The sequence below is a fragment of the Ranitomeya imitator genome, chromosome 10 (genome assembly GCF_032444005.1).
Source record: "Ranitomeya imitator isolate aRanImi1 chromosome 10, aRanImi1.pri, whole genome shotgun sequence".
In the NCBI taxonomy this organism is placed as follows: Eukaryota; Metazoa; Chordata; class Amphibia; order Anura; family Dendrobatidae; genus Ranitomeya; species Ranitomeya imitator.
In genome coordinates, this window is record NC_091291.1 from 145991633 (window position 1) to 146261295 (window position 269663).

The window sequence follows — 269663 nt, forward strand, 5'->3', positions numbered from 1 at the left end:
CAGGTATCACCTGCTCTTCATGATTACTTGACTAGTCAGCTGGCTGGCAATGGTCAGACCAGTTGTAGCTGTGCTCACGTGGTGCATTTGCGCTGTGCTCTGATTTCTTATATTCCAATCTTTGTTGCCAGACCTTGGATTTGCCTTCGACTTCTTGTTTGTATTACCTTTTTTTTGTCTTTGATGCACTCTGGCCTAAGGTACCTGATTCCGGGCCTTGCCTCTGATTATCCCTTTGTCTTTGATGTACCCTCCTGGCTTATGGCCTCAAACTCCTTGACTTCTCCTCCTCACGGCTTCTCAGTGAGAAGTGACTCAGTCACAATTTGGTTCTTGTCATTTTAGTCTGCGAGCAGTTTTTCAATACATATTAATATAATAACCTGGCAGTGTAAGAGTTAAAATGACTTGGATGCTTTCCTTTGTAAGAACGTGCCAAAATTCATTTTATAACCTCTGATATGTAGTCACTTAGAGATGGTTCACTGTTCTTAATGGAATCCGGGTCATTCATAAGAGAAGATATTGCTCTTGTTCACAGAATAATCAGCTGTAGGATTTTATGACTAACAAGTAGCATCGTCCATTGTGATACTAAAATGCGTGTAATGAGTGTGCGGGTTAAGGTGGTGATGCCAACTCCAGCTCTGCTGCGTCTCGCTGCCTCATTCTAATTGTGATTCAGGTGGAAACAATAACCAGGATCTGATAATTATTAGAAATTACTTTAAAGAGAAGTTATGATGATAAACAGCAGCAATCACTGCTATGCTAATACTGTAACTCGTATAATACTTCTTTTTTTTGTACAAGAACATAACTACTATAATACTGCCCCTATGTACAAGACTATAACTGCTATAATACTGCTCCTATGTACAAAAATATAACTACTATAATACTGCCCCTATGTACAAGAATATAACTACTATAATACTGCCCCCTATGTACAAGAATATAACTACTATAATACTGCCCCCTATGTACAAGAATATATCTACTATAATACTGCCCAATATGTAAAAGAATATAACTGCTATAATACTGCTCCTATGTACAAAAATATAACTACTATAATACTGCCCCTATGTACAAGAATATAACTACTATAATACTGCCCCCTATGTACAAGAATATAATTACTATAATACTGCTCCTATGTACAAGAATATAACTACTATAATACTGCTCCTATGTACAAGAATATAACTACTATAATACTGTCCCTATGTACAAGAATATAACTACTATAATACTGTCCCTATGTACAAGAATATAACTACTATAATACTGCCCCTATGTACAAGAATATAACTACTATAATACTGCCCAATATGTAAAAGAATATAACTGCTATTATACTGCCCCTATGTACAAAAATATAACTACTATAATACTGCCCCAATGTACAAGAATATAACTATTATAATACTGCCCCTATGTACAAGAATATAACTACTGTAATACTGCCCTTATTAACAGGAATATAACTACTATAATACTGCCCCCTATGTACAAGAATATCACTACTATAATACTGCCCCCTATGTACAAGAATATAACTACTATAATACTGCCCCTATGTACAAGAATATAACTTTTATAATACTGCCCCTATATACTGGAATATAACTACTATAATACTGCCCCAAAGTACAAGTATATGACTACTGTAATACTGCCCCGATGTACAAGAATATAACTACTATAATACTGCCCCCTATGTACAAGAATATAACTACTATAATACTGCTCCGTATGTACAAGAATATAACTACTATAATACTCCCCCTATGTACAAGAATATAACTACTATAATACTGACCCTATGTACAAGAATATAACTACTATAATACTGCTCCTATGTACAAGAATATAACTACTATAATACTGCTCCTATGTACAAGAATATAGCTACTATAATACTGCCCCATGTACAAGAATATAACTACTATAATACTGCATCTATGTACAAGAATATAACTACTATAATACTGCTCCTATGTACAAGAATATACTGTAACTACTATAATCATGCCCCCTATGTACAAGAATATAACACTGTATTACCTATACACTATATACAGCGCTCCTGTGTATAATGTCACTGGTGATCACTGTATTACTTGTACACTGACACTATATACAGAGCTCCTGTGTATAATGTCACCAGTGATCACTGTATTACCTGTACACTGACACTATATACAGAGCTCCTGTGTATAATGTCACCAGTGATCACTGTATTACCTGTACACTGACACTATATACAAAGCTCCTGTGTATATTGTCACCAGTGATCACTGTATTACCTGTACACTGACATTGTATACAGAGCTCCTGTGTATAATGTCACTGGTGATCACTGTATTACCTGTACACTGACACTATATACAGAGCTCCTGTATATAATATCACTGGTGATCACTGTTTTATCTGTACACTATACACTATATACAGAGCTCCTGTGTATAATGTCACTGGTGAACACTGTATTACCTGTACACTGACACTATATACAGAGCTCCTGTATATAATGTCACTGGTGATCACTGTATTATCTGTACACTATACACTGTATACGGAGCTCCTGTGTATAATGTCACTGGTGATCACTGTATTACCTGTACACTGACACTATATACAGAGCTCCTGTATATAATGTCACTGCTGATCACTGTATTATCTGTACACTCACAATATACAGTGGGGTAAAAAGTATTTAGTCCACCGCCAATTGTGCAAGTTCTCCCACTTACAAAGATAAGAGGCCTGTAATGGACATCAGAGGTGACCACAACTACGAGAGACAAAATGAGAAAACAAATCCAGAAAATCACCTCGTCTAATTTGGAAGATTTTTTTAGCAAATTATGGTGGAAAATAAGTATTTGGTCATTAACCCCTTCGTGCCCGGTCTTCTTTTTGTCTTCGTGACCGGGCCAATTTTTACAATTCTGACCACTGTCACTTTATGAGGTTATAACTCTGAAGCTTCAACGGATCCCAGTGATTCTGAGATTGTTTTCTCGTGACATATTGTACTTCATGTTAGAGGTAAAATTTCTTTAATATGATGATTTGTGCAAAAAAAGGAAATTTTGTGAAAATCTTGAAAATTTAGCAATTTTCAACATTTTAAATTTGTATGCCCTTAAATCAGAGTCATATCACACAAAATAGTTAATAAATAACATTTCCCACATGTCTACTTCACATCAGCACAATTTTGGAACCAATTTTTTTTTGTTAGGACGTTATAAGGGTCACTAGTTGACCAACGATTTTTCATTTTTTCAATAAATTTTACAAAACCATTTTTTAGGGATCACCTCACATTTGAAGTCACTTGGATGGGTGTATATGAAAGAAAATACCCCAAAATGACACCATTCTAAAACTGCAGCTCTCATGGTGCTCAAAACCACATTCAAGAAGTTTATTAACATTTCAGGTGCTTCACAGGAATGAATGGAATGTGGAAGGAAAAAAATAAACATTTACTTTTCTTTCACAAAAAATTTCCTTTAGACCTTTTTTTTTTTTTTTACTTTTTCAAGGGTAACAGGAGAAAATGGACCATACATTTTGTTTTGCAATTACTCCTCCTGAGCATGCCCATTCCCCATATATGGGAGAAATCTACTGTTTGGGCGCATGGCAGGGCTCGGAAGGGAAGGAGCGCCATTTGACTTTTTGAATGTAAAATATGCTTGAATAATTAGCGGTTGCCATGTCGCGTTTGGAGAGCCCCTGATGTGCCTAAACAGTGGAAATCCCCAACAAGTGACACCATTGTGGAAACTAGACCCCTTAGGGAACTTATCTAGATGTTTATTGAGCACCTTGAACCCACAGGTGCTTCACAGAAGTTTATAACGTAGAGCCGTGGAAATAAAAAAAATAAAATTTTTCCAAAATAAATCTTTTTAGCTCCATATTTTGCATTTTCATAAAGGTGACAGGAGAAATTGCACCATACAGCTTGTGCTATTTCTCCTGATCACGCCGATACCCCTTTATGTGGGGGAATACTACTGTTTGGGCGCACGGCAGGGCTTGGGAAGGAGTGCCATTTGACTTTTGAAATGCAAAATTGGCTGGAATCAATAGCGGATGCCATGTTGCGTTTGGAGAGCCCCTGATGTGCCTAAACAGTGGAAACCCCCAACAAGTGACACCATTTTGGAAAGTAGACCCCTCAAGGAATTTATCTAGATGGCTGGTGAACACCTTGAACCTCCAGGGGCTTCACACAATTGTATAATATTGAGCCATCAAAATGAGAAAAAAACAAAAACATTTTTACCACAAAAATGCTATTTTAGCCCCCACTTTTTATTTTCACAAGGGTAGCAAGAAAAAATGGACCCAAAGTTTGTTGTGCAATTTCTCCTGAGTATGCCAATACCCAGTATGTGGTGGAAAACTAGTTTCTGCGTGCACCGCAGGGCATGAAAGGGAAGGAGCGCCATATTATGGTGCAGGTTTTGCTGCATTGGTTTGAGGATGCCATGTTACATTGGCAGAGCCCTTGAGGTGCCAGAACGGCCGAAACCCCCGTAAGTGACCCCATTTCACAAACTGCACATCTCAATGAGTTCATCTAGGGGTGCAGTGATCATATTGACACCAAAAGTGTGTCACAGAATTTGATACCATTGGGCAGTGAAGAAAAAATAATTACATTTTTACCGCAAAAAAAAAATGTTTTAGCCCCAGATTTTACATTTTCACACTGGAAAATGGGTAAAAATGGTGACAAAATGTGTTACACAATTTCTTTTGAACTTGGCAATACCCCATATGTGGCCGTTCAGTACTGCTTAGCCACACAGCAAGACTCTGGAGGGACGGAGCGCTATTTGACTCTTAGAGAACAAATTATTATAGAATAGTTTCAAGACTCTACATAAAGGGGCCCTAAATGCCAGAAAAGCAGAATCCCCCCTCAAGTGACCCCAGTTTGGAACTTATACCCCTTTAGGAATGTATCTACAGGTGTAGTGATGATTTTGACTCCATAAGTGTTTTTGAGAAACCGGCAGCAGTGGATGTTGCTGAGTGAAAATTGCAAACTGCCGTTGTAGTGACCAGTACGTTGTAGTCACCAGTACGTTGTAGTGACCAGTACGCTGTAGTGACCAGTACGTTGCAGTCACCAGTACGTTATGCCCAGCCCGTGCTTCTGGATACACGCACCCATAAATTAGGCTGGCTCTCTTCACTACAGAAATGGCAAACATGTGGATGATATATGTGGTGTAGGTACACTGTGGGGCTCAGAAGGGAGGAATGCATTTTAATTTGGGAGCACAGAATTTATTTTATGGGGGTGAGGAGCCATAACGCTTTTCCAGAGCTTTTGTACTAGCAGTAATGTGGAAGACTTGCTTTTTTTGTGGATTGAGTTTAAGCTTTTATTGCGAACATTTGACATAACATTTGGGATCACAGTTATCCTGCACTCTACACTGAGCACTTACTTTGGGGGTTCCATCTAAATCTCAGAGTGACGTGACAGACGAAACCTCTGATGGATCCATTCACTATAATGAGGCAGCAGAGTTACACTGGACTCTGTCTGGCCTCTGTTCAGCGGTGTCCTTCTTTTCAGAGGTGCACAAAACTGGCTGACTGCGCTTTTATGTATGACTAAAAAGACGGACACCGCCGGATCACAAGTGATATGGCGCCCACGGTGAAGAATTGGTTTTATTTATTTTTTACGCTGTTCCTCATGCGGTATAAGTGATTAGCCGATTTTATTCTTCGGGTCGGTGCGATTACAGCGATACCAGATTTATATCGGGTTTTTATGTTTGGCTGCTGTCATACACTAAAAGACGCTTTTTATTGCAAAAACTAGTTTTTGCATCAGCATATTTTGAGAGCTATAATTATTTAATATTTCCTCCAACAGAGTCGTGTTTGGCTTCTTTTTTGCGAGACAAGCTGACGTTTCTAATCGTACCATTTTCGGGCACATGACACTTTTGGATCGCATTCTATTCTGATTTTTGGGAGACAGAATGATCAAACACCAGGAATTTAGGATTTTTTTTTAAATGACGTTCCGTATGCAGTAAAATTAATAAGGCAGCTTTATTCTTCGGGTCAGTACGATTACTGCGATAACACATTTATATATTTTTTTATGTTTTGCCGCTTTTTCACAATAAAAACTATTTTATGGAAAAAATAATTGTTTGTTTATTGCTTTATTCTGAAAGCTATAACTTTTTTATTTTTCTGCTGTTGGAGCTGTATGACGGCTTTTTTTTTTGCGGAACAAGATGACGTTTTCATCGCTACCATTTTTATTTTCATATGATTTTTTGATCTCGTTTTATTGTACTTTTTGTTTGGCTGCATGATGGAAATGCAAAGGTTTTTTGCTGCTTTTTTTTTCTTTTACGGCGTGCACTGACGGAGTGAACAAGTGTGACCATTTTATAGGTTGGCTCGTTCCGGACGCGGTGATACCAAATATGTGTACTTAGTCCCTGTATTGGACATCAATTTTTATTTGTCTGATCACAGGTCTCTAAGGCACACGTCCGGAAAGTATGCAGAAATTTCCTGAGAAAATCTTGAGGTTTTCCGCAGGAATTCTGCACGTGTTTTTATTGCGTGTTTTGCGCGTTTTCTTGTGCAGATTTTTCACGTTTTTTTCCGTAGGTTCCCAATGCAATAATATAGTGGGAAATCCGCTTAAAATCCACAAAATTAATGAACATGCTGCGTATCTTTCAGCATACGTTTTTTTCACGGAAAAATACACAACATGTGCACAAAAATTGTGGAAACCATTATAAATGATGGGATGCATATGTATGCGTTTTTAAAGCGTTTTGGTTGTGAAAAAACGTGAAAAATAACGCGAAAAATCCACGAATAATCCGGAACGTGTCACACAGCCTTAGGCCGGCGTCACACTACCGTGTTTTACGGACGTAAGAGAGGTGCTGAAAATACGGATTGCATACGGTACAATGCTTCTCTATGCCCCAGTTCCTATCAGCCGTATGTTACTGTTCCGTATTATACGGTGTTCTACGGCCATAGAAAATCGCAGCATGCTGCGTTTGTCACCATATTGCGCAAAAAATACGCCAATGAAAGTCTATGGGGGCCAGAAAAATACGGATTACACACGGACCAGCAGTGTGACTTGCGAGAAATACGCAGCGGTGTTTTATAGAAAAGCCGACAATTCAGTGCGGTGTACAGTAATATCACACTGACAGAATAGAATAGATAGAATAAATGTCTACACATAGTATAGGAGTATATATATATATGTCAGTGAGACATATATATATATATATATTAATATATCATACAGCGCTAGATAGCTTAAAAGCCGGTAATTCAATTGCCGGCTTTTCCTATCTCCTTCCTAAACCTGACATGATATGAGACATGGTTACATACAGTAAACCATCTCATGTCCCTTTTTTTTGCATATTCCATACTACTAATTTTAGTAGTGTATATGTGCAAAATTTGGGAGTTCTAGCTATTAATTTAAAGGGTTAAATTGCGGAAAAAATTGGCGTGGGCTCCCGCGCAATTTTCTCCGCCAGAGTAGTAAAGCCAGTGACTGAGGGCAGATATTAATAGCCTGGAGAGGGTCCATGGTTATTGGCACCCCCCTGGCTAAAAACATCTGCCCCCAGCCACCCCAGAAAAGGCACATCTGGAAGATGCGCCTATTCTGGCACTTGGCCACTCTCTTTCCATTCCCGTGTAGCGGTGGGATATGGGGTAATGAAGGGTTAATGTCACCTTGCTATTGTAAGGTGACATTAAGCCAGGTTAATAATGGAGAGGCGTCAATTATGACACCTATCTATTATTAATCTAATTGTCTGAAATGGTTAAAACACACACACACACACACACACATTATTACATAGTCTTTTAATGAAATAAAAACACAGGTTGTTGGAATAGTTTATTAGACTGGTAATCCACCTGAAGACCCTCGCTCTGTAAAAACGGTAAAATAAAAAACAACAATATCCCATACCTTCCGATGATCAGTCTCGTCCCACGCTGTAAATCCATCTGAAGGGGTTAACTAATTTTACACCCAGGAGCTCTGCTAATGCAGCTGTGCTCCTGTCTGTAAAACCCCAGGGAATTAATGGAATGTAGGTCAATGACCTGTAGTTACCTTCAGTCGCGGTGATGCGCCCTCTGCTGGATGTCCTCATATGAACTCGAGCGTGGGAAAATATTCTGAAAAGTTCCCAGGCTCGAGTTCATATGAGGACATCCAGCAGAGGGCGCATCACCGCGACTGAAGGTAACTACAGGTCATTGACCTACATTCCATTCATTCGCTGGGGTTTTACAGGCAGGAGCACAGCTGCCTGGACAGTCTGTGGGGCAATGTGACTTTGGTGGATGGTGCGAGACATGATGTCCCAGATGTGTTCAATCGGATTCAGGTCTGGGGAACGGGCAGCCAGTCTATAGCTTCAATGCCTTCATCTTGTAGGAACTGCTGACACACTCCAGCCACATGAGGTCTGGCATTGTCCTGCATTAGGAGGAACCCAGGGCCAACCGCACCAGCATATGGTCTCACAAGGGGTCTGAGGATCTCATCTCGGTACCTAATGGCAGTCAGGCTACCTCTGGCGAGTACATGGAGGGCTGTGCGCCCTCCAAAGAAATGCTGCCCCACACCATTACTGACCCACTGCCAAACCGGTCATGCTGAAGGATGTTGCAAGCAGCAGATCGCTCTCCACGGCGTCTCCAGACTCTGACACGTCTGTCACATGTGCTCAGTATGAACCTGCTTTCATCTGTGAAGAGCACAGGGCGCCAGTGGTGAATTTGCCAATCCTGGTGTTCTGTGGCAAATGCCAAGCGTCCTGCATTGTGTTGGGTTGTGAGCACAACCCCCATCTGTGGATGTCGGGCACTCAGACCATCCTCATGGAGTCGGTTTCTAACTGTTTGTGCAGACACATGCACATTTGTGGCCTGCTGGAGGTCATTTTGCAGGGCTCTGGCAGTGCTCCTCCTGTTCCTCCTTGCACAAAGGCTGAGGTAGCGGTCCTGCTGCTGGGTTGTTTCCCTCCTATGGGCCCCTCCACGTCTCCTGGTGTACTGGCGTGTCTCCTGGTAGCGCCTCCAGCCTCTGAACACTACGCTGACAGACACAGCAAACCTTCTTGCCACAGCTCGCATTGATGTGCCATCCTGGATGAGCTGCACTACCTGAGCCACTTGTGTGGCTTGTAGAGTCCGTCTCATGCTACCTCGAGTGTGAAAGCACAACCAACATTCAAAAGTGACCAAAACATCAGCCAGAAAGCATTGGCACTGAGATGTGGTCTATGGTCCCCACCTGCAGAACCGCTCCTTTATTGAGGGGGTCTTGATAATTGCCAATAATTCCCATCTGTTGTCTATTCCATTTGCACAAAAGCGTGTGAAATTGATTGTCAGCAGTGTTGCTTCCTAAGTGGACAGTTTGACTTCACAGAAGTTTGGTTTACTTGGAGTTATATTCTGTTGTTTATGTGTTCCCTTTCATTTTTTGAGCAGTGTATATATATATATATCTGTGTGTGTGTATATATGTATGTGAGTATATACAGTGGGGCAAAAAAGTATTTAGTCAGTCAGCAATAGTGCAAGTTCCACCACCTAAGAAGATGAGAGGCGTCTGTAATTTACATCATAGGTAGACCTCAACTATGGGAGACAAACTGAGAAAAAAAAATCCAGAAAATCACATTGTCTGTTTTTTTAACATTTTATTTGCATATTATGGTGGAAAATAAGTATTTGGTCAGAAACAAAATTTCATCTCAATACTTTGTAATATATCCTTTGTTGGCAATGACAGAGGTCAAACGTTTTCTGTAAGTCTTCACAAGGTTGCCACACACTGTTGTTGGTATGTTGGCCCATTCCTCCATGCAGATCTCCTCTAGAGCAGTGATGTTATTGGCTTTTCGCTTGGCAACACGGACTTTCAACTCCCTCCAAAGGTTTTCTATAGGGTTGAGATCTGGAGACTGGCTAGGCCACTCCAGGACCTTGAAATGCTTCTTACGAAGCCACTTCTTCGTTGCCCTGGCGGTGTGCTTTGGATCATTGTCATGTTGAAAGACCCAGCCACGTTTCATCTTCAATGCCCTTGCTGATGGAAGGGTTGCACTCAAAATCTCACGATACATGGCCCCATTCATTCTTTCATGTACCCGGATTAGTCGTCCTGGCCCCTTTGCAGAGAAACAGCCCCAAAGCATGATGTTTCCACCACCATGCTTTACAGTAGGTATGGTGTTTGATGGATGCAACTCAGTATTCTTTTTCCTCCAAACACGACAAGTTGGTTTTCTACCAAACAGTTCCAGTTTGGTTTCATCAGACCATAGGACATTCTCCCAAAACTCCTCTGGATCATCCAAATGCTCTCTAGCAAACTTCAGACGGGCCCGGACATGTACTGGCTTAAGCAGTGGGACATGTCTGGCACTGCAGGATCTGAGTCCATGGTGGCGTAGTGTGTTACTTATGGTAGGCCTTGTTACATTGGTCCCAGCTCTCTGCAGTTCATTCACTAGGTCCCCCCGCGTGGTTCTGGGATTTTTGCTCACCGTTCTTGTGATCATTCTGACCCCACGGGGTGGGATTTTGCGTGGAGCCCCAGATCGAGGGAGATTATCAGTGGTCTTGTATGTCTTCCATTTTCTAATTATTGCTCCCACTGTTGATTTCTTCACTCCAAGCTAGTTGGCTATTGCAGATTCAGTCTTCCCAGCCTGGTGCAGGGCTACAATTTTGTTTCTGGTGTCCTTTGACAGCTCTTTTGTCTTCACCATAGTGGAGTTTGGAGTCAGACTGTTTGAGGGTGTGCACAGGTGTCTTTTTATACTGATAACAAGTTTAAACAGGTGCCATTACTACAGGTAATGAGTGGAGGAAAGAGGAGACTCTTAAAGAAGAAGTTACAGGTCTGTGAGAGCCAGAAATCTTGATTGTTTGTTTCTGACCAAATACTTATTTTCCACCATAATATGCAAAAAAAATGATAAAAAAACAGACAATGTGATTTTCTGGATTTTTTTTTCTCAGTTTGTCTCCCATAGTTGAGGTCTACCTATGATGTAAATTACAGACGCCTCTCATCTTTTTAAGTGGTGGAACTTGCACTATTGCTGACTGACTAAATACTTTTTTGCCCCACTGTATGTATCTATGAGCATTGCCTCTCTCGGTATCATGTCTCCTCTTGCTGTCAGTGACTTTGTGCTTTTCTGACCCCGGCTTCCTATCTTATAATGCCCTGACTTCTTGTTTCCAGGCTTGTAGTGCCTCCTGGCTCTCAGGTTGTAGTGTCGCCCGTCAGTTTCGGTGTGAAGGTCATTTTTCCGCTCAGGTTTTCTCATCTCAGTAAGATCTCATTTGTCATGTTATAAACTCCTTGACGTCTTCTGCGACCCTGAGAAATGCAGCCGCTCCGCAGACATCTCACTAATGGAGGAATAATCCGGAACTGATGGGGTCACCCAGCTAAGAATAGAGGTCCCATCTTTTTAGGGCGGGTAACCTGTGAGGAACCATAGTGTCCTGGGATCGGGGGTTCTCCGTTTTTATGTAGCAGAGCCGGTTTTGGTAGAGGTGATTTTCCATCCCGAGTCTCTAAGCTCGGAGCCGCTTATCAGTGTGTTGATGTCACAGTGACAGCACTTTGTTCGGTCATTGGCAGCATATATCCAGTGTCCTCCGCCAGCACCGTTCATACTCCATTATGTGGTTTCAGCTGTGATTGGTCCCTGGAGTCTCCAAGGCTTGAAGGGAAACCGTATATATACAAGGCGCATAGCAAATATTGATCTTCGCTCTGAGCAGATTAGCAAATGGAGAAGCCTGTGCGGCTGCCGGGGGAAATACGCTGCCACATAAGGTTTACGAGCCGCCTTGTGTCCTCTGTGACACTCTGCTCCTGCCTCCACTGAGGACGAGTCACTTCAGGTAATGGATGAGTCTGGCAGATTGGTAAATGATAAAAGTGCGCCGGAGCCCATGAATCCTAGTGCAGCTGCACAGTGTCACGGTTCACAGGGAGGATACCTTTATCATCCCCACCACTCACACCAATTTGTCATGAACCGGGGTTGTTTGGTTACCCAGTTCTTTCTGAAGGGGATTTATCTATATCCCACTTCCCCGTTCCGGTTTGGAACTTGCTACTCTCTGGCACCCCCTTACCCTCAGGTCAGACACGGTACTGCACCTAGGATAATTAGTCGCCAGAAAGGCTGCCTTACCTTGTACTGGCTAATGGGCACGCTGCAGCGAGGGCGATATAACTACTCAGGCGGGAACAATAATTATCCTTTATATCCAGATGCATTATTCCCCTGTGTATGAGCTAGACCCCAGACAAAGACACGTGATGACTGCTGCTTCACTCACTTATTTCCTAGCCTAAAACCAAGGCACTCCCCCTGTGGTGACCTCACTTGGAGGCTGATTCCTCCCCTTTTCTTATAGTTTTGGCACCCATTTTTATGCCTAGCTCGCTGTACGAAGCTCATACATGAAAGACACAATGTTCAGGAGGTGCACCACGTCGGTGCGATTCTTATAAGTGTAAACACAGTTTAGTTACACGACCCGCTTATGGAGAAACCTGCTCCTAGCACTCGTTGGGTTTAGCTTCTAGCGATTTCAGGAAGTTATAGATCTCTTGATGGACATCTGGAATATATAATCCTATATCTCTAGCCCTGACCGGGCCAATATATAACCTTCAAAGAACAATAGAATCTCAGGCTTTCTATACCAGTTTTAACCAGTACCAGGTGGGAGGGGGGAATGAGTAGAGAGACTTGTCTGTCACAGTATAGAGCCATATAAATTATTGAGGGAGGGGGAAAATGAGGGGTTTAGGATTACACACACAGGCAGAGGGAGAAGAAGGGGGGTCAGAAAGGCCCACAGCGTGTGTCTGAAAAGCTATGGAACTTTTAGGTAGATACGCAAAATGGCATATTCACATTATCGTGACACACATCCAGTGTGCACGGATTAACATTGGGCAGATTTACTGATCATATGCAAAGCTGTCAGTGTAAACTCAGATCAGACTCTGCTTATTAGGTGGAGGAGACTGAGCTTGTGTGTCCTCCAGCACTCGGCTCATTGGGTGGAGGTGACTGAGCGTATGTGTCCTCCAGCACTCAGCTCATTAGGTGGAGGGGACTGAACGTGTGTGTCCTCCAGTACTCGGCTCATTAGGTGGAGGGGACTGAGCGTGGGTGTCCTCCAGTACATGGCTCATTAGGTGGAGGGGACTAAATGTGTGTGTTCTCCAGTACTTGGCTCATTGGGTGGAGGTGACTAAGAGTGTGTGTCCTCCGGTACTCGGCTCATTGGGTGGAGGGGACTGAATGTGTGTGTCCTCCAGTACTCGGCTCATTGGGTGGAGGTGACTGAGCGTGTGTGTCCTCCAGTACTCGGCTCATTGGTTGGAGGTGACTGAGCGTGTGTGTCCTCCAGTACTCGGCTCATTGGTTGGAGGTGACTGAGCATGTGTGTCCTCCAGTACTCGGCTCATTGGGTGGAGGTGACTGAGTGTGTGTGTCCTCCAATACTCGGCTCATTGGTTGGAGGTGACTGAGCATGTGTGTCCTCCAGTACTTGGCTCATTGGTTGGAGGTGACTGAGCGTATGTGTCCTCCAGCACTCAGCTCATTGGGTGGAGGTGACTGAGCGTGTGTGTCCTCCAGTACTCGGCTCATTGGTTGGAGGTGACTGAGAGTGTGTGTCCTCCAGCACTCGGCTCATTGATTGGAGGTGACTGAGCGTGTGTGTCCTCCAGTACTCGGCTCATTGGTTGGAAGTGACTGAAAAAGTATGTGTCCTCCAGCACTCAGCTCATTGGTTGGAGGTGAGTGAGCGTGTGTGTCCTCCAGCACTCGGCTCATTGGGTGGAGGTGACTGAGCGTATGTGTCCTCCAGCACTCAGCTCATTGGGTGGAGGTGACTGAGCGTGTGTGTCCTCCAGCACTCGGCTCATTGGGTGGAGGTGACTGAGCGTGTGTGTCCTCCAGCACTCAGCTCATTGGGTGGAGGTGACTGAGCGTGTGTGTCCTCCAGCACTCGGCTCATTGGGTGGAGGTGACTGAGCGTATGTGTCCTCCAGCACTCAGCTCATTGGGTGGAGGTGACTGAGCGTGTGTGTCCTCCAGTACTCGGCTCATTGGTTGGAGGTGACTGAGCGTGTGTGTCCTCCACTACTCGGCTCATTTGGTGCAGGTGACTGAGTGTGTGTGTCCTCCAGTACTCGGCTCATTGGTTGGAGGTGACTGAGTGTGTGTGTCCTCCAGTACTCGGCTCATTGGTTGGAGGTGACTGAGCATGTGTGTCCTCCACTACTCGGCTCATTGGGTGGAGGTGACTGAGCGTGTGTGTCCTCCACTACTCGGCTCATTGGGTGGAGGTGACTGAGTGTGTGTGTCCTCCACTACTCGGCTCATTGGGTGGAGGTGACTGAGCGTGTGTGTCCTCCAGTACTCGGCTCATTGGTTGGAGGTGACTGAGCGTGTGTGTCCTCCAGTACTCGGCTCATTGGTTGGACGTGACTGAGTGTGTGTGTCCTCCAGTACTCGGCTCATTGGTTGGAGGTGACTGAGCGTGTGTGTCCTCCACTACTCGGCTCATTGGTTGGAGGTGACTGAGTGTGTGTGTCCTCCAGTACTCGGCTCATTGGTTGGAGGTGACTGAGCGTGTGTGTCCTCCAGTACTCGGCTCATTGGTTGGAGGTGACTGAGCGTGTGTGTCCTCCACTACTCGGCTCATTGGTTGGAGGTGACTGAGTGTGTGTGTCCTCCAGTACTCGGCTCATTGGTTGGAGGTGACTGAGCGTGTGTGTCCTCCACTACTCGGCTCATTGGTTGGAGGTGACTGAGTGTGTGTGTCCTCCAGTACTCGGCTCATTGGTTGGAGGTGACTGAGCGTGTGTGTCCTCCACTACTCGGCTCATTGGTTGGAGGTGACTGAGTGTGTGTGTCCTCCAGTACTCGGCTCATTGGTTGGAGGTGACTGAGCGTGTGTGTCCTCCACTACTCGGCTCATTGGTTGGAGGTGACTGAGCATGTCTTCTCTAAGTGACAGAACAAATGCACTTACATGTGAGTGAGGGAGCGCAGCACTAACACTTCGTCTTGAAGCTCATATTTATGTACTGGAAACTCATTGACCTCGTCTGGGAAGAACGTTGAGAATTGTCCAGATTCTTCTTTATCCTGATCCGATACTTGGAATTGCGGAGCAGGCGCTGACATCGCTGGATTTTTCTTCAGCTTTTCTATGTATCTAAATATTCATACATGTGTAACTATAAAATCCTATATTAAAGCGTGGATAAGACAGTGCAATCATAATGTCTGCCACACTGACAACCCCCAGCAGTTATTCCCTCCTGCCCCGGACAGATCACTGGATCCACATTCTACCTTACTACAAGGATCCCAGTAGTGTTACCGATATTGTTGGAGTCTGCAGTCTTCTGCACGGTGACAGCGCGCTGCGTGCACCCTGCCAGGATTACCCGTTATTGTCAGTGCGAGCGGTCACGTAGCAGCTTGTATCTATACCCGTGGTCTTAGTATCAGATATGTCTTGTCGGCACGAGGCCACGTCCCAGCAATATCGGGCAATCCTAACACTATGGGCACCGCTCACTGTCACAGAGGGACTTGTGTCCAGCCTGGACAACCATGGCCACCACCTGCCTCTTGGGTACATAAATGTAGTTGTGACATGTATCCTCATAGCTCTTAGGCTATGTGCACACGTAAGAAAAGAGGTGCAGAATTTTCTGCACAAAATCCGCATCTTCTGGCAGAATCCGCAGCCGCGTATTTGCCGCGGTTTTTATGCGGATTTTGTGCGGTTTTTATGCGGAATTGCTGCGGATTTTCTGCAGTTTTTGCCACTGCGGATTTTTAACATGGAGGAGTGCAGAACCGCTGCAGATCCGCACAAAAGAAGTGACATGCATTTCTTTGAAATCCACAGCAACTCCGCACTGATTTTTGTGCATTGTCTGCACAGCTTTTTTTTTCCCCATAGAATAACATTATACTGTACATCAAAATCTGCTGCAGATCCACAGCAAATCCGCATCGTGTGCACTTAGCCTTAGAGTTATTCCTGCTGATTTGCTTTACTTTCTCCAACTCTTTGATATGTTGGGGTGTTTTTCGACTGTGGTCAAGCAAAAGGGTTAAAAAATAATTTTATAGAAGTCAGTCTTGTTGGTCTTTGATGCAGCAGACTGGCATTGAGTGGCAGAATTTAGCTTCTAACTAATGACTTTCTCCTTTATAGACTTGCCCGATACTGATAATATTACCTAGAAATACATGAGTGAGAGCAATATGTAGTACCCAATGAGAGCCACAAGATGTCCCCATAGCTCCACAGAGAGGCTGAGACACCTGGAGGGATGCACAGCTGCAGAGAGCAGGCTGCAATGATGGGATCCAGTGTGGCTGAGCTCAGGGCCTATAATCAGGGCCTATAATCAGGGCCTATAATCGGGGTCTGTCCTCCTCTGGTCGCCACTTTATAGCTGACATATTCATTTCTGTAATTGATCGTGTCCTAAATACTGACTATCCTGTGGAGACTGTGGCTGGTGGACGGAGTCTTATAGTGCAGACAATGCTCCCTGGGGAAAAGGTATGAAAATATAATACAAGTCTGGAAAACTCTCATCCCCTACCAGATGCCTTTTTCATTTGCAGAATTTTTGGTGTCATATTTGCTCCCTTTAAATGTACTTGATACTCCAGAGCTGAAATCACTATTCTGTTGAGGTTTTTGGAAACAGTCAGCAGGCTTGTAGACCAGTAAATCACTGAGCCAGTACAATGCTGCGGTGGGAGGAAAGATATTTTTTCCTGCTTCAGATGATGGCATAATGCAGGGGGGCACAATGGCGGCCTGCGATGCCGTTCTGTGCGTCCCCACCCTTAGGAATGCCTGTTAATTTCTGGGCCTGTTCACACATTGCAGATTTGTCACTTTTTTTCTGCTCAGATTTATTACAAAACTTGGAGGGTTTCCTGCGTCAGAATTCTGAAGTCTCCTGCACACTTGAGTATTTATTGATGCACCAAACAAGCATCAAAATCGCACCCTTATTCTTATACCCTGGTTTTTTTTTTATCCTGCCAAGAGATGCACAAATTTCTGCAACCAATAATTAGGCCATGTGCACACGTTGTAGATTTCCTGCGGATCAGCAGCGCATTTTCCGCTCAGAAACGCTGCAGATCCGCAAGTGATTTACAGTACAATGTAAATCAATGGCAAAAAAAACAAAATGCTGCGCTAATGGTGCGGAAAAATCTGCACGGAAAACGCTGCGGATTAAAAGAAAGCATGTCACTTCTTTGTGCAGATCTGCAGTGTTTCTGCACCCATTCCATAATAGAAATCCGCAGGGGTAAAAACACAACAAAACACTGTGCGGATCCACATTGGTAAATCCACAACAAAAACGCAGATTTTGATCTGCAGAATCTGCACAGAAAATCCCACAGGCAAATCTGCAATGTGCGCACATACCCTTAGGCTTTGTGCACACGTATTCTGGTCCACTGCAGATTTTTCTGCGGTTTTCACTGTGGTTTTACAACTGTGGTTTTCCATAGGAGCAGCTGTAAAACCGCTGCGGAATCCGCAGAAAGAAGTGACATGCTGTGGAATGTAAACCGCTGCGTTTCCGCACATTTTTTTCCGCACCATGTGCACTGCGGATTGTGTTTCCCATAGGTTTACATTGTACTGTAAACTCAGGGAAAACTGCTGAGGATCTGCAGCAAAATCCACATTGTGTGCACATACCCTTACTGGGAAATGTGCCCAATAATGTGACCCGATCGTACGCGGGCAGCGTGGGGTTTATCCCCCGAGCGTCACATGTGGGTTTAGGAGCAGAATATCTTTAAATCCTCGTAGTCCCTTGATGACGACTTTTCATTTTCTGCATTCATTATATTACTTGGTGGTTTTTGTTTTTTTTACGCTCGTTTTTTATTGTGTTTGACGCTGCAGATTTTGTTGCTTTTTTTTTTCCTCATTGTTTTTTTGTATTTCCTGAATTTGGCTTTGACAAAACTTTACTGATCGTCATGTGCAGATTATGGTGTGTTTTTTTTTTTTACCTGCCGATTTTCTGCATCTAATGCAAGTTTATGAGGAAAAATCTGCAGAAAACTCAGCGCACTTGAAAGAGAAATTGACATGTTGGGGGTCTGAATCCCACATTGCGGCTCAGTTTGTTGCGTGTTCGATGTGCAGGTGATGCCTATGCTTCCCGTAGCTGGAACTGTAGGACGCGGCACTCCAGAACCAAGGAGAAAAGCAAAAATCAGCAAATCTCCTGCAGTAAAGAGTAAGAACACAGGAGACTTGGGTGACATTATTGTGATGATAAGGTGCACCGCTCAGGAGGGTCCTGGAGACTTGTAGACCACCTCTCTACATGCCGCCAGGTCTTCTCACAGTGCAGACCCTGAACAAGCAGCGATGGAGTAGAGCCTATAATGCATGACGTTGCACTGTGACTCCTAGTAACGCAGCCACTGGTTGTGCCTCCTGTAGGACTTGTGTGCGCTAGATCAGGGGTGTCAAACTGCATTCCTCGAGGGCCGCAAACCATGCGGGTTTTCAAGATTTCCTTAGCTTTGCACAAGGTGCTGTAATCATGATGTGTGTAGGTGATTTAATTATCACCTGTGCAGTACAAGGAAATCCTGAAAACATGACCTGTTTGGAGCCCTCAAGGAATGCAGTTTCACACCCCTGCACTAGATGGCGGCATGGCTTGGGTGGGATATGACATATTCTGTCTCACACGGCTGCTCGGATCATAAGAAACAGCTCTTCATCCAGCAGGACTTGGTGGTGTGCGCCTAACGACTGGCAGTCTGCCCTTCCTAGCGGGTTCAAATAAAAACCATGGCACTGCTGGCGTGAGGTGGCAGCTGGAGGGATTATTGCTATGATTAGGAGCATGGGAGGTTACAGTGACCTGAGAACCACCAGGGTCGGGGTTGTGTCCATGATATGGGTGCAGTTTGCACATCTGAAGTGGTGGCAGAGCCGTGGTACCCAGGGGTGAGGACTGTGGATGCTTGGGTCTCTGGATAATGGCGCAGGACGTAAGTCTCCGCTCTTCTCAGGAGTCTGACTGCTGTTTATCGGAGACCCTAGGACTCGGCGTCTCTCGTGTTAGTTTGCTCCTGACAGATGTGGAGAATCTCAATAACACATTACATGGATGAAGCCCAAGTCCCTGGTCTCTGCCACGTGGGGCCACGGACCCCCTATTCCAGTATAATGGCACCAGCACAATGCTGTCCGCTCCGCACATCTAGTGACCATTACCTGCACCGATACTGTGTAGAAAATATCTGGAAAGGGACTTGTCTCTGCTCCTCATGTCCTGCACCTGTCTTATTGGGTAGAGGGGTGTTTGGGCCCCTCCGACACCAGAGCTGGGGTGTGACGGCCACCTCTGCTGCCCCTCCGACACCAGAGCTGGGGTGTGACGGCCACCTCTGCTGCCCCTCCGACACCAGAGCTGGGGTGTGACGGCCACCTCTGCTGCCCCTCCGACACCAGAGCTGGGGTGTGACGGCCACCTCTGCTGCCCCTCCGATACCAGAGCTGGGGTGTGACGGCCACCTCTGCTGCCCCTCCGACACCAGAGCTGGGGTGTGACGGCCACCTCTGCTGCCCCTCCGACACCAGAGCTGGGGTGTGACGGCCACCTCTGCTGCCCCTCCGACACCAGAGCTGGGGTGTGACGGCCACCTCTGCTGCCCCTCCGACACCAGAGCTGGGGTGTGACGGCCACCTCTGCTGCCCCTCCGACACCAGAGCTGGGGTGTGACGGCCACCTCTGCTGCCCCTCCGACACCAGTGCTGGGGTGTGACGGCCACCTCTGCTGCCCCTCCGACACCAGTGCTGGGGTGTGACGGCCACCTCTGCTGCCCCTCCGACACCAGTGCTGGGGTGTGACGGCCACCTCTGCTGCCCCTCCGACACCAGTGCTGGGGTGTGACGGCCACCTCTGCTGCCCCTCCGACACCAGAGCTGGGGTGTGACGGCCACCTCTGCTGCCCCTCCGACACCAGTGCTGGGGTGTGACGGCCACCTCTGCTGCCCCTCCGACACCAGAGCTGGGGTGTGACGGCCACCTCTGCTGCCCCTCCGACACCAGAGCTGGGGTGTGACGGCCACCTCTGCTGCCCCTCCGACACCAGAGCTGGTGTGTGATGGCCACCTCTGCTGCCCCTCCGACACCAGAGCTGGGGTGTGACGGCCACCTCTGCTGCCCCTCCGACACCAGAGCTGGGGTGTGACGGCCACCTCTGCTGCCCCTCCGACACCAGAGCTGGGGTGTGACGGCCACCTCTGCTGCCCCTCCGACACCAGAGCTGGGGTGTGACGGCCACCTCTGCTGCCCCTCCGACACCAGAGCTGGTGTGTGACGGCCACCTCTGCTGCCCCTCCGACACCAGAGCTGGTGTGTGACGGCCACCTCTGCTGCCCCTCCGACACCAGAGCTGGGGTGTGACGGCCACCTCTGCTGCCCCTCCGACACCAGAGCTGGGGTGTGACGGCCACCTCTGCTGCCCCTCCGACACCAGAGCTGGTGTGTGACGGCCACCTCTGCTGCCCCTCCGACACCAGAGCTGGGGTGTGACGGCCACCTCTGCTGCCCCTCCGACACCAGAGCTGGGGTGTGATGGCCACCTCTGCTGCCCCTCCGACACCAGAGCTGGGGTGTGACGGCCACCTCTGCTGCCCCTCCGACACCAGAGCTGGGGTGTGATGGCCACCTCTGCTGCCCCTCCGACACCAGAGCTGGGGTGTGACGGCCACCTCTGCTGCCCCTCCGACACCAGAGCTGGGGTGTGACGGCCACCTCTGCTGCCCCTCCGACACCAGAGCTGGGGTGTGACGGCCACCTCTGCTGCCCCTCTGACACCAGTAGTGGGGTGTGACGGCCACCTCTGCTGCCCCTATAGCAGGGTGAGCTGTCAGAATAGACAGGGCAGTAATAAACCCTCAGCTCCCAGCAGAACCTGGAGAGCGTCAGATACTGGCTGCTCTTCTTCCATCCGTTCCTCTGGTAGAGTATGGCAGAGTTTCTTGTGAGCAGAGACCGTACTCCGGCCCCTGTGATTGTCCTGATCTGATGACTCTGATCACAGTCTCTGATACGGGGGAATGAGCTCAGCCGATGATGATGGGAGTTGTCACAATACCCATTGTAATGTTGGGACCCCTGGGGGTTTCAGCGGGCTCTGCCAATGTTGGTCTAATATGCGGGGGCCTTAACTTTCTGGAGCATGGCTGGAGGTGGACGGCCAGTCACATAGGACTGACCCCTCACAGCTCGGCCGCCTCTTTTCCCACACTCGGCCTGTTCTGAGGGCCTGACCACCCTTCTGTGCCCTGTTGTTCTTGGCTCCGTTGGCTGTAGCAGCGCAGTTTGGGGTTACATGGCCCTGTTACATGTTATTTGTAAGTCACTGACCACCCACAGCTGGGAGCAGCGGCAGAGGTGTCCAGCTGCACTCAGCGCTCGTTCACATGGATTCTGTTATTTTTGTATTAAACCTTCTAAATTTAGAGCTTAGAAAGGTTGAAAATATGTATTCATGTAAAACCACAATGACCATGCTGAAATCATCACGTCTACAGGGTTCAGGTAGAGCAGGAGATGCCGGGTGTGCCAGGAGTCTGATACAGGAGTCGCTGTAGAAAGGGCACATTGCATACGGCGTAGGGTTAGTGCGCGTCGTATGTGGCGTAGGGTTAGTGCGCGTCGTATGTGGCGTAGGGTTAGTGCGCGTCGTATGTGGCGTAGGGTTAGTGCACGTCGTATGTGGCGTAGGGTTAGTGCACGTCGTATGTGGCGTAGGGTTAGTGCACGTCGTATGTGGCGTAGGGTTAGTGCGCGTCGTAGGGTTAGTGCACGTCGTATGTGGCGTAGGGTTAGTGCACGTCGTATGTGGCGTAGGGTTAGTGCACGTCGTATGTGGCGTAGGGTTAGTGCACGTCGTATGTGGCGTAGGGTTAGTGCACGTCGTATGTGGCGTAGGGTTAGTGCACGTCGTATGTGGCGTAGGGTTAGTGCACGTCGTATGTGGCGTAGGGTTAGTGCGCGTCGTATGTGGCGTAGGGTTAGTGCGCGTCGTATGTGGCGTAGGGTTAGTGCACGTCGTATGTGGCGTAGGGTTAGTGCGCGTCGTAGGGTTAGTGCACGTCGTATGTGGCGTAGGGTTAGTGCACGTCGTATGTGGCGTAGGGTTAGTGCACGTCGTATGTGGCGTAGGGTTAGTGCACGTCGTATGTGGCGTAGGGTTAGTGCGCGTCGTATGTGGCGTAGGGTTAGTGCGCGTCGTATGTGGCGTAGGGTTAGTGCGCGTCGTATGTGGCGTAGGGTTAGTGCGCGTCGTATGTGGCGTAGGGTTAGTGCGCGTCGTATGTGGCGTAGGGTTAGTGCGCGTCGTATGTGGCGTAGGGTTAGTGCGCGTCGTATGTGGCGTAGGGTTAGTGCGCGTCGTATGTGGCGTAGGGTTAGTGCGCGTCGTATGTGGCGTAGGGTTAGTGCACGTCGTATGTGGCGTAGGGTTAGTGCGCGTCGTATGTGGCGTAGGGTGTATGACGGGTACATTGTATACAGTGTAGGGTGTGACGCCTGGTGCCGGCTGTATGATGGGCACATTGTATACAGTGTAGGGTGTGACGCCTGGTGCCGGCTGTATGACGGACACATTGTATACAGTGTAGGGTGTGACGCCTGGTGCCGGCTGTATGATGGGCTCATTGTATACAGTGTAGGGTGTGACGCCTGGTGCCGTCTGTATGACGGACACATTGTATACAGTGTAGGGTGTGACGCCTGGTGCCGGCTGTATGATGGGCACATTGTATACAGTGTAGGGTGTGACGCCTGGTGCCGGCTGTATGACGGGCACATTGTATACAGTGTAGGGTGTGACGCCTGGTGTTGGCTGTATGACCGACACATTGTATACAGTGTAGGGTGTGACGCCTGGTGCCGTCTGTATGACGGACACATTGTATACAGTGTAGGGTGTGACGCCTGGTGCCGTCTGTATGACGGACACATTGTATACAGTGTAGGGTGTGACGCCTGGTGCCGTCTGTATGACGGACACATTGTGTACAGTGTAGGGTGTGACGCCTGGTGCCGTCTGTATGACGGACACATTGTGTACAGTGTAGGGTGTGACGCCTGGTGCCGGCTGTATGACGGACACATTGTGTACAGTGTAGGGTGTGACGCCTGGTGCCGGCTGTATGACGGGCACATTGTATACGGTGTAGGGTGTGACGCCTGGTGCCGGCTGTATGACGGACACATTGTATACGGTGTAGGGTGTGACGCCTGGTGCCGGCTGTATGACGGGCACATTGTATACGGTGTAGGGTGTGACGCCTGGTGCCGGCTGTATGACGGACACATTGTATACGGTGTAGGGTGTGACGCCTGGTGCCGGCTGTATGACGGACACATTGTATACAGTGGATCTTCTGCCTCTTATTTTTGGTCTTATTTCTCATTATGGATGAATGCAGCTGGTTTTCATGACTTGCTCCTTGTCCAGGGACCAGACATTGTTCGTCATCCAGTGGCCCAGGCCGGGCAGCCGTTCTGGCAATGCTGGGGGTAATTCCAGGATAAACATTGTGTGAGACTTGGAGCAAACTGTTTATGCCAGTGACCTGTGTGTGATCCTCTAGTAATCCACATCCTCCGAGACTGCGGCGCACGGAACATCTTCTCACCCTCCAGAGAAGTCAGAGGAAGCTGCACTTATATCCATGATACTCTGTCGTCTCACCCCGAAATATCAATTCCCCTGTAAATGTCGCTCCAGAAGGCCTCGTCTGTCACGTTCATAAAGAGCGCCGCTGTCTTACAATTGCTCATATGTTAATAATTCAGAAATTCATTCTGTGCCTGACGCTTTCGTTTGCTTGATCTTTCAGTAGAGACTGAGATGTCAGATGGTCGTCAGTCTTATGCGCCCGTTCACATCAGACTAATGCTGCCCGAACCCGCCGATATCGATATATTCTGCTGACAATCTGTGTATGGGCCCTGGATAAACGGCTGCTGTTCTTCTCTCTCAGATAAAATGCCGCCATCAGCGATGTCTGGGAGTGCTTGCTAGAACGAGCCCAGACTGTGGGCGTACGCGCGGGCCAGCCGGCCCAGACTGTGGGCGTACGCGCGGGCCAGCCGGCCCAGTCTGTGGGCGTACGCGCGGGCCAGCCGGCCCAGACTGTGGGCGTACGCGCGGGCCAGCCGGCCCAGTCTGTGGGCGTACGCGCGGGCCAGCCGGCCCAGACTGTGGGCGTACGCGCGAGCCAGCCGGGCCAGACTGTGGGCGTACGCGCGGGCCAGCCGGGCCAGACTGTGGGCGTACGCGCGGGCCAGCCGGCCCAGACTGTGGGCGTACGCGCGGGCCAGCCGGCCCAGACTGTGGGCGTACGTGCGGGCCAGCCGGCCCAGACTGTGGGCGCACGCGCGGCATTTAGAAAAGTTATTTCATAAGTAACCATCAATTTGACAACACAAGTGTCTGCCAATTGACTTTCTTGCTGGTGGTTCGGTAACATACGGGTCTATTTTGGGTAAAAGTGTTATTGATAAGTGTCATCCAGGTCTCCCCATTGTTGGAGTACAGTGGGCGAGTTACACAGATCGTCCTCCTGATTTCGGTGGGCTCTCAGTTGGGACTCCTACAATCGGCAGGTCATCGGCCCACCCATCAGGTATTTTTGGGGTGGGTGGGTGTCCATCCTGACATTTCATGGTGGCAGAGGCTCCTCCATTACAGGCACAATGGTTGTCTCCTTGGCTGTCACCTGGGTTTTCCTGGGGGAAAAAAAGAATTGTTTTCTTGACCGAAGATGACATCTCAAGGAAGGTCGTTTTTTCGTGTTTTTTTTTTTTTTTTATTTGGAGGAAATGCTCGTTAACAACATTTTTTGGCAATTAACCTCTGGATTCTCTGGTTATAATGGTGGTGGCCCTGACCGGTGTTCCCAGGTCATGTAGAAGGTGCGCAGCACATGGTGCTCATTTTGGTAACTGTCTTAATGATCTTTTTTGAGCCGGATCTGGTTTGATGTTGGAAGGAGGGGGGTGATAATAACCTCAGGGGGTCTTTCCAGGCCCCCGGCTCGCCCTCTCCGGCTCGCCCTCCCCATCTCTTCTCATCCTTACCTGCCAGGGACATGTGCCCGCTCTACTCAACCTCAGCCCCACAGTATGATGGGAAGCAGCTGCTCCTGACCCATGGGGGGAGGGGACACATTCATAATTTTATTACAGGGCTCCAGGGGGTTTCATACCATCATGGAGCCTCTTAAAGGGACAGTGAAACTCATTAAGAGATGAAAGAAGCAGCCGATGACTGCAGGTTACAGGCGAACATCAGGCAGATCCCGCTGACTGCGCTATGTATGTCTGGGCAAGACCGAGTTCAGGAGATTCCTCCCAGATAATTACAAATTGGTACACGTGTGAACTGTGATCTATCGTTACTCGTTTCCAACCCATGGTTCTCCGGTAATTGCACAACTAGTAATGGAACCACAAGCTGTCTGGACATGCTGGGGGTTGTAGTTGTGCAGCAGCTGCTCTCATTGTATGTATCAGAAAGCAAAAAAATATCCCAGGTGCCAAGAAGAGGATGGGAAAGTTCCCAGGACCTAAACCTTGTAACCAGGGCTGGACTACAGCAAAGGAAACAATGGCGACTACATGAAGGCCTCGCCGCCTGCTCGCCTCATCCATGATCCGGGCCACCGAGCCTGTGCAGCATCAGCACCAAATAGCATATTCCCAATATATCACAGTATTATGTGTGCAAAAGTATCAGGCGGGTGTGAAAAAAATGCTGCAGAGTAAGAAGCTTCTCCAATAAGAGTTAATAGACTATTATCAAGTAACAAAATGCAAAGTAACTGAAGGAAAGAGAAATGTAAATCCCATCAGTATCTGGTGACCGCCCATCGCCTCCATCATCAGTATCTGGTGACCGCCCATCGCCTCCATCATCAGTATCTGGTGACCGCCCATCGCCTCCATCATCAGTATCTGGTGACCGCTCGTCTCCTCCATCATCAGTATCTGGTGACCTCCCGCCTCCTCCATCATCAGTATCTGGTGACTGCCCATCGCCTCCATCATCAGTATCTGGTGACCGCCCGTCATCCCCATCATCAGTATCTGGTGACCGCCCGTCTCCCCCATCATCAGTATCTGGTGACCGCCCGTCCCCTCCATCATCAGTATCTGGTGACCGCCCGTCCCCTCCATCATCAGTATCTGGTGACCGCCCGTCACCTCCATCATCAGAATCTGGTGACCGCCCGTCACCTCCATCATCAGAATCTGGTGACCGCCCCTCACCTCCATCATCAGTATCTGGTGATCGCCCGTCACCTCCATCATCAGAATCTGGTGACCGCCCCTCACCTCCATCATCAGTATCTGGTGATCGCCCGTCACCTCCATCATCAGTATCTGGTGACTGCCCGTCTCCTCCATCATCAGTATCTGGTGACCGCCCCTCACCTCCATCATCAGAATCTGGTGACCGCCCCTCACCTCCATCATCAGTATCTGGTGACCGCCCGCCTCCTCCATCATCAGTATCTGGTGACCGCCCGTCTCCTCCATCATCAGTATCTGGTGATCGCCTGTCGATGTGAGATCAGGACCCTGTGGGGCTGGATCATCACCCCCAGAACTGCTGGTTGTAAATGATATTGGTTGGATGTTGGGGGTTGCTGTCCGGCAGCAGAATAAATGGGAAGTATCTGCATTGATTTCTCTGCATTGAGGGCCATAGACACAGCGTTCGGCCAAGGAAACTTAGTGCAACAGCTGAGACACATCCTGTCATTTCCCTGAAAACTCTGAAGATGTCCAGCAGTGCCATCAGTCCAGAACTGGCAGCCACCAGTGGAATCGAAGCAGTAAAGAATCAGAAATTAGCAGTGCTTATCGTTAGTAACAGAGGACGGTGGGAGACCTCACAAACGCCAGGTTTGTTGCAGATCATATGGCCATTGTCCTATTCATCCACATGAGGTTTCCATGAATCCAGTCACCTGGAGGAAAATAAAGGTGAATTCGGTTAATGAGTAAGAAAAAGTACTGCAGTAAATTTACTGCATAAAGTCATGATGAGCGAGCACAGATGAGGCGTTATTGGAGCGCGGTCAGGGGCTAACCGAGTGTCCTCTGCATGCTCGAAAAATAGGTGCAAGTCCCCGCGGCCTCAAGTCTCACCGCTGTTCAACAGCTGCAACACATGCAGAGATTATGAGTTGCCCGTCAGGGCAGTGGGGTTCTCGGTACCCGGCCTTGTACTTAAAGGGACGTGTTGCGGTGGCGACCCGGTCCGTGGCCCAGGGCGCCTATGTTAAAGTGATGGTCTTTAAAGGGGTTTTTGAAATAAAGGAATGTCCGTGACGCCACCTGTGGTATTGTCTGGGGTGACAGACGCTGCTTAAAAGGGTCCTCTGGGGTGATGTTATGGCAGCCAGATGGTATGACTTCCCACAGGTGAAGTAGGTCCCCAGGGCTCCTGGTGAATAGATGGAAGATGGTGAGTGGGGCAGTAAAGAAAGAAGGATGCAGTTGTGCAGTCTTTTTACCTGATTTACTGATGTTAGCAGGCAGCCACAGTCCAGGGCACTAGATCACAGGTACAGGCAGGGTCCGGCCGGCTTGGAAGAGAGTTCAGCTTTACCAGGTGGAGTTAAAAGCCTTCCTTCTAGCTCTGTGTTGTTTATAGTCCTTTATTACCTATGGTTTCTCAGCAAGGTCCTCTGTTATCGCTGTCCTTTAGTGAAGTGGGACACAAACCCGTTTGACAGGTGACTTGAGCCTTTTTACAGGGTCTCTATCATGACCCGGGCTCTGTGTCTCCTGGGCATTAGGGCGGACAGGCTACGTGTAGTCTAGCTGTCCTACCGGTTTCTGCTGTGCTTCCTAGAATATGACACAACCTCGGTCTTCCTGTTACCGGTATCTGCGCTCTATCAGGAAGTAGCCCAGTCGCAGCTATTCTCCCTTGTTGTCACTCTCCTATGCTTCGCTCTCCGGCACGTTAGCTAAAGGCTGTTCTTCCTTCTGTATCTCGCTATCTAGGAGCTACAGCACCTCGGGCTGTACGGCCCCTCACTCGTCCTGCCTCAGACTGCTCCAGTCTGCTGTCCGGCACCAACTGTCTAAATCTTCCCAACTGCCTAGCAACAAACTCCTCCTCCCGACAAAAGAGCGAGCAGCTCCCCAGAAGTCGGGTGTAGAGCTCCCCCTTCTGGCCTGAAGTCAGAATGGTGTTGTATGTGCTAATTACCTGTTAAGAGGAATCCTCCATCGCTGACATCACTCTCCCCATGAGGAAAGCAGTGCCACTGTGACAACTAGGACCCTGGGGCGTCACAATTACCTAACAACAAACAGCTGCGAGACATGCAGCCACGGGGACTTGCACATATTTTTGTAATGGTGCGTGGAGCTGAGGGAGGCTGGGCGCTGGGGCATTGCTCATCCTTGTAGTCAGACCGTCACACTTTGCTTTCTGTTGCTGCAGGGCCTCACTTTTACATCATGCTCTCTGTTTCTTGGTAGCGGACATGTTTTCGGCAGTGATGAGCGTGCCGGATCTGCAGGAAGTGGCTTCTCTCAGGTGCTCGGCTCAGGTTCTAGCCTGACATCAGTTAAGAAGCCACATGAAAGCCGGTGCCTGCCTCTCCACCCAGCGCTCAGCATCGAGGGCGTGAATGCAGAAAGTACAAGTCTGCGGTCTCCTCCCCAGCAACTGCAGCAGAAAAAGAACATCAGTGAAGTACGGGGGGCCGAGGAGACCGTGGAGGAGAATCTGCTGCTGCAAACCCTAAAATATCATGGGGGGCAGTATAAAGGGAAATTGTCATCAGGATTTTGTTCCCTAAACTATTTATATGAGCTCTTTCAAAGACGAGTCCAGCAATACCATTACATGGCCGATCCCGTCCTCCGTTACTGAGAAATCAGCTTGTGAATCGATATGCAAATGAGGCTGAAGTGCTATCAAATCTTGGAAGCTCTTCCCAACTCTTTGTCACTGACTGTATTCCCCACTGCCTCCTAGTGCTTGACTGACAGCAAAAAAAGCTGTGATTTAATGGTAGTGTTATCGGGCTACAGACCTGTACCACGGTGACGTCAGGCTACACTAGGACCAGTATCACAGTGTCATTGGGCTACGACAAAACTGATACCACAATGCTGCGGTGTGGTCGGGCTGTGCCGGGGCCGCGGTGTGGTCGGGCTGTGCCGGGGCCGCGGTGTGGTCGGGCTGTGCCGGGGCCGCGGTGTGGTCGGGCTGTGCCGGGGCCGCGGTGTGGTCGGGCTGTGCCGCGGTGTGGTCGGGCTGTGCCGGGGCCAATACCACAACTGCCACATCTAGTTGGAGCTACACAATGGAGGCGTCCTTAGTGAACAGAATTGCTACTTAATGATTGCAGAAGACGCGGCGGCCATGTTCGGTGCACGGGGTACATGATTCTTGCACTGAAGAAAAGTTAATTGAAAGACTGTTACATTCTTTCTCCCATTTGTTTACATAGCAACAGGTAAAATATATCCTTGTACCATGTTCGCCTGTTGATTGAAAAAGTGATCAAAATTGAGAGTCCAGATATCTTGTAATGGCGAACTGAAAAGATGGTAACAAGTAGCAGCTTTCCTGACACCTCCGGTCTCAGGCATAGCCCAAAATGTGGAGCGCCACATGTACTACAGCAGGACAGAATCGTGCAGTGATCAGACGAGTGACGGGCACACAATGATGGGACAGGTCATTAATATAGGAGGAGTGGAGCGACCCTTTAAACAGGACATGTGCCACATTTATCACCGCATATCACGGCTGGATGATTAATGCGACGATCTGTAGACTCTTCTGTGACTTTTTACACCAACTATAATTTCTGCTGCTTTCACCATTAAGGAGTTATTCCCAAAAATCAAGTTTTCTCCTATCACTGTGATTGTGATAACTGATCACTGGGGATCCTGAGATCAGGGTTCCGGAAGCCCCAGAATGGAGCTCAGCAGAGCCCTGTACTGAGGGTAGTGGACATGCACACATTCTTCTCTGCTCCATTCATTGGCTATGAGCATTTGAGCACAGCACTCGACTATTTCCAGCAGTCCTGTAGACAATGAATGGAGCTCCATTCAAGACGGACAGATCGGGATCCCTGGGGTCTCAACAGTCTGGCCCCCAGTGATCAGCAGCTTATCCCTTCTACTACACTTCATAGATAATTTTCCATTTGGTTTTTTCCTTTCTGTGCCGCAGTAATGTTAATATATGGGACAATTCAGATCCATGAACATAGTAACATAGTTAGTAAGGCCGAAAAAAGACATTTGTCCATCCAGTTCAGCCTATATTCCATCATAATAAATCCCCAGATCTACGTCCTTCTACAGAACCTAATAATTGTATGATACAATATTGTTCTGCTCCAGGAAGACATCCAGGCCTCTCTTGAACCCCTCGACTGAGTTCGCCATCACCACCTCCTCAGGCAAGCAATTCCAGATTCTCACTGCCCTAACAGTAAAGAATCCTCTTCTATGTTGGTGGAAAAACCTTCTCTCCTCCAGACGCAAAGAATTCCCCCTTGTGCCCGTCACCTTCCTTGGTATAAACAGATCCTCAGCGAGATATTTGTATTGTCCCCTTATATACTTATACATGGTTACTAGATCGCCCCTCAGTCGTCTTTTTTCTAGACTAAATAATCCTAATTTCGCTAATCTATCTGGGTATTGTAGTTCTCCCATCCCCTTTATTAATTTTGTTGCCCTCCTTTGTACTCTCTCTAGTTCCATTATATCCTTCCTGAGCACCGGTGCCCAAAACTGGACACAGTACTCCATGTGCGGTCTAAGTAGGGATTTGTACAGAGGCAGTATAATGCTCTCATCATGTGTATCCAGACCTCTTTTAATGCACCCCATGATCCTGTTTGGAAGGGACCTCCAGAGTCTTCGTGTGCAATCTCCGGATCTATGCAGGAGTCATTAAACCATCTCAGACAGGTGTCTGTCCAGCCTCTGTGTGAAGACTTCCATTGAAGGAGAACTCGCCACCGCTCGTGGCCGCCTGTTCCACTCATTGATCACCTTCACTGTCAAAACGTTTTTTTCTAATATCTAATCTGTATCTTCTCCCTTTCAGTTTCATTCCATTGCTTCTTGAATTTCCATGTGCTAATGATGATCCTTCTACACTGTGACAGCCCTTCAGATATTTGTAGACGGCTATTAGGTCTCCTCTTAGTCTTTTTTGCAGCTAAACATTCTCAGATCCTTTAACTGTTCCTCGTAAGGACATACTCTGCAGTCCCGCTCACCATCCAGCTTACTCTTCTCTGAACTTGCTCTGGTTTTTCAATATCTTTTTTTAGAATGTGATACACAAAACTGGACACAGTATTCCAGATGAGGCCTGACCAAGGAGGAGCAGAGGAGATAATTACTGCACGTGATCTAGACTCTATGCTTCTCTTAATGCACTCTAGAACTGTGTTTGCCTTTTTTGCTGCTGTATCTCACTGTTTACTCTTGTGCAGTCTGTGATTTATTAGTCTTTTTTACACGTGCTGTTGCTTAGTCCTATTCCTCCCATTCTATAGATGTAATTTTCGTTTTTCTTGCCCAGATGTAGAATCTTTCATTTCTCTCTGTTAAATACCATTCTATTAATCGCTGCCCATTGTTCAAGCTTCGCTAGATCCTTCTGAATGTATAAAATATGTGCATATTCTACAGGCTTAGCGTGTCCTACTTCCATCCATGAAGTCTATGCAGAGTGTTTGTTACATGCATTTGTATGTGATCTGTATTTGTGGCTGTCTCTTATAGTTCAGTCTGCTGCCTAGAGTACAGTCAATTGCCATACTGATGACGTGCTGATGGTATAGCCTCCATATTGTGGATCCATATTGTAGTGTTACGCTTGTGTTGTGCAGAGTGCGGTGCATCCAGACGTGGCTTGTAGAGCAGTTTAGTGCCACAAAGCGTGGACTTGCCCTGTGATGTGCATGTGAGATGGAGAATGGTCATGGTGTCGACTCCTAAGGTGGACAGTGAGTGATAGCCAAGTCACAAAGGAAGCCGCTGCCGATATTGGATCTATATGAATAGGAGTGGGGAAGGAAAGCTGAGAACTTGAAGGAAAACCGCAGAACGCCATGAGCCATCATGGGCAGCACGGTGGTGCAGTGGTTAGCAGTATACGGTGGTGCAGTGGTTAGCACTGCAGCCTTGCAGCGCTGGAGTCCTGGGTTCTAATCCCACCCAGGACAACATCTGCAAAGAGTTTGTATGTTCTCTCTGTGTTTGCGTGGGTTTCCTCCGGGTTCTCCGGTTTCCTCCCACATTCCAAAGACATACTGATAGGGAATTTAGATTGTGAGCCCCATCAGGGACAGTGATGATAATGTGTGCAAAATGTAAAGCGCTGCGGAATATGTTAGCGCTATATAAAAATAAAAAAATAAAGATGATTATTCTTATGCAGGAAAGTCCTGATCATGAAAGTATGTGAACCCTTGTCTATCTCTTCTGTCCACAGGTCAGTCTGGTCCAGTCATCAGATCAAGGAATGAGGAAAGTTCTGAATGTTCTGCTGAAGGGTCCAAGTCAGGAGTGCTGCAGATGAGATGTGCGGGCTTTGTATTCCTATTCTGGAACTACTGGCGTCCATAATTGTCTGTGAAGGTAAGGAAGGAACATGTCCTATTTGTGCCCCCACCCGACATAGGAGTACTAGGGTCCTCGTGCAGGTGCGGTGCGCCTTGGCGCTGTGCTGCTCTGACTTTTGGGTGTGTTCACACTCGCTTGTGGCTGTGTGATGCACAGATAAGGTTTTCCGGGCGGGTGTGAGACAACAACTCTTTATTTCTGCTGTTTATTATAATTCGTATTTACTTAATTCACCCCCAAAATAATGGCAAGCGCCCCCATAGGATGCACATGGCGCTGGCTGCATGTCGTGGTCCATTTGCTGCTGTTTATCTGTCGTTTTCCTGCGGATCTGCCTGGTCTGTTATTACTGGAGTTACATTACACATCCAGCTACAACTGTCATGGCTCCCTGGGGTGGTCCTAACCAGTGGGGGGTCATGATCCCCGGCCAGCCCCAGGAGCTTCTGTGCCCCCTGGCTGATCGGCTCCTGGGGTCCCGAGTCCACATCTTGTGCTGATTCATGACCAAAGACATCCATGTGATGGGAGCAGACCGGGCGTCTCATGGGGACACGGCTGAGGATACGAGCAGAATCGGAGTCCCCGGTGCGGACGCCGCAGACCTCCTCCCCGGGTGGGAATAATGGTCACAGTGTGAAGCAGAAGACAGCGAGGGTGGCGCAGTCCATGAACTGTAAAGCTTTACCTTCACTCTGACGCCTTTTGGTTTTCTCTCATTTGGAGACTATAACGGTTTACGCCTTTCTGTAGGGATAGATGCTTGCAGTTTTTATTGAGTTTTTTTTGTCCAGAATTGCGCTCTCTCGTCTATTTCTGTTTTTTCATTTGTCAAGATTGGTAATTCACCAATTCCAAACTTCGAGTTCTTGTTCATTTCTACGTGTTCTGTCCTCTCAGAGGTGTAATTGTGTCAGTGGCCGGGATCTCGCCGTCTTCGGCGTCCTGGATTCACGCTTTGTGTCCTCCTCGCTTTACAGGATGACATGGTCTCATTCTGACCAGCGCTGCCCGCTCCGACCCCTGTGATAGACCCGTGGCCTATTTACCCCGGTACATTGGTCTTGGCCTGATTTCAGGTCTTGTGCAAGAATGGTGTCCTGGATAAAGAATGTAGATGTCAGACAAATGCTGAGATTTCATGCAGCTCTGCCATAGTCCATAGCGCAGTGCTGGGAAGCGCAGCCATCTCTCCCCTCTCATAGGGCTGAAAGTGCAACAAGAAATGAAAACCCATGGGGCATCGACATGGTAGGTCTGAGCTGCAGTACCGGACACAACCATGGTCAGGAGGGGCACTGCTCCTTCCACTTTCTAAAACTAAACTCCAGTGAATCAGATTGCTGAGGCCTGAGATCCATAAGATGTATTGTGTGTCATCATAGGTCTATGTCTGTCATCATCCCTGCTCCCAGAAATGATGCATTATGTATACAACCCTAATCCCAAAAAGTGTGCCCGCTGTGTAATGTTCAGAAAACAAGAATACGATGGTCTGGAAATCTTGTATCGCCATAATCTATTCACTACAGAACATAGAAGACGTATTATTAGAAGTTGATCTTCATTTTTTTTTTTTCCATTTTATTCTAAAAAAAAAAAAAGTGGTCAGGGACAGATCTCGGAACAGTAGTCATGCCCTGGCCATGCCCACAACCCACCATCGGGGAGCTGCCCCTCTTCTTACCACAGGCTGTACAGGGAAGAGCGGTGACAAATGCTGGAGTTTGGGGGGACGCTCTCCCTTTTTTGTCTAATGAAGTATTCCCGCTGCTCCTCAGTTCGGGGTCTTTGCCAGATTTTTGGTTTCTTATTGAACCAAATGTTTTGCACCCGCCTGATGAATGTGATTTTTTTTTTTTTTCCAAACCATATTATGTTCAGTATGTGAAATAGGGGGCGAGGCAGTGACTTATCATAAGCCATAAGGATGCATATGTGAGCGGAGCACCACAAAACGCCCCGCCCACAGCCCCGCCCCACCCCGGAGCATGAGAATCTCATTTACAAATAAAGATTCCACAACAACCACAAGACGGATTTCATCACCAGGTGTCATGTTAATCAGTATAACAGCACTGACACTGTCTGTAGTTACTGTGCACAATCCTGCTGACACGTCCCTTTAAGGGAGGTGGGACGGGACTCATGGAAGTTGAAGTAAAGGACGGATTCTCCAAGGGGCCAGAGATGCCAGACCAGGAAGGGATGGCTCGGGGCGAGCGAACAGCAGACATCAGAACCTGCTGTGCTATGGACTCTGGAAATGGAAACGTTTGTGTTTCCATATAATGAGAATGTAAAGTTCCCCTGATGTGTGCACTGGATCCTGAAGTACCGGAGACAGCAGAGGACCGCGACCATAACAACAAGACTGGCACAGGGGAATCGGGACACCGCTTATTTGTGGGGTGCCAGGGTGTGGGAACACAGCAGCCCCCACCCTCCTTACATGGGTGCACCTATCAGAACCTGTAGTGCCAGCATTTAACCCTAGCCTGCCTGGCTTTCCTACAACGGCTTCTTCTTTGTATGATGCAGCTTTCTCACACTTGTGGATTGTCCCCCGGCATCAGCTTCCCTGCACTGACTGTCAGCGCCGCCGGCCGTAAAGCAGAGCACAGCGGTGATGTCACCGCTCTGCTTTACGGCCGGCCGGCGCTGAGACAGTGCAGGGAAGCTGATGCCGGGGGACGTGACAGACACCGGAATGTAAGTATGTAGTGTTTGTTTTTTTTTACTTTTACAATGGTAACCAGGGTAAACATTGGGTTACTAAGCGCGGCCCTGTGCTTAGTAACCCAATGTTTACCCTGGTTACCCGGGGACTTCGGCATCGTTGGTCGCTGGAGAGCTGTCTGTGTGACAGCTCTCCAGCGACCACACAACGACCTAAACAGCGAGGCTGCAGCGATCGGCATCGTTGTCTATATCGCTGCAGCGTCGCTAAATGTGACGGTACCTTTAGAGAAGCAATCCACAACTACCCAGATGACGGTACATCCGGCCGATACTGGAAGATAGGTAATGAAATCAATCGTGATGTGATGTGCTGCCAGGTTGCTGATGGTGCAGAGAGAGGAAGTAACCGACCCATAGGAAGCTGAGTCTCATTCTGGGCACAAGAGTACAGATGGGTAAACCAGAACAGTAGAGTTCAGTATCCGTACCAAACGCCTACTGTTCGGGCAAGGGCACAGAACTTCACCAGGAAGTCTGTTACTGTTCGGGTTCGGACCCCTGAACATCAGGTGTTTGTCACGTGCACGACAGTGCAGCAAACACCGCTTCTGATCAGTGGGAAAATCATTACCACCAGTCCGAAAGCCACGGTTCCCATGCTGTCAAATGATGGTGTGTGCCAGTAGCTGTGATCAGAGGTATAAAGTTTACCTCCTATCATTGGTGTTGGCTGATGGGACTACTACTCCTATCAGCCATAGTCTATTGCCGCTAATAACAATGAGAGCAGGAGGTGGCTGATAAAAGTATTCATCAGCTGGCGCCTGCGCTCTAAATAAATAATTAAAAGAATTGTCAGGTGACATCAAGCCCACAGATTACTAATGGAGAAGCGTCTATAAGACTCCCATCCATTACTAATCCTGTACTTATATGGTAAATAAAGACACCGAATAAAGTCCTTCATAAGAAATAAAACAAAACACGTTTGCATTTTTGTTTTAAAAATAACAAACACAGTTATACTCAGCTAACACCTATTCCACCGAAGCCCTCGTCTCCTGTAATAAACCAAAAGTAAAAAAACAGAATATCCCTCACCTGTCCGCGTTCACTGGGAGAATTTCACTGTGGTGAATTTGAACTGCGGTGAATCTCCCTGATGAGGTTTCTGCTGCCATATTAATGATTCATGTACTATTGATGGCTCTGGTGCTTTAATTATGTACTGATGATGATTTTGGCTTCGTATTCATGTAGTGACGATTCTGGTGATATATTCATCACCATAATCATCATCACTACATGAATACAACACCGGAAAAACCACCACTACATGAATGTCACCAGAACCAGAATACATCACCAGAACCAGCATCTGTTTTGTGCAAGCTGCAAAAGCCATCAGACGTATCCTTCATCTATAATGGGGGTCTGTCTTATTTTCCATTAGGGTATTTCCCAAATGCTGGACACCTTAATTGAAACCAGACTGCCCCGATTATAGTTAAAAAATATAAAGCCGGGATCACGCATGCGAGAAATACGTCCGAGTCTCGCATGGTGGCACCCGGCATTGCCGCTGTCACTCAGGAACGGAGCGTGCGGCCGCAGAGCAATACATGGAGCCGTGCACTCCAGAGAGACGGCGGCAGTGCCGGGTGTTACCATGCAAGACTCGGATGTATTTCTCGCATGTGTGATCCCGGCCTAAGACGTCAGGGAAGAATATCACAATTTTTTTTTTCCCTCGTGTATCGTGCAAATGGTCCACAAAAAAATAATTCTGCATGTAACTTTGAAATTGCACTCTCTGTTAAGTCACATCGCTAAAGTACACCACTTTACTTTTTTCTGCGAAAAAGCTAACAATTCTTGTGGTTTACAAATGACAGGTGCAAGAAATGATAAAACTGCAATGCAGAGGGATGGGGCCGCTGTGCTTTATGTGGCTGGATACTGCTTCCATCACTGCCAGTCTCCTAGAGGTGCTCATTAGTCAGCTACTACTACTCCCCAACGATGACTACTCCTGGCTCTACCCCGATAAGTGGCTGCACCCAATGCAATCTCTGTGCAGACTACTAACAAGCAAGAATCCTGTGAGATTTCAGCTCTGAAGCTTGCAGAATGGTGAGTGCAGCTCTGGAGAATGTGAACACCTTCTGCTTTCCGCTCTATGTAAGGATCTATATGAAACAGTAACAGAACTCTGCAGGAAGGAACAGGGTTAATGCAGAAGCGGGTCAGTGTGTCAGGCTTTTCACATCTGGTTCTGAGAAGGTGCCGGCCTCACCGGGCCCCGACATGTTACACTTCAATTGTACACGAAAATGGTCAAATTCCTCTCAGATTCTTCCCGTTGGCACCACGTTCTGCTCCTCCGGGAACTGCAGCTGCGCTCCCACAGCCTGGCGGGCACGAGCTCTCCTTCCATGAAGTCGTTCTTTCCATTACATGGATCGGCCAAGAACACGTCGGCTAATGACCAAATTATTTCCTCAGCTGAGAAAACAGATTTAGTTGTGATGGGTTTGATCCGATCAGTGAGTGGATATCTCCTCGCTCTGAAGCCCCTGACCTCCATGTATCGCACCCCTCATAACGTCGACTACACCCCCAAATCTTCACATTCTCATTCATTTAGTCTCTTCTGTTAGATGACCTCAACCCTGAAATATGAAAACAGTGACTGCACCAGCAGAATAGTGAGTGCAGCTCTGAGGTATAATACAGGATGTAACTCAGGATCAGTAATGTAATGTATGTACACAGTGACTGCACCAGCAGAATAGTGAGTGCAGCTCTGGGGTATAATACAGGATGTAACTCAGGATCAGTAATGTATGTACACAGTGACTGCACCAGCAGAATAGTGAGTGCAGCTCTGGAGTATAATACAGGATGTAACTCAGGATCAGTAATGTGTGTACACAGTGACTGCACCAGCAGAATAGTGAGTGCAGGTCTGGAGTATAATACTGGATGTAACTCAGGATCAGTAATGTAATGTATGTACACAGTGACTGCACCAGCAGAATAGTGAGTGCAGCTCTGAGGTATAATACAGGATGTAACTCAGGATCAGTAATGTAATGTATGTACACAGTGACTGCACCAGCAGAATAGTGAGTGCAGCTCTGGGGTATAATACAGGATGTAACTCAGGATCAGTAATGTAATGTATGTACACAGTGACTGCACCAGCAGAATAGTGAGTGCAGCTCTGGAGTATAATACAGGATGTAACTCAGGATCAGTAATGTAATGTATGTACACAGTGACTGCACCAGCAGAATAGTGAGTGCAGCTCTGGGATATAATACAGGATGTAACTCAGGATCAGTAATGTATGTATACAGTGACTGCACCAGCAGAATAGTGAGCGCAGCTCTGGGGTATAATACAGGATGTAACTCAGGATCAGTAATGTATGTACACAGTGACTGTACCAGCAGAATAGTGAGTGCAGCTCTGGAGTATAATACAGGATGTAACTCAGGATCAGTAATGTATGTATACAGTGACTGCACCAGCAGAATAGTGAGCGCAGCTCTGGGGTATAATACAGGATGTAACTCGGGATCAGTAATGTGATGTATGTATACAGTGACTGTACCAGCAGAATAGTGAGTGCAGCTCTGGAGTATAACACAGGATGTAACTCAGGATTAGTAATGTATGTACACAGTGACTGCACCAGCAGAATAGTGAGTGCAGCTCTGGGGTATAATACAGGATGTAACTCAGGATCAGTAATGTAATGTATGTACACAGTGACTGCACCAGCAGAATAGTGAATGCAGCACTGGAGTATAATACAGGATTTAACTCAGGATCAGTAATGTAATGTATGTACACAGTGACTGCACCAGCAGAATAGTGAGTGCAGCTCTGGGGTATAATACAGGAGGTAACTCAGGATCAGTAATGTAATGTATGTACACAGTGACTGCACCAGCAGAATAGTGAGTGCAGCTCTGGAGTATAATACAGGAGGTAACTCGGGATCAGTAATGTAATGTATGTACACAGTGACTGCACCAGCAGAATAGTGAGTGCAGCTCTGGGGTATAATACAGGATGTAACACAGGATGTAACTCAGGATCAGTAATGTAATGTATGTACACAGTGACTGCACCAGCAGAATAGTGAGTGCAGCTCTGGGGTATAATACAGGATGTAACACAGGATGTAACTCAGGATCAGTAATGTAATGTATGTACACAGTGACTGCACCAGCAGAATAGTGAGTGCAGCTCTGGGGTATAATACAGCTCTGGATCAGTAATGTATACATGTCTGTTTATTATATATGTGAACTTTGTATTGGGGATCAGAAGTGACTGAAGTAAGGAATGATTTTCCATCCTGCTCTTAAGAATTTATATATCTAAATGACGATCCGTTAACGTTTTGGTAGAAATGTCTCCTGTAATCTTGCATCTTGTAGATCTGGAGATGGGGGTCTTTCCGTTTACTTGTTGGGGCAGAATTTTGCCTTTTTGGTGGCTCCGCTGTGAGATGTGGAGGCAGATGCTTCTCGCTCTGATTGTAGAGATGTTTTTAGCACAAGGTTTTGATGTTATCCACGGCCCCCTCCTTGTGGTGTCGATGCGGAGGTCTCATCGCTCTCAGTGAAGCCGTTGGAGGTTTATGTTTCTCTTTGTTTTATACCTAGAAAGTTGAACATGAAATATGTGACACCGGCAGGGTAACGGCACAACCTGTCGTAGGAAATGTATTAGTAGAGCCTGGTGTCAGTGTGACGTGTCATAGTGGCACATACACAGGCAGTGGCGGAGCTGGAGAACATGTTCTTATAGTCCGTGTGACTCATTTTCACCTATTCAAAAATTTCTGCTGTCAGTGAAAGGAATAATGAAACATTGACTGTTACATTGTATCCATGAAGATCAGTCCAAGCAGTTCAGCTGTGAGATTGTCTGGACAAGGTACAATTGTAACAAATCCTCAGCTATTCTGCAGTAAAACCTCATTCTTGGCCCATGCTTGTGGTTTGGTGGCGTTAGTATAGCGAGATCTTCTGCCTTTGCCGTCAGTGAATGTCGCACATTTCTGTACATTCAAAGATCACACGCCTCATGGAAAAGGGGTCTGTGAAATTCTGACCTGTGCCCCCTTCTCTCCAGGGCCATTACATCTTCAGGGGTCTCTTTCATGACATTCAGTTCACATTACTAACACTGACCTACAAAGCCATCCACAACCTTTCTCCTCCATATATATCTGACCTAATCTCCTGATATCTTCCCTCACGTAATCTCCGGTCCTCCCAAGACCTCCTTCTCTCCTCCACACTTATTCGCTCCTCACCCAACCGCCTCCAAGACTTCTCCCGAATATCCCCCATCCTCTGGAATTCTTTGCCCCAACACGTCCGACTATCAACCACGTTTGGATCCTTCAGACGGAACCTGAAAACCCATCTCTTGAGGAAAGCCTACAGCCTGCACTGACCCCGCTGCCTCCTCACCACTACCGGAGCTACCGCCTCACCACTACCGGAGCTACCGCCTCACCACTACCGGAGCTACCGCCTCACCACTACCGGAGCTACCGCCTCACCACTACCGGAGCTACCGCCTCACCACTACCGGAGCTACCGCCTCACCACTACCGGAGCTACCGCCTCACCACTACCGGAGCTACCGCCTCACCACTACCGGAGCTACCGCCTCACCACTACCGGAGCTACCGCCTCACCACTACCGGAGCTACCGCCTCACCACTACCGGAGCTACCGCCTCACCACTACCGGAGCTCCTGCAACCCTCAACCTACTGTCTCCATCCCCACCATCATGTAGAATGTAAGCCCGCGGGGGCCGGGTCCTCACCAACACCGGAGCTCCTGCAACCCTCAACCTATTGTCTCCTTCCCCACCATCCTGTAGAATGTAAGCCTGCGGGGGCCGGGTCCTCACCAACACCGGAGCTCCTGCAACCCTCAACCTATTGTCTCCTTCCCCACCATCCTGTAGAATGTAAGCCCGCGGGGGCCGGGTCCTCGCCCCTCTGTATCAGTCTGTCATTGTTAGTTTACCGTAAGTGATATCTGTAATTTGTATGTAACCCCTTCTCATGTACAGCACCATGGAGTCAATGGTATTATATAAATAATAATGGCATGTGAACCTGTTATGTGACCGTTCACATTGCACACAGCTCACACTGCTTCCTATCCCCAGGCAGGTGAATCCTGATGCCGGGGTCTTTGTATGGAGGGAAAGGCTTGGCCTGAATGGAGAAGTGATGGCGCTCGGAGCAGCTGCTCCCTCATTAACATACATTGCAGAAGTGAAATCATCATTTGTTAGATGACAGCAGCGTTTGCTTTCAAATCATCACCTGCAGCACATCCAGCAGAATCCAGGCCAATGTCTCCGCTGTCCACTTCTAGGACGTTTTTTCTGCCTGGAAACATAATCCAACTAGAGGATTTCCACTAAAGTTCTAAATGCTGCTCCGATAATTTCCATAAGGGGTCTTTAATCTTCAGCTGTGTCCCCTCCAGTATCCCTGTCCAGTACATGCTCGGGAATATATGGGTGGTCAGTCTCTGACTTCCTGTGAGCTACTGGATGCCATCATATCTGCCAACTTCCTTTTGGCACTTCTAAAATCCCTCAGCAATCTCCATGCTGCTAATATAATTTCTGACTTTGTATGCAAGAACAGTAGGTAGGCGAGTCCAAACAATGATTCTGCAGTGTTATAACCCTTCCTAGACACACAATGCCTGTCTACACTATCTGTGTGATGTTTGCAGATTCTAATGTGTTGTCCTATGTGATGCAGCTTCAGTAGCCTTCTCTGCCTCCTGCTTGTAACAGGTGACTTGGAGAAACCTATTACAGGCAGTAGGCAAGAGACACACTCAAGCTACATCAGAGTGTACGCTGAATATGCTGTATATATTAAATAGGATACACCAAGACTCTGTATATACTTTATGTAAAATACACTGAGGCTATGCTGTATATACATCACGGATACTCTGCTACATGTACATTACATGATTATATTTGAATAAATGTTGTTTGTTTTTGCTTTTTTTTCCCCCAAGAATAAATGTGGATTGTTGTTCATGAAAAAATAAATAAGCCCTAACCCATTTTTCAGATTAATAATTTTACAATAAGCCACACCCCATATTCATAAGCCACACCCTCAGCTTGTTTAGCCACACTTCTTACAATGTAACTAAATGTGTCTAATAGTCATTGTCGGCCGGGTGACCGCATTTCACGCTGTTATCTCGGTAAACCTCCCACGTTTTGATTTTTCTTGTAGCCATTTTTCTGCTTTTCTTTGCACCTTTTCTGGCCTTTCGCCTTGTTGTGCAGATTTTCTACACGTTGGCAGATTTGCTTTAGACCTTTAGTAAAGCTGATAGATGTCTCTGTGATGGACCTAATGCAGCCACATCACCTGTCACCAAACCTTCCCATATAAATGGATTCATCCAGGATTGTTGACTGCTGATGTGCTGCTCCTGTGTGTCATGATGCCACCTCCTGTGTGTGGTGCACAAGTTGCATGTTATGTGTGGAGGCAGCACATGGCACGAGCCCAGGCTCAGACTGAATCCTCCGGTGGGCCCCTGTGCAGGACTGGCCCACCATCCTCTTTATGGCACAATACATGTGATCCGCACTGTGCAGACCGAGGCGACATCTTATTAATGGAACCAGCAATTCCAGTCTATTTCTATTGAAGATTGTGAATGAGCATAAAGCCCTATTTGCTGAACCGTGGGGCCTGTAGTTGATGCTTCTGGTGGGTTCTTGGAGCCCCGGTCTGACTCTGCCTCTCCCCGTCCTCACTTGCCCTTCTCGCTCATCTATTGTTCTGCAGTCTCCGGCCTTGACCCGTTTCCGCCGAGTTATTGTGAGTCCTGAAGAAGTGACCTGCTGCCTGTTTCCTGCTGGATGACCGGCCGGCCCGCTCCCCCGGACTCCTGGTTTCCTCTGTTTCCTGTTGACGGTGTTTGGGGAGTAGGGTCAGCGGCTGATCCTCTATCCATCTCATCATCGGCTCCTTACTGATCACAATTCACAGCAGACACTTGAAGTGAGCGTTGGGGACGTCTTGGCGGTTCTGCTCGTCTCTTCCGATGTAGTTTTGGGTGTCAGTAAGGTTTATACAGAGATGATCACTTGTGATCGGACCCCACAGTGGGGCAGTGGTCCGGGGTTGTCCGCCTGTGGCACGGAGATGCCATGGTGACTTCCATCCTCTCCGCTCTGTAAACCAGGAATGGCTCCTGAGATCCTGGGCTCAGGGGGAAACATTCATTACTGTCCGTGCCAGTTTTATGTCCAGTTACAATTTGATTTTCCGCCAGTCTTGCCTCTTGTCAGCAGTGTGTAGGGAAGCTGACCTGATGATGGCAGGCGAGCAGCTGCCCCGTAGCGATCACTGTGCGGCCACCATCGGTTATCGGCCTACGTACAGACAGGAGCTGGAATGGCCAATGTGGCGGTCTCAGCTCTACGAGGTTCATGTTCCATTTTCATCTGCCTTCGTCCCCCATGGAGGGTTCTGACGCCTTGGTGCAGTTATATACCGGATTGTGCCTTCATTTTCCCCAACATTATGTTGTAAGTAGGCCAAGTGACAATGGGTTGGAGGGTCTTCTGGTTACGGGGGGCTCCTATAAACAGATGCGTTACCGCTTTGTACAATGACCGTCTCCGAGTCCTGATCTGTGTCGCATTAGCATGTTGGCTATAGTAGGTGCAGAGGTACCAGTCACTTCCAAAAAATGCAACATATTGTGTGATGTCCACCATGGACAGACCACTGGTATACGTCATGTGCCCCCTATTCCAGAGCAGGACGCCTGCACCTCTGCTGCGTCACCAGAGACAATGGTCCTCTCCAGTGGTGCTCTCACCGGGACACATCCAGACCTGTAGGAAACCATTTTCCATCCCATCTCTGCTTCCTGTTATTGTGAGCAGTGTCAGTGTGCAGCTGAGCGAGCTGTGAGGTCAGGACTCTGACAAGGTGATGGCACAATGCCCTCCACCTGTCATTACCACCTGATGTGTGACGGATGAAGCCACCGTGTCCTGTCCACAGCTCCGACCCGTCTGACCACGAGCTTCCAGCCCAGGCTCTGCCGCCTCCCGGCAGCACAGGAGCGACAGCAGACACTGTGCATCACACACACCTGTGGCGTTCTATTCAAGCCTCATTTGTGTGCATTGTTTGCTAGTCAGCCTCCCTCCATGAATTAGGTTTGTCAGTAGCTTTTCCGTTAGTACTTTGCACTTGTGCTGCCCCCGCCTCTATAATGGGGGTCTGCTACATCCTCCTTGTGCATTTGTGATCTGACTTGGTGTTGGTAAGGCTGGAGTTTCTTTTTTATTTTATGTCCTTTAGGTTGCTGTTCTAGCTCAAAGCAGAACTTAAAGCGTGTCCTCCTCCACAATGGCGATCCAGGTTCTCTTCGTGAAGAATACAGGGACAGTCGCTGAGTTGTAATATCACAAACCCAATTAGATCTCCTGTGTTGACCTTACAGTCTATGCTACTTCTTGGTCAGCAGTGTCCTTGTATTCTGTGCATGTGGGACAGCAGAGCTCGTGAGAAGAATTGGAGAAGAATTGGCCTCCAAGATCTGACCTCAAACCTAGTGATCCAGTCTACATGAGCATTGTGTTCCCACCTCTGCACATGAAGCGGGGTCTCCTGAACCATAGACCAGGACAAATGTTCCTAAAATGGAGAAAGGACACCGTCTATTCGGCGATGCAGATCTCTGACGTGGACGGAGGGCGGTGGATGGTAGCGGAGGAGCTGTGGAGGCAGCAGGCCTACCCTGAATCACATGGCCTCTAATGCAAAAGATCTAAACCAGACCCCAAACAAATACCTTGGTTTAGGGAAAGAGGGGAAAATGAGACAAGTGCGGCGCTTCCTCTGAGCGTAATACGTTTTTACCAACAGTTGTGGTTCTGCTCACCTTCTATCGGTAAGAAATGCACGTTGAGATTCTCAAGGAATCGGTTCTTTAGGCCACTCTTCTCCGTATGTTGTATAATCCAGTAAGGTGTGCAGCTCTATGGGGAGAACTATGTGTTCATCCTGCTTCGGATCCTTATAGGTGGCGAATTCAAAGGGGAAATAAGCTCTAAGCAAATGTGGCGCTAAGCACCTACGGAGTTTTTGAGAGCATAAAGATCACTTTATGGCGCTTATTGTATGTCTGGGGTTTTTTACTAACTGATGAAGGCTGCACTGTAAAAATAGCAGCCGAAACACGTACTGTATTTTAAAAATATAATTTATATTTTTTTGCCTTTTTGTTTTGAGAAAATAAATGAATTTTTATTAACATTTTTCACTGGAAGTGGATGCATTCCAAAAATCCTAAGGTGCTTAGCGCCACATTTGCTTGGAGTTTGAATGTATCAGATGTGTTAGTTTCCTCTACTTACATGGGTACAAGGGATGTTTTGGGCCCATCAGACTCCAGGGCCCGATTGCTTCGATCACGTTGGTCGTTTGCAGCCGCATAGTCTTCTCCAGGACCAGGCCGCTGGCTCATGTCTCCGCTTGTCTGGTGTTCTGCTTCATGCTGGATGGTCACTTGGAGCAGGATCAGAAGCTCTGCAGATGTTTCCTCCTCATGTGCTGCAGACAGTCAGCAGTAATGTTACATAACTTTCTTCACATCCTGACAGCTTCAGCAATGGACCCTGCGCCGCGGCCTCACGAAGTGTCCAGCTACATAAACATTCTGCCGTGTGACGGCGATCACAGGTGCTCAGCTCTGCTTCATCAGCGCCATCATCTGCTCTGAACTGTCAAATATCTCATGGCCGCTCATTGTTTTACCATCAGGATTGAGGTCTGGAAGCCAGAAAAGAGACAAACACGCTTACAGTGGGGAAAATAAGTATTTGATGAACTGCTGATTTTGTAAGTTTTTCCATCTACAAAGAATGGAGAGGTCTGTAATTTTTATCGTAGGTACACGTCACCTGTGAGAGACAGAATCTAAAAACAAATCCAGAAAATCACATTGTAGGATTATTACAGAATTGAATTTCCAGGTCCTGGAGTGGCCGAGCAGGAATCCAGACCTGAACCCAATAGGAAATCTTTGGAGGAGCTGAATCTGTGTTCCCAGTGACGGCCCCGAAACCTGGAAGATCTGGAGAAGATCTGTAAGGAGGAAGGGGCCAATATCCCTGCTGCAGAGTCTGCAAACCTGGTCAAGAACCGCAGGAAACGTCTGACCTCAGTAATTACAAACAAAGGTTTCTGGACCAAATTTTAAGTTCTGTTTTTCTATTGTATCAAATACTTATTTCATGCAATAAAATGCAAAATAATGATGTAACAATCCTATAATGTGATTTTCTGGGTTTTCTTTTTAGCTTCTGTCTCCCACAGGTGAAGTGTACGTACGATAAATATTACAGATCTCTCCATTCTGTGTAGGGGGAAAACACTTATTTTCCCCTCTGTAGTGCTGGAGTCAAGTTGTGCAACTTTTGTCTTGGTTCTATCATTGTCCAGATTCCTGCTTGTTGTCAGTAAATGGAGACGGACATTATTTATATCCGAGACCTTGTACAGACCTAATATTTTTCACAGCTGAGAAGAGTTTGTTAGTTGTTCACAGTCCAGACAATCTTCTGTGAGGAGAACATTCTGGTGTCTAATGATACAATGTATCCGTGCAGGAGAAAGGAGCAAACTATGAATCCAGGAGAGAGGTTCTGCTGATGTGTTTGGTCCATGCCGGACATAATAGTGACAACCTTCCTTATTGTGTTTGTACAGCATGCAGAGATCTTGACAATGAAAAGGTGAAAGTTGCAGAATCCTCATGTTATGATGACCCTCGACTTGCGGTAGTTCACTCCGGGCATAAAATAATGTTTCCTTGCAGACCAGGGCATGTTATTGGGGCGTAGACCCAAATATCGTCTGCATAGAGAGAGGACACTTGGTGCCATCTCTTCCCCTGTGTTACTATCACACATGTGGCTTATACCATCATTGCCTCTGTGAACGCCCGTCTGCTCCCTCTTCAGGGTGAGGTTTGACTTTGTGTAATTTTTGACCCAATATATAAAATATTATTGTGCAGCCGCAGTGAAAAGAGAAGTGAGAGTTTCACATGAGATAGAAATGAGAAGCGGTCACATCCCATAGGCAAATTGTCGTGTTCTGGAAGTGGGTGCGGAGTGTGAGTGGTTCTATCCACATCAAATCAGATCTCCGTCACCCGTCAGTGCTTTATATGTGATATAATGTACAAAGATTTAATATGTAACAATATAGAGAGTGTTAATAGTCATAACGTCCCTGCAAAATCCACTGCAAACCAGATTATATCTAGAATGTACATAATCTACATAAAAAGCAATGTAAACAGACTTTACGTCACTTCTACAGATCCTGAGTTACATCCTGTATTATACCCCAGAGCTGCACTCACTATTCTGCTGGTGCAGTCACTGTGTACATACATTACATTACTGATCCTGATTACATCCTATATTATACCCCAGAGCTGCACTCAATATTCTGCTGGTGCAGTCACTGTGTATATACATTACATTACTGATCCTGGGTTACATCCTGTATGATACTCCAAAGCTGCACTCACTATTCTGCTGGTGCAGTCACTGTGTACATACATTACATTACTGATCCTGAGTTACATCCTGTATTCTCCTCCAGAGCTGCACTCACTATTCTGCTGGTGCAGTCACTGTGTACATACATTACTGATCCTGAGTTACTTCCTGTATTATACTCCAGAGCTGCACTCACTATTCTGCTGGTGCAGTCACTGTGTACATACATTACATTACTGATCCTGAGTTACCTCCTGTATTATACCCCAGAGCTGCACTCACTATTCTGCTGGTGCAGTCACTGTGTACATACATTACATTACTGATCCTGAGTTACCTCCTGTATTATACCCCAGAGCTGCACTCACTATTCTGCTGGTGCAGTCACTGTGTACATACATTACATTACTGATCCTGAGTTACATGCTGTATTATACCCCAGAGCTGCACTCACTATTCTGCTGGTGCAGTCACTGTGTACATACATTACTGATCCTGAGTTACATCCTGTATTATACTCCAGAGCTGCACTCACTATTCTGCTGCTGCAGTCACTGTGTACATACATTACATTACTGATCCTGAGTTACCTCCTGTATTATACTCCAGAGCTGCACTCACTATTCTGCTGGTGCAGTCACTGTGTACATACATTACATTACTGATCCTGAGTTACCTCCTGTATTATACCCCAGAGCTGCACTCACTATTCTGCTGGTGCAGTCACTGTGTACATACATTACATTACTGATCCTGAGTTACATGCTGTATTATACCCCAGAGCTGCACTCACTATTCTGCTGGTGCAGTCACTGTGTACATACATTACTGATCCTGAGTTACATCCTGTATTATACTCCAGAGCTGCACTCACTATTCTGCTGCTGCAGTCACTGTGTACATACATTACATTACTGATCCTGAGTTACCTCCTGTATTATACTCCAGAGCTGCACTCACTATTCTGCTGGTGCAGTCACTGTGTACATACATTACATTACTGATCCTGAGTTACCTCCTGTATTATACTCCAGAGCTGCACTCACTATTCTGCTGGTGCAGTCACTGAGTACATATATTACATTACTGATCCTGAGTTACCTCCTGTATTATACCCCAGAGCTGCACTCACTATTCTGCTGGTGCAGTCACTGTGTACATACATTACATTACTGATCCTGAGTTACATCCTGTATTATACTCCAGAGCTGCACTCACTATTCTGCTGGTGCAGTCACTGAGTACATATATTACATTACTGATCCTGAGTTACCTCCTGTATTATACTCCAGAGCTGCACTCACTATTCTGCTGGTGCAGTCACTGAGTACATACATTACATTACTGATCCTGAGTTACCTCCTGTCTTATACCCCAGAGCTGCACTCACTATTCTGCTGGTGCAGTCACTGTGTACATACATTACATTACTGATCCTGAGTTACATCCTGTATTATACTCCAGAGCTGCACTCACTATTCTGCTGGTGCAGTCACTGTGTACATACATTACATTACTGATCCTGAGTTACATGCTGTTATATTGCAGTGTCTTCCCTTCCATCTGCACTGGTAATGGAGGAGATACCGGACTCTACTAGTATCACATGGTAGGTGGTCTTGAATCGTGGAGTGGGGGTCTTTGTAGACTTGTTTATTGGGCACTAGACCCCGGCATTATATACTTTATAGGGGCTCAGTCAGTCTAGTTTCAGGCGCCGGATGCTTAACATTGTCTGTGTCACATTTCAGAACAGGTTTGGCCTCTGGACCGGGTTTGCGGTACCAGCACCGGGGTCACAGCGTCTTCTGGGCATTGGGTTGATCTGGCCCAGATACCCTACTATTTAGCTGAAAATGACACTCGTCTCTACGCACTCGGCTCAGCTGTGTCACAGACTCGTATGAAGTCTTATGTCTGGTGTGATGGAGGTGCAGAGCGGTGAATGGTTGCTATGCAGATGTTCAGGGAGGGCGATCTTATCTAAATATAGCAGGACGCAGCCAAATGTGACGAACACCAGCTGTGAGACAGCTCACCGCCTGTATTTATACATTCAGAGATCTAATTTCTGATTTTGGGTAAGATATTGAGTTTTATGGGTGAATGGGAGCATGGACGATGATCGCCCCCTACCCCCAGGCGATCCAAGCTCCGTAATCATTTACGGATGTTGCATACTGCACATGGCACATTAGTGGCGCTGGGCCCTTAGCAGACCCCGGACCCCCCTCTGTATTGCACGATATCAGTACAAGTAGTGGTGTAACTAGAGTCTGATGGGCCCCTTTGCAAGATTTGGACCTGCCCCCCCTTCCATCGTGATACATGTCCCTAATCCTGGCTCCTTCCTGGTATACATACATCTCCAATCCTCCCATCGCGGTATACTGGTATATGTCCCCTACCCTGTGCCCCATCCTGATATATATTTACTCAAAAAAATAAAATGAACACTTGGACAACACATTGTAGCTCCGAGTCAATCACTTCTGTGAAATCAACCTGTCCAGTTATGAAGCAACATCGATTTGTGAATGAATTCCTTCTGCTGTTGTGGAAATGGAACAGACAACAGGTAGAAATTATCAGAAATTAGCAAGACAACCCCTATAAAGGAGTGGTGCTCCAGGGGGTGGCCACAGACCATTTCTCTTCTCTCATCCTTTGTGGCTGTTATTTTGGTCACTTTTGCATTTTGTCATTGTTCTCCCACTCAGAGGTACAGTAGCATGAGTCAGTGTCTACAACCCACACAAGTGACTCAGGTGGTGCAGCTCATCCAGGATGGCACATCAATGCGAGCTGTGGCAAGAAGGGTAGTTGTCTGTCAGCACAGTGTCCATAGCATGGAACACATGCCAGGAGACAGTTAGTACACCAGGAGATGTGGAGGGGGTCGTAAGAGGACAACAACTCAGCAGCAGGACCAATACCTCCTCCTTTGCGCAAGGAGGAGTAGTGCCAGAGACCTGCAAAATGACCTCCAGCAGGCCACTAACATCCATGTGTCTGCTCAAACTGTCAGAAACAGACTCCATGAGGATGGTATCAGGGCCCGACGTCCACAGATGGGGGGTTGTGCTTACAGCCCAACAGCATGCAGGATGCTTGGCATTTGGCACAGAACACCAAGATTGGCAGATTCGCCACTGGCGCCCTGTGCCCTTCACAGATGAGAGCAGGTTCACACTGAGCACATGTGACAGATGTGACAAAGTCTGGAGACGCCGTGGAGAGCGATCTGCTGCCAGCAACATCCTCCAACATGACCGGTTTGGCAGTGGATCAGTAATGGTGTGGGGTGGCATTTCCTTTGAGGGCCACACAGCCCTCCATGTGCTCGCCAGAGGTAGCCTGACTGCCATTAGGTACCGAGATGAGATGCTCAGACCCCTTGTGAGACCATATGCTGGTGCGGTTGACCCTGGGTTCCTCCTAATGCAGGACAATGCCAGACCTCATGTGGCTGGAGTGTCAGCAGTTCCTGCAAGATGAAGGCATTGAAGCTATGGACTGGCCGCCCGTTCCCCAGACCTGAATCCAATAGAGCACATCTGGGACCAGGGTCAGACTGGCCCACCGTGACACCGGTGAAATGCCTGCTGTGCCCCAGAGAGAAGAGGAGAAAAAAATTAGGGATGTGGACCTTTTCAAAATTGCAGGAGGCAGAGACACGGGTGCACGCACGCACGCAGACCTGACCTGTCGCCACGACCAGGGCCTTCTGACTCTGCGATCGACGTCTCAGTGCAGAGGGCGTGAAGACGTCATCACTGCGCGCTCAGCCTCTCTGTCCTGAGCACTGCAGTTCGGGAGAGATTCTGAGTATATCGGACCTGCTGCGGGAACGGTATGTATGCAGCATTACATGGGACCCATGATATACTGTATAGAGGAGCATTACATGGGGCCCATGATATACTGTATAGAGGAGCATTACATGGGGCCCATGATATACTGTATAGAGGAGCATTACATGGGGCCCATGATATACTGTATAGAGGAGCATTACATGGGACCCATGATATACTGTATAGAGGAGCATTACATGGGACCCATGATATACTGTATAGAGGAGCATTACATGGGGCCCATGATATACTGTATAGAGGAGCATTACATGGGGCCCATGATATACTGTATAGAGGAGCATTACATGGGACCCATGATATACTGTATAGAGGAGCATTACATGGGGCCCATGATATACTGTATAGAGGAGCATTACATGGGACCCATGATATACTGTATAGAGGAGCATTACATGGGACCCATGATATACTGTATAGAGGAGCATTACATGGGGCCCATGATATACTGTATAGAGGAGCATTACATGGGACCCATGATATACTGTATAGAGGAGCATTACATGGGACCCATGATATACTGTATAGAGGAGCATTACATGGGACCCATGATATACTGTATAGAGGAGCATTACATGGGACCCATGATGTACTGTATAGAGGAGCATTACATGGGACCCATGATATACTGTATAGAGGAGCATTACATGGGGCCCATGATATACTGTATAGAGGAGCATTACATGGGGCCCATGATATACTGTATAGAGGAGCATTACATGGGGCCCATGATATACTGTATAGAGGAGCATTACATGGGACCCATGATATACTGTATAGAGGAGCATTACATGGGGCCCATGATATACTGTATAGAGGAGCATTACATGGGGCCCATGATATACTGTATAGAGGAGCATTACATGGGGCCCATGATATACTGTATGGAGGAGCATTACATGGGACCCATGATATACTGTATAGAGGAGCATTACATGGGGCCCATGATGTACTGTATAGAGGAGCATTACATGGGGCCCATGATGTACTGTATAGAGGAGCATTACATGGGACCCATGATATACTGTATAGAGGAGCATTACATGGGGCCCATGATATACTGTATAGAGGAGCATTACATGGGACCCATGATATACTGTATAGAGGAGCATTACATGGGGCCCATGATATTCTGTATAGAGGAGCATTACATGGGGCCCATGATATACTGTATAGAGGAGCATTACATGGGGCCCATGATATACTGTATAGAGGAGCATTACATGGGACCCATGATATACTGTATAGAGGAGCATTACATGGGACCCATGATGTACTGTATAGAGGAGCATTACATGGGGCCCATGATATACTGTATAGAGGAGCATTACATGGGACCCATGATTTACTGTATAGAGGAGCATTACATGGGACCCATGATATACTGTATAGAGGAGCATTACATGGGGCCCATGATATTCTGTATAGAGGAGCATTACATGGGGCCCATGATATACTGTATAGAGGAGCATTACATGGGGCCCATGATATACTGTATAGAGGAGCATTACATGGGGCCCATGATATACTGTATAGAGGAGCATTACATGGGACCCATGATATACTGTATAGTGGAGCATTACATGTGACCCATGATGTACTGTATAGAGGAGCATTACATGGGGCCCATGATATACTGTATAGAGGAGCATTACATGGGGCCCATGATATACTGTATAGAGGAGCATTACATGGGGCCCATGATATACTGTATAGAGGAGCATTACATGGGGCCCATGATTTACTGTATAGAGGAGCATTACATGGGGCCCATGATATACTGTATAGAGGAGCATTACATGGGACCCATGATATACTGTATAGAGGAGCATTACATGGGGCCCATGATATACTGTATAGAGGAGCATTACATGGGGCCCATGATTTACTGTATAGAGGAGCATTACATGGGGCCCATGATATTCTGTATAGAGGAGCATTACATGGGGCCCATGATATTCTGTATAGAGGAGCATTACATGGGGCCCATGATATACTGTATAGAGGAGCATTACATGGGGCCCATGATATACTGTATAGAGGAGCATTACATGGGGCCCATGATATACTGTATAGAGGAGCATTACATGGGACCCATGATATACTGTATAGTGGAGCATTACATGGGGCCCATGATATACTGTATAGAGGAGCATTACATGGGGCCCATGATATACTGTATAGAGGAGCATTACATGGGGCCCATGATATACTGTATAGAGGAGCATTACATGGGGCCCATGATATACTGTATAGAGGAGCATTACATGGGGCCCATGATATACTGTATAGAGGAGCATTACATGGGACCCATGATATACTGTATAGAGGAGCATTACATGGGGCCCATGATATACTGTATAGAGGAGCATTACATGGGGCCCATGATTTACTGTATAGAGGAGCATTACATGGGGCCCATGATATTCTGTATAGAGGAGCATTACATGGGGCCCATGATATACTGTATAGAGGAGCATTACATGGGGCCCATGATATACTGTATAGAGGAGCATTACATGGGGCCCATGATATACTGTATAGAGGAGCATTACATGGGGCCCATGATATTCTGTATAGAGGAGCATTACATGGGGCCCATGATATACTGTATAGAGGAGCATTACATGGGGCCCATGATATTCTGTATAGAGGAGCATTACATGGGGCCCATGATATACTGTATAGAGGAGCATTACATGGGGCCCATGATATACTGTATAGAGGAGCATTACATGGGGCCCATGATATACTGTATAGAGGAGCATTACATGGGGCCCATGATATACTGTATAGAGGAGCATTACATGGGGCCCATGATATTCTGTATAGAGGAGCATTACATGGGGCCCATGATATACTGTATAGAGGAGCATTACATGGGGCCCATGATATACTGTATAGAGGAGCATTACATGGGACCCATGATATACTGTATAGAGGAGCATTACATGGGGCCCATGATATTCTGTATAGAGGAGCATTACATGGGGCCCATGATATTCTGTATAGAGGAGCATTACATGGGACCCATGATATACTGTATAGAGGAGCATTACATGGGGCCCATGATATACTGTATAGAGGAGCATTACATGGGGCCCATGATATTCTGTATAGAGGAGCATTACATGGGGCCCATGATATACTGTATGGAGGAGTTTTATATGGAGTCAATGATTAATGATATATTGTATATATGAGAATATATGGGGCCCATTATACTGTATTGAGTACTACATGTATATGCAGCCATTATACTGCATGGAGCACTGTGGTGCCCATAATACTGTATGGAGAACTATGTGGTGCCCATGATACTGTATGGAGGACTAAGTGGTGCCCAATAGCATCACAATGAATTGTGAGATGGGGAGGACGCCATCGGTGGCGTAGCACCCTCCTCCACCACCCAATTCATTTTACATCCATATCAAACGTCCTCCTCCCCTGTTCGTAAATCCATTATACATCCCCTTTCCTCCCATCTCAATCCCACATCCCTTATTATCCTTCTTCCCTCTTGCATCCCATCATTTTCCTCTCCCCCCACCTCCATCATTGCCCTCTCCATCATTGCCCTCTCCATCATTGCCCTCTCCACCACCCTCATCATTGCCCTCTCCACCACCCTCATCATTGCCCTCTTCACCACCCTCATCATTGTACTCTCCACTACCCAAACATTACCTTCTCCACCACCTCCATCATTACCTTCTCCACCACCTCCATAATTATCTTCTCCACCACCCCAATGATTGCTCTCCCAACCACCTCCATCACTACCCTCTCCACCACCTCCATCATTGTTCTCCTCCACCTCCTCCATCATTGCCTTCTCTCCTACCACCTCCATCATTTCCCTTTCCTCTATCTATCTATCTATCTATCTATCTATCTATCTATCTATCTATCTATCTATCTATCTATCTATCTATCTATCTATCTATCTATCCTTTTTGTTTCTCCAGCGACCAGTCCATTGGTAGAGTAAAATATACCTTTTATTTATCCATTAAAAAATTCCAGATTTCTCCAGTTACAATAATGCATACATTCAATCCCTTTTGGATTCATATATACACACCACACCACACCACACCACACCGTTCAGCTCCCTGCACGTTCCCTACAGCCGCAGCATCATTGTTGCTGGCAGCTTCCTATCTGACGTAGACGCACGCTGAATGCTGACATAATCCATTTTCTCCTGTAGGCAGTGGAGCTGCAGGGATCGCTCCCTGCTGGTCGCACATGAGGACAATCTGGCCAGGGCCCCCCTTCGGGACAAGAAGCAGGCCAGAATGCCCTCAGTGTTAGCCGCGCTGCAGTTGCCCCCCTCCATGTCCGGGTCCCGCATCAGCTGCACATGCAATATGTCAGTCTTTGGCACAGGCCATAATCCTCAATATAGTATAATGCACTGCCCATAGTCCTCCATATAGTATAATGCACTGCCCATAGTCCTCCATACAGTATAATGCACAGCCCATAGTCTTCCGTACAGTATAATGCACAGCCCATAATCCTCCATACAGTATGATATACAGCCCATAATCCTCCATACAGTATAATGCACAGCTCCTAGTCCTCCATATAGTATAATGCACTGCCCATAGTCCTCCATACAGTATAATGCACAGCCCATAGTCTTCCGTACAGTATAATGCACAGCCCATAATCCTCCATACAGTATGATATACAGCCCATAATCCTCCATACAGTATAATGCACAGCTCCTAGTCCTCCATACAGTATAATGCACAGCTCATAGTCCTCTATACAGTATAATGCACAGCCCATAAACCTCCATCTAGTAAAGTGCACAGCCCATAATCCTCCTCCATATAGTATAATGCACAGCCTATAGTCCTTCATATATATAATGCACAGCCCATAATCCTCTCTCTCTATATATATATATATATATAGTATAATGCACAGCCTATAATCCTCCATACAGTATAATGCACAACCTATAATCTTCCATACAGTATACTGCACAGTCCATAATCCTCCATATAGTATAATGCACAGTCCATAATCCTCCATATAGTATAATGCACAGCCTATAGTCCTCCATCTAGTAAAATGCATAGCCCATAATCATCCTCCATATAGTATAATTTACAGCCTATAGTCCTTCATATATATAATGCAGAGCCTATAATCTTCCACACAGTATAATGTACAGCCCATAGTCCTCCATATAGTATAATGCACAGCCCATAATCCTCCATATAGTATAATGCACAGCCCATAGTCCTCCATATAGTATAATGCACAGCCTATAGTTCTCCATACAGTATAATGCACAACCCATAGTCCTCCATATAGTATAATGCACAGCCTATAGTCCTCCATACAGTATAATGCATAGTCCTCCATATAGTATAATGCACAGCCCATAGTCCTCCATACAGTATAATGCACAGCCCATAATTCTCCATATAGTATAATGCACAGCCTATAGTCCTCCATACAGTATAATGCACAGCCCATAATCCTCCATATAGTATAATGCACAGCCTATAGTCCTCCATACAGTATAATGCACAGCCCATAGTCCTCCATATAGTATAATGCACAGCCTATAGTTCTCCATACAGTATAATGCACAGCCCATAGTCCTCCATATAGTATAATGCACAGCCTATAGTTCTCCATACAGTATAATGCACAACCCACAGTCATACATGTAGTAGTATGGCCACTGGCACATGTAAAAACTGATTTAAAAAAAATAGACCATTATACTCCCCTTTGCTTCCCGTCGCACAGTTTCCTCGTCCGAAGACTGCAGCTGCCTGCCATGCGCCCAAACTCGCGTGCATGCCGATTTCATTTGCCCTCTGACCGCCATCTGGTCTGTGCGCCGCAATACACTTCAACTGGATGTGCGTTCCACTCTGTGAGCTTTGACTATGGCACCTTCTTATTTCTACATACTTAATCCAGCTGCTCCTCATTCCTTCATGCATGCCCATCTGGATTGTGCGATCTCTTGGTGCCTCTGTCCATTCCTCCTCTTGTCTGGCTCTTATCCCTGTATGGATTCCTTATACTGTATTTTTCTGCTTTTGCATTTCTGTATGGTCTTGGTTGCGCTTCTCATGTTGGGGTCTTTATGATCTGCTACATGTCACCTTATACGTGGGACGATATCAGAATCATGAAGCTGAAAATCTGCAGCATTTCTGCTATGAAACTAAAGTATGAAAATGTCTCACCCACATTACAGTGGTAAAATCCGCCTCATGCGGGTTTATTATTATTATTATTATTATTTAATCTTTGTGGTGTTAACTGTCGCTGTACCAGGCATGTACCCGGCCTTCAGAGGAGTGACAGCTCTGAGGCTGCTGCTGATTAATGGAGCTAATGATTGGTGCGATCTGGGTCTTCTATTCTGTTCCCCATGTGTACCCTTGTCGGTCTGTGCAGAGCTGAGACTCCGTCACCGTGTGCCACCCATAGCTCTGAGCTTGGACACAGCAGAGACTGCATTCTCCGTGTTAAAGGGGTGCCTGTGTTAATATAAAGGGGTAGTCAAAGTATTTGTGGGCTTTTATTCCTGGGTCCTTTTTCTCTCTGTAGAAATACATGTGAAAGTGTGAAAGATTGTGAATGGAGACAAGCGGCCAGAACCGGGGCGCTGCTCATCCAGAACCGGGGCGCTGCGCAGCCAGGACCTGACTGTTGATGGAGCAGCAAGGTGGCTTTACTAATCTCCATCATCCACAGACGGGGTCCAGCCGGACTGACCATGTGCTTGACATGACCTCTGCTGTATGAGCTTCAGATTCTCTATGGAGATTTGTGCCCCCCCCCATTCTCTGTGCCCCCCTCCCCCAGGATTCTCTGTGCCCCCCAGGCCTCACATTCTGTAGCACATCTGCTTTTACTTGCTACTTTGGCTTCTAGGTCAGATCAGCAGCAAAACCCCTCACCACCAACATTGTCACTGCCCCCCCCCCCCTCCCCTCCTGTTCAGATACTGGGGGCAGCTTCTCCTCTAGGACACCCAGCAATGGACCAGCCCCCGCCCAGGAAGAACCCTTATCCTTTCTCACCTTGTCTATGCCAATCCCCCTGCACAGTCAGCTCATGTAGGAAAAGTAACTTCCCTCTCCCCTATTACAGGAGCTAAGCTGCTTCTAACAGCATCCAGCAGAATAGTGAGTGCAGCTCTGGGGTATAACACAGGATGTAACTCAGGATCAGTAATGTAATGTATGTACACAGTGACTGCACCAGCAGAATAGTGAGTGCAGCTCTGGGGTATAATACAGGATGTAACTCAGGACAGTAATGTAATGTATGTACACAGTGACTGCACCAGCAGAATAGTGAGTGCAGCTCTGGGGTATAACACAGGAGGTAACTCAGGATCAGTAATGTAATGTATGTACACAGTGACTGCACCAGCAGAATAGTGAGTGCAGCTCTGGAGTATAATACAGGATGTAACTCAGGATCAGTAATGTATGTACACAGTGACTGCACCAGCAGAATAGTGAGTGCAGCTCTGGAGGATAATACAGGATGTAACTCAGGATCAGTAATGTAATGTATGTACACAGTGACTGCACCAGCAGAATAGTGAGTGCAGCTCTGGGGTATAATACAGGGGGTAACTCAGGATCAGTAATGTAATGTATGCACACAGTGACTGCACCAACAGAATAGTGAGTGCAGCTCTGGGGTATAATATAGGATGTAACTCAGGATCAGTAATGTATGTACACAGTGACTGCACCAGCAGAATAGTGAGTGCAGCTCTGGGGTATAATACAGGAGGTAACTTGGGATCAGTAATGTAATGTATGCACACAGTGACTACACCAGCAGAATAGTGAGTGCAGCTCTGGAGTATAATACAGGATGTAACTCAGGATCAGTAATGTATGTACACAGTGACTGCACCAGCAGAATAGTGAGTGCAGCTCTGGAGGATAATACAGGATGTAACTCAGGATCAGTAATGTAATGTTTGTACACAGTGACTGCACCAGCAGAATAGTGAGTGCAGCTCTGGGGTATAATACAGGGGGTAACTCAGGATCAGTAATGTAATGTATGCACACAGTGACTGCACCAACAGAATAGTGAGTGCAGCTCTTGGGTATAATATAGGATGTAACTCAGGATCAGTAATGTATGTACACAGTGACTGCACCAGCAGAATAGTGAGTGCAGCTCTGGGGTATAATACAGGAGGTAACTTGGGATCAGTAATGTAATGTATGCACACAGTGACTACACCAGCAGAATAGTGAGTGCAGCTCTGGAGTATAATACAGGATGTAACCCAGGATCAGTAATGTAATGTATGTACACAGTGACTGCACCAGCAGAATAGTGAGTGCAGCTCTGGGGTATAATACAGGAGGTAACTTGGGATCAGTAATGTAATGTATGCACACAGTGACTACACCAGCAGAATAGTGAGTGCAGCTCTGGAGTATAATACAGGATGTAACTCAGGATCAGTAATGTAATGTATGTACACAGTGACTGCACCAGCAGAATAGTGAGTGCAGCTCTGGGGTATAATACAGGATGTAACTCAGGATCAGTAATGTATGTACACAGTGACTGCACCAGCAGAATAGTGAGTGCAGCTCTGGAGTATAATACAGGATGTAACTCAGGATCAGTAATGTAATGTATGTACACAGTGACTGCACCAGCAGAATAGTGAGTGCAGCTCTGGAGGATAATACAGGATGTAACTCAGGATCAGTAATGTAATGTATGTACACAGTGACTGCACCAGCAGAATAATGAGTGCAGCTCTGGAGTATAATACAGGATGTAACTCAGGATCAGTAATGTAATGTATGTACACAGTGACTGCACCAGCAGAATAGTGAGTGCAGCTCTGGAGGATAATACAGGATGTAACTCAGGATCAGTAATGTAATGTATGTACACAGTGACTGCACCAGCAGAATAGTGAGTGCAGCTCTGGAGTATAATACAGGATGTAACTCAGGATCAGTAATGTAATGTATGTACACAGTGACTGCACCAGCAGAATAGTGAGTGCAGCTCTGGGGTATAATACAGGATGTAACTCAGGATCAGTAATGTAATGTATGTACACAGTGACTGCACCAGCAGAATAGTGAGTGCAGCTCTGGGGTATAATACAGGATGTAACTCAGGATCAGTAATGTAATGTATGTACACAGTGACTGCACCAGCAGAATAGTGAGTGCAGCTCTGGGGTATAATACAGGAGGTAACTTGGGATCAGCTCGCTTGTTTTCCCCATCATGAGATGTTCCTTGGGTGGCCTCTCCGGGGCTTTTTGCTCCTCATTTTTCCTGTGTCATTTCTCATTATTACACATATCCATTGGACAACTATTGTGATTTATTTGCCTGTGTAGATTGGATCGGTTGTTATTGACATCTTGGGAGAGTTTCATGTCAATTACACCTTTAGAAATAGATTTACTTTGAAAATTGATGTCGTGTTCCTATTTCACCCGCTGTGTGTACATAGAATATCTGATATTTGCAGGGTCTCAGATTGATCATTTCTGGCTTCTTTGCTCTTCAGTTCTTCCTCTGTAGCGTCTCCTTTTCCCTTCGTCATTGGCTTTACCCATTCTTGACTTTTCACGGCCACATTGCTGAGCTTGGCCTTTACTCAATGAAATCCTGGTGTGAAATGCAAAAAAAAAGAATTCTCATGGAAAAAATGTAAACTCCTCTTACTTAACCAATTCAGTGCTGCCCGGTGAGTGGGTTATTTCCCAGCGTTCACTTCTGATGTACATATGGATCTCATTACACAAAATCATTGCTGTGGCTCATTAACGTTGTGCTGAGATTGAGTCCTGATTGTGGAGAGCACAGTCCCAGTAATCTGCTGTCTGGTGCCAGGGACGCGGCTGCTCCATAATAAATGTCAGGGGAAGGGTTAAGGGTACATGTGATGCATGCAGGTTGCAGGTGAATCATTGTGTTCTGTAGGGTTTCTGGAACCTTGTGTTATGTAGCAATACTTCTGGATCCATGTTTCCTGTACCTTGGTATCCTGGGCAGGACGGTCTGGGACCTCGGCGTTCTGTGGGCATGATCCAGGACCTCGTTATCCTGGGGGTGACGGTCTGGGACCCTGGCGTCCTGGGGGGGACGGCCTGGGACCTCGGTGTCCTGTGGGCATGATCCAGGACCTCGCCATCCTGGGGGTGACGGTCTGGGACCCTGGCGTCCTGGGGGGGACGGCCTGGGACCTCGGTGTCCTGTGGGCATGATCCAGGACCTCGTTATCCTGGGGGTGACGGTCTGGGACCCTGGCGTCCTGGGGGGGACGGCCTGGGACCTCGGTGTCCTGTGGGCATGATCCAGGACCTCGTTATTGTGGGCGGGACGGTCTGTGACCTCGGCGTCCTGTGGGCATGATCCAGGACCTCGTTATCCTGGGGGGGATGGTCTGGGACCCTGGCGTCCTGGGGGGGGGACGGCCTGGGACCTCGGTGTCCTGTGGGCATGATCTAGGACCTCGCCATCCTGGGGGGGACGGTCTGGGACCCTGGCGTCCTGGGGGGGACGGCCTGGGACCTCGGCGTCCTGTGGGCATGATCCAGGACCTCGCCATCCTGGGGGGGACGGTCTGGGACCTCGCCATCCTGGGGAAGGGGGGGGGGTGGAGGCCTGGGACCTTTGCGTCCTGGGGGGGCGACTGTCCGGGACCTTATTAGACGCCGTGATTTATTATATGGCATTGGGCCTTACAACTTATTTCCGACAGTTTTTTTACTGGCAGTTTGATGCCCCAGAATTCAGAATTGTGCAATTTTTTTTTTTTCATAATTTTTTTTTTAATCTTTGTCAGTCTTTTCCTTTCAGAAAAAAAGAACTACCAAGCACCGTTCCCGGGAGTTGGGAAAGTGTGGGCTCCGAGGACACCGATGTGCTGGTCAGGGCACTTGGAAAGTTCTTGGGTTTGGCAGGGCGAGTGCTGGTGGGACAGGGACAATTGGTGAAGCAGATGCCCTCACAGTACAAGCTTTGTTCCTCCTGGGAGGGTTTGGTGGGGACAGCAGCTTCTCATGTCTGACTCTGATATATGGAGGGGACTTGGCCACCAGCGCTCCATCATATTTGGACATTACAGATACAGAGTGACTGCGACCGATTCATTCAGGTTTTTGAGAAGCTCCTGCAGCTTTTCTTCAGCTAATGCTCTTCAACCTCCTAAGAATGAGTAAAGGCAGGTTCCAGGCCTTAGTGTGCTGGAGGAAGTGGAGCGATGGAGGCAAGGATATAATACAGTTCTATCTGGACATATTGAAGGCCAGGGACCCCCAGACACAGCGTGCCTCCTCCATTATGGGGGCCACTTGTCCTGCTCCCTGGGCATCCTATACACAATCGGACAGGGGCAGATATATCGCCAGTGCAACCGGTGCGCCTGCAGGGCGGCTAATAATGAGGGCAATCTGGCCAGTTTATCTGGCCCCGAGGCTCTGGAGGGCCCTCATGTGCGGTGGGCAGGGAGTCTAATTTCTGACAATCCATGGACCCTGGACACGTGTATTGTTGGTCATGCTGTGGTGGCGGCTGTGACGGTCATTGGTCCCCGATGGTGCCCCTGTTATTATGGGGGTGACACACGGTGCTGTGTCAGGCTGCGGCTCTGCTGACTTCTGCAGTTTTCCTGCATCTATGGAACAATCTTCTGGTTTGCAGTGGGGTCAGTGAGTCACGGCAGCCGCATGTCTGAGCCCTGAGTGCAGCACAATGGGGCATGAGAGGAACATCCAGCAGAGGGAAAGATGGAGACCACATTGTGCCAGGTCTGCTCACAGCGACTGCCGGCATCAGAACCAAGACATCATGTCCTGAGGCCACGGGACCACTATCTGCAGTTCTAGTGAAGCCTCCATCATGGCGTCATTGTCATATCCCGGGTGTAGAATCGCCAGAACTGCTGGATCTTCCATTATCTGACTATTAATACGGCATTGGCGTATATGGTGAAGCCGCCGGTCTCTGGGGGTCTGCTCCAAGTCAAGGCGTTGCATCAAGTTACACTTTACATGGATCTCCAAGTTAGGGATAAAGTAGTAACGTTTTAGGGGGTCCTTACCCACTGAGCCAGATGGCAGAAGTCAGGGAGAAGAAGGCTCAGCTATGGTGGATGTCCTGGAGGGGAGATCGGAGTCTGGATTTGGGGGACGGAGGTGTCTGGAGGGGATGGGTGCTCCAGAAGCCTTCTCTCCCTCTCCCCATCGAGAACACGTGCATACTTGTCCATCTAAGATGTAGGGTCACCTACATGTACCCTCCAATACCAGTGAGGCCGCACAATCCTCTCCCTGTTCACTAAAGAAAATGACGATGTTTGCGCAGTTGTCCTCCGCTGCAGTGCCGTCACCTCTGCTTACATTGGGCTGTGCTATACAACGACGATACGTCTGATTAGACGCATGGAATACAGTACAACAGCAAATGAACAGCGCTCCATCCAGGTGTAGATATTAAAAAATTCTTACCATCTCTACACCTGGATGGAGCGCTGTTCATTTGCTATTTGACTGTTTGGACAATCCAGGAGGGTTCCTTGGACTTTGAACGGACGCCCCAATACAGTGATTGCTGTCGGCCATCTCTTTTATACACTGCACGGTATACAGTATGTCACGCCTGCGGAGCCGGTGTGGTGAGTGCCCCGGATCTGGCGTCTCCCGTTCTCTCGCAGTTCATGCGCTGGTATTTTCTATACATAAAGCCTCAGTCCTTGCAGGGTTCTAGTCGGGACGAGGGTTAGGGCACTTTTGTTATCCATTTGGTTCTGGAATTCGACTACTTGTTGGCCTCAGTCTCTGGATTCTGACTTTAGATCATAAGTCGTGCGAGTTACTGGACGGTTCTGAGTGGCGGCACTTTTACTAATCACAAGATCATTGAGTGACTGTTTTCTCTTTTTGATTATTATTATTTATTTATATTAATATTTATATAGCACCATTGATTCCATGGCGCTGTACATGAGAAGGGGTTACATACAAATTACAGATATCACTTACAGTAAACTTACAATCACAGACTGATACAGAGGGGCGAGGACCCGGCCCCCGCGGGCTTACATTCTACAGGATGGTGGGGAAGGAGACAGTAGGTCGAGGGTTGCAGGAGCTCCGGTGATGGTGAGGCGGTAGCTCCGGTGTTGGTGAGGCGGTAGCTTCGGTAGTGATGAGGAGGCAGCGGGGTCAGTGCAGGCTGTAGGCTTTCCTGAAGAGATAGGTTTTCAGGTTCCGTCTGAAGGGTCCGAATGTGGTTGATAGTCGGACGTGTTGGGGCAGAGAATTCCAGAGGATGGGGGATATTCGGGAGAAGTCTTGGAGGCGGTTGGGTGAGGAGCAAATAAGTGTGGAGGAGAGAAGGAGGTCTTGGGAGGACCGGAGATCACGTGAGAGAATATATCAGGAGATTATTTCAGAGATATATGGAGGAGACAGGTTGTGGATGGCTTTGTAGGTTAGTATTAGTAATGTGAACTGGATACGCTGAGGGAATGGGAGCCAGTGAAGAGACTTGCAGAGGGGGAAGTGGAGGAGTAGTGAGGAGAGAGATGGATTAGTCGGGCAGCAGAGTTAAGGATGGACTGGAGAGGTGCAAGGGTGTTAGCAGCGAGGCCACAGAAAAGGATGTTGCAGTAGTCAAGGTAGGAGATGATGAGGGCATACACAAGCATTTTAGTAGTTTGACAGTTGAGGAAAAGACGGATTCTGGAAACGTTTTTGATCTGGAAGTGACAGGAGGTGGAAAGAGCTTGGATGTGCGGTTTGAAGGACAGGGCAGAGTCCTGGGTTACTCCGAGGCAGCAGACTTCCGGTACGGGGGAAAGCTTGATGTCGTTAATTGCGATAGATGGGTCAGGTAAGGAAGATCTATGAGATGGAGGAAAGATGAGGAGTTCAGATTTGTCCACATTGAGTTTGAGGAAGCGAGAGGAGAAGGTGGATATGGCTGATAGACACTCCGGGATTCTGGAGAGCAGAGCGGTGATGTCTGGGCCAGAGAGGTAGATCTGAGCATCATCAGCATAAAGGTGGTACAGGAATCCATGGGACTTTGAGTTGTCCCAAGCCAAGTGTATAGATTGAGAAGAGTAGGGGTCCTAGAACAGAGCCTTGGGGACTCCAACAGAGAGAGGGTGGGATGAGGAGGTAGTGCGGGAGTGGGAGACGCTGAATGTGCGGTTGGAAAGGGACGAGGAGATCCAGGATAGGGCGAGGTGTTTGATGCCAAAGGAGGATAATTTTGATAATTTTTTGCATTCCTGGTGATTTGTTGTAATCTGTGATTTCTTACACATTGCAACCACCGTAACGAACTACTCGGATCAGTCAGTCGGACATTATCGAAACGACTCTTTGCTCCATAGTGATGCGATGACTGAGGCAGTGTTTAGTATCTGACGTTCTGTGACCTCCCCAACCTCACCCCAATTTCCTTATCAATATATTGTCCATTATCTGACTACTTCCTCCAAGACTTTGTCCTCTCAGTTCCTCTAGTAATATCCCGAATGCAGCCATCTCCATCTTGTAAATACTGAGCAAGCAAATCCAGCTTCACAATAACAAAGGTGCGGGCATGGAGAACGCACAAGACAGTAATTTTTATGTGAGGAAAAAAGGAAAACCCAATTTCTAGGGTTGTATCAGTGCTATTGTGGTCAAGCTCTCAAATCTTTACATAATACTAAAGTTTTTAACGTCAATTGTTGGGTCCAATCTTTGTGTGGATTTCCAGCTAGGACTCTGGTTTCTTCTCACAGTCCACAGAAGGGGAAAACATTAGTGATGAGTGAACGTGCTCGGATACCGTGTTATCAGTGTCTTGGGTGTGCTCGAATATTATCTTCCAGTCCCTGAGGCTGCATGTTTTGAGGTTGTTGGGGGATCCCCGCAGTCGCTCATCACTAGAGAACATATACATTTCTTGCAGATGGTGTCCTTGGTGGAACTTGAGCGCTGCAAGACTACAATGCGTTATAACCACTGAGCCACCATGCTGCCCCAAATAGAAAAGCCTCCTTAGTTGTATTAAAAATAATGCTTTTCTGCATCAGTGACCCTATGACCTCTCGCTATCCTAGCTGCTATATTTATGGAATACGGGTTTCTTTTTTAATAGTTTGACCACAGACCACTTTGGGAGCCAAACAACTTAAATTTTGTGCAATCCAAAAAAGAGAAAAAAATCCAGCTTCCAAAAACTTACAAATTTATTAAGGATAAAAGGCAAAGTCCAGTCCAATCCAATAAATTACAGTGAAGAATTGCTACTCTTCACTATGTAATTTATTGGATTGGACTTTGCCTTTTATCCTTAATAAATTTGTAAGTTTTTGGAAGCTGGATTTTTTTTCTCTTTTTTTTGGATTACTTGCTCACGTGATGACTACACGATATCCGTGCTTCCCCACAACACATGTCGACAGGTGAGCTGGTATATTTTTTTTTTTTCTTTTTTCTGCTATAAATTTTGTGCAAACAGCGTATTATGTAGTATGCGCCATTCCCAGTGGCGTAACTAGAAAGTTATGGGCCCCGATGCAAACTTTCAAATGGGGCCCCCCCAACCATGCAAAAATATTTTCCACCCAAATTCAGATTTTTCCCTATTCATTTCGCACACCATAGCTTTATTGCAAAGTTGTATAGTGTGACCTCAGTGGCGTAACTATCCGTTGCCCCATCCTGGTATATATCTGTCCCCCGTACTGCCATTGTTATGTAATTTATAAAAGAAAATAAACCATTATACTCATCAGGGGATTACATAGAAGTCATGGGGATCCATATAATAAGTATAATGCACCCCCATAGTACTCCTTATAATATACTATATGGAGGACTATGAACTGTGCATTATAATACACTCTCCATAGTCATCCATATAGTATAATACTCTCCATAGTCCTCCATATAGTACAATAGTATAATACACTCCTCATAGTCCTCTATATATTATACACTCCGCATAGTGCTCCATATAGTGTAATACTGCTCAGTTCTCCATGTAGTATACTACACTTCTCAGGCCTCCATATAGTATAATACACTGCTCATAGTGATCCATATAGTATTATGCACTCCTCATAGTCCTCTATATAGTATAATACACTACTCAGTCCTCCATATAGTATTATGCACTCCTCATAGTTCTCCGTATATTAATATACACTGCTCAGTCCTCCATATAGTATAATACACTCATCATAGTCCTCCATATAGTATACTACGCTCCTCAGTCCTCCATATAGTATAATACACTCCTCATAGTGCTCCATATAGTATAATGCACCGTCATCGTCATCCATGCAGTACAATTCACTTCTCATAGTATAATGCACCACATAGTTCTTCATATAGTATAATGTATTCCCCATAGTCCTTGATACAGTATAACGCAGCCCACATAGAGTATAATGCAGCCACCCCACAGAGTATAATGCAGCCACCCCACAAAAGTATAATGCAGCCCCACCATACAATATAATGTAACCCCCATAGAATATAATGCAGCCCCCCTCATAGTATAATGCAGCCCCTCCATACAGGTACAGTGAAAAAGACACGGGCAAATAGTGACTATGGGGCAGGGGAGGACACAAGGGGGCTAGGGGAGACAGGCACAATGGTGACACAGGGGGCTAGGGAGCAAGGAAGACAGCCACAAGGGTGTCGAAACATGCGGGTTAGGAGGCAGGGGAGAAGGGCACAAGGGGACTAGTGGGCAAGGGAGACTGACACAAGGGGACAAGGGACACAAGCACAAGGGGACACACAGGGACTAGTGGGCAAGGGAGACTGACACAAGGCTACACACGGGAACAAGGGACACAAGCACAAGGGGACTCATGGGGACCAGGAAGAAGAGGAGAAGGGCACAAGGGGACACACGGGGACTAGGGGGCAAGGGAGACGGGCACAAGAGGACACAAGGGGACTCCAAGGGCAGAGTAGATAGGGACGCAAGTAGACAGAGTTGCAAGGGGACAGGGGAAGATGGGGAGACTTGGGAGCAGGGAAGAAGGGGGCACAGGGATTACGAGGACAGAGTAGAATGGGAACACACAGTGAGAAAGGGGACAGGGGAGACTTGAGAGCAGGGCAGACGGGTCACATGGGGACAAGGGGCTGGGAATGCATGGGGGGAGCAGGAGGACTCAGGGCATGGGAGATGGGGAGCATTGGGGGACCAGGGGAGGAGTGACAAGGGTCATACGGGGTCCTGGAGGAGCACAATGACCTGAACCTGGGGACCTACGAGGACATGGGGCACGGGAGAGCAGGGAGGAAAAGGGGCTGGTGTCACATGGGGCCGGTGACGCTGGGGGCCGAAGACGGTGACACATGGGCAGCAGACACACCTCACTGCCGCCGGTCCTGTACACCTCCATGTTCATCCCTGGATACTCCACATGGCTGAGCGGCTGCGGCATGCCCCTCCTAGGCGGATCGGTCCATGTGCCCCCCGCCAGATCCGGAGCCGAATGGTCCTCGAACCCAGCAGCCACCACAGGCTCTGCCAATGTGGCGGCCGCCATCACCTGTGCAGATGCTGCACTGCCTGGGTCCTGCAGACAGTGGGTGCCCCTGAGCTGCACTCACTATTCTGCTGGTGCAGTGACTGTGTACATACATTACATTACTGATCCTGAGTTACATCCTGGATTATACCCCAGAGCTGCACTCACTATTCTGCTGGTGCAGTCACTGTGTACATACATTACATTACTGATCCTCAGTTACATCCTGTATTATACTCCAGAGCTGCACTCACTATTCTGCTGGTGCAGTCACTGTGTACATACATTACATTACTGATCCTGAGTTACATCCTGTATTATACTCCAGAGCTGCACTCACTATTCTGCTGGTGCAGTCACTGTGTACATATATTACTGATCCTGAGTTACATCCTGTATTATACTCCAGAGCTGCACTCACTATTCTGCTGGTGCAGTCACTGTGTACATATATTACTGATCCTCAGTTACATCCTGTATTATACTCCAGAGCTGCACTCACTATTCTGCTGGTGCAGTCACTGTGTACATACATTACATTACTGATCCTGAGTTACATCCTGTATTATACTCCAGAGCTGCGCTCACTATTCTGCTGGTGCAGTCACTGTGTACATACATTACATTACTGATCCTGAGTTACATCCTGTATTATACCCCAGAGCTGCACTCACTATTCTGCTGGTGCAGACAATGTGTACATACATTACATTACTGATCCTGAGTTACATCCTGTATTATACTCCAGAGCTGCACTCACTATTCTGCTGGTGCAGTCACTGTGCACATACATTACATTACTGATCCTGAGTTACATCCTGTATTATACCCCAGAGCTGCACTCACTATTCTGCTGGTGCAGTCACTGTGTACATACATTACTGATCCTGAGTTACATCCTGTATTATACCCCAGAGCTGCACTCACTATTCTGCTGGTGCAGTCACTGTGTACATACATTACTGATCCTGAGTTACATCCTGTAGTATACCCCAGAGCTGCACTCACTATTCTGCTGCTGCATTCACTGTGTACATACATTACATTACTGATCCTGAGTTACATCCTGTATTATACCCCAGAGCTGCACTCACTATTCTGCTGGTGCAGTCACTGTGTACATACATTACTGATCCTGAGTTACATCCTGTATTATACCCCAGAGCTGCACTCACTATTCTGCTGGTGCAGTCACTGTGTACATACATTACATTACTAATCCTGAGTTACATCCTGTATTATACTCCAGAGCTGCACTCACTATTCTGCTGGTGCAGACAATGTGTACATACATTACATTACTGATCCTGAGTTACATCCTGTATTATACCCCAGAGCTGCACTCACTATTCTGCTGGTGCAGTCACTGTGCACATACATTACTGCTCCTGAGTTACATCCTGTATTATACTCCAGAGCTGCACTCACTATTCTGCTGGTGCAGTCACTATGTACATACATTACATTACTGATCCTGAGTTACATCCTGTATTATACCCCAGAGCTGCACTCACTATTCTGCTGGTGCAGTCACTGTGTACATACATTACTGCTCCTGAGTTACATCCTGTATTATACTCCAGAGCTGCACTCACTATTCTGCTGGTGCAGTCACTGTGTACATACATTACATTACTGATCCTGAGTTACATCCTGTATTATACCCCAGAGCTGCACTCACTATTCTGCTGGTGCAGTCACTGTGTACATACATTACATTACTAATCCTGAGTTACATCCTGTATTATACTCCAGAGCTGCACTCACTATTCTGCTGGTGCAGTCACTGTGTACATACATACATTACTGATCCTGAGTTACCTCCTGTATTATACTCCAGAGCTGCACTCACTATTCTGCTGGTGCAGTCACTGTGTACATACATTACTGATCCTGAGTTACACCCTGTATTATACTCCAGAGCTGCACTCACTATTCTGCTGGTACAGTCACTGTGTACATATATTACTGATCCTCAGTTACATCCTGTATTATACTCCAGAGCTGCACTCACTATTCTGCTGGTGCAGTCACTGTGTACATACATTACATTACTGATCCTGAGTTACATCCTGTATTATACTCCAGAGCTGCGCTCACTATTCTGCTGGTGCAGTCACTGTGTACATACATTACATTACTGATCCTGAGTTACATCCTGTATTATACCCCAGAGCTGCACTCACTATTCTGCTGGTGCAGACAATGTGTACATACATTACATTACTGATCCTGAGTTACATCCTGTATTATACTCCAGAGCTGCACTCACTATTCTGCTGGTGCAGTCACTGTGCACATACATTACATTACTGATCCTGAGTTACATCCTGTATTATACCCCAGAGCTGCACTCACTATTCTGCTGGTGCAGTCACTGTGTACATACATTACTGATCCTGAGTTACATCCTGTATTATACCCCAGAGCTGCACTCACTATTCTGCTGGTGCAGTCACTGTGTACATACATTACTGATCCTGAGTTACATCCTGTAGTATACCCCAGAGCTGCACTCACTATTCTGCTGCTGCATTCACTGTGTACATACATTACATTACTGATCCTGAGTTACATCCTGTATTATACCCCAGAGCTGCACTCACTATTCTGCTGGTGCAGTCACTGTGTACATACATTACTGATCCTGAGTTACATCCTGTATTATACCCCAGAGCTGCACTCACTATTCTGCTGGTGCAGACAATGTGTACATACATTACATTACTGATCCTGAGTTACATCCTGTATTATACCCCAGAGCTGCACTCACTATTCTGCTGGTGCAGACAATGTGTACATACATTACATTACTGATCCTGAGTTACATCCTGTATTATACCCCAGAGCTGCACTCACTATTCTGCTGGTGCAGTCACTGTGCACATACATTACTGCTCCTGAGTTACATCCTGTATTATACTCCAGAGCTGCACTCACTATTCTGCTGGTGCAGTCACTATGTACATACATTACATTACTGATCCTGAGTTACATCCTGTATTATACCCCAGAGCTGCACTCACTATTCTGCTGGTGCAGTCACTGTGTACATACATTACATTACTGATCCTGAGTTACATCCTGTATTATACCCCAGAGCTGCACTCACTATTCTGCTGGTGCAGTCACTGTGTACATACATTACATTACTAATCCTGAGTTACATCCTGTATTATACTCCAGAGCTGCACTCACTATTCTGCTGGTGCAGTCACTGTGTACATACATACATTACTGATCCTGAGTTACCTCCTGTATTATACTCCAGAGCTGCACTCACTATTCTGCTGGTGCAGTCACTGTGTACATACATTACTGATCCTGAGTTACACCCTGTATTATACTCCAGAGCTGCACTCACTATTCTGCTGGTACAGTCACTGTGTACATACATTACTGATCCAGAGTTACATCCTGTATTATACCCCAGAGCTGCACTCACTATTCTGCTGGTGCAGTCACTGTGTACATACATTACATTACTAATCCTGAGTTACATCCTGTATTATACTCCAGAGCTGCACTCACTATTCTGCCGGTGCAGACAATGTGTACATTACTTGTTCTTGTGATAGTAATTACAGAGCTGAAAATTCAAAGTAGTGAAATGAAAACCCCTAGTTCAGGTTCTGCTCTCTTCTGTCAGTTCTGTCTTGCAGTGTTATTCATTTCATATACATTCTGTGCAGGAAATACATTATTATTCAGATCCTCCAGAACAAGCGGCATTTACAACTCAGAGTGAAGAAAAAAATAACTAAACTCTGCCCTTTTGGGTAGTTGTGGTGTTGGGGGTTGTAGTTCCTCATAGTCTGTAGTAGGGTCAGCGCCGTACGGGTTTGTTCCTGCAGGGTCTGAGCTATTTCTGGGGATGTTTTGTTTCTGCTCTGGTTACTTTGTTGCATTTTCTCGGTAAGTTTGATGTTTATCAGTTTCTATAGTGAGAAGAAAACCGTTTATAGTGAATGTAACATTTTACAGGTTGATAGTTGGCTGACTGCAGAACATGACCGTACATGGGGCTGCTGATGGTACATGGGGCTGCTGATGGTACATGGGGCTGCTGATGGTACATGGGGCTGCTGATGGTACATGGGGCTGCTGATGGTACATGGGGCTTACTTACTGGAAACAGTCTTGGTGATATTTTAATTAATATATTTACACAATACTGTTTAGATACCATGAGGCTTCTTCTCATTACGTCCATACCTTCGTTGTGACATCAGTGCTCAGATTCTGCTCTCTGTCCTCAGGTTGTAATATTTCTGAGACTTGTAGTTCTTCCACAGATGTCCATCTCAGTCTTACACTTTCTTTCACTATGTTCACATTTTGCAGGAAAGTTCCTTATTGTAAATAGCAGATAAGTGACATCTACCACATTCTAGAGTTCAGTCCTTTGACACCTCTTAAAGGGCAGATTTATAAATGCAGAAATCTTTTGAGGGATTTTTTTTCACTGCTCAGGCTATGTTCACATGTTGTGCTTTTGCAGCTGTTTTTTTTTTTTTTAATGGAAATTAAAAGCTGCTTTTTTTTTTTACAGTGCCAGCAATAGCTGATATTTCAGGAATCTCGTGCACACAATTGCTTTTCTTCCTGACTGAGTTGGAAAACTGCAGCATGTCACTTCTATGTCACTTTTAAAAAAGCAATTACAACAGCCATGCATTTTTTTTCAGTTTTTTTTGGTGAATTGAAGTAACTTTATTAAACATTTTTTGTAGACAAATGACACACAATCTGCAGAAAAACCTCCTTTTTGTTTTGTAATGAGTTTTTTTTTTACTGCCAAAGATTTTGGCTGCAAAAAAAGCAGCAAAAAAAGCAGCAATAAAGCAATGTGTGAATATAGCACAAGGGTGAATTCTGGTGTGGAAACCTGTAGGGATAATTGGAACTTTGTATTTTTTTGTACAGAAGTTATTTCAAATTCTCAGACAATTATAAACAATTTTGAGTAGACTATGCCACCACTGGAAAATGCCCCCGATCTTCTGCCGCCTTGTTCGGGTGCACAGCAGATAAACCCAAATCTTTATTCTGTCACAGGGTCTTACTGGGGTGGATATAATAGAATATTTATCCCATAGTTGTCCTCCTCCCCCCATACAAATACAATAATCAAGGAGTCTGACTTTTGTATAAATGCTTCATTTAATTAAAACCTTTTTAACAGTAACAAATGAAATGTTAGAAAATAGATTCACGTATATAGAAAAATATTTATCAGAATTGATGTTCCTGCATCAGAAAAACTACAGGGAAATAAAAAAAACAAAACCACCTCCTTCTAAACTCTGGGCTTGGACCCCACATTGTGCTGCAGCACATTGCACCAGGACCCTTAATACCACTGATACTCCAGAACATAGAACAGTACATGAAATGCTACATTGTCAGTACAGAGACCCCGCAGAGAGACCACCAACCGGCTCAACCGATGCAGCGAGGAAGGAGATGGCTTCTGGACGGAGGTAACATGGAAGCATGGGATCGCTGGCCGCTCGAGCCTTGTCGTTCCCTATACCTGGTGTCCCCAACATGGGATATTGGGGCTCGCCTGCTCTAGGTCCCTGCTGTGTACGGTGATGTGCCCATCTGCAATGCCGCCCTGCTCACCTCCTCATGGCCACCTCCGGGCTCGCTGCTCTGGCGAAAGTCACTAATGGCGCCAATAACAAGCGGCTGACACAATGGTGCCGAGCTCCTGTTCAGACAGTTCTGCGGACGCTTCTCAGGGCCTAATATTTAAGGCATCAACAACGTGTCCTACGCACAGATCCCCGTGATAAACATCTGCAAGCAAAACTGGACTATCCTCCATATTCTGTACATTGTCAGTCATTTCTTGCATAGTATAAACTCCTGATTGTCTTTGCTGCTGATGCCGAGTGACCTGTAACCTTCGATTCTATGACTGTACCCCCATTACCGGCTCCTACGTGTAAGCATGGCGCTGGGGCCCTCGCCTCCCCGTGATTTGTAAGCAGGTCTCCTCACGTCTTCATGAAAACACCAGATTACTCTCATCCTGATAATGGCGCTCCTGCAAAACCACCAGAGAAAAGGAGGAGTAAACGTGGAGCGCGTCCATTATCGGCTGCCGCTTTCAATAATCACCTTTATTTGTCTGATAAAATGACAAACTCAAGTGTTCCCAGTCAGTCTGGAGGATGTGAGGAATGTATAGAGCAGAGCTGCGGCCCCCACAGATGGGGTCCCCAGTACTGAGCCCCCCATAGGCTTCCCACACAGTGACGCTGCTGCAGCGATCGCACAGGATTGTCAGCGCAGATCAGGATCGCACATATTCTCTTTGGCACATTGAAAAACCAAAGCAATTTAAATCTGTACAATTCTTTACATTTTTTTTTTTATAAAATATTTACATATATTTTCTTTTTTTTTATAAAAATACAATCTGGGGATACAGAAGATGGCAAAGAGGACATGGTGCAACCTCTGTGTCACAGGCTCAGCAGAAGGCATAAATTAGCGAGGATGAGGAGTGAGCTGTGCGGGGGAAGGGCTGCGTTTGGTCGCTACAGTTATGAATTGTCCTGAGAGATTTGTAAAGTTTCGGTAACTTTGCTTCATGATAAAAAACAAATGTAAAAACCCATAAATATAAAATCTACCCCTTGGGTGGCAGAGCCACTCCTCCGCCTGTAGCTGCTAATTCATAGAAGTGACCTGATGGATGCTGGGGCTTATGGTCCCCCCACTGCCCACAGCCAAACAAAGAAGATGTCTCATAAGCAAAAAAAAAAAATAAAATACTGGCATAATTCAGGAATGAATCTGCTCCCTGGCAGAAGCCGCCATATCGCTCTTCTTCCACGTTGGCCATATGGTGACACCGCTGACCGAGAGCTTCAGTAACTGAGGCAATCTCCACCTCGCGAATGTCAGAAGCTCCTTTACCCAGAATCCTCCACATCCGACTGATATGAAGCGTTCTGGGGTGGAGGGGATTCGGGGTCCATAGGGTCTCGTCTCTGATTTCCACCATCCCCCGGCCGGAGTGCTTATTCATCAGTGTCGGGTGTCACGTCCAGCATGGCGTGCAGCTCCTCCGGCACGTAGCCCAGGAGGCTTTGCAGATCACATACGAAGCGGTAGACGTAGCGCTTCCCGGCCGTCTTGTGGATGATGTTCTTATCGTAGTAATAGCGCAAACCACGACTCAGCTTCTCGTAGTTCATTTTGGGTTTGTTTTTCCTTTTGCCCCAACGTCTGGCAACCTGCAATGAATGAGATTGAGAGTAAACAGCCTGCGTAATCCAAAGATGAAAAACCAGAAGAAATGGACAGAATGGCCTTTAACCCCTCTGGAACTGGATAATTTTTAGTTTTTGCACCTTGATTTATTCTTCCGAGCCAGAACCTTGTCCATCGATAGAAGAATATCTGGACCTGGTTTTGTGAGGGACGAGTTGCAGTTTTGACAGCGTTCATTTTACCACATTATTATTATAAATTCCAAGTGGGGCAAAATTGTGAAAACTGTTTCCTCCATAAGTTCTTGGGTTTTATTTTATGACATTTTAATGATGCCGCTAAAATGACCTGGAGACATAAAACCCCAGATCAGTCCGAGGATTGTGAGGCCAAACCTGTATAGATATACATGTGTTATATCATTTTAGTAGTGAAGATAAACCCTTCTTTGCTTTGCCCATTTCCTGAGACCAGTGACTTTTTGCACTTTTCTGTTGAAGGTGCTGGGTGAGGACTTTGCTTTTATGCACTGAGCCACAGTTTCCAATTACATAATTATGGGGCATATCACTCATTACATTTTTGGAGGAAATCTGGAATTTTTGGCGTTCAGTGACTGTTTTAGTTTACGTCATGCTTTTATAAGCTGGAATTATGGATGGCGATAGCATGTTTTTTTTTTTTTCTGCTTCATAATTTTAAAACTGGGAAAACTGATTTAAATCTTTACATTTTGTGACTTTTTTAGCCGAGGATCACGCTGGTCCTCAGCAGACTCCCGGCCACCAAGGTAGCCATCAGTCCCCATGATTCAGTATGACATTGTGTGAAATCACCGTTCACATCAATATACAGTTAGGTCCATATATATTTGGACAGAGACAACATTTTTCTAATTTTGGTTATAGACATTACCACAATGAATTTTAAACAAAACAATTCAGATGCAGTTGAAGTTCAGACTTTCAGCTTTCATTTGAGGGTATCCACATTAAAATTGGATGAAGGGTTTAGGAGTTTCAGCTCCTTAACATGTGCCACCCTGTTTTTAAAGGGACCAAAAGTAATTGGACAATTGACTCCAAGGCTATTTCATGGACAGGTGTGGGCAATCCCTTTATGTCATTCTCAATTAAGCAGATAAAAGGCCTGGAGTTGATTTGAGGTGTGGTTCTTGCATTTGGAAAGTTTTGCTGTGAAGTAAACATTCGGTCAAAGGAGCTCTCCATGCAGGTGAAACAAGCCATCCTTAAGCTGCGAAAACCGAAAAAACCCATCCGAGAAATTGCTACAATATTAGGAGTGGCAAAATCTACAGTTTGGTACATCCTGAGAAAGAAAGAAAGCACTGGTGAACTCATCAATGCAAAAAGACCTGGGCGCCCACGGAAGACAACAGTGGTGGATGATCGCAGAATAATCTCCATGGTGTAGAGAAACCCCTTCACAACAGCCGACCAAGTGACCAACACTCTCCAGGAGGTCGGCGTATCAATATCCAAATCTACCATAAAGAGTAGACTGCATGAAAGTAAATACAGAGGGTTCACTGCAGGGTGCAAGCAATTCGTAAGCATCAAGAATAAGAAGGCTAGACTGGACTTTGCTCAAAAAACATCTAAAAAAGCCAGCACAGTTCTGGAAGAACATTCTTTGGACAGATGAAACCAACATCAACCTCTACCAGAATGATGGAAAGAGAAAAGTATGGTGAAGGCGTGGTACAGCTCATGATCCAAAGCATACCACATCATCTGTAACACCCGGCGGAGGCAGTGTGATGGGGCGGGCATGCATGGCTGCCAGTGGCACTGGGTCACTAGTGATTATTGATGATGGGACACAGGACAGAAGCAGCCGAATGAATTCTGAGGTCTTCAGAGCCGCCATACTGTGTGCTCAGATCCAGCCAAATGCAGCCAAACTGATTGGTCGTCATTTCATACTACAGATGGACAATGACCCAAAACATAAAGCCAAAGCAACCCAGGAGTTTATTAAAGCAAAGAAGTGGAATATTCTTGAATGGCCAAGTCAGTCACCTGATCTCAACCCAATTGAGCAGCATTTCACTTGTTAAAGACTAAACTTCAGACAGAAAGGCCACAAACAAACAGCAACTGAAAACCACCGCAGTGAAGGCCGAGCATCAAAAAGGAGGAAACACAGCATCTGGTGATGCCCATGAGTTCAACACTTCAGGCAGTCATTGCCAACAAAGGGTTTTCAACCAAGTACTAAAAATGAACATTTTATTTAAAATTATTGAATCTGTCCAATTACTTTTGGTCCCTTTTAAAAACAGGGTGGCACATGTTAAGGAGCTGAAACTCCTAAACCCTTCATCCAATTTTAATGTGGATACCCTCAAATGAAAGCTGAAAGTCTGAACTTCAACTGCATCTGAATTGTTTTGTTTAAAATTCATTGTGGTAATGTCTATAACCAAAATGAGAAAAATGTTGTCTCTGTCCAAATATATATGGACCTAACTATGTCCTGCCTGGTTCGTGCATTGATGTAGATGCTGATCCGAATCCATAAAATGTTCTGTCCCAACACTGCACCCGACACAAATCCACCGCAGCTATGTGGTCATCTGAATCTTAGTGGTGCAGCCTCTGGCTCTGGGCCTGTGAGGTATCAATCTCTGCACAGAAGGGACTAATGAGGAACCGTTGTATTTGTCTTCCATGGAGCCGCTCTGCCCACCACAGTAAGAACCACTCCAGTGTAATTCTAAGGTCGGTCATGGAGTCGCCCAGCGCCCATTAGCTATCAGGGCATCGTGGTGCAGCTTTGGCCACTTACCTCATCTGGGTCGGAGAGTTTAAACTCCCAGCCATCTCCGGTCCAGCTGATGAAGGACTGGCATGACTTGTCTGTAAGTAGCTCCAAGAGGAACTGCCAGAGCTGGATGGGTCCGCTGCCTGGAGAAGAGATGGACGGGGAGACACTGTGAGCTCATCCGGAATATGAAGAAACAAAACCAGAACATCCGCAAGTGACAGCGCAAAGTGACTACGAGGACACGATAGCGCACCACCTGCAGAGCAGTGACAGCGCAAAGTGACTGAGGACACGATAGTGCACCACCTGCAGAGCAGTGACAGCGCAAAGTGACTACGAGGACACACTGGTGCACCACCTGCAGAGCAGTGACAGCGCAAACTGACTACGAGGACACACTGGTGCACCACCTGCAGAGCAGTGACAGCGCAAAGTGACTACGAGGACACACTGGTGCACCACCTGCAGAGCAGTGACAGCGCAAAGTGACTACGAGGACACACTGGTGCACCACCTGCAGAGCAGTGACAGCGCAATGTGACTACAAGGACACGATAGTGCACCACCTGCAGAGCAGTGACAGCGCAAAGTGACTACGAGGACACACTGGTGCACCACCTGCAGAGCAGTGACAGCGCAAAGTGACTACGAGGACACACTGGTGCACCACCTGCAGAGCAGTGACAGCGCAATGTGACTACAAGGACACACTGGTGCACCACCTGCAGAGCAGTGACAGCGCAAAGTGACTGAGGACACGATAGTGCACCACCTGCAGAGCAGTGACAGCGCAAAGTGACTACGAGGACACGATAGTGCACCATCTGCAGAGCAGTGACAGCGCAAAGTGACTGAGGACACGATAGTGCACCACCTGCAGAGGAGTGACAGCGCAAAGTGACTACGAGGACACGATAGCGCACCACCTGCAGAGCAGTGACAGCGCAAAGTGACTACGAGGACACACTGGTGCACCACCTGCAGAGCAGTGACAGCGCAAAGTGACTGAGGACACGATAGTGCACCACCTGCAGAGGAGTGACAGCGCAAAGTGACTAGGAGGACACGATAGCGCACCACCTGCAGAGCAGTGACAGCGCAAAGTGACTACGAGGACACGATAGTGCACCACCTGCAGAGCAGTGAAAGCGCAAAGTGACTATGAGGACACGCTGGTGCACCACCTGCAGAGCAGTGACAGCGCAAAGTGACTAGGAGGACACGATAGCGCACCACCTGCAGAGCAGTGACAGCGCAAAGTGACTAGGAGGACACGATAGCGCACCACCTGCAGAGCAGTGACAGCGCAAAGTGACTAGGAGGACACGATAGCGCACCACCTGCAGAGCAGTGACAGCGCAAAGTGACTACGAGGACACACTGGTGCACCACCTGCAGAGCAGTGACAGCGCAAAGTGACTGAGGACACGATAGCGCACCACCTGCAGAGCAGTGAAAGCGCAAAGTGACTATGAGGACACGCTGGTGCACCACCTGCAGAGCAGTGACAGCGCAAAGTGACTAGGAGGACACGATAGCGCACCACCTGCAGAGCAGTGACAGCGCAAAGTGACTAGGAGGACACGATAGCGCACCACCTGCAGAGCAGTGACAGCGCAAAGTGACTAGGAGGACATGATAGTGCACCACCTGCAGAGCAGTGACAGCGCAAAGTGACTACGAGGACATGATAGTGCACCACCTGCAGAGGCGCTGCTGCCATGGCTGTCAATTTGGGAAAATAAGGAACAAGAATAATTTGATGGATTATATTTTGTTTTTATATTTTGGTAAAAACTGTCAAATCCATCTTACTTAAAGTGACCTGAGAGGAAACAAATAAGTTTTTTTTCTAATTTGGCAGGTGTTCATGTGACTACGATGGATTACGCAGCGTTCCCGGTATCTCCAGTCTCTGATACTGGGATATTTTGCAGAGCTGGAGCTGCGCAGAAGCAGCAGGATGTAGTGTGGTTAACATTCACATCAGGCCAAGATTTCAGCTAAAACATCACCTCACTGACAGCGCAGACTAACGAGCTGCATCCATCACCTACAGACGGAAACCCAACAACACAACCCCCAATTACAGAATAACCGGGGTCCATTCTGCATCTGGGGCCTTTTGTGGGTGTGATTACATTAGTACAGAGAAGCCAAGATGGGCAAAGTGACAACAACCACGCCGGCATCTGGACGCTACATAGGACCCAGCACAGTCCCTGGAGGGGTCTTGGGTAGAACAATGTGCCTACAGAGATCAGCGACCATGAGCGTCTCCCCCATACTTAGACATGTGACGGCTCCATGGACTGGATTCCTGAGCCCTGGTGGTGGCAACTCGCTGGAAAGTCCCCGCGCCACCACAGATGGGCTGATTAACAGCGCACTTGTGTCCCCCACTGTGAACCCTGATCAGGTTAGGGGTCATCGGGTTAAAGACTACATCCAGTCAATGGGAGTCACATGCTATCTCTGCGCACAATGCGGCCTCTGTTACAAGCACTGCCCGGCATGGCCGCCCGATCTAGGCAGTCACATGATAGGAATGCGCTCGCTTCACCGGGAAAAAATGTCTCCCCATTCAGTAACTGGGGGGAAAGGGAACCCTGATACTAAAAATAAATGAGACAACACAGACCCCTCTTTCTGTCCCTTTCGCGGGACAATGTCTGGGCTGCAGTGACATAATGGTGGCCTTATCATGGAGGCTTTAATGGAGCGCCTGGAGATGCAGTCTGTCTGGGGTGAGGAGTCTGATGTGAGGGTGGCGATGAATCCGACGGCATCTATAATTCACAATGTGGAGGAACGGACTGAAATGAATTGTGACCTGTGCACACTTTTGGCTCCGGCCTTCAGGCCACAGCTGTGAGTGCAGCGACCGCAAGTCCCAGGGGCGCTCGGAAGAAGGAACGTTCCCAGGCTCAAGAGCATTTTCTGTTTAAATAAGAAAACATTTATTCAGATATCGAGTGGCTGACCTGCAGTCTTATCCGTCCGTCCCCCTGGCGCCTTGTTCCCGGACTCCATGTTCAGTCGTTTTTGTTTCAATAGTGAATTATAGCTTTAATGGGAAAAGGCAAGTCCTCCTCAATCTACCCAAAATAGCCCACCTCCTGCCGCGATCACGCCGCCATCGATACCGTGAACGGCGCAGACTCCGGTGCCCATCATCGGGAGCGTCGCCTCCTCGCAGCCTGCGTCACTATCTGTAAACACCGTGTCTGAATGTCCTCCATCTGCCCTTCTGTGTACATACTTGTGGCCGGGGACGGCGGATAGATGTATAGTTTGTGTATCTCTTGTGGAATTGTTTAGGAAAAGATCGGTAACTTGTGTGGTCAGACCCCGGGAGCGGAGGAAGGCGAGCTCAGCCTTTACAATGAATGTGCCTCATATAATGGAGGGTGGGGGGCCATAATGGTGCTTCAGCAATGTGGGAGAGGCGGGGGGCACCCAGATGGCTTCAGCTAATGTGTATGGAGACATGAGGATACATTAGAGGGGCTAGGGGAAGATGGCGATGCCTGGACCATGCGTCCACAAGAAAACATGGAGATATGTCTGTTACTGATCACAGAAGAAAGTCAGCGCACGAACAGAGTCTGTATATACTCAGCGCACAGTCCGTGTGTAATCGGTATATACTCAGCGCACAGTCCGTGTGTAATCGGTATATACTCAGCGCACAGTCCGTGTGTAATCGGTATATACTCAGCGCACGGTCCGTGTGTAATCGGTATATACTCAGCGCACGGTCCGTGTGTAATCGGTATATACTCAGCGCACGGTCCGTGTGTAATCGGTATATACTCAGCGCACGGTCCGTGTGTAATCAGTATATAATCAGCGCACGAACAGAGTCTGTATATACTCAGCGCACAGTCCGTGTGTAATCGGTATATACTCAGCGCACGGTCCGTGTGTAATCGGTATATACTCAGCGCACGGTCCGTGTGTAATCGGTATATACTCAGCGCACGGTCCGTGTGTAATCGGTATATACTCAGCGCACGGTCCGTGTGTAATCGGTATATAATCAGCGCACGAACAGAGTCTGTATATACTCAGCGCACAGTCCGTGTGTAATCGGTATATACTCAGCGCACAGTCCGTGTGTAATCGGTATATACTCAGCGCACAGTCCGTGTGTAATCGGTATATACTCAGCGCACGGTCCGTGTGTAATCGGTATATACTCAGCGCACGGTCCGTGTGTAATCGGTATATACTCAGCGCACGGTCCGTGTGTAATCGGTATATACTCAGCGCACGGTCCGTGTGTAATCGGTATATACTCAGCGCACGGTCCGTGTGTAATCGGTATATACTCAGCGCACGAACAGAGTCTGTATATACTCAGCGCACAGTCCGTGTGTAATCGGTATATACTCAGCGCACGGTCCGTGTGTAATCGGTATATACTCAGCGCACGAACAGAGTCTGTATATACTCAGCGCACGGTCCGTGTGTAATCGGTATATACTCAGCGCACGAACAGAGTCTGTATATACTCAGCGCACAGTCCGTGTGTAATCGGTATATACTCAGCGCACGGTCCGTGTGTAATCGGTATATACTCAGCGCACGAACAGAGTCTGTATATACTCAGCGCACAGTCCGTGTGTAATCGGTATATACTCAGCGCACGGTCCGTGTGTAATCGGTATATACTCAGCGCACGAACAGAGTCTGTATATACTCAGCGCACAGTCCGTGTGTAATCGGTATATACTCAGCGCACGGTCCGTGTGTAATCGGTATATACTCAGCGCACGGTCCGTGTGTAATCGGTATATACTCAGCGCACGGTCCGTGTGTAATCGGTATATAATCAGCGCACGGTCCGTGTATAATCAGCGCACGGTCCGTGTGTAATCGGTATATACTCAGCGCACGGTCCATGTGTAATCTGTGAATAATCAGCGCACGGTCCGTGTGTAATCTGTGTATAATCAGCGCACGGTCCGTGTGTAATCTGTGTATAATCAGCGCACAGTCCGTGCGAGACCCTCACACCCCACATGCAGGGTAGACGGGTGGGTAATGAGGGGCTGTGGAGATAAACATCCCCCCCATCCTGCATGTAGGGTAGATGGGGGGGTGGGGGGGGGTAATGAGATGTGAAACGAGACCCTCACATCCCGCATGCAGGGTAGATGGGGGGGATGCAGTATATTTTTCCCCAATGTTCACAGATTGAGTTCGCTTTCCTACAAGACCCCGTAGCACAGGTCCATCCCTATTGTCAGCTGCGGGTCTTTGTGACGTTTTGTCGCAGTGTTTTCGGCTGACACCTCTGCGCTGTGCTTGGTCTCAGCACCTCGATCACATCAGTCACACAGAAGGTGTGAAAGTGACTTGTAACGGAAAATAAACCCTGCAGCAGCGTTTGATGTTGTCTGAGATGGAGATGAAGCTCCAGGTTTACTTATCAGACACAGAAATCATGACCCAATTTAGAAACCTGCACCGGTGCGGGCGATGGCTCCTCACCACCCACTCGCCACCAGGCAGCAGCCTCACATCTCGCGACCTCAGGCATGGAACCACTGTGTAGCCCCGCAGTCCCCCTACAATGTGAGCCCTGGTAACAGCCTCACCTGTGTATCCAGCCAGGGCGGCAGCGGGGATCACTGGTTTGTCTTTATTCAGCTCGGCTCGGTCTCTCACATAGTCCTTGAATGTTCCTTTGGGCTTGTGGTTGGGCAGTGCCGGCTGGTAGTCCTCAGAGTCAAAGCTGTCGTACGAGGGGACGCGCTGCAGGCTGTTGTAGGACGACTGACTGCTCCAGGACTGGGTGAGACGGTCACAGCTGTCGTGACTCTCAATGCTTTCAAATGACTCCTGCCCCCCGAGTTTACCTGCCCGAAAAGAGGCATGAGGATGGCATCAGTCTGACATTACCCAGCCGCAGCACGACACAGACCCATAGAAGTCTAGGGAGAAACTGTCACTGCCTCAGCAGATCTGCACAGGAGCTGCATACTCAAAACGATGACTCCTTGCTGAGCTGCTGCATCACTTCTTTCTTCCTATCCTACACTCTATGATGCACTACTTTACAGAAATAAATCTACAATTCTTTCCTACACAGTTCTAGCTGGGAGTCGTCCTTGCGGCTGACTGGCTCTGCACATGATCAGAGGCCTCTAACCTCCATTTTGAATACTGATCTCTTAAACTTCGGAATTAGTGAATCACTTGATGAGTCTTTATGACATCATGGTCAGTGATCGGCTGCATATTCCCCTCCCCCAATGTCTTGGCAGAAGCTCTTACCTCGGCTGATCCGGGCCACGCACATGTTATCTGGAGACACCACCTCCTGCTTGATAGTAAAGTAGTCTCCTTGGAGCGAGTCTGGTGCTACGGGGTCTCGCAGTAGTGGAGAGGGGTATTCGGTCTCATATTTCAGAGACAAGAGCTCCTCTGAACTGATGGGGTGCAGGGTCTGGTAGGACTCTGTGATGAAGCTGGGCTCGGAGAACTCTGATGGCGGGACACACTGCGGATGCTCCACACCGTAACCTGCAAAACGCGACATTGGTCACAAATTAGGATCTGGGTGAGCTGCTGCGCTTTACGATGAGAAGACACATACAGTGGGTGCGGAAAGTATTCAGACCCTTTACAGTTTTCACTTTTTTTTCATTGCAGCCAATTTGGTAAATTCAATAAAGTTCAATTTTTTTTCTCATTAATGTACACTGCACCCCATCTTGACTGAAAAAAAAACAAATGTAAATTTTTTTGCAAATTTAATAAAAAAGAAAAACTGAAATATCCCATAGTCATAAGTATTCAGACCCTTTGCTCAGACTCCTATTTAAGTCCCATGCTGTCCATTTCCTTGTGATCCTCCTTGAGATGGTTCTACTCCTTCATTGGAGTCCAGCTGTGTGTAATTAAACTGATAGGACTTGATTTGGAGCAGCGCACACTGTCTATATAAGACCTCACAGCTCACAGTGCATGTCAGACCAAATGAGAATCATGAGGTCAAAGGAACTGGCCAAGGAGCTCAGAGACAGAATTGTGGCAAGGCGCAGATCTGGCCAAGGTTACAAAACAATTTCTGCAGGACTCATGGTTCCTAAGAGCACAGTGGCCTCCATAATCCTTAAATGGAAAGAGTTTGGGACCACCAGAAGTCTTCCTAGTCCTGGCCGTCCAGCCAATCTGAGCAATCGTGGGAGAAGAGCCTTGGTCAGAGAGGTAAAGAGGAACCCCAAGATCACTGTGGCTGAGCTCCAGAGATGCAGTAGGGAGATAGGTGACTTTGTGGAACCTTCTCCCATCATTGCAGCCCTCCACCCGTCGGGCCTTTATGGCAGAGTGGCCCAACGGAAGCCTCTCCTCAGTGCAAGACATATGAAAGCCGCATTGTGTGTTTTTTTTTTTTTTAGCAAACTCTAAGGACTCCCAGACTATGACCAATAAGATTCTCTGGTCTGATGAGATGAAGATAGACCTTTTTGGTGATAATTCTAAGCGCTATGTGTGGAGAAAACCAGGCACTGCTTATCACCTGCCCAATACAATCCCAACAGTGAAACATGGTGGTGGCAGCATCATGCTATGGGGGTGTTTTTCAGCTGCAGGGACAGGACGACTGGTCGTCATTGAAGGAAACATGAATGTGGCCAAGTACAGAGATATCCTGGATGAAAACCTCTTCCAGAGTGCTCTGGACCTCAGACTTGGCTGAAGCTTCACCTTCCAACAAGACAATGACCCTAAGCACACAGCTAAAATAACAAAGGAGCGGCTTCAGAACAACTCTGACCATTCTTGACCGACCCAGCCAGAGCCCTGACCTAAACCCAATGGAGCATCTCTGGAGAGACCTGAAAATGGCGTCCACCAACGTTCACCATCCAACCTGACGGGACTGGAGAGGATCTGCAAGGAAGAATGGCCGAGGATCCCCAAATCCAGGGGTGAAAAACTTGTGGCATCATTCCCAAGAAGACTCATGGCTGCACTAGGGACTTCTACTCAATACTGAGCAATGACTCTGATATTTCAGTTTTTCTTTTTTTAATAAATTTGCAAACATTTCTACATTTCTGTTTTTTTTTTTCCAGTCAAGATGGGGTGCAGAGTGAACATTAATGAGGAATAAATGAACTTTGTTTCATTGCAGCCATTTGGTAAATTCAATAAAGAGTGAAAAATGTATAGGGGTCTGAATACTTTCCGCACCCTCTGTACATGGAGCGATAGCGCACTGCAAAACCCGACTGGGAATATGAAATATTCAGAGAACTGGATTGTGGCTTATGTGATGGAAACCTCCCAATCTGACAGTCCTAGAGCAGAAACCCCCAGAGTTCAGATGGACTCCACCAATACTCACTGATGAAATATTCTGAGCTGTATCTGGACTCGGGGTACGCTGCCGTCAGCTCATTCGCTTGATACAGTTTAGAATCTTCTGGACCAATTGGTGAAAAAGAATAAAATAAAGAGAAAGAAAGAAATGTATTACTGATACAATGAAGTGCAACCTCTGCTCAGCGCAGCATGACATGAGCGAGAATATGCACGGGTATGTTTTATCTGACTCGTAGACCGCGCCCTGCAGCCACACAACATCCCATACACAAACACCAGGCTGCACCTCCACATCTTATCCCGCAGAGACTCCACGCTGCCCCTGCACCTCCACATCTTATCCCGCAGAGACTCCACGCTGCCCCTGCACCTCCACATCTTATCCCGCAGAGACTCTATGCTGCCCCCTGCACCTCCACATCTTATCCCGCAGACTCCACGCTGCCCCCTGCACCTCCACATCTCATCCTGCAGAGATTCCACGCTGCCCCCTGCACCTCCCCATCTTATCCCGCAGAGACTCCACGCTGCCCCTGCACCTCCACATCTTATCCCGCAGAGACTCTATGCTGCCCCCTGCACCTCCACATCTTATCCCGCAGACTCCACGCTGCCCCCTGCACCTCCACATCTCATCCTGCAGAGATTCCACACTGCCCCCTGCACCTCCACATCTCATCCTGCAGAGATTCCACGCTGCCCCCTGCACCTCCACATCTCATCCTGCAGAGATTCCACGCTGCCCCCTGCACCTCCCCATCTTATCCCGCAGAGACTCTATGCTGCCCCCTGCACCTCCACATCTTATCCCGCAGACTCCACGCTGCCCCCTGCACCTCCACATCTCATCCTGCAGAGATTCCACACTGCCCCCTGCACCTCCACATCTCATCCTGCAGAGATTCCACGCTGCCCCCTGCACCTCCACATCTCATCCTGCAGAGATTCCACGCTGCCCCCTGCACCTCCCCATCTTATCCCGCAGAGACTCCACGCTGCCCCTGCACCTCCACATCTTATCCCGCAGAGACTCCACGCTGCCCCCTGCACCTCCCCATCTTATCCCGCAGAGACTCCACGCTGCCCCTGCACCTCCACATCTTATCCCGCAGAGACTCCACGCTGCCCCTGCACCTCCACATCTTATCCCGCAGAGACTCCACGCTGCCCCTGCACCTCCACATCTTATCCTCCTGCACCTCCACATCTTATCCTGCACACACTCGGCGCTGTCCACTGCACCTCCACATCTTATCCCGCATGCACACTCCCCACTGCCCCTGCACCTCCACATCTTATCCTGAACGCACTCGGCGCTGTCCCCTGCTCCTCCACATCTTGTACTGCAGCCGCACACATTGCAGGATACATTACCTTTTTGTAAGATTTCTAAGTGTTCCCATAAGATGTCTCCAACAAAATCTGGTGCCAGTTCCAGGAAACATTCCTTGCCGAGGGCGCACAGCGCAGCCCCGCTCATGCGAAACTTATGGAAGTCTACACCTTTCAAGGTGAACTCATTCACTGCCCACGACACCCAGTCCCTGACATGAGCGTCCGTCCATTCTCGAGGATCTGGTGTAGGGACAGAAGAGGCAATGTTTGTATAGAGCTCTGAACCAGGAGCGAGACCCCAAAAGCTGGGGGAACACCACCATCTATAACACCATATATTGTTTGTCAGGAGTCTCACCGAAGGGTATGCCCAGACGTTGCTGCTCCTTTGTGAAGCCGCTGAAGGTAGCCCGGAGAGCCTGAGACATCATCTCCTTACTGCTAGGGGTCAGTAGGGGCACGTCCGCACACTCCATATCTGGAAGAGAGACACAACTTACCAAGAGATGTACAAAAGACCAAATGTACGCTCCACCCTGCGTCACTCCATAGTCAGGACCACTTTCCTCTGCCCTGTTTGTTACATTGAAGCAGTGCAGGTAAAATTATTAGTTGTCCACTCATGGCAATATCTTGATATCCTGTGAATTTAAGATATTTCCTATTTTCAGGATCTCTTCTTACTATGTTTCCATATACAGTGATAATAGCATCATGTACATAGACTAGTCCATGGCGATCAAGCTACATGTAAACAGTACGGGCCCATGGCGGCAAAGCATCACGTTCGCAAGACGGACCCGCGGCGACAAAGCTGCAGATGCCCAAGACCGGCCCGCAATGGCAATGCATCAAGTTCACAAGGCGGGCCCACGGCGACAAGACGGACCCGCGGCGACAAGACAGGCCCGCGGCGACAAAGCTGCAGATGCTCAAGACCGGTCCGCAATGGCAATGCATAAAGTTCACAAGGCGGGCCTGCGGCGACAAGACGGACCCGCGGCGACAAAGCTGCAGATGCTCAAGACCGGCCCGCAATGGCAATGCATCAAGTTCACAAGGCGGGCCCGCGGCGACAAGACGGACCCGCGGCGACAAGACAGGCCCGCGGCGACAAAGCTGCAGATGCCCAAGACCGGCCCGCAATGGCAATGCATAAAGTTCACAAGGCGGGCCTGCGGCGACAAAGCTGCAGATACCAAAGACCGGCCCGCAAGGGCAATGCATCACATTCACAAAACCGGCCAGAGGCGAAGAAGCCGCACATACAGATAACTGGTCCACGGTAGCAAAGCATCACAAGTGACAAAGCTGAACATACACAGGATAGGATAGGTGCATGGTCAAGATTAAAGTTTCACATATACAGGACCAGCCCGCGGCCACAAAGCTGCACATACCAATCTTCAGGCGCACGGGACCACCATGCTGAAGCTTTATGGACACAGGACCGGCCCTTTTAAATCACAAAACGCTCAGATTAGAACATTTAGTCTCCTACAGAGCAGAGTGGACAGAAGAACAAGCGCCTCGCTCTACTCCGGTCACTAATCGTGTGCACTGTGCTTTAGTCTGAGGTTTTATTGACAGATTGTATTGAAGCCTCAGAGACTTCTTCCAAGAACCGTCCATTGCGTCAGAACTCCCGGCTGCCAAAACATGACAAATCCAGATTTACCTCTAGGATCAAGGATTTGCCAAATCTGTAGCAATGCATCCAAATCACAGCCATACACCCACCCAACCACACAGCTACCGGGTCCAGACACTGCAGGGTTAATCATTGCTTTTCAGGGGGTTGTATTAATCTACACAATGGGGGGGAAACGTGACACTATTGATTGGGTCCTGTGTGACAATCCAACCGGGAAAAAGTCTCTGCTCGAACAATCAGTTGTGAAAGAAATCGATGAGGACACCATGACAAGTAATCTACAGTCCACCATGAGACCTGCAGTGCCAAGACAATCACCCCCATCATTGCAAATGTCACTTCCTTAAGTAGCGCTGCACTCCAAACCCAAAAATGAATAAAAAAACATCCCAACTTATGCCTGTAGAGAAGAGTTTATCAGGTTACTCTTCCAGTCCTTCGCCCCCACTAAAAACCCATCAACCTCGTGTATGCCCCCCGGCACACAGGAGACCCGGGTCTATGGAGTCACTTATCAGCAGAGCAAATCCGGCTACAGCTCTGGGATACAAGAAGGGCACACAATGAACGGACGAGGGGCCCGTGCCGTGCCACGAGGGGCCCGTGCCGTGCCACAAGGGGCCCGTGCCGCTCCCAGGTGGTGTGCAGCCAATAAGCAGGGCTAATAGAAGCACAGGGGAGCGGTGTTCTTTTGAGGGAAACAGAAATCTTGCTGGTTCCCTTAAACGTATGAGCAGCTGTGATCTCTCATATATGGATGTACATGTATATACGGAGCGGAGTAAGAGCTCTCGGGGCGTCTCCATAGTGGAGCGATAACATGGAAGGGAGATTTGCAGGAAAATGTTGCAAAAATATCACGTTTGTGTAATATGTGCCTTATTTCTCCCACCAGTGCAGGGACTTTTCTGGAACATAGCTGGAGCCATGTAGGGGGGTCGTGGCTACTATGGTCCTACGGACTCACTAGAATGTATGGCAGAAAGTGGTGTGAATTCCGGCAGGGATGTGCCGCTCCGTGGACTGCACGCGGAGGCTCTGGCTATTTTACCCCTCTAGGCTTCAGAGTAAGGCCGATACCCCATATAATGCCCCACAGACGCTGCAGGCTCGGGCAGTGTGCACAATGTTCTCTCAGAGTTGAGCTCTCCGCGTCTGTGAAGACTCCAGGGGCCGCATGTTATTGTCATGAATGTGGCCCCAGAGCTGATCAGGAATGTTCCCGTCCTTAATGAACCCTCAGACTGAAGTGGACTGGGCTCAAGGACCCCTGAGATGATAAAGGTCTGAGACAGAAGTGGCTGCCCCCCATAAACCTACAGGAGATGTAGGGCACATGGGGCCGGTGGGCATGCAGGAGTTAGGGCTTCACCCAGGTGACACATTCCCTCCAGCAGACTTTTTGGGAAATCGATCATAAATCCATTCATCTTCCTATGACTAATCTGTATGGTTGTGGAGAGCCCGACCCTCCCCTGACCGTAGTGACCGACACTGCGCCTCCTAGTGGCTGCTGCCGAGCCTCCCCTGACCGTAGTGACCGACACTGCGCCTCCTAGTGGCCGCTGCCGAGCCTCCCCTGACCGTAGTGACCGACACCGCCTCCTAGTGGCCGCTGCCGAGCCTCCCCTGACCGTAGTGACCGACACTGCGCCTCCTAGTGGCCGCTGCCGAGCCTCCCCTGACCGTAGTGACCGACACTGCGCCTCCTAGTGGCCGCTGCCGAGCCTCCCCTGACCGTAGTGACCGACACTGCGCCTCCTAGTGGCCGCTGCCGAGCCTCCCCTGACCGTAGTGACCGACACTGCGCCTCCTAGTGGCCGCTGCCGAGCCTCCCCTGACCGTAGTGACCGACACTGCGCCTCCTAGTGGCCGCTGCCGAGCCTCCCCTGACCGTAGTGACCGACACTGCGCCTCCTAGTGGCCGCTGCCGAGCCTCCCCTGACCGTAGTGACCGACACTGCGCCTCCTAGTGGCCGCTACCGAGCCTCCCCTGACCGTAGTGACCGACACTGCGCCTCCTAGTGGCCGCTACCGAGCCTCCCCTGACCGTAGTGACCGACACTGCGCCTCCTAGTGGCCGCTGCCGAGCCTCCCCTGACCGTAGTGACCGACACTGCGCCTCCTAGTGGCCGCTGCCGAGCCTCCCCTGACCGTAGTGACCGACACTGCGCCTCCTAGTGGCCGCTGCCGAGCCTCCCCTGACCGTAGTGACTGACACTGCGCCTCCTAGTGGCCGCTGCCGAGCCTCCCCTGACCGTAGTGACACACTGTGCCTCCTAGTGCCCGCTGCCGAGCCTCCCCTGACCGTAGTGACCGACACTGCGCCTCCTAGTGGCCGCTGCCGAGCCTCCCCTGACCGTAGTGACTGACACTGCGCCTCCTAGTGGCCGCTGCCGAGCCTCCCCTGACCGTAGTGACCGACACTGCGCCTCCTAGTGGCCGCTACCGAGCCTCCCCTGACCGTAGTGACTGACACTGCGCCTCCTAGTGGCCGCTGCCGAGCCTCCCCTGACCGTAGTGACCGACACTGCGCCTCCTAGTGGCCGCTGCCGACCCTCCCCTGACCGTAGTGACTGACACTGCGCCTCCTAGTGGCCGCTGCCGAGCCTCCCCTGACCGTAGTGACACACTGTGCCTCCTAGTGCCCGCTGCCGAGCCTCCCCTGACCGTAGTGACCGACACTGCGCCTCCTAGTGGCCGCTGCCGAGCCTCCCCTGACCGTAGTGACTGACACTGCGCCTCCTAGTGGCCGCTGCCGAGCCTCCCCTGACCGTAGTGACCGACACTGCGCCTCCTAGTGGCCGCTGCCGAGCCTCCCCTGACCGTAGTGACCGACACTGCGCCTCCTAGTGCCCGCTGTCGAGACAAACTATAGCCTAATGGATAGGTAAGAATTCACCGTATGAAGTTACTACTCCCCCCATCATCCCAGCAGAGGCAGGGCACTTAGATCTGAGTATACAGGTATAAATCTTATGGCACAGGTAATACACAGCTCCTGGCAGACATTGCTGCATTACATGTAAATCACCTTTCTCCATGACGGGGACTTTCCAGATCTGTATAATAAAAACTTCTGCAACTTTCTACTGTATTTTTTTTATTCCAATTTTTCAGCAGGTTCATGTTCTCTGCATGCGATCAGTGAATAGAAGAGTAAATGTACAACTGCTACATAAGAGAAAGCACTGACACACTGTAGCAAGCTCTGCACCTGTGTCAGTACCAATAATGCACTGAAGAAGGAGCTGAAATCCTCCGGTATCAGGATCACATTAGTGGCGCCAGAGAGTGCACCCCGCTACAAGGGTCATCACTGTACTTTACAGCACAGTGTGACGAGCCCCCGGATCATATTCCCGGCCAGGCTCTGCTGGTGGGCTCCCCTCACATGGGATTAGTGGCTATTATAGGGGATTATCACCGGGGTCCACACCAATGAATGCTGTATAAAGGGAAGCACTTGAGATAACACAATAGAGGAGACCCTGGAGCAGCGGGCACACGTGGACGCCCGGCCTAATCTCAGCTTGGCACAATCACATACCCCGACACTGCAGCCGGACCCCATTAGGCTAAATACAAGCACATGTACAAGTGCTGCCATTGCTCCGATCTACGCCGCTAACACCGGACACAATCTGACGGCATCACTGCGATATATAAGGCCACGTTCACACCTTCAGTATATGGCGGTATTTTACATCAGCCATTTTATAAGCCAAAGTAGAATAGAAACCCGTCACCACTTCTGTCTGATCACCGCTCCTGGGTACAAATGCTGATGTAGTATACTGACCGAATACTGAGCGTGTGAACGAGGCCTAGATGGGAGGTTTGTGCCCTGACAAGTCGCCCTCATAAATACTTCCGTCTCCTGGGCCTACAGCTCCATGTAAGGCTCATGCAGGCGTCCGATCACGTACCACAATACTGCACCGGCCGGGGCCCTGACCCCAGTGTGACAGCCGAAGACTTCTATGAGGCTGCGAGTAGCTGGAAGCCGGGTCTGGTCAGCGCTTTTCGCACGGATTCTGGAGGGAGGAGAATCATTTTAATGTCCGGTCACCTGGTCTGCTGTAGAGGTGTTAATATGAAGTGGTAAATTCTACAGTGGGGAAAATAAGTATTTGATCCGCTGCCGATTTTGCCAGTTTTCCCCCTACACAGAATGCAGAGGGCTGTAATATTTATCGTACGTACATTTCACCTGTGAGAGACAGAATCCAACAATAAAATCCAGAAAATCACATTGTAGGATTGTTACAAAATTATTTTGCATTTTATTGCATGAAATAAGTATTTGATACAATAGAAAAACAGAACTTTGGTCCATAAATCTTTGTTTGTAATTACAGAGGTCAGATGTTTCCTCTAGTTCTTGACCAGGTTTGCAGACTCTGCAGCAGGGATATTGGCCCCTTCCTCCATACAGATCTTCTCCAGATCTTACAGGTTTGTCGCTGGGAACATTGAGTTTCAGCTCCTCCAAAGATTTTATATTGGGCTCAGGTCTGGAGACTGCCTAGGCCACTCCAGGACCATAAAATGCTTCTTACAGATCCACTCCTTAGCTTCCCTGTCTAATCAATGCTTTTACTGAGGGAAGGAGGTTGTTGGCTAAAATCCCACAATACATGACCCCATTCATCCTCCCTTCAATATGATGCAGTTGTCCTGTCCCCTTTGCAGTAAAGCACCCTCAAAGTAGGAAGTTTCCCCCACCATGCTTCACTGTTGGGGCGGTGTTTTTGGGGCTGTATTCATCCTTCTTCCTCCAAACATGGCGAGTGGAGATTATAGTTGAGCGAATTTGCTTGGGTTCCATCTTATTCGGCAAGCTATAGCGCTTACTGAATAACCTATCGTTAGATTCGGTCTCTCACAGGTGAATTGTACCTACGATAACAATTACAGACCTCTCCATTCTTTGTAGGTGGGAAAACTTGTAAAATTGGCAGCGTCATCTTTTCCCCACTGTGTATAATCTTCAGAAATGCACCCTGAAGTCTCGGCGCCAACAGGGGCAGCGGCGTCTGTGTTTCTCCGGCTTTGACCACATCTTCTCTTTGGAAGGAGCCGCTGAGTAACTATGCTGGGAGGATATAGGAGGATGACACTAATAATAACAACATTTTTTCAATAACGGTTCAGGCCCCAAGCCTGCGTCTTGGCATTTGTCATTTGCAGCCTGTACATCCAGGGCCTGCACATTGTGAGCGCCACTGGTCCGCCCTCGCCACCGCCTAGGATGGAGTCATTCTACTGTAATGTGAGACCACCAGCTTGTCGTCACCGCGTGCATGGGAGCTCAGTCACTGCCCGTCTTCTCAAGCCAGATTGACTGTAACATAGTAACATAGTAACATAGTTAGTAAGGCCGAAAAAAGACATTTGTCCATCCAGTTCAGCCTATATTCCATCATAATAAATACCCAGATCTACGTCCTTCTACAGAACCTAATAATTGTATGATACAATATTGTTCTGCTCCAGGAAGACATCCAGGCCTCTCTTGAACCCCTCGACTGAGTTCGCCATCACCACCTCCTCAGGCAAGCAATTCCAGATTCTCACTGCCCTAACAGTAAAGAATCCTCTTCTATGTTGGTGGAAAAACCTTCTCTCCTCCAGACGCAAAGAATGCCCCCTTGTGCCCGTCACCTTCCTTGGTATAAACAGATCCTCAGCGAGATATTTGTATTGTCCCCTTATATACTTATACATGGTTATTAGATCGCCCCTCAGTCGTCTTTTTTCTAGACTAAATAATCCTAATTTCGCTAATCTATCTGGGTATTGTAGTTCTCCCATCCCCTTTATTAATTTTGTTGCCCTCCTTTGTACTCTCTCTAGTTCCATTATATCCTTCCTGAGCACCGGTGCCCAAAACTGGACACAGTACTCCATGTGCGGTCTAACTAGGGATTTGTACAGAGGCAGTATAATGCTCTCATCATGTGTATCCAGACCTCTTTTAATGCACCCCATGATCCTGTTTGCCTTGGCAGCTGCTGCCTGGCACTGGCTGCTCCAGGTAAGTTTATCACTAACTAGGATCCCCAAGTCCTTCTCCCTGTCAGATTTACCCAGTGGTTTCCCGTTCAGTGTGTAATGGTGATATTGATTCCCTCTTCCCATGTGTATAACCTTACATTTATCTGTACTTCCCAAATATTCCCACACTTAACCTCCTCCCAGCCGGCAGTCCTCAGGCTCAGCACATGCCATCTACACTGGCTAATGTGGGAACCAGAGTGAAAGGATGTTCTGCAGCCGAGAAAGGGTTAAAGGGTCCTGCTCCCCTCTCACAGGAGGCTTCAGATGAGGCAGATTGCAGCACCCACTGATTCCACTCCCAAGGACAAATTTCTCACACCCCCATAGTGCCCCCTCATATGGAAGTCATTTCAGTTATAAGAGCGGCCCCCTTACAGGAATTTCTTCTCACAGTCTCCTTGTGCTGCTCCCTCAGGGAATCCGGGGAAATCTCACCCCCAGATAGGGATGAATGTCTCACTTCACACTCCCGATATGTCAGGATGCCATTACCTGAATATCCCATCAGCGGGGTCCGCATGTCCTATGTGTGAGGGGCTGTGAACATTGGGGGCTCAGCAGATCACAAAGTCCTCAGGGAAGGGCAACATCATTTGTTAGGTCCTTGGTAAAGGCGAAAGGACTAAACCCAGAACCATGAACAACGCAGTGAACTGAGGAGTCCAGGATTCCTTCCTCATAGAAATGCTACGGCGTGAGTGCGACAATGGACCAATGGGCCAGAGCTGAGGTCACAGGTGGATGACGGCCATGTAGCATCTCCCCGCAGCACTAGACTGGCAGGATGAGAGCCTGAACCGGTGCGCGTGTACCAGCGTCCCGTCCCTTCTCCGCGCGCGTGCCAGCGTCTCTGGCTACCCAGCAATGACTGGACACACATCACAAAGCGGTGGTCGTAGAGGATGAAGGGTGAGGCACCAGATACCTCAGCGAATATGTAAAGGATGGCCCTAACGAATATCCAGAAAGTGCCGCAGGGGCAGGCAGCACCTCTCAACACTTCTGTGTCTGAGAGATAAAACATACGTAGAGATGACCACCACACCATGTGGGCTCAGAAGAGGCAACCGACCCCCCCCCCCAAAGAAAACAAAACACCAGCAAGCTTCACTCTAACAAATCTACATAACTTCAGGTACCAGGAGGAATAAATCACATTCGATCAAATTGGGTATGAAGACGACCAGAGTGCAAATAACCATCAGCTCCACAGATGCGACTAGGCCGGAGCTGCAGTACCGCACACAACCTGAAGGGGTCCTGGTTACAGCACTAAGCAGCCATGATTGTTCAACCTTCAACATCCCCTTTAATAATAACTGAAACAGCATTGACCTTTGGGACACAGATCATCCAGCATTTTACATTGTAACAAAATGTTTCCAATGCTTTTAGTACACAGCTAATAATGGAGACTTCCGATCTTTTATGCTGGAGACCCCGAGTGACGGTATCAATGCTCTTCTCCCCAATTTTTGGAGATAGAATATATTATACACTAGATGGTGGCCCGATTCTAACGCATCGGGTAGAATATGCATGTCCACGTAGTATATTGCCCAGCCACGTAGTATATTGCCCAGCCACGTAGTATATTGCCCAGCCATGTAGTATATTGCCCAGCGATGTAGTATATTGCCCAGCCACGTAGTATATTGCCCAACCACGTAGTATACTGCCCAGCCATGTAGTATATTGCCCAGCCACGTAGTATATTGCCCAGCCACGTAGTATATTGCCCAGCCACGTAGTATATTGCCCAGCCACGTAGTATATTGCCCAGCCACGTAGTATATTGCACAGCCACGTAGTATATTGCACAGCCACGTAGTATACTGCCCAGCCCGCATAGTATATTGCCCAGCCACGTAGTATATTGCCCAGCCACATAGTATATTGCCCAGCCACGTAGTATACTGCCCAGCCACGTAGTATATTGCCCAGCCACGTAGTATATTGCACAGCCACGTAGTATACTGCCCAGCCCGCATAGTATATTGCCCAGCCACGTAGTATATTGCCCAGCCACGTAGTATATTGCCCAGCCACGTAGTATATTGCCCAGCCACGCAGTAGACTGCACAGCCACGCAGTAGACTGCACAGCCACGCCTACTGCGTGGCTGTGCAGTCTACTGCGTGGCTGTGCAGTCTACTGCGTGGCTGGGCAATATACTACGTGGCTGGGCAATATACTAGCCACGTAGTAGACTGCACAGCCCGCATAGTATATTGCACAGCCACGTATGTAACAGGTTAAAAAAAGACTTAAAATAAAAAAAAAACATATACTCACCTTTCGAGGGCCCCTTGTAGTCCTGTCACCTGTGTGCGGTGCAGGCGGCAGCTTCCGGTCCCAGGGTTGGTATGAGCGCAGGACCTGTGATGACGTTGCGGTCACATGACTGTGACATCATGGAAGGTCCTTCTCGCATAGCATCCTTGCCACCGGAACCTGCCGCTTGCACTGCCGAGGAGAGGACGCGACGGCGGAGGGTGAGAATAACTTTTTTTTTAAATTATTATTATTTATAACATTAGACCTTTTTACTATTGATGCTGCATACACATCATCAATAGTAAAAAGTTGGTCACACAGGGTTAATCGTTAATGGAGTGCGTTACACCGTGGCATAACGCTGGCATTAACCCTGTGTGAGGGCTGACTGGATGACTGGAGGGAGTACGGAGCGGGAACTGACTGCGGGGAGGAAGAAGCGGCCATTTTGCCGCCGGGTTTTCCCCTTCGCTGATTGGTCGTGGCTGTTTTGCCGCGACCAATCAGCGACTTGGATTTCCATGACAGACAGAGGCCGCGACCAATGAATATTCGTGACAGACAGAAAGACGGAAGTGACCCTTAGACAATTATATATATATATAGATAACAGCAAGGGGTCGACAGCAGTTTTTGAATGAATTTCTATTTGTGTGGTAGAATCCTGGTGACCTCCACTTCTTAGATTATGGTGATGGGAGTGCCGGGAGAGGGGGGATAGAGAGGGGAGGGTGCCGGGGAGGGGGCGATGGTGAGGGAAGTGTGCCGGAGAGGGGGGGTGGGGGGGATAGAGAGGGGAGGGTGCGATGGTGAGGGAAGTGTGCCGGAGAGGGGGGGTGGGGAGGGATAGAGAGGGGAGGGGGCGATGGTGAGGGAAGTGTGCCAGAGAGGGGGGGTGAGGGGGGGATGGAGAGGGGAGAGTTCCGGGGAGGGTGCCAGAGAGGGGGGAAGGGGGGGTTGGAGAGGGGAGGGTGCAAGAGATGGGGGGATGGAGAGGGGAGGGTGCAAGAGAGGGGGGGGGGATGGAGAGGGAAGTGTGTCGGAGAGGGGGGGATGGAGAGGGAAGTGTGCTGGAGAGTGGGGGGATGGAGAGGGAAGTGTGCCGGAGAGGGGGAGGATGGAGAGGGGAGTGTGCCGGAGAGGGGGAGGGGTGGAGGGGAGGGATGGAGAGGAGAGGAGGGGAGGGGGGGGGGAGGGGTTGGGATGGACAGGGAGACGGAGCCCTTCATGATGGCTGAGTGCACTTTATTGCCCTGTGTAAAAGATGAAGCAGATTTCTGGGAAGAGACAGAAGCACAAGGTTAAAGCCTCAGTCATGTCACCTACAAAAGTCACTTAGGGGAATCCTGCAAATTACTACAAGGTGGCGCCCAGATCATGGAGTCTTCTAAGGAGGGCGCCAATACTGCGGTCCCTAATACTTCATGTGCAGAAAACTAATTACATTCCATGTAGACGGCTGCCCACAGGGAGAAAGGTCCGGGGGCATCCTGTGATATTGTGTGGGGTCACTATAGCCCCCACAAGGAAGCCTGTGCATATATCTCCAGTGGTCATGTGGGAATATTAGGCCGGGTCTACACCAGACACTACAGAACTATAAGCGCCCTCTGGTCGCATATTTGGGGTGCTAAGAAAATACTAATAAACGGCCGAGAAACAAATCCAAAACGAAACGACAGATATCACAAGCGTGAGCCTGCGTACAGTGAGCGAGCAACGGCGTGAGTATGTGCAGCAGCGTGATCCCGTGTACAGCATGTGTGTAGCCATGTGAACCCGAGTACGGCGATGTCAGTCCACATGCAGCACGTGTGCAGCGACAAGAGCCTGTATATAGCCCGTCTGCAGTGATATGAGCCCGTATACAGCACGTGTGCAGCGATATGAGCCCGTATACAGCACGTGTGCAGCGACATGAGCCCGTATACAGCAAGTGTGCAGCGACATGAGCCCGTATACACCAAGTGTGCAGCGACATGAGCCCGTATACAGCACGTGTGCAGCGATATGAGCCCGTATACAGCACGTCTGCAGTGATATAAACCCGTATACAGCACGTGTGCAGCGACATGAGCCCGTATACAGCACGTGTGCAGCGACATGAGCCCGTATACAGCACGTGTGCAGCGACATGAGCCCGTATACAGCACGTGTGCAGCGACATGAGCCCGTATACAGCACGTGTGCAGCGACATGAGCCCGTATACAGCACGTGTGCAGCGACATGAGCCCGTATACAGCACGTGTGCAGCGACATGAGCCCGTATACAGCACGTGTGCAGCGATATGAGCCCGTATACAGCACGTGTGCAGCGACATGAGCCCGTATACAGCACGTGTGCAGCGACATGAGCCCGTATACAGCACGTGTGCAGCGACATGAGCCCGTATACAGCACGTGTGCAGCGACATGAGCCCGTATACAGCACGTGTGCAGCGACATGAGCCCGTATACAGCACGTGTGCAGCGACATGAGCCCGTATACAGCACGTGTGCAGCGACATGAGCCCGTATACAGCACGTGTGCAGCGACATGAGCCCGTATACAGCACGTGTGCAGCGACATGAGCCCGTATACAGCACGTGTGCAGCGACATGAGCCCGTATACAGCACGTGTGCAGCGACATGAGCCCGTATACAGCACGTGTGCAGCGACATGAGCCCGTATACAGCACGTGTGCAGCGATATGAGCCCGTATACAGCCCGTCTGCAGTGATATGAGCCCGTATACAGCACGTGTGCAGCGACATGAGCCCGTATACAGCACGTGTGCAGCGACATGAGCCCGTATACACCACGTCTGCAGCGACATGAGCCCGTATACAGCACGTGTGCAGCGACATGAGCCCGTATACAGCACGTGTGCAGCGACATGAGCCCGTATACAGCACGTGTGCAGCGACATGAGCCCGTATACAGCACGTGTGCAGCGACATGAGCCCGTATACACCACGTCTGCAGTGACATGAGCCCGTATACAGCACGTGTGCAGCGACATGAGCCGTATACAGCACGTGTGCAGCGACATGAGCCCGTATACAGCACGTGTGCAGCGACATGAGCCCGTATACAGCACGTGTGCAGCGACATGAGCCCGTATACAGCACGTGTGCAGCGATATGAGCCCGTATACAGCACGTGTGCAGCGATATGAGCCCGTATACAGCACGTGTGCAGCGACATGAGCCGTATACAGCACGTGTGCAGCGACATGAGCCGTATACAGCACGTGTGCAGCGACATGAGCCGTATACAGCACGTGTGCAGCGACATGAGCCCGTATACAGCACGTGTGCAGCGATATAAGCCCGTATACAGCACGTCTGCAGTGATCTCTGCCCCCCTGAGAAGTTGGGAGATAGTTGAGCAATCCTTGTACTGATGGGAAGATAATGAGGACGTCATCAGATTCCAAGATTCCAGAGCAGAAATCTCCTGTGTCCCCAATCATCAGCTCCAGGCAACAGACAGCTCACACCTCACATTGGCAGCGAAAGGTGAGTTTGCATTTCCTTCCTCATGACCATAAATAATAAGAATAAGCCGCCATCATCTGGTTGATGTGCAGTGAGAAGTGATGGACACCACAACCCTCATCAGACGGGCAGAGTCTACTGAGTGTATGGGATGTCCAGTGCCTACAATATGGGGGAGGGGAGGGTCCTTATCTAGGCCTCAGTCTGACTTGTAATGAGGACAAAGAGAAGCCCTGAGCCCTGTCATCAGCCCCTTATCTGGCCCAGGAGGGCAGCCTGCAAGGCCCTGACCCTGCGATCTGCTGGCTGCACCTCCCCAGCCCCCGCCACCTGAAAAAAGATGACAAATAACAGCGAAAATCATAGAACCGACCAGAACAGAAAATACAAATAATGCGAGCCCGTAATCTACCGACCCCTATAGGAAGAGAAGGCTGCAGATACCGGATGTACTCCCATCATCCAAAGACAGGAGGACGAGATGAGATAAGAATATACATATAAATATATACATTACCTCTATATATGTATCAATACAATGGCTAAGCCTTCAGTGCCCAATATCTAAGAGGTGCTACAGCAGCTGTATTCCATGCCCAGCACTGACTCCAGGGTTTCCAGGACTGGTTACATTCAGCAGATCACACAACTAATCAGATTACTGTAATCTCCTTAAGTGCAACCTGAGATCAGGACCCCAGATCCCCCCAGGTCACAGCAGATGAACCACATTAATTTCATCCAATTACTTCTAACTCCTCAATGACCGACATGGACACTGGGGTGAGGGGTCCGCTACCCATGAGACAGCAGGTCGCCCCAAAAGAGAGTAACGGGATCTAGAGCGAGAAAAAGTTCATCTCTATCAGCCATCCAAAAGAGAATATCAGGACAGTGATGGGTTATGGGTGCCCGGTGGTGGCACTCTCGGGGCAGTGATGGGTTATGGGTGCCCGGTGGTGGCACTCTCGGGGCAGTGATGGGTTATGGGTGCCCGGTGGTGGCACTCTCGGGGCAGTGATGGGTTATGGGTGCCCGGTGGTGGCACTCTCGGGGCAGTGATGGGTTATGGGTGCTCGGTGGTGGCACTCTCGGGGCAGTGATGGGTTATGGGTGCCCGGTGGTGGCACTCTCGGGGCAGTGATGGGTTATGGGTGCCCGGTGGTGGCACTCTCGGGGCAGTGATGGGTTATGGGTGCCCGGTGGTGGCACTCTCGGGGCAGTGATGGGTCTAGACGAAATTAGGATTATTTAGTCTAGAAAAAAGACGACTGAGGGGCGATCTAATAACCATGTATAAGTATATAAGGGGACAATACAAATATCTCGCTGAGGATCTGTTTATACCAAGGAAGGTGACGGGCACAAGGGGGCATTCTTTGCGTCTGGAGGAGAGAAGGTTTTTCCACCAACATAGAAGAGGATTCTTTACTGTTAGGGCAGTGAGAATCTGGAATTGCTTGCCTGAGGAGGTGGTGATGGCGAACTCAGTCGAGGGGTTCAAGAGAGGCCTGGATGTCTTCCTGGAGCAGAACAATATTGTATCATACAATTATTAGGTTCTGTAGAAGGACGTAGATCTGGGGATTTATTATGATGGAATATAGGCTGAACTGGATGGACAAATGTCTTTTTTCGGCCTTACTAACTATGTTACTATGTTACTATGGTTATGGGTGCCCGGTGGTGGCACTCTCGGGGCAGTGATGGGTTATGGGTGCCCGGTGGTGGCACTCTCGGGGCAGTGATGGGTTATGGGTGCCCGGTGGTGGCACTCTCGGGGCAGTGATGGGTTATGGGTGCCCAGTGGTGACTCGGGGCAGTGATGGGTTATGGGTGCCTGGTGGTGGCACTCTCGGAGCAGTGATAGGTTACGGGTGCTCGGTGGTGGCAATCTTGGGGCAGTGATGGTTATGGGTGCCCGGTGGTGGCGCAGTGGTTAGCACAGCAGCCTTGCAGCGCTGGAGTCCTAGGTTCAAACCCCACCCAGGACAACATCTGCAAGGAGTCTGTATGTTCTCTCCGTGTTTGCGTGGGTTTCCTCCGGGTTCTCCGGTTTCCTCCCACATTCCAAAGACATACTGATAGGGAATTTAGATTGTGAGCCCCATCGGGGACAGTGATGATAATGTGCAAAATGTAAAGCGCTGCGGAATATGTTAGCGCTATATAAAAATAAAATAAAAAATAAAGGTGGTGGCACTCTCGGGGCAGTGATGGGTTATGGGTGCCTGGTGGTGGCACTCTCGAGGCAGTGATGGGTTATGGGTGCCCGGTGGTGACTCGGGGCAGTGATGGGTTATGGGTGCCTGGTAGTGATACTTTCAGGGTAGTGATAGGTTATGGGTGCCCGATGGGTGCACTCTCGGAGCAGTGATAGGTTATGGGTGCTCGGTGGTGGCATTCTCTGGGCAGTGATGGGTTATGGGTGCCCGGTGGTGGCACTCTCGGAGCAGTGATAGGTTATGGGTGCTCGGTGGTGGCATTCTCTGGGCAGTGATGGGTTATGGGTGCCTAGTGGTGGTTCTGTCGGGGCAGTTCTAGGTTATTGATGCCTGGTGGTGGCTCTGTCGAGGCAGTGATAGGTTATTGGTGGCATTCTCGGGGCAGTGATGGGTTATTAGTGCCTGGTGGTGGCTCTATTGGGGCAGTGATAGGTTATTGGTGCCTGGTGGTGGCTCTATTGGGGCAGTAATGGGTTATTGGTGCCTGGTGGTGGCTCTATTGGGGCAGTGATGGGTTATTAGTGCCTGGTGGTGGCTCTATTGGGGCAGTGATGGGTTATTAGTGCCTGGTGGTGGCTCTATTGGGGCAGTAATGGGTTATTGGTGCCTGGTGGTGGCTCTATCGGGGCAGTTCTAGGTTAATGATGCCTGGTGGTGGCACGCTTAGGGCAGTGACGGGTTAATGATGCCCGGTGCTGGCTCTGTCGGGGCAGTGACAGGTTAATGATGCCCGGTGCTGGCTCTGTCGGGGCAGTGATGGGTTAATGATGCCCGATGGTGGCTCTGTCGGGGCAGTGACGGGTTAATGATGCCCGGTGGTGGCTGTCGGGGCAGTGACGGGTTAATGATGCCCGGTGCTGGCTCTGTCGGGGCAGTGACGGGTTAATGATGCCCGGTGGTGGCTGTCGGGGCAGTGACGGGTTAATGATGCCTGGTGGTGGCTGTCGGGGCAGTGACGGGTTAATGATGCCCGGTCGTGGCTGTCGGGGCAGTGACGGGTTAATGATGCCCGGTGGTGGCTGTCGGGGCAGTGACGGGTTAATGATGCCTGGTGGTGGCTGTCGGGGCAGTGACGGGTTAATGATGCCCGGTGGTGGCTGTCGGGGCAGTGACGGGTTAATGATGCCCGGTGGTGGCTCTGTCGGGGCAGTGTCGGGTTAATGATGCCCGGTGGTGGCTGTCGGGGCAGTGACGGGTTAATGATGCCCGGTGGTGGCTGTCGGGGCAGTGACGGGTTAATGATGCCCGGTGGTGGCTCTGTCGGGGCAGTGTCGGGTTAATGATGCCCGGTGGTGGCTGTCGGGGCAGTGACGGGTTAATGATGCCCGGTCGTGGCTGTCGGGGCAGTGACGGGTTAATGATGCCCGGTGGTGGCTGTCGGGGCAGTGACGGGTTAATGATGCCCGGTGGTGGCTCTGTCGGGGCAGTGGTAGGTTATGGGTGCCCGGTGGTGGCACTCTTGGTGCAGTTATTGGTGCCTGGTGGTGGCTCTGTCGGGGCAGTGACGGGTTAATGAAGCCCGGTGCCGGCACTCCTGAGGTCCCCCTCCTCCGGCGCACACTCACCGGCACAGGAGTACGCCTCATACTCCGGCTTCTCGGTCTTGATGATGGTCAGGGTCGGCTTGATGTCTAGCGCCGCTTTCATGGCTCCGGGATCCGCCGCGTCTATTGTGATCCGCTCTACTGAGCTCCGTCCTGCCCGAGAGCGAGAGAGGGGGAAAGGGGCGGGGCTGGGCCTGACACTGGGGCGGGGCCTGCAGGCCACTGGCAGAACGGAGAACAAACCCCGCCTCCAAAACTTCCATCATAAAACTACAAAAATCAGCAACAACCGAGTGCGCAACACACAACGTAACAGAGTGCGCAACACACAGAGCAACGCAACAACCGAGTGCGCAACACACAACGTAACAGAGTGCGCAACACACAGAGCAACGCAACAACCGAGTGCGCAACACACAACAACGTAACAACCGAGTGCGCAACACACAACAACGTAACAACCGAGTGCGCAACACACAGAGCAACGCAACAACCGAGTGCGCAACACACAGAGCAACGCAACAACCGAGTGCGCAACACACAGAGCAACGTAACAACCGAGTGCGCAACACACAGAGCAACGCAACAACCGAGTGTGCAACACACAGAGCAACGCAACAACCGAGTGCGCAACACACAACGTAACAGAGTGCGCAACACACAGAGCAACGCAACAACCGAGTGCGCAACACACAACAACGTAACAACCGAGTGCGCAACACACAGAGCAACGCAACAACCGAGTGCGCAACACACAACAACGTAACAACCGAGTGTGTAACACACAGAGCAATGTAACAACCGAGTGCGCAACACACAACGTAACAACCGAGTGCGCAACACACAGAGCAACGTAACAACCGAGTGTGTAACACACAGAGCAACGCAACAACCGAGTGCGCAACACACAACGTAACAACCGAGTGCGCAACACACAGAGCAACGCAACAACCGAGTGCGCAACACACAACAACGTAACAACCGAGTGCGCAACACACAGAGCAACGTAACAACCGAGTGCGCAACACACAGAGCAACGTAACAACCGAGTGTGTAACACACAGAGCAACGCAACAACCGAGTGCGCAACCGACAAAGCAAGGCAACTGAGTGCGCAACACACAGAGCAACGTAACAACCGAGTGCGCAACACACAGAGCAACGTAACAACCGAGTGTGCAACACACAGAGCAACGTAACAACCGAGTGCGCAACACACAGAGCAACGCAACAACCGAGTGCGCAACACACAGAGCAACGTAACAACCGAGTGCGCAACACACAGAGCAACGCAACAACCGAGTGCGCAACACACAGAGCAACGCAACAACCGAGTGCGCAACACACAGAGCAACGTAACAACCGAGTGCGTAACACACAGAGCAACGCAACAACCGAGTGCGCAACACAGAGCAACGCAACAACCGAGTGCGCAACACACAGAGCAACGCAACAACCGAGTGCGCAACACACAGAGCAACGCAACAACCGAGTGCGCAACACACAGAGCAACGCAACAACCGAGTGCGCAACACACAGAGCAACGCAACAACCGAGTGCGCAACACACAGAGCAACGTAACAACCGAGTGCGCAACACACAACAACGTAACCGAGTGCGCAACACACAACATAACAACCGAGTGCGCAACACACAGAGCAACGCAACAACCGAGTGCGCAACACACAGAGCAACGTAACAACCGAGTGCGCAACCGACAAAGCAAGGCAGAGTGCGCAACACACAGAGCAACGTAACAACCGAGTGCGCAACACACAGAGCAACGCAACAACTGAGTGCGCAACACAGAGCAACGTAACAACCAAGTGCGCAACGTAACAACCGAGTGCGCAACACACAAAGCAACATAACAGAGTGTGCAACACACAGAGCAACGTAACAACCAAGTGCGCAACACACAGAGCAACGTAACAACCGAGTGCGCAACACACAGAGCAACGCAACAACCGAGTGCGCAACACACAGAGCAACGTAACAACCGAGTGCGCAACACACAACAACGTAACCGAGTGCGCAACACACAACATAACAACCGAGTGCGCAACACACAGAGCAACGCAACAACCGAGTGCGCAACACACAGAGCAACGTAACAACCGAGTGCGCAACACACAGAGCAACGCAACAACCGAGTGCGCAACACACAGAGCAACGCAACAACCGAGTGCGCAACACACAGAGCAACGCAACAACCGAGTGCGCAACACACAGAGCAACGCAACAACCGAGTGCGCAACACACAGAGCAACGTAACAACCGAGTGCGCAACACACAACAACGTAACCGAGTGCGCAACACACAACATAACAACCGAGTGCGCAACACACAGAGCAACGTAACAACCGAGTGCGCAACACACATAGTAACATAGTAACATAGTTAGTAAGGCCGAAAAAAGACATTTGTCCATCCAGTTCAGCCTATATTCCATTATAATAAATACCCAGATCTACGTCCTTCTACAGAACCTAATAATTGTATGATACAATATTGTTCTGCTCCAGGAAGACATCCAGGCCTCTCTTGAACCCCTCGACTGAGTTCGCCATCACCACCTCCTCAGGCAAGCAATTCCAGATTCTCACTGCCCTAACAGTAAAGAATCCTCTTCTATGTTTGTGGAAAAACCTTCTCTCCTCCAGACGCAAAGAATGCCCTCTTGTGCCCGTCAACTTCCTTGGTATAAACAGATCCTCAGCGAGATATTTGTATTGTCCCCTTATATACTTATACATGGTTATTAGATCGCCCCTCAGTCGTCTTTTTTCTAGACTAAATAATCCTAATTTCGCTAATCTATCTGGGTATTGTAGTTCTCCCATCCCCTTAATTAATTTTGTTGCCCTCCTTTGTACTCTCTCTAGTTCCATTATATCCTTCCTGAGCACCGGTGCCCAAAACTGGACACAGTACTCCATGTGCGGTCTAACTAGGGATTTGTACACACAACGTAACCGAGTGCGCAACACACAACATAACAACCGAGTGCGCAACACACAGAGCAACGTAACAACCGAGTGCGCAACACACAACGTAACCGAGTGCGCAACACACAACATAACAACCGAGTGCGCAACACACAGAGCAACGCAACAACCGAGTGCGCAACACACAGAGCAACGCAACAACCGAGTGCGCAACACACAGAGCAAGGCAACAACTGAGTGCGCAACACAGAGCAACGTAACAACCAAGTGCGCAACGTAACAACCGAGTGCGCAACACACAAAGCAACGCAACAACCGAGAGTGCAACACACAGAGCAACGCAACAACCGAGTGCGCAACACACAGAGCAACGCAACAACCGAGTGCGCAACACACAGAGCAACGCAACAACCGAGTGCGCAACACACAGAGCAACGTAACAACCGAGTGCGCAACACACAGAGCAACGCAACAACTGAGTGCGCAACACAGAGCAACGTAACAACCAAGTGTGCAACGTAACAACCAAGTGCGCAACGTAACAACCGAGTGCGCAACACACAGAGCAACGCAACAACCGAGTGCGCAACACACAGAGCAACGCAACAACCGAGTGCGTAACACACAGAGCAACGCAACAACCGAGTGCGCAACACCCAGAGCAACGCAACAACCGAGTGCGCAACACACAGAGCAACGTAACAACCGAGTGCGCAACCGACAAAGCAAGGCAACAACTGAGTGCGCAACACAGAGCAACGTAACAACCAAGTGCGCAACGTAACAACCAAGTGCGCAACACACAAAGCAACATAACAGAGTGTGCAACACACAGAGCAACGTAACAACCGAGTGTGCAACACACAGAGCAACGTAACAACCGAGTGCGCAACACACAACATAACAACCGAGTGCGCAACACACAGAGCAACGCAACAACCGAGTGCGCAACACACAGAGCAACGTAACAACCGAGTGCCTAACACACAGAGCAACGCAACAACTGAGTGCGCAACACAGAGCAACGTAACAACCAAGTGCGCAACGTAACAACCGAGTGCGCAACACACAAAGCAACATAACAGAGTGTGCAACACACAGAGCAACGTAACAACCGAGTGTGCAACACACAGAGCAACGTAACAACCGAGTGCGCAACACACAGAGCAACGTAACAACCGAGTGCGCAACACACAGAGCAGCGTAACAACCGAGTGTGCAACAGAGCAACACAACCGAGTGTGCAACACACAGAGCACCGCAACAACCGAGTGTGCAACAGAGCACAGCAATAACCGAGTGTGCAACAGAGCACCGCAACAACCGAGTGTGCAACAGAGCAACGTAACAACCGAATGTGCAACAGAGCAACGTAACACCTGCGTATGACACCGGCCCATAATGTAACAACTGTGTATAACACCTTATAATATCACATCCATATGCACAACACCCCATAATGTAACAACCGTAAACATAGAAGCCCTGTAGTGATGTTAGGATATATACTCCCCCAGTAATAATCAGCTCATAATCCCCAACATTGCTGACTACAGGCAGAATCATATCATGTATCTCTATATACAGGGAGGTCCCCCTAGTGGTGGCTGCAGACAGGATCTTATCATGTACCTCTGTATACAGGGAGCTCCCCCTAGTGGTGGCTGCAGACAGGATCTTATCATGTATCTCTGTATATAGGGAGCTCCCCCTAGTGGTGGCTGCAGACAGGATCTTATCATGTATCTCTGTATACAGGGAGCTCCCCCTAGTGGTGGCTGCAGACAGGATCTTATCATGTATCTCTGTATACAGGGAGCTCCCCCTAGTGGTGGCTGCAGACAGGATCTTATCATGTATCTCTGTATACAGGGAGCTCCCACTAGTGGTGGCTGCAGACAGGATCTTATCATGTATCTCTGTATACAGGGAGCTCCCCCTAGTGGTGACTGCAGACAGGATCTTATGTATCTCTGTATACAGGGAGCTCAGCCTAGTGGTGACTGCAGACAGGATCTTATCATGTATCTCTGTATACAGGGAGCTCCCCCTAGTGGTGGCTGCAGACAGGATCTTATCATGTATGTCTGTATACAGAGAGCTCCCCCTAGTGGTGGCTGCAGACAGGATCTTATCATGTATCTGTATACAGGGAGCTCCCCCTAGTGGTGGCTGCAGACAGGATCTTATCGTGTATCTCTGTATACAGGGAGCTCTCCCTAGTGGTGGCTGCAGAGAGGATCTTATCGTGTATTTCTGTATACAGGGAGCTCCCCCTAGTGGTGGCTGCAGAGAGGATCTTATCGTGTATCTCTGTATACAGGGAGCTCCCCCTAGTGGTGGCTGCAGACAGGATCTTATCGTGTATCTCTGTATACAGGGAGCTCCCCCTAGTGGTGGCTGCAGACAGGATCTTATCGTGTATCTCTGTATACAGGGAGCTCCCCCTAGTGGTGACTGCAGACAGATCTTATCGTGTATCTCTGTATACAGGGAGCTCCCCCTAGTGGTGACTGCAGACAGATCTTATCGTGTATCTCTGTATACAGGGAGCTCCCCCTAGTGGTGGCTGCAGACAGGATCTTATCGTGTATCTCTGTATACAGGGAGCTCCCCCTAGTGGTGGCTGCAGACAGGATCTTATCGTGTATCTCTGTATACAGGGAGCTCCCCCTAGTGGTGGCTGCAGACAGGATCTTATCATGTATCTCTGTATACAGGGAGCACCCTGGTCACATTAAAGGGAACCTGTCACCCCGTTTTTTGAGATTGAGATATACTGTTAAATAGGGCCTGCGCTGTGTGTTACTATAGTGTATGTAGTGTACCCCGATTCCCAACCTATGCTGAGAAATACATATATATATATATAGATGCAAACTTGGCTTTGGGAAAATGGCCGCCGCGATCTCTAATGCGCACGCGCGGCATCCCGCGGCCATTTTCCTGAAGCCCCGTGCAGCAGAGCACTCGATCTGCGCACGCGCGGCCCCAGGAAGATGGTCGCCCCCACCGATGACAGGGGCAATAGCGCAGAACGCGCGCTTTTGCTTCTCGTGCGCGCAGGGGATTCGGGACTCTGGACATGCGCATACCACTACGCCACCAACGGAAAGCTGGGGAAGAAAAGAACGCTGTGAACACGCCCACCCAACCTGACCAGCCTGATTGACAGGCGAAAACGGCGACTTTGGTAATGTATTTCTCAGCATAGGTGGGGAATCGGGGTACACTACATACACTATAGTAACACACAGCGCAGGCCCTATTTAACAGTATTTATATCTCAATCTCAAAAAACGGGGTGACAGGTTCCCTTTAAGGGGCTTAGCAGCTGAGACAACCCTTTTTAACTGTTTGTACTGATAGTGCTGGTCTTGGTCATTGAGCTGAGAATGGAGAGACATTCATATGAAGTTTTTTCAGAGTAAGGGCCCATGGTGTTGGAAAAGGGTGGATCATATCTATTACCCCAGCCCGGGGCAGGTCCGCAGCTCTCCTCATCCTTTCAAGTGAGCAGTAAGTGCTGAGCGAGGCAGCGCGGAGCACGAGTCACTGTTTTCCTTCTAAAAAAATCCACTAAATAAGCAGATGGGGAAAAATGTTCTGTGAAGTTTGGCAATTGGAAAGGCACAAGAGGAAACTTTTCATTCAGTGCCAAGTGTTTTAGCCAGATGCTGAGTATGAGGGAAGTAAGGGCAGCACTCCGACCATCTTCACTGTCTAAAATAGAAAGTAAGGATCACGGAGGCCACTGATTGAAATGGGGAAAGCGAAGGATTTTCGCCATAGCAGGTGTCCAGGAGCCTTCATTCACATGTATGCATTCATACAGCTATGATACGTGGCCACAGCTCGGGTGTGAATGGGGCAGGTAAAACTCATGGCCTGCAGCCTGTACCCAGCACACATTTGTGGAACATCCGTAAAATGCATTCTTGTCCCAGCAATTCCAATCAGGTATAAGGTGGGGATTAGCAGCTGCGGACACATCTGAACCTTTCTCAGATAATGATGGCCATGGCGTCCATCGGAGCACAAGCGAGTTGTTTTTGTCCTTTTTCTGCAGGTATGGAAGGTAAGTCGCCACCAGGTTCAGTAGCCCGGGCGCCCTCCATGGTGAGATGCGGCGTCCACCACATGTGCCACAGGGAGGTGATGGCGACTGATAATGGAAAGTCTTTTGGCGCAGCCAACTGAAGGTTAAACCCCGAGAAGTATCTGCCATTACTGGGGTAGGAGTGCGTAGGTCGGACACACGAGGATCATACAGTCCTCTCCACCTGAGCAGGGCCTTCCCCTCACTCAGCTCTTGATCATCCTCCTTCAACTCTCTCCTTTTTTAGGATTCAGATCTTTGCATTCTTTTGTGTAAATCAGCACAAAAATAAACTGGGTGTGAAGGAAATGTTGCAGGATCAGCTCAAAAAATGTCTACCAGGGTATTTCATGTGAGCTCCCCGCCAGCCACAACTGCAAAACACTGACGCATCTCAGAATGTACAACTCCACATAGTGATTCCGACCGAGGAAGACGAATCCCTGGATGTCCATAAATAAGGCACATCCTATTATAATGACTGTAGATCACCCCGGGGGGACACCCGTAGAAGTTCAGGACCCTGTGAAATTGGCGTCACACAGGGCTCCCCTACCCCTATACATGTGCTGTCATGAAAATAACGAGAAGTTAAAAGTCTCAGACTGGAAACTATTGTATCCCAGACTGTAGAACTCCCGTAGCTTTCCCTACAGTTGGAGACCTATCCTACAATGTCCGACTCCAGCTCAGGTCTCCACATTGCGATATGTCTAGATCTATAGGGATCAAGGAGTGTAGAACTCCATCACTTCTACACAGTGATCCCGACAGAGGTAGACCGATCCCAATGTGGAGACCTGAGCTGGAGTCGGACATTGTAGGATAGGTCTCCAACTGTAGGGAAAGCTACGGGAGCATTAGGGGAGTTCTACACCCTGGGAGAAGCAGTCCTTTGTAGGCATTAGAAGAGGTTACATAGTTACATAGTTATTAAGGTTGAAGGAAGACTATATGTCCATCTAGTTCAACCCATAGCCTAACCTAACATGCCCTAACATGTTGATCCAGAGGAAGGCAAAAAAACCCCATGTGCAAAGAGTAAGCTCCACATTGGGGAAAAAAATTCCTTCCCGACTCCACATACGGCAATCAGACTAGTTCCCTGGATCAACGCCCTATCAAGGAATCTAGTGTATATACCCTGTAACATTATACTTTTCCAGAAAGGTATCCAGTCCCCTCTTAAATTTAAGTAATGAATCACTCATTACAACATCACACGGCAGAGAGTTCCATAGTCTCACTGCTCTTACAGTAAAGAATCCGTGTCTGTTATTATGCTTAAACCTTTTTTCCTCCAACCGCAGAGGATGCCCCCTTGTCCCTGTTTCAGGTCTATGATTAAAAAGATCATCAGAAAGGTCTTTGTACTGTCCCCTCATATATTTATACATTAAAATGAGATCACCCCTTAGTCTTCGTTTTTCCAAACTAAATAGCCCCAAGTGTAATAACCTATCTTGGTATTGCAGACCCCCCAGTCCTCTAATAACCTTGGTCGCTCTTCTCTGCACCCGCTCCAGTTCAGCTATGTCTTTCTTATACACCGGAGACCAGAACTGTGCACAGTATTCTAAGTGTGGTCGAACTAGTGACTTGTATAGAGGTAAAATTATATTCTCCTCATGAGCATCTATGCCTCTTTTAATGCATCCCATTAATTTATTTGCCTTTGTAGCAGCTGCCCGACACTGGCCACTGAATTTAAGTTTGTCATCCACCCATACACCCAGGTCTTTTTCATTGACGGTTTTGCCCAGAGTTTTAGAATTAAGCACCTAATTATACATCTTATTACTTCTACCCAAGTGCATGACCTTACATTTATCCCCATTAAAGCTCATTTGCCATTTATCAGCCCAAGCTTCTAGTTTACATAAATCATCCTGTAATATAAAATTGTCCTCCTCTGTATTGATTACCCTGCAGAGTTTAGTGTCATCTGCAAATATTGAAATTCTACTCTGAATGCCCCCTACAAGGTCATTAATAAATATGTTAAAAAGAAGAGGGCCCAATACTGACCCCTGTGGTACCCCACTGCTAACCGCTACCCAGTCCGAGTGTGCTCCATTAATAACCACCCTTTGTTTCCTATCCCTGAGCCAGCTCTCAACCCACTTGCACATATTTTCCCCTATCCCCATTATTCTCATTTTATGTATCAACCTTTTGTGTGGCACCGTATCAAAAGCTTTTGAAAAGTCCATATACACTACATCCACTGGGTTCCCTTGGTCCAATCCGGAACTTACCTCTTCATAGAAACTGATCAAATTAGTCTGACATGAACGGTCCCTAGTAAACCCGTGCTGATACTGGGTCATGAGGTTATTCCTCTTCAGATACTCCAGTATAGCGTCCCTTAGAATGCCCTCCAGGATTTTACCCACAGTAGAGGTTAAGCTTACTGGCCTATAGTTTCCGAGTTCAGTTTTTGTTCCCTTTTTGAATATTGGCACCACATTTGCTATACGCCAGTCCTGTGGCACAGACCCTGTTATTATGGAGTCTTTAAAGATTAAAAATAATGGTCTATCAATGACTGTACTTAATTCCTGCAGTACTCGAGGGTGTATCCCATCCGGGCCCGGAGATTTGTCAATTTTAGTGATTTTTAGACGCCGCCGCACTTCCTGCTGGGTTAAGCAGGTGACATTTAATTGGGAATTTTTATCACTAGACATTTTGTCTGCCATGGGATTTTCTTGTGTAAATACTGATGAAAAAAAGTCATTTAGCATATTGGCTTTTTCCTCATCCTCATCCACCATCTCACCCAGACTATTTTTAAGGGGGCCAACACTATCATTTTTTAGTTTCTTACTATTTATGTAGTTAAAGAATATTTTAGGATTATTTTTACTCTCTCTGGCAATGAGTCTCTCTGTCTCAATCTTTGCTGCCTTGATTTCCTTTTTACAGAATTTATTTAATTTTCTGTATTTATTTAATGCCTCCTCACTACCTACTTCCTTTAATTCTCTAAATGCTTTCTTTTTGTCCCTTATTGCGCCCCTTACAGCTCTATTTAGCCATATTGGTTTCCTCCTATTTCTAATATGTTTATTCCCATACGGTATATACTGTGCACAGGTCCTATCCAGGATGCTAATAAACGTATCCCATTTTCTCTGTGTATTTTTGTGTCTCAGGATATCGTCCCAGTTAATTGCACCAAGATCCTCTCTCATCCGTTGGAAATTTGCCCTCCTGAAGTTTAGTGTCCTTGTAACCCCTCTACTACACATCTTTTTAAAGGATACATGAAAACTTATTATTTTGTGATCGCTATTTCCCAAGTAACCCCCAACCCTTATATTTGATATGCGGTCTGGCCTGTTGGTTAATATTAGGTCTAGCAGTGCCCCCCTTCTTGTTGGGTCCTGAACCAGTTGTGAAAGGTAATTGTCTCTCATAATTGTCAAAAACCGATTACCTTTGCTGGAACTGCAGGTTTCTGTTCCCCAATCTATTTCAGGGTAGTTGAAGTCCCCCATAATAATGACTTCTCCTTGAGTCGCAGCTTCATCTATTTGCTTTACGAGGATATTCTCCATTGCTTCCATTATTTTTGGAGATTTATAACAAACCCCTATCAGTAATTTATTATTTTTTCCCCCTCCCCTTATCTCCACCCACAGGGATTCTACATTTTCATTAAATTCACCTATATTATCGCGCAGGATGGGTTTTAAGGATGATTTTACATGAGGTGACATTGAACGCAGCACGGTGGCTCAGTGGTTAGCAGTGCACGGAGGCTCAGTGGTTAGCACTGTTGTTTTTCAGCGCTGAGGTCAAATCCCATTAATGACAACATCTGAAAGGAATCTGTATGTTCTCCTGATGTTCAGGGGGTTTCCTCTGTGTTTTCCGGTTTCCTGCCACATTCCATATACAGTGATAGGGGATGTACTGTGAGCCCCAATGGGGACAGCGATGATCATGTCTGGAAAGTGTGGCGGAATATAATGGTGCAATATAACTAAGAATAATAAATATTAATCCCTACAGAGGGAGACATATTCCAGAATGCACATGTCCACAGTGATCCCTACAGAGGTAGATATCTCCCGAAGGATTTCACCTAATGTCTGCACATAGTGGCCTCTACAGAAGAAGCCATATCCCATCATGTACGACATAAGCGGATGTTCCTGGGTGTGCTGCAGTAACTGGGCTCTATATAGTAAATGTCATGTCAGGCAAGTTCTCCAGGAGACATTTTATCATTATGTCAATCACATTCATCTAAAAAGATGCTACAAATGTCACATTATTGTTAGAGGCGGAGAACAAGTCCTGCCCACACAGCTGGGGGTGGTTCTGTCCTGCCCACACAGCTGGGGGTCCTTCTGGGCGCTGCACATGGCAGTGGAAGGCCTTTGCTACCAGTTATCAGTGAAGAGACAAACTCCTACAGTTAGAGCTCTATTCACCCACAGCACGTTTGGCCTCTGTCAGGCAAATATAGGCCAAAATACATGTATGCTGATCTACAAAATACAGCATGGTAAATGCGTGATGTGAACAGGGCCAGATGTAGACATATTCAGAAATCTGACGCAATTTGCAGCTGTCAATATCGTAGAGCTCAGCATCTCTGGGTTCGGTGGCGGCAGTAATGCCTCCCCCAGTGCAGGTTCATGACCCCTCTCATATACATGCTTGGTACATTACTGAGAGCAGCCCCCTTACAAGGTAATCAGTGACCCCTTCTCCCTCCCCATCATCTGTTTCTTTGCTGTGGGCTATTTAAACATATGGAGGAGGGATGCTTTTGCATGCAGCAATCAGCAGCCAGGGGGTTAAACAAGATTCCTCAGATACAACCCCCTGCAGGGCGGGTGATTAATAGCATTCAGGGCTGGGGTCTTCTGTGTGGCAGCAGGGAAGGCTGCCCTCCAGCTAATCTTATTAAACCACCACCAGAAAGATCTGTCCCTTCACATTGGTTCACATTGCGTTTGGGCGATCCGTTTAACGGATCCGTTAAAACGGCACTAATGCTATGTAACGGATCCGTTAACGCACCCATAGACTTCCATTATCGGAATGCATCCTAACGCATGTCAAAATCGGTATGCGTTAGCGATGATGATGGGGATCCTAGTTAATGATAAACTTACCTGGAGCAGCCAGTGCCAGGCAGCAGCTGCCAAGGCAAACAGGATCATGGGGTGCATTAAAAGAGGTCTGGATACACATGATGAGAGCATTATACTGCCTCTGTACAAATCCCTAGTTAGACCGCACATGGAGTACTGTGTCCAGTTTTGGGCACCGGTGCTCAGGAAGGATATAATGGAACTAGAGAGAGTACAAAGGAGGGCAACAAAATTAATAAAGGGGATGGGAGAACTACAATACCCAGATAGATTAGCGAAATTAGGATTATTTAGTCTAGAAAAAAGACGACTGAGGGGCGATCTAATAACCATGTATAAGTATATAAGGGGACAATACAAATATCTCGCTGAGGATCTGTTTATACCAAGGAAGGTGACGGGCACAAGGGGGCATTCTTTGCGTCTGGAGGAGAGAAGGTTTTTCCACCAACATAGAAGAGGATTCTTTACTGTTAGGGCAGTGAGAATCTGGAATTGCTTGCCTGAGGAGGTGGTGATGGCGAACTCAGTCGAGGGGTTCAAGAGAGGCCTGGATGTCTTCCTGGAGCAGAACAATATTGTATCATACAATTATTAGGTTCTGTAGAAGGACGTAGATCTGGGTATTTATTATGATGGAATATAGGCTGAACTGGATGGACAAATGTCTTTTTTCGGCCTTACTAACTATGTTACTATGTTACTATGCGTTACCTTGTGACGCACCCTCGAACGCGGTCTACTACATTTTCGAGTACGTTAGGTCTAACGCACAGCGAATAGATGTGTTTACTGTCCATAGACCTCTATTGCTAACATGCCAACGCAATGGTACCATGCGTTAGCACAATTGTAGTAAAAAGAGATTTTGTGCATCAGCGTTAGCGCATCCGTTTAACGAATCCGTTAATCGGATGGCACTAGTGCGATGTGAACCTAGCCTATTTTCATTGTGGTGAGGAACAGTGACTGAAGGAGGCAGCAAAGTTTAAGGTAAAATGGTCCCAGCTCACCCACACACAGCAATGTGAGGCCAAGCAGCGACTGAGTGTGACAGTGTGTGCAAGAGTGACAACTAAGCGTGACTGTGTGCAAGAGTGACAACTGAGCGTGACTGTGTGCAAGCGTGACAGTGTGTGCAAGAGTGACAACTGAGCGTGACTGTGTGCAAGAGTGACAACTGAGCATGACTGTGTGCAAGAGTGACAACTGAGCGTGACTGTGTGCAAGAGTGACAACTAAGCGTGACTGTGTGCAAGAGTGACAACTGAGCGTGACTGTGTGCAAGCGTGACAGTGTGTGCAAGAGTGACAACTGAGCGTGACTGTGTGCAAGAGTGACAACTGAGCATGACTGTGTGCAAGAGTGACAACTGAGCGTGACTGTGTGCAAGAGTGACAACTAAGCGTGACTGTGTGCAAGAGTGACAACTAAGCGTGACTGTGTGCAAGAGTGACAACTGAGAGTGACTGTGTGCAAGAGTGACAACTGAGCGTGACTGTGTGCAAGAGTGACAACTGAGCGTGACTGTGTGCAAGAGTGACAACTGAGCATGACTGTGTGCAAGAGTGACAACTGAGCGTGACTGTGTGCAAGAGTGACAACTAAGCGTGACTGTGTGCAAGAGTGACAACTAAGCGTGACTGTGTGCAAGAGTGACAACTGAGAGTGACTGTGTGCAAGAGTGACAACTGAGCGTGACTGTGTGCAAGAGTGACAACTGAGCGTGACTGTGTGCAAGAGTGACAACTGAGCATGACTGTGCAAGAGTGACAACTGAGCGTGACAGTGTGTGCAAGAGTGACAACTGAGCGTGACAGTGTGTGCAAGAGTGACAACTGAGCGTGACAGTGTGTGTAAGTGACAACTGAGCGTGACAGCATGTGCAAGAGTGACAGTGTGTGTAAGTGACAACTGAGCGTGACTGTGTGCAAGAGTGACAACTGAGCGTGACTGTGTGCAAGAGTGACAACTGAGCGTGACTGTGTGCAAGAGTGACAACTGAGCATGACTGTGTGCAAGAGTGACAACGGAGCGTGACTGTGTGCAAGAGTGACAACGGAGCGTGACTGTGCAAGAGTGACAACGGAGCGTGACTGTGTGCAAGAGTGACAACGGAGCGTGACTGTGTGCAAGAGTGACAACGGAGCGTGACTGTGCAAGAGTGACAACGGAGCGTGACTGTGCAAGAGTGACAACGGAGCGTGACTGTGTGCAAGAGTGACAACGGAGCGTGACTTTGCAAGAGTGACAACGGAGCGTGACTGTGCAAGAGTGTCAACTAAGCATGACTGTGTGCAAGAGTGACAACTGAGCATGACAGCGTGTGCAAGAGTGACAATGGAGCATGACTGTGTGCAAGTGACAATGGAGCGTGACTGTGTGCAAAAGTGACAACTGAGAGTGACAGTGTGTGCAAGAGTGACAACGGAGCGTGACAGTGTGTGTAAGTGACAACTGAGCGTGACAGCATGTGCAAGAGTGACAGTGTGTGTAAGTGACAACTGAGCGTGACTGTGTGCAAGAGTGACAACGGAGCGTGACAGTGTGTGCAAGAGCTCCTGTGTTCTTCCTCTCTGAAGAGGCTTTTTGCATATTTTAGGGGAGCAATGAGTGGTCTCCCTACACTTACTGGACACTATCCACAAGGAGACATGTTACCCCTTAGATCCCCAGTCAGCAGAGCGCACCTATGTATATCAGACACTTGAGCCACAGTTACTTCCCAATGAGAATAAATGCAGATTTGAACAGTGGGGAAAACAAGTATTTAATATGCTGCTGATTTTGCAAGTTTTCCCTCCCACAAAGAATGGAGAGGTCTGTGATGTTATCGTAGGTACTTCACCTGTGAGAGACAGAATCTTAAAAAAAATCAAAAAAAATCCAGAAAACCACGTTATAGGATTTTTACATAATTTTTTTGCATTTTATTGCATGAAATAAGTATTTGATACAATAGAAAAACAGAACTTACCGTATACCTGAGTATAAGTCAACCCGAGTATAAGCTGAGGCACCTAATTTTGCCACAAAAAACTGGGAAAACGTATTGACTCGAGTAAAACCCTGGTATCCATCCTTGTATGCATGGCTCCCCCGTCCATGTATGCGTGGCTCCTTATCCCCGTCCTTGTATCCATGGCTTCTTATCACCTATCCTTGTATGCATGGTTCCTATAAAAAAAAAAAAAACCCAAACACATCCTACTTACCTTTCCTGCGTGCTCTCGCTGTATCTCGTTCCGGCGCCAGCAGCTCTTCTGGCCGAGCAATCACGTGTCCCTGCTCATGTGAGTAATAAATATTCACTTCACGCCTATGGGAGAGGGGTGAATATTCATTACCTTTATGAGCGGGGGACTTGTGATTGCTCGGCCGGAAGAGCTGCTGGCGCCGGAACGCGATGCAATGAGGGCGTGCAGGGAAGATAAGTAGGATGTGTGCTGGAAGCCGGCGGCTCCGGCTGTAACTGTGCGCGCTATAAGAGAAATGAATATTCACTGCCAGCGCAATAATCCACATTTAGCGACCACGTTTGGCATTTCTGTAGCGATGAGAGCCCGCCTAATTTATAGGTGCATGAGCTTGGCACAATGTATGGGCACTACAACGTACTGGCCACCATAACGTACTGGTCACTACAACGTACTGGTCACTACAACGTACTGGTCACTACAACGTACTGGTCACCACAACGTACTGGTCACCACAACGTACTGGTCACCACAACGTACTGGTCACCACAACGTACTGGTCACCACAACGTACTGGTCACTACAACGTACTGGTCACTACAACGTACTGGTCACTACAACGTACTGGTCACCACAACGTACTGGTCACCACAACGTACTGGTCACCACAACGTACTGGTCACCACAACGTACTGGTCACCACAACGTACTGGTCACTACAACGTACTGGTCACTACAACGTACTGGTCACTACAACGGCAGTTTGCAATTTTCACTCAGCAACATCCACTGATGCTTGTTTCTGGAAAACTGTAGATAAATTCCAAAACGGGTATAATTCACAAAATTGGGTCACATGAGGGGGGATTCTGCTCTTCTAGCACTTAGGGGCTCTGTATATGGAGTCCGCAAACTATTATAAAAAACTCTGCCCTCCAGGACGCCTCCTGTATAACAGTACTGCTTAGCCGTACCACAAGACTCGGGGGGGGGACGGAGCGCTATTTTCCACATTTGGGGTATTTCTACATTCAGCAGAAATTGTGGGACAAATTTTGGTGTCATTTTTACCCATGTTCCCGTGTGAAAATGTGAAATCTGGAGCTAAAACAAAATTTTGGTGGTAAAAATATAATAATTTTTTTCTTCATTGCTCAATGGCGTACAATTCTGTGACCCACATGTGGTGTCAATAAGATCACTGAACCCTTATGAATTAGTTGAGAGGTGTAGTTTGTAAAATGGCATCTCTTTTGGGGGGGTTCAGTTGTTCTGGCACCTGAGGGGCTCGGCCAATGTGACATGGCACCCTCAAACCAGTCCAACAAAATGTGAACTCCAATATGGCGCTTCTTCCCTTCTGAGCTTTGCACTGCACTTTAAAAGTAGTTTTTGACCAGATATGGGGTATCGGCGTACTCAGGAGAAATTGCACAACACATTTTGGGGTCCATTGTCTCCTGTTATCCTAGTGAAAATAAAAAAAATTGGGGCTAAAACAACATTTTTGTGGGAAAAAATATATTTTTTTAATTTTCACTGATCTACGTTATAAACTTCTGTGAAGCATCTGGGGGTTCATGGTGCTCACACACATCTAGATAATTTCCCCGAGGGGTCTAGTTTTCAAAATGGTTTCACTTGTGGGGGGTTTTCCACTGTTTAGGCGCATCAGCGGCTCTCGAAATGAGACATGAACATTGGCAGACCATTCCATTAAATTCTGCGTTTCAAAACGTCACTCCTTCTTTTCTGAGCCCTGGTGTGCGACTAAACAGTATTTTACCCAAACATAAGGTATATCTGCGTAATCAGAAGAAAATGCACAATGAATTGCATGGTTCAATTTCTATGGTTACCCTTGCGAAAATGCAAAATTTGGGGCTAAACAACATTTTTGTAGGGGAAATGGGATTTTATTTTTTTTTCCCCAAGGCTCAACCTTATAAACTTCTGTAAATCATCTGGGGGTTCAAGGTGCTCACCACACATCTAGATAAGTTCCCTGAAATTGTCACTTGTGGGGGTTTCCCACTGTTTAGGCATGTCAGAGGCTCTCCAAACGCGATATAGCATGCGCTAATTATTCCATCAAATTTTGCATTCAAAAAGTCATATGGCGCCGATTCCCTTCCGAGCCCTGCCGTGCGCCTAAACAGTAGTTTTCCTCCACATATTGGGCATTGTCATACTCAGGAGAAATTGCACAACAAATGATATGCTGCAATTTCTCCCGTTACCTTTGTAAAAATGCTAAATTTAGGTGTAAAAAATTTGGAGGGGAAAATGTGATTCTTTTTATTTTTGCTCAGGAGAAATTGCGCAACAAATTCTGGGGTCCTTTTATCCCTATTACCCTTGCAAAAATAAAAAATTGGCATCTGAAGTACAATTTTAGTCACACAAAGTTAATATCCTGTGAAGCACCTGAAGGGTTAATAAACGTCTTAAATTGTTTTTGAGCACCCTGAGGGGTGAAGTTTTTAGAATGGTGTCATTTTTGAATATTTTCTGTCATATAGACCCCTCAAAGTGACTTGAAATTGCCAAACTTTTGCCAAATTTCCATTTTTTTCTCCACAAATAAACGCAGGTCATATCGAAGAAATGATACCACTATCATAAAGCACAACATGTCACGAGAAATCATTCTCAGAATCAGCGGGATATGTTGAAGTTCCAGAGTCATTACCTCAAAGTGACAAGTGCTCAGAATTGTAAAAATTGGCCAGGTCAGGAAGGTGAAAACCGGCTTGGAAGTGAAAGGGTTAATTTAATAACAATCCTACAATGTGATTTTCTTTTCCATCCTGTCTCTGACAGGCGACGTTCACCTACCATCACATTACAGATCTCTCCAGGAGGGAAAACTTACAAAATCCTCAGTGGATCAAATACTTATTTTCCCCTCTGTACGTCTCTTTTTTCCTATAAGTTCCTGAACTCAGTGGATTTCTCTCGGGGGTCTCGGGGTCCGTGTCCACAATTCTGCGTTATTTACGTGTGAACGTCCTTTTGTATTTTCTTGTGGATCGACGATCTTCCCTAAATAGTCAGAATTTGTAGACAAACTCTCTAGTCAGTCTACAGGGTGTTATTGTCCGTCACACACAATGAATGGTGCGGGGGGCTACACAGCGCGGGGGGCTATACAGCACGGAGACACACAACTACAGGATGAAAGATTTCCCTGTTCATCACAACCAACAATGGTGCACACACAGACTAAGCCAGCAAAGAGTCTATTCTGCTCCATGTCCCGGGGCGGTGGGGTCAGTGGCCCTCTGATGACAGGCGTACAGTGTATCCCACCCAGACACAGATCACAGACACCCCACAAGGCCCAGAGAAAAGGCTCCGCTCTGCCCAATTAGACCAGCCAGCACGTGCCCCTCCAGCAGCTGATCACAGGCTTCATTAAATACCCTGCTGGCCTAATTACCCCCCACCCTCATGTCAGACCCCGCATTTATTGCCCTTTGTGAAGGCTGCGCTCCTGGGACAGCAGCAGAAGGAACATGTACATGGCCAAGATTGAGACCATCACATCCCAGGAAGCCATATTCCAATATCAGCTCCGCCAATACTGGTTATACTGCAATGTGCAAAGGACAAAGTCAGTCCGTGCCCCCCGACAAGTGAAATAAGTGTGACATCAACAATGCAAAAAAAGAGGCAGCAGCAGCAGCAGCAGCCTACAGGCGCTAAGAAATCTGCAAATGAGTAATATCAAAGTGTGTGTCACTCACTTATATATCTTACAATTAGGAGGATCCTAGCAAGGAAGAACGCAACCGCCAGTGTGAACAGAGGAGAAGGAGCCAACATGAGGGTGTACAGGGAAAGTCACAGCAGGATCTCCGAGACCCTTCACTGTCCGTGACGTGAACATGAGCAGAAAATGTCACCCCATTAGTGGATGTGACCATCACTGTAATAAGAAGAAGCTATCGATCCCGTCTGAGAAGATACTTACTATACGAGACGATCTCTAGAGACCCCAAGGCTTATATCTGGCGTTCAGGATAATGGAGTCTGGGCCTCCGGGATATAATGTACCAAGCAAACCTCGTAACTGCCGGATATATGCAAGATACAACAAGAGCGAAATCATTGCTCAGCTGACCCCTATATAAGATAAAAACAAGTGACATCAGCGCTACTATAGATCCAGATCCCCCCATATAATTACAACGTGAGCGACATCAGCGCTACTATAGATCCAGATCACCCCCATATAAATACAGCACGAGCGACATCACCGCTACTATAGATCCAGATCACCCCCATATAAATACAGCGTGAGCGACATCACCGCTACTATAGATCCAGATCCCCCCCATATAAATACAGCACGAGCGACATCACCGCTACTATAGATCCAGATCACCCCCATATAAATACAGCGTGAGCGACATCACCGTTACTATAGATCCAGATCACCCCCATATAAATACAGCGTGAGCGACATCACCGCTACTATAGATCCAGATCACCCCCATATAAATACAGCACGAGCGACATCACCGCTACTATAGATCCAGATCACCTCCATATAAATACAGCACGAGCGACATCACCGCTACTATAGATCCAGATCACCTCCATATAAATACAGCGTGAGCGACATCACCGTTACTATAGATCCAGATCACCTCCATATAAATACAGCACGAGCGACATCACCGTTACTATAGATCCAGATCACCCCCATATAAATACAGCGTGAGCGACATCACCGCTACTATAGATCCAGATCACCCCCATATAAATACAGCACGAGCGACATCACCGCTACTATAGATCCAGATCACCCCCATATAAATACAGCGTGAGCGACATCACCGTTACTATAGATCCAGATCACCCCCATATAAATACAGCGTGAGCGACATCACCGTTACTATAGATCCAGATCACCCTCATATAAATACAGCGTGAGCGACATCACCGCTACTATAGATCCAGATCACCCCCATATAAATACAGCGTGAGCGACATCACCGCTACTATAGATCCAGATCACCCCCATATAAATACAGCACGCGCGACATCACCGCTACTATAGATCCAGATCACCCCCATATAAATACAGCGTGAGCGACATCACCGCTACTATAGATCCAGATCACCCCCATATAAATACAGCGTGAGCGACATCACCGTTACTATAGATCCAGATCACCCCCATATAAATACAGCGTGAGCGACATCACCGCTACTATAGATCCAGATCACCCCCATATAAATACAGCGTGAGCGACATCACCGCTACTATAGATCCAGATCACCCCCATATAAATACAGCGTGAGCGACATCACCGCTACTATAGATCCAGATCACCCCCATATAAATACAGCACGCGCGACATCACCGCTACTATAGATCCAGATCACCCCCATATAAATACAGCGTGAGCGACATCACCGCTACTATAGATCCAGATCACCCCCATATAAATACAGCGTGAGCGACATCACCATTACTATAGATCCAGATCACCCCCATATAAATACAGCACGCGCGACATCACCGCTACTATAGATCCAGATCACCCCCATATAGTAACATAGTAACATAGTTAGTAAGGCCGAAAAAAGACATTTGTCCATCCAGTTCAGCCTATATTCCATCATAATAAATCCCCAGATCTACGTCCTTCTACAGAACCTAATAATTGTATGATACAATATTGTTCTGCTCCAGGAAGACATCCAGGCCTCTCTTGAACCCCTCGACTGAGTTCGCCATCACCACCTCCTCAGGCAAGCAATTCCAGATTCTCACTGCCCTAACAGTAAAGAATCCTCTTCTATGTTGGTGGAAAAACCTTCTCTCCTCCAGACGCAAAGAATGCCCCCTTGTGCCCGTCACCTTCCTTGGTATAAACAGATCCTCAGCGAGATATTTGTATTGTCCCCTTATATACTTATACATGGTTATTACATCGCCCCTCAGTCGTCTTTTTTCTAGACTAAATAATCCTAATTTCGCTAATCTATCTGGGTATTGTAGTTCTCCCATCCCCTTTATTAATTTTGTTGCCCTCCTTTGTACTCTCTCTAGTTCCATTATATCCTTCCTGAGCACCGGTGCCCAAAACTGGACACAGTACTCCATGTGCGGTCTAACTAGGGATTTGTACAGAGGCAGTATAATGCTCTCATCATGTGTATCCAGACCTCTTTTAATGCACCCCATGATCCTGTTTGCCTTGGCAGCTGCTGCATGGCACTGGCTGCTCCAGGTAAGTTTATCATTAACTAGGATCCCCAAGTCCTTCTCCCTGTCAGATTTACCCAGTGGTTTCCCATTCAGTCTGTAATGGTGATATTGATTCCTTCTTCCCATGTGTATAACCTTACATTTATCATTGTTAAACCTTATCTGCCACCTTTCAGCCCAAGTTTCCAACTTATCCAGATCCATCTGTAGCAGAATACTATCTTCTCTTGTATTAACTGCTTTACATAGTTTTGTATCATCTGCAAATATCGATATTTTACTGTGTAAACCTTCTACCAGATCATTAATGAATATGTTGAAGATATAAATACAGCACGCGCGACATCACCGCTACTATAGATCCAGATCACCCCCATATAAATAGAGTGAGCGATATCACCGCTACTATAGATCCAGATCACCCCCATATAAATACAGCACGAGCGACATCACCGCTACTATAGATCCAGATCACCCCCATATAAATACAGCACGCGCGACATCACCGCTACTATAGATCCAGATCACCCCCATATAAATACAGAGTGAGCGACATCACCGCTACTATAGATCCAGATCACCTCCATATAAATACAGAGTGAGCGACATCACCGTTACTATAGATCCAGATCACCCCCATATAAATACAGCACGAGCGACATCACCGCTACTATAGATCCAGATCACCCCCATATAATTACAACGTGAGCGACATCACCGTTACTATAGATCCAGATCACCCCCATATAAATACAGAGTGAGCGACATCACCGTTACTATAGATCCAGATCACCCCCATATAAATACAGCACGAGCAACATCACCGCTACTATAGATCCAGATCACCCCCATATAATTACAACGTGAGCGACATCACCGTTACTACAGATCCAGATCACCCCCATATAAATACAGCGTGAGCGACATCAGCGCTACTATAGATCCAGATCACCTCCATATAAATACAGCACGAGCGACATCACCGCTACTATAGATCCAGATCACCCCCATATAAATACAGCGTGAGCGACATCACCGCTACTATAGATCCAGATCACCCCCATATAAATACAGCGTGAGCGACATCACCGCTACTATAGATCCAGATCACCCCCATATAAATTCAGCACGAGCGACATCACCGCTACTATAGATCCAGATCACCCCCATATAAATACAGCGTGAGCGACATCACCGCTACTATAGATCCAGATCACCCCCATATAAATACAGCACGAGCGACATCACCGCTACTATAGATCCAGATCACCCCCATATAAATACAGCACGAGCGACATCACCGCTACTATAGATCCAGATCACCCCCATATAAATACAGCGTGAGCGACATCACCGCTACTATAGATCCAGATCACCCCCATATAAATACAGCGTGAGCGACATCACCGCTACTATAGATCCAGATCACCCCCATATAAATACAGCACGAGCAACATCACCGCTACTATAGATCCAGATCACCCCCATATAAATACAGCGTGAGCGACATCACCGCTACTATAGATCCAGATCACCCCCATATAAATTCAGCACGAGCGACATCACCGCTACTATAGATCCAGATCACCCCCATATAAATACAGCGTGAGCGACATCACCGCTACTATAGATCCAGATCACCCCCATATAAATACAGCGTGAGCGACATCACCGCTACTATAGATCCAGATCACCCCCATATAAATTCAGCACGAGCGACATCACCGTTACTATAGATCCAGATCACCCCCATATAAATTCAGCACTAGCGACATCACCGCTATATAGAATAGATACACTGAGATAAGATTGTGTCTGCAGACCCCGATGCTTCTGTTTCTCAGCAGTTCTCTTGTTGGGCTCGTCTGTGGCTTATACTGAGGATGGAGAAGCAGCAGTATATTGACACTTTCATGCACATTACAGGGTTACAGAACGCGCCCCAGCTCCTTGGCCTCACACCCTCAGCCAGGTGTAGTCACGGTGAGGGTACAAGCTGGTTTTTGATGTGGCCTGGGCACTCGGATGACTTCTCCAGCAGTGACTGCTTTCTGATGTGGCCTCCATACTCAGTAGTGGTGTAGTACACTTGTAGTATTGGTGCTGTGTGTGATGCTGGAGGCTACTCTCAATGTGAACTGCAACTTGCCAAAAACCAAGATTCTTACAATCCTGGGAAACAGAGCCAGCATTTGGATTATCCAGAAGAGTATTGGGAGAATGTCATATGGTCTGATGAAAGCAAAGTAGAACTGTTTGGTAGAGACAAAACTCGTCATGTTCGGAGGAGACAGAATGCTGAGTTGCATGCAAAGAACACCATACCTACTGTGAATCATGGAGGTGACAGCATCATGCTTTGGAGCTGTTTCTCTGCAAAGGGACCAGGACGACCGATCCGTGTACATGAAAGAAAGAATGAATGGGGCCATGTATCGTGAGATTTTGAGTGGAGACCTCCTTCCATCAGCAAGGGCATTGAAGAGGAAATGTGTTGTGAATTCCGCTCTTGGCCTCCCTCCGGTGGTTGTAAGTGGCACTTTTGTGAGTTCTGCTCTTGGGCTCCCTCCGGTGGTTTTAAGTGGAATGGCTGCTCCTTGGATTTAGCAGTCTGCAGCTGCTTCCACTGATTGTCTTTCTGCTCGGCTATTTTTGCCTGGCTCTTTCCTTCAGCCAGTGCCACTTGTCAATGGTTCCTGGTTGGATTCTCATCTCTGCTTGGATTTCCCTGATATCCTGACCAGTTCAGCAAAGATAAGTCCTTGCTTTGCTCTTTTCTGTCCACATGTAGTGGACTTACTTGTCCTGTACATTCTAGGTTTTTTTGTCCAGCTTGTCAGTATGGATTTATTCAGTTAAGCTGGAAGCTCTGGGAAGCAGATTTACCCTCCACACCTTTAGTCAGGTGTGGAGATTTTTGTAAACTCTGTGTGGATTTTCTAGTTTTTTAATACTGACCGCACAGTATTCTGTCCTGTTCTATCCATCTAGCTAGACTGGCCTCCTTTGCTACATCCTGGTTTCATTCAACGTATGTCATTTCCCTCTCCACTCACAGTCATTATTTGTGGGGGGGCTGTCTATCCTTTGGGGATTTTCTCTGAGGCAAGATAGCTTTCCTGTTTCTATCTTTAGGGGTAGTTAGTTCTCCGGCTGTGACGAGGTGTCTAGGGAGTGACAGGAACATCCCACGACTACTGCTAGTGTTGTGTTAAGCTTAGGAACTGCGGTCAGTACAGGTACCACTTCCTTCAGAGCTCGTCCCATGTTGTTCCTAAACCACTGGTTCATAACAGAAACGTGGATGGGTCTTTCAGGGTGATAATGATCCCAAGCACACCACCAGAGCAATGGAGGAGAAGCTTTGTAAGAAGCATATGAAGGTCCTGGAGTGGCCTAGCCAGTCTCCAGATCTCAACCCCAGAGAAAACCTTTGGAGGGAGGTGAAAGTCCGTGTTGTCCAGCGACAGGCCCAAAACATCACTGCTCTAGATGAGATCAGCATGGAGGAATGGGCCAACATACCACCAACACTGTGTGCGACCTTGTGAAGACCTACAGAAACCGTCTGACCTCCGTCATTGCCAGCAAAGGATAAATAACAAAATATGGAGATGAACTTTTGTTAATGACCAAATACTTATTATCCACCATAATTTGCAAAGTAAATCTTCCCAAATCAGACGCGGTGATGTTCTGGATTTGTTTTCTCATTGTGACTCTCCTATTTGTGGTCGACGTATGATGTCCATTACAGGCCTCTCATCTTATTAGGTGGGAGAACGTGCACAATTGGGGGCTGACTAAATACTTCCTAACCCCCCCTGTATTTAGTGTCTCCTGCCACACAGAAGATAATGACGGCCTCTACCTCCATCATGTCGCTGGCACTTGCCGGGTAATTCTACTTAGTTTTCTATAGGAAGGAATAGTACGTCTAATGGGTGTCGTGGAATCACAATATCACTTTATACCTTATCCTTAATGTCAGAAATACAAATACACAGCTGGTAAAAATTCCGCCCCTGATAATTTCTTGTATTCACAGCCTTCAGGCAGCAGATGATTAGCATGAGATGATGATTGCCATAAATCTGGGCCCGACAGAAGGGTTAACCCCCGGTGGGTGAAGCGCACAGTTCCCACAGTTTGTAGAACCTTTCCCAGCTCCCCCTCACGCCTTGTTCCACAGAGGAATCTGCCCCTGCGACCGGGAGCGGAAACTAAAAATATCTCTGGGTTTATAAACACATCTTAATGAGAGCGGAGACGGCCGAAAGATGGAGGATGCTGCCGGCATGGATCGGTGCCCCCCATATCGGCCATGTGTATGGCCACATTCACACGTTCAGTATTTGTAACAAGGGTCCAGATGGATGAGGGTCTCACACATGTGGTCCCAGGCCGTGAGTTGTGCCCCCTCTATACAGCTTCCATGACTTTACAGATCCCGGCCCATCGGATGTCAAATAATCTGTAAGATTAGAGAGTAGAGGATGTGACCCCACTGCGCCCTATGTGGGCAGCATGGAGACTCGGGGTTACACTGGTGTCCGGAGGGCCACACCAGGGGCCACATCTTCTAACAGTTTGTATGAGCTCACAGTGTTCATGTGGGCGTCCTATAAATACAGTCTGGGAAATCAGAAAACACAGCTCCTGGGGTCAGGGATGATGGGAGTGATACTGTGTATGATGCAGGAGGAGTAGATTGTAAGCTCCTGGGGTCAGGGATGATGGGAGTGATACTGTGTATGATGCAGGAGGAGTAGATTGTAAGCTCCTGGGGTCAGGGATGATGGGAGTGATACTGTGTATGATGCAGGAGGAGTAGAATGTAAGCTCCTGGGGTCAGGGATGATGGGAGTGATACTGTGTATGATGCAGGAGGAGTAGAATGTAAGCTCCTGGGGTCAGGGATGATGGGAGTGATACTGTGTATGATGCAGGAGGAGTAGATTGTAAGCTCCTGGGGTCAGGGATGATGGGAGTGATACTGTGTATGATGCAGGAGGAGTAGATTGTAAGCTCCGGGGTCAGGGATGATGGGAGTGATACTGTGTATGATGCAGGAGGAGTAGATTGTAAGCTCCTGGGGTCAGGGATGATGGGAGTGATACTGTGTATGATGCAGGAGGAGTAGATTGTAAGCTCCTGGGGTCAGGGATGATGGGAGTGATACTGTGTATGATGCAGGAGGAGTAGATTGTAAGCTCCTGGGGTCAGGGATGATGGGAGTGATACTGTGTATGATGCAGGAGGAGTAGAATGTAAGCTCCTGGGGTCAGGGATGATGGGAGTGATACTGTGTATGATGCAGGAGGAGTAGAATGTAAGCTCCTGGGGTCAGGGATGATGGGAGTGATACTGTGTATGATGCAGGAGGAGTAGATTGTAAGCTCCTGGGGTCAGGGATGATGGGAGTGATACTGTGTATGATGCAGGAGGAGTAGATTGTAACCTCCTGGGGTCAGGGATGATGGGAGTGATACTGTGTATGATGCAGGAGGAGTAGATTGTAAGCTCCTGGGGTCAGGGATGATGGGAGTGATACTGTGTATGATGCAGGAGGAGTAGATTGTAAGCTCCTGGGGTCAGGGATGATGGGAGTGATACTGTGTATGATGCAGGAGGAGTAGATTGTAAGCTCCTGGGGTCAGGGATGATGGGAGTGATACTGTGTATGATGCAGGAGGAGTAGATTGTAAGCTCCTGGGGTCAGGGATGATGGGAGTGATACTGTGTATGATGCAGGAGGAGTAGATTGTAAGCTCCTGGGGTCAGGGATGATGGGAGTGATACTGTGTATGATGCAGGAGGAGTAGATTGTAAGCTCCTGGGGTCAGGGATGATGGGAGTGATACTGTGTATGATGCAGGAGGAGTAGATTGTAAGCTCCTGGGGTCAGGGATGATGGGAGTGATACTGTGTATGATGCAGGAGGAGTAGATTGTAAGCTCCGGGGTCAGGGATGATGGGAGTGATACTGTGTATGATGCAGGAGGAGTAGATTGTAAGCTCCTGGGGTCAGGGATGATGGGAGTGATACTGTGTATGATGCAGGAGGAGTAGATTGTAAGCTCCTGGGGTCAGGGATGATGGGAGTGATACTGTGTATGATGCAGGAGGAGTAGATTGTAAGCTCCTGGGGTCAGGGATGATGGGAGTGATACTGTGTATGATGCAGGAGGAGTAGAATGTAAGCTCCTGGGGTCAGGGATGATGGGAGTGATACTGTGTATGATGCAGGAGGAGTAGATTGTAAGCTCCTGGGGTCAGGGATGATGGGAGTGATACTGTGTATGATGCAGGAGGAGTAGATTGTAAGCTCCTGGGGTCAGGGATGATGGGAGTGATACTGTGTATGATGCAGGAGGAGTAGATTGTAAGCTCCTGGGGTCAGGGATGATGGGAGTGATACTGTGTATGATGCAGGAGGAGTAGATTGTAAGCTCCTGGGGTCAGGGATGATGGGAGTGATACTGTGTATGATGCAGGAGGAGTAGATTGTAAGCTCCTGGGGTCAGGGATGATGGGAGTGATACTGTGTATGATGCAGGAGGAGTAGATTGTAAGCTCCTGGGGTCAGGGATGATGGGAGTGATACTGTGTATGATGCAGGAGGAGTAGAATGTAAGCTCCTGGGGTCAGGGATGATGGGAGTGATACTGTGTATGATGCAGGAGGAGTAGAATGTAAGCTCCTGGGGTCAGGGATGATGGGAGTGATACTGTGTATGATGCAGGAGGAGTAGAATGTAAGCTCCTGGGGTCAGGGATGATGGGAGTGATACTGTGTATGATGCAGGAGGAGTAGATTGTAAGCTCCTGGGGTCAGGGATGATGGGAGTGATACTGTGTATGATGCAGGAGGAGTAGAATGTAAGCTCCTGGGGTCAGGGATGATGGGAGTGATACTGTGTATGATGCAGGAGGAGTAGATTGTAAGCTCCTGGGGTCAGGGATGATGGGAGTGATACTGTGTATGATGCAGGAGGAGTAGATTGTAAGCTCCTGGGGTCAGGGATGATGGGAGTGATACTGTGTATGATGCAGGAGGAGTAGAATGTAAGCTCCTGGGGTCAGGGATGATGGGAGTGATACTGTGTATGATGCAGGAGGAGTAGATTGTAAGCTCCTGGGGTCAGGGATGATGGGAGTGATACTGTGTATGATGCAGGAGGAGTAGATTGTAAGCTCCGGGGTCAGGGATGATGGGAGTGATACTGTGTATGATGCAGGAGGAGTAGATTGTAAGCTCCTGGGGTCAGGGATGATGGGAGTGATACTGTGTATGATGCAGGAGGAGTAGATTGTAAGCTCCTGGGGTCAGGGATGATGGGAGTGATACTGTGTATGATGCAGGAGGAGTAGATTGTAAGCTCCGGGGTCAGGGATGATGGGAGTGATACTGTGTATGATGCAGGAGGAGTAGATTGTAAGCTCCTGGGGTCAGGGATGATGGGAGTGATACTGTGTATGATGCAGGAGGAGTAGATTGTAAGCTCCTGGGGTCAGGGATGATGGGAGTGATACTGTGTATGATGCAGGAGGAGTAGATTGTAAGCTCCTGGGGTCAGGGATGATGGGAGTGATACTGTGTATGATGCAGGAGGAGTAGATTGTAAGCTTCTGGGGTCAGGGATGATGGGAGTGATACTGTGTATGATGCAGGAGGAGTAGAATGTAAGCTCCTGGGGTCAGGGATGATGGGAGTGATACTGTGTATGATGCAGGAGGAGTAGAATGTAAGCTCCTGGGGTCAGGGATGATGGGAGTGATACTGTGTATGATGCAGGAGGAGTAGATTGTAAGCTCCTGGGGTCAGGGATGATGGGAGTGATACTGTGTATGATGCAGGAGGAGTAGAATGTAAGCTCCTGGGGTCAGGGATGATGGGAGTGATACTGTGTATGATGCAGGAGGAGTAGATTGTAAGCTCCTGGGGTCAGGGATGATGGGAGTGATACTGTGTATGATGCAGGAGGAGTAGATTGTAAGCTCCTGGGGTCAGGGATGATGGGAGTGATACTGTGTATGATGCAGGAGGAGTAGATTGTAAGCTCCTGGGGTCAGGGATGATGGGAGTGATACTGTGTATGATGCAGGAGGAGTAGATTGTAAGCTCCTGGGGTCAGGGATGATGGGAGTGATACTGTGTATGATGCAGGAGGAGTAGATTGTAAGCTCCTGGGGTCAGGGATGATGGGAGTGATACTGTGTATGATGCAGGAGGAGTAGAATGTAAGCTCCTGGGGTCAGGGATGATGGGAGTGATACTGTGTATGATGCAGGAGGAGTAGATTGTAAGCTCCTGGGGTCAGGGATGATGGGAGTGATACTGTGTATGATGCAGGAGGAGTAGATTGTAAGCTCCTGGGGTCAGGGATGATGGGAGTGATACTGTGTATGATGCAGGAGGAGTAGATTGTAAGCTCCGGGGTCAGGGATGATGGGAGTGATACTGTGTATGATGCAGGAGGAGTAGAATGTAAGCTCCTGGGGTCAGGGATGATGGGAGTGATACTGTGTATGATGCAGGAGGAGTAGATTGTAAGCTCCTGGGGTCAGGGATGATGGGAGTGATACTGTGTATGATGCAGGAGGAGTAGATTGTAAGCTCCTGGGGTCAGGGATGATGGGAGTGATACTGTGTATGATGCAGGAGGAGTAGATTGTAAGCTCCTGGGGTCAGGGATGATGGGAGTGATACTGTGTATGATGCAGGAGGAGTAGATTGTAAGCTCCTGGGGTCAGGGATGATGGGAGTGATACTGTGTATGATGCAGGAGGAGTAGATTGTAAGCTCCTGGGGTCAGGGATGATGGGAGTGATACTGTGTATGATGCAGGAGGAGTAGATTGTAAGCTCCTGGGGTCAGGGATGATGGGAGTGATACTGTGTATGATGCAGGAGGAGTAGATTGTAAGCTCCTGGGGTCAGGGATGATGGGAGTGATACTGTGTATGATGCAGGAGGAGTAGATTGTAAGCTCCTGGGGTCAGGGATGATGGGAGTGATACTGTGTATGATGCAGGAGGAGTAGATTGTAAGCTCCTGGGGTCAGGGATGATGGGAGTGATACTGTGTATGATGCAGGAGGAGTAGAATGTAAGCTCCTGGGGTCAGGGATGATGGGAGTGATACTGTGTATGATGCAGGAGGAGTAGATTGTAAGCTCCTGGGGTCAGGGATGATGGGAGTGATACTGTGTATGATGCAGGAGGAGTAGAATGTAAGCTCCTGGGGTCAGGGATGATGGGAGTGATACTGTGTATGATGCAGGAGGAGTAGATTGTAAGCTCCTGGGGTCAGGGATGATGGGAGTGATACTGTGTATGATGCAGGAGGAGTAGATTGTAAGCTCCTGGGGTCAGGGATGATGGGAGTGATACTGTGTATGATGCAGGAGGAGTAGATTGTAAGCTCCTGGGGTCAGGGATGATGGGAGTGATACTGTGTATGATGCAGGAGGAGTAGATTGTAAGCTCCTGGGGTCAGGGATGATGGGAGTGATACTGTGTATGATGCAGGAGGAGTAGATTGTAAGCTCCTGGGGTCAGGGATGATGGGAGTGATACTGTGTATGATGCAGGAGGAGTAGATTGTAAGCTCCTGGGGTCAGGGATGATGGGAGTGATACTGTGTATGATGCAGGAGGAGTAGATTGTAAGCTCCTGTGGATAATAATGTTTCCTGGTATATATGGGATATCTATTTTCCAGGATCTGATATTTCGTCAGGTGCAGTGCTGTTCCTGGCAGTGAAGGGGTTCAGTCGAGCGCTTTGGCCGGGGGATGTGTGAGCGGAGGGCACTCAGGTGGTCCGTCTATGAATGGTGCCATCAGATCTGGTCATTCTGCAGAATCTTAGGAACAGACACAGATCCAGCACTGCATCAGTCAGAAGAGGCTGCAGATGGTGACGGCTGGAGGACGCCATAGATGCTGGTGGACATACAGCAGAACACACACCACATGGACCCTCAGTAGGACCCTGCAGTCTGTGTCCCCCTCTACACGTCCCTGTGCTGCTGGACGGGACACCTGGCAGCCAGAACAACAATGGTCAGGCAGGTGGAATGATGTGTAAGCTCGGTTAGAAATGACTGGTTGACATCGCAGCGGCCCCACAGGGATCAGTGGCAGCCTGTCTGCTTGGAGCGATCCACTACCAATCGTGTGGTACGCATGTTGGCCTATGTGAACAGGCTGTGAAATACCCGACTGACAAACATACAGGCAAGTGGCAGTCGTATAGGGCACGTGCCCACAATCAGGGTTGGTTCAGGCCTTCACGCAGCTGAATTTCCACATGAATCCGGCACCTCAGCGGTTTTCTTCATGTTTTTGTCTCTCGTTAGGTTACATCATATTTACAAAGATATACCGTAGATAGACATGGGATAGATAATAATAATAATCATTATTTTTATATAGCGCTAACATATTCCGCAGCGCTTTACAGTTTGCACACATTATCATCACTGTCCCCGATGGGGCTCACAATCTAGATTACCTATCAGTATGTTTTTGGAATGTGGGAGGAAACCGGAGTACCCAGAGGAAACCCACGCAAACACGGAGAGAACATACAAACTCCTTGCAGATGTTGTCCAAGGTGGGATTTTAACCCAGGACCCCACCGCTGCAAGGCTGGATAATAGATGGATAGAATAGAATAGAATAGATAGATAGATAATATATTAGATAGATAATAGATATAGATCATAGATGATAGATAATATATAGATAAAAGATAGATGATACATAGATAATAGATAGATAATAGATCATAGATAATTGATAGATAATAGATAGATAAAAGATAGATGATAGATAGATGATAAATAGATAATATACGATAATTAGATAGCTAATAGATCATAGATAGATCATTAATAGATCATAGATGATTGATAGATAATTGATAGGTGATAGATAATAGATAGGTGATAGATAATAGATCTATCTGGCCTCCCCAGCAGTTCACCCTACACTTGCCAAAGGTCCATAAAGAAGAATAAAGGAAGGCAGCACTCCATCAGTATTTCAGGTGAAAAAGTGGATTTTATTCCGACCTACATGGCGTGGCGACGTTTCCACTTTTTCACCTGAAATATACGGAGTGCTGCCTTCCTTTTTTTCTTCTTTACAGATAATACATAGATAGATAGTAGATTAATAGATAAATAGATAAATGAATGGATGGATAGATAATTGATAAATAGATTAATAGATAGATAATAGATAAATTAATAGATAGGCATGTAAAAGTTTGTGCACCCTTGGTGAGAATTACTATTACTGTGAACAGTTAAGCAAGAAGAAGATGAAATGAGGCCTAAAGTTACAGATGATGCATTTACTTTGTATTTTAGGAAAATATATTGTCATTTTTTACATTTTAATAACTGCAAAAAGGAAAATGGGCCAATGCAAAAGTTTGGGCACACTTGGAGATTTGTGTGCTCAGATAACTTTGACCAAGGTTTCAGACCTTAATTAGCATTAATTAGGGTTATGTCTTGTTCACTATCATTGTTAGGAAAGGCCAGGTGATGCAAATCTCCAGCTTTATAAACACCCAGCCTTCTCTAACCTTGTGCCAAAAAACAGCAGCCATGGGATCTTCTAAGCAGCTGCCGAGCACTCGGAAAATGAAAATGGTGGAGCTCACAAAGCAGGAGAAGCTATAAGATAGCAGAGCGTTTTCAAGTTGCCATTTCCTAAGTTCAAAATGTAATTAAGAAATGTCAGTTACCAGGAACAGTGGAGGTCAAGATAAGTTCTGGAAGACCAAGGAAAATTTCAGTGAGAGCTGCTCGTAGGATTGCTAGAAAGGAAATCAGAACGCCCACTTGATTACAAAAGACCTTCAGTAAGTTTTAGCAGATTCCAGAGTTGTGGTACATTGTTCTACTGTTCAGAGAATCCTGCATAAATATGGCTTTCATGGAAGAGTCATCAGAAGAAAACCTCTCCTGCATCCTCACCATAGAATTCAGCATCAGAAGTATGCAAAAGAAAATCTAAACAAGCCTGAGTGTTCCCGCAAGAAAAATTGACATGCTGCGGCTCGAAAAATCCCACCACAGGTAAGTTCACCAAGCGTAAAAAAGCACAGTGGACATGAGATTCCTAATAATGTGCTTATACTGTATAACGCAGCAAAAATATGGTGCATCCAGAACGCTAGTATTAGTGATTGTATTCACGCAGCCTTAACGATGCAAGTCGGCAAGTGTACACCCACCCGAAGTCTGACTGCCCACAAGAAGCACCAAGCTGTTTCCTGAAATACTCTGTGCTGCTTGGCCATCCTAGTCCTTACATAATGTAACTTTCAGATTGTGACTTTCCTCAATTTCCGGATACCTCTCCTTTAATCCTCTGTGCTGCTGGATTTCATCCCTAGAATCACATGGTTCTCTAGTCTCTGGTGTTACAATCTGGGCATGGTATAGCTGTATGTATGAGGCAGTAGCCTCCAGGACAGGCCTCAGAATCCCAGGGTCCGGCTGATCTGGGGTCACAGCTGATAAAACACAGTCCTATGAAGAAGAAGCAGCTGAACCCACAATCGTGTTTGTAGAGCGCCCACATACTTCCATACAACGAGGTGGGGAATGGGATCTCAGGATGGGGTCTGAGTATCTGACAATCTTTAATATTCGTACCAGGATGGTTCTGTTGCAGTGACGGAGGTGCTGTATGACAGGGTAATAGGGGATGCAGGCGGTCATCGGCGGACCTCCGGTGTCTTCACAAGCCCTAGTCACATGCCTATGGATTATCTCAGAATGGGAAGAACCCTAACAGGACAGATGACTGTGGACCGCAGCGACTCCCAGCACCGGCAGAGTTAATGCTGGGGAAGCGGTGGCAGCACAGGGCTCTCTGGCTTGTTTCAGCAGGGGAAGTGTGCGCTGGGCTGATTACAGGGAGGGCTTCCTCCTTTCCCATAACCTCCAGACCCCCAATGGCCTGAATGTTTACAACTGCCTGCCATGTTTCTCCCTTTATTTTAAGCTGTTTATTTTTGGGGAGGTGGGAGACAATAGATGGATGCCGCTTCTCTCTACGCCCAGACCCATCACCATTGCACACAGCCATCCAGAAGCACAGAATGTCCAGCATTAGGTTTCCATCACGGTTATATGGTCAAACTATATGAATCAATAGCAAAAGCAAATCTAAGAAAGTTTGTAATATAGCGTATCAGAGGGTCGTGCTGATTTCTCCACTTATGAGCCACTTCTCCCCCTCTAAAGTCTGCTGTATGAGATGAGCTGACTTGTGTCCACCCAGTCAGGGCATCAGGCCCCCAGTGTATTTGTGGGTTCTGCTCCCCGGGGATGGCTCTGCGACATGTGCCCACCCAGTCAGGGCATCAGGCCCCCAGTGTATTTGTGGGTTCTGCTCCCCGGGGATGGCTCTGCGACATGTGCCCACCCAGTCAGGGCATCAGGCCCCCAGTGTATTTGTGGGTTCTGCTCCCCGGGGATGGCTCTGCGACATGTGCCCACCCAGTCAGGGCATCAGGCCCCCAGTGTATTTGTGGGTTCTGCTCCCCGGGGATGGCTCTGCGACATGTGCCCACCCAGTCAGGGCATCAGGCCCCAGTGTATTTGTGGGTTCTGCTCCCCGGGGATGGCTCTGCGACATGTGCCCACCCAGTCAGGGCATCAGGCCCCCAGTGTATTTGTGGGTTCTGCTCCCCGGGGATGGCTCTGCGACATGTGCCCACCCAGTCAGGGCATCAGGCCCCAGTGTATTTGTGGGTTCTGCCCCCCGGGATGGCTCTGCCTATGCTGACAGATTTCTGCCACATCCTTGGTATCGTCTTCATCCACGATAAGTCGGCGTCCGTTCTACTCAATATCTGAACATCCATCGAGCAGAGACTTTTCTTTTCTGCAGACGAGTCCATCAGCCATGATCCTCTAGTGCTGCACTTCCAATATCCTTTCTTTACAAAACTGACCGCCATCTTTGTGGTTGCTCTTGTGTCACAGGTGTGATATACGGGGGTAAACATAAAAGTGACGGATTATAGCGTTCACATTCATCTTCCCAAAGGTTCACCGACTTCTCCATCACATGTCGGTGACCTATCATGGTCTCCAGGTGTGCTCGTCCATGTCCCCATCCATGTCCCATACTTCCAGCACTCCACACACAGACGTGTTATCCCCCCGCTTCTTTCCCACCAGCATCCCCCACTCCTATTCTCTGCACAGCTGCGCTGCTCCCAGATGAAGACTTTAATGGAGCCTTCTAAACACGGCACATCTGGAGAAGGGGCTCCAGAGTAAATGAATGGGCTGCGTGCAGTCATCCCAATGGCTGGGAAAGTCAGCGAGGAAGAAACCAGGGTGGAGGAAGAGCTTTCCACATGAATTTACTCCACCAGCACCGAAAGGGTCGCGGAGAAGCCGCTGCACATACAATGGTCCTCAATCAGCTCAGAACCAGCAGGAAAATACCCAAGAAATGACATGTAACCGCAGCTGGACGCGGAGAGCGCGCACCGACAATGCGCAGACCATGTACGAGGCGATAACCATAGGACCGCGCACCGACTATAAGCAGGTGGCAATGGAGAGCAATCCGCACCATATCTATCTATCTATCTATCTATCTATATATATATATATATACAGGTATATATAGACATCCGTCACTCCAGAATGTCTGATAATCCGGCACGAGTCATCAGCGCAGCATGCGGCCACAAGCTCCCATCAGGCCCCACTGGTTCGTATACACAGCAGGCTGGCCATAGATCAGAGGTCTCCGACCTTGTGGACCTTACCGGCCACATTGATAGGGGTTTACCCAACTTTCCGCTGCCCTGAGGCTTGTAAATGCTGAACACACTCTCCCTCGGCGGCTCCAGAGCTGCCTCTCTGCCGCTGCTCGCAGGGTTTGCTTACAAGCTGCATGGACACCTGAGCTGCACTACGCAGAGAAAAACCCTTTAAAACTACAGCTTTAGTCACAAGAAGCATTTAGTTACATGTAAAAACGGAGGCAAAATGTAAAGAAATACGGCAATTAAATCACAGATATTTATTGCACAGGTTGGCACACTGGCATCATACTATCCACATTGCAAACCACGGTTTAGTGATTCAGTGGCATCTGCTGGTAATCCAACTCTTCAGGCGCATTTACAAAGGCCAATAATCGGGGAAACATGCGTTCTGAATAATCGGCCTGGGTCGCACACCGGCATGAAGATTGTGCTTGTCGGCCCCCACTGCCGTGTGGAAAGCGGATGTGATGACAACAATGTCAGAATAATTGTATTTTTATACCCAATAAGCTGGGACATTTACAGACAACAAAGGCATCAGAGAGTCACAGACATCACCAGTTACAGGAGGAGCGAGGCTAGAAATTAATCTGATCTTCAGGGTAGTGCATTCCAGAAGGTTGGCGAAGCACGAGGGAATTATTGGAGATGGAGGTGCGAGGTTCTCATTTTAGAGGATGCTACTCTTAGATCAGTTGGAGAACAGAGAGGATGGGTAGGGTGATAGAGATGAGGGTTAGCACCACGGTGAAGCACTGGGGAGAGGACAGGTAGGTGGTAGATAGAGATGAGGAGGAGATGTAGGGTGGTGCAGCACTGTGCAGAGGACAGGTAGGTGGTAGATAGAGATGAGGAGGAGATGTAGGGTGGTGCAGCACTGTGGACAGGACAGGGCGGTGGTAGACAGAGATGAGGAGGAGATGTAGGGTGGTGCAGCACTGTGGAGAGGACAAGTAGGTGGTAGACAGAGATGAGGAGAAGATGTAGGACGGTGCAGCACTGTGCAGAGGACAGATAGGTGGTAGACAGATGAGGAGGAGATGTAGGGTGGTGCAGCACTGTGCAGAGGACAGGTAGGTGGTAGATAGAGATGAGGAGGAGATGTAGGGTGGTGCAGCACTGTGGACAGGACAGGGCGGTGGTAGACAGAGATGAGGAGGAGATGTAGGGTGGTGCAGCACTGTGGAGAGGACAAGTAGGTGGTAGACAGAGATGAGGAGAAGATGTAGGACGGTGCAGCACTGTGCAGAGGACAGATAGGTGGTAGACAGATGAGGAGGAGATGTAGGGTGGTGCAGCACTGTGGAGAGGACAGGTAGGTGGTAGACAGAGATGAGGAGATGTAGGGTGGTGCAGCACTGTGGAGAGGACAGGTAGGTGGTAGATAGAGATGAGGAGATGTAGGGTGGTGCAGCACTGTGCAGAGGACAGATAGGTGGTAGACAGATGAGGAGGAGATGTAGGGTGGTGCAGCACTGTGGAGAGGACAGGTAGGTGGTAGACAGAGATGAGGAGATGTAGGGTGGTGCAGCACTGTGGAGAGGACAGGTAGGTGGTAGATAGAGATGAGGAGGAGATGTAGGGTGGTGCAGCACTGGGGAGAGGACAGGTAGGTGGTTGATAGAGATGAGGAGGAGATGTAGGGTGGTGCAGCACTGTGGAGAGGACAGGTAGGTGGTAGACAGATGAGGAGGAGATGTAGGGTGGTGTAGCACTGGGGAGAGGACAGGTAGGTGGTAGACAGATGAGGAGGAGATGTAGGGTGGTGCAGCACTGGGGAGAGGACAGGTAGGTGGTAGATAGAGATCAGGAGGAGATGTAGGGTGGTGCAGCACTGGGGAGAGGACAGGTAGGTGGTAGACAGATGAGGAGGAGATGTAGGGTGGTGCAGCACTGGGGAGAGGACAGGTAGGTGGTAGACAGATGAGGAGGAGATATAGGGTGGTGCAGCACTGTGGAGACTATGGATAGGTGGTAGACAGAGATGAAGAGGAGATGTAGGGTGGTGCAGCACTGTGGAGCACTTTATGGGTGAGAGCAATGAGTCTACAATGTACTCTGTAGAGCAGTGTTCCCCAACTCCGGGCCTCAAGAGCCACCAACAGGTCATGTTTTCAGCATTTCCATAGTATTGCACAGGTGATGTAATTATCACCTGTGCAATACTAAGGAAATCCTGAAAACATGACCTGTTGGTGGCTCTTGAGGCTCGGAGTTGGGGAACACTGCTGTAGAGGATAGGTAACCACTGCAATGACTGGTACAAGGTGGATGATTCAGTGAAGCAGCTGGACAGAAATATGACCCTGGCTGCTGCATTCAGGATGTATTGGAGAATATAAAGTTTGGTTAGAGGGAGACCTATCAGTAAAGAGTTGCAATGGTGCAGACAAGAATAAATAAGAACAGTAAAAGTTTTTACAGTTTCAAAGGTGAAAAAGGTTGGATTCTGGAGATATTTTTAAGATGCAGGTGACATGAGTGAGTGATTGGTTGTAGAGATAAAGTAAATTTCTGTGTCAAATCTGTCCCTGAGACAGCGAGCGGGAAGTTATGGTTGACCCAACCCAAGGACATTGCAGTACTAGGTATAGGACAGCGGAGGGAGGAAACACGAGAAGTTCAGTTTTAGACAGAAGGAACACGTGATGTTAGAGACAGCGGGCAGACAATATGTAGACAGCATGGGTACAGAACTGTTGTGCTACTAGGTCCCTATACAATGGGGCTATTTACTAAGGTACAAAGATCAGAATTATGGCCTAAAGTGCGCCACGTTATGTGCTTTAGATAATGTCTTTACATTCCCGACAAGTTGTGTGTCCATTTTTGTGTTGTTGACTGGACAGTGAACAATCCACCAAATGCACCATCCAGCCTAAACCACTGTCATAAATCTGCCGCATTTAGACAATCTGGGCTTGTTGTAGCTATCAAAGCTGGTTATGGGCAGAAACCTGCCGGTGTGAATGCTCCTACAGTCCCCAGGATAAGCAGCATTGTACGTGGTGACAGTCCATATTAGTGAGAGAGTCCAGGCCGATATCTGTGGGTTCAATGACCGCTCATCCCTCTGCTGCTTCGTATCTATGGCCTCCTTAACCGTGGGGTCACTCAGCATTATGGTGGGATCACTCCCAGCAGCTCCTGCAGTTACCTGCCTGTATTTCCCTAGTGTTGGTCTGTACATTAGATAATGTTTTGTGGTGTTCTCCAGTTCTTCTCCTCCTGCTCCTCAACCTAGACCCCAAACTGTTCGCCCTGTTTTCTTGATATTTTACCATGGTAAAGATGAAGCTGTGAAGTCATGAATGGGACACAAAGCCTGAGTGTATGAAGCCAGAGATGACCCACTTCCAGTTGCCCCAGGCCCTTCTATACCCAGAGCCAAAATGATTCATAACCAGTGTTAATGAGCGAACAGAACGGCCCCATTCATGTCAGAGCCGGGAGCCACGGCGTAAAATGCAGCAGGCAGAAGTGAGGGGGCTGGACATTACACCAAAAAGAAGGAGAAGAATGGAGACTCTCAGAGATGGAGATGTGTGTCTTGTGAAGTCATGTGCAGCTGGATGGGAATCTACAAGGAATTGTCTGCTCCGTCACGTTAACTCCTATAGGCCCTGGAAGCTCAGTATCCGCTCACTCCCTGCAGCTATTCCTGAAGATTCCCTCCCGGGGTTAACCACAAGTGTCCAGGACTCTTCATGAGCTCAGTCTGCTGGTATCAGCAGCAACTATTGATTCATGGAGCAGCTCATTTCCCATAGCTTCAATGAGTCCCTGGCGAGAAAACGTCACGTGTAAATACAATGACTAATGAAGATCTGCAGGTCCTAGCGAATATCTCAACGTTCCTCCGAAGCAAAAGGAATCTGGATGCCGAGAGAAACTGCGAATTCTCTACTAAATACAAATGTAGGCCTGGGTGTATCTGCCTCATTCCTGTCACTATATACTCCAGCCAAGTCTGCTCTCACATGGATGGGGGATGGGTACCCAGCTTTCTCCATTCTTCACAGTGTAATGTCTAAAATGTGGGAAAGTTTAATGAGTTTTCCTGTGGAATCTGAACTTTCATACATGGATAGACAAAAAATAAAGAGAAACATCCATGTACAAAGCCTTGCAAAAGTATTCAGCCCCCTGGAACTTTTCAACCTTTTCCCACATATCAGGCTTCAAACATAAAGATACCAAATGTAAATATTTGGTGAAGAATCAACAACAAGTGGAACACAATTGTGAAGTTGAACGAAATTTATTGGTTATTTTACATTTTTGTCTAAATTCATAAACTGTAAAGTGTGGCGTGCAATATTATTCGCCCCTGTAACTTAATACTTTGTTGCGCCACCTCTTGCTGCAATTACAAGTCACTTAGGGAATGTCTGTCAGTTTCGTACATGGAGAGACTGAAATTCTCGCCCGTTCTTCCTTGGCAAACAGCTCGAGCTCAGTGAGGTTTGATGGAGATCGTTTGTGAACAGCAGTTTTCAGCTCTTTCCACAGATTCTCCATTGGATTGAGGTCTGGACTGTGACTTGGCCATTCTAACACCTGGATACGTTTATTTGTGAACCATTCCATTGTAGATTTTGCTTTGTTTGGGATCATTGTCTTGTTGGAAGACAAATCTCCGTCCCAGTCTCAGGTCTTTTGCAGACTCCAACAGGTTTTCTTCAAGAATGGTCCTGTATTTGGCTCCATCCATCTTCTCATCAATTTTATCCATCTTCCCTGTCCATGCTGAAGTAAAGCAGGCCCAAACCATGATGCTGCCACCACCATGTTTGACAGTGGGGATGGTGTGTTCAGGGTGATGAGATGTGTTGCCTTTACACCAAACATATCGTTTACCATTGTTGCCAAAAAGTTCGATTTTGGTTTCATCTGACCAGAGCACCTTCTTCCACATGTTCGGTGTCTCCCAGGTGCCTTGTGCAAACTTTAAACAACACTTTTTATGGATATCTTTGAGAAATGGCTTTCTTCTTGCCACTCTTCCATAAAGGCCAGATTTGTGCAGTGTATGACTGATTGTTGTCCTATGACAGACTGTCCCACCTCAGCTGTAGATCTCTGCAGTTCATCCAGAGGGATCATCGGCCTCTTGGCTGCATCTCTGATCAGTCTTCTCTTTGTGTGAGATGAAAGTTTAGAGGGACGGCCGGGTCTGGGTAGATTTGCAGTGGTATGATACTCCTTCCATTTCAATATGATCGCTTGCACACTGCTCCTTGGGATGTTTAAAGTCTTGGAAATCATTTTGTATCCAAATCCGTCTCTAAACTTCTCCACAATAGTATCACGGACCTGCCTGTTGTGTTCCTTGGTCTTCATGATGCTCTCTGTGCTTCACACAGAACCCTGAGACTATCACAGGGCAGGTACATTTATACGGAGACTTGATTACACACAGGTGGATCATATTTATCATCATTAGGCATTTAGGACGACATTGGATCATTCATAGATCCACAATGAACTTCTGCACTGAAAGTAAAGGGGCCAAATTATATTGCACGCCCCACTTTTCAGTTTTTGAATTTCCACAAAAATGTAAAATAACCAATAAATTTTGTTCAACTTCACAATTGTGTTCCACTTGTTGTTGTTTCTTCACCAAAAATTTACATTTGTATCTTTATGTTTGAAGCATGATATGTGGGAAAAGGTTGAAAAGTTCCAGGGGGCTGAATACTTTTGCAAGGCACTGTATACTAATAAGAAACTTCACAAAAGAGGGAAAAGCTTATTAGGCCATTATGAGATTGGTACATTCACATCCCTTGGAGAGCTGTAGATTGTGGCTGGCATGGCATGCTGGGAGTAGTAGTTTCAGGACTATTGAAGAGAGGAGCTTGAAGCCCTCGGTGGAGATGTGGGTGGTGTACGGCCATGAGTGAAGTATTTAGCAGGCTCAGACCCTCCAGTGCCAAGAGATGCTGGGAATGAAATAATTTACATATTTCCCACTGCGCCTAAAGGAAGAGAGCGGAGATCTGGAAAAGTCAGGGAAGGAATTGGCTGAGTTATAAATAGGATAAAAAGAAAGGAGGAAATTCCTGGTATTTGGCAGGAGCCTGAATGAATGACTGTGAATGAGTGTGGAGCGTATGAATGAGTGTGAGCGGCCCGTGTCAGTCTATGACTAAATGCTATCTGCGTGCTGTGGCCCAGGGTGGGCTCTCGCTGCCGATCAGGGGAAGCCTCTTCGGACCTGTGAGAGGACGAGCAGCGCGTCCTACCACTGATTGCTGTCCTACCACTGATTGCTGTGCGTGGGGTGTGCGGGAGACAGCATAAAGGCCAGGAGGAAGGACGGAGAGGACAGAGGGCTCCCAGAGCTTCGACTGCACCTAAAGACCGGAATCATATCATTCGCCAACACTCAGGACAATACACTTCAGCGCTGTCAATGTCTCCAGACATGTAAATCTGATATGTGATGTCATAAAGATGAGCAAGTGCACAATTTAATGGAAACGGCACTTTTGCGGGGTTTTTGTTTTATTTTAGATGGTTTGTAAATAGAATGTACGGTAAATAGTTTGTAAATAGAATGTTGCAGAGTTTGTATTCTACATCCTGGATGTATCAGTGATCGGCCAGCGCTCGCCGCCTGGTCTGTAACAATTACTGCTCTTCTCCTCCGCAATAATCTGAGACGATTTATGAGCAGATGAAAGTCGATTGTGATTGGGTCATAAATCAGCGTGGAATAGAAGATTACCAGCAATCCATTAGTCACCTCGTTCTCTGATAAGATCACACAGTCTGCTATGTACAGTGATACATAGAAGATACAGAACACAATATGTTCTATCAAACCCACCAAACATACATGCATCTAAAGGTACCGTTCCTCTGTATACAGGATCACCACACAAGGGCTAAGAGATTATTACTGATACATGCAGCACAACGACTTGGGGGGGCCCCGTACTTACAGGGTGTCGTTATACACAAGGACCTCTCTTGGGCCTTGGTCTACACAATGAGCCTAGTGGATCCTAGTGTGGTAGGTAGCACACTGTCTATCATGACAACTGTGGAAATTACACATCAGCCTTTGACGTCCCACACACAAAACCAATGAAGTGTCCTGTGCAGATGAGTTATCACTTCTACAGCCCAATATATTGTCTTCGGTAACCTCCAGAGCTGTGCTCAGAGTGCTGCAGGCTGTCCTTGGAACCAGACCCGATTACTCTGCACGATCCCACTTGCTCAGTAACGGGCACAGGAACATCAGGGTGCCGGGTTTCCAGATGTGACTGAAGGATCTATGCTGCAGTCCTCTGCCCTGTAAGGGCTTGTGCACAAGGTGCAGATTTGGTGCAGAATATAATCTGCAGCGTCAATTCTCAGTGCGTTTTTACCAGCACTTTTCACAATTGACCTCACTCAAACTAGTCAAAAAACACAGGGCAAAAATGCATCAAAAACGTGCCAAGGGCTGCAGAAGTGGAGCGGAAATTCTACTCAACGTGTGAACATCGCCCAAGAGTTGTCAGAGGGAGATTCTATAAACGGGGTTTGCTGTGCAATATGCCACCGAGTATTAGCAGATTTAACTCCTGCAGATTGTGTCGCAGGGACACGAGGCTCAGACACCGACAAGATCACAGCTCTCACAGCAGAGGTAGAAAGATGAGTAAAACTGAAATCGGCTTTTATAGCGGGAGAAGTGAGTCATCGGCCACCCAACGTCAGCGCACAGACAACAACTCCCATCATGTCACCGCAGGGTCTCATCCACTGTACCAGAGAGGAAGGATACATGTCGCTATTAATTATATCTTTACATATATATACTAATAGTGGCCACACACAGCCATCACCCAAGGCAGTTAAAGGGTTAAAGAGGAAGGACCTTGTATAAAGATCTTCAGACACCCCATGACAACACTTCCCGCTCCTGTACTCTGCAGTGTTGTCTTAGGGGCAAGGATTCAACGTTTAGTATTTCTTAACATGAGTCTATTAAATAATAAATCGGGGATGAAATCATAGCAAATAATAATGGATGATCGCCTATAAAAGGGGCAAAACTAATACCGAGAGAAACATTTGACCGGAGATGATATAGGGGGGTCAAGGGTCTGTGATAGCGTCTTATTACTTCTACATGAATATCACAGTGATGGTCACCAGAAGCTGAGCTGCACTCGGCTAGTGTCCGTCTATTGTACAATGACCACACAAAGTACCAGCACTGCAGCTGTTGTCAGAGGACGACTGATCTGCAGCAGCTTCCTGGTGAGCATCTTGTGCTCTCTGTTATCAGCATTCCTCCAGCCACACATGAGGCACAGACCTGCTACATCTGGACACGGCACCTCCTGGATTGCTAGATCTTTCCACAATGGACGGCTCCACGGATTCGGATTCTCATGCATTGGAAATCCATACGGGATGTAAGGATCCGGAAAATCCGAGTTCTAAAAATACAGAAAAATCGGTCATTAAAGGGAACACTCTGTCCAGGGGCCACGCTATAAGACACATTACGGGACCACATGTTTTACCAGCTGACATTCAGAACTGTGTCTACCGACTTACCTCCACCTCTAACCAAAAATCTAGACAGAAACTGTATCATTTGGAATGGCTGTGTCCACTCTGCTTTATTAAGATTTATTTTTTTTTACAAATTAATACAGAGACATAGTATAATGATATATCTAAGACACATTAATGACACATAGAAGTCTTGAGTTACAAGAGAACATAAATGTAACATTAGTAAATTAGCAGATTATGCTGTGAAGGAAACACACCCGATAGGGTCCCTCACCATAGTACTTATAAATCCAGAAGAAAGGAGGCAGAAAGAGCAGGGTAGGAAGGATATAGAGGGATATAAAGGAAGGGACGCATAGAACCAACCCGCTCCACTCAGCCATCAAAACCGCTACTGAAACATTTTATGGAAATCAGATCAGTCCTGGACCATAATCCTGACACTGCAGACCTTCAGCCGTGAATTCTTCAACTCAACACTAACCAACCATTTCAGAATACCCTTCCTCTATGGGGGGAATCTGCCACGAACCAATGTCTTGGGATCACTGAACGAGCTGCTGTAGTACATACATTACTAATCCTGAGTTACCTCCTGTATTATCCTCCAGAGCTGCACTCACTATTCTGCTGGTGCAGTCACTGTGTACATACATTACTGATCCTGAGTTACATCCTGTATTATACCCCAGAGCTGCACTCACTATTCTGCTGGTGCAGTCACTGTACATACATTACATTACTGATCCTGAGTTACATCCTGTATTATACCCCAGAGCTGCACTCACTATTCTGCTGGTGCAGTCACTGTACATACATTACATTACTGATCCTGAGTTACATCCTGTATTATACCCCAGAGCTGCACTCACTATTCTGCTGGTGCAGTCACTGTGTACATACATTACTGATCCTGAGTTACATCCTGTAATATACCCCAGAGCTGCACTCACTATTCTGCTGGTGCAGTCACTGTGTACATACATTACATTACTGATCCTGAGTTACATCCTGTATTATACTCCAGAGCTGCACTCACTATTCTGCTGGTGCAGTCACTGAGTACATATATTACATTACTGATCCTGAGTTACCTCCTGTATTATACTCCAGAGCTGCACTCACTATTCTGCTGGTGCAGTCACTGTGTACATACATTACATTACTGATCCTGAGTTACATCCTGTATTATACTCCAGAGCTGCACTCACTATTCTGCTGGCGCAGTCACTATGTACATACATTACAGTACTGATCCTGAGTTACATCCTGTATTATACTCCCAGAGCTGCACTCACTATTCTGCTGGTGCAGTCACTGTGTACATACATTACTGATCCTGAGTTACCTCCTGTATTATACCCCAGAGCTGCAGTTATTATTCTGCTTGTTGGTTAAGGAATCCATCAGAAACTGTGTGAACCAACACCCCCGTTGTCGTATGCGTGCACTTAGATTACAGTGATGGCCTGTGACTTTCTCGGCTGCAGGACCAGATCTGGCTACACGTCTTCTCCATCACACCGGTGTGTGCAGCAATGAAACTTTCATTAACACAGAAGCACTGGGAGAACACAAGACGCGGCTTCCTGTTGTGCGGCAGCTGCACAGACGTCTCTTCTGCAGGTTACAGTAAAATAGGTCAGAGCGTAGCTGTCTGTACCATAAATGACTGTAGAGCGAGAAGCTTCTGGGATTGTCCCATCCCTCCTCTGTATCTACTATATAATTGTCTAAGGGTCACTTCCGTCCTTCTGTCTGTCTGTCACAGATATTCATTGGTCGCGGCCTCTGTCTGCCATGGAATCCAAGTCGCTGATTGGTCGCGGCAGCCATGACATGCAGCTGGCGAGACCAATCAGCGACGGCCACAGTCCGATAAGTCCCTCCATACTCCCCGCAGTCAGCGCCCGTGCCATACTCCCCATAGTCAGCGCCCGCTCCATACTCCCCACAGTCAGTGCCCGGCGCCCGCTTCATACTCCCCGCAGTCAGTGCCCAGCGCCCGCTCCATACTCCCCGCAGTCAGTGCCCGGCGCCCGCTCCATACTCCCCGCAGTCAGTGCCCGGCGCCCGCTCAATACTCCCCGCAGTCAGTGCCCGGCGCCCGCTCCATACTCCCCGCAGTCAGTGCCCGGCGCCCGCTCCATACTCCCCGCTCCATACTCCCCGCAGTCAGCGCCCGCTCCATACTCCTTGCTCCATACTCCCCGCAGTCAGCGCCCGCTCCATACTCCCCGCAGTCAGTGCCCGGCGCCCGCTCCATACTCCCAGCAGTCAGCGCCCGCTCCATACTCCCTGCAGTCAGCGCCCGCTCCATACTCCCTGCAGTCAGCGCCCGCTCCATACTCCCCGCAGTCAGCGCCTGGCGCCTGCTCCTTACTCTCCGCAGTCAGTGCCTGCTCCATACTCCCCTCCAGTCACCGCTCACACAGGGTTAATGGCAGCGCTAATGGACGTGTTACTATTGATGCTGCCTATGCGGAACCAATAGTAAAAAGATCTAATGTTAAAAATATTTAAAAAAAAAACAAAAAAACCTGCTATTCTCACCTTCCGTAGTCCGACGATGCGCTCGTGCCTCCCGCCAGCTTCCGTTCCCAGAGATGCATTGCGAAATTACCCAGAAGACTTAGTGGTCTCGCGAGTCCGCTAAGTGATCTTGGAATGCAAGATGGCGGCAACCGCGCGCATATCGCCAGAGGTTCGCTGGATCTACGATGGATCCCGCCGGTGCGTGAGTATATAACCATTTTTCACTTTAACTATTTTTTTTAACAGGGATATGGTGCCCACACTGCTGTATACTACGTGGGCTGTGTTAGATACCGCGTGGCTGCTATATACTACATAGGCAGTGTTATATACTGCGTGGGCTGTGTTATATACTACATGGCTGCTATATACTATGTGGGCTGTGTTATATACTACGTGGGCAGTGTTATATACCGCGTGGCTGCTATATACTACATAGGCAGTGTTATATACTGCGTGGGCTGTGTTATATACTACGTGGCTGTGTTCTATACTGCGTGCTATATACTATGTGACCACTGTTAGATACTATGTGGGCTGTGCTATATATTACGTGGGCTGTGTTACATACTATGTGGGCTGTGTTATATACTGCGTGGCTGCTATATACTGTGTGGGCTGTGTTATATACTACGTGGGCTGTTATTTACTGCGTGGCCTATATTAACGCATCGGGTATTCTACAATATGTATGTATATATACATATAGCAGTCACATGGTATATACCACAGGCCACGTAGTACTCCTATATACTACGTGGCCTGTGCTATATACTATGTGGCTGCTATATACATACATACATATTCTAGAATACCCGATGCGTTAGAATCGGGCCACCATCTAGTGTGAATATATTTTGCTCCGTGGGATCGCTATATATCGGGTCAGCGATGGTCCGTTCAGCTGTGCGGGGCTGGCGGAGCCTTCATGCAGTGTATGATTGTGTATAGCAGAGGTCCCCAACTCCAGTCCTCAAGGCCCACCAACATGTCATGTTTTCAGGATTTCCTTAGTTTTGCCCAGGTAATAATTGCATCACCTGTGCAATGCAAAGGAAATCCTGAAAACATGACCTGTTGGTGGGCCTTGAGGACTGGAGTTGGGGACCTCTGGTGTATAGGACCTGGGTGAGAAGACAGTCGGGCAGGACAAGACTCCAATCCACACGTCCAACCCTGAAGCTTCCACTGAGATAAGAAGCGCCAGCAATGTCACCCTCCTATTAAAGCCCGAGCCACATAGTGCTGGCAGGTTGTGTCCCTCTGCTGTGACAGCATCATTACCAGGTGCAGATCTGTAACCGCACATGTCAGCCATAAAGACGGTAGTGACAACAGCAACTTCACATATTACAGGAACCGATACAGCACAGAAACCTGCACTCATTCACCGATCTCACCGAGAACACAGTGTAATATCTGGTACAAGAACCCAGCACGTCAATGGTTAACGCACAGAAAATAACGACCAACCTGAGCCAGGAGATGACTGATAATAACGCTTCACATCTGCACTCACTGTAGTGGAGCAAGGAAAGTGTTGGTTCCAGCAGTGTGGAGCTGTGTTAGCAGTCATCACTGGAAACTATTCCGTGGACTGAGAGAATGCACAAGGCAGCGTCACAGTACAAGGATAAAGCACACAGAGATGTCACAGTACAGGGATAATGCACACAGCGACCTGTTATGTTTGCTAATGACAGGTGTTATGAAGGCAATCCAGAATCACAGTGTGCTTAGCGATCAGAGCGCACACAGTGATCTGACAAATACCCAAAAATACAAGAACGAGCTCTGAGACGTGGAAACTCTGTAGACTGCACACCTGATCCTATCCTAAACACAACTAAAAGCGGCTGTGGATTGCGCCTAACAACTACCTAGGCAACTCGGCACAGCCTAAGAAACTAGCTAGCCTGAAGATAGAAAAATAGGCCTGACTTGCCCCAGAGAAATTCCCCAAAGGAAAAGGCAGCCCCCCACATATAATGACTGTGAGTAAGATGAAAAGACAAAAAGTAGGGATGAAATAGATTCAGCAAAGTGGGGCCCGATATTCTAGGACAGAGCGAGGACAGTAAAGCGAACTTTGCAGTCTACAAAAAACCCTAAAGCAAAACCACGCAAAGGGGGCAAAAAAAAACCACCGTGCCGAACTAACGGCACGGCGGTACACCCTTTGCGTCTCAGAGCTTCCAGCAAAACAAAAGACAAGCTGGACAGAAAAAAAGCAACAAAAAAGCAAAAAGCACTTAGCTATACAGAGCAGCAGGTCACAGGAACAATCAGGAGAAGCTCAGATCCAACACTGAAACATTGACAAGGAGCAAGGATAGCAGCATCAGGCGGAGTTAAGCAATGAAGCAGTTAACGAGCTCACCAGAACACCTGAGGGAGGAAGCTCAGAAGCTGCAGTACCACTTGTGACCACAGGAGTGAATTCAGCCACAGAATTCACAAAAAGTACCCCCCCCTTGAGGAGGGGTCACCGAACCCTCACCAGAGCCCCCAGGCCGACCAGGATGAGCCGCATGAAAGGCACGAACAAGATCGGAAGCATGAACATCAGAGGCAAAAACCCAGGAATTATCTTCCTGAGCATAACCCTTCCATTTAACCAGATACTGGAGTTTCCGTCTAGAAACACGAGAATCCAAAATCTTCTCCACAATATACTCCAATTCCCCCTCCACCAAAACCGGGGCAGGAGGCTCAACAGATGGAACCATAGGTGCCACGTATCTCCGCAACAACGACCTATGGAATACATTATGTATGGAAAAGGAGTCTGGGAGGGTCAAACGAAAAGACACAGGATTGAGAACCTCAGAAATCCTATACGGACCAATAAAACGAGGTTTAAATTTAGGAGAGGAAACCTTCATAGGAATATGACGAGAAGATAACCAAACCAGATCCCCAACACGAAGTCGGGGACCCACACGGCGTCTGCGATTAGCGAAAAGTTGAGCTTTCTCCTGGGACAAGATCAAATTGTCCACTACCTGAGTCCAGATCTGCTGCAACCTATCCACCACAGAATCCACACCAGGACAGTCCGAAGACTCAACCTGTCCTGAAGAGAAACGAGGATGGAACCCAGAATTGCAAAAAAATGGAGAAACCAAGGTATCCGAGCTGGCCCGATTATTAAGGGCGAACTCAGCCAACGGCAAAAAGGACACCCAATCATCCTGGTCTGCAGAAACAAAACATCTCAGATATGTTTCCAAGGTCTGATTGGTTCGTTCGGTCTGGCCATTAGTCTGAGGATGGAAAGCCGAGGAAAAGGATAGGTCAATGCCCATCCTACCACAAAAGGCTCGCCAAAACCTTGAAACAAACTGGGAACCTCTGTCAGAAACAATATTCTCAGGAATGCCATGCAACCGAACCACATGCTGAAAGAACAAAGGTACCAAATCAGAGGAGGAAGGCAATTTAGCCAAGGGCACCAGATGGACCATTTTAGAAAAGCGATCACAGACCACCCAAATGACTGACATCTTTTGAGAAACGGGAAGGTCAGAAATGAAATCCATCGAAATATGTGTCCAAGGCCTCTTTGGGACCGGCAAGGGCAAAAGCAACCCACTGGCACGAGAACAGCAGGGCTTAGCCCTAGCACAAATCCCACAGGACTGCACAAAAGTACGTACATCCCGTGACAGAGATGGCCACCAGAAGGATCTAGCCACTAACTCTCTGGTACCAAAGATTCCAGGATGACCAGCCAACACCGAACAATGAAGTTCAGAGATAAGTTTATTAGTCCACCTATCAGGGACGAACAGTTTCTCTGCTGGACAACGATCAGGTTTATTCGCCTGAAATTTTTGCAGCACCCGCCGCAAATCAGGGGAGATGGCAGACACAATGACTCCTTCCTTGAGGATACCCGCTGGCTCAGATAAACCCGGAGAGTCGGGCACAAAACTCCTAGACAGAGCATCCGCCTTCACATTTTTAGAGCCCGGAAGGTACGAAATCACAAAGTCGAAGCGGGCAAAAAATAACGACCAACGGGCCTGTCTAGGATTCAAGCGCTTGGCAGACTCGAGATAAGTCAAGTTCTTATGATCAGTCAATACCACCACGCGATGCTTAGCTCCTTCAAGCCAATGACGCCACTCCTCGAATGCCCACTTCATGGCCAGCAACTCTCGATTGCCCACATCATAATTACGCTCAGCGGGCGAAAACTTCCTGGAAAAGAAAGCACATGGTTTCATCACTGAGCAATCAGAACCTCTCTGTGACAAAACCGCCCCTGCTCCAATCTCAGAAGCATCAACCTCGACCTGGAACGGAAGAGAAACATCTAGCTGACACAACACAGGGGCAGAACAAAAACGACGCTTCAACTCCTGAAAAGCTTCCACAGCAGCAGAAGACCAATTAACCAAATCAGCACCCTTCTTGGTCAAATCGGTCAATGGTTTGGCAATGCTAGAAAAATTACAGATGAAGCGACGATAAAAATTAGCAAAGCCCAGGAACTTTTGCAGACTTTTCAGAGATATCGGCTGAATCCAATCCTGGATGGCTTGGACCTTAACTGGATCCATCTCGATAGTAGAAGGGGTAAAGATGAACCCCAAAAATGAAACTTTCTGCACACTGAAGAGACACTTTGATCCCTTCACAAACAAAGAGTTAGCACGCAGGACCTGAAAAACCATTCTGACCTGCTTCACATGAGACTCCCAATCATCTGAGAAGATCAAAATGTCATCCAAGTAAACAATCAGGAATTTATCCAGATACTCACGGAAGATGTCATGCATAAAAGACTGAAACACAGATGGAGCATTGGCAAGTCCGAACGGCATCACTAGATACTCAAAATGACCCTCGGGCGTATTGAATGCAGTTTTCCATTCATCTCCTTGCCTGATTCTCACCAGATTATACGCACCACGAAGATCTATCTTAGTGAACCAACTAGCCCCCTTAATCCGAGCAAACAAGTCAGATAACAATGGCAAGGGATACTGAAATTTAACAGTGATCTTATTAAGAAGGCGGTAATCAATACACGGTCTCAGCGAACCATCCTTCTTAGCTACAAAGAAGAACCCTGCTCCCAGTGGTGAAGACGATGGGCGAATATGTCCCTTCTCCTGGGATTCCTTCACATAACTGCGCATAGCGGCGTGTTCGGGCACGGATAAATTAAATAATCGACCTTTAGGGAATTTACTACCAGGAATCAAATTGATAGCACAATCACAATCCCTATGCGGAGGTAGAGCATCGGACTTGGGCTCTTCAAATACATCCTGATAATCAGACAAGAACTCTGGGACCTCAGAAGGGGTGGATGACGAAATCGACAAAAATGGAACATCACCATGTACCCCCTGACAACCCCAGCTGGATACCGACATGGAATTCCAATCCAATACTGGATTATGGGTTTGTAGCCATGGCAACCCCAACACGACCACATCATGCAGATCATGCAACACCAGAAAGCGAATAACTTCCTGATGTGCAGGAGCCATGCACATGGTCAGCTGGGCCCAGTATTGAGGTTTATTCTTGGCCAAAGGTGTAGCATCAATTCCTCTCAATGGAATAGGACACTGCAAAGGCTCCAAGAAAAACCCACAACGTTTAGCATAATCCAAATCCATCAGATTCAGGGCAGCGCCCGAATCCACAAACGCCATGACAGAAAACGACGACAAAGAGCATATCAAGGTAATGGACAGAAGGAATTTGGACTGTACAGTACCAATGACGGCAGACCTAGCGGACCGCTTAGTGCGCTTAGGACAATCAGAAATAGCATGAGTGGAATCACCACAGTAGAAACACAGACCATTCAGACGTCTGTATTCCTGCGGTTCAACTCTAGTCATAGTCCTATCGCACTGCATAGGCTCAGGTTTAACCTCAGGCAGTACCGCCAAATGGTGCACAGATTTACGCTCGCGCAAGCGTCGACCGATCTGAATGGCCAAAGACAAAGACTCATTCAAACCAGCAGGCATAGGAAATCCCACCATGACATCCTTAAGAGCCTCAGAGAGACCCTTTCTGAACAAAGCTGCCAGCGCAGATTCATTCCACTGAGTGAGTACTGACCATTTCCTAAATTTCTGACAATATACTTCTATATCATCCTGACCCTGACACAAAGCCAGCAAATTTTTCTCAGCCTGATCCACTGAATTAGGCTCATCGTACAGCAATCCGAGCACCAGGAAAAACGCATCGACACTACTCAATGCAGGGTCTCCTGGCGCAAGAGAAAATGCCCAGTCTTGAGGGTCGCCGCGCAAAAAAGAAATAATAATCAAAACCTGTTGAATAGGATTACCAGAAGAATGAGGTTTCAAGGCCAGAAATAGCTTACAATTATTTTTGAAACTTAGAAACTTAGTTCTATCTCCAAAAAACAAATCAGGAATAGGAATTCTTGGTTCTAACATAGATTTCTGATCAATAGTATCTTGAATTTTTTGTACATTTATAACGAGATTATCCATTGAAGAGCACAGACCCTGAATATCCATGTCCACACCTGTGTCCAGAATCACCCAAATGTCTAGGGGAAAAAAAAAAAAGTGAACACAGAGCTGAGAAAAAAAAAAAAAAAATGATGTCAGAACTTTTTCTTTCCCTCTATTGAGAATCATTAGTTTGGCTCCTTGTACTGTTATGTTTGCTAATGACAGGTGTTATGAAGGCAATCCAGAAACACAGTGTGCTTAGCGATCAGAGCGCACACAGTGATCTGACAAATACCCAAAAATACAAGAACGAGCTCTGAGACGTGGAAACTCTGTAGACTGCACACCTGATCCTATCCTAAACACAACTAAAAGCGGCTGTGGATTGCGCCTAACAACTACCTAGGCAACTCGGCACAGCCTAAGAAACTAGCTAGCCTGAAGATAGAAAAATAGGCCTGACTTGCCCCAGAGAAATTCCCCAAAGGAAAAGGCAGCCCCCCACATATAATGACTGTGAGTAAGATGAAAAGACAAAACGTAGGGATGAAATAGATTCAGCAAAGTGAGGCCCGATATTCTAGGACAGAGCGAGGACAGTAAAGCGAACTTTGCAGTCTACAAAAAACCCTAAAGCAAAACCACGCAAAGGGGGCAAAAAAAACCCACCGTGCCGAACTAACGGCACGGCGGTACACCCTTTGCGTCTCAGAGCTTCCAGCAAAACAAAAGACAAGCTGGACAGAAAAAAAGCAACAAAAAAGCAAAAAGCACTTAGCTATACAGAGCAGCAGGTCACAGGAACAATCAGGAGAAGCTCAGATCCAACACTGAAACATTGACAAGGAGCAAGGATAGCAGCATCAGGCGGAGTTAAATAATGAAGCAGTTAACGAGCTCACCAGAACACCTGAGGGAGGAAGCTCAGAAGCTGCAGTACCACTTGTGACCACAGGAGTGAATTCAGCCACAGAATTCACAACAGCGACCTCAGAGTACAAGGATAATATACACAACACAGTGATGTTACAGTACAGGGATAATGCACACAGTGATGTCACAGTACAGGGATAATACACAGTGATGTCACAGTACAGGGACAATACACAGTGATGTCACAGTACAGGGATAATACACAAAGTGATGTCATAGTACAGGGATAATGCACACAGTGATGTCACAGTACAGATAATGCACACAGTGATGTCACAGTACAGGGATAATACACAGTGATGTCACAGTACAGGGATAATACACAAAGTGATGTCACAGTACAGGGATAATACACAGTGATGTCACAGTACAGGGATAATACACACAGTGATGTCACAGTACAGGGATAATACACAAAGTGATGTCACAGTACAGGGATAATACACAGTGATGTCACAGTACAGGGATAATACACACAGTGATGTCACAGTACAGGGATAATACACAAAGTGATGTCACAGTACAGGGATAATACACAGTGATGCCACAGTACAGGGATAATACACAAAGTGATGTCACAGTACAGGGATAATACACAGTGATGTCACAGTACAGGGATAATACACAAAGTGATGTCACAGTACAGGGATAATACACACAGTGATGTCACAGTACAGGGATAATACACACAGTGATGTCACAGTACAGGGATAATACACACAGTGACCTCAGAGTACAAGGATTGTATACACAACACAGTGATGTCACAGTACAGGGATAATACACACAGTGATGTCACAGTACAGGGATAATACACAAAGTGATGTCACAGTACAGGGATAATACACACTGATGTCACAGTACAGGGATAATACACAGTGATGTCACAGTACAGATAATGCACACAGTGATGTCACAGTACAGAGTTAATGCACACAGTGATGTCACAGTATAGATAATGCACACAGTGATGTCACAGTACAGGGATAATACACAGTGATGTCACAGTACAGATAATGCACACAGTGATGTCACAGTACAGAGTTAATGCACACAGTGATGTCACAGTATAGATAATGCACACAGTGATGTCACAGTACAGGGATAATACACAGTGATGTCACAGTACAGGGATAATACACACAGCGATGTCACAGTACAGGGATAATGCACACAGCGATGTCACAGTACAGGGATAACGCACACAGTGATGTCACAGTATAGGGATAATACACACAGTGATGTCACAGTACAGAGTTAATGCACACGCTAATGTCACAGTACACGGATAATACACACAGTGATGTCACAGTACAGGGATAATACAGTGATGTCACAGTACAGGGATGATACACACAGTGATGTCACAGTACAGGGATAATGCACACAGTGATGTCACAGTACAGGGATAATGCACACAGTTATGTCACAGTACAGGGATAATGCACACAGTGATGTCACAGTACAGGGATAATGCACACAGTGATGTCACAGTACAGGGATAATGCACACAGTGATGTCACAGTACAGGGATAATGCACACAGTGATGTCACAGTACAGGGATGATGCACACAGTGATGCCACAGTACAGGGATAATGCACACAGTGATGTCACAGTACAGGGATAATGCACACAGTGATGTCACAGTACAGGGATAATGCACACAGTGATGTCACAGTACAGGGATAATGCACACAGTGATGTCACAGTACAGGGATAATGCACACAGTGATGTCACAGTACAGGGATAATGCACACAGTGATGTCACAGTACAGGGATGATGCACACAGTGATGCCACAGTACAGGGATAATGCACACAGTGATGCCACAGTACAGGGATAATGCACACAGTGATGTCACAGTACAGGGATGATGCACACAGTGATGCCACAGTACAGGGATAATGCACACAGTGATGTCACAGTACAGGGATAATGCACACAGTGATGTCACAGTACAGGGATGATGCACACAGTGATGCCACAGTACAGGGATAATGCACACAGTGATGCCACAGTACAGGGATAATGCACACAGTGATGCCACAGTACAGAGATAATGCACACAGTGATGCCACAGTACAGAGATAATGCACACAGGCAATAGAAAGAAATCTGTAGGTGTAAGAAATCACAGACATATTTTGCAGTCCAGGAGAGTCTCCCAAGCGGCGATCTTTCACTTGTGGTTAATGACTTTATAGGAAAGGGAATATATCTGAGGCCGGGACTATGCCACCGAGTAATGAGACAGATTGTGTTCATCATTGCTCCTTAAGTGTATGGAGCACAGGGCCAAAAATGTTGAGCAAGAGTCAATTTGGGAATATTGCCAGATCCTATAAAAGTGTGATAGCAACATTTCCAGTCAAAGCCAAACAACACAGAAACAAGGAATGTGAGCAATGAGCAGCAAAGAATTGGAGCAATGTAAAAAGAAGCGTGTGCAGGACCGCGAAGTGTCAGGGGCGAGTAAGCGCTCACATAATGCAATGTTATCATTGAGGAGAATTGTGAGTGTGTGAAGGAAACAGAACAGGCAACTAAAAGAAGGAAGCAGAGCCGCCCTCCAAAAAAGAACGTTTCTGAGTGAAGTAAGAAATAATATAGAAGTTCATCAGTCTGCTCAATCGTTCATGTGGGCACCACAAGGTGTAAATGCAACTAATAGTGGACATCATAGCAGTAAGCTGGGCCCCCATGGTCTCAGGTGACCCCCAATGTTCTCCAGCCCAACAAGAAACATTCCAGCATTTCAAAATAATCCCCACCCAATGAAAAAAGACCAAAAATGATTATTTCTTGGGATCATACGGCCCTTTGACTGTTTTCTCCACTTCATCCCCACAAATCAACCTAAAATCTCAAGATGGACCAGCAATTCAGATGGGTGTGTCACAATGTGGTCCCCCCCACTGAATTAGATAATTTCCCGAATTTACCCATACTCCAATGAGACTGTCCTATTCTCCCCATTAGTCTAGCATCAGATCTGCGACCTTTGGAGAGTTATGGCAATTTCCCAAAATGTTAAAATACAATATTTCCTATGATCTCAATGTAAAACATACACAGAAGCCATCATGACAATACGGGCCAACCCCATTACCAGAGCTGTAAGAGACTAGCGGATGAAGCGAGGAGGCGATTGGGCTCTCTGTGAATCTTAGGGACACTCATTATTATTTATTTACTAGATGGTAGCCCGATTCTAACGCATCGGGTATTCTAGAATACGTATGTATATAGCAGCCACATAGTATATAACACAGCCCACATAGTATATAACACTGCCCACGAAGTATATAACACAGCCCACGTAGTATATAACACTGCCCACGAAGTATATAACACAGCCCACATAGTATATAACACTGCCCACGAAGTATATAACACTGCCACGTAGTATATAACACTGCCACGTAGTATATAACACTGCCATGTAGTATATAACACTGCCACGTAGTATATAACACTGCCACGTAGTATATAACACAGCCCACGCAGTATATATATATATATATATATATATAGATATAGCACCAATAATTCCATGGTGCTGTACATGAGAAGGGGCCACATACAGAGTTACCAGGCTTGGTCAGATAAGGAACCACATTGACCTTCCGGTTATGCCACATGGTGCAGGCAGTGCTGGATTACCAATTAGGCAGCAGCCTATCAACCCTGTATCTTTTGGGGTCCTGCACTATGGACGAAAATATTGATTTGATATTGATATTATAAAAATGTATAATGAACCTGCAACAGCCCCGGAGCTCAGATGTGAACACTACACCAAATGGCAGGGAAATTATGTTCTGGATGTTGTTGGTTATATTCGGGAACTGACGAGTATTTGCCTACGGGACAGCCATGTGATCGGCCGTGGCCAGAGACAGTGGCCGGCAGTTCTCACCGACTCTCATAGAACCACATTAATGGGCCTACACCCAATGGCGATGGAAGCTCATTACCATCTCTGCGTTATAAAGAAATCTGATCAACTTCATTTCTGTTCTTTTTAACAAAATGTAATTTGTGTATTAAAATCATTACTTTATAGCGCGGTGTCTTAGGGACGGGCACTACAGATATTGGAGACAATGTAACAAGGGATAATTTCTATTGAAGTCCATTAGTTTCCCTTTCTTCTCATTTGAAGTAAAACTTGTAGGAAATCTTTATTGCCATGAAAATAAAAGGTGGGACTCATTGCATGAATGGTTCCAATCAAAGTGGGGTCTCGGTTTCCATATTTATATCCTTAATTTAATCAACATCTTGTAATTTACATTTTAAGAATAGATTAATTTAATGTGTTTTCCCCATCAATTCTGGGACCCATTCTACAGTGGCTTGCGCAGGTAGTCACCCCGAGCATTTTTCGTGCTTTGCTACATTACAACCTGGAATTTCACAGGTTTTTTTGAGAGTTTGTTCATGTAAAGAACTTGCCTACAACTCTGAACATTTTGTTTTCTTTTTATTGTGATGCAAACAACAAATAGGACAAAAGAACTGTAAACTTCAGGGTGCATAACTCTTCATCCCCCTACAGTCAGTACTCTGTAGAGCCTCCTTTTGCGGCAATTACAGCTGTAAGTCACTTTGGACAAGTCTCTCTGAGCTTTGCACACCTTGTCACTGGGATTTTTCTTCATTCCACAAAACAAAACTGCTCCAGCTCCTTCACGTTAGATGTTTCCTCTGGTGAACAGCGAACTTCATGTCTGACCACACATTCTCCATTGGATTAAGGTCTCGGCTTTGTCTAGGCCACGCTAAAACATCCATTTTCCCTGTCCCTGCTGCCAAAAAATATCCCCACAGCATGATGCTGTCACCACTATGTTTCTCTGTGGGGATGGTGTTCTTGGAGTGATGAGCTGTGTTGGTTTGGTGCAGACATAGCGTTTACATTGGTGGCCAAAAAGTTCAATTTTGCTTTTTTTCTGCCCACTCTACCATAAAGGCCACCTCTATGGAGTGTACGGCTTATTGTGGACAAACACTCCAGTCTCTGCTTGGGAACTCTGAAGCTCATTCAGGATTACCTTTGGCCTCTGTGCTGCCACTCTGATTAATACTCTTCTTGCCCGGGCTGAGAGTCTTGGTGGACAGCCCTCTCTTGGCAAGTTTGTTGTGGTACCATGTTCTTTCCATTTGATATTAATGGATTTGATGGTGCTCCAGGAATGATCAGAGTTTGGGAGACTTTTTTTTTTTATAACCCAATCCCTCTTACTTGTACTTCTCAACAACTTTGTCCTGACTAGAGATGAGCGAATTTGCTCAGTTTCTCTCTTATTCGGCAAGCTATAGGGCTTCCCAAATAAGCTGCAGAAGAAACCCGGCTTCCAGGATCGCGCCGGCTGATCAGCACTGCAGCTGCATGTGTCACAGCACATGCATGGAGAGTCTGTTTGTTGGGTTCTCCATGCATGTGTCCTGACTGTGACACAGCCGTGACACATGCAGCTAATCGGTCGGCGCAATCCACGAAGCTTATTCGGGAAGCGCTATAGCTTGCTGAATAAGAGAGAACCCGAGAAAATTTGCTCATCTCCAGTCCTGACTTGTTTGGAGATCTCCTTGGTCTTCACGGTGTTGTTTGGAGATCTCCTTGGTCTTCATGGTGTTGTTTCGAGATCTCCTTGGTCTTCATGGTGTTGTTTGGAGATCTCCTTGGTCTTCATGGTGTTGTTTGGAGGTCTCCTTGGTCTTCATGGTGTGGTTTGGAGATCTCCTTGGTCTTCATGGTGTTGTTTGGAGATCTCCTTGGTCTTCATGGTGTTGTTTGGAGATCTCCTTGGTCTTCATGGTGTTTGGAGATCTCCTTGGTTTTCATGGTGTTGTTTGGAGGTCTCCTTGGTCTTGTTTGGAGACCTCCTTGGTGTTCATGGTGTTGTTTGGAGATCTCCTTGGTCTTCACGGTGTTGTTTGGTTAGTTGTGCCTTTTGTTAATGGTGTTGTAGCCTCTGTGGCCATTCAGAAAAGGCAAAATCTATATACTGACAGTCATGTGACACTTATATTGCACACAGGGGGACTTCATTTAACTAAGCATGGGGCTTTTGAAGATAATTGCATGCACCAAAAATTTTCAGGGGCTTTGACCTCTGACATTTTCGTTGGTACGGGGCTGTCGCAAAACGCCAGCCCGAAGTACCGACGGACGTTGTGCAAATAGTGCACAACGTAGGCAGCGGATGCATCCGCTGCCCATTATGAGTTCCGGGGAGGAGGGGGTGGAGTTCCGGCCACGCATGCGCGGTCGGAAATGGCGGTTCCGACGGACAAAAAAAAACTTACATTGAATGTTTTTTCGTCACAACGGGCCGCAAAATCATGACGCCTCCATTACACGACGGATGTGACATGTGGCCATACGTCGTAGTGTGTCGCTAATGCAAGTCTATGGAGAACAAAACGCATCCTGCGGGCAACTTTGCAGGATGCGTTTTTTCTCCAAAACGACGCATTGCGACGTTGGCCAAACGACGGAACTGTGAAAGAGGCCTTAACTGTAAATCTGATAGTCAGGTAGTCCCTGAAATTGTTTTTTTTTTTCTTTCAAAAAGTCTCCAGCTCAGATCCAACAATAAAGTGCTTGGATTACTCAGTATAAAACTGCTCTAAGTATTTGCACTTTCATTGGTAACCCACATGACACGGGAACACGCAGCCAAACATAACAAGGCCAATAATGTGGCAGATGGAGGTCTATTTTTACTTTGCTCCGAACTTCAATAGCTTAAACAAACACACCGTGCCAAAGAAAGCTTTGTGTTCAGACTCAGAGCAGAGGGCTGTGCATACATCCCTGCCAAATCTATGTACAGCAAAGAATGTATGTAGGGACATCGAAAACAGCATCAATGGACAATGAGGCTGGCCAGAGAGATCCAAGGGAAGGTGATCAGGACCGGAACGAAGCAGAGCTGACCAGCTGGCAAAAGTCTGATAGGAAGAAGAGAAAGAGGAGAGCTGACCAGCTAGCCAGGACCCAACAGGAGGAGGGCGGAGAAGCCACTCAGGGCCCATGGTAGGAGAAGGACAGCTGACCAGCTAGCCAGGACCCAACAGGAGGAGGGCGGAGAAGCCACTCAGGGCCCATGGTAGGGGAATGACAGCTGACCAGCTAGCCAGGACCCAACAGGAGGAGGGCGGAGAAGCCACTCAGGGCCCATGGTAGGAGAAGGACAGCTGACCAGCTAGCCAGGACCCAACAGGAGGAGGGCGGAGAAGCCACTCAGGGCCCATGGTAGGAGAAGGACAGCTGACCAGCTAGCCAGGACCCAACAGGAGGAGGGCGGAGAAGCCACTCAGGGCCCATGGTAGGAGAAGGACAGCTGACCAGCTAGCCAGGACCCAACAGGAGGAGGGCGGAGAAGCCACTCAGGGCCCATGGTAGGGGAATGACAGCTGACCAGCTAGCCAGGACCCAACAAGAGGAGGGCGGAGAAGCCACTCAGGGCCCATGGCAGGAGAAGGACAGCTGACCAGCTAGCCAGGACCCAACAGGAGGAGGGCGGAGAAGCCACTCAGGGCCCATGGTAGGAGAAGGACAGCTGACCAGCTAGCCAGGACGCAACAGGAGGAGGGCGGAGAAGCCATTCAGGGCCCATGGTAGGAGAAGGACAGCTGACCAGCTAGCCAGGACCCAACAGGAGGAGGGCGGAGAAGCCACTCAGGGCCCATGGTAGGGGAATGACAGCTGACCAGCTAGCCAGGACCCAAAAGGAGGAGGGCGGAGAAGCCTCTCAGGGCCCATGGCAGGAGAAGGACAGCTGACCAGCTAGCCAGGACCCAACAGGAGGAGGGCGGAGAAGCCACTCAGGGCCCATGGTAGGGGAATGACAGCTGACCAGCTAGCCAGGACCCAACAGGAGGAGGGCGGAGAAGCCACTCAGGGCCCATGGTAGGAGAAGGACAGCTGACCAGCTAGCCAGGACCCAACAGGAGGATGGCGGAGAAGCCACTCAGGGCCCATGGTAGGAAAAGGACAGCTGACCAGCTAGCCAGGACCCAACAGGAGGAGGGCGGAGAAGCCACTCAGGGCCCATGGTAGGAGAAGGACAGCTGACCAGCCTGATTATGAAGAGATGAAGATCTGACCAGGGACCTATATAGGAGGATGATCAAAGCCTGATAAGACGATTAGACAGGACCAGCTGGCTTAGGCCTGACAGGAAGATGATCAGTTGATCTGGGTCCACTATCAGTCAAGATAAGGGGCCCCTGGCAAACTACAGTGGACATAAACGTACCGTCACATTTAGCGACGCTGCAGCGATCCAGACAACGATCCCGATCGCTGCAGCGTCGCTGTGTGGTCGCTGGGGAGCTGTCACACAGACAACTCTCCAGCGACCAACGATGCCGGTCCCCTGGTAACCAGGGTAAACATCGGGTTACTAAGCGCAGGGCCGCGCTTAGTAACCCGATGTTTACCCTGGTTACCAGCGTAAAAGTAAAAAAAAAAAAACACTACATACTTACATTCCGGTGTCTGTCCCCCGGCGCTGTTCTTCCTGCACCGACTGTGAGCGCCGGCCAGCCGGAAAGCACAGCGGTGACGTCACCGCTGTGCTCTGCTTTCCGGCTGGCCGGCACTCACAGTGCAGAGAAGCACAGCGCCGGAGGACAGACAGCGGTAGGTAAGTATGTAGTGTTTTTTTTTAAACTTTTACAATGGTAGCTAGGGTAAATATCGGGTTACTAAGTGCGGCCCTGCGCTTAGTAACCCGATGTTTACCCTGGTTACAAGTGAAGACATCGCTGGATCGGCGTCACACACGCCGATTCAGCGATGTCTGCAGGGAGTCCAGCGACGAAATAAAGTTCTGGACTTTCTGCTCTGACCAACGACATCACAGCAGGGGCCTGATCGCTGCTGCCTGTCAAACTGAACGATATCGCTAGCCAGGACGCTGCAACGTCACGGATCGCTAACGATATCGTTCAGTGTGACGGTACCTTAAGACTCCACTCCAAAGACAGACTGATAGGGAATGTAAATTGTAAGCCCCATAGGGGACAGGACAGTGATGACAATGTCTGTAAAGATGTGGAATTAATGGCGCAAAATAAGTACCATAAGCATAATAAAGAAATATTACTCCCTACAGAGGGAGACATATTGCAAAATGCACAACTCCACATAGTGATACCTATATAAGCGAGAGAAATAAATATAAAAGTCTACACACCCCAGTTACAAAGCCAATTTTTTCATGAAAAAAAATATTCCAAGTAGAACCTTTTCACCTTTAATTCTGTACAAATCCTGAGGAACAAACTGAAATAATTAAAAGGGAGAAAATAAAACTAAAATAATATGGTTGCAGAAGTGTGAATAACCTCTTATAATTGGGGATGTGCTTGTGTTTATAATTGGCCAATCACACTGATCCTCATGTTACACAGTAGTCACTACATGACCACCCTCATTTACAGCGATTCTGATTAGCCCCCATATAAAGTGTTGCTGCTCTAGGAGGATTTTCCTGACATTTTCTGGTCCATAAACAGCTGACAACACAGCAAAGGATCACACTATGTAGCAATATCAGTCAGGACAGGGGTAGAAACATTTTTTCCAGGCATTGGCTATACTATGGAGTACTGTGAAGACGTCATCAAGAAGGGGCTTAAATTTGGCTTAGACAACCAGCTAAGATAGTATAAGGATATAATCAATTAAACAACCAAATTTTAATTGATTATATCCTTATACTATCTTAGCTGGTTAAAAGGTTTTTTTTGGTTGTTTAATTGATTATATCCTTATACTATCTTAGCTTAAATTTGGCAGAACAGTGACATTACCCTAAAACTAGATGTCCCTCAAAAATTAATGAAAAGTCAAGAAGGAAATTCGTCCTTGAGACTGTCAGGAGGCCTTCTGCAAAATTAATGGAGCTGCAGGAATTTCTTGCAAGTCCTGACTGTGTACTGCATGTGACATCAATCTACCGTATTTTTAATATGTCTCGTGAGTGGTGCAGGATGGCAGGACAGAACCTATCTTTAGCCATATTTCCCATAATCCAATAAGGTGCAAAGCCGATACCGTGCATTACCAGAAGATCACCATCCCTACAGTGAGGCATAGTAGAGGCAGCAATGTGCTTTGGGGCTTTTTTGGCGGTTGGAACGGGACTTTAGTCAACGTAAAGGGAATTATGAACAGTTTAAAGTGAACATTAGCAGAATTCTCCTTTTCCCATGGTTGAGGGCCATTTTCATACAACTAGTGGAGAGCTCACACTTGATCTATGATTGGCCTTCAAAGTTCCAGAAGAGTACATTATACAGCAATGGTCAGAAATGACTCCATATCATCCTTTTCATCCCCCAAGAAAAAAGAATACAGACTTAAATAATAATACAAGTGTGAAATCATCCTGAAGTCTCATCCTGATGGGATTAGGCCACGATTTGTGTATAACCAGTAATACCAGACTGGAAGGAGATGTTACCCTGGGAATTACTAAGTATCCATCTGCATGTACATTGGGAGGAAAACAGAAAATAACAATGAGAAGAGATGTAGCCTCATCCTCACCCAGTGTTAATGACACCTAGTTCCCTGCAGTCACAGCTCATGGAGGAGACGTAAATGTAATTATGAGGAGCAGTGCCCCCTCCTGTATCGCAGGTGCAATGCACACCCATGGAGAGCAGCACCGCATTCATAGTCTCATTCTTCCCTCTATATACATATTTCTATATCTCCCCCTCTCTACATGCAATAAAAGTATAGAAAAGAACAAGAAGAACAGAGGACAAGAGAGACAGTCACTATGTACATACATTACTGATCCTGAGTTACATCCTGTATTATACTCCAGAGCTGCACTCACTATTCTGCTGGTGCAGTCACTGTGTACATACATTACATTACTGATCCTGAGTTACATCCTGTATTATACTCCAGAGCTGCACTCACTATTCTGCTGGTGCAGTCACTGTGTACATACATTACATTACTGATCCTGAGTTACATCCTGTATTATACCCCAGAGCTGCACTCACTATTCTGCTGGTGCAGTCACTGTGTACATACATTACTGATCCTGAGTTACATCCTGTATTATACTCCAGAGCTGCACTCACTATTCTGCTGGTGCAGTCACTGTGTACATACATTACATTACTGATCCTGAGTTACCTCCTGTATTATACTTCAGAGCTGCACTCACTATTCTGCTGGTGCAGTCACTGTGTACATACATTACATTACTGATCCTGAGTTACATCCTGTATTATACTCCAGAGCTGCACTCACTATTCTGCTGGTGCAGTCACTGTGTACATACATTACATTACTGATCCTGAGTTACCTCCTGTATTATACCCCAGAGCTGCACTCACTATTCTGCTGGTGCAGTCACTGTGTACATACATTACATTACTGATCCTGAGTTACCTCCTGTATTATACCCCAGAACTGCACTCACTATTCTGCTGGTGCAGTCACTGTGTACATACATTACATTACTGATCCTGAGTTACATCCTGTATTATACTCCAGAGCTGTACTCACTATTCTGCTGGTGCAGTCACTGTGTACATACATTACTGATCCTGAGTTACATTCTGTATTATACCCCAGAGCTGCACTCACTATTCTGCTGGTGCAGTCACTGTGTACATACATTACTGATCCTGAGTTACATCCTGTATTATACTCCAGAGCTGCACTCACTATTCTGCTGGTGCAGTCACTGTGTACATACATTACATTACTGATCCTGAGTTACCTCCTGTATTATACTTCAGAGCTGCACTCACTATTCTGCTGGTGCAGTCACTGTGTACATACATTACATTACTGATCCTGAGTTACCTCCTGTATTATACCCCAGATCTGCACTCACTATTCTGCTGGTGCAGTCACTGTGTACATACATTACATTACTGATCCTGAGTTACCTCCTGTATTATACTTCAGAGCTGCACTCACTATTCTGCTGGTGCAGTCACTGTGTACATACATTACATTACTGATCCTGAGTTACATCCTGTATTATACTCCAGAGCTGCACTCACTATTCTGCTGGTGCAGTCACTGTGTACATACATTACATTACTGATCCTGAGTTACATCCTGTATTATACCCCAGAGCTGCACTCACTGTTCTGCTGGTGCAGTCACTGTGTACATACATTACATTACTGATCCTGAGTTACATCCTGTATTATACCCCAGAGCTGCACTCACTATTCTGCTGGTGCAGTCACTTTGTACATACATTACATTACTGATCCTGAGTTACATCCTGTATTATACTCCAGAGCTGCACTCACTATTCTGCTAGTGCAGTCACTGTGTACATACATTACAGATCCTGAGTTACATCCTGTATTATACTCCAGAGCTGCACTCACTATTCTGCTGCTGCAGTCACTGTGTACATACATTACATTACTGATCCTGAGTTACATCCTGTATTATATCCCAGAGCTGCACTCACTATTCTGCTGGTGCAGTCACTGTGTACATACATTACATTACTGATCCTGAGTTACCTCCTGTATTATACTCCAGAGCTGCACTCACTATTCTGCTGGTGCAGTCACTGTGTACATACATTACATTACTGATCCTGAGTTACATCCTGTATTATACCCCAGAGCTGCACTCACTATTCTGCTGGTGCAGTCACTGTGTACATACATTACATTACTGATCCTGAGTTACATCCTGTATTAGACCCCAGAGCTGCACTCACTATTCTGCTGGTGCAGTCACTGTGTACATACATTACTGATCTTGAGTTACATCCTGTATTATACCACAGAGCTGCACTTACTATTCTGCTGGTGCAATCACTGTGTACATACATTACATAACTGATCTTGAGTTACCTCCTGTATTATACCCCAGAGCTGCACTCACTATTCTGCTGCTGCAGTCACTGTGTACATACATACATTACTGATCCTGAGTTACATCCTGTATTATACTCCAGAGCTGCACTCACTAATCTACTGGTGCAGTCACTGTGTACATATATTACATTACTGATCCTGAGTTACATCCTGTATTATCCTCCAGAGCTGCACTCACTATTCTGCTGGTGAAGTCACTGTGTACATACATTACATTACTGATCCTGAGTTACATTCTGTATTATACTCCAGAGCTGCACTCACTATTCTGCTGGTGCAGTCACTGTGTACATATATTACATTACTGATCCTGAGTTACATCCTGTGTTATACTCCAGAGCTGCACTCACTATTCTGCTGGAGCAGTCACTGTGTACATACATTACATTACTGATCCTGAGTTACATCCTGTATTATACCCCAGAGCTGCGCTCACTATTCTGCTGGTGCAGTCACTGTGTACATACATTACATTACTGATCCTGAGTTACCTCCTGTATTATACCCCAGAGCTGCGCTCACTATTCTGCTGGTGCAGTCACTGTGTACATACATTACATTACTGATCCTGAGTTACATCCTGTATTATACCCCAGAGCTGCACTCACTATTCTGCTGGTGCAGTCACTGTGTACATATATTACATTACTGATCCGGAGTTACATCCTGTGTTATACTCCAGAGCTGCACTCACTATTCTGCTGGAGCAGTCACTGTGTACATACATTACATTACTGATCCTGAGTTACATCCTGTATTATACTCCAGAGCTGTACTCACTATTCTGCTGGTGCAGTCACTGTGTACATACATTACTGATCCTGAGTTACATTCTGTATTATACCCCAGAGCTGCACTCACTATTCTGCTGGTGCAGTCACTGTGTACATACATTACTGATCCTGAGTTACATTCTGTATTATACCCCAGAGCTGCACTCACTATTCTGCTGGTGCAGTCACTGTGTACATACATTACTGATCCTGAGTTACATCCTGTATTATACTCCAGAGCTGCACTCACTATTCTGCTGGTGCAGTCACTGTGTACATACATTACATTACTGATCCTGAGTTACCTCCTGTATTATACTTCAGAGCTGCACTCACTATTCTGCTGGTGCAGTCACTGTGTACATACATTACATTACTGATCCTGAGTTACCTCCTGTATTATACCCCAGAACTGCACTCACTATTCTGCTGGTGCAGTCACTGTGTACATACATTACATTACTGATCCTGAGTTACATCCTGTATTATACTCCAGAGCTGTACTCACTATTCTGCTGGTGCAGTCACTGTGTACATACATTACTGATCCTGAGTTACATTCTGTATTATACCCCAGAGCTGCACTCACTATTCTGCTGGTGCAGTCACTGTGTACATACATTACTGATCCTGAGTTACATTCTGTATTATACCCCAGAGCTGCACTCACTATTCTGCTGGTGCAGTCACTGTGTACATACATACATTACTGATCCTGAGTTACATCCTGTATTAGACCCCAGAGCTGCACTCACTATTCTGCTGGTGCAGTCACTGTGTACATACATTACTGATCTTGAGTTACATCCTGTATTATACCACAGAGCTGCACTTACTATTCTGCTGGTGCAATCACTGTGTACATACATTACATAACTGATCTTGAGTTACCTCCTGTATTATACCCCAGAGCTGCACTCACTATTCTGCTGCTGCAGTCACTGTGTACATACATACATTACTGATCCTGAGTTACATCCTGTATTATACTCCAGAGCTGCACTCACTAATCTACTGGTGCAGTCACTGTGTACATATATTACATTACTGATCCTGAGTTACATCCTGTATTATCCTCCAGAGCTGCACTCACTATTCTGCTGGTGAAGTCACTGTGTACATACATTACATTACTGATCCTGAGTTACATTCTGTATTATACTCCAGAGCTGCACTCACTATTCTGCTGGTGCAGTCACTGTGTACATATATTACATTACTGATCCTGAGTTACATCCTGTGTTATACTCCAGAGCTGCACTCACTATTCTGCTGGTGCAGTCACTGTGTACATACATTACATTACTGATCCTGAGTTACCTCCTGTATTATACTCCAGAGCTGCACTCACTATTCTGCTGGTGCAGTCACTGTGTACATACATTACATTACTGATCCTGAGTTACCTCCTGTATTACACTCCAGAGCTGCACTCACTATTCTGCTGGTGCAGTCACTGTGTACATACATTACATTACTGATCCTGAGTTATACTCCAGAGCTGCGCTCACTATTCTGCTGGTTAAGATTGGAAGCAATCAGCACATTTTTGGACACCCACACCTAAAAGCTTCAGTGGAGCAGTGAAATATTCCCATCATGAAATTACTGTATGCTTTCTACAATGTCAATCCAGAAAGCAACCCCTGTAGAAATACAATCAGCCTGGGATGGCGGGAGATCCGCGCTCTGACTTTCTTAGGAGAATCTTAGTAGATGGAGACGGTTTTGTACTCACCAGGACTGCAGATGGCTGAAGCTGGAACCATGCGGAGCCATCAGTGGCTCGGGAGCTGTAGTAATAAGTCATGACAGGATCACCTGTAGTCAAACAAACCCCATGAGAACCAGTCACAGAGGCACAAAAAGCAAAGAGAGCAGACAGATGATGGAGCATAGACAGTGAGCCCCCCACATTCATGCCCACCGACTCACAGGGCCCTAGAATGGAGCCTGCTGTGGAGGACGCCTCTCAGAGCGGTCAGGGACTCAGTGACATTCGGTGGAAATCAAATCCCATATCAGACTCAACCGCAGAGAGGAAATGTTAGAAACCTGAAGAAGCTTCCTTCCTTCCTCAGTGTCCGACTCGCCTCCTCTCCTAAAATATAGAGGGGGAAAAAGGGAGAACACACTTTCAGAGGCCAAGCAACAGCCAACAAGATGAGACCTGTAATCCAATAACTCAATTAAAGGTAATTAACAGGACATTAATAAAGTAAAATATTCATCTCATATGCAAAGAATCTAAAATGATAAAAAATCTGAGGCTAAAATGTGAATGATAATGTAAGGAAGGCGATCAGTGCTCCATCACTGGGGCCGGAAATTAGATCTGCTGTGATCAGCTCTCACCATGAGAATCTGCACAGATCCTAAACAATCGCACAACCCAGAGGATAGAAAACGTAAACGCATCACTTTCTGCCTATGATCAGCAGCAATATGTCAAATTAATCAGCATTTATAGATGGGCCGATACAGACTGGTGTCATGATTAATTCCACGGTTCTGTCCCCATACAGTGCGCAGTCTGGTTACAAGGGGAAATGTGCTGCTGACAATTATAGGGTCTGCGGCAATGATCCTGGAGACTTTGTCTGATAAGATCCTGACGGTACCATCGACTCTTTGCCATGGATTTTGTAGTGGATTACAAAGGGTGAACTTCCTAATGAAAGAATTAACCCACAGATCAATTTACACACAGAAGGTTTCCTGAGTGCATTCATGTACTGAGCATACACAGTTATACGGAGATCACTGGAGCTGATAAGCTGATGAACTCCGGTGAACTCGCTCACAGCAGCTCAGTGATCCACTGCGGGAGCGATCACCTCCTGTCAGTGTATCGCCGGCTGTCTGAGAGCGGTCACGTCACTGATGTCACTGTTCTCAAAGTGATCAGGATCGTCGTGGGACATCATGGATTATCTTCTCGGCGGACAGGTGAGGAATATTGTGATTTATTATTTTATTTTTGTTGCAGGAGACATTGGCGTTGGTGGATTAGGCGCTGGATAAGTATGGTTTAATTGAGATTATTAAAGGAGTCTGTGTCATTATTTCAAATACAGGACTTTATTCTGGGTGCCTGTGTTTTTATACAATATCACTATGGAGATTACTAATGGATAGGTGTCTTATTGATGCCTCTCCATTACTAACCTGTGGGCTTGATGTCACCGGACAATACAAAGGTGACATCAACCCCACAGATATGAACCCCACTAGGCACCACTACAGGACAAGTGGAAAGAGCGCGGCTTAGTGCCCGATTTGGCGCATCTTATATATGTGCCTTTTCTGGGGAAGCTGAGAGCTGATGTTTTAAACCTGGGAGGGGCCAATATCCATGGCCCCTTCCTAGGGTATTAATATCAGCCCGCAGCTGTCTGCCTTGGCTTTTGTTGCTTAGATTTTATAGGGGGACCCTATGTCAATTTTTTTTCTGGGGTCCCCATGTAAACTATCCAGTAAAGTCTAAGCAAACAGCTGTGAGCTGAAATTAATAGCCTGGGAACCTTTATGGCTATTGGCTCCTTCCCAGAATATTAACCTCAGACTTTGGCTTTCCCTCTACTGATTATTAAAATTACTCGGGAGTCCACACAATTTTTTATCTTTAAAATGAACAGTTGCTGTCTGGTTACAGCCTATGTACGTTCGTTCTGTTAACGCTCCTCCATAGGCTGGTGACAATGTGTGTGTTTGTGTTTACTATTGGCTTAGTAATGAGGGTGTTGGGCTGGCCTCTTCATCTCCAAGCCTACAGCTGGGTGTCAATGACAGCTGCTGACACCAAGCCCTACTACTGCATCAGCATGAAAAAGGTGGTGTTGAACCAAGAAATGACATCACAAAACTTTTTTTTTAAATATCTTTATTTAGGTCAAAAAAGCCTTTGGTCCTGCAAAACACATGTTTTTTTTCCGCAACGTTTTTCCTGCCAAGAGATGCAGAAACCTTGCAGAAATTTCTGCAAGCAAATACTCATCGTGCGCACATAGCTACTCTGCAGTTGTTCTGTGCAGAAAAGCCAAATCATGTGCATTCAGCAGAACAAGTCAGGCATGAGCAGACCTTTCTCTGATGAGGTTACTCTGGAACATGCGGACATTATGTTTCAGATTCTGGTAACATTTGCACTTTTTGTATTAAATTTACAGCTTTGCTCTCTTCAGTTTTGACACGCTGGACAATTGATGATATGACAAGTTATTTCCACAGTTTACCAGGCAGATGGGGTGTGTAAAAGCAATCCACATTTCACCTCACTACTGCATGGGACAGCCACATGTCTGCATCATATCTCCCACACCTGGCCATAGCGTATGCTTAGCCTGGGTTCAGGATGGAGCTCGTTCTCAGACCTGGATTAACTGCTCAGTGTTACTTAGCTGCCATGATCTCTGTTCTCATTCAGTGAATGGACATTGTATAAAGAGGAAGAATCCAAATAAAAGCCAGAGCGGCGGGCAACGTGGGGGGTGCAGGCAGCTGCAGCGCCTCTTGTATATGTGCAGCACACTGACTGAGGTTAATGGTTTTCACTGTATATTTTCCCACCTTTCTCTTATATAAACAAAGAAAGCTCCTGTAGATTAATGGCGTAATGGCTGTGAGAAGCCGGAGCCTTCTGTCCATCCATAAATGACTACACACCAGCACTGCCTCTGGGAAACCAGGCATGTGAAGACGACCCTGGGGTAAGGGAGTCTGGAAGAGAGGGTATGGATTAATGGATCATCACCCATCCCCTGCAGACTGTGAGCCCTCACGGGCAGGGTCCTCCCTCCTTATGTACCCGTGCGCCTGTTATCTGCTCATGTTTAATGTATTTGTTTAAATTTGCCTCGTATTCACATGTAAAGCGCCATGGAATAAATGGCGCTATAAAAATGTATAATAATAATAAAATAATAATAATAATGTGGAGAGTGGACAAGAGTGTGGTGGTGGGGGGCAGTCACCTGTCGTGGTGGGAGTACGGAGGAGTCTTATAGGGAGAGGGGTACGGAGGAATCTTATAGGGAAAGGGGTACGGAGGAATCTTATAGGGAGAGGGGTGCGGAGGAGTCGTATAAGGAGAGGGGGTACGGAGGAATCTTATAGGGAGAGGGGTACGGAGGAGACTTATAAGGAGAGGGGGTACGGAGGAATCTTATAGGGAAAGGGGGTACGGAGGAGACTTATAGGGAGAGGGGGTACGGAGGAATCTTATAGGGAGAGGGGTACGGAGGAGACGTATAAGGAGAGGGGGTACGGAGGAATCTTATAGGGAGAGGGGTACGGAGGAGACTTATAAGGAGAGGGGGTACAGAGGAATCTTATAGGGAAAGGGGGTACGGAGGAGACTTATAGGGAGAGGGGTGCGGAGGAGTCGTATAAGGAGAGGGGGTACGGAGGAATCTTATAGGGAGAGGGGGTACGGAGGAGACTTATAAGGAGAGGGGGTACGGAGGAATCTTATAGGGAGAGGGGTACGGAGGAGACTTATAAGGAGAGGGGGTACGGAGGAATCTTATAGGGAAAGGGGGTACGGAGGAGACTTATAAGGAGAGGGGGTACGGAGGAATCTTATAGGGAAAGGGGGTACGGAGGAGACTTATATGGAGAGGGGGTACGGAGGAATCTTATAGGGGGAGGGGTACGGAGGAGACTTATAAGGAGAGGGGGTACGGAGGAGACTTATAGGGAGAGGGGTGCGGAGGAGTCGTATAAGGAGAGGGGGTACGGAGGAATCTTATAGGGAGAGGGGGTACGGAGGAGACTTATAAGGAGAGGGGGTACGGAGGAATCTTATAGGGAGAGGGGGTACGGAGGAGACTTATAAGGAGAGGGGGTACGGAGTAATCTTATAGGGAAAGGGGGTACGGAGGAGACTTATAGGGAGAGGGGTGCGGAGGAGTCTTATAAGGAGAGGGGGTACGGAGGAGACTTATAAGGAGAGGGGGTACGGAGGAATCTTATAGGGAAAGGGGGTACGGAGGAGACTTATAAGGAGAGGGGGTACGGAGGAGACTTATAGGGAGAGGGGGTACGGAGGAGACTTATAGGGAGAGGGGTGCGGAGGAGTCGTATAAGGAGAGGGGGTACGGAGGAGACTGATAGGGAGAGGGGGTACGGAGACTTATAGGGAGAGGGGGTAATGAGAAGTCTTATAAGGAGAGGGTGTACGGAGTCTTATAGGGAGAGGGGGTATGGAGGAGACTTATAGGGAGAGGGGTACAGAGGAGTCGTATAAGGAGAGGGGGTACGGAGGAATCTTCCAAGGAGAGGGGTACGGAGGAATCTTACAAGGAGAGGAGGTACGGAGGAGTCTTATAAGGAGAGGGGGTAGTGTGGAGTCTTATAAGGAGAGGGGGTAGTGCGGAGTCTTATAAGGAGAGGGGTACGGAGGAGTCTTATAAGGAGAGGGGGTACGGAGGAGTCTTATAAGGAGAGGGGGTAGTGCGGAGTCTTATAAGGAGAGGGGTACGGAGGAGACTTATAAGGAGAGGGGGTACGGAGGAGTCTTATAAGGAGAGGGGGTACGGAGGAGTCTTATAAGGAGAGGGGGTACGGAGGAGTCTTATAAGGAGAGGGGGTAGTGCGGAGTCTTATAAGGAGAGGGGTACGGAGGAGACTTATAAGGAGAGGGGGTACGGAGGAGTCTTATAAGGAGAGGGGGTACGGAGGAGTCTTATAAGGAGAGGGGGTATGGAGGAGTCTTATAAGGAGAGGGGGTAGGGAGGAGTCTTATAAGGAGAGGGGGTAGGGAGGAGTCTTATAAGGAGAGGGGGTAGGGAGGAGACTTATAAGGAGAGGGGATATGGAGGAGTCTTATAAGGAGAGGGGGTACGGCGGAGTCTTATAAGGAGAGGGGGTATGGAGGAGTCTTATAAGGAGAGGGGGTACGGCGGAGTCTTATAAGGAGAGGGGGTACGGAGGAGTCTTATAAGGAGAGGGGGTACGGAGGAGTCTTATAAGGAGAGGGGGTACGGAGGAGTCTTATAAGGAGAAGGGGTAGGGAGGAGTCTTATAAGGAGAGGGGGTAGGGAGGAGACTTATAAGGAGAGGGGGTACGGAGGAGTCTTATAAGGAGAGGGGGTACGGAGGATTCTTATAAGGAGAGGGGGTAGTGAGTTGTCTTATAAGGAGAGGGGGTAGGGAGGAGTCTTATAAGGAGAGGGGTTACGGAGGAGTCTTATAAGGAGAGGGGTTACGGAGGAGTCTTATAAGGAGAGGGGGTAGGGAGGAGTTTTATAAAGAGAGGGGGTAGTGAGGAGTCTTATAAGGAGAGGGGGTAGGGAGGAGTCTTATAAGGAGAGGGGGTAGTGCGGAGTCTTATAAGGAGAGGGGGTACGGAGGAGTCTTATAAGGAGAGGGGGTACGGAGGAGTCTTATAAGGAGAGGGGGTACGGAGGAGTCTTATAAGGAGAGGGGGTACGGCGGAGTCTTATAAGGAGAGGGGGTAGTGAGGAGTCTTATAAGGAGAGGGGGTAGGGAGGAGTCTTATAAGGAGAGGGGGTACGGAGGAGTCTTATAAGGAGAGGGGGTAGTGCGGAGTGTTATAAGGAGAGGGGGTACGGAGGAGTCTTATAAGGAGAGGGGGTAGGGAGGAGTCCTATAAGGAGAGGGGTTACGGAGGAGTCTTATAAGGAGAGGGGGTACGGCGGAGTCTTATAAGGAGAGGGGGTACGGAGGAGTCTTATAAGGAGAGGGGGTACGGCGGAGTCTTATAAGGAGAGGGGGTAGTGCGGAGTTTTATGAGGAGAGGGGGTAGTGCGGAGTCTTATAAGGAGAGGGGGTACGGAGGAGACTTATAAGGAGAGGGGGTACGGCGGAGTCTTATAAGGAGAGGGGGTACGGAGGAGTCTTATAAGGAGAGGGGGTACGGAGGAGTCTTATAAGGAGAGGGGGTACGGCGGAGTCTTATAAGGAGAGGGGGTAGTGCGGAGTTTTATAAGGAGAGGGGGTAGTGCGGAGTGTTATAAGGAGAGGGGGTACGGAGGAATCTTATAAGGAGAGGGGGTAGGGAGGAGTCTTATAAGGAGAGGGGGTACGGAGGAGTCTTATAAGGAGAGGGGGTAGGGAGGAGTCTTATAAGGAGAGGGGGTAGTGCGGAGTTTTATAAGGAGAGGGGGTACGGAGGAGTCTTATAAGGAGAGGGGGTACGGAGGAGTCTTATAAGGAGAGGGGGTAGTGAGGAGTCTTATAAGGAGAGGGGGTACGGAGGAGTCTTATAAGGAGAGGGGGTAGGGAGGAGTCTTATAAGGAGAGGGGGTAGTGCGGAGTGTTATAAGGAGAGGGGGTACGGAGGAGTCTTATAAGGAGAGGGGGTATGGAGGAGTCTTATAAGGAAAGGGGGTACGGAGGAGTCTTATAAGGAGAGGGGGTAGTGAGGAGTCTTATAAGGAGAGGGGGTAGGGAGGAGACAAGCAGCAGCTTACTTTGATCTCTCCATCGTCTCAGCTTTATGATGGGTTTGCGTAGATAGCGATTGGCTGCCAGATATACAAGGTTTCATTCAGTCTGCAATTTTATTTTAACATGTGGAAGAACAATATTTATTTTCATCAATGGATCAGATTTCTATCAGCGTTTGGTCAGTGTGTCCATTTTTACTATCAGTGATTTTCTCATATGCCTCCTACCCACATCAAAGCAAAAACTAGAAAACCCTGAAGGCTAAAAAGTGACAGTATGGCTGGGACCCATAGACTTAAATCCGTGATCTTGATCCTCAAATCAAAATTTTTTAAGTCTTATTTTTTTTTTTTTTTACAGACTGTGTGACTTCAAAAAAAAATAAAATAATCGCAGACATGTGAGCAGTCCCATTGAGTAAAATGTCGGTGTTCTAGCGAGAACACATTGGAGAATAATGACCGTGTGAATGAGGCCTAATGTGCGCGGGCCCCTGTAGGAGCTCCCACAATGCACTGCGTCTGGTACAAAGCAAAAGTTACATTTTTGGCTAAATATGTTACTGGAAATGAACGTGGGAAACAATCAGCAAAAGAAAAGTAAAGAAGACTCAAAGATTGTCAACGTCCTCTAGAATGATACTAAGAATCACATTCATTGGCTGCGTCCTCTAGAATGATACTAAGAATCACATTCATTGGCTGCGTCCTCTAGAATGATACTAAGACTCACATTCATTGGCTGCGTCCTCTAGAATGATACTAAGAATCACATTCATTGGCTGCGTCCTCTAGAATGATACTAAGAATCACATTCATTGGCTGCATCCTCTAGAATGATACTAAGAATCACATTCATTGGCTGCATCCTCTAGAATGATACTAAGACTCACATTCATTGGCTGCATCCTCTAGAATGATACTAAGACTCACATTCATTGGCTGCGTCCTCTAGAATGATACTAAGACTCACATTCATTGGCTGCGTCCTCTAGAATGATACTAAGACTCACATTCATTGGCTGCGTCCTCTAGAATGATACTAAGACTCACATTCATTGGCTGCGTCCTCTAGAATGATACTAAGACTCACATTCATTGGCTGCGTCCTCTAGAATGATACTAAGACTCACATTCATTGGCTGCGTCTTCTAGAATGATACTAAGAATCACATTCATTGGCTGCGTCCTCTAGAATGATACTAAGAATCACATTCATTGGCTGCGTCCTCTAGAATGATACTAAGAATCACATTCATTGGCTGCATTCTCTAGAATGATACTAAGACTCACATTCATTGGCTGCGTCCTCTAGAATGATACTAAGACTCACATTCATTGGCTGCGTCCTCTAGAATGATACTAAGACTCACATTCATTGGCTGCGTCCTCTAGAATGATACTAAGACTCACATTCATTGGCTGCGTCCTCTAGAATGATACTAAGACTCACATTCATTGGCTGCGTCCTCTAGAATGATACTAAGACTCACATTCATTGGCTGCGTCCTCTAGAATGATACTAAGACTCACATTCATTGGCTGCGTCCTCTAGAATGATACTAAGAATCACATTAATTGGCTGCGTCTTCTAGAATGATACTAAGAATCACATTCATTGGCTGCGTCCTCTAGAATGATACTAAGACTCACATTCATTGGCTGCGTCCTCTAGAATGATACTAAGACTCACATTCATTGGCTGCGTCCTCTAGAATGATACTAAGACTCACATTCATTGGCTGCGTCCTCTAGAATGATACTAAGAATCACATTCATTGGCTGCGTCCTCTAGAATGATACTAAGAATCACATTCATTGGCTGCGTCCTCTAGAATGACACTAAGACTCACATTCATTGGCTGCGTCCTCTAGAATGATACTAAGAATCACATTCACTGGCTGCGTCCTCTAGAATGATACTAAGAATCACATTCATTGGCTGCGTCCTCTAGAATGATACTAAGAATCACATTCATTGGCTGCGTCCTCTAGAATGATACTAAGACTCACATTCATTGGCTGCGTCCTCTAGAATGATACTAAGAATCACATTCATTGGCTGCGTCCTCTAGAATGATACTAAGACTCACATTCATTGGCTGCGTCCTCTAGAATGATACTAAGAATCACATTCATTGGCTGCGTCCTCTAGAATGATACTAAGAATCACATTCATTGGCTGCGTCCTCTAGAATGATACTAAGAATCACATTCATTGGCTGCGTCCTCTAGAATGATACTAAGAATCACATTCATTGGCTGCGTCCTCTAGAATGATACTAAGAATCACATTCATTGGCTGCGTCCTCTAGAATGATACTAAGAATCACATTCATTGGCTGCGTCCTCTAGAATGATACTAAGAATCACATTCATTGGCTGCGTCCTCTAGAATGATACTAAGAATCACATTCATTGGCTGCGTCTTCCCCTGAGGAGTTGTTCACTGCTGCCGTAATGGAAAATAATGCAGCAAGATAACAATGATTCTTCTCCATACAGCGCCTGACAATCAGAAATGACAGAGACATCATTCTCTGCTGCCACAATCCATCGGTTACATGTAAAAGGCTGATGCTGTGGAAATGTGCGCACAATACAGAACAAGCTCCAGACGTCCGGACCCTGAGGATCACTGTGTGATGGCGGAGTGACGGCGGAGAGACCCAGGCAGGGGCTACATGGCAGCACAGTGGAAGTGGATGTGGTTGTGTTACCGCCACCATCACAAGCATGCAGCAAAAAAAATCTAGCAGCTTTGATTCATTTGCAACTTGGTGGTTGCAATAGAACTGCATTCACTTCCATTATGTGGCGGTTTAGCAGCAGCAGATTGCCATCCTCGGCAGTAAGATGCCTGATGGGGCCAAAGTCTCCCGGCTGCCGCGGTATAAATGTCCAGCCCTGCTAACTCTCCATTGATGCAGGATGGAGCCAAGACCTGAAATACACGAGCAACGACAATAGGTGCAGGGGTGGAGCACAAGGGGCTCAAAAAGTCCCTTTAGCCTATATGAAAAGACCAATGCTATGAAAGCCTTCTTGCAATAACTGGGGGCCCCATTGGTGCTTTTGCATTGGGGCCCATGAGCTTCTAGTTCTACCACTGGAGCTGTATAATATGGGGTTGCTGAGATTCTGGTGACATGACTTCATCACTAATGTCAGGGCCACTTTCTTATAATAGGAAAATTGAAGGGATTTACGAAGCAGACATCCTAACGATGGCAAGGAACTGAAGCACAACGTCATGCAGATTACTGTAATCTATAAGTGTGGACCTGGGATACATCACCATGTGTGTCCCCCTCGGTGCACGGTGGAGCTGCCGACAGGTCTCCTGGTGGTCACATCCTGTCTGTCAGCTCCATCATTACACACAGTGATGTATGGTGGCCCTTATCTGGGTGTTGGGGTGGCCGGGATGTGCTCGGTGTCACTCATTCTGTGGCGCTGTCAGGATGTGAGCCCACTGTGCTCTGCACATTGATGGGCCCCGTGGATACACCGCCTGGCGGTATGCATCTCTCCATCATTACACACGGTGATGTATGGTGGCCCTTATCTGGGTGTTGGGGTGGCCGGGATGTGCTCGGTGTCACTCATTCTGTGGCGCTGTCAGGATGTGAGCCCACTGTGCTCTGCACATTGATGGGCCCCGTGGATACACCGCCTGGCGGTATGCATCTCTTCATCATTACACACAGTGATGTATGGTGGCCCTTATCTGGGTGTTGGGGTGGCCGGGATGTGCGGTGTCATCCATTCTGTGGCGCTGTCAGGATGTGAGCCCACTGTGCTCTGCACATTGATGGGCCCCGTGGATACACCGCCTGGCGGTATGCATCTCTCCATCATTACACATGGTGATGTATGGTGGCCCTTATCTGGGTGTTGGGGTGGCCGGGATGTGCTCGGTGTCACTCATTCTGTGGCGCTGTCAGGATGTGAGCCCACTGTGGTCTGCACATTGATGGGCCCTGTGGATACACCGCCTGGCGGTATGCATCTCTTCATCATTACACACAGTGATGTATGGTGGCCCTTATCTGGGTGTTGGGGTGGCCGGGATGTGCGGTGTCATCCATTCTGTGGCGCTGTCAGGATGTGAGCCCACTGTGCTCTGCACATTGATGGGCCCCGTGGATACACCGCCTGGCGGTATGTATCTCTCCATCTTTACACACGGTGATGTATGGTGGCCCTTATCTGGGTGTTGGGGTGGCCGGGATATGCTGTCACTCATTCTGTGGCGCTGTCAGGATGTGAGCCCACTGTGGTCTGCACATTGATGGGCCCCGTGGATACACCGCCTGGCGGTATGCATCTCTCCATCTTTACACACGGTGATGTATGGTGGCCCTTATCTGGGTGTTGGGGGTGGCCGGGATGTTCGGTGTCACCCATTCTGTGGGGCTGTCAGGATGTGAGCCCACTGTGCTCTGCACATTGATGGGCCCTGTGGATACACCGCCTGGCGGTATGCATCTCTCCATTACACACGGTGATGTATGGTAGCCCTTATCTGGGTGTTGGGGTGGCCGGGATGTGCGGTGTCACTCATTCTGTGGCGCTGTCAGGATGTGAGCCCACTGTGCTCTGCACATTGATGGGCCCCGTGGATACACCGCCTGGCGGTATGCATCTCTCCATCTTCTCCACCTTTTCCTGCCTCTCTGAGCGTCATCACTGCCCCAAGCCTCCAGTGTAAAGGAAAATAAACTGCCATTAAGTGTCTTTTGTGCCGCTTGACTCAGACAGCCGGACCCCCTGAATGCTCGGAAGCCCTGTCTGCCTAAAAATAGCAGCGTTTCACTTCGCCTTAGATCCTTGTAGCAGTTTCAGGGCAACATCTGCTGACCGACTTCCTCCAGCAGGAGAATTTTTTTGGCCTTGTATCAAAGGCAAAAGGCACAATAGTCCAAAACTCACAAATGAATCTGTACCTTCCTGCAAAAACATTAACCCCTTCAATCACATGACGACAGGATGAAAAGTGACCCCTGAGCCACACGGCCATCCTCCTGATATACAGCAGAATGGAGAAGATGTAATCCATTGAGGCCTAATATGGCCCGTGGCTCCTCTGATGTGTAGCTGGATATGGCCACTTCAAGCACTTTATAGATAGGACTACAGGGTCCTCGGGGAGGGCGATGACCGGCTGTGGTGGGAGAGCGTCTGTCCACGTTCCTCAATGGGTCATGATGTGTAAGGAGTGAAACATTTAAGTAATTTTATAAGTTTTTATGAGTCAGACAATTAATACTTTAGAGCACATCTGTCAAATTCTGGCCCGCAGGGCGAATATATTTGGACCCATTATACTGTATGGAGGACTATGTGGGGTCATTATACTGTATGGAGCACTACATAGGGCCCATTATACTGTATGGAGCACTACATGGGGCCCATTATACTGTATGGAGTACTATGTGGGGCCATTATATACTGTATGGAGCATTATGTGGGGCCATTATACTGTATGGAGTACTATGTGGGGCCATTATACTGTATGGAGCACTATGTGGGTCTCATTATACTGTATGGAGTACTATGTGGGGCCATTATATACTGTATGGAGCAGTACATAGGGCCCATTATACTGTATGGAGTACTATGTGGGGCCATTAATCTGTATGGGGCACTATGTGGGGCCATTCATTATATACTGTATGGAGCAGTACATGGGGCCCATTACACTGTATGGAGTACTATGTGGGGCCATTATATACTGTATGCAGCACTATGTGGGGCCATTATATACTGTATGCAGCACTATGTGGGGACATTATATATTGCATGGAGCTCTAAGTGCCATCCATTATACGGCATGTATAAGGACTAGAGAAGTGGACCCTCTGGGTCACGGCTTCAGAGCCCCCGAGGGCGAGCGGACCAGATGGTGCCACCCCCTGTACAGGGAGCGTGAGGGACAGGCCCAAGGAGGGTGAAGCCGCAACTGCCGGAGCCAAAGGGACAACTGAGAAAAGAACTAAGGGAGAACAGAAGATGGGGGAAGGTCGGAGCTACAGAGGAAACCAATCTGGCTGAGGCACAAGACGGACAGAGGCAGCAAAGATAAAGTACTGACCGATAAGATGAAAAGACACGTTTCACGGGACACGACTGGAACACAGGACTTGGTAGGTATGGCAAGAACACAGGTCTGGTAGGTACGGCAGGAAACAGGACTGGCAGGAACACAGGACTGGTAGGTACAACTTGAAATGCAGGACTGGCAGGAACGACAGGCACACAGGACTGGAAGGTACGGCAGGAAACAGGACTGGCTGGAATGGCAGGAACACAGGACTGGAAGGTACGGCAGGAAACAGGACTGGCAGGAACACAGCACTGGAAGATATGGCAGGAAACAGGACTGGCAGGAACACAGGACTGGTAGGTACGGCAGGAAACAGGACTGGCAGGAACACAGGACTGGTAGGTACGACTTGAAACGCAGGACTGGCAGGAATGACAGGCACACAGGACTGGAAGGTACGGCAGGAAACAGGACTGGCAGGAACACAGGACTGGAAGATATGGCAAGAAACAGGACTGGCTGGAACGGCAGGAACACAGGACTGGAAGACACAGCAGGAACGGCAGGACTGACAGGAACGAGAAACGGAGATAATAAGAGTCAAAGCAAAGGATGCAGAGACCGGAGCCAAAGAACCTATGGAGATGCTGGCAGAAAGCCAGCGAACGCAATAGACACAAAGGCGTCTGAGCAGGGCAGGCGCTGGGAAGAAGTACCCGACGGGCGCTGCCATATTGGAGACGGAGTCACCGGGTCACGACCTCCCAGAAGCCCCAGCGATGAAAGGAGCGCGTCTGCGCATGCGTGGACCGCGGAATGGACGAGCGCCGGAGAAGCCGGAAGACAGAGAGCAGGAAGGAGCATCGGGAGTGCGCCGGCCGAACAGGTAAGTATGAGATAGCGGCGTAACAGCATGAAGTACTATGTGGGGCCATTACACTGTATGAAGCACTATGTGGGCCCATTATATTGTATGGAGCATTATGTGGGGCCATTATACTGTATTGAGCACTATTTGGGGTCATTATACTGTATGGAGCACTATGTAGGGACATTATATATTGTATGGAGCTCTACGTGGCGTCCATTATACTGCATGAAGTACTATGCGGGGCCATTATACTGTATGGAGAATTATACCTGGGAGCATTATTCTGTATGGAGTACTATGTGGGGCCATACTATATGGAGCACTATGGGGGACCATTATATTGTTTGGAGCACTATGTGGGGACATTACCGTATATATTGTGTGGAGCACTATGTGGGCCCATTATATTGTATGGAGCACTACGTGGCATCCATTATACTATATGGAGCATTACCTGGGACCATTAAACTTTATAGAGCACTATGTGGGGTCTTACTGTATGCAGCACTATGAGGGACCATTATATTGTACGGACACTATATGGGGCCATTATATACTGTATGGAGCACTACCTGCTGCCCATGCTATTGCATACAAAAGAAAGAGGGTAGTTGGCCAGCAAAGACAAATCCAATTAAGAAAGAAAAAAACCTTCTTTATTAAAGTAGTAAAAACTGAAAAAAACGCACTGGTTACCATTGACATTAACAATACATAACTGACGCGCTTCAGCTAGAAGCCTTAAACATGGTATGAGGCTGCATAAAGAAGGGTTGTTTTTTTTTACTTTTAATTGCATTGGTCTTCGATCGAGGACAACTCCCTTTAATTTGTATGCTGCTGTCATGTCCCAGACTAGGATGGCTCCTTGAGATGATCTCTAACTAGAGTGCATCTGAATATGGTGAGCTTACTTTCCTCTTCCCTTTTACTTCTGTTATCCATTAAACTGTATGGAACACTAGGTGGGGCACATTATACTGTATGGAGCACTATGTGGGGTCATTATAATGTATGGAGCACTATGTGGGGTCATTATAATGTATGGAACACTACGTGGTGCACATTATACTGTATGGAGCACTATGTATGGTCATCATACTGTATGGAGCACTATGTAGGGTCATTATAATGTATGGAGCACTATGTGGAGTCATTATAATGTATGGAGCACTATGTGGGGTCATTATAATGTATGGATCACTATGTGGAGTCATTATAATGTATGGAGCACTATGTGGGGTCATTATAATGTATGGAACACTACGTGGTGCACATTATACTGTATGGAGCACTATGTGTGGTCATACTGTATGGAGCACTATGTAGGGTCATTATAATGTATGGAGCACTATGTGGGTCATTATCCCCCTTCTGACCTCGGTCGGGATAGTACGTCCGAGGTCAGATCCCCTGCTTTGATGCAGGGCTCCGCGGTGAGCCCGCATCAAAGCCGGGACATGTCAGGTGTTTTGAACAGCTGACATGTGCCCGTAATAGGCGCGGGCAGAATCGCGATCTGCCCGCACCTATTAACTAGTTAAATGCCGCTGTCAAACGCAGACAGCGGCATTTAACCACCGCTTCCGACCGGGCGGCCGGAAATGATCACATCGCCGACCCCCGTCACATGATCGGAGGTCGGCGATGCGTCAGAATAGTAACCATAGAGGTCCTTGAGACCTCTATGGTTACTGATCCCCGGCAGCTGTGAGCGCCACCCTGTGGACGGCGCTCACAGCACACCTGCAATTCTGCTACATAGCAGCGATCTGATGATCGCTGCTATGTAGCAGAGCCGATCGTGCTATGCCTGCTTCTAGCCTCCCATGGAGGCTATTGAAGCATGGCAAAAGTAAAAAAAAAAAAGTAAAAAAAAATGTGAAAAAAATAAAAAAAATATAAAAGTTTAAATCACCCCCCTTTCGCCCCAATCAAAATAAATGAATAAAAAAAAAAATCAAATCTACACATATTTGGTATCGCCGCGCTCAGAATAGCCCGATCTATCAAATAAAAACAAGCATTAACCTGATCACTAAACGGCATAGCGAGAAAAAAATGCGAAACGCCAGAATTACGTTTTTTTGGTCGCCGCGACATTGCATTAAAATGCAATAACGGGCGATCAAAAGAACGTATCTGCACCAAAATGCTATCATTAAAAACGTCATCTACGCAAAAAATAAGCCCTCAAACGACCCCAGATCATGAAAAATGGAGATGCTACGAGTATCGGAAAATGGCGCAATTTTTTTTTTCTTTTTTTAGCAAAGTTTGGAATTTTTTTTCACCACTTAGGTAAAAAATAACCTAGTCATGTTTGGTGTCTATGAACTCGTACTGACCTGGAGAATCATAATGGCAGGTCAATTTTAGCATTTAGTGAACCTAGCAAAAAAGCCAAACAAAAAAACAAGTGTGGGATTGCACTTTTTTTGCAATTTCACCGCACTTGGAATTTTTTTCCCGTTTTCTAGTACACGACATGCTAAAACCAATAAATAAACATACACCATATAAGGTACCAAAGGTGAAATGGTGCTATCAGGACAAACTACAGTATTCATATCCGTGCACCAGCAGGACTCTCCCTATCAGATATATCACATATGAAAAAAAAATGGAGAAAGGTCCAAGAATATCAAAATAACAATTTTATTACATAAATAACAACTAATCAAATGTACAAAATACAAAATACAAGACTAGGATCGGGAAAAAGGGAGGGCAGAAGTCCCGACCAAAAAGATGGAAAAAATGGCCAACATGGGAAAGAAACACAGGCTAAGTGCCATCAATAGATAAAAGAACCCTGAGTAGTAGATCCGTATTAAGTCCAATGACTAGTTAAATCAGACATGTAGTGCGCACTACCTCCTGACTACACTCCGGTTCATGTATTACCATATTTGCTTACCCATGCTTCTGCCAGGTCGGGACCAATGCCCCCTACCGCCACCGACGCGCGTTTCACCTTCTTTGTCAAGGTGCGGTGCGCACCTTGACAAAGAAGGCGAAACGCCTACCGCCACCGACGCGCGTTTCGCCTTCTTTGTCAAGGTGCGGTGCGCACCTTGACAAAGAAGGCGAAACGCGCGTCGGTGGCGGTAGGGGGCATTGGTCCCGACCTGGCAGAAGCATGGGTAAGCAAATATGGTAATACATGAACCGGAGTGTAGTCAGAAGGTAGTGCGCACTACATGTCTGATTTAACTAGTCATTGGACTTAATACGGATCTACTACTCAGGGTTCTTTTATCTATTGATGGCACTTAGCCTGTGTTTCTTTCCCATGTTGGCCATTTTTTCCATCTTTTTGGTCGGGACTTCTGCCCTCCCTTTTTCCCGATCCTAGTCTTGTATTTTGTACATTTGATTAGTTGTTATTTATGTAATAAAATTGTTATTTTGATATTCTTGGACCCTTCTCCATTTTTTTTTCATATGTGATATATGCTAAAACCAATGATGTCATTCAAAAGTACAACTCGTCCCGTAAAAAATAAGCCCTCACATGGCCAAATTGACGGAAAAATAAAAAAGTTATGGCTCTGGGAAGGAGGGGAGTGAAAAACGAACACGGAAAAACGAAAAATCCCAAGGTCATGAAGGGGTTATAATGTATGGAGCACTATGTGGGGCCAATATAATGTATGGAAAACAATGCAGTGCCACAATATACTGTATGGAGGGCTGTGTGGGGATTACAGTTGGAGAATCATACTGTGATGGGGTCACCATTCTTTGTTGGGGGGATTAAAGTAGGGATGTAAAGTAGGGTCATCACACTGTGCGTGTGGAGGGTACTGTGGAGGAATTCAGGGTGGGAGTATCATACTGTGTTTCAGGGGTGACTGACAGCCTGGGGCCCCTGTGCAAGAAAGAAATGTGTCTGAGACCCCCCTCCTTTTATGGTGACAAAAGCTACATATATACATATATATGCAGTATATATAAATGCATTGATGGTGTACTTTGGTGGACGCCATTTTGAGGTCTCTCCAGAGATGCTCCATTGGGTTTACGTCAGGGCTCTGGCTGGGTCAGGCAAGAATGGTCAGAGTTGTTCTGAAGCTATTCCTTTGTTATTTTAGCTGTGTGCTTAGGGTCATTGTCTTGTTGGAAGGTGAACCTTCGGCCAAGTCTGAGGTCCAGAACACTCTGGAAGAGGTTTTCATCCAGGATCTCTCTGTACTTGGCCGCATTCATGTTTCCTTCAATGACAACCAGTCATCCTGTCCCTGCAGCTGAAAAACACCCCCATAGCATGATGTTGCCACCACCATGCTTCACTGTTGGGATTGTATTGGGCAGGTGATAAGCAGTACCTGGATTTCTCCACACATACTATGATTCATACCGTTAGAGATATCACCAAAAAGGTGTATCTTCATCTCATCAGAGCAGAAAATCTTATTTCTCATAGTCTGAGAGTCCTTCATGCGTTTTGCAATCTATATGCGGACTTTCATATGTCTGCCACTGAGGAGAGGCTTCCGATGGGCCACTCTGCTATAAAGGCCCGACTGGTGGAGGCTGCAGTGATAGTTGACTTTGTGGAACGTTCTCCCATCTCCCTACTGCATCTCTGGAGCTCAGCCACAGTGATCTTGGGGTTCTTCTTTACCTCTCTCACCAAGGCTCTTCTCCCACGATTGCTCAGTTTGGCTGGACGGCCAGGTCTAGGAAAACTTCTGGTGGTCACAAACACTATTCTATATATTTGTATATACTAACCATCTGATTGAGGTGGTGATTGTAATATCCATTAATTCTACCCTTCCTATATAGTGGACTTTCTTGAGGTGATCTACCCTTGTGTGTATATCTGTCTAGGGCCAAACTAGGGTATTTAGGGCTGCCGACGTTGAGCGGGGGCGCCATACCGTTTCACAGTAGGGAGCCAACCTCCGCAGTCAGAGAGAGTTAAGAGGGTACATTAGGGTAATATAGGCCCCTATCTCTCCATGGTGTTGATTCAGTATTCATAAAGTATTATACTCGTATATGTGCCCATAACAACCCAGTTGGTTATTGTTTTACTGCACTATTTTTTGCACTTTTTTGACACGTTGGGTTTCAACAATATGCAGAATAGAGCGAGCAGGAGGCTCAGATTTAAATTCGAATTGCTATTTATATCACATTCCTGCTTTTGATACGATTGTTATGATCGTGTGGCGTTTTTTGTACAGTCCTTTTAAAAGTAGTAATAAAAGTTATATTTTATAGGGCCTTTTTCAATGGTTTTTCTACATATGATACCCTACTTCTCATTCTTCTTAGGTGTTTCCTCTCCACCTCCTCCATATACACACACCACCGCTCACCTCTACGCACGTTCCCCCACAGCATCATTGTCGCTGGCAGCTTTCTGACACAGATGTGCGCTGAATGGTGACGTCATCCAGCAGCATGGCTGTGTCAGGAAGCGCGGGCAGGAGGCGGAGGACGGATCTCTGCAGCTCCGCTCTGCTGCCATTTTCTCATGATTGCTCCCTGCCTGCCACACATGAGGGCAATCTGGCCAGGGGTCCCCTGGACCCTCGGGGCCGAAGAAACAGGCCAGACTGCCCTGCAGCGGCCCCCCCCACCTCCGAGCCCCGATGCAGCTGCACTGGCTGAACATGCGGTATGTCCGCCTCTGCTGTGTTTGGGGGCACTTTTCTTTGCATCATAATTTTTTCTGTATTATTCAAGATTTTCTGTTCTTTGTTATTACATATGTAAATTAGGCCATATGCTTTTTACTGCTCTTACATAACATATTATTCCAATATTTTATTCTAAGATCTATTAACTAAAATGTACTTTGATCGTTGGACAACCCCTTTAAGTTTGTTTCCATATGAAGAAGGTCATAGTTATATTTGATAATAAGGAAAAACTTCCTCAATTGTAGACATTATTTTTAATAAATATCAAGGATGGCCGGCAACTTTGTCCAAGCCTGAAATTTTTGCTCTGTGTATTTGAGTTTCGCATTCCTGCCTTAGAGGAAAACAGATGGTTAAATTAGAAAAAGCGCTGAGAATGCTGAAACCTTTATTATTTCAGTGAATTCATTCGCTGACTGCAAGAAGGCCTTGAAATTGGTGCGGATTTTGTATTGCCTATATTCATGCGATGGCTGATCTATGGGGTCTGCGCAGGCGTGTGTAGCTTGCGCCCAGCTTCCTCCCATTTCCCAGGATACACAGCTGGGCTGTCGGTGAGAGCTGTCACTGGCAGCAGATTTTTCGCTGCTTTGGATCAAGTCTTGTAGCAGAATTCCACAATGTGTCATTTACAATGTCTCAGATAAATCGGGGTCACTGCTTCTCCCGCAGGTTCATAGCCCCCATTTCTGGGCCACATTCCACACTTTATGACAGCAGAACATGTGGATGAGAACATATGTAATATGACATATAAACTGTCAGAATGTGAGGCCCCGGAGCCCCCGCAGGGACACAGAGGACAAACATCTGCTCTGATGGGCGGCACATGGACCCCTCAGCTGACACCCCAGTAGGTTCGGGATGCTCCTGTATTATATGCAGCAATACGAGACTCCCCCTCCGCTCCTCGACCCTAAATCCCCGGGTTCACTTTTGTCCAGATGATGAATTATCTGCAGGTTACACTGTATCTGGGGAAAGAAACCATTCCACACACATCATGCTGCTGCTTAACTCCTGGTACATCACCCATGGAAGGGTTAAACAGTCAGAGGATCCGGTTTCCCTGCAGTTCATGACTGAAGCAAACACACAAATGAAAGACTGAAGCCATTTCCCTTTCATGTCAGAGAGAATTGTGATATGACCTGTGCAGCAGAGGAGCAGCCATGACAGCTCAGATAATGAGGTCTGCCAGGGGCAAATGTCACCCAGCAACATGAAGTCATACACCGAGCACAGCTCCTGCAGGAACACTGAGGTCAAATACAACCAGCAGAATAGTGAGCGCAGCTCTGGGGTATAATACAGGAGGTAACTCAGGATTAGGGCAGCACGGTGGCGCAGTGGTTAGCACAGCAGCCTTTCAGCGCTGGGGTCCTGGGTTCTAATCCCACCCAGGACAACATCTGCAAAGAGTTTCTCTCCGTGTTTGCGTGGGTTTCCTCCCACATTCCAAAGACATACTGATAGGGAATCCAGATTGTGAGCCCCATCGGGGACAGTGATGATAAGGTGTGCAAAACTGTAAAGCGCTGCGGAATATGTTAGCGCTATATAAAAATAAAGATTATTATTATTATTATCAGTAATGTAATGTATGTACACAGTGACTGCACCAGCAGAATAGTGAGTGCAGCTCTGGGGTATAATACAGGAGATAACTCAGGATCAGTAATGTAATGTATGTACACAGTGACTGTGCAGCGCCCCAGAGACCTGGTCGTTGCTGTATGGCGCTCTGCCGCTAAGGGGAGCAGCGGTACGTCTGATGGCACTAAGGAGTTCTCCTGACCAGGTATCACCAGAACACATTACACTTCACACTCCGGCCACTAGGGGGAGAAAAAGGCTTTATTTATTGGGCCACTCCTCACACTGGTAAAACTAGGGGCTGGGGAGGAAGTTCGTCAGAAGCTGACTGGGTTGGAACCAGGCAACATCCCGTGGCAGGGGGTGTTGCAGGGAGAAGGCACAGGGGGGCCCCTGTCAGGCGTGGGAACCTGGCAGGCGCCTAGCGAACAGAACGTAACGGAACCGCGCCTGCACACCTTGCGGCGGTATCCTAAGAAAGAGACACGAAGGGAAGGATATTGTGGAACCGTGTAAACGAGATCAAGCACAAAGGAGAGCCAGTAAGAGTCGTGCCGAGAGAAAGAAAGGCAACATCTTACTGAGGCGCGTAGTCGGTGGCCGGAACACCGTAGGAGTAACTGACTTCAGGCCTTACTTCAAACTCCGCTGGACAGTCAGTCATAGGCTGGCTGTCTACCTTCTACACCTACGAAGACATAGGGGGCAACACTGGGAGGGGCGTCTCTAGGGTCCCGGAAGACCTCCAAGCCTTCCCGTCATACGGGTGGCGTCCCAGCCATAACATACCTGGGGGACGTTAGGAACTAGTAACATCTGGAACCAAAGAACGAGAAAGAGAGCTGTAGAGAACGAACGAACGAGAACAGCAGTTGTGAGGACTATTCCGAATGCTCAGCAGGATAGGACTACAACACACAGGCGCTAGTGGTAGACAACGATTTCCATCTGTGAAGGAAACTCTGGATGTGCCCATTGGACTGGCCAGTCTCTGAAAGCCCTGTTAAACGTACTCTGGATAGAGGATCCTGAAGCCTTCGGTAAAGAGACTGCAACCATGTGTCCTCATTATTGACTGCACCTCACACCATCACCATCCACCTTACTGGGAAGCCCTGGGGACATACTTCACCTGTGGGAAGGTATACCATCCAGCTGCCATTCCATCACCCCAGTGGACCCCATAGTATCGTCGGTCACCCTGACCGAACACCACAGGTGGCGTCACGAACCCGACAGACTGCAACACTACTTTCATTGGACGCCCCTTAGCAGGGTCGCGGACCGGGTCTAGCCACCGTGACAGCCTCAGAACCGAACCAGAGAGGCCCGGTACCGAAACGCGTGGCCCTGTGTCTGGGGGTGCTCCAACTGCACCAGCAGAATAGTGAGTGCAGCTCTGGGGTATAATACAGGAGGTAACTCAGGATCAGTAATGTAATGTATGTACAGAGTGACTGCACCAGCAGAATAGTGAGTGCAGCTCTGGAGTATAATAGAGGATGTAACTCAGGATCGGTAATGTATGTACACAGTGACTGCACCAGCAGAATAGTGAGTGCAGCTCTGGAGGATAATACAGGATGTAACTCAGGATCAGTAATGCATGTACACAGTGACTGCACCAGCAGAATAGTGAGTGCAGCTTTGGAGTATAATACAGGAGGTAACTCAGGATCAGTAATGTAATGTATGTACACAGTGACTGCACCAGCAGAATAGTGAGTGCAGCTCTGGAGTATAATACAGGATGTAACTCAGGAGTAGTAATGTAATGTATGTACACAGTGACTGCACCAGCAGAATAGTGAGTGCAGCTCTGGAGTATAATACAGGATGTAACTCCGGATCATTAATGTATGTACACAGTGACTGCACCAGTAGATTAGTGAGTGCAGCTCTGGAGTATAATACAGGAGGTAACTCAGGGTCAGTAATGTAATGTATGTACACAGTGACTGCACCAGCAGAATAGTGAGTGCAGCTCTGTAGTATAATACAGAATGTAACTCAGGATCAGTAATGTAATGTATGTACACAGTGACTGCTCCAGCAGAATAGTGAGTGCAGCTCTGGAGTATAATACAGGATGTAACTCAGGATCAGTAATGTAATGTATGTACACAGTGACTGCACCAGCAGAATAGTGAGTGCAGCTCTGGAGTATAATACAGGAGGTAACTCAGGATCAGTAATGTAATGTATGTACACAGTGACTGCACCAGCAGAATAGTGAGTGCAGCTCTGGAGTATAATACAGGATATAACTCAGGATCAGTAATGTAATGTATGTACACAGTGACTGCACCAGCAGAATAGTGAGTGCAGCTCTGGAGTATAATACAGGATGTAACTCAGGAGTAGTAAACATATGCACTTTTTATGGAGTTTCAATTAGATAGTGTTCTTAAAAAATAAATACGTATTAGAATTGATACTATATCTACTGTCCTTGATCCGTATAGGTGATGACCATAACCCTCTTCCCCAGATAAGTCATTTTCGGGTTAGTGTAGAGTCCCAGGAACAGAGCAGATAAGCCATAGTGGATCTGTATTCCGTGTTCCTGGTAACTAGTACAGAACATCTGAATGTTAATGGTAATAAACATAAACAAATGAAGTTATTGAGAAGCCGCTCTAGTGTTAGAAGCTGCGCAGATCACCGAGGATTTTTTACACAAACCACTTCATGAAGATTTCTTTGATGAGAAGCAGAAAATAAACCTTAGGTGAATTCAGGCCACGTGGTGTACAGGAAAGTCAATAGGAGGACGAGGACGGCTAGTATTTGTAGAAGAACTATTCTAGCTCTGTGCAGACACTCGAGCTCCTCAGATATTCGGCCCTGACCAGAGTTTTCCCATTGTAGATAAAATATTTCTTATAAATCAGTAACTGAAGAATCCAACCAGACAAATAATGGGTCAGAGCATTATATAAGTGCGTGTCCTGGGGGTCCAGCGTCAGACAGATTTCTTCTATGTCATGTATAACAGTGGGTCCTCGTTGTACAGCGAACTATGGCATGTCAGGCTTTCCTATAGGTTCATCAGGCCCAAGAAAAAAATGTCACCCTCAGATAGTGTGGGCTTCTAATATATTTTAGCTTCTATTTCCTACATTTTTAAAATCCCTGCATCTGGTCAATGAAAGGGATTATTTACATCCAGAGGCTAAAAATCTACACAGATCAAAAGCATCTTTGAGCGGAGAGCTGGTAATTGAATCTAGTCTGCCAGACATGTCCGACTGGAGACTGATCACTGACATAGGACAGGAGAGGATTGTACCCTGGATACTGCTTCAACCAACCCTCAAATGTGAGAAGTATTGGGCCGGGGGATTATCTGCTCTGGAAATAGGCATGCACTGTAAGCAGAGCTCCAGAAAAAGTCTTAGTACAATAATTAATACACTGCTCAAAAAAATAAAGGGAACACTTAAACAACAGAATATAACTCCGAGTGAATAAAACTTCTGTGAAATCAAACTGTCCACTTAGGAAGCAACACTGACTGACAATCAATTTCACATGCTGCTGTGCAAATGGAATACACTGTGTTCCAAACTATTATGCAAATTGCATTTAAGTGTCATAAAGATTTAATTGTTTTGTTTTTCAAATAAACTCATGGATGGTATTGTGTCTCAGGGCTCAATGGATCACTGAAATCAATCTTAAACACGTGATAATTAGTTTTCCAGGTGATTCTAATTAAAGGAAAACTACTTAAAAATGATGTTCCACATTATGAAGCAGCCACAGGTTTCAAGCAATATGGGAAATAAAAAGGATCTCTGCTGCCGAAAAGCGGTAAATAGTGCAATGCCTCAGACAAGGTATGAAAACATAAGATATTCCACAAAAACTTAAAGAGTGATCATCATACTGTGAAGAGATTTGTGACTGAAACAGGGCACAGACAGAGTTCATGCAGATAAAGGCTTAATGAGGAAGATTTCTGCCAGACAAATTCATTGGATTAAGAGAGCAGCTGCCAAATACCATTACAAAGCAGCAAACAGATATTTGAAGCTGCTGGTGCCTCTAGAGTCCCTCGAACCTCAAGGTATATCCTTCAAAGGCTTGCTGTGGTGCATAAACCTACTATTCGGCCACCCCTAAACAGTGTTTATGAACAGAAAGGTTGCAGTGGGCCCAGACATACATGAAGACTAATTTTCCAACAGTCTTGTCTGATGAGTGTCAAGCAACCCTGGATGGTCCAGATGGATGGAGTAGTGGATGGCCACCATGTCCCAACAAGGCTGCGACGTCAGAAAGGAGGTGGAGGAGTCATGTTTTGGGCCGGAATCATTGGCAAACAGCTGGTAGGGCCCTTTAAGGTTCCTGAAGGTGTGAAAATGGCCTCTGCAAAGTATATAGAGTTTCTGACTGACAACTTTCTTCCATGGTCTAAAAAGCAGAAACCAGGAGCAAAATCATCTTCATGCTGACAATGCCCCATCTCATGCTGCAAAGAAACCTCTCAGTCATTGGCCGCTATGGGCATAAAAGGAGATAAACTCATGGTGCGGCCTCCATCTTCCCCTGACCTCAACCCTATAGAGAACCTTTGAAGGATCATCAAGCAAAAGATCTATGAGGGTGGGAGGCCGTTCACATCAAAACAGCAGCTCTGGGGGCAAAGAAATACAAGCAACAACTCTCCGAAAACTCACAAGTTCCATGGATGCAAGAACTGTTAAGATGATATCAAAGAAGGCTCCTATGTTAACATGTAACTTGGCCTGTTAGGAGGTTTTGGAGTTAAATAGCTTTTTCGTTCAGTGAATGTGACCTCCTAATGCTGCAAATTCCGCAAATTCTACTGTGCCTAATAATTTGGAACAGTGCATTTTGAGTTTTTATTCATTTTGGAGATTATACTGTTATCATTGGGAGGTTTCTTCAATAAAATTCGATGTATAATCTAACGGGCGATGACTTATTACTGACTGTTTTTTGCACCGAACATTTAGGAAAATCCAAGAAAAATGTCATCTGCATAATAAATTGGAACATGGTGTAGACAACAGATGGAAATTATTGGCAATTATCTAGACACCCTCAATAAAGGAGTGGTTCTGCAGGTGGGGACCACAGACCACATCTCAGTACTAATGCTTTCTGGCTGATGTTTTGATCACTTTTGAATTTTGGTTGCGCTTTCACACTCGTGGTAGCATGAGACGGACTCTACAACCCAGGCAAAATACAAAAGATAGAGCGCACAACTAGTACCAAGAAATATTAGATGCCGATCGGGGTGCAAACAAGCAGCCAGACTACTCAAACTAGAACCAAGAGAAAAGAAGCTGCTCAATAGAATGCACACCCAGGGCTAATAAAGAACAATCATGAATGATAAACACAGGAATTTTATTGGCAAACAACAGCTTCAAAAACATAAAACATAATTAAAAACAACGGTACTGAATACACATGGTCCACATGTAGATATAACATATTCAATACACATCTCCATAGTAACAGTCTGCAAACCTAAATGTATGTGATAAAAGTAACCCTCTGGCTCATGGAGCTAAGTGCAGAAAAAGGGCAATCTGCACAGCCTAATAGCAGACAGAAGCACCTGCCGAACCTAGGGAGTAACCCTTAAAAAAGCCACTTGCAGGGAAAAACCACCCTGATAAAATGGCTCAAGATGCAAGGAGAGAAAAAACATCAGGAGGTCCAGAGGCCCTCTTTAGCAGGGCGATACGCGTTGGGCTGTATCTTTTTGGTCCACACGGGTCTGCACTTGAGGACGGCGTGTCTCCCCCTCTCGCTTCGGCTACGTGGATATGTTACACTTTGCTGCCTTATTAGGAGCATTAGGTGCCTCTGGACCTCCTGATGTTTTTTCTCTCCTTGCATCTTGACGCCGGGTAAGTATAAGGGGGGGAGATTAGGGCACGGGGGGGGGGGGGGGGGGGGGGGGGGGGGGAGCACGGGGCGGTGGGATTGGAGCACGGGGGGGCGGGATCGGAGCACGGGGGGGCAGCCACACTCCGCCCACGCACTTCCGCCCGCTTCCCCGCACTTCCTGCTGCAGCGGTTCTGCACCACAAACCGCAGTAAAACCCGCAGATATTTTTTTCATCTGCGGGTTTTACTGCGGGTTTGACCTCACAATGGAGGTCAATGGGTGCAGAACCGCTGCGGCTCCGAAAAAAGAAGTGACATGGTACTTCTTTTTTCCCGCAGCTATTCAGCGCGGCTATTTTTTTTTATTTTCCGCATTGTGGGCACAGCAGTTCCTGTTTTCCATAGGGTACAATGTAATGTACCCTGCATGGAAAACAGCTGCGGACCCGCAGCGGGAAAATCGCGGCAATTCCGCATGAAAAAAAGGATCGTGTGAACATGGCCTTAGACTGTTTTGTTCAGGCTACAAAATAAATACATTTTAAACAAGGTTTTACTCTAGACATGTGCAAACGCAACCACATTATTATTATTATGTATTATTATGAAGGCACCATCAGAACAAAGTCCACTGTAATTATCACAGTCAGTCGTAACGATGCAGACCGTTTCATGGGTCTTTTATCATAGGATGGTCAGCTTCAATGTCGAGTTACTTTGGTTTAGGACATTATGACAAGGCCTTAACCGGAGTGTAGGTTAGCATAGGTGACTTTTAGTTCTCAGCCAACTCCCCTCTGCACTGGGACTTACAGTATATGTACGCCTATAGATGCTTATATATAATCCTATAGATACATCAAGACCAAGGGTCCAAGCTACATTGAATTGTATCTAATTTACCACTACTGTAACAATCGTTAATATGAAGTCTCTATACCACAATGGGGCTGTAAGGGCATAAGCTCATATTTCCTATCACTACAGCTCCCATGGGTCCTTCTGTGACCACGTTCTCTCCTCCACAGGGACAATTGTTCCTCATCCCCCATACTTCCCCCATTTCCTATCTTTCTAACATCTTCTTTTCTCCTGATGTTATTTTTAGACCCCTAGATGCTCTGATGCCAAAGAATCTGTGTGTAGGGATTTGTCGCAGGAAGCAGGCGGCTCCTCCAGGAGATCTTAAACTACATAGTGGTGAATAACCCAGGACCTTATCTAAGGGAGTACGCATGACCCAGGCATTCTCTGGTCATGCATTCAGGAAGGCAATCCATTTTTTCATGGCTTAGATAAGCTTATTCATTGCCTTCATGACTCAGAGCACGAGACCCCTAAAGTCACACAGATTACATGCAGAAAGAGCTGGAAATAGTCTACGTGAAATCCACAAATTTTACTACTCTGGGCCATAAAAAAAAAAAAGAACAGAATCAATCATGGAGTAAATGACCATTGGACACGATCTGATAATTATATAGTCACAAAGTATCAGCCTCATTCATACAATCATTGGTGTGACTCCATTGCGGGGCAGTCTGCTATGTAATCCAATCCAGAGCATTTTAGGTCAATGTACAAATCAACGGCCATTGATAAATATCGGCAGATAATGACACAGGGATCAATGAGCGAAGATCCCCACCGGTTAAGGGGTCTACGTAGTGTGATGACCTTGATCAAGGGGCAATCAGTGAAGATCTCATAGTATGGATCCCCAGTCATCTTCAACAAAAAGTCAATGATGTCTAAAAGGGAGTTGAAATAGATTTCCCCTTCATTACTCCTGATATCTTGCTCCTATCTGTAGTGGAGCAATAACCCAGCGTCTGCAGAGCGATACTCCACTTCCTCACAGCTTCCACATCTCCAGTTCCATCTATTATCGGGCTGAGTTCTGTGATGGGCAGTGGTGTAAGAGGAAGCAGACATCATGCGGAGTATGTGGCCATTTGTATTATTATCTTAATCCTATCAAACCAGTCACTTACGGCTTCTTGCCTCATCCCATTATGTCCTCAGGCTCCGCACTGTAGTTTCCAGCATTCCTTCCCCAATGAGGACTCATCATGACACTATTATATATAGTGTTTACAGATACATCTATTTATATAAAAACGTTTTGCAGAGTCGGAAGCAAAACATACATTCGGCTGCGATCGCGCCTCTCTCGTGATGTATGGAGTATGATTAGCGACTCCTGAGAAGGACATGTGGCCCTGCAACTGCGGAAGGCTTTGCATCCAAACTCCAAGACCGTCACCAAAGGATCAGCACTCGGAGTGCACGGCATGATAAGAAATAGGAGTGCGGACTCACAGCAACTCATTTACTCCAATTATAATCTGTTCAACAGGCTGGAAGATGAATAGGATAGATTTTATAAACGACAGATTTTTACTGAAATTTGCAATGTTCTGTGACAATTTATCAGCAATCACCTTTGTAACATAGTAACATAGTTAGTAAGGCCGAAAAAAGACGTTTGTCCATCCAGTTCAGCCTATATTCCATCATAATAAATCCCCAGATCTACGTCCTTCTACAGAACCTAATTGTATGATACAATATTGTTCTGCTCCAGGAAGACATCCAGGCCTCTCTTGAACCCCTCGACTGAGTTCGCCATCACCACCTCCTCAGGCAAGCAATTCCAGATTCTCACTGCCCTAACAGTAAAGAATCCTCTTCTATGTTGGTGGAAAAACCTTCTCTCCTCCAGACGCAAAGAATGCCCCCTTGTGCCCGTCACCTTCCTTGGTATAAACAGATCCTCAGCGAGATATTTGTATTGTCCCCTTATATACAGTGGGGCAAAAAAGTATTTAGTCAGTCAGCAATTGTGCAAGTTCCACCACTTAAAAAGATGAGAGGCGTCTGTAATTTACATCATAGGTAGACCTCAACTATGGGAGACAAACTGAGAAAAAAAAATCCAGAAAATCACATTGTCTGTTTTTTTAACAATTTATTTGCATATTATGGTGGAAAATAAGTATTTGGTCAGAAACAAACAATCAAGATTTCAGGCTCTCACAGACCTGTAACTTCTTTAAGAGTCTCCTCTTTCCTCCACTCATTACCTGTAGTAATGGCACCTGTTTAAACTTGTTATCAGTATAAAAAGACACCTGTGCACACCCTCAAACAGTCTGACTCCAAACTCCACTATGGTGAAGACCAAAGAGCTGTCAAAGGACACCAGAAACAAAATTGTAGCCCTGCACCAGGCTGGGAAGACTGAATCTGCAATAGCCAACCAGCTTGGAGTGAAGAAATCAACAGTGGGAGCAATAATTAGAAAATGGAAGACATACAAGACCACTGATAATCTCCCTCGATCTGGGGCTCCACGCAAAATCCCACCCCGTGGGGTCAGAATGATCACAAGAACGGTGAGCAAAAATCCCAGAACCACGCGGAGGGACCTAGTGAATGAACTGCAGAGAGCTGGGACCAATGTAACAAGGCCTACCATAAGTAACACACTACGCCACCATGGACTCAGATCCTGCAGTGCCAGACGTGTCCCACTGCTTAAGCCAGTACATGTCCGGGCCCGTCTGAAGTTTGCTAGAGAGCATTTGGATGATCCAGAGGAGTTTTGGGAGAATGTCCTATGGTCTGATGAAACCAAACTGGAACTGTTTGGTAGAAACACAACTTGTCGTGTTTGGAGGAAAAAAAATACTGAGTTGCATCCATCAAACACCATACCTACTGTAAAGCATGGTGGTGGAAACATCATGCTTTGGGGCTGTTTCTCTGCAAAGGGGCCAGGACGACTGATCCGGGTACATGAAAGAATGAATGGGGCCATGTATCGTGAGATTTTGAGTGCAAACCTCCTTCCATCAGCAAGGGCATTGAAGATGAAACGTGGCTGGGTCTTTCAACATGACAATGATCCAAAGCACACCGCCAGGGCAACGAAGGAGTGGCTTCGTAAGAAGCATTTCAAGGTCCTGGAGTGGCCTAGCCAGTCTCCAGATCTCAACCCTATAGAAAACCTTTGGAGGGAGTTGAAAGTCCGTGTTGCCAAGCGAAAAGCCAAAAACATCACTGCTCTAGAGGAGATCTGCATGGAGGAATGGGCCAACATACCAACAACAGTGTGTGGCAACCTTGTGAAGACTTACAGAAAACGTTTGACCTCTGTCATTGCCAACAAAGGATATATTACAAAGTATTGAGATGAAATTTTGTTTCTGACCAAATACTTATTTTCCACCATAATATGCAAATAAAATGTTAAAAAAACAGACAATGTGATTTTCTGGATTTTTTTTTCTCAGTTTGTCTCCCATAGTTGAGGTCTACCTATGATGTAAATTACAGACGCCTCTCATCTTTTTAAGTGGTGAAACTTGCACTATTGCTGACTGACTAAATACTTTTTTGCCCCACTGTACTTATACATGGTTATTAGATCGCCCCTCAGTCGTCTTTTTTCTAGACTAAATAATCCTAATTTCGCTAATCTATCTGGGTATTGTAGTTCTCCCATCCCCTTTATTAATTTTGTTGCCCTCCTTTGTACTCTCTCTAGTTCCATTATATCCTTCCTGAGCACCGGTGCCCAAAACTGGACACAGTACTCCATGTGCGGTCTAACTAGGGATTTGTACAGAGGCAGTATAATGCTCTCATCATGTGTATCCAGACCTCTTTTAATGCACCCCATGATCCTGTTTGCCTTGGCAGCTGCTGCCTGGCACTGGCTGCTCCAGGTAAGTTTATCATTAACTAGGATCCCCAAGTCCTTCTCCCTGTCAGATTTACCCAGTGGTTTCCCATTCAGTGTGTAATGGTGACATTGATTCCTTCTTCCCATGTGTATAACCTTACATTTATCATTGTTAAACCTCATCTGCCACCTTTCAGCCCAAGTTTCCAACTTATCCAGATCCATCTGTAGCAGAATACTATCTTCTCTTGTATTAACTGCTTTACATAGTTTTGTATCATCTGCAAATATCGATATTTTACTGTGTAAACCTTCTACCAGATCATTAATGAATATGTTGAAGAGAACAGGTCCCAATACCGACCCCTGCGGTACCCCACTGGTCACAGCGACCCAGTTAGAGACTATACCATTTATAACCACCCTCTGCTTTCTATCACTAAGCCAGTTACTAACCCATTTACACACATTTTCCCCCAGACCAAGCATTCTCATTTTGTGTACCAACCTCTTGTGCGGCACGGTATCAAACGCTTTGGAAAAATCGAGATATACCACGTCCAATGACTCACCGTGGTCCAGTCTATAGCTTACCTCTTCATAAAAACTGATTAGATTGGTTTGACAGGAGCGATTTCTCATAAACCCATGCTGATATGGAGTTAAACAGTTATTCTCATTGAGATAATCCAGAATAACATCCCTCAGAAACCCTTCAAATATTTTACCAACAATAGAGGTTAGACTTACTGGCCTATAATTTCCAGGTTCACTTTTAGAGCCCTTTTTGAATATTGGCACCACATTTGCTATGCGCCAGTCCTGCGGAACAGACCCTGTCGCTATAGAGTCCCTAAAATAAGAAATAATGGTTTATCTATTACATTACTTAGTTCTCTTAGTACTCGTGAGTGTATGCCATCCGGACCCGGAGATTTATCTATTTTAATCTTATTTAGCCGGTTTCGCACCTCTTCTTGGGTTAGATTGGTGACCCTTAATATAGGGTTTTCATTGTTTCTTGGGATTTCACCTAGCATTTCATTTTCCACCGTGAATACCGTGGAGAAGAAGGTGTTTAATATGTTAGCTTTTTCCTCGTCATCTACAACCATTCTTTCCTCACTATTTTTTAAGGGGCTTACATTTTCAGTTTTTATTCTTTTACTATTGATATAGTTGAAGAACAGTTTGGGATTAGTTTTACTCTCCTTAGCAATGTGCTTCTCTGTTTCCTTTTTGGCAGCTTTAATTAGTTTTTTAGATAAAGTATTTTTCTCCCTATAGTTTTTTAGAGCTTCAATGGTGCCATCCTGCTTTAGTAGTGCAAATGCTTTCTTTTTACTGTTAATTGCTTGTCTTACTTCTTTGTTTAGCCACATTGGGTTTTTCCTATTTCTAGTCCTTTTATTCCCACAAGGTATAAACCGCTTACACTGCCTATTTAGGATGTTCTTAAACATTTCCCATTTATTATCTGTATTCTTATTTCTGAGGATATTGTCCCAGTCTACCAGATTAAGGGCATCTCTAAGCTGGTCAAACTTTGCCTTCCTAAAGTTCAGTGTTTTTGTGACTCCCTGACAAGTCCCCCTAGTGAAAGACAGGTGAAACTGTACAATATTGTGGTCGCTATTTCCTAGATGCCCGACCACCTGCAGATTTGTTATTCTGTCAGGTCTATTAGATAGTATTAGGTCTAAAAGTGCTGCTCCTCTGGTTGGATTCTGCACCAATTGTGAAAGATAATTTTTCTTGGTTATTAGCAGAAACCTGTTACCTTTATGGGTTTCACAGGTTTCTGTTTCCCAGTTAATATCCGGGTAGTTAAAGTCCCCCATAACCAGGACCTCATTATGGGTTGCAGCTTCATCTATCTGCTTTAGAAGTAGACTTTCCATGGTTTCTGTTATATTTGGGGGTTTGTAACAGACCCCAATGAGAATTTTGTTACCATTTTTCCCTCCATGAATTTCGACCCATATGGACTCGACATCCTCATTTCCTTCGCTAATATCCTCCCTTAAAGTGGACTTTAGACAAGACTTTACATAGAGACAAACCCCTCCTCCTCTCCGATTTTTACGATCCTTTCTAAACAGACTGTAACCCTGTAAGTTAACTGCCCAGTCATAGCTTTCATCTAACCATGTCTCGGTTATTCCCACTATGTCAAAGTTACCTGTAGATATTTCTGCTTCTAGTTCTTCCATCTTGTTTGTCAGGCTTCTGGCGTTTGCGAGCATGCAGTTTAGAGGATTTTGTTTTGTTCCAATCTCCTCGCTGTGGATTGTTTTAGAAATGTTCTTACCTCCCTTCTGAGTATGTTTTCCTGGATCTTCTTTGTTCAAGTCTAATGTTTTTCTTCCCGTCCCCTCTTCTTCTAGTTTAACGCCCTCCTGATGAGTGTAGCGAGTCTTCTGGCGAATGTGTGTTTCCCAGGTTTGTTGAGGTGTAGTCCGTCTCTGGCGAGGAGTCCATCGTACAAGTAATTCACACCGTGGTCCAGGAATCCGAATCCTTGTTGTCTGCACCATCGTCTTAGCCAGTTGTTTGCATCAAGGATCCTGTTCCATCTCCTGGTGCCATGCCCGTCTACTGGAAGGATAGAAGAAAAAACTACCTGTGCATCCAGTTCCTTTACTTTCTTCCCCAACTCTTCAAAGTCTTTGCAGATTGTCGGTAGGTCCTTCCTTGCCGTGTCATTGGTGCCAACATGTATCAGAAGAAATGGGTGGACGTCCTTGGAGCTGAAGAGCTTTGGTATCCTATCGGTCACATCCTTGATCATCGCACCTGGAAGGCAGCATACTTCTCTTGCAGTTATGTCCGGTCTGCAGATGGCTGCTTCTGTGCCTCTCAGTAGTAAGTCTCCCACCACCACCACTCTTCGTTGCTTCTTGGCTGTACTTTTTGCTGTCACTTGTTGCTGTGTGCCCTTTTCTTTTTTGCTTGCTGGTATTGCTTCATCCTTAGGTGTGCCATCTTCATCCTCTACAAAGAGGATGTAGGTTTCATGATAGGGACTGTTCCCAGAGTACAGAATATTGTCTGATTAAATCTCGTGTCCATCATTAGCTCAGCTAGCGAAGACACTATGCAACCCATGTCCAAACTGTTACGGGCCAGCAAGCACCGGACAGACGGCGATGAATGGTAATCGCCACTGATGTGGTTGGTGAGGAACAAAAGATAATCGAGTATTACCATATCCTATCTTGATATGTAGAAGGTGTAGTAAAATATTAGAAAAAACAGCGGCATGTAAAAGTGTGCGCGCCCCAGGTCAGAATTAATGTTATTGCTAACAGTTAAGCAAGTTGAAGATTGAATGATCTAAAAGGCCTAAGGTTACAGATGACACATTTCCTTTGTAATTTAGGGACAAAAAAGTTCATCCTTTACATTTTAAAAAGTACAAAAAGGAAAATGGGCCGATGCAAAAGTTTGGGCACCCTGCATGATTAGTACCTAGTAGCGCCAGCTTTTGCAAGTATCACAGCTGGTGAACACTTTTTGTAGCCAGAGAAGAATCTTTCAATTCTTGTTTGAAGCATTTTGCTCCATTCTACCTGGGAATATTCTTCCAGTTCTGTGAGATTCCTGGGTCGTCTTCCGTCCTCTGCTATTTTGAGGTCTTGACACAGATTTTCAATGATGCTCAGATCAGTGCACTGTGAGGGCTATTGTAAAACCTTCAGCTTGCGGCTTTTGAGGTCGTCTATTGTGGATTGTGATGTGCTTAGGATCATTATCCATTTGTAGCAGCCATGCTCTTCCTCTTCTCATCTTCAGCTTTTTTACAGATGGTGTTATGTTTGCAGCAAGAATTTGTTGACATTTCACTGACTTCATTCTTCCCTCTACCCGAGAAATGTTCCCCGTGCCATTGGCTGCAACACAACCCCAAAGCATGATTGATCCACTCCCATGCTTCATGGTTGGCAAGATGTTCTTTTCCTGACATTCTGCGCCTTTTTTTCTCCACACTTACTTTTGATCATTGTGGTCATAGAGATCTATTTTACCCTCATTGGTCCACAGGACTTGTTTCCAAAATGCATCAGGCTTGTTTAGATGTTCTTTTGCAAACTTCTGATGCTGAATTTTATGGTGAGGGCGCAGGAGAGATTTTCTTCTGATGACCCTTCCATGAAGGCCATATTTGTTCAGGATTCTCTGAACAGTAGAACAATGTACCACAACTCCGGAATCTGCTAAATCTTTCTGAAGGTCTTTTTCAGACAAGCAGGGGTTCTGATTTGCCTCTCTAGCAATCCTACAAGCAGCTCTCACTGCAATTCTGCCAGGTCTTCCAGACCTTATCTTGACCTCCACTGTTCCTGGTAATTTACATTTCTTAATTACATATTTGATTGAGGAAATGGCAAATTGAAAACGCTTTGATGTCTTCTTATAGCCTTCTCCTGCTTTGTGGGCCTCCACCATTTTAATTTTCCTAGTGCTAGGCAGTTGCTTAGAAGAACCCATGGCTGGTGTTTTTTGGCACAAGGTTAGAGGAGGTTGGGTTTTTATAAAGTTGGGAAATTTGCATCACCTGGCCTTTCCTAATGATGATCGTGAACAAGCCATAACCCTATCAGGCTAATTAAGCTCTGAACCCTTGGTCAAAGTTATCGGAGCACACAAATCTCCAAGAGTGCCCAAACACACACACAGCGAATCTGAAGAACTATACTACATTTCTAATTGGAGGGGTTTGCTAATGTTATTATCACACCTGCTACACATTCAAGGAATACTGCTGGAGAGATCAGCGCAAATAGTGTCTTATCCAACGCAAAGTGAATTGATATAATCAAATTCTACTCCCCAGATGGAGCTTATGATAAAGCATATAAAGTTATCCGCTGCGGCAGATCCACGGGTCAGCAAGTGACCATGCTGTAGATAAATGGACGGGTTAATGTGGATATAATGTGCGCTGCTAAATAATCGTATGTCCAGGTGTATTTCACATAAAGAAAGGTGGTTTATTCAACGCGTTCCAAAGTCTAAGTGATTTCATCAGGAAGAAGATTTGTGTGGTATTTCCTGATGAAGAAGTCACTTAGACTTTGAAACGCGTTGAATAAACCACCTTTCTTTATGTGAAATACACCTGGACATACGATTATTCAGCAGCACAGGTTATATCCACATTAACCCGTCCATTTACCTACTACACATGGGGATAGGATCTTGGAGATGGAAATATCTCTTTAAATCCTGCCCATGCAGTCTGTCCCACTCATGCAGAACCCACCGTGCCTTACTTTAAATCCTGCCCATGCAGAGTCTGTCCCACCCATGTAGAACCCACCGTGCCTTACTTTAAGTCCTGCCCATGCAGAGTATGTCCCACCCATGCAGAGCCCACCGTGCCTTACTCGATTCAGTTACACTATTTGCAGCGTTTTTAAGCATGTCCTCGATTTTCCATTTGTTTGTTTTGTGACAAAATTCACAGAAATGGGTTAAAAATTATTCCAAGAAAATCAACATACTATAAAAAGGAATTTAGGGAGTTCACATCTCAAGAAACAAAACAGTGTTTTCTCAGATAAACGTTTCCTGGGCTGCGTCCAGTTACCGTATTTAAGAAAATGCCAAAGAGGAAATAGTAATTACACAAAAGTAAGACTCGTTAATGCCGCCAGCCCCAGATGAAGAAATATTCTTCAGTGAAAATTAATGAAAATTTACTGCCGGAGATTGAATTGAGGAATGGAACACATCAGGAGAGATGACAAAGAAACATCTAAGAGAAAACTGCAGCAGAGAGGTGTAAAGACCCCTGTGAGACCCCCATACGTTAGGGAAAAAGATGGTTGTAAAATCATAAAGGGGTTATTTCTCTAATGGTTTCCACTGAAACAAGAAGCCTATATAGTTACCTGATCGCTAAGGCCACTGCTATCTAAAGGGTCCCATCATACAGGATGTCAACATTTCTGGTTTTGGTGGAAACCATGGGAAAAATGGTGTTTGGGCAAGGTAAGTAACGATGGTCCCTTGCCTATAGCCACTTTGGAAAAAAAATATCTATGTCAGTAATCTATATGTACATGTGTCCTCTGCTGTCAACCGATGATCTATATTTTCCACAAGGGAGTATTTAGATGCTTCATACTGATGGCCGTCTACCCCATACACAGGCCTTTTTGTGCTCTCTATAGGGAGAGCCGCTGGCAGAATCATCCGGCCCTGGCTTATCTCCATGGTGGGTGAGTAAATTCCAACTGCAGAGTCCTTATTTCCCCTGAAATAATCTATGGGGACATAATCAGGAGGCCCAGCCACACAAATGGTTGGCCGTTCCGCTGACTTTTACCTAAGGTGTATGAAGGGCTTGAAAGCCATCTAAACTAAGCAGTGTCCATACAAAGAGGAAAAGGGTTTGGTACTGTGTTAGACAATTGAAAAAAGATGCTCTAACTGGGAAAAACAAGATAATCTTGTAGTTATGAGACCTTTTAACGGCTAAGAATAAAATAAATGATGTTACAAAGCAAGCTTTCAAGACTTCTGAAGTCTCTTCCTTGTTGTTGGTATAATAAAGTATCTGAAGGAACACAAATATATGCACAAACCCCCCAAAAAACAGAGGCATGGCAGAGAGCATACAAAGAGCAGCATACGAAACCCATAACTCTCGTGTGGCAGCTGCTTTGATCAGGACTGCAGGAGAAGTTTGACTTCTGTTTCTGTTGGGAAGAGACTGATTAGCTTCTTAGATAAATAAAGAACCATCCTCCTCCTCCTGCAGACCCACGGAGCCCCCCACTGACCACGGAGCAAAGTGCAACCCTGAAAAACTCAGTATTGCAGCAAAATTGTAAGAATTACCTGCAGAAGACAACAGGCGTGGCACCAACAACAGATGAAAATGGCGGCTGAGGAGTGTAAGACTGGGGGCAGGGAGCTTACATTAGTGGCACCAAGAACAGATGAAGATGGCGGCTGAGGAGTGTAAGACTGGAGGCACGGAGCTTACATTAGTGGCACCAAGAACAGATGAAGATGGAGGCTGAGGAGTATAAGACTGGGGGCAGGGAGCTTACATTAGTGGCACCAAGAACAGATGAAAATGGCGGCTGAGGAGTGTAAGACTGGGGGCACGGAGCTTATATTAGTGGCACCAAGAACAGATGAAGATGGCGGCTGAGGAGTGTAAGACTGGAGGCACGGAGCTTACATTAGTGGCACCAAGAACAGATGAAGATGGAGGCTGAGGAGTGTAAGACTGGGGGCAGGGAGCTTACATTAGTGGCACCAAGAACAGATGAAAATGGCGGCTGAGGAGTGTAAGACTGGGGGCACGGAGCTTACATTAGTGGCACCAAGAACAGATGAAGATGGCGGCTGAGGAGTGTAAGACTGGGGGCAGGGAGCTTACATCAGTGGCACCAAGAACAGATAAAGATGGCGGCTGAGGAGTATAAGACTGGGGGCAGGGAGCTTACATTAGTGGCACCAAGAACAGATGAAGATGGAGGCTGAGGAGTATAAGACTGGGGGCAGGGAGCTTACATCAGTGGCACCAAGAACAGATGAAGATGGCGGCTGAGGAGTATAAGACTGGGGGCAGGGAGCTTACATCAGTGGCACCAAGAACAGATAAAGATGGCGGCTGAGGAGTATAAGACTGGGGGCAGGGAGCTTACATTAGTGGCACCAAGAACAGATGAAGATGGAGGCTGAGGAGTATAAGACTGGGGGCAGGGAGCTTATATCAGTGGCACCAAGAACAGATGAAGATGGAGGCTGAGGAGTATAAGACTGGGGGCAGGGAGCTTACATTAGTGGCACCAAGAACAGATGAAGATGGAGGCTGAGGAGTATAAGACTGGGGGCAGGGAGCTTATATCAGTGGCACCAAGAACAGATGAAGATGGAGGCTGAGGAGTATAAGACTGGGGGTAGGGAGCTTACATTAGTGGCACCAAGAACAGATGAAGATGGCGGCTGAGGAGTATAAGACTGGGGGTAGGGAGCTTACATTAGTGGCACCAAGAACAGATGAAGATGGCGGCTGAGGAGTATAAGACTGGGGGTAGGGAGCTTACATTAGTGGCACCAAGAACAGATGAAGATGGCGGCTGAGCAGTATAAGACTGGGGGCAGGGAGCTTACATTAGTGGCACCAAGAACAGATGAAGATGGAGGCTGAGGAGTGTAAGACTGGGGGCAGGGAGCTTACATCAGTGGCACCAAGAACAGATAAAGATGGCGGCTGAGGAGTATAAGACTGGGGGCAGGGAGCTTACATTAGTGGCACCAAGAACAGATGAAGATGGAGGCTGAGGAGTATAAGACTGGGGGCAGGGAGCTTATATCAGTGGCACCAAGAACAGATGAAGATGGAGGCTGAGGAGTATAAGACTGGGGGCAGGGAGCTTACATTAGTGGCACCAAGAACAGATGAAGATGGCGGCTGAGGAGTATAAGACTGGGGGCAGGGAGCTTACATCAGTGGCACCAAGAACAGATGAAGATGGCGGCTGAGGAGTGTAAGACTGGGGGTAGGGAGCTTACATTAGTGGCACCAAGAACAGATGAAGATGGAGGCTGAGGAGTGTAAGACTGGAGGCAGGGAGCTTACATTAGTGGCACCAAGAACAGATGAAGATGGAGGCTGAGGAGTGTAAGACTGGGGGCAGGGAGCTTACATTAGTGGCACCAAGAACAGATGAAGATGGAGGCTGAGGAGTGTAAGACTGGAGGCAGGGAGCTTACATTAGTGGCACCAAGAACAGATGAAGATGGAGGCTGAGGAGTGTAAGACTTGGGGTAGGGAGCTTACATTAGTGGCAGCAAGAACAGATGAAGATGGAGGCTGAGGAGTGTAAGACTGGAGGCAGGGAGCTTATATCAGTGGCACCAAGAACAGATGAAGATGGCGGCTGAGGAGTATAAGACTGGGGGTAGGGAGCTTACATTAGTGGCACCAAGAACAGATGAAGATGGAGGCTGAGGAGTGTAAGACTGGGGGCAGGGAACTTACATTAGTGGCACCAAGAACAGATGAAGATGGCAGCTGAGGAGTATAAGACTGGGGGTAGGGAGCTTACATTAGTGGCACCAAGAACAGATGAAGATGGCGGCTGAGGAGTATAAGACTTGGGGTAGGGAGCTTACATTAGTGGCAGCAAGAACAGATGAAGATGGCGGCTGAGGAGTATAAGACTGGGGGTAGGGAGCTTACATTAGTGGTATCAAGAACAGATGAAGATGGCGGCTGAGGAGTATAAGACTTGGGGTAGGGAGCTTACATTAGTGGCACCAAGAACAGATGAAGATGGCGGCTGAGGAGTATAAGACTTGGGGTAGGGAGCTTACATTAGTGGCAGCAAGAACAGATGAAGATGGCGGCTGAGGAGTATAAGACTGGGGGTAGGGAGCTTACATTAGTGGTATCAAGAACAGATGAAGATGGCGGCTGAGGAGTATAAGACTGGAGGCAGGGAGCTTACATTAGTGGCACCAAGAACAGATGAAGATGGCGGCTGAGGAGTATAAGACTGGGGGTAGAAAGCTTACATTAGTGGTATCAAGAACAGATGAAGATGGCGGCTGAGGAGTATAAGACTGGGGGCAGGGAGGGAGCTTACATTAGTGGCAGCAAGAACAGATGAAGATGGCGGCTGAGGAGTATAAGACTGGGGGTAGGGAGCTTACATTAGTGGTATCAAGAACAGATGAAGATGGCGGCTGAGGAGTGTAAGACTGGGGGCAGGGAGCTTACATTAGTGGCACCAAGAACAGATGAAGATGGAGGCTGAGTATAAGACTGGGGGCAGGGAGCTTACATTAGTGGCACCAAGAACAGATGAAGATGGCGCTGAGGAGTATAAGACTGGCGGCAGGGAGCTTACATTAGTAGCACCAAGAACAGATGAAGATGGAGGCTGAGTATAAGACTGGGGGCAGGGAGCTTACATTAGTGGCACCAAGAACAGATGAAGATGGTGGCTGAGGAGTATAAGACTGGGGGTAGGGAGCTTACATCAGTGGCACCAGAACAGATGAAGATGGCGGCTGAGGAGTATAAGACTGAGGGCAGGGAGCTTACATCAGTGGCACCAAGAACAGATGAAGATGGCGGCTGAGGAGTATAAGACTGGGGGCAGGGAGCTTACATTAGTGGCATCAAGAACAGATGAAGATGGAGGCTGAGGAGTATAAGACTGGGGGCAGGGAGCTTATATCAGTGGCACCAAGAACAGATGAAGATGGCATCTGAGGAGTATAAGACTGGGGGCAGGGAGCTTACATCAGTGGCACCAAGAACAGATGAAGATGGCGGCTGAGGAGTATAAGACTGGGGGCAGGGAGGGAGCTTACATTAGTGGCACCAAGAACAGATAAAGATGGCGGCTGAGGAGTAGAAGACTGGGGGCAGGGAGCTTACATTAGTGGCACCAAGAACAGATGAAGATGGCAGCTGAGGAGTATAAGACTGGGGGCAGGGAGCTTACATTAGTGGCACCAAGAACAGATGAAGATGGCGGCTGAGGAGTATAAGACTGGGGGCAGGGAGCTTACATCAGTGGCACCAAGAACAGATGAAGATGGCAGCTGAGGAGTATAAGACTGGGGGCAGGGAGCTTACATCAGTGGCACCAAGAACAGATGAAGATGGTGGCTGAAGAGTATAAGACTGGGGGCAGGGAGCTTACATTAGTGGCACCAAGAACAGATGAAGATGGTGGCTGAGGAGTGTATGACTGGGGGCAGGGAGCATACATTAGTGGCACCAAGAACAGATGAAGATGGCGGCTGAGGAGTATAAGACTGGAGGCAGGGAGCTTAGATTAGTGGCACCAAGAACAGATGAAGATGGTGGCCGAGGAGTGTAAGACTGGGGGCAGGGAGCTTACATTAGTGGCACCAAGAACAGATGAAGATGGCGGCTGAGGAGTATAAGACTAGAGGCAGGGAGCTTATATCAGTGGCACCAAGAACAGATGAAGATGGCGGCTGAGGAGTGTAAGACTGGGGGCAGGGAGCTTACATTAGTGGCACCAAGAACAGATGAAGATGGCGGCTGAGTATAAGACTGGAGGCAGGGAGCTTAGATTAGTGGCACCAAGAACAGATGAAGATGGCGGCTGAGGAGTGTAAGACTGGGGGCAGGGAGCATACATTAGTGGCACCAAGAACAGATGAAGATGGCGGCTGAGGAGTATAAGACTGGAGGCAGGGAGCTTAGATTAGTGGCACCAAGAACAGATGAAGATGGCGGCTGAGGAGTATAAGACTGGGGGCAGGGAGCTTAGATTAGTGGCACCAAGAACAGATGAAGATGGCGGCTGAGGAGTATAAGACTGGAGGCAGGGAGCTTAGATTAGTGGCACCAAGAACAGATGAAGATGGCGGCTGAGGAGTATAAGACTGGGGGCAGGGAGCTTACTTTAGTGGCACCAAGAACAGATGAAGATGGCGGCTGAGGAGTATAAGACTGGAGGCAGGGAGCTTACTTTAGTGGCACCAAGAACAGATGAAGATGGCGGCTGAGGAGTGTAAGACTGGGGGCAGGGAGCTTACTTTAGTGGCACCAAGAACAGATGAAGATGGCGGCTGAGGAGTATAAGACTAGGGGCAGGGAGGGAGCTTACATTAGTGGCACCACTGATTTAATAAAAAAAACGCTGGAGTGCTGCTTTAACATAAGAACTGACTGATTTTATCCAACTAGAGGGGCACTGAAAAAATAAAATACAATAGTGAGAGTTAAATCTATTTCTGGTTTAATTTGTGCGAAAAAGGTAAGTAACACACCAAACGTATTGCACTTTAGACACAAGTGACAAGGGAGTGTTCTACCACAAAAGAGGCTGTGGCCTAAAATTGTAGCCAGGTCTCAAAATGTACGGCAAATGTTTGCATATGGCACCGTGGGACCATCTAGTCTACGTTAGAGTTGCACAGTTTTAGTCAATCATCCCTGGTGTTTACAAGGTTTATTACGTCAGCTTTTCTCCAGGTGACACAAGGCGATGGCGCAGTAGCTGCACAATTATCCATAGACTGTGGGGAACGTGTACATGAGAAATTACTGCATCTGCCTGAGGCTCGGAGAAATCCCTGAACCCACGCCAACAAAGCTAGCCCATCTAGATGAATACATTTGATTACTTAGAAGCTTACGCCATGTGTAAATTATAATAAGATATCTGAAGGAATTTTCATTATTTTTGAATATATAAAAGAAGGATCGGTGGAGACATGAGGAGTTCAGGCGAGAGCCGCACACGCAGGGCAGTTACTGTCCGTCTAGGCTCAGCAGCCGCTCGTCGCCTTCGTCCCAGCAGCCTGGCCGTGAATAGAAGGAAACGCTTCTATGTTTAGAAGTCGGAGTCTTTCCTTGTGAGGTTCACCTCCAGACGTTTGCTTGCGATGAAAGGAAATGTTGAGTCTGAGATTTTCACTGATACGTGAGGTTATAAGCGGTGGCCTGAACCACCAGGGACTGGAGGTGACAAACCAACCCATGGCCAAGCAGAGTTCAACATCCAGGATTTGTCTCCATTCTTAAATCATGTTTTATTTATAGGACTGGTGGATATTTCTACAGGAAGCTGAGTGCAGGCATCTAGAGGAGAGGGAAAAAGTCTACACACCCTTGTCTGAAAAAAACAAAAACAATCATAAGGCCATGTTCACACAGTGCGTTTTTTACTGCGGAACCGCCGCGATTTTGCCGCTGTGGCTTCGCAGCTGTTTTCCATGCAGGGTACAGTACACTGTACCCTATGGAAAACAGGAACCACTGTGCACATGATGCGGGAATCGGGAAAAAAAGCCGCGCTGAATAGCTGCGGTAAAAAAGAAGTACCATGTCACTTCTTTTTGCAAAACTGCAGCGGTTCTGCACCCATTGACCTCCATTGTGAGGTCAAACCCGCAGTAAAACCCGCAGATGAAAAATATATCTGCGGGTTTTCTGCGGTTTGTGGTGCAGAACCGCTGCAGTGTGGCTGCCCCCCCGTGCCCCAATCCCACCCCCCCATGCTCCGATGCCACCCCCCCATGCTCCGACGCCCCCCCCCCCGTGCCCTCATCTCCCCCCCTTATACTTACCCGGCCTCCCGGTGTCCGTCCGTCCGGCCGTCTTCTCCTTGGGCGCCGCCATCTTCCAAAATGGCGGGCGCATGCGCAGTGCTCCCGCCGAATCTGCGGGCCGGCAGATTCGTTCCAAAGTGCATTTTGATCACTGAGATATAACCTATCTCAGTGATCAAAATAAAAAAAAAATAGTAAATGACCCCCCCCCTTTGTCACCCCCATAGGTAGGGACAATAAAAAAATAAAGAAATTTTTTTTTTTCCACTAAGGTTAGAATAGGGTTAGGGGTAGGGTTAGGGTATTTTCAGCCATTTTAACCCTAAAAACTCCCTAGAAAACACACAGACTCTGCATAGAAAACAGCATTAAAATACGCACCAAAAAACGCACCTGCGTTTTCTGCCAAGAGCTGCGGTTTTTAGTGCAGAAAAAAAAGAATGGAAATCAGGAACATGTGAACATGGCCTAAGAATAATATTAGAACCTCTCCCATCTTTAATGTTGCCAATAATCTTTACAATTCAATAATAAAAAACAAATCTGAAATCTTTTTAGGTGAAATTAGAAAAATAAAGAAGTAAAATAATGTAGTTGCATAAATTTGCACTCCCTTACACTAATACTTTGTGGGTCGGGGTCTCTCGGCGCGGCACACCTTCAGCTCCACATCGGTCAGATTGCGGGGGCATCTTCTACAGGTCACCTACGGGTGTTGTCGCACTGAAAGTTGAATTTCCTCATCTTCAGCTTTGTAGTAGAGGCTGGAAGGTTTTGATGTAAAATTTACTGATGGGAGTTGTCCATAATGCTTCACTGTGGGTATGGTGATCTTCTGGTAGTGCTCAGTGTCAGCATCCTGCCCAAAATAACTTTAGAAACTATGGCCAAAAAGTTCCCCATTGGTTTCATCAGACGTAACACGTTCTCCCAAATGCTTTTGTCAGATTGATGGAGGATTTGTCAAAACATAGCCGAGCTTGGAAGTTTCTCTTTGCAAGTAAAGGCTTCCATCTTGCTCCAACCTACCCCATGGGCCAGACATTTGAAGAATATGGGAGATTGTGGTCACATGCAGGACATAACCAGGATTGGCCAGAAATACCTGCAGCTCCTTTAACCCCTTCATCCCGAAGCCTGTTTTCACCTTCCTGACCGGGCCAATTTCTACAATTCTGACCACTGTCACTTTATGAGGTTATAGCTCTGGAGCGCTTTGTGACAGATTCACTGGTGAAGTGATGGAGGGGAGATATGTGTCATTGCACATGATGGCGTCAGTGATGTAAAACCAGTATAGTTTCCTCCAGCACACTGCGTGTTGGGACGGTTTAGAAAGTTATATGATGGGCTGTTTTAATGGGCCTACATAGAGCGGGTGGGAGAGGTCAACGTATCTCCACCTGCGGTGTCCTTACAGGACCTGTGTGATGTCAGGATCATGTGATCAGTCACATGATGGAGGAATCACAAGGTCTGGGCTTAAATGGCCAAAGCTTCCCGTGTTCAGGAGGTGCCTGGAGAGAGGACACTCCAGGAAAGTGTGTGCTACTCTGAACAGTGGGCATTACTGCCTGTGAGCAGGCTGATCCCCCATGTGAAAAAGACTGTTTCTTTCTGTTTCACTGTTTTATCGGGAGGGACCTGTTTACTTTACAGCTTGGTTTATGCTGCCTTCAATAAACCAAGCATTTACTTAAAGAGACAGTGTTCCAGTTAAACATCTGTGCCCAGCCGGGTGAGCCGCTCTACCACAGCTTCACTGATTCTGAGAATGATTCTCGTGACATATTGTACTTTACGATAGTGGTAGCATTTCTTTGATATGATTTGCGTTTATTTGTGAAAAAACAGACATTTTTCTTGAAAATGTTTCAATTTTCAAACTTTTAATTTTTATGCCCTCAAATCAGAGTCACAGCACAAAATTGTTAATAAATAACATTTCCCACATGTCTACTTTACATCAGCACAATTTTTGAAACAATTTTATTTTGCTAGGAAGTTATAAGGGTTAAAAGTTGAATAGCGATTTCTCATTTTTACAACAAAATTTGCAAAACCATTTTTTTTTTAGGGACCACCTCACATTTGAAGTGACTTGGAGGCGCCTATATGACAGAAAATACACAAAAGTGACACTATTCTAAAAACTGCACCCCTCAATGTACTCAAAACCACATTCATGAAGTTTTTTAACCCTTCAGGTGCTGCACAGGAATTTGTGGAAGGAAAAATAAACATTTACTTTTCTTTCACAAAAATGTTCCTTCAGACCTAATTTTCTTTTTCAACTTTCACAAGGGAAAATGACCTATACAATTTCTTGTGCAATTTCTCCTGAGCACGCACCCATATGTGGGGGAAATCTACTGTTTGGGCGCATGGCAGGGCTCAGAATGGAAGGAGCACCATTTGATTTTTTGAATGTAAAATTTGCTGATCTAATTAGCAGATGCCATGTCACGTAGAGCTGACATCCGCACCTGATTGCCGAGGCGCTCAGCGTGAGGTCACGCAATTGTGCAACCGTACATATACTGTTTGCGGGAATGCAGAGCTGTGTATGTGCGGTGCATGTCAGGATGGGATTAATGGTGCTGTCAGCCTCTTGGACCAATTATATTCTAGGCTTTTTCATCAATTTGTGAGGGATGTTCAGTTCTAGGTAATGTCCCTGTTCTGTCAAATTTAAGCCACTTGATGATGACGTCTTCAAAGTGTCTTTGGCAGATTATTTTTGTATTCTTTTACTGTCTGCTATATTTCCCAGAATGAGAACCCTTTGCTGTGTTGTCAGCTGTTTATGGCTTTAGTTGTAAACTACAACTAAGAAAATGTCAGGAAAATCCTCCTAGAGCAGGGACACTTGTCAGCTTGTCACTTGTCGGCTGAGCGCTGACTACTATGTAACATGGGAGGGAATGTGATTGGCCACTTCTAAACACAACCTCATCCCCTTTCATAAGAGGGTGATCACACTTGAAACCAAATTATTTTAGTTTTGTTATTTTTATTTTTCCTCACAAAATGATTTCAGTTCGTTTCTCGGATTATGGGTGACAGTAAATGAGGAAACTTTTGTGAAATTATTATTTTTGTTAGCATTTTTTTATCCATTGTATATTATATATAGCTCACAGGTTAATGTTGGTTATTGGTTCTTTTTTACAAACAAAACTCAGCGATGGCAGCCACAAAGTACGTAGCATGACAAGACCAGTGATTGGCATCATTTGTCGCCTATAATGCAAGTAATGTTGGTCCTGGTACATTGGTTGTTGAAGGGGCTGTCTACACAGAGTATACACAGTGGGGGGAATAAGGATTGGAGCCCTTGCTGATTTTGTAAGTTTGCCCACTGACAAAGACATGAACAGTCGATAATTTTAAGGGTAGGTTAATTTTAACATTGAGAGATAGAATATCAAAAAGAAAATCACATTGTATAAATGATATAGATTTATTTGCATATTGGATAATAGGTGACATGGATGACACATAGTATCCTACACGGTGGGTCACACCAAAGTCACTCAGCTTCATTTGATAACAGTGTTCGTCCATCTGGTTATAAGAGCAGAAAAAAAACCCAGAAAGGTAATTAGTCCCAGATATATAAAAAATGTGTAAGGAAAATGTGAACCTCAATAGGGACAGAGACCAAAATGAAGTGTCATTCAGCAGTGAAGCGAAGACAAGTTGTTCCCTGACTGATAAAACTCCACATTAACCACATATTAAGGGTTACTCCAATGTTAGTCCTCACAGATGACCACTAGATGGCAGCACATGACCATCACAGAAAACCCTGAAATTTACTACATTCAGCACAAACCGTTTAAAAACAGCTGTATTGCCGACACTTACACTTGTGTTCTAAATTTTACACACCCCGGCAGAATTTTTGCTTTCTTGGTCTTTTTTTCAGAGAATATGAATGATAACACCAAAATGTTTTCTCTACTCATGGATAATGGTTGGGTGAAGCCATTTATTGTCAAACTACGGTGTTTTCTCTTTATAAATCATAATGACAACCCAAAACATCCAAATGACCCTGATCAAAAGTTCACATCCCCCATTTCTTAATGCCGTGTATTTCCCCCTCTAACATCAATGACAGCTTGAGGTCTTTTGTGGTAGTTGTGGATGAGGTTCTTTATTTTTTTCAGATGGTAAAGCTGCCCACTCTTCTTGGCAAAAAGCCTCCAGTTCCTGTAAACTCCTGGGCTGTCTACCATAGCATGAACTGTGCGCTTGAGATCTCCCCAGAGTGGCTCAATGATACTGAGGTCAGGAGACTGAGATGGCCACTCCAGAGCCTTCACTTTGTTCTGCTGTAGCCAATGACAAGTCGACTTGGTTTTGTGTTTTGGATCACTGTCATGTTGGAACATCCAAGTACGTCCCATATGCAGCTTCCGGGCTGAGGAGTGTAAATTTACCTCTAGTATTTGCTGATAACGTGCTGCATTCATCTTTTCTTCAACTCTGACCAAGTTTCCTGTAACTTTGTAGCTGACACATCCCAAAACATCAGCGATCCACCTCCATGCTTTACAGTAGGAATGGTGTTCCTTTAACCATAGGCCTTGTTGAGCATTCTCCAAATGTAACGTTTATGGTTGTGGCCAAAAAGTTCAATTTTGGTCTCATCTCTCCAAATTATCTTGTTCCAGAAGTTTTGAGGCTTGTCTCTGTGCTGTTTTGCGTATTGTAGGTGAGATACTTTGTGGCTTTTGCGCAGTAATGGCTTTCTTCTCGTGTCTCGACCATGCAGCCCATTTTTCTTCAAGTGCCTCCTTATTGTGCTTCTTGAAACAGCCACACCGCTAGATTTCAGAGTCCTGTATTTCAGCTGATGTTGTTTGTGGGTTTTTCTTTTCATCCTGAACGATTTTCCTGGCAGTTGTGGATGACATTTTTGTTGGTCTACCTGACCGTGGTTTTGTTTTTACAGAGCCCCTGATTTTCCATCTGTTAATCACAGTGTGAACGCTGCTGACTGGCATTATCAATTCCTTGGAAATATTTTTGCATCCCTTTCCTATTTTATACAGTTCAACTACCTTTTCCCGTAGATCTGTTGACAATTCTTTTGCTTTCCCAATGACTCACAATCCAGAAATGTCAGTGGCTGGATGAAAGATGCAAGAGTCTGTCTGGATCCCAGAAACTCACTCAGCTTTTATGCACACACTGATTACAAGCAAACAGGTCACAGGTGAGGATGTTACCTTCAGTAGCCATTCACACCCATTTGTGTCAACTTCTGTGCATATTATCAGGTCAAAATCACCAGGGTGTGTGAACTTTTGATCAGGGTCATTTGGATGTTTTGGGTTGTCATTATGATTTATAAAGAGAAAACACAGTAGTGACAATAAATGGCTTCACCCAACCACTGACCATGAGTGGAGAAAAGGTTTTGGTGTTATCATTCATATGCTCTGAAAAAAGTCCAAGAAAGCAAAAATTCTGCCGGGGTGTGTAAACTTTTGAGCACAACTGTACTTCTGTGGTTATCTCAACTGAGACTGAAATCTACCTGGGTGTAAGCTGGACAGTAGACAACTGAGGGAATATGGGTGCACACCAAAAAATGAATTAATTATAGTCCAAAAACAGAGAAAAAAGGTGGCACTGACTATCCGGTAAAACATTCCTTTATTTAGTCCATAACACGGGCACAGCGGGAGAGGAGCAGATCCCTTCTGTGGATGACAGCCATTTTGCGCTAGCTGCGCTTCAACGGGTCCTGTGTTTAAATGTACAAATGTGTAAGGAAATTGTGAACCTCAATAGGGACAGAGACTAAAATGAAGTGTCATTCAGCATTGAAGTGTGGACAAGTTGTTCCCTGACTGATAAAACTCCACATTAACCACATTTAAGGGGTTACTCCAATGTTAGTCCTCTCAGATGACCACTAGATGGCAGCACATGACCATCACAGAAAACCCTGAACTTTACTGCATACAGCACTTGGCCTGGAAAGTGGAGGAGACGAAGCCGCAGGTCCTGGACTGCCAGGGAGGAGTGAACAGTCATTTATCTAAACACAAGCTATTTTTTAACAGTTTCAGGCTATGTGCACACGTTGCGGATTAGGCTTAGAAATTTCTGGTGCGGATTCTGTCTCTCCTGGCAGAAAACGCACCTGCGGTTCCACAGCGTTTTTTTTGCGGTTCCATAAGCTGCACAAATGCCGCTTATGGCCCCATAAGATGCTCCATATAGATATTTGCCCCATATAATGCCCCACAAATGCTGATTATGGCCCCATAAGATGCTCCATAGAGATATTTGCCCCATATAATGCCCCACAAATGCTGATTATGGCCCCATAAGATGCTCCATAGAGATATTTGCCCCATATAATGCTGCACAAATGCTGATTATGGCCCCATAAGATGCTCCATAGAAATATTTGCCCCATATAATGCTGCATAAATGCTGATTATGGCCCCATAAGATGCTCCATAGACATATTTGCCCCATATAATGGTGCACAAATGCTGATTATGGCCCCATAAGATGCTCCATAGACATATTTGCCCCATATAATGGTGCACAAATGCTGATTATGGCCCCATAAGATGCTCCATAGAGATATTTGCCCCATATAATGCCCCACAAATGCTGATTATGGCCCCATAAGATGCTCCATAGACATATTTGCCCCATATAATGGTGCACAAATGCTGATTATGGCCCCATAAGATGCTCCATAGACATATTTGCCCCATATAATGGTGCACAAATGCTGATTATGGCCCCATAAGATGCTCCATAGAGATATTTACCCCCATATAATGGTGCACAAATGCTGATTATGGCCCCATAAGATGCTCCATAGAGATATTTACCCCCATATAATGCTGCATAAATGCTGATTATGGCCCCATAAGATGCTCCATAGAGATATTTGCCCCATATAATTCTGCACAAATGCTGATTATGGCCCCATAAGATGCTCCATAGACATATTTGTCCCATATAATGGTGCACAAATGCTGATTATGGCCCCATAAGATGCTCCATAGAGATATTTGCCCCATATAATGCTGCACAAATGCTGATTATGGCCCCCATAAGATGCTCCATAGAGATATTTGCCCCATATAATGCTGCACAAATGCTGATTATGGCCCCATAAGATGCTCCATAGAGATATTTGCCCCATATAATGCTGCACAAATGCTGATTATGGCCCCATAAGATGCTCCATAGAGATATTTGCCCCATATAATGGTGCACAAATGCCGATTATGGCCCCATAAGATGCTCCATAGACATATTTGCCCCATATAATGGTGCACAAATGCTGATTATGGCCCCATAAGATGCTCCATAGACATATTTGCCCCATATAATGGTGCACAAATGCTGATTATGGCCCCATAAGATGCTCCATAGACATATTTGCCCCATATAATGCTGCACAAATGCTGATTATGGCCCCATAAGATGCTCCATAGAGATATTTGCCCCATATAATGCTGCACAAATGCTGATTATGGCCCCCATAAGATGCTCCATAGACATATTTGCCCCATATAATGCTGCACAAATGCTGATTATGGCCCCCATAAGATGCTCCATAGACATATTTGCCCCATATAATGCCCCACAAATGCTGATTATGGCCCCATAAGATGCTCCATAGAGATATTTGCCCCATATAATGCTGCACAAATGCTGATTATGGCCCCATAAGATGCTCCATAGACATATTTGCCCCATATAATGCTGCACAAATGCTGATTATGGCCCCATAAGATGCTCCATAGACATATTTGCCCCATATAATGGTGCACAAATGCTGATTATGGCCCCCATAAGATGCTCCATAGAGATATTTGCCCCATATAATGCTGCACAAATGCTGATTATGGCCCCATAAGATGCTCCATAGACATATTTGCCCCATATAATGGTGCACAAATGCCGCTTATGGCCCCATAAGATGCTCCATAGAGATATTTGCCCCATATAATGCTGCACAAATGCTGATTATGGCCCCATAAGATGCTCCATAGACATATTTGCCCCATATAATGCTGCACAAATGCTGATTATGGCCCCATAAGATGCTCCATAGAGATATTTGCCCCATATAATGGTGCACAAATGCCGATTATGCTGTTGCTACAATTAAAAAAAAATAAAAAGAAATACTCACCTCTCGTAGCTCAGGCCCCCAGCACTTGCAATATTCATCTGTCCTCGTTCCACCGCTGGGCGCCGCTCCGTCTTCCGCGTCCTTTTGCACTGTCATTCAGGCAGAGGGCGCACACTAACCACGTCATTGCGCCCTCTGACCTGAGCGTCACAGCAGAGGACGCGGAAGACAGAGCGGCGCCAGGCGGTGGAACTAGGACAGGTGAATATTGCGCAATGCTGCTCACCCTCCCCATTATACTCACCTGCTCCAGACGTGATCCCTGGCAGCTTCCCTGATGGTCTTCTCCGGGCGCAGACACCTTCTTCCAGTGTTGAGCGGTCACCGGTACCGCTCATTACAGTAATGAATATGTGGCTCCACCCCTATGGGAGTGGAGTCGCGTCCATATTCATTACTGTAATGAGCTGTACCACGTGACCGCTCAACGCTGGAAGAAGCTGTCAGCGCCCAGAGACCATCGGAGATGCAGGGACCGCGCCGGGAGCTGGTGAGTATGTGACAGCCGCTGCTCCCCCTCCACCGCCGAACCCCCCCCCCCCCCCGGACAATGACTCGAGTATAAGCCGAGAGTTGCACTTTCAGCCTGAAAAAAATGGCCTGAAAATCTCGGCTTATACTCGAGCATATACGGTATATTGCATTATTTCCTAACCTGACGTTAAGAGGACTCAGGTGAGGCCCCAACTCCTGATCACTGGCTTCCAATTAGTACAATATACACCATGTTCCAAATTATTATGCATATGACATTTTTCTCGGATTTTCCTAAATGGTCGGTGCAAATGACTGTCAGTCTAATAAAAGTCATCACCCGTTAGATTATACATCACATTTTATTGAAGAAACCTCCCAATGGTAACAGTATAATCTCTAAAATGAATAAAACCCCACAATGCACTGCTCCTAATTATTAGGCACAGTAGAATTTCTAAACATTTGATATAAAGAACTGAAAAGTCTCATTTGTGGAATTTGCAGCATTAGGAGGTCACATTCAACGAACAAAAAAAGCTATTTAACCCCAAAACCTCCTAACAGGCCAAGTTACATGTAACATAGGAGCCTTTTTTGATGTCACCTTCACAATTCTTTCATTCTTGAGTTTTTGGAGAGTTTCTGCTTGTATTTCTTCCCTCCCAGAGCTGCTGTTTTGATGTGAACAGCCTCCCACCCTCATAGATCTTTTGCTGGATGATACTCCAAAGGTTCTCTATAGGGTTGAGGTCAGGGGAAGATGGAGGCCACACCATGAGTTTATCTCCTTTTATGCCCATAGCAGCCAATGACTCACTATTCTTTGCAGCATGAGATGAGGCATTCTTAGCATGAAGATGATTTTGCTCCTGGTTTCTGCTTTTTAGACCATGGAAGAAAGTTGTCAATCAGACACTCTATATCCTTTGCAGAGGTCACTTTCACATCTTCAGGAACCTTAAAGGGCCCTACCAACTGTTTCCCCATGATTCCAGCCCTAAACATGACTCCTCCACCTCCTTGCTGACGTCGCAGCCTTGTTGGGACATGGTAGCCATCCACCAACCATCCACTACTCCATCCATCTGGACCATCCAGGGTTTGCTCGACACTCATCAGTAAACAAGACTGTTTGGAAATTAGTCTTCATGTATGACTGGGCCCACTGCAACCGTTTCTGCTTGAGAACACTGTTTAGGGGTGGCCGAATAGTAGGTTTACGCACCACAGCAAGCCTGTGAAGGATCCTACACCTTGAGGTTCGAGGGACTCCAGAGGCACCAGCAGCTTCAAATATCTGTTTGCTGCTTTGTAATGGTATTTTGGCAGCTGCTCTCTTAATCCAATGAATTTGTCTGGCAGAAACCTTCCTCATTATGCCTTTATCTGCATGAACTCGGTCTGTGCTCTGTTTCAGTCACAAATCTCTTCACAGTACGATGATCACTCTTAAGTTTTCATGAAATATCTAATGTTTTCATACCATGTCCGAGGCATTGCACTATTTATCGCTTTTCAGCAGCAGAGAGATCCTTTTTATTTCCCATATTGCTTGAAACCTGTAGCCTGCTTAATAATGTGGAACATCATTTTTAAGTAGTTTTCCTTTAATTAGAATCACCTGGAAAACTAATTATCACGTGTTTAAGATTGATTTCAGTGATCCATTGAGCCCTGAGACACAATACCATCCATGAGTTTATTTGAAAAACAAAACAATTAAATCTTTATGACTTAAATCCAATTGCATAATAATTTTGAACACAGTGTATGTGGAGCTTTTCTGTAGTGCTGATGACCATTAGCCATAATGTTATGAGAAGAGATGGCAGGTGTCCACACTTGTAAATGCAGGCAATGACTTGGAGGTGTTAGGACTCGGCTCAACCTCAGTTATCTCCATGTCTCACATCAATGTTCAGCTTTTGTTGTGGCCTCTAAATCCTAGTAATAATTTAAATCCCATTCAGAATGTGTATGAGACTCTGGAGACGTGTGCTGGGAAGGAGGCAGCAGTCACAAGCCTGCAGTTATATGAAATGTCCCTTTATGTACAACTCAGGATGATAACAACATCTTGTGTCATCTACAATCAGAGGTGCAGGGGCAGTTAGGCCTAACAGACACAGCTCTACAATGGTCACATTAAATAATGATAAAAGCAACCTACAAATATCTAGCCCAGTATGTGTTCTGTCTCTCTCCTACCAGAGCTCTCAGAGGCTGATGACCACTGCTAGTTGGTTTTTATCAATCTTTCCAGAGACAAGCTTGGTGGTAGTGGTGATAGTGGAGCTGCAGTTGGTGACCTGGGTTATATGGCTGGTGGCAGTGGTGATAGGTTTAGTGGCAGTGGTGATAGGCCTGGTAGCAGTGGTAATGAAGACCCACCTCTTCTGACAAGCCTACAACCTGCAGTGTTCCCCAGTCTACTGAACCGCCGCACGACCAGCTCTACCCTCTCCTAGTGTATCCTCACCCATCCTGTGCAGACTGTGAGCCCTCGCGGGCAGGGTCCTCTGTCCTCTTGTATCCTCACCCATCCCTTGTAGATTGTGAGCCCTCGTGGGCAGGGTCCTCTCTCCTCCTGTATCCTCACCCATCCCCTGCAGACTGTGAGCCCTCGCGGGCAGGGTCCTCTCTCCTCCTGTATCCTCACCCATCCCCTGCAGACTGTGAGCCCTTGCGGGCAGGGTCCTCTCTCCTCCTGTATCCTCACCCATCCCCTGCAGACTGTGAGCCCTCGCGGGCAGGGTCCTCTCTCCTAGTGTATCCTCACCCATCCCCTGCAGACTGTGAGCCCTCGCGGGCAGGGTCCTCTCTCCTCCTGTGACCTCACCCATCCCCTGCAGACTGTGAGCCCTCGTGGGCAGGGTCCTCTCTCCTCCTGTATCCTCACCCATCCCCTGCAGACTGTGAGCCCTCGCAGGCAGGGTCCTCTCTCCTCCTGTATCCTCACCCATCCCCTGCAGACTGTGAGCCCTCGCGGGCAGGGACCTCTCTCCTCCTGTATCCTCACCCATCCCTTGTAGATTGTGAGCCCTCGCGGGCAGGGTCCTCCCTCCTCCTGTATTCTCACCTATCCCCTGTAGACTGTGAGTCCTCGCGGGCAGGGTCCTCTCTCCTCCTGTATCCTTACCCATCCCTTGTAGACTGTGAGCCCTCGCAGGCAGGGTCCTCCCTCCTCCTGTATTCTCACCTATCCCCTGTAGACTGTGAGTCCTCGCGGGCAGGGTCCTTCCTCCTCCTGTATCCTCACCCATCCCTTGTAGATTGTGAGCCCTCCCGGGCAGGGACCTCTCTCCTCCTGTATCCTCACCCATCCCCTACAGACTGTGAGCCCTCGCGGGCAGGGCCCTCTCTCCTCCTGTATCCTCACCCATCCCCTACAGACTGTGAGCCCTCGCGGGCAGGGTCCTCTCTCCTTCTGTACTTGTGTGTGCCTTGTTTTTGCTCATGTTTATTGTACTTGTCTATATTTGCCCCTTTTCACATGTAAAGCGCCATGGAAAAAATGGCGCTATAAAAATGTCTAACAGTAAATAATAACGGGGTTAGTGGCAGTAGTGATAGGCCTGGTAGCAGCGGTAATAGGGTTGGTGGCAGTGGTAATACGGTTGGTGGCAGTGATAATGGGCCTGGTAGCAGTGGTAGTAGGGTTGGTGGCATTGGTAATAGGCCTAGTACCAGTGGTAATTGGGTTGGTGGCAGTGGTAATAGAGCTGGTTGCAAAAGTACTGAGGTTGGTTGCAGTGGTAATAGGGTTATTGGCAGTGGTGATAAGCCTGGTAGCAGTGGTAATAGGGATGGTGGCAGTGGTAATACGGTTGGTGGCAGTGGTAATAGGCCTAGTAGCAGCGGTAATAGGGTTGGTGGCAGTGGTAATACGGTTAGTGGCAGTGGTAATGGGCCTGGTAGCAGTGGTAGTAGGGTTGGTGGCATTGGTAATAGGCCTAGTACCAGTGGTAATTGGGTTGGTGGCAGTGGTAATAGAGCTGGTTGCAAAAGTACTGAGGTTGGTTGCAGTGGTAATAGATCGGGGTTCAATGGTAACGGGGTTATTAGCAGTGGTGATAGGTCTCGTAGCAGTGGTAATAGGCCTGGGAGCAGTGGTAATAGGGTTGGTGGCAGTGGTAATTGAGCTGGTTGCAATGGTAATGGGGTTGGTGGCAGTGGTAATTGAGCTGGTTGCAATGGTAATGGGGTTGGTTGCAGTGCTAAAAAAAAAAAAAAGTTATGCAAGAAACAGGGATCGCCCAAAATAAAAAAAAATATATATTTATATATACATTTTTATTAATCATGTAAACCAGCAGAAACAAGATTAAGAACACTTAAAAAAAGCTCATGGCTATTAGACTATATCAGCCCATAATAAAGTAATATTCAATCCCTGCTAACCATATGAATATTTAAGCTCACCAAAAATAAGGTTATCAATATAGTGAACACTCAACTTGCACAAAACACAGACAGCAACTATGACGTCACATAGGATCTCTATACAAAGAAACCCTTTTATAAACAATTTGAAGGATGTGCTGCCAGCACAATGGATACTAACAATGGTTGTGAAACAAAATAAGTCACAAAACGTTTCCTAGGGTGCAAGAGGACCCGAATAGGTCAATTAAATGCAGGCAGAACCATCCACAGTGGTAAAAGAGGGGAAGCATAATACTTAGCAATCCATGATGAGAAAACCTCCATGTGCAAGGAGAGTGGTTTAAGAAGGGCAATGAAGAAGAAAGAAATCTCTAAGTGGTAGTAGATTTAGCATTAATACTAGTAGTGACTACTACAACATAGCAGAAAGAAATGTGAGCGAATAATAACATTATTTCTTCCAGACTGACAATAGTGTTGCATCCTTCCGATGTAGATATTTGTATCTGGTCTCTGGAGGGTCCATGGCGGTCCTTCTGATGGTGAGAACAGTTCACAACTTTCATTTTCTAATTTCATTTATGTAAGAATATTCTAGTTATTAGCGATAAAGTGTCAAAAATAGTTGTGTATCATTTTTACAAGAGGTGATTCCATGTAACTACTTTGTGTGACGTAGTGTACAGTTTTCAGCAGTGGTGTCCCACATTTAGTTTTATCACAAGTTTGAGAGTATCAGCATGATATTGTCATTAATTCTTACTTTTCCCCATACTTCTTTGTTACTTTTGCTCGCTTTTATACAGTTTATCCCAGCACAACGTACAATAGAGCTACACATAAGAATCACACTCTGCTGCCCTGCTCCCCACATTCCAGCACTAGATCCCCCCTTTTCTAGGATATGTTGCAGGTCCCCTTTGATCAGCAGCATCTATTTATCAAGCCAATGATGGGTGACATTAGCAGAATTACAGCTGTGATGTGAGATTGTATCAGTGTGTAACCATTTCCTCTTGAAGGATGGAGCACAGTTCAGAGATCTGATCTTCTTGATTACGAGGATCCACCACCCTCTCAGTGAACACAATTCTGCCAAGTTAATATTCCCCTTTGCTCAAGGACTCCAGTAATTTTCATTGCTCAATCAGTGAGCGCAGACTATTAGGGAAACGTGCATAAAGGAGATAAGGCAGGAAACATGGGACTCAGAGGTTCCTATAATGTCACGGGGTAATTACCCTCAGTAGTCGTGAATGCTCGTAATTAACCCAAGAGACCAAACTTCCTCCTCAAGGTGGTGATGTCCCACAATGTCCGTCTAGTTACCGGAGTGACATCTGCCTGCTACAAAATCAGCTCACCATGCTGGTAATCAACTACTAGAAAATGGTTCATCACTATACAAGATGGATCACATCTTAGAGTACGAACTAGATTAGATTCAGATCTGGGGAACGGGCGGCCAGTCCATAGCTTCAATGCCTTCATCTTGTAGGAACTGCTGACACTCCAGCCACATGAGGTCTGGCATTGTCCTGCAGTAGGAGGAACCCAGGGCCAACCGCACCGGTATATGGTCTCACAAGGGGTCTGAGGAAATCATCAAGAAGAAATACCTCCCCACACCATTACTAACCCACTGCCTAAACCGGTCATGCTGGAGGATGTTGCAGGCAGCAGATCGCTCTCCACGGCGTCTCCAGACTCACATGTGCTCAGTGTGAACCTGGTCTCATCTGTGAAGAGCACAGGGCGCCAGTGGCGAATCTGCCAATCCTGATGTTTTCTTGCAAATGCCAATAGCCCTGCATGATGACGGGCCGTGAGCACATCCCCCACTTGTGGATGTTAGGCCCTCATACCACCCTCATGGAGTCTGTTGCTGACAGTTTGAGCAGATACATTTATGTTAGTAGCCTGCTGGAGGTCATTTTACAGGGCTTTGGCACTGTTCCTCCTTGCACAAAAGAGATAGTGGTCCTGCTTCTGGGTTGTTGCCCTCCTACGGCCCCATCCACATCATCTGGGGTACTGGCCTGTCTTCTGGTATCTGCTCCATGCTCTGGACACAGTGCTGATAGACACAGCTACCTTTCTTGCCACAGCTCGCATTGATGCACCATCCTGGATGAGCTGAACTACCTGAGCAACTTCTGTTAGATGTAGACACCGCCTCATGATACTGTACCTCTAGGGGGAGAACAATGACAAAATGCAAAAGTGACCAAAATTGATGAGAACAGAGAAATGGTCTGTGGTCACCCCCTGCAGAACCGCTCCTTTTTAGGGGTTGTCTTGCTAATTGCCTATAATTTCTACCTGTTGTCTGTTCCATTTGCACAACAGCAGGAGAAACAGATTCACAAATTGGTGTTGCTTCATAACTGGACAGGTAGACTAAGTGTGAACAGGTGCTGAACCTAGAGTCACCAACTCATATACAGTCAAATAAATAAGGCATCACACTGCGGCGCTAAAACATGCAAACATGAAATTGAACTGCATTACTGCACTAGAAATATGAAAAAGAGAGAGTTTAGCGCATAAATTGGCCAATTCATGTGTACCTGGTAGCCACATTGGGGCATTTCTCGTATACCAGGTCCTACACTTTCCTTTCCTCGCTGAGAATTTCACAGGTACCTAATTTTGCCTCGAAAAACTGGGAAAACTCAAGTATAAGCCGGCCGGGTATGCATTGTCCCCTAATCCCCATCCTTGTATGCATGGCTCCTTATTCCCATCCTTCTATGCATGGCTCCTTATTCCCATCCTTCTATGCATGGCTCCTTATTCCCATCTTTGTATGCATGGCTCCTTATTCCCATCCTTGTCTGCATGGCTCTTTATTCCCATCCTTGCATGCATGGCTCCTTATTCCCATCCTTCTATGCATGGCTCCTTATTCCCATCCTTGTCTGCATGGCTCCTTATTCCCATCCTTGTCTGCATGGCTCTTTATTCCCATCCTTGTATGCATGGCTCCTTATTCCCATCCTTCTATGCATGGCTCCTTATTCCCATCCTTGTCTGCATGGCTCCTTATTCCCATCCTTCTATGCATGGCTCCTTATTCCCATCCTTCTATGCATGGCTCCTTATTCCCATCCTTGTATGCATGGCTCCTTATTCCCATCCTTCTGTGCATGGCTCCTTATTCCCATCCTTGTCTGCATGGCTCCTTATTCCCATCCTTCTATGCATGGCTCCTTATTCCCATCCTTGTATGCATGGCTCCTTATTCCCATCCTTCTGTGCATGGCTCCTTATTCCCATCCTTCTGTGCATGGCTCCTTATTCCCATCCTTCTGTGCATGGCTCCTTATTCCCATCCTTCTATGCATGGCTCCTTTTCCTCAGGATGTATTAAGAGCAGCATAGAGTCTAGATCACGTGCAGTAATTCTCCCCCTCTACTCCTCCTTGGCCAGGTATCATCTGAAATACTGAGTCCAGTTTTTGGCTCCACAGTTTAAAAAAGGTATTTAAAAACTGGACCAAGTTCAGAGAAGATCTACCTGGATGGTGAGCGGACTGCAAAGTATGTCCTACGAGTAACGGTTAAAGGATCTGGGAATGTTTAGATTTAAAAAAAAAAAGAAGACTAAGAGGAGACTTAATAGCTGTCTACAAATATCTGAAGGGCTGTCACAGTGTAGAGGGATCATCATTATTCTCATTTGCACATGGAAATTCAAGAAGCAATGGAATGAAACTGAAGGGGAGGAGATACAGATTAGATATTAGAAAAAACTTTGACAGTGAGGGAGATCAATGAGTGGAACAGGCGGCCACGAGCGGTGGCGAGTTCTCCTTCAATGGAAGTCTTCAGAGGCTGGACAGACATCTGTCTGAGATGGTTTAGTGACTCCTGCATTGAAAAGGGGGTTGGACATGATGACTCTGGAGGTCCATGCCAACTTTACCATTCTAGGATTCTATAATTTCCTACACACACTCCTCAATATTCCAATTGCAACACCAAAAAAGAAAAGTCTTTAAGAAAATCACAGGCTCGATAGACATGTTAAATGAACGGCTCCTGATACATTTTGGAGAAATTGCCACTCCACTTGTTCCACCAACAAATTAATGTAATGTTGACCTGTTAGTGCACATGACATGAAGAGGAGAACGGTCTGGCTACTGTATATTATGTCCCACACACCATAATATTGGGAATTGAACCAGTGTGACGTTCCCTTGTGAATGCCTCTTCCTGAAGTTGTCTATCTGGTCTCCAGATTCATCTCTGGCCAACTTTGTATCCATGACAAAAGCTTAAGAGGAAAGACCTGTAATCCAATCTCTATTGCGGTCTTGATCTGCACCATGATAGTTTTGAGAGAGGTGGTGTGAGGTCAGTGAAATACCTGCAGGTGGACGTTTGGCTCATAGCCCAATGTCATGGACATGCCTGCTAATGGTGACATCCAAAGTCACTTGCAGAATGGATCAAACATGGAACCAAGTTGTGTGGCCATTTTTTCATTGTCCTATGAGCAAATTTTCTAAATTACAAAGCCAGAATGATGCTGTTTGTGCTGCGGCGAGTAGCCTGTGTTCAAGAAAAATTAGACCACTGATGAAGCGTATCTGGACTTGTCTACCATCGAGCACATCTGGGACGTCATAGGTCGGCAAATGTACCGGAGCTGCCACAAACGGATCTTGGATTTGTCCAAGTTCATTCCATGTGGCAGAACATTCTTTAGACTGAATAAATAAAGATGCTTTCAAATTATGTTTCCATTTTTTCATCATTTGCATGTCATATACATCCTGAAATTTCCATCATTTCATAACATTTTCTTCTTGGTGTTGAAATGTCAATGTTGAAGAGTATTTTATGTACTGTTCTCCTAGAAACATATCTTATTCACAATCACATATCCCCAAAAAGTTGGTTCGTTGTGTAAATTGTAGAGAAAACAAGAATGCAAAAGCTCTTGTCATATTTTATCACAGAAAACATAAAAATAAACTGCTGATATGTTTACTAACATTTTTCCATTTTATTTAAAAATATTAACTCATTTGGAAATTGATGGCAGCAAGACATCTCAAAAAAGTTGGTCCTGGGCTGTGTCCACCATTATGTCGCATCACCTCTTATTTTCTCAATAGTCCATAATAATCTGGGAGGTAATGAGACCAATTGCTGACATTCTGGAAGAGGAACATTGTCCAACTCTTGTCTGATGTCACATTCTCTCTGCTCCACATATTGGGGTCTTTGCCAGATTTTTTTGTTTCATAATGTGCCAAATTTTTTGTTAATCCGGTTCATCCCTTGCACTTTTCTTCTGCAGAGCCATGCTGCAGTGATGGAGGCAGAATGTGGTTCATCATCGTCCTGCAGAAATATAGAAGGTCTTTCCTGAAATAGACGTTGTCTGGATGGAGCAGATGTCGTTCTATCACTTCTATATAATCCCCAGCTTTGATGACACAGCGTGCGCTGCTCCTGCCATAGGCACTAATAACTCCCATACATTAGAGATGTGAACTGTATGTTGATAATAAGGTGGATGGTCCCTCTCATCAATAACTGGATGGTCCCTCTCCTCGATAACTGAATAATAATAATAATAATAATAATAATTTTTTTTTATATAGCGCCAACATATTCCGCAGCGCTTTACAAATTATAGAGGGGACTTGTACAGACAATAGACATTACAGCATAACAGAAATACAGTTCAAAACAGATACCAGGAGGAATGAGGGCCCTGCTCGCAAGCTACAAACTATGGGGAAAAGGGGAGACACGAGAGGTGGATGGTAACAATTGCTTTAGTTATTCGGACCAGCTATAGTGTAAGGCTCAGGTGTTCATGTAAAGCTGCATGAACCAGTTAACTGTCTAAGTATGTAGCAGTACAGACACAGAGGGCTAATACTGCATAAAGTGTATGAAAACATGATGCGAGGAACCTTTTTTTTTTTTTTTTTTTATTATAAATAGGCCACACAGGGATCGTTAGGTTAATGCATTGAGGCGGTAGGCCAGTCTGAACAAATGAGTTTTTAGGGCACTAAAATGACTGAATGGTCCCTCGCCTCAATAACTGGATGGTCCCTATCCTCAATAACTGAATGGTCCCTCGCCTCAATAACTGGATGGTCCCTACCCTCAATAACTGGATGGTCCCTCGCCTCAATAACTGGATGGTCCCTACCCTCAATAACTGGATGGTCCCTCTCCTTGATAACAAGCTGGATGGTCCCTCTCCTCGATAACTGGATGGTCCCTCTCCTCGATAACTGGATGGTCCCTCTCCTCGATAACTGGATGGTCCCTCTCCTCGATAACTGGATGGTCCCTCTCCTCGATAACTGGATGGTCCCTCTCCTCGATAACAAGCTGGATGGTCCCTCTCCTCGATAACTGGATGGTCCCTCTCCTTGATAACAAGCTGGATGGTCCCTTTCACATTCTGATTCTTCTGACCACAGAACAGTTTTCCATTTTGCTTCCATACATTATAAATGACTTGTGGTGCAGATATGTCAACATTTATGAATTGTCCTATTATATGGCTTCTTCTTTACATAATGAAGCTGTAACTTGCATTTGTAGATCGTTCACAGACAATGATTTCTGTAAGTATTCCTGAGCCCATGCAGATTCTTGCTTGGATGGATCCAGAATCTCTCAATCTTTTGGTGATACATGCTGTTCATGGTGAATATTAATTTTTTTTAAATTATTTAACAATTAAATAATAAATAAAAGGGAATAAAAGGACTAGAAATAGGAAAAACCCAATGTGGCTAAACAAAGAAGTAAGACAGGCAATTAACAGTAAAAAGAAAGCATTTGCACTACTAAAGCAGGATGGCACCATTGAAGCTCTAAAAAACTATAGGGAGAAAAATACTTTATCTAAAAAACTAATTAAAGCTGCCAAAAAGGAAACAGAGAAGCACATTGCTAAGGAGAGTAAAACTAATCCCAAACTGTTCTTCAACTATATCAATAGTAAAAGAATAAAAACTGAAAATGTAGGCCCCTTAAAAAATAGTGAGGAAAGAATGGTTGTAGATGACGAGGAAAAAGCTAACATATTAAACACCTTCTTCTCCACGGTATTCACGGTGGAAAATGAAATGCTAGGTGAAATCCCAAGAAACAATGAAAACCCTATATTAAGGGTCACCAATCTAACCCAAGAAGAGGTGCGAAACCGGCTAAATAAGATTAAAATAGATAAATCTCCGGGTCCGGATGGCATACACCCACGAGTACTAAGAGAACTAAGTAATGTAATAGATAAACCATTATTTCTTATTTTTAGTGACTCTATAGCGACAGGGTCTGTTCCGCAGGACTGGCGCATAGCAAATGTGGTGCCAATATTCAAAAAGGGCTCTAAAAGTGAACCTGGAAATTATAGGCCAGTAAGTCTAACCTCTATTGTTGGTAAAATATTTGAAGGGTTTCTGAGGGAGGTTATTCTGGATTATCTCAATGAGAATAACTGTTTAACTCCATATCAGCATGGGTTTATGAGAAATCGCTCCTGTCAAACCAATCTAATCAGTTTTTATGAAGAGGTAAGCTATAGACTGGACCACGGTGAGTCATTGGACGTGGTATATCTCGATTTTTCCAAAGCGTTTGATACCGTGCCGCACAAGAGGTTGGTACACAAAATGAGAATGCTTGGTCTGGGGGAAAATGTGTGTAAATGGGTTAGTAACTGGCTTAGTGATAGAAAGCAGAGGGTGGTTATAAATGGTATAGTCTCTAACTGGGTCGCTGTGACCAGTGGGGTACCGCAGGGGTCAGTATTGGGACCTGTTCTCTTCAACATATTCATTAATGATCTGGTAGAAGGTTTACACAGTAAAATATCGATATTTGCAGATGATACAAAACTATGTAAAGCAGTTAATACAAGAGAAGATAGTATTCTGCTACAGATGGATCTGGATAAGTTGGAAACTTGGGCTGAAAGGTGGCAGATGAGGTTTAACAATGATAAATGTAAGGTTATACACATGGGAAGAGGGAATCAATATCACCATTACACACTGAACGGGAAACCACTGGGTAAATCTGACAGGGAGAAGGACTTGGGGATCCTAGTTAATGATAAACTTACCTGGAGCAGCCAGTGCCAGGCAGCAGCTGCCAAGGCAAACAGGATCATGGGGTGCATTAAAAGAGGTCTGGATACACATGATGAGAGCATTATACTGCCTCTGTACAAATCCCTAGTTAGACCGCACATGGAGTACTGTGTCCAGTTTTGGGCACCGGTGCTCAGGAAGGATATAATGGAACTAGAGAGAGTACAAAGGAGGGCAACAAAATTAATAAAGGGGATGGGAGAACTACAATACCCAGATAGATTAGCGAAATTAGGATTATTTAGTCTAGAAAAAAGACGACTGAGGGGCGATCTAATAACCATGTATAAGTATATAAGGGGACAATACAAATATCTCGCTGAGGATCTGTTTATACCAAGGAAGGTGACGGGCACAAGGGGGCATTCTTTGCGTCTGGAGGAGAGAAGGTTTTTCCACCAACATAGAAGAGGATTCTTTACTGTTAGGGCAGTGAGAATCTGGAATTGCTTGCCTGAGGAGGTGGTGATGGCGAACTCAGTCGAGGGGTTCAAGAGAGGCCTGGATGTCTTCCTGGAGCAGAACAATATTGTATCATACAATTATTAGGTTCTGTAGAAGGACGTAGATCTGGGTATTTATTATGATGGAATATAGGCTGAACTGGATAGACAAATGTCTTTTTTCGGCCTTACTAACTATGTTACTATGTTACTATGTAATTTTTAGACTTGGTGACCTCTGAACATCTTTGCTGCTTCTGAGAGACTCTGCCTCTCTACCATGCTCTCTTAAACAGTCATGTGACTTTGTTGAACATTTTTCATTAGTTTTACTGTACTTACTTCTCCACCCTTTGTTTTGTTTGCTATCAATTTCTAAATGAATTAGTTTGAGTACATTTTTTTTAGGTCTAACTTTTACCTTCTCATTTGTTCTGCTGTGAATAAGAGATTTCCAAATAATTGCATCCCAGTTTCCGTTACATTTCACAAAGCATCCTACTTACTGGAAATTGGGGTTGTGTTATGTACTGCTCTCCTGGGTACATAACTTATATACTATGTGATACAGTGGCATGTAAAAATGTCGGCACGCCTGGTCAAAATTACTGTTATTGTGAAGAGTTAAGCAAGTTGAAGATGAAATGATCTCTAAAAGGGCTAAAGACACAGATGACACATTGCCTTTTTATATTTTAGGAAAAAATACATTATCATTTTCTACATTTTAAAAATTACAAAAAGAAAAATGGACTGATGCAAAAGTTTGGGCACACTTGGAGATTTGTGTGCTCAGATAACTTTATCCAATGTTTCACAATTTAATTAACCTGTTAGGGTTATGGCTTGTTCACTATCATCATTGGGAAAGGCAAGGTTATCCAAATTGTCTAGCTTTATAAGAACCCAGCCTCCTCTAACTCTAACCTTGTGCCAAAAAACAGCAGCCATGGGATCGATCTTCTAAGCAGCTGCCTAGCACTTTGAAAATGGCGGAGGTACACAGCAGGAGAAGCCATAAGAAGATAGCAAAGTGTTTTCACGTTGTCTTTTTCTCAGTTCGAAATGTAATTAAGAAATGTCAGTTACCAGGAACAGTGGGAGGTCAAGATAAGGTCTGGAAGACCAAGCAGAATTTCAGTGAGAGCTGCTCACAAGATTGCTAGAGAGGCAAATCAGAACCCCACTTGACTGAAAAAGACCTTCAGAAAGATTTAGCAGACTCTGAAGCTGTGGTACATTGTTCTACTGTTCAAAGACACCTGCACAAATATAGCCTTCATGGAAGAGTCACCAGAAGAAAACCTCTCCTGCATCCTCACCATAAAGTTCAGAGTCAGGAATATTCAAAAGAACTAAACAAGATCTAAACAAGACTGATTCATTTTGGAAACAAGTCCTGTGGACCAATGAGGTTAAAATAGAATTCTACATACTGCTCTCCTGGGTACATAATCTATACACTATGAATTGCTCTACTAGGTACATCATCTTTATACAATCTACTGCTCTCCTGGACTACTATCCTAAGTATTATGCACGGTTTTCCTGTATACATATCCTATACATTATGTACTGTGGCCTTTGTCCAGACACATAGCAGACAATATATGCAGAAGCTGAATGTCCTGGATTTCCTCAATCTGCAGTAATCATCAGCTTGTATGAAGCACATACATGAAATAAAGAAGCCGCAGAGTTTATTCTGCAGCCAACAGTTACTGAATATAGGAATGCGCCGCCCTCCGCAGTCGGACAAGTTTTTGTGGTAACAGAAGGGTGAAAATACCAGCAAGAAACACGATCTGTGCTCAGTAATTAGACGGTTAATTTTGCAAAGTCTTGTTAAATGAAATGAATTGAATAATTCTGGGCTTTGGGAGTCGGTGCAGTGGTAACCTGAGGATTTGGTAGCCTGGATGGTTTTAATCAAATTCAGATGCAAACACTACAATGTCTGTGTGAGAGGATGTAACTCCTTCAAGTCCAGGCTCTGAAACGCACATTCTTTCAAGATTCTCTGGCCTGTGTGTCTGAACCTTATGATACTCTGACCATAATAACGGATACACACAACTACACACTAGTCAATGTATGCACAGTGCCATATAACCATACACACAGCCATACACGGATACACACTATCATACACAGGTACAGTCATATACTGTTAGATACACAGTTACCCACTGACACAGCCATACAGATATACAGAGATCAATACACTCACAATTGTACAGATACAGAAACACAAGTATAATAATACAGAGATAATAATCTAATTATAAACTTTTTTGTAAACAAGCGTGGAATTATTATTTATTATTATAGCGCCATTTATTCCATGGTGCTTTACATGTGAGGAGGGGTATACATAATAAAAACAGGTACAATAATCAGCTCTGAAGCTGGATGAAATGTAATCACAGTTTTGAAGTGTATTGCAACCTGTAATGTGGTGACAGACACAGTGGAGAGGCTTTACTAAGGCTACACTCACAATTTCTGGTTTTGCCCCAATCATATGAATGAAGTCTACCAAGTTCCAACTGCCTAAAGCCAAAACAGCCATATTCAGTTTAATGGAACATATTTTCAGCCACGGAAATTTCAGCAACAAATCTGCTAAATGTGCAGAATGTTGCATATATTTTCAGGTTCAAGTCTTGAGAGTCCTCAGTGGTTGATACCTTTTAATGGCGAACTGAAAAGATGTTATCAACCACTGAGGACTCTCAATTCTAAGTATTTTTCTATCTACTGGCGAACACGGTGCCGAGATCTACATCTTTCCAGGTTCAAGTCAGCAGCTCTAATATCCAGAACTTGCAACACACTCATCAACATAATTGATTGGATTTTGCACATTTGCTGTATTGTCAGAGAATTTTGCAGACAGAAAACGGCATGTGCCCGGCTATACCTCAGTGTCACGTATGTTCACACGGCAGTATCTCAGTATTTCACATAAGTATTTGTAAACCAAAACCAAGAGGGCAAGTCAAATAGAAACACCTTACTACTTCTGCTTTTATCACCCACCCGATTTTGGCTTTCAAATACGGAGTTAAAATACTGATCAAATACTTAACGTGTGAATCTAGCCTAATACTAAAAATACATCAATACAAATATTATATATAAATATTATAATATTTACAACTATCCCGTGGCGACAGTGTTTAATATCAGCCCGTCACCCCTGTGACCCTATTAATATCAGATAGTTTCATTATGGTTGAAGGACCAATAAGAGGGTGTGAGTCAGTGAGAGGAGAGCATGAAAGCTCCTGAAGAACACAAACCTTCCTGTGTATCTTGTACTTTCTCCGCTCGCTCCCTCATATGGTTCCAATCAGGCAGTAATTTTCTTTTGGCTAGTAAATCCACATGGGAATGATGTTAGCCACAGGCTTGCTGGCAGCCGGACCAGTCTAGCTGGGGGACTCTGGGAGGCTTGTTTGCCTTGACTTATATGCCCAGAGATAACTTTCCCAACTTCTGGTGGACTATGTGTGCTCACAGTGTATGTGTGTGTCCAGGAGAAAAAAAAAAGACATAAAAACACAGAGGTGTGTAAAAATAACCATAAGCCATTACTACACAAGCATTGCCTAAGTAAAGCCGCCGGTTAATAATTACTGGCAAACATTTATTGTCTTACATTATGGCCACTAAGCAGCAAACTGAATACGAGCAATAAAGAGCAATGCCGAATGTAAGCGTCAGCTAATGCCGCCTGTGGCTACAGCGCCTCGCCTGCCCATCCCCCGATCACATTATATCCCAATATAAGGTAACGTGGAATAGTAGAACAGTAACAATGTATCATGTCTGAAGAATAATATGGTCACATGACGTCTGCATGTGGGGAAATGATGTCTCCTATTATAGTGGTTGAGCGTGGTCCAGGCTTGTGTGAGAATGCCGAGTGTTGGAGCAACAATTACAGCCGCAAAAACTCATTTATCATACACCAGTCACGGTACAAACTATTGATTTTTTTTCCTTAAAACATATTTACTGTGCAGATTTTTCCCCAAATCTGCATTTCAGTGTGTGTGATGAATGATCCTCTGCTCAGAGGCCTCTATTAATAACCTCTCCTTACACATGTGGAGGCCGAGAGGAGCGGCAATCACAGAAGTGACGAGGATCAGTGGAGAGCGGACGTGGAACAGATAGTTATTCCTTATTGATCTGTCATGTAACTGTGGCCCCGGCTGCAAGTCACAAACTCTTCTACCAGCATTGGCCGGGGCCTGGTCCTCATGGCATCAGATCTGTGACAATGGCTGGACGACGGCGCTTTCATTTCATGCTTTGATGGAACCTGACGATTTCTTAAAGGGAGTTTTTTAGTCTATTTTTTAATCCAATAGCACTAGGTATTGATGAGTATTCTTTTTATTCTAATCTGTTTTCATTTTCGGATTATTCTGTTGTTTCTATTCTAGGGCAGACATCTTTCCTGAGCTGCTGCTCGTGGCATTCCCAGACATAAAGCAGCCTTGTGGACCATAGGAAGCCATGGATGTTTTCTCATTGCCTTTTATAGTAAAGTGTTGCGGGAATGTTTTAGCACACTTTGCATTTTCTTTTCGGAGACTGGTAAATTCATTTGATGGGATTTCTTACACTATACAGAATTATCATACAACATGGCATTTCTCTGCTGCTCCGCTTTCTACAGTCTGAAGAAGGGGTTAATGATAATGTCATGCAATGCAGAGGAATGTATAATGTTTTCTTTCCCCCTCAGCCAGTGGTTTTCCTTGCCGAGTGATGGCGGCTGCAGGCGCTCAGACCGACCTCTGACCCTCTCCCCTTAAACACTCTTATTAAGAAACAAAATGTTTCAATATGTTAGAAGCCAGGCGGAGCAGCGGAGGGCGGCGGGAAGGGGCCCCTTATTTTACACTCCACATTCCCAAAATGTTGTGACATTTCCATATATAATATTTTCATCATCTGTCCACCATAAAAGCCACAGAAATAAAAAAAAATAAAAAAAAGTAGACCCTGGGTGAGCAGTAAAGTGTATTATTTACACAGTCTTCATGGGTAGGGTCCACTACATCGGAGATATTGGACTTACAAGATCTTCTATATCTCACAAAGAGTGAGTACCCTGTAAGTATATTCCATCTTTTCATGGGGCAGCACTGAAGATCTGACACTTTGATACAATGTACAGTAGTTGGTGTACTGCTTGAATAACAGCGTCATTTTCATGTGCCCTCTAACTCAACACGCAGCCATTAATGTCTAAACCTCTGGCATCAAAGTGAGTACACCCCGAAGTGAGCACGGCCAATTTATGCCAAATGTGTGAATATTTTGCGTGGCCACCATTAGTTTTTGCCTTAGCTTTCTTGGGCATGGAGGTCACTAGAGCTTCTCCAGTGGCCGCTGGGATCCTCTTCCACTCCTCTGGTGCTGGTGGATGTTGGAGAACTTGCGCTCCTCCACCTTCCTTATGAGGATGCCCCACAGTCCTCAATAGGGTTTAGGTCTGGAGACATACTTGACCAATCCAGCACCTTTACTGTTTCTTTACAAGGCAGTGGTGGTCTTTTAGGTGTGTCTGGGGTCATTATCTTGTTGGATACTGCCCTGTGGCCCAGTTTCAGAAAAGAGGGAATCATGCTCTGCTTCAGTATGTCACAGAACATGATGGCATTCATGGTTTCCTCCATGAACTGTAGCCCCCCCACAGCTGGCACAGCAGCCCCAAACCATGACACTCCCACCACCATGCTTGACACACTTGTTTTTGCACTCTTCACCTGGTTGCCATCTGCCACGTTGGTGGATCGTAGACCAACTGGCCGGGATTACCCTGGAGGGGCTTCACTAAGCGGCTACCAGGTTTTCATTGGAGCCTCTGGTGGTGAGATCAGGCTTGAGCTGCAGGTAGCTCCCAGGTACCACTCCAGAATCCCAGGCAGGACAGGGTACTGGTGCTGGTTCAGATAGTGCCATTACAGGATAATAAAACAGGACAGCCACTGGTATAGGTATAGATAGTATGACCTCTGGAGAATAAGGTAGGATGGCCACTGGTGGTGGTACATATAGTGCGGCTTCTGGGCTACAAGACAGGACAGCCAGTATGGGCTTGGTTAACTAGACAAGTTCTGGTACAGAGAAACATGATAGGTTGCAGGAACTGGGACTGACAGCGCTTAGCAGCTTGAATACAAACTAAACTCTGAAGTTTCTCAGGCAACTCCCTACTGAGAAAGATGCCTTAATTCCTTAGTGCCTCCCAGCTATTGGCTGGGACACAACAGGAATGCATGCTTCCCCTTTAAGAAGCGGGAAGCGAGCATCCTAAGCTTGCTGCCCAAAGACCTGAGCAGCGTGTGCAGGTCCAGGGACCCAAGAGGCGCAGTGGGAGCCGGAGCAGCTGGGCGGCCATAGTGGTAAGTATATCAGCGCCCTTGCCAGGAGCGCAGGGATGCTGGCGTTACACAGCCACGAACACTTGACACCATCTGAACCAAAAAGTTTTTAAGTTCAGGACAAAATGTAACAAAACGCAAAAGCTTTATCCCTCCTGTGAGGAGTGAAAAATGTGGCCAGGCAGAATTATCATAGGGATGGCTTCTGAAACTTTCCGCTTATTTATTTTGGTTTTGTTATACAGCTCCATCATATTCCGCAGCGCATTACAGACATTATCATTGCTGTCCCCAATGGGGCTCACAATCTACATTCCTTATCTTCGTCTTTGAAATGTGGGAGGAAACTTACGCAAACACGGGGAGAACATACAAACTCCTTGCAGATGTTGTCCTTGGTGGGATTTGAACCCAGGACCCCAGCACTGCAAAGCAACAATGCTAACCACTGAGCCATACAAATTATGAATGTCCAAGCGGATTGATCCACTACACAATTATTGAGCCAATTGTTTTTGTTATCACCAAAACAACAAAGTTGCTAATCGTTGAAGGACCAATCCCCATTGATCAAGGATCGATGCTCTGCAGTTGTGTCTTAAATGGAATAGAGATGCACGTGTTCAACTTCTACTCCATTCATGGTCTTTGGTATTGTGCAGTAAGCCAAAAGATGCATTTCACCATTTCTGGTGGTCCCATTGACACTGAATGGGTTGGAGGCAGAGTGTTCAAGCCAACGCTCCATTCAAGACTGAGATGCAGAGCCCTGCTCTCGGAATTGTTGAGGGTTCCAGCAGTCAGCCACCCAGTGATTAGCAAGTCAACCCCCATCATATGGCTAGAAGATGATTTGGTTTTGGCTTTGTTATCTTGGGACCCACTGGATCTGCTGTACTCTGCCACGAGTTATATATCTAAATACACACGTAATTGTTATTCAGGATGCAAATTGCAGTCATGTCATCATGTCATACGCTGCCCTCAATCGAGGATCAATCAGGGAAACCGCATCAATATATAATATAATGGTCCAGCGTCTAGTGTTCTGCAGTGGGTGGGTGCAATTTCCCCACACTTAGGCTCCATTCAGATGTCATACAGATAGCACCCTAGTCTGGTCTGTTTTTTTCATGGACACATTGATTTGAATGGACACGTTTGATCCGCAACCGAGAGCAAAAGCGGATATGTTTTTTTATTTCTCTATTTAATATCACCAATTGTATTTTATGCTAAGTCTGGCAGATTTGTGACTTCACAGATCTATTACTTGCCATTTTCAGGATCCCACTTTCTTTGCAGTAAATTGAAACACGTTCTTTCATTTGGAGGCTAAAAACATGTCCTGACCTAGGTTTGCTCACATTTGCAGGTTGTTACAATGTATCAGTGCAGATAGAAACATTCAGCCTGTAGTACAGCACAGAGACCTGTGGTGTTATAGGTATAACTCAAAAAGGACTGCTTATCATGATTCCTTGTAACAACCCCTCAGATGTGTCAGATGGACAAAAACACAAAAGGATATCATTTCCTAAAAGTAAATTATTTCCCATTCGCTGACACTAAACTCATACAATGTAACAAATAAGCTTTACTGACAGAACACTGGACTCCTTTAGTTACTGAATATATACACACTGATCTTGTGTCCCATGAATGGAGCAAATTGTTATGTATTCTCGATGTTATGCATTGCATTATGCTGTTGCTAGGAAGAAGCCCTGCCCCTTGAAGTCTGTCCCTTCTTCCCTCCTGTAGTTGATGATGTTAGCCTTTGCTCCTCCTTCTTTCTCATTATCAGTTTCCTGTAGCCATTTTTGGCTGTACATGTGTACTTCTCTGTTTGTATTACTCTTTCCACCTGCTGCATTGTACTTAAATACAAGATTTCAGAGAAAATCAACTCTGTTTCTCCTGGACTCTTATTACAAGTCAGTGTGGCTGAGTTGGCACTATCTGAGGACGCATTGCATGTGAGTACAACAATCATACAGTTATCTAAGGGAATGATGGCTAAAGATTTAGAGACCCATACTGCCTTGAAGACTCAGAATAGATCTAAAGATTGTAAATGTGTGGCTCCTCCAACGAAGAGCAACTGCCAACCGCCCATCTCCAGTAGGGCCAGTTCTTTTATGTATGGATCAACCCTGATGGTTTTATGTCGGTTTAAAACCAGGGGGGATGCAGTGGATGATCCGTGTATCCTGAACGATCCTGTTCATCTCAGAATATCCTCATTGTAAGCACAGTGCCCGAAGTATCCTGAAAACTGAGGATTCAAGAAGCCCAGTTAAAAGACACCCCAGAAGTTACAAGTTCTTATGCAAATCTTCTAATAATGTTATAAAAAAGGATAGTCAATGGCTTACCACTGCCAGTGGTGAAGAAAAGACAAAACCGAGCCAAGAAACAGCAGAAGGAACAATAGAAGGAAAACAAGTGTTGGGAGAAATGCAGATTCGAGTCATTACACAAACTTCAAGCGATTGACCACTTTCATTAAAGGAACCAAACCTGCTTTTACTTTAAAAGACAAAGTAAGAAGTACATAGCTACTGAAACACCGGTGGCCCAGCACCACCTCCCTGCTGAACTTTGTTGACAGGGCTGCAGAAGTAACATGTTACAGTGGGTAATAAGTATTTAGTCAGCCACCAATTGTGCAAGTTCTCCCACTTTTTAGGTGACCAAATGCCGTATATACTCGAGTATAAGCCGACCCGAGTATAAGCTGAGGACCTCTAATTTTGCCACAAAAAACTGTGAAAACTTATTGACTCGAGTATAAGCCTAGGGTGGGAAATTCAGCAGCTACTGATAAATTTAAAAAATAAATATACCAAAAAAAGTGAAATTCACTGAGACATCAGTAGGCTAAATGTTTTTGAATATCCATATTGAATCAGGAGCAGTATAAGATGCTCCATACAAAATACGCCCCATACAATGCTCCATAAAGATCATGATGGGCCCCATAAGATGCTCCATAAAGTTCATTATGGGCCCCATAAGATGCTCCATACAAAAATATGCCCCATATAATGCTGCTGCGATTAAAAAAATTAAAAAAAAAATGATACTCACCTCTTGTCGCTGCCAGCTGTTCCTCAGCGTCGCCGGCTCTCTGCAGCGACTGTTCAGGCAGAGGGCACGCACTAACCACGTCATTGCGCCCTCTGACTTTAACGTCACAGCCAGAGGACGCAGAAGGCACAGCGCGGCGGTAGAACAGGGACAGGTCAATATCGCATGGATCACCCTCCCCCAGTCATAGTCACCCTCCTGGTGCTGCATATCAGTCCCTGCATCTCGTGCGCTGGCATCTCTCTTCCTGTCTTCCTTCCTGTGCTGAACGGTCAGTGATGCTGCTCATTAAAGTCACTTAGGCTACGTTCACATTTGCATTGTTGGGCGCAGCGTCGTCGACGCATACCGACGCATGCGTCATGCGCCCCTATCTTTAACATGGGGGGCGCATGGACATGCGCCGATATGCGTTGTATTGCGTTTTACGACACATGCGTCAATTTGACGCACCAGACAGGGCGCGGATGACGCTACTTGTAGTGTTTTCCCTGTGCCAAAATTCATGAACATTACTAGTTTATGTCAACGCATGCGTCAAAAAACACAGCATTGTGTATATGCGTTGTTGGTTGCGTCGACGACGCTGCACCCAACAACGCAAATGTGAACGTAGCCTTAGATAAAAAATAACCTAGACATGTTTGGTGTTTATGAACTCGTAATGACGTGGAGAATCACAATGGCAGGTCAGTTTTCTAGTACAAGACATGGTAAAACCATTGGTGTCGTTCAAAAGTACAACTCGTCCCGCAAAATCAAGCCCTCACATGGCCAAATTGACGGAAAAATAAAAAGTTATGGCGCTGGGAAGGAGGGGAGCAAAAACGCAAAAGGGCTGTGTCTTGAAGGGGTTAATGAGCAGTACCATGTGACTGCTCAGCACAGGAAGGAAGACAGGAAGAGAGAAGCCGGCACCTGAGATGCAGGGACTGATATGCAGCGATGACACCAGGAGGGTGAGTATGATGTCTTCTTCTCCCCACCGGCAATCACTCGTGTATAAGCCGAGAGATACATAGTGGATGCTTTCCTGAAACGGAAAGTACTTGCAAGCAGCATAATACAAAGAATAGCAGGATTACCCAGAATCCTTTGCAGTAGGCGGAGCTATGCAAATCATCTCTTTCCACCCCAGTCTAATCCACAGCGCTTGGAACCGCCAAGCGTGCAATGCTGCGGATTAGTTTCTAAATTTACACAGACAACCAATTCCTACCTGTGGACACGTGTTTCGGGCTTTAGACCCTCATCAGCACAGGGCTGGAATTGGTTGGCTGTATGGAGTGGGGCTCAGTGAGCAAGCGATACACACATGCTAGCCACCTTAGGGAGAGACCCAAGTTGGGCTAAATGTAGCGGGACGAAAGGTCTCTTTCGTCCCGCTACATTTAGCCCAACTTGGGTCTCTCCCTAAGGTGGCTAGCATGTGTGTAAGCCTAGAGAGGCGTTTTTAGTACAAAAAATGTGCTCAGCTTATACACAAGTATATACGGTACTTATTTTCCACCATAATTTGCAAAATGAATCTTGCCAAATCAGACTAGGTGATTTTCTGGATTTGTTTTCTCATGTTGACTCGCGTAGCTCTGGTCTACCTATGATGTCCGTTACAGGCCTCTCTCATCTTATTAGGTGGGAGAACTTGCACAATTGTGGCTGACTAAATACGTTTTTCTCTACTGTAACAGACATCCATTAGTCTCAGCGGTTCCCTGCCGTCCACACCAGCATCACTGCTCAGCCCAATTACTAACTGGACTACACCATGGTTGTAAATTGGTCTTAATCCAAGCTACTTAAAAGGGTACTCTGGTTCTAACAAGTTATCTCTAACACAGGATATGTCCAACCACGTGATACAGCTATCCATGCACAAGACGCCCTCTCAGATATACTGCCATGTAGTTCAGAGGGCTCTGATATATAGATATAGAGCCCACTAATAAGAATAGAGTTCGCCACAGCTCTTGGGATGGATGTCAGATACCACCTCTGTAGAAAACACTATAAACACAGCAGGTAACATTACTTAATGCAGGAAAACCTGAAGGTGTCTTACTGGCATGTAAAGACATGTGTCCGGCCAAGTGGTGGGGTCTGCTCTGCGTCACCGCTCCTCATGGTGTGGAGGGGGCTTCATCTCCAGTACAATTCTCCCATGGAATATATTTGGCTTTGGAGTCAGAACGTTCATAGTGAAAGGAAAAAGATATAATAAAAGCTTCAGGAGAATCCCTAATCCCACTGAAAATCTTTTGCATTAGAAGAAACATTACGTTTCTGCATCTGTCTGCATGTTTAAATTACCGCTTTTCACCCCGAAGCCTGTTCTCACTTTCCTGACCAGGCCAATTTTTTCCCCAATTCTGACGACTGTCACTTTATGTGGTTAGTAGATGGAGGCCGGTGCTATCGCATCAGGAAGGCGGTAATGTCACAATGGGGGCTTAACAAAATCTGACCATTCTGTGTCCATTAACTGATCAATATTTCTGCATTGATGCCAATTTATTTTCTTAACCTAAACCACATTTCGGAGGGTTTCAGTTTTCAAAAGAACAATTTATACAACCAATGGATGAATTTAACGTCAGGTTATAAGCTTTTATTTACATAACATGGATAAGCGACAGAACTTCTGTCAGGGAGTGTATAAGGGACTATAACGTTAGCTGCAAGATGAAGAAGGAGACCGACTCTACTCAGAGACGACTCAAAGCAGCACATAAACATAAGGCACTTTTTACACTGTAAATTACTTTATATTAATGGGATAATAGTCCTTTAATCTTTATTTAGATGATGGAATATGGGCTGTCAGGAATTACCACTAGTGTGCACAGCCAATGCCCAAAGAATCTTCGGTTAGCTCATTTAGTATGTTTGGTTCTTTGAGATCTTATTTTTTTAGCTTGCGATGACCCTAAAATTTGACTTGAAATACACATTTTAAATATTCAGCAACAACTGTGGATGTAACTTTAGATACAATATACAGGAATTTATTTGTTTCACTTATCTTTTCTAGTGTGAAACCCATTACTTCAGCTGCCGAAAGGACTGGATCTAATCAGAGCCACAAATGATGGAACAGATTACCGTACTTTACCTTTGCATCTGCTGTACACAGAATGAAACCCTTGTTGGCTGCAAATTTAGATTTAGGACTGGGACAATCTGAAATCCTAATTCTGCTTATTGCGCCGCTTGGTGCAGGGTTTCTGGGCCGTTTCCTCCCATTGTCATATAGTAAGCAGGTTTGGGTTTGTTCTTCTGAATGTAAAATAAACATGTGGAAAATGTATGCGACGTCCTGTTTTCATTCCTCTTTGGTAACTGCAATAGTTCTCTGATTCCTGGACAACATGAATTCATTGTGTAAATGTCAGAACTTTCCTTTGAATTTATATAATTCAGGTTAAAAATGCAAACTCTCCAACTCTGTGATGGTAATCCCCATATACATTCAATATGACATACATGGTAAACCCCAAATGGGGGATCGGATGTTCCATGTACTTGCTAAAATTCCTCCCCTCGCCCTCAATAATGGACATTTGCAAATCAATGCCTGCGCAAAAAGGGCTGTACAGGGTCTGGACGTTCCTGCAGAATAGTTTTCTGTTAACTATAATTTAATCTTCTGAAACTCTAGGCTTTCCAATATACAGTATACCTACCGTATACTTGTCACTGGGCATTATGAAAAATTACATATTTCAGCTATATACAAGACAGATGATAAATCTATTATTGTAAAAGGTCTGAATGCTCGGAACTCCACCATTGCCAAGAACAAGCCAAAGGCGACAGCTCCAGTCAGCTCGGATCTCCAGGTGGTGCAGTCACCACTGACCAGAATAACCCTACAATATGACGGCATTGCTGGAGACGTGATGCTAGGAAGCGGGCAGCATCATGGCCATTTTGTTCTAGTGACCGATGACCACAACAGTTGGACTTGTACCAATTTACCTTTGTGCCCCATCCCCCACCCTATGCTAGACCTTTTAATATTTTGGGATTTGCATCTTTCTGGATACCGTAAAGTGATTTTACACAATGACAAAAAAAAAATTGCTTAAATTACAATTTTTGTAATAATTGTGACTAAAAATGAAAATGTATCATCGATATTGCTTAAGAAAATGCATCATCATCGGTATTGTTTTTAATAATAAATCAACGCGTGACTCATTTATTTCTAAGTTTTTTTGTTTCTGGTTGTAGGCGCTTATTCTCTTTTACTATACTGTCATTGTTAGGCTGCTTTTCACACATCAGTTTTTTGCCATCAGTCACAATACGTCGAATGTTCAAAAAAACGGATCCGTGGCAGATTGTGAATAACTGATGTGACGGATCCGTTTTTTTGCCGGATCAGACTAGCTGATCCAGCTATTTCATCCTAAAAAAAAAAAAAATCATCAGAGCGTGCTCAGTTAAAAAAAATTGAATCAGTCGCCAGATTCCGTCATTTGATGGAACCGGGGCCATAGGCTTCCATTCTAGCCAAAGACGGACGGCAACGGATCCATCGCTGTCTGTTTTTTCGACGGACACAAAAATCATTACTATGTCTGTTTTCTCCGGCTGCCGGATAAACAATTTTTGACGGATTCTGCGAACGACGGATGAAACATGAGGCCATCCATTGCTAATAAAAGTCTATGAGGAAAACACAGATCCGGCGGCAACATTCGCCAGATCCGTTTTTTTTCAAAATTCGTCGTATTGAGACTCACGGCAAAAGGCTGATGTGTGAAAGGGGCCTTAAGGTATGTTCCCACGGACAATAAATGCTGCAGGTTGGACGCTGTGTACATCCATCTGCAGTGTCCAGATGTTACAGCATAGTGGATGGGATTTAAGAAATCCCATGCCCACTATGCGTGCTGAGACACATCACCCGCGGAGATGGACATGTAGCGCGTCTTTCCAGACCACAGCATGGCAATTCATCTTGCAGAGACTCGAGTCACTTGTGCAATGTATTGGACGCGGTGATTCCGCACAGTTCAATGAACACATGCGGATTCACCTGCGTTCAAAGCTCTGCCAATTCCTGACCGTGGGCACATACACTTATATGCCGGCCATCTTGCTTAGATTTGCTTTACAGTAGCCACATAGACCATACATGATAGAAGTTATTAATAATCTCCAGACTATGGGAGAGTGAGGTGATCGTGCCCTCTGCCAGCGGGGGAGGGGAGCAGTTTTAATTTAGTTTATAATTACATTTTCAATTTTTTTCCCACACATTTAACATAATAAAATTATTTCAACAGAAGGTCAATTTCTGATGATACATTCTCTATAAAAGCAAAAAGGAGGCTTGGAGAAACATTTTGGAGATTTTTTTTCCGAATTTAGGCCTTTCCAGAACTGACTCCAATGTAAGTAGCAGTCATTCTTCACCCTATGTGGCTGTGCTTGCAGCAGCAGAGATGTCCTGCTGTTACTTCTTGTCAATTGTGTCAATGGTTAAAGAAGAACACATCAGCGCTTCTTGTGCCCAAAATCCCATGTGGTCAAGGAGTGTTTTCATGGCTGCCCAGTGCTGGGTAATGTAATCTACCGCACCACATAAACCTGCCACCGATTTACAGTCCACACTTGTGAATATTCTTTAATGGAAAAGGTGAAAAACAACATGTTTACAGGGTCTGCATCATCAAACAGCTTTTTTTACAGACTTGTCTCGTCTTCCATATGTGCTTATCAAAACCATAAGCAGAGATCTCGCACATATGGCGCTGCATAAAGATGGGGGATACAGTGCTTCATTCTCATCTTGTAATAACAAATAATCGCATGTAGCCATTTTCAGGATTGATATCTGTGCTCTCAGGTTGCCAAGTGTAGATGGAGCCGTGATTAATGGCATTAAGAGTGGAGAGCGGGCTCGGCTGCCATTGGTGTAAGTTACATGTCTCTAGGTAGTGTTTAGAGGGGTCAGGTTTGCAGACGTGGGACGGTGGGGGTGCATCTTTCTCAATGGAGTTGTATAAAAGCGCTTTGTGTTAGCAAGTGATACAGAGAGCAGTTTTACGGTGTAATAGTTGTGCTTGTTGTACAAGTGTGACCAGATGAACATCAAACTGTCTCCCTGGCCGCAGCTGCATTGAATCTGAGAATCTTGTTAATCCATTTTCTAGAATGAAAAACATCTGCTTGTATTGAGGTTTCCCCACCTCGGACCCACTTGACTTTTCATTGTAGATAAAAAGAGAGGAAAAAAAAATCTACACAGTCCCCAGTCTCATAAAGCAATAAGATCAGGTTCACATTGAGGGGGGCGGGGGTTAATCATAACCATTACAAAGGAAACAAAGTTACCCTACGCAACCAATCAGATTGGACGGTTCAGTTTCAACATGGAACCATGTTACGGTAAAAATTTTAAATGGGCCACACAGTGATAGTTGGGTTAATGCGCTGAGGCGGTAGGCCAGTCTGAACAAAAGCATTTTTAGGTCACGCCTAAAACTGTGGGTATTGCGGATTAATTGAATTAACCTGGGTAGTGCATTCCAAAGAATTGGCGCAGCAGTAAGAAGTCTTGGAGACGGGATTGGGAGGTTCTGATTATTGAGGATGCTAACCTGAGGTCATTAGCAGAACAGAGGGCACGGGTAGGGTGGTAGACTGAGACCAGAGAGGAGATGTAGGGTGGTGCTGAGCCATGGAGGGCACGTGAAGGGTGGTAGGCTGAAACCAGGCAGGAGATGTAGGGTGGTGCTGAGCCATGAAGAGCACGGGTAGGGTGGTAGACTGAGACCAGGGAGGAGACGTAGGGTGGTGCTGAGCCATGAAGAGCACAGGTAGGGTGGTAGACTGAGACCAGGGAGGAGATGTAGGGTGGTGCTGAGCCATGGAGAGCACGGGTAGGGTGGTAGGCTGATACCAGGGAGGAGATGTAGGGTGGTGCTGAGCCATGAAGAGCACAGGTAGGGTGGTAGACTGAGACCAGGGAGGAGATGTAGGGTGGTGCTGAGCCATGGAGAGCACGGGTAGGGTGGTAGACTGATACCAGGGAGGAGATGTAGGGTGGTGCTGAGCCATGGAGCGCTTTGTGGGTGAGGGTAATAAGTTTGTACTGGATTCTGGGATGGATGGGTAACCAGTGTAATGACTGGCACAAGGTAGAGGCATCGGTGTAACGGTTGGTGAGGAATATGATCCTGGCTGCAGCATTCAGGATAGATTGGAGCGGGGAGAGTTTGGTAAGAGGGAGGCCGATAAGTAGAGAGTTACAATAGTCCAGACGAGAATGAATAAGAAAAACAGAAAGTTTTTGCAGAGTCGAAAGTAAGAAAAGGGCGAATTCTAGAAATGTTTTTGAGATGCAGATACGAAGAACGAGCCAGTGATCGGATGTGGGGGGTGAATGAAAGCTCGGAATCAAGTATGACCCCAAGGCAGCGGGCATGTTGCTGGGGAGTAATGGTGGAATCACACACAAGAAAGCACCAGTACACAGGAAGAGAAGCTTACCTGTCCAGGGCCTCCAAACAATTGCACTAACCAAGGTGCAGCGGACCCAAATAAAGATGGCAAATACATCTTCCACTGCAGGTCCACTGCACTGTGGTTAGTGCAATTGTTTGGAGGCCCTGGACAGGTAAGCATCTCCACCAGTACACAGGCAGAGATGCTTACCTGTCCAGGGCCTCCAAACAATTGCACTAACCAAGATGCAGCGGACCCAAATAAATATGGCAAATACATCTTCCACTGCAGGTCCACTGCACCGTGGTTAGTGCAATTGTTTGGAGGCCCTGGACAGGTAAGCATCTCTGCCTGTGTACTGGTGTTTTCTTGTCTAGAATAGTGGAGGTTTTCCTCTTATGGTGTATTTTTGTTAGATTAGGACCGGCAGTAAGTAAGGACCCTTGACGTGGGTTGCCGGCTTAAGTAGCGTGGCCATAATATCAACCAATACCTTGCATACATTATGTTTTTGTGCACTTTATACTGTATCTTTTCAGGGTGCAGCTGGGCCCTATATGGCTCTGTAATCTGTGGCCTCTGTTCACACAGGATGCATTACAGTCAGCAATGGTTAGCCCTCTATATGGCGTCATTAATAGGCTTTGAGCCATATGCTCTGCATTTCTGTGTGAACATGCCACATATGGATTATTTGTTTGCACAGGTGTACCAAGCAGGCAATTCCTGATTGTAGGCTGGCTGCTTTATCGGTATTATTGCACCTGTGTATTTGCCATCTTTATTTGGGTCTGCTGCACCTTGGTTAGTGCAATTGTTTGGAGGCCCTGGACAGGTAAGCATCTCTGCCTGTGTACTGGTGTTTTCGTGTCTAGAATAGTGGAGGTTTTTCCTCTTATGGTGTTTTTTTGGAACCGCACACAGAAATGGCAATGTCGGACACAAGTAGGTTAGTAGAGGGAGGAAACACGAGGAGTTCACTGGTGTTTTCTAAATAGGCAGGCATGATGTCTGGAGAGGAGGTGTATAATTGGGTGTCATCAGCATAGAGATGGTACTGGAAGGAACCCAAATCTACTGATTATATACCGTCCCTATTGGACAAACAGAAGAGGAGGGGGCCTAGGACGGATCGTTGAGGAACCTCAACAGTAAGGGGAAGGTGAGAGGAGGAGGAACCATCAAAGATACAGTGAAGGAGCGGTCAGAGAGATAGGAGGAGAACCAGGAGAGAATGGTGTCCTTGAGGCCGATGGAGCGGAGCATAGTGAGGAGGAGCTGATGATCCACGGTGTCGAATGCTGCAGAGAGATCCAAGAGAATTAGCATGGAATAGTAACCATTAGATTTAGCTGTTAGTAGATCATTAGAGACTTTAGTGAGGGCAGTTTCAGTAGAGTGTAAAGAGCGGAAACCGGATTGTAGAGGGTCGAGAAGAGAGTTATCTGAGAGATAGCGGTAAGACGGGAGTGGATCAGGTGTTCGAGGAGTTTAGAGATGAAGAGAAGATTAGAGGCAGGTGTATAGTTAGCGGCACAGTTTTGGTCGAGGGATGGTTTTTTAAGTAATGGATTTTTGATGGCATGCTTAAATGAGGAGGGAAAGATACCGGAAGAGAGAGGAAGGTTGAATATTTTTGTTAAGTGAGTAGTGACAGCAGGGGAAAGGGACTGGAGGAAATGCAACAAAATTCGGTCACTGGTGCAAGTAGTAGGACGAGAAGATGCAAGGAGCCTGATCACTTCTTCTGTGACTGGTTCAAAGTCAGAGAGTGAGCTAGATGCAGTGGGGGAGGGGGGACAGTGCATGGTATGAAGAGATTGGGAGAATTTCCTGTCGGAAGTGGTCAATTTTTTCTTTGAAGTAAATGGCCAGATCGTCAACACTGAGATCCTAGGTTGGGGCCTGCACTCTTGGATTGAGTAGGGAATGAAACGTGTCTGAGATATTTAGGGTTATTGGACAGCGAGGTGATGAGGGTATTGAATAGGTTTGTTTGGAGACGTGAAGGGCAGAGTTGTATGTTTTAAGCATAAACTTATAATGGATGAAATTTTTGGGTAGATTAGATTTTCTCCACAGACGTTCGGCGGACCTGGAGCACCGCTGCAGGAAATGTGTTTGGAGCGTGTCCTAGGGTTGTCGCTGTCTGTGCCATACTGTTCTATGTATAGGAGGTGCAGCTTCATCCACAGCACTTTGCAGGGTTTCGTCGTAATGCTTCACTGCAGAATCAGGACACAAGAGGGAGGAGATAGGGGCCAATGAGGACTGCAAGTTCTTCATAAGTTTCTGGGTATTAACGGCCTGTATATTTCTATAAGTGTGTAAAGTGGGGGTGACCTGAGTGGGATGGCAGTTCTTAACCAAGAATGAAAAAAGGTTGTGTTCAGAGAGCGGGAAAGGGGAGTTTGCAAAATTATACAATAAGCAAGTCGGGAGAAGACCAAGTCGAGGGAGTTTCCGTCTTCCTGAGTAGGAGAGTTAAGGTACCGTCACACTAAGCGACGCTGCAGCGATACCGACAACGATCCGGATCGCTGCAGCGTCGCTGTTTGGTCGCTGGAGAGCTGTCACACAGACAGCTCTCCAGCGACCAACGATCCCAAGGTCCCCGGTAACCAGGGTAAACATCGGGTAACTAAGCGCAGGGCCGCGCTTAGTAACCCGATGTTTACCCTGGTTACCATCCTAAAAGTAAAAAAACAACCGCTACATACTTACCTACCGCTGTCTGTCCTCGGCGCTCTGCTTCTCTGCTCTGGCTGTGAGCGCCGGGCAGCCGGAAAGCAGAGCGGTGACGTCACCGCTCTGCTTTCCGGCCGCTGTGCTCACAGCCAGACCAGAGAAGCAGAGCGCTGAGGACAGACAGCGGTAGGTAAGTATGTAGCGGTTGTTTTTTTACTTTTAGGATGGTAACCAGGGTAAACATCGGGTTACTAAGCGCGGCCCTGCGCTTAGTTACCCGATGTTTACCCTGTTTACCAGCGAAGACATCGCTGAATCGGTGTCACACACGCCGATTCAGCGATGTCTGCGGGGAGTCCAGCGACGAAACAAAGTTCTGGACTTTCTTCCCCGACCAGCGACAGCACAGCAGGGGCCTGATCGCTGCTGCCTGTCACACTGGACGATATCGCTAGCCAGGACGCTGCAACGTCACGGATCGCTAGCGATATCGTCTAGTGTGACGGTACCTTTAGTATGCTGTGAAAGGCCAAAGGAGGAGGTTAGAGATAAAAGGTGAGTAGCAGAGAGAGGGGAAAAGCAAAGGGGATGTTGAAATCACCCATGATGAAGGTGGGGATGTCACCGGAGAGAGAGTGTGGAAGCCAGGTGGCAAAGTGATCCAGGAACTGATGAGAGGGGCCGGGAGGATGATACATCACCGCCACTCGCATGGAGAAGGGAATGTAGAGTCTGACAGCATGGACCTCAAAAGAAGGGAATATAAGTGAGGGTACTTAAGGGATAACCTGAAAGAATAGAATAGAAGCAGACCAACGCCTCCACCTGCTCTGTTGTCTGATCTTGTGGTATGAGAGAAGTGTAGTCCACCATATGAGAGAGCAGCAGCAGCGTTGGTGTCTGACTGCTGGATCCAGGTTTCAGTAAGAGCCAGAAGGTTAAGAGAATCAGAGAGGAACAAGTTATGGAAGAAGGAGAGTGTATTACACACTGAGCAAGAATTCCAAAGGGCACAATTAATAATAATAATAATAATCTTTATTTTTATATAGCGCTAACATATTCCGCAGCGCTTTACATTTTGCACACATTATCATCACTGTCCCCGATGGGGCTCACAATCTAAATTCCCTATCAGTATGTCTTTGGAATGTGGGAGGAAACCGGAGTGCCCGGAGGAAACCCACGCAAACACGGAGAGAACATACAAACTCTTTGCAGATGTTGTCCTTGGTGGGGTTTGAACCCAGGACCCCAGCGCTGCAAGGCTGCAGTGCTAACCACTGCACCACCGTGCCGCCATTAAAAGAGACAGAAGGCACGCAGGGAATATTAATGAGATTTGAGGGGTTTCTGAGTGTGGATGCAAGATCGGAAACTCGTGTTTAATCTAATAATAATAATAATAATAATAATAATCTTCACCAGCCAAGTGTTTTGAGACAATTCCTTTAATGTTGTGGGGCACCTGGGTCGCTCCCCCTATTGGTGTGGTGCCATCTTAGAAGTGGTCAGTGCAAGGCGCTGCATTTTTAAGGCTAGGGACCCTCTAAGAGGTTCGCCATGAGATGGTAACGGTAGTGGCTTCCTACAGTCTCGTCAGAATGTTAACTAAAAACCTTGTGTTCAGTTCTGTACATTTATGTTTAGATGCAATAGATGCAATAGATCCGTGTATATGTCTGGATGTGTGGTTCAAGTCTTTTTTTTTTTTCCAAGTTGTTAAATTCCTTTATGTTCTTGACCCAAAAAGCAAGACTGATAAATAACATCTCTTCCTTTTGATTCCTTTACGGCTGCAAACATTCAACCAAGAAAAGTAAGCAGCTGAATAACCTTCTATATATGAATACTGGATGGTCAGTGATGGCGATCCACTTAGAGGCCGAGTGCCCAAACTGCAGCCCCAAACCCCCTTATTTATTGCAAAGTGCCAACACGGCAATTGAACCAGAATACTGAGTTTTCAGTTTCAATCAAATCCTATATTAGCGCGCTATAGAGTCTATAGCAAAGGGTTTGTAAGCGCTGCACTCCAAGCTAAGATCCGCCCACCGATTGCAGTGGACGTCTGTTCTGCAGGACGGAGAGGATTCTTAATCAAAAATAAAATTGAAAAGTTGTTTGTTTTTACAATTGTTTTGCAATTTTAACCCTTTACCGTGATGAGAATAACCCCTGCAAGCCAAAGATGTCAAACTCAAATACACAGTCAAAATTAAAAGCTTGGACAAAGTTGCGGCCAACCTTGGTATTTATTAAAAAACGTCTGCAATTGAGGAAGTTTTTCCTCATCATCAAATAAAACAATGAAGCTTTTCATATGGAAACAAACTTAAAGCGGTTGTTGCAGGAACAAAATATATTTTAACCCCTTAGTGACAGAGCCAATTTGGTACTTAATGACCAAGCCAAATTTTTACAATTCTGAACTATCACTTTATGAAGATATAGCTTTTGAACGCTTCAACGTATCCCCCTGATTCTGAGATTGTTTTTTGTGACATATTGTACTTCAAGTTAGTGGTAAAATTTCTTCAATATAACTTGCGTTTATTTATGAAAAAAAAAAAAAAAAAGGAAATTTTTGCAAAAATTTTGAAACTTTTGCAATTTTCAAACTTTTAATTTTTGTACTGTTAAATCATAGAGTGGTGTCACACAAAATAGTTAACAAATAACATTTCCCACATAATTTCCACATTTCCACACAAAGTAGACACTTTACATCAGCACAATTTTGGAAATATTTTTTTTGTTAGGACGTTACAAGGGTTAAAAGTTGACCAGAGATTTCTCATTTTTCTAACAAAATTTAAAAAATGTTTTTTTGAGGAACCACCTCACATTTGAAGTGAGTTTGTGGGTCAATATAACAGAAAATACCCAAAAGTGACACCATTCTAAAAGCTGCACCCCTCCAGTTGCGCGAAACCACATTCAAGAAATTTATTAACCCCTCAGGTGCTTCACGAGAACTAAAGCAATGAGGAAGGAAAAAAATGAACATTTTACTTTTTTCACAAAACAATTACTTTGGAACCAAATTTTTTTTATTTTCACAAAGGTATCAGGAGAAAATTGACAACAAAATTTGTTATGCAATTTCTCCTGAGTACGCTGATACCCCATATTTGGGGGAAAACCACTGTTTGGGTGCATGGCAGGGCTCAGAGAAGGGAGGGAGCACGGTTTGACTTTTTGAATGCAAAATTGGCTGGAATCAATGGTGACGCCATGTTGCGTTTGGGGACCCGCTGATGTCCCTAAACAGTGGAAACCCCCCAATTCTAACTCCAACACTAACACACCCCTAACCCTAATCCAAACCGTAACCATAACCACACCCCTAACTCCAACACACCCCTAACCCCAATCCCAACCATAACCACAAACCTAACCCTAACACACCTTTAACCCTAATCCCAACCCTAACTTTAGCCCAACTCTAACCCGAATGGAAATACTTTTTTTATTTTATGATTTTTAGCTAACTAAGGGGGTGATAATGGGGGGTTTGATTTACTATTTTTTTTATTTTGATCACTGTGATAGGGTCTACCACTGTGATCAAAATGAAACAATAGGAAAAATGTTCTATTGTTGCCGGGTGGCAAATCTTGGCGGGCGCACTGTGCATGTGCCCACCATTTTCTCCCGGAAGACGATGGAGGCCCGGGGAATTTCACGGGTGGTTGCAGGGACGACGGTTGTTGTGAATTCTGTGGTCAAGCTCCCTCCTGTGGTCATGAGTGGTACTTCGGCTGGTTCTGTCTATGAGCTTCCTCTGGTGGATGTGAGTGGGGCTGCGGCTTCTGAGTTTCCTTCCTCAGGTGACGAGGTTAAGTCGTTAGGTGCTGCTCTATTTAACTCCACCTAGTTCTTTGTTCCTGGCCTCCAGTCAATGTTTCAGTATTGGTCTTGCTCTCTTCTGGATCGTTCTTGTGGCCTGTCTTCACTGCATAAGCTAAGTTCTGCTGGTGTTACTTTTGTTTGCTATTTTTTCTGTCCAGCTTGCTATATTGGTTTTTCTTGCTTGCTGGAAGCTCTGGGACGCAGAGGGAGCACCTCCGTACCGTTAGTCGGTGCGGAGAGTCTTTTTGCGCCCTCTGCGTGGTTGTTTGTAGGTTTATGTGCTGACCGCAAAGCTATCTTTCCTATCCTCGGTCTATTCAGTAAGTCGGGCCTCACTTTGCTAAAATCTATTTCATCTCTGTGTTTGTATTTTCATCTTTACTCACAGTCATTATATGTGGGGGGCTGCCTTTTCCTTTGGGGAATTTCTCTGAGGCAAGGTAGGCTTATTTTTCTATCTTCAGTGCTAGCTAGTTTCTCAGGCTGTGCACGAGGCGCCTAGGTCTGGTCAGGAGCGCTCCACAGCTACCTCTAGTGTGGTATGATAGGATTAGGGATTGCGGTCAGCAGAGTTCCCACGTCTCAGAGCTCGTCCTATGTTATTAGTAACTATCAGGTCACTTTGTGTGCTCTTAACCACTAGGTCCATTGTGGTTCTGAATCACCAGTTCATAACAGACGGTACCGGGGGAAAGGGGTAGCTGAGACCCCGGAGAAATTCCGACTCTGGGGGGCGCTATACCCTTATTCCTCAGCGCCATTAAAAAGGGGCACTGTGGCATAAGTACACTTAACTGTCGCTAAAAGGTGTATCAGCAGTCGTTAAGGGGTTAATTACTAGATCTTAGAATAACATGACTTTTATTGTTTAAGGTTACTGTACTCGTTTTTTTATTATGTATACCCCTTTTCATATGCAAAGCATCATGGAAGAAATGGAGCTATAATAATAAATCTCTATATATAATTGTCTAAGGGGTACTTCCGTCTGTCTGTCTGCAACTTCCGTCATGGAAATCCCGCGTTGCTGATTGGTCTTGCCAGCTGCCTGTCCTGGCTGCCGCGACCAATCAGCGACAGGCATAGTCTGGCCGAGAATTAGTCCCTCCCTTTTTCCGTCCAGTCAGTGCCCGGCAACCGCTCCATACTCCCCTTCAGTCATCGCTCACACAGGGTTAATAACAGCGTTAACGGACCGCGTCATGCCGCGGGTACCACACTCCATTAACGCTGCTATTAACCCTGTGTAACCAACTTTTTACTATTGATGCTGCCTATGCAGCATCAGTAGTAAAAAGATTTAATGTTAAAAATAATAAAAAAAAAAACCTGCTATTCTCACCTTCCGTCGTCCGCCGAGACGCGCGTGGCTGCCGCCAGCTTCCGTTCCCAGAGATGCATTGCGAAATTACCCAGTAGACTTAGCGGTCTCGCTTGGCCACAACTGTATCACTTTGAACTGGATAGTAATCTCTCCCAAAACCCCACATGTGTGTAACTATGGTGGAATGACTTTTTTTAGGCTTCCCATGGAGTTAAATATCTGGAGCAATTATTTCCCAGCAGACTTATTTTTCTGTGTGTAGATACTACAGTTCTACCTGTGGGCACGCACGCCATCCCTTCAGCACTAGTAACTGCCGCTGCCACGCTCAGCCCTCGCGCCATTCCCTCAGCACTAGTAACCGCCGCTGCCACTGTGCTCTGCACACGCGCCATCACCTCAGCACTAGTAACCGCCGCTGCCACGCTCAGCCCTCGTGCCATCCCCTCAGCACTAGTAACCGCCGCTGCCACGCTCAGCCCTCGCGCCATCCCCTCAGAAGTAATAACCGCCGCTGCCACCCTCAGCCCTTGCACCATCACCTCAGCACTAGTACCACCGCTGCCACTCTCAGCCCTCATGCCATCCCCTCAGCAATAGTACCGCCGCTGTCACCCTCAGCCCTCGCGCCATCACCTCAGCATTAGTACTGCCGCTGCAACTCTCAGCCCTCGCGCCACCACCTCAGCACTAGTACTGCCACTGACACCCCCAGCCCTCGCGCCATCACCTCAGCACTAGTATCCGCTGCTGCCACGCTCAGCCTTTGCACATCCCCTCAGCCCTCCCGCCATCACCTCAGCACTAGTACTGCTGCTGCCACCCTCAGCCCTCGCGCCATCACCTCAGCACTAGTACCGCCGCTGCCACCCTCAGCCCTCGCGCCATCACCTCAGCACTAGTACCGCCGCTGCCACCCATAGCCCTCGCGCCATCACCTCAGCACTAGTACCACCGCTTCCACCCTCAGCCCTCGCGCCATCACCACCCTCTTTAGCTCGTTTGCAGTGGGAGCGGCGTGCGTGCAGAGGACAGTGTCGACGCTAGTACGGAGGTGATGGCGCGTGTGCCCACAGGGAGGGCTCTGCATGCTCCCTCTGGCATGAGTAACATAGGTTCGCCATCACTGGTATAGGTGTATGCCTAACATTACTTGGATGTAGCAGAATGTGCAGGTATAGTATATATATGTATACAAGTGAAGGTATACTGACCATCTAATGATTCTTCCGTATCGGATCGGAGAAGAAAGTCTTATCCAAACCAAACACGCTCTAAATGGCATAAAACTTGTAAGACATATGCAGGAAAGCCTGTTTCTTCCCATTTAACACCTTTGCTGGACTTTACATTATATCATTTTTCCACAACAGTTGCAAAGAATGTAAACATTGCCGAATTCGGGGCAACATCTGGATCCCATGTTTGCTGCTTCCAGCTCCAGACTGAGTAAGATGAGAGCAGTTACCTCCATCTGTCAGATTTCCAGCCCCTCGCAAGTCAGCGGAATGGATTCATTTCCAGAGAACGTGCTGGTTACGTGACCTTTCTACAAGGATGACAAAACTGATGTAGAAGGAGATTATCTGAGCGCGCCCCTCACATCGCTGACAGAGGAGGCCCGAGGATTACAGTCATCATCCTATAGAAATACATCTACAATGTAAGGAGGGATTTAGAACACCACAAGGAATTTTATGATGATCATCGGTGCCGATTAACGTTTTTAACATTATTATTCCACATATTGTATAAGAGAACTTCACACAAATCGACAGTGACACAAGATTAAGAAATGTGTCCACATTAAATGGCTTGCGTGAAATAATGTGAATCGCCCCAGCTCACTAGGAGTGTGCTTT

At 46.6% G+C, this 269663-nt stretch overlaps 1 protein-coding gene across 6 annotated transcripts; it reads right to left on the reverse strand.

Moving 5' to 3' along the window:
* Positions 1 to 74783: 74783 nt before the first annotated feature.
* Positions 74784 to 177183, reverse strand: ETS1 (ETS proto-oncogene 1, transcription factor). 6 transcript variants are annotated; one of them, XM_069741056.1, is made up of 10 exons: positions 177058 to 177183; positions 176861 to 176943; positions 151309 to 151432; positions 89696 to 89815; positions 89377 to 89577; positions 88025 to 88102; positions 85945 to 86193; positions 85266 to 85526; positions 79681 to 79799; positions 74784 to 76892 (listed from the first exon to the last, which is right to left on the reverse strand). In XM_069741056.1, the coding sequence occupies exons 2-10, from the start codon at positions 176930 to 176932 to the stop codon at positions 76677 to 76679; spliced, it is 1440 nt and encodes a 479-aa protein (XP_069597157.1). In that variant the 5' UTR covers positions 176933 to 176943; positions 177058 to 177183; the 3' UTR covers positions 74784 to 76676. The 6 variants fall into 6 exon arrangements, with proteins under 6 accessions (XP_069597157.1, XP_069597158.1, XP_069597155.1 ...); XM_069741057.1 differs by having other exon boundaries at positions 88025 to 88099; positions 177058 to 177181; XM_069741054.1 differs by lacking the exon at positions 177058 to 177183 and having other exon boundaries at positions 176861 to 177049.
* Between the last annotated feature and the right edge of the window lie 92480 nt (positions 177184 to 269663).

What these genes read in the sequence shown, in the direction of transcription:
- ETS1 (XM_069741054.1), bottom strand. Translation starts at nt 177,043, where the DNA reads ATGAATGTGGGGGGCTCACTGTCTATGCTCCATCATCTGTCTGCTCTC. An exon ending in GCCGTGTCCAGATGTAGCAG is followed by an intron (nt 89,816 to 151,308) that starts GTCTGTGCCTCA and finishes TCTCTCTTCCAG; the next exon opens with ATATGGAGTGTGCGGACGTG. An exon ending in CGTGGCCCGGATCAGCCGAG is followed by an intron (nt 85,527 to 85,944) that starts GTAAGAGCTTCT and finishes CTTTTCGGGCAG; the next exon opens with GTAAACTCGGGGGGCAGGAG.